Source organism: Lithobates pipiens, unplaced genomic scaffold (assembly GCF_037356315.1).
Source record: "Lithobates pipiens isolate NorthernLeopardFrog02 unplaced genomic scaffold, aLitPip1_a1.2 Scaffold_25, whole genome shotgun sequence".
In the NCBI taxonomy this organism is placed as follows: domain Eukaryota; kingdom Metazoa; phylum Chordata; class Amphibia; order Anura; family Ranidae; genus Lithobates; species Lithobates pipiens.
The window spans coordinates 94,174,403-94,462,760 of NW_027507787.1; the positions used below are offsets into that span (position 1 = coordinate 94,174,403).

Sequence of the window (288,358 nt, forward strand, 5' to 3'; positions counted from 1 at the left end):
GAAACCGCCCTTTGAGAACAGCAGGCAAATTCCCTTGCTGACTCTTTCTCAGAAAGTGGTCTTCCTAGTGGCCATTACATCATTACATCGGCCAGGAGGGTTTCGGAACTGGCGGATTTATCTTGCAAGTCGCCCTATCTGGTTATCCATAAGGATAAGGTGGTGTTGCGTCCGCTACCTTCTTTTCTGCCGAAGGAGCAGATCACAGGCTCAACGATGAACTCCTCAACTTTCACTCTTCCATGTAAAAAGTCACTGCCAATCTCAGTAGTATCCTTTTGTCTCAGACCATTAAGGGGAGACTCATCGTGCAATATATCCAAAAAGCATTTAATAAAATCATTTAAAAGTTGCACTTACAAAAGGTATATTAAAAACAAGCGATAGAGAGAGGAATCTGACTGCGGCTTCCACCAGTGGCGGCTGGTGGTAAATTTTTGTTGATGGGGGCGGCAAATAGTGCACCCACAGCCACCCCACACAGTCGGTCAGGAAACCCACACCTCCCCCCGGGTCTATCGGTCGGGTCGGTAGCAGCCCCGGAGCACTTACCTCAACTATGACGGGCAACGCTCGGCGGCTTCTCCTTCCCCTGCTCTCCTCCTCTGCATAACGGGCGGCTTCTCCTTCCCCTGCTCTCCTCCTTGGGATCATGGGGGCTTCACCTTCCTCTGTTCTCCACCTCGGCATCACGGGCGGCTTCCTCTTTCCCTGCTCTCCTCTGCAGGCATCACAGCAGCTTCCGTCTCCTCCCTCCTCCTCTGCAGCCAATTGGAACGCTTTTCCTTTCAGGCAATCAGGAAATAGGTCTCAGAGCTGTTATTGTCACACAACTGGGTGGGCTCAGAGCGCAGTGCTCTGGGCTCTGAACCCACCCTTTTTTAAAGCCTATTAGAGCCTTAGGCTCTAATCATATGCTTAAAAAAACATCTCCCCCATTGGAATGAATGCGTCGGGTCCCTGCATGTATGTAGATTAGGGGGCCAGACGCATAGATGGGGGGGGGGGGGGCACCACTGGCTTCCACCATCAAGTACAGAATGCATTGATGTCACAGATAGGAGCTGTGATGTCAATTTGTTCTGTACTTGATAGTGGAAGTAGCGGTCAGATCCCTCTCTCTATCGCTTGTTTTTAATATACTTTTTTAAGTGTAACTTTTACATTTTTTTTTTATTAAATGCTTTTTGGATATACTGCGTTCCACAGCCACTCCAGAGATGTGTGAACTGGCTGCATTGAGATCTCCTATCATGTGAATTGGATGCAGATAAAATCACATTTCAATTCGCATAGATGTGAACCCAGCCTTATGTCATATGACGGCCTACAGTGGGAAAGTGGTTAAAAAAGGATCAAACTCTTTAACAAGGAATTACAGACCGGTTTGTTTATTTCTTTATTTTATTTCTTTATTTTAGTTGTCATACATGCAGAGAAATAAACAATTTCATTAATCCATCAATCATATGAGCTCCAATTAATCCATTCAAAATCCAATTAACAGCATTACTCCTATTTTAACTGCATCCACAGAAAAAAACAATAACTAGTTATTTGAGATAGACCCCATTCTATCTTGCATTAGACCTTCTTCTCCTGTATGCCCTGACAACATACTTTACTAAGAAGAAAAACCTCTACATATCTGAAGAGGCAAAATGAGAAAGTAAGAAGCCCAATGAGGGAGAGAATTCCTTAAAAAAAAAAAAGAGAAAAAAATAAAAAGAAAGAAGAAGAGGGAAAAAAAACACTGATAGTGGAGGGGGAGTCGAAGTTGGAGGGGAAAAGTACAGAGGAAATGTCAAGTCTACTATGCCATCATCTAGGGAAATGAGGGTACCCCCAAGGCCCCCACTACTCTCTTTGAAACTCCCTTCCACAGAGAATTTAAATGTATTCCATTGGCCCCAAGTTTCTAAATATGTCTCCTTTCGATTTTAAGCCAATAATAACAAATCCTCCATCCTATTAACCTCTTCAATTCGTGAGACCCATGTAAAAATTGTAGGAGGGTTTGTATCTCTCCACTGCCATATGATACATGATCTAGCAGCGTTAATAAGATGGAGCAAAATTAATTTACTATATGTTTTCCCCGGTATGTTTGAGACATGTAACAAAAATGGGGCTGGATCTTCTGGGATGTTATATTCAGTAAATTTCTGCGCTATCCGCCGTATCTCCCTCCAGAAGTACTCCAGTTTTGGGCAGGACCAAATAACGTGGAGTAGATTCCCTCTTTCCTCCAAACACCTCCAACATTTGTCCAGGATCTCCAGAATTTATTAAGTAATGAGGGTGTACGGTACCATCTTGTCATTATTTTAAAATTAGTTTTTTGGATTGTTGTGTATATTGAAGATTTCAACGCAAGATTTATGATCTGCCTATATTGTGCCTGGGTGAACGTCCTGTCTAGTGTCTTTTCCCACTTCCTTATATACGGAGGGACATAATCCTCTTGGCGGGCAACCAGTAGTGCATACATTTGAGAGATTAAGTGGAAGCAAGGCCCCGTCCCCTCACATAGTTGTCCTAAGGGTGTCAATGTTCAATGAAATCTGGTGGGAGAGTGCTAAGGAAATGTTGCAACTGAGCTCCACTCCAGAAATCAAGACAGAAACAGTCGTTGGATGAGGCTAGTTCAGGTAATGAGGGCCACGTCCCTGTCACTATTTGTATAAAATGCGAGGCCTGAAAAAACTGTGAGTCTGAAAGTTTCCCGAAGGGTCCCTGTAGTCCCGGAGGGAAACAAGGATTCCCTACAATAGGGTATAGGGGGGAGTTGACAGATGATAATAAAGTGGTGCAACATATTCAAGAGCAAATGAGCAGGGTAGGGCCCAAGGTTGGGTGCTTTTTGAGAGCTAAACTCAGGTCTCCAAAGCGCCAAACCGCATGACGCAATGGGAACTCACACTGTGATTGCTCGATCTTTGGCCATATTTTAAAGCTTGCATGCCTACACCAGTCTATTAGTCTATTAGTTGCGCCATATGCGCAGCCTGATAATATTTCTGCATATCTGGTACTGCTACCCATATTGTTTAGGCATTGTCATTAAACAGCGTTGAATTCTGGGCCTTTTATGGGCCCAAATGAATTCAGTTATCTTATTAGTCTGTTTAAAGAATTCTGGGGGTATATGAATGGGTAGAGTTTGAAAGAGATAGGAAAATGTAGGCAATACTGACATTTTTATTATGTTACATCTACCGAACCAAGAGAAAAGGCCCTGATGCCATTTAGAAAGTAAGACTATCACTCTACTCAGTAGAGGTAGAAAATTTAGCTCAAAGGTTTGGTCCAATTTAGGTGAAATCAACGTGCCCAGGTATTTAATGCCCGTATAGGTCCATCTAAACGTAAAATTATTTTTAAAGCATTCATTTGAGTCGTAGTCATAGATACACCCATTGCCTCTGACTTGGACATATTCATTTTTAAATTGGACAGTGCACCATATTGGTCTAATTCTCTTAGTAGGTTCGGCATAGATATAACAGGTTTAGTAAGGCATAACAAAAGATCATCCGCATATGCGGATAATTTACAATGTAAATCTCCGGTTATTAACCCCCTAATATCCAGGTTTTGCCTGACCTTACAAAGAAATGGCTCTATGGTGATAGCAAAAAGGAGTGGTGATAAAGGGCACCCTTGGCGGGTGCCGTTAGAAATACAGAAAGGTTCAGATAGAACTCCATTTGCTTTTATTTGTGCCTCTGTATATATGCTCGAGATCCACCCTACCATCCTCTCCCCTACACCCACATACCGTAGGACTGAAAACATAAAAGACCAATTGACCCAGTCAAATTCCTTTTCGGCATCTGTTCCCAGGAACACAGTGGATGTTTTAGAAAGGCCGGCTAAGTGGACTAGATTCCAAATTTTAATGGTATTATCACGGGCCTCCAGCGTTTGAATGAAGCCTACCTGGTCTGGGTGTACTAAGGCAGTCAAATGTGGTTGTATACGTATGGCTAATATTTTTGTAAATAACTTAAGAGCTACATACAATAATGAAATGGGGCGATAGCTGCCACATATTGATGGATCTTTATCCTCCTTTGGAATAACGGTGATATGTGCTTTCAGGATTTCTGGAGTAAATCCTGTCCCGGATCCCACTGCATTAAATGTCATTGTCCATCTGCACTGTGAAGTGCCGTCCAATGAGTTCTGAAGCATTTTGCTGAATATAATAATATAATATTGCCCAAAAACGCTTCAGAATTCATCCTGCTGCTTTTGGCAGCAGTCACATCATCAATATATATAAGAGAACCAGTTCCATTGGCAGCCATACATGCCCACACCATGACACTACCACCACCATGCTTCATTGATGAGGTGGTATGCTTTGGATCATGAGCAGTTCCTTTCCTTCACCATACTCTTCTCTTCCCATCACTCTGGTACAAGTTGATTTTGGTCTCATCTGTCCATAGGATGTTGTTCCAGAACTGTGAAGGCTTTTTTAGATGTTGTTTGGCAAACTCTAATCTGGCCTTCCTTTTTTTGAGGCTCACCAATGGTTTACATCTTTTGGTGAACCCTCTGTATTCACTCTGGTGAAGTCTTCTCTTGATTGTTGACTTTGACACACATACACCTACCTCCTGGAGAGTGTTCTTGATCTGGCCAACTGTTGTGATGGGTGTTTTCTTCACCAGGGAAAGAATTCTTTGGTCATCCACCACAGTTGTTTTCCATGGTCTTTCAGGGTCTTTTGATGTTGCTGAGCTCACCCGTGTGTTCTTTCTTTTAAAGCATGTTCCAAACAGTTGATTTGGCTACACCTAATGTTTTTGCTATCTCTCTGATGGGTTTGTATTGTTTTTTCAGCCTAATGATGGCTTGCTTCACTGATAGTGACAGCTGTTTGGATCTCATATTGAGAGTTGACAGCAACAGATTCCAAATGCAAATAGCACACTTTAAATTAACTCTGGACCTTTTATCTGCTCCTTGTAAATGGGATAATGAGGGAATAACACACACATGGCCATGGGACAGTTGAGCAGCCAATGTTGTAATTACTACACCATACCCTCAAATTAAAGCTTACAGTCTGCAGTTAAAGCACGTCTTGTTTGTTTCATTTCAAATCCATTGTGGTGGTGTAAAGAGTCAAAAAGATTAGAACTGTGTCGATGTCCCAATATTTATGGACCTGACTGTTTGTAAGCAAAAGTTTAGAAAAAGAAATGGCTGTAGTATACTTGGACACAGTTCCGCACACATGGCTAATCTGTCAATTAAAGTCTATAAGCTTCGAAAATTCATATTACAAATGGATAGAAAACTGATAAACAGAGGACAAGGGGGTACTCTTTATGTCTGAATGAAAATAGATTTAACCTTCACATATGGAAAGGCTTCTTCACTGTAACAGCTGTGAAAATGTGGAATAGACTCCTTCAAGAACTTGATCTGGCCAACATGAAGGAATTTTCTTCACCCACTTGAGTGTATTGGATTCTGCTTTATTAGGGTTTTTTTGCCTTCCTCTGGATCAACTGTGGATATTGGATTGTGTATTTGGAGGTTTTTGTTTGTTTGTGTGTGTGTGTGTTTTTGTTTACTGGTTGAAGTAGATGAACTAGTGTTTTTTTTTTCAAACTAACTATATAACTATGAAGCCCTGATGGAGGGGGAGTTTTTTCTGGCCCCTGAAACACGTTAGCTGTTTTCTTTGTGTAAGCCAATACATTTATTTGTAATCATATAATTTAGTCAGGCTTTCCTTCTATTGGTGCATGTTTTTTCTGGTGAAGTAAAATAGAGGTATTTCCCCACCATTAAACCAAAGAGCTCTTGCTGACCACTCCACTAGAAAACACATTGACTTCTGTGTTGTGCTGTGCTTAGTGCCTACCTTCCAAAATCAGATGTTAAGAAAGAGCGACACACAGGAAAGGAGAAAATATGTGGCACACAAAGCAGTGACAGGTGAATGTGGATAAATCATGTTGGATATTAGGTGTGGCCTAAACTTGGTTAAATATAGTCTAACTCTAAGCCTACTGCACACATACACTATATTACCAAAAGTATTGGGTCACCTGCCTTTACCCGCATATGAAATTTAATGGCATCCAAGTCTTAGTCTCTAGGGTTCACTATTGAGTTGGCCGTCCCTTTGCAGCTATAACAGCTTCAACTCCTCTGGGATACAATATAGGAAAGACACATATGGGAGAGAGGTTGGGGAAATTTTTTTGACCCTGTTATATTGCTGTTTTAAAGCCTTGATGGCATTTTCCCAGACCTATCTAAGGACATGCTAGACCTTCACAGAGCTCTCAAACCCCTTCTGGATCTCCTTCGCGCTGACGGGATTACCTACAGATGGGGGTTCCTGGCGTGCCTAATCGCCACTAAAAGTGGCCGCTCCCACACCTTACGGTTGCCGGAGGATCTACCCACATTCATGAAGGAACTCAGTTTGCCACAAGTTAATCTCCCGGCATGGCAAGTCCACATCCCCCAGTTCTCCTCTACTCTGGATCCTCAATGGCGGAGAACCCCGTCAAAAAAAAGGCACACATCCCTTCCAGGATCTACACAAAAGAACGGTTGATTGATGCTTTCTGGTGATCACTTTGTTTTAATTTTTTTCTATTCTTGTTTTGTCTCTTTTTCTCCTCGCTCCAGATCACTTTTTAAACACTACTGGAGCTAAAGGTCCATGCTTAGAGTGGACACGCCTAACTGCTGTAAGTAGGTTCAAAACTCTTGACAGTGCATTTGCCTTACGCTACATTGGTGGACTCCAGGTGCCTTCCCTATCATGGGACCTTTTTTCCTGTTCCGGACCGATGGAGCGGTCCTGCAAGTATGTATACCTGTTTACCTGGATATTGTTCATTAGGTTCGATGGTTCCTAAGTGCAGCCGAAGGTTCCAGTTGCTGTTACTCAGTATGTTTCATCTTTGCATTTTTGTGTTCTCTTCTACCCTAACACTTTGCTGAGTGCTGGCGGGGCACATTGCTCCCATGTGCCTTTCGCTCAGTAAACCCCCTACTCCCCTCCTTTTGGGGTTGGAGGGAGCGGATGGCATTCATTACGACTTCCGACTCCTGGTTTGAGGACGGGACTGCTGCCTGCTCTCCCCTTCTCCTCAGGGATCACGGCAGATTTTTGCGTGACTTGTTAACTGTTCTCAATGGTTTAATTTCAGAAATGATTTTTAGATACTTCAGATTGTCTCTTCCATTTCAATTTCTCTTTCCTCCCTCTGTCTCTCTCTCTCCCCCCTCTCTCCCCTCCCTAGGTGGCTTGCGTGGAAATTTAAGCCTAAAGGTTACACTCTGCTGATGAATGAATGAGTGACTTGTATAGCGCTACCTATGCGAACTGAATCACCTCAGGGTGCTTTCTTGCCACCGGTGTCCATCTCCATGTCCAATAACTGGAAACTCAATGACTCTCTCCTCTCTAACCAGGTGGAGGTATCTGAGTTGTCTTCACATATAAAACAGTACTTCATTGAAAATGCTTACCCCGAGCCCCCCCCCCCCCCCCCTATGTTGTGTGGGAAGCTCACAAGGCTACCATGAGGGGACGACTCATTGAAATGGGATCGAGGAAAAAAAGGGAGCATGGTCGGCAGGTCGCGCAGGTCCTTGGTCAAATTGCAGAACTGGACAAACAGCATAAACTTACTTTACATGTAGCCCATCTAAAAGCCCTCACTCTGAAACAGGAGGAATTAAAAAACCCCCTGGATCTGGACACTAAAAGGAAATTCCAACGATTGGCTCAGACGATATATGAGTGGGGAAATAAACCCGGTAGACAGCTGGCGAGATCCCTCAAGGCGAAACAAACCAGGTCTTTCATCCCCAAAATAAAACTTCCCAATGGCAATTTAGTACACGCTACTCCACACATAGCCACGGCTTTTAGAGATTATTACGCGGAACTGTATAACGTGCAGAGCGAAACATCCTCGCTATCCCCCGGGGAAAAACGCAACCGCATACAGGCATATTTAAAAGAGGCCAATTTACCCACGTTGTCCACTTCCGCACTCCAGGCACTAGAAGAGGAATTTACAGAGGAGGAATTCCAGGCAGCCCTAAAGTCCTCACCCACGGGAAAGGCCCCTGGTCCTGATGGGTACACTATCTGCTATTATAGAACATTCAGTGACATCCTACTTCCCCACCTCACGGCATATGCCATCTCAATATCACGCAAATCCTGTTTGCGCCCGGAATCTCTCCCAGCCCACATCACAGTCATACCTAAACCAGGTAAAGATCCTACAGTATGTAGTAGCTATAGGCCGATTTCCCTGCTTAATGTTGATGTCAAGCTTTATTCCAAGGTTCTGGCCAATCAGTTACTTCCCCTTATCCCCAGCTTGATCTCGAAGGATCAGGCTGGCTTCATACCCAGTAGGGAAGCCAAGGATAACTCCCTCCGGACCATATCCCTGATTCAATACGTCCGACCGTGCTCCCAGCCCACCCTACTTGTTTCTACGGACGCCGAAAAGGCGTTCGATAGGGTGGACTGGGACTAGCATCACCTAGGACTTGGTCCTAAAATGTTCTACTGCATAACCTCTCTTTACTCCACTCCCACAGCACGTGTTCGCATAAACGGCTCTCCGAGTGACTCATTCTCGCTGTATAACGGGACCAGGCAGGGCTGCCCCCTATCCCCTCTCCTATTTGCTCTCACCCTTGAACCCTTTCTGTCCACAATTAGACATAATATTAATATCCATGGGGTTCAGATAGGTTCCACGATCCATAAATAAACTTGATTCTTCATGCGTCAAGTTTTCACCCCCGCCCCCTTATTACATTCGATACCTTTTAGCCAATACCTACGTACCAGGAGAAATTGTTCTGATGATCAAAGCTTCCAAGTTGAAGCTAAGAAACTGCAGATTTGATTGCTGGAATGAGGATATTCTAAATCTTCATTAAAAAGGGCTTATAAAAAAGCTTTGGTGAAAACAAGATATGAATTATTATATTCTCAGAAACCTAAAATTGATAATCAGAAGGAAAATACTACTAGAATCATAATATCGTACTCGAACCAGCACAATAAAATCCGCAATATTATACAAAAATACTGGCATCTCCTGTCTATGGATTCAAGTCTGAGTAGATTTGTATCCAATAAACCACTGATCACCTAAATGGGCTACGGCAATAAAGGATCATATCGTACAAAGTAAATGCAAGGGGGAAAACCGCGGTGATCCCTGTACAATCAAGGGCACGTATACATGTGCCAGTACATACATGTGGGCCCCACTTGTGCACTGCTAGATGGTGGGTTGTTCAAGGCAACCCATTTTGCCAACTGCAAGACAAAGGGGGTGGTGTACCTACTAATGTGTGAATGTAACTCATTTTATGTAGGGAAAACAAAGGTCGAATTACGATCACGTATTTCCAAACATATTTGGAGCATGAAGAAAGCCGTCCCTGACCTTCCACTTGGCAGACACGTTTTATCACTACATAATAGCATTTTTCCCAAAATAAAATTTCTAGTTCTTGATAGAGTGCACCCGATTGCTAGAGGGGGGGATTGGAATAAAATCCTATTGCAGAAAGAACTAAAATGGATTTTCCAGCTAAAAGCTACAGTCTTCCCAGGTCTCAATGGGGCAGTGAATTATAAACCATTTTTGGAAGGTTTTGTATCTGGGGGGATAGAAAAATAATTGGACAAATATTTATGGTGTATATATAATTTCTCCTTTTTTTTTTGGGTCCTCCTTGGACACGATCCTGGCACGCGGAAAGCCATTCTGGATAGATGCACAGTCGTGACAGTATGTCGGTCCGTGCAGCATTCTGCTGGTCTGGCCCCTTTTTTGTAGCAGCTCTCCATTGGGATAGGTACCTCTTTGACAGGTGATCCTGCCAGGAGTGAGCTTTGCGTTCTGATATGTTTTTCCATCTACACTGCGAACGAAATCTCCGACTTGCCTCGCCGATGGAATATCGGCAGGGCAGTCGGGACATGTCAGCTATCAAGCTGTTTGAACCAAGCAAGGCACTATGGGGGATGTAGTTCAGAGATGCACTCCTCTCCCTATAGTAATATCCAATGTGTCCTGCTAAGGCTGCGCATGCGTGCCGGTGGGAACGTGACGCATGGCGTCACTCCTCCCACACGGCCATTGATAGTGTGGGTATGGGGTGAAGTCGTGCGCCGCGTACTCGGGGGACCGCCCCTGTGTTTGACAATATAAGCAGATGCGGGCAATGATTATTGCCTTCACCTGCTGGGAGGTGGGATGGGCGTAAAGGGTTGTAGTATATATAAGAGAGGACTGATCAGTCTTAATGACCCGGCGGGCAGTGAGGAGGTGGTGTGATACTCTACGCACATTGCGGTGGGAACAGAACTTTTCTTTGGCAAGGCTTTGGCGGCAGTCCTTTGGAGGTAAATTACTCACTATGTCTCCAGCTCTGTCTGCTTTTTTTTTGGGGGGGGGGGAATCTCTCAGTGGAAATAAAATCCCTGAGGCTTGTTTGCTTGGTCTGTTATATAGTATTACTAGCACTATCTCTTTTTTCTTTTTGTTTTTATTTAGGGACAAGTGAAAGTGTCCGATTTTTTGGAACCCTCCCTTCCTCCTCTTTGCTCCGCTACAACATATACCCCCCCGATTGGGGGATTTGTTTTATGGGGTGGACACATCATTATGTAAAAGGTAGATATATATATATATATATATATATATATATATATATATATATATATACACACAATGTATATGAGCGCACATGCGACTATCTTAGTACACATATTTGACAAAAAATCTTTTATTCCGTTGTGCATCTCCTCCTCCCTTATAGATTCCAGCTATCTATCCACGCGGTCCCGGTTCGTGTCCTTGGGAGACCCATAAACATTTCCTCATCGCTCCGCACAGTGCATTGGGATAGGGGAGAAAGGAGAAAGCGTTTTTTCTGTCTCTCACCCTGTCCCTTCATGTGGTTTACATTTTTATCTCCGTTACATTTACAACTATACCGATTTGAAGATTGACATCAATTGGTCCCTTCATGACCTTAATTGGGGCATACTTTTGTGCATGTAAGTATGACTATAATCTGCATAACCCTCCCCCCCTTTTTATATCCTTCTTTTCCTTTATACACCAATAATGTTTATATACATGTATATGTGTGTTTCTTATTCATTACTTTAGATCATATTTTTGAATAATACAGACCTGCATAAACGAAGGATCCCTGAAGAAGGAGTGAACTCCGTAACGCATAGGACATATCGTATGCATATTATTGATTCATCTGCTTGTGCATATGTGATGATGTAACAAATATGCAACATATATACATAAATAGAAAAGAATCTTCTTTATAATAAGTTTGGTTGTATGTAACTAGGCTGCACATTAGAATATACTAAATTATGTACGTTTTTTATTTGTATGTTTTTTGATAAATTGTTATAATATAGTGATTGTTAGTGATGGCCGAACGGTTCGCCCGGCGGTCGTTTCGCGGCGAATTTCCGACATTCGCGGTCCGCACGTTCGAACGCCTTTTTCCGTCGTTCGCCGCGGCGGACTTACGTGTTTAATGTATACAAGAACTTTAACCTTTGGTGACACGTTTATCATGTGATACAGGACAGCCAATTGAGACATGACAGCACATGGACACTTGTACATTCCCCCTAACCTATAAATACACCCGATCCGGTGGCCATTTTACATTCTTTCTTCTGTTAAGATAGGGACAGGTTCCTGTGTGGAGTAGGGAGAGATAAACCACTAGCTATTTGGTACACAAAAGTTCTTTTCAGGACTGGTATAGGTGTTAGGTGTTGATAGGTTTGCTGTGCTGCTGATTCTTGCAGCAGCCTGAGTGTCTTTTGTTAGTTTAGAGAAAGGGAAAGGACGGTGTATGCTACAGGGACAGCCAGATTAGTCTTTCATCATCATCATCATCATCATCATCATTAGCTGTTACTATCAAGGTCCACAAAAGAGCTGTTCCAGTAACCACTAATCGTTCTCTTTTTTTGCCAATTTGTATAGGGACAGGAAGGAAGCAGTGTTGTCAGGCAGTGAGGGTAATTTTAAAGACTTGCTGTTATTATTAGTTCCACAAAGGTTCTTTTCAGGACTGGTATCAGTGGTACAGTAATAGGCTTGTACATGTATAATATTCTTTCTTCCAAATATAGAAAGGATATTATACTTGACTGCTGCCCTTCTGCTGCAGTCTGCTAAACATTCACAACTCACTTGTTCCACAAAAGTTCTTATAAGGACTGGTAACTTGGTATAGGGTGCTACGGTACATAGGCTTGAGTGCGGTACAGTCTGCTGTTCTGTAAGGACCGCTATCGGTCCACAATAGATAGGGTTGACGTGCACCACTGCTGACCGCTGCCCTATACTGCAGCAGTCCTTCAGCGGTATAGGGACTGACGTACAGTCTGCTAATCACTAACACACAACCTGCTTGTTCCACAAAAGTTCTTATAAGGACTGGTAACTTGGTATAGGGTGCTACGGTACATAGGCTTGAGTGCGGTACAGTCTGCTGTTCTGTAAGGACCGCTATCGGTCCACAATAGATAGGGTTGACGTGCACCACTGCTGACCGCTGCCCTATACTGCAGCAGTCCTTCAGCGGTATAGGGACTGACGTACAGTCTGCTAAACACTAATACACAACCTGCTTGGTCCACAAAAGTTCTTATAAGGACTGGTAACTTGGTATAGGGTGCTACGGTACATAGGCTTGAGTGCGGTACAGTCTGCTGTTCTGTAAGGACCGCTATCGGTCCACAATAGATAGGGTTGACGTGCACCACTGCTGACCGCTGCCCTATACTGCAGCAGTCCTTCAGCGGTATAGGGACTGACGTACAGTCTGCTAAACACTAATACACAACCTGCTTGGTCCACAAAAGTTCTTATAAGGACTGGTAACTTGGTATAGGGTGCTACGGTACATAGGCTTGAGTGCGGTACAGTCTGCTGTTCTGTAAGGACCGCTATCGGTCCACAATAGATAGGGTTGACGTGCACCACTGCTGACCGCTCACCTATACTGCAGCAGTCCTTCAGCGGTATAGGGACTGACGTACAGTCTGCTAATCACTAACACACAACCTGCTTGTTCCACAAAAGTTCTTATAAGGACTGGTAACTTGGTATAGGGTGCTACGGTACATAGGCTTGAGTGCGGTACAGTCTGCTGTTCTGTAAGGACCGCTATCGGTCCACAATAGATAGGGTTGACGTGCACCACTGCTGACCGCTGCCCTATACTGCAGCAGTCCTTCAGCGGTATAGGGACTGACGTACAGTCTGCTAAACACTAACACACAACCTGCTTGGTCCACAAAAGTTCTTATAAGGACTGGTAACTTGGTATAGGGTGCTACGGTACATAGGCTTGAGTGCGGTACAGTCTGCTGTTCTGTAAGGACCGCTATCGGTCCACAATAGATAGGGTTGACGTGCACCACTGCTGACCGCTGCCCTATACTGCAGCAGTCCTTCAGCGGTATAGGGACTGACGTACAGTCTGCTAAACACTAATACACAACCTGCTTGGTCCACAAAAGTTCTTATAAGGACTGGTAACTTGGTATAGGGTGCTACGGTACATAGGCTTGAGTGCGGTACAGTCTGCTGTTCTGTAAGGACCGCTATCGGTCCACAATAGATAGGGTTGACGTGCACCACTGCTGACCGCTCACCTATACTGCAGCAGTCCTTCAGCGGTATAGGGACTGACGTACAGTCTGCTAATCACTAACACACAACCTGCTTGTTCCACAAAAGTTCTTATAAGGACTGGTAACTTGGTATAGGGTGCTACGGTACATAGGCTTGAGTGCGGTACAGTCTGCTGTTCTGTAAGGACCGCTATCGGTCCACAATAGATAGGGTTGACGTGCACCACTGCTGACCGCTGCCCTATACTGCAGCAGTCCTTCAGCGGTATAGGGACTGACGTACAGTCTGCTAAACACTAATACACAACCTGCTTGGTCCACAAAAGTTCTTATAAGGACTGGTAACTTGGTATAGGGTGCTACGGTACATAGGCTTGAGTGCGGTACAGTCTGCTGTTCTGTAAGGACCGCTATCGGTCCACAATAGATAGGGTTGACGTGCACCACTGCTGACCGCTGCCCTATACTGCAGCAGTCCTTCAGCGGTATAGGGACTGACGTACAGTCTGCTAAACACTAATACACAACCTGCTTGGTCCACAAAAGTTCTTATAAGGACTGGTAACTTGGTATAGGGTGCTACGGTACATAGGCTTGAGTGCGGTACAGTCTGCTGTTCTGTAAGGACCGCTATCGGTCCACAATAGATAGGGTTGACGTGCACCACTGCTGACCGCTCACCTATACTGCAGCAGTCCTTCAGCGGTATAGGGACTGACGTACAGTCTGCTAATCACTAACACACAACCTGCTTGTTCCACAAAAGTTCTTATAAGGACTGGTAACTTGGTATAGGGTGCTACGGTACATAGGCTTGAGTGCGGTACAGTCTGCTGTTCTGTAAGGACCGCTATCGGTCCACAATAGATAGGGTTGACGTGCACCACTGCTGACCGCTGCCCTATACTGCAGCAGTCCTTCAGCGGTATAGGGACTGACGTACAGTCTGCTAAACACTAATACACAACCTGCTTGGTCCACAAAAGTTCTTATAAGGACTGGTAACTTGGTATAGGGTGCTACGGTACATAGGCTTGAGTGCGGTACAGTCTGCTGTTCTGTAAGGACCGCTATCGGTCCACAATAGATAGGGTTGACGTGCACCACTGCTGACCGCTCACCTATACTGCAGCAGTCCTTCAGCGGTATAGGGACTAAGAGTTTTGTCACAGGGTCATTTAAAAAATGACATGCAGAGGAAGAGGCAGGCCCTTCCGCAGGGGTGGTAGGGGTAGGGCAGGAGCAACAGGCTTGAGCCAAAGTGGGAAGTTGCAGAAGGTGCGTTCAATTACTTTAAAGGATGCACCAGACTTGGTTGAGTGGCTCGCTCAGCCTTACTCTTCTGCACCCTCCTCATCCTCTCGATCTGCACCCTCTTCTTCACTCTCTGCTATGTGCACCCCCAAAGACACTACCACCAACAACACGACCACCACCACCACCACCACATACCTTCCGCTTGAGTCACTGGAATTATTTTCCGATCCATATCAAGAGGACATTTCTGATGCGCAGCCACTCTTGGTATTGGATCAGGAAGAGGAGGTAGCAACAAGCGCTACTCAGCAGTCTGACGCCAGTACCCAGATCAGCCCAAGGAGGAGGTTGGTCCCCGGTGTTGCTGCCTACTCTACTTATAGCGGTGGGGAAGGTGACGTTGATGATGACGTGTCTAGTGATGTCACGTGGGTGCCCACAAGAGAGGAAGAGGAGGGGAGTTCAGAGGGAGATATGGACCAGCAGATAGGGAGGAGAAGCAGCAATGACTTACATTGCACAGCAGGGACAAAGCAGACTGCAAATGTATCAGGAGCGAGTCATCGACCATGTACGGTCACATCTGGCGCTCCCAGGACACCGGCACATGGCTCCGCAGTGTGGGCTTTTTTTAACGTGTCCGCTGCTGACAATAGCGTTGCCATCTGCAATCTTTGCAGTCAACGCGTTAGTCGCGGTAAGCCCAATACTCACCTAGGGACGACCGCCTTAAGAAGGCACATGAGCAGCCATCACCGAGCCCAGTGGGAGCAACGGAACACACAAAGCCACACTGCAGGCTCTCACCGTCCAGCCTCGTCTTCTACTTCTCCTTCTCCTCTCTCCTCACAATTGTCCTCCACTCCACCTTCCATCACGCCAAGCTCACATTTTTCTGCAAAAAGGCAGGCTTCCGTGGGCCTAATGTTTGAGCGTAAAAAAATGATGACGCCGGATAACCCTCTTGCCCAACGGTTGGCGGCTGGCTTGTCAGAACTCATAGCCCGCCAACTACTGCCATATAAACTGGTGGACTCGGAGGCCTTTCGCAAATTTGTGGCCATTGGAACACCACAATGGAAGGTCCCAGGAAGGAAGTATTTCTCAGAGAAGGGCATCCCAGAGCTATATGGCCATGTTCAGCGGCAAGTGAATGTATCTCTGGCACACAGTGTCGGTGCCAAGATACATCTGACCACAGACACGTGGTCTAGCAAACACGGGCAGGGAAGGTATATCAGTTTTACTGCCCACTGGGTGAACCTTCTGACGGCCGTCAAGCATGTAACCCGTGGCACCCGTGTAGATTTGGTTTTACCGCCACGGATTGCATGCAGGCCTGACTCTTCTTCTCCTCCTCCTACTCCATCCTCCTCCCTCTCCTCCTCAGCTGCCTCCTCCTTTTCCGCTGCTAGCGTCTCTTCCACTGCACCGCCCAAGCTCCCCAGAACCTATTCCACATGCCAGGTGAGACGTTGCCATGCCGTGCTGCGTCTGTTGTGCCTGGAAGCAAAGAGCCACACTGGCCCGGCACTCCTTTCAGCTTTGCGTTCACAGGCAGATGAGTGGCTAACACCGCTCAATTTGACAGTTGGTAAAGTGGTGTGTGACAACGGTGCCAATCTGCTTAGCGCATTGAAACAGGGCAAAATCACGCACGTGCCGTGCATGGCACACGTCTTAAACTTGGTCGTGCAGCGATTCCTTGTCAAATACCCTGGGGTCCAGGACATCTTGCGGCAGGCAAGGAAAATCTCGGCCCATTTCAGAAGATCTTACACGGCCATGGCTCGCCTTGCTGACATTCAGCGGCGACACCATCTGCCGGTCAGACGTCTTATTTGCGATTGCCCGACGCGATGGAACTCAACCTTCTATATGCTTGATAGGCTGCTCCAGCAGAAACGTGCAGTTAACGTCTACCTGTATGAACTCTGCGAAAGAAACGGTTCTGGGGAGCTGGGTTTTTTTTCACCGCGCCAGTGGCTGCTCATGCGCGACACATGCAGACTTCTGCGGCCATTTGAGGAGATCACCAAACTGGTCAGTCGCAGCCATGGCGCCATCAGTGACATGGTACCTTATGCCTTCTTTCTGGAGCGTGCATTGCGTCGTGTCATTGATCAGGCTGTGGAGGAGCAGGAGCGGGAAGATGAGGAAGTCGCAATGCTGGATGAATTCCCAGGGGGGGCTACTCTATCTGAGACAAGTCAACAACAGGAGTCTGATGAGGAGTCAGAGGAGGATGGTGCCGGGGCGGATGAGCAGGAGCAAGAAGAGCATGCTTTAAACCTTTCTGGGATCCCTGTTGTGCGAGGATGGGGAGAGGAGAATGAAGAGGACGACATTATCCTGGATGATGAGCAGGAGCCAGGCCACCACACCGCTTCCACTTTAGTGCAAATGGGGGCCTTCATGCTCCAGTGTTTTAATAGGGACCCCCGTATAAAAAGCATGAGGGTCAAGGACCAGTACTGGGTGGCAACGTACTTAGACCCCCGGTACAAACACAAAATGGCGGAAATGTTACCGCCGTCGCAGAGGGCTGTCAGAATGCAGCACTTCCAGGCCTTGCTTCGAGAAATGCTGCATTCTGCTTTTGCGTGCGCTGGCAGAGGAGCAATTCCCACTCCCAGAGAAGGATTTGCGGGTACCAATCCAACAGCGCCTGCAAGAAGAGGCCGGTTTGAAGATGTGTTGGTGACTTCGGATATGAGGTCATTCTTTCAGCCGACCCATCGACAGGTGTCATCCGGATCCAGCATCAGGGAACGCCTAGACCGTCAGGTGTCCGACTACATTGGGTTAACGGCCGATGTGGACGCTCTGAGGAGTGATGAACCCCTAGACTACTGGGTGGGCAGGCTTGACCTCTGGCCAGAGCTTGCCCAATTTGCAATCGAACTGTTGGCTTGCCCCTCATCCAGTGTCCTGTCCGAAAGGACGTTCAGCGCAGCAGGGGGGATTGTGACCGATAAGCGTACTCGCCTAGCTCACCACAGTGTTAACTACCTCACATTTCTAAAAATGAATGAGGCATGGATCTCGGAGGAATTCAACACATGTGATCAGTAGACCATGTATATGTCTATAAACAATTTTTGGAATCAAGCACACAGACCTTCTTAATTCATTTGGCTCACTTCCCTGACCCAAAAAAGCACACCGTACTATATGCCCCTACCCTCCTCTTTGAAGAGGTTGAGCGGTGTCATATTTCTACTGGGGCTGCTTATTATGAGGGGTTCCCACCATCCCTGTGCTGTGCTGACTTCCTCCTGGGTGTTCTTATTATGAGGGGCTCCCACCATCCCTGTGCTGTGCTGACTTCCTCCTGGGGGTTCTTATTATGAGGGGATCACACCATCCCTGTGCTGTGCTGACTTCCTCCTGGGGCTGCTTACGGTGCTGCTGTCAGCGCTGTATGTCACGGAGCTGCTGTCAGCGCTGTATGTCACGGAGCTGCTGTCAGCGCTGTATGTCACGGAGCTGCTGTCAGCGCTGTATGTCACGGAGCTGCTGTCAGCGCTGTATGTCACGGAGCTGCTGTCAGCGCTGTATGTCACGGAGCTGCTGTCAGCGCTGTATGTCACGGAGCTGCTGTCAGCGCTGTATGTCACGGAGCTGCTGTCAGCGCTGTATGTCACGGAGCTGCTGTCAGCGCTGTATGTCACGGAGCTGCTGTCAGCGCTGTATGTCACGGTGCTGCTGTCAGCGCTGTATGTCACGGAGCTGCTGTCAGCGCTGTATGTCACGGAGCTGCTGTCAGTGCTGTATGTCACGGAGCTGCTGTCAGCGCTGTATGTCACGGAGCTGCTGTCAGCGCTGTATGTCACGGAGCTGCTGTCAGCGCTGTATGTCACGGTGCTGCTGTCAGCGCTGTATGTCACGGAGCTGCTGTCAGCGCTGTATGTCACGGAGCTGCTGTCAGCGCTGTATGTCACGGAGCTGCTGTCAGCGCTGTATGTCACGGAGCTGCTGTCAGCGCTGTATGTCACGGAGCTGCTGTCAGCGCTGTATGTCACGGTGCTGATGTCAGTGCTCTGTATTACGGTGCTGCTGTCAGTGCTCTGTATCTCCTGCACCCTCTTGTTTGCCTACCCTGGTCCCTGACCTTCCCTCTCCTCCATTGCCTTCATTAGCTCCATAGTCCTGAATTGTCAGAACAATTTCCCAAATAAAAAAAAAATGCTTGTAGTTATCGATCCCAAATTCACCTCATACATGTATTATGCTATTGTCCAGGTGGTGGGACTACGTGCTACCCCCTAATAATTACCCCGTGGCCGCAAATTCGACCTAAAGGTTTGCGAAATTCGCCTCCCATTGAAGTCAATGGAGCCCGCGGCGAACGGTCGTTTTCGCGAACGTTTGTGTCCGTTCGCGTTTCGCGTTCGCGAAACGTCCCGTCGGAAGTTCGTCCATCACTAGTGATTGTATGATTTTACATGTATGTTGTAAGTTTCACAGTTTATGCCTGAAAAGTCCTGCCATTTTGAGGGGATTTGCTTTTTGGGAGAATCTCTACGTTTTGGGATGTTGGATATAAAAAGTGAAGTACCTAGGATACCTCTATTTTTTTGATTTTTACGATCTGTCATGAAATGGTCCACCCGTTGGTGGCGCTGTTGATCTCTTGGATTGCAGTACCAGTGTCCACCAGCGGGTGTCTTCTAACACCCAGGGCCTGTAATAAGAGGACATACCTCCTGGTGGCACTATTGGATCCCTGGACTGTAGTACCAGCGCTCACCAACGGGTGTACTCCGGCAGTGTGGAGCAGACAGCACCTGCAGCGATCAGCTGTTACGTGAGGGTAATCAGTAGTCTTATAAATACCCAGCAAGCCCTAACATGCTTGTCTCAGTATCTCACTCTCTCCATGTAACCTGAACCTTTGGACCTGAACCTTTGGACCTGAACCTTTGGACCTGAACCTTTGGACCTGAACCTTTGGACCTGAACCTTTGGACCTGAACCTTTGGACCTGAACCTTTGGACCTGAACCTTTGGACCTGAACCTTTGGACCTGAACCTGGACTTTGTATTTACCTGACCTGTCCCTTCCTGATTCTTAACCCATCCTGGACCCGTCCCTCTTGTCTCCTGCTACCTTGATCCCTGCTCTGCAGCCCATCCATCCGTCCTTAAACTTCTACTGTTTCCCCAGTGTTTCACCTCGGCCTGGCTTTCGTTCACGTCACTGGTAGTTCCCATTTATTATATATATATTACTTGTTGTGGTTGGTAGTGCACTGTTTGTTTTCATTTTCCTTTTTATTTATAATAAACGCGTTGTTATTTCATTCTCATGCGTTTGGGTTCCCTCTGTGCAGTCCACACAGTCTGGTCTAATCACTCCCTGACAGTATACTGAGACCATCCCTGACCAGACGTGGCTGCATTGAGGAACCATCCTGACCTGTTAGTCTGCCAATATGGATTTCAATGAAATAATGTATTATTCTCTGCTGGCAAAAGAGGATGGTGAATATTGTCGCCAGCTTCTAAAAAGGTGGTCTAGTGACCAGCTGATGGAGACCATCCGATCAGCTCATTCCCTGGTGGATCAGGGCTACATGTCATTTGGGGATGTTCAGCCCTTAATCCAATTATGTGCAGAGCTAGCCCTGACATGTAATTCCAAAGTAAGTGGTGATTTTTCTCCCCCCTTCAATTTGGGCCAAGTTGTATCTTTGGTATGGTTGTTAGAGGATGATCCAGCCTATTTCATGGAATGTTATTCCTCTTGTCCACAGCAGGTGTTGTCTGATTGCATCCATTCAGTGCAATCTCTGGTTAGTCAGGCTGTGTGTGAATCAGTGTTTGTTCAACCTGTGCTACAGGCATGGTCAGATCTCCTGCATTTAGCTAAGCCACAACCTTCCAGCCCTGTCATTAACCACCTGCCTTCCCAAGTATCTATCTCCCCATTGCCTATGGCAACCTCAGTTACAACCCAGTCTACTCCACTTCCTACCAAATACTACTATCATGTCACCAAGTGTAGCACCTATCCTGCCTGCAACCCACCTGCCTCTTCTCCACCTGTAACAGTCCCACAAACCCCTCCTCCTGCCACTGTTCCTTGGTCTTCCTTTTGCCCAGACACTTTGTTTTCTCACAGCCCTGCACCTACATACAAAGCTGCAGCGGCTAAGTCAAAAAAGAAACGAAAATTCTTTCCGACCCGCACAATCCTGCCAGTAACCCAACCCGCCTCCGCACCAACCAACCCGGTCCAGCCTGCATGCATGCCAGTTGTATCCGGTGGCCCACCTAAGCCTGATGTCCCGGCTCGCCAGCCTGATGTTCCAGCTTGCCAGTTTGATGTTCCAGCTTGCCAGCCTGATGTTCCAGCTTGCCAGCCTGATGTTCCAGCTTGCCAGCCTGTTGTTCCAGCTTGCCGGCCTGTTGTTCCAGCTTGCCGGCCTGTTGTTCCAGCTTGCCGGCCTGTTGTTCCAGCTTGCCAGCCTGTTGTTCCAGCTTGCCAGCCTGTTGTTCCAGCTTGCCAGCCTGTTGTTCCAGTTCCCCAGCCTGTTGTTCCAGTTCCCCAGCCTGGAGTTCCAGTTCCCCAGCCTGGAGTTCCAGTTCCCCAGCCTGTTGTTCCAGTTCCCCAGCCTGTTGTTCCAGTTCCCCAGCCTGTTGTTCCAGTTCCCCAGCCTGTTGTTCCAGTTCCCCAGCCTGTTGTTCCAGTTCCCCAGCCTGTTGTTCCAGTTCCCCAGCCTGTTGTTCCAGTTCCCCAGCCTGTTGTTCCAGTTCCCCAGCCTGTTGTTCCAGTTCCCCAGCCTGTTGTTCCAGTTTCCCAGCCTGTTGTTAAAGTTTCCCAGCCTGTTGCTCCAGTTTCGGTTGTTCCAGTTTCCCAGCCGGTTGTTCCAGTTTCGGATGTTCCAGTTTCCCAGCCGGATGTTTCAGTTTCCCAGCCGGATGTTTCAGTTTCCCAGCCGGATGTTTCAGTTTCCCAGCCGGATGTTTCAGTTTCCCAGCCGGATGTTTCAGTTTCCCAGCCGGATGTTTCAGTTTCCCAGCCGGATGTTTCAGTTTCCCAGCCGGATGTTTCAGTTTCCCTGCCGGATGTTTCAGTTTCCCTGCCGGATGTTTCAGTTTCCCTGCCGGATGTTTCAGTTTCCCTGCCGGATGTTTCAGTTTCCCTGCCGGATGTTTCAGTTTCCCTGCCGGATGTTTCAGTTTCCCTGCCGGATGTTTCAGTTTCCCTGCCGGATGTTTCAGTTTCCCTGCCGGATGTTTCAGTTTCCCTGCCGGATGTTTCAGTTTCCCTGCCGGATGTTTCAGTTTCCCAGCCGGATGTTTCAGTTTCCCAGCCGGATGTTTCAGTTTCCCAGCCGGATGTTTCAGTTTCCCAGCCGGATGTTTCAGTTTCCCAGCCGGATGTCCCCGCTACCCAGTCTGCGGAGTCGGGGCCCGCTACCCAGTCTGCGGAGTCGGGGCCCGCTACCCAGTCTGCGGAGTCGGGGCCCGCTACCCAGTCTGCGGAGTCGGGGCCCGCTACCCAGTCTGCGGAGTCGGGGCCCGCTACCCAGTCTGCGGAGTCGGGGCCCGCTACCCAGTCTGCGGAGTCGGGGCCCGCTACCCAGTCTTCTGAATCAGTGTCCATTAATTGGCCTGTTAAGCTTGTGCCCGTTATTTGGCTTGCCGGACCAGTGCCTGGTGTCCAGCTCGCTGAGCTGGGGCCCGTCACCCAGCCTGCTGGGCCGGGGCCCATTACTCAGCTTGCTGAGCCAGTGCCTGTAATCCAGCTTGCCCTTGCAGTACTTGCTGTTCGGCCTAAGGACCCAGAGATTGCTGCCCAGCTATAAGACCCAGAGCCTTTGCCCGCTGTCTGCCCTGATGTGCCCTGTACCCAGCTTGACGTGCCCTCATCCATGGTGTGGTTTGAGGCCATTAACTGTGGACAATTACACCTAGCTGGAGCGTCCGGAGGCCGCTCCTTTGAGGGGGGGTACTGTCATGAAATGGTCCACCCGTTGGTGGCGCTGTTGATCTCTTGGATTGCAGTACCAGTGTCCACCAGCGGGTGTCTTCTAACACCCAGGGCCTGTAATAAGAGGACATACCTCCTGGTGGCACTATTGGATCCCTGGACTGTAGTACCAGCGCTCACCAATGGGTGTACTCCGGCAGTGTGGAGCAGACAGCACCTGCAGCGATCAGCTGTTACGTGAGGGTAATCAGTAGTCTTATAAATACCCAGCAAGCCCTAACATGCTTGTCTCAGTATCTCACTCTCTCTCCATGTAACCTGAACCTTTGGACCTGAACCTGAACCTGGACTTTGTATTTACCTGACCTGTCCCTTCCTGATTCTTAACCCATCCTGGACCCGTCCCTCTTGTCTCCTGCTACCTTGATCCCTGCTCTGCAGCCCATCCATCCGTCCTTAAACTTCTACTGTTTCCTCGGTGTTTCACCTCGGCCTGGCTTTCGTTCACGTCACTGGTAGTTCCCATTTATTATATATATATATTACTTGTTGTGGTTGGTAGTGCACTGTTTGTTTTCATTTTCCTTTTTATTTATAATAAACACGTTGTTATTTCATTCACATGCGTTTGGGTTCCCTCTGTGCAGTCCACACAGTCTGGTCTAATCACTCCCTGACACGATCCATAAATATGCAGCATATGCTGATGACATCTTGTTTTTTGTCCAACATCCCCGTATCTCCCTACCTAATTTGATGTCGGCCCTCTCTACCTATCAAAAACTTTCCAACTTCAAAATGAACTTTTCTAAGTCATAAATTCTGAACATTAACCTCCCCAGATGAGAAGCAGACTCTATATGGCCCCTCTTCCCTTTCAGATGGGTTCAACGTACCATGAAATACTTCTAGAATCTACCTTACGCCAAATATTCATTCCCTCTTTCGATATAACTACCTCCCCCTACTGAACAATATCAGGGAAGACCTGAGAAAATGGAAGAGCCTCTCGCACTCCTGGCTGGGGAGGGTTAACATTATTAAAATGAACATATTGCCCAGAGTCTTATTCCTATTCCAAATGATCCCCATGGGGGTACCCGAAGGGTTTATTACAACATTGCAGACCATGATCTCCCGCTATGTATGGAGGAACAGTCACCCCAGAGTGTCTAGGGATGTCTTACACCGTTCCAAAGACGCTGGGGGCCTGGCCCTGCCAGATTTTAGGGCATATTATCACGCTACCATACTCTCCAGGATAGCAGATTGGAAGCACGCTGCTAACACCAAGCTGTGGGTTGCCACGAAACACTTTTTATGTGGTGCAGACCAACGGTTGCACCATGGATCCCTCGCACGCACAGACATCTTAGCAGTGAAACCTCCTCGCTCACATCCTCCACCTTAGCTGTATGGGACAACTTACACAAACAATTCTCATGGTCTTACAACTCCCCTTTAATGCCACTTCTTCACCATCTGTACTTTTTGCCAGGACTTCTAGACCCAGGCTTTAGGGCCTGGTCCCCTGATCGACCCCTGCTGCTGCACCAGGTCCTCCGGACCACTACCATTAAGCCTTTATCAGATATTCTCGGCGCCAAACCTATTACATTCCTGGGCAGGTGGAGGTACGCTCAGTTACAGTGCTTCCTGCAGGCCCTGCCTCGACCATTAAGAGGTCCTAAGACTCTAAATGAAATTGAAGATGTGTTTTACCCCAAGGATCCTCCTTTGCACTGCATATCGCTGTTCTATAAGGCCCTTATCAGACTCATCCACAACTCACTCCCGCCCTATCTGGCTAGATGGGAAGATGATCTAAACACAAGCCTCACAGACCTACAAAAAAGGAAGGTACTGCAATTAACTCACATCTCATCAATTGCCTCACAAATGGCTGAAGTTAATTACAAGTTGCTCACCAGGTGGCACTACACTCCAGCGAAATTACACGGGATGTTCCCAGAAAACTCCCCGCTATTCTGAAGAAACTGTGGGTCGAAGGCCACTCATGCACAGATCTGGTGGTTTTGTCCACTCATCAGACCGTTTTGGTCCAACGTTATCAAAATCATACAGCGGATTTCAGGCATCAACCTTCCCAATGATCCCTGGACCATTCTCTTCCATGCTACTACAGATCCTGTTGGCCTGTACAAACGCTCCATAATCCCTCACCTGCTGAACACAGCCAAGGCACTAATATCTGCCCTTTGGGGCCAACCCAAGATTCCGTCTCTGAAATGCTGGATGCATAAAATTGCGGCAGTTCACTTCATGGAGGACATTACTCACACCAATAAGAATACTTCATAAAGAACTCTTTTGACATGGTCTTGTTAGAGGGAATTCACCACCACTTCATTCTACAAGGATCTCTTATCACAATCCCACTGAGCGGTGCACATCCTCGCAAAATCCTCCGGGACAGCTACATTTACCAGAGGAGTCATCCCCCTCCTTTTTTCAGGTGGCCGGGTCATACCCCACCCCTAGGTTAATAGTTGCATAGTGAAGGATCCTATATACTAATTCTCTTCATGTTACCACGCAAGTCACCCCCCCCCCCCCCCCCGACTCTCCTTTCCTTCTTTTTTCCCCGTTACACTCTCTCACCTTTCCTTGTTGTACTAACAATACCTCTCAGTTTCTGTGATAGACAACATGCTGCCTGGTCCTTGAACTAGTGCTGTGCACTTTACCCATACCCTCCAAATTTGTTTGTTTCAATGGCATTTACATTATTTCTTTACTGTATTAAGTGCCAATATACTCTGATGGTAATTGGTAATCCTGTTACTTGGATTGGGGGATTGAGCATTGTATGTAGACTTTAGGGCCGGTTCACACTGCAGGCGAGGCGACTCCGACTTGCCTCGCCGCGACCTGCCGCGGCCTCAGCGGCGACTTGCAAATGACTTCTGTATAGAAGTCAATGCAAGTCGCCCCGAGGTCGCCCAAAAGTAGTACAGGAACCTTTTTTCTGAGTCGGAGCGACTCGAGTCGCTCCTCTCAGAACGGTTCCATTGTACAGAACGGGGGCGACTTGCGAGAGCGAGGCGAGGCGAGTCGTGTCGCCTCGCATCGCCCGCTGTGTGAACCGGCTCTAACTGTCAATTCTTGTTGTTTGTCTCTAATAAACATTTATTAAACAAAAAAAATAAAAAATCTTTGTGTATACAAGGAATGGTTTTCTTGTGTACGCATGAACTTTGCACTTGACTTTCTATTGTGTGATACATCTAATAAAGTCCTGTTCAAACACAATCAGCAGAGCTGACAAAACACTAGACAAAAGTTTATATGTTGCAGAGCTGGAACAATCAAAAATAATGATGTCATTGCCCTTCCTCCTCTGCTCATTGCTTATGCTTGAATTGTAGCTGCTCAATATTTTAGAAATGGCTGTACCCTATATATCCTTTCATGACAATTCACCATGGAACTCGGGTCTTGCCACCCCCCACGTCCATCAAGGATCAGTTTCTCATCGCACATTCTTGAAAGTGAAACCAAGGGCTATCGGGGTGAGTGTCTGTAGACTGGTTTAAAAGGGAGTGGTTTCTGAGAATCTGTGCAAAAGATAGAATGGATAGAATGATATGGAAATTTGCAGGACTTTTGTGTTTTTGTATATATATATGGCTGACTTTATTCTATGGATTTGCATTATTGCATTTATGCATCATTGACATATTGCAGTCAGGAAAAGAATAGACAAAATAAATTCAGTAGCAATCTGAAATAAGCAGATTATGACGCACTGTGTAATGAGTTCTTGAAAGTTTAAAAAAAGAATATATACATAGCCTTCTTAGAGCTAACAATCTTTAATAATCTCAAAAGTGTGTCTAAAATATATCCATTCCAAAGGTGGTAGGTTGGATCACAAGGTTACTCGTATAATAAAAAAGAGTTGACAGACACAATCTCCTCTGTGGTGATAAGGGCACTCACAGAAATTTATGTGATGTATCTTAATCCATGATTCCTCCACCAGCTAGCCAAACAGCTCCCCTTGATCACTGGACCCCTGAGCTAACAGATGGGTCAAACAGGCATTCACCACTAAAAGTGGTCATGGATGGAGGCTTGAATAGGCAGATGAATGGGATGCGATGTGCCACCCCTTTAAACAACCGCACGTTTTCACTCTTAATTTCCAACCGTAGTACCATAAAAAACAATAAGAAATATATAGTGCACATTGTGTAGCTAAAATAACTTTATTCTAAAAAGCAGCTACTCACGTAGATAGTCTAGACATAGACTATAACCCCAGTCCTGGGATGAATGGCATGTAGTCTTACAAAACAGATATAAGTGGATAAGGTGGCTGCAGTGACGTCCCAGGGTCCTCCCGCACACGTATCGTCCTTATGCGGGACTTCCTTAGCGATACTGTGTATCAATGCAAGATGTGGCAACACTAGTGTGGTGCGTTTGTTAGCATGTGGATACTGCATGTTATGATTTTTATATAACTACTTTTGTCAAGTGTTAGCATGATGTTATTGCTTTCACATGTGGGTAACCTCCCCTCATGGTCAAAGGTCAAACTATTTCACCAGATCCCACACAAGAGGGACCCTCCCACTTAACCACTTAAGGACCAGGCCTCTTTTTCAGACTTGGTATTTACATGTTTAAAACAGTTTTTTTTGCTAGAAAATTACTTAGAACCCCCAAACATTTTATATTGTTTTTTTTCTAACACCCTAGAGAATAAAATGGCGGTCATTGAAATACTTTTTTCACACCGTATTTGCACAGCGGTCTTACAAGCGCACTTTTTTTGGAAAAAATTCACTTTTTTGAATAAAAAAATAAGACAAGAGTAAAATTAGCCCAATTTTTTTTATATTGTGAAAGATAATGGTATGCCGAGTAAATTGATACCCAACATGTCACGCTTCAAAATTGCGTCGTGGAATGGCGTCAAACTTTTAGCCTCAAAAATCTCCATAAGCGACATTTAAAAAATTCTACAGGTTGCATTTTTTGCGTTACAGAGGAGGTCTAGGGCTAGAATTATTGCTCTCGCTCTACCGATCGCGGCGATACCTCACATGTGTGGTTTGACCACCGTTTTCATATGCGGGCGCTGCTCACGTATGCGCTCGCTTCTGTGCGCAAGCTCGTCGTGACGGGGTGTTTTTAAAATTTTTATTTATTTTTTTCTTATTTATTTTAATTGATTGGATCACTTTTATTACTATTACAAGGAATGTAAACATCCCTTGTAATAGAAAAAAGCATGACAGGTCCTCTTAAATATGAGATCTGGGGTCAAAAAGTCCTCTGATCTCATACTTGGGCTAAAATGCAAAAAAAAAAAAAAAGAAAATCTGACATTTAAAAAAAAATATACCTTTAACCACTTGAGGACCGCCGTATTGCCATTGTACGTCAGCACAATGGCACAGGCAGGCATAATCACGTACATCCACGTGATTGCCTTCCAGCGGGTGGGGGGTCCGATCGGACCCCCTCCCGCTGGTTACGGCGGTCCGATTCGGTCCAGGAGCGCTCCGTGATGAGGGGATGGCCGTTGGTTTTCGGCCACCCCCTCTGGATCGCTCCTGGCCAATGAGAAGCTTCCTCCCCTGTGTATTGTTTACACAGGAAGGAGGAAGTGATGTCATTCTCCTCGGGGCGGTCTTTTTGACCGGACTACGAGGAGAACAGTAAAAGTAAGTGTGCACCAACACTACACTGACATGTAGGTACACACAGGCACACAAACCCCCCCCGATCCCCCCCCCGATCGCCCCCCGATCCCCCCCCCCGCCCCCCCTCCCCCCCCAGTCACAGTGTCACTGATTGCATTGATCATTTCTTTACTGATCAATGCATTCAGTGTCAGTTGTGACAGTAAAAACTGTCAGGACAGTTAGTGTTAGGTCCAGGGTAGCCCCCTATCACCCCCCAATAAAGATTTAACCCCCTGATTGCCCCTAGAGTTAACCCTTTCACCCCCTTTTGCCAGTGTCACTAAGCGATCATTTTTCTGATCGCTGCATGTGTCGCTAGTGTCGCTAGGTAGCTAGTTATTTTTTTAGGTTCACCGCCAGGTTTTTATAGCGCTAGGTACCCCGATATACTACCCAATAATGGTTTTAACCCCCTGATTTCCGCTAGTTAACCCTTTCACCCCCTTTTGCCAGTGTCACTAAGCGATCGTTTTTCTGATCGCTGCATTAGTGTCGCTACAGTCGCTAGGTAGCTAGTTATTTTTTTAGGTTCACCGCCAGGTTTTTATAGCGCTAGGTACCCCGATATACTACCCAATAATGTTTTTAACCCCCTGATTGCCGCTAGTTAACCCTTTCACCCCCTTTTGCCAGTGTCACTAAGCGATCATTTTTCTGATCGCTGCATGTGTCGCTAGGTAGCTAGTTATTTTTTTAGGTTCACCGCCAGGTTTTTATATCGCTAGGTACCCCGATATACTACCCAATAATGGTTTTAACCCCCTGATTGCCGCTAGTTAACCCTTTCACCCCCTTTTGCCAGTGTCACTAAGCGATCGTTTTTCTGATCGCTGCATTAGTGTCGCTACAGTCGCTAGGTAGCTAGTTATTTTTTTAGGTTCACCGCCAGGTTTTTATAGCGCTAGGTACCCCGATATACTACCCAATAATGGTTTTAACCCCCTGATTTCCGCTAGTTAACCCTTTCACCCCCTTTTGCCAGTGTCACTAAGCGATAATTTTTCTGAACGCTGCATCAGTGTCGCTAGTGTCGCTAGGTAGCTAGTTATTTTTTTAGGTTCACCGCCAGGTTTTTATAGCGCTAGGTACCCCGATATACTACCCAATAATGGTTTTAACCCCCTGATTGCTGCTAGTTAACCCTTTCACCCCCTTTCACCAGCGATCACAGTATAAGTGTCACTGGTGACGCTGGTTAGCCAGTTAGTTATTTAGGTTCCCCGTCAGGTTTTTATATAGCGCCAGGGACCCCCATATACTACCTAATAAAAATTTGAACCCCCTGATTGCCCCTAGTTAACCCTTTCACCACTGATCACCGTATAAGTGTTACGGGTGACTCTGGTTAGTTTGTTTTTTATAGCATTTTATATTCAAATCCGGAAGGCAGTGATTGGTTTTCGGGGTCCCGTACGTGGCTAGGCTCCCAAAAAGTCCCCCACATGTGGTATCCCCGTACTCGGGAGAAGCAGCAGAATGTATTTTGGGGTGTCATTTCACATATGCCCATAGCATGTGTGAGCAATATATCATTTAGTGACAACTTGGTGCAAAAAAAAAAAAGTTTGTAATATTCCCGCAACTTGTGGCAAAATATAAAATATTCCATGGACTCAACATGCCTCTCAGTAAATAGCTTGGGGTGTCTACTTTCCAAAATGGGGTCATTTTGGGGGGTTTTGTGCTATTTTGGCATTTTATGGCCTTCGAAACTGTGATAGGTAGTGAGGAGTTAAATCAAAAATTTGCACCCTTAGAAATCCTGAAGGTGGTGATTGGTTTTCGGGGTGCCGTGCGCGACTAGACTCCCAAAAAGTCCCACACACGTGGTATCGCCATACTCGGGAGAAGTAGCGGAATATATTTTGGGGTGCAATTCCACATATAACCATGCCATGTGTGAGCAATATATCATTTAGTGACAACTTTTTTTTTTTGTCATTATTCAATCCCTTAGGACAAAAAAAATAAATATTCAATGGGCTCAACATACCCATCAGCAATTTCCTTGGGGTGTCTACTTTCCAAAATGGGGTCATTTGGGGGGGATTTGTACTGCCCTGCCATTTTAGCACCTCAAGAAATGAGATCGGCAGTCATAAATTAAAAGCTGTGTAAATTCCAGAAAATGTACTCTAGTTTGTAGACGCTATAACTTTTGCGCAAACCAAAAAATATACGCTTATTGACATTTTTTTTACTAAAGACATGTGGCTAAATAAATTTTGCCCTCAATGTATGACTAAAATTTAGTTTATTCGATTTTTCTTATAACAAAAAGAAGAAAATATCTTTTTTTTTCAAAATTTTCGCTCTTTTTCCATTTATATCGCAAAAAAAAAAAATCGCAGAGGCAATCAAATACCATCAAAAGAAAGCTCTATTTGTGGGAAGAAAAGGACGCAAATTTCGTATGGGTGCAATATTGCATGACCGCGCAATTACCAGTTAAAGCAGCGCAGTGCGAAATTGCAAAAAGACCTCTGGTCCTTAAGGTGTTTATTGGTCCGGAGCTGAAGTGGTTAAGAAGTATGGGCGGAAGTGACGTTTTGACGTCGCTTCCGCCCTCCTATGGTATAGACACGAGTGGGGGCTATCTTAGCCTCACTTGTCTCTATGCCCAGCTAACGAAAGGACCCGATCGCCTCCGCCGCTACCGACGGCTCCGGTAAGCGGCGGAAGGTGCGGGAGGGCGGCGGGAGGGGGGGTGGCACCTCTCCCGCCGCCAATAGCGGTGATCTCGCAGCGAATCCGCCGTGGAGACCACCGTTATCGTACAGCCGACCGCCGCCTGAAGAGATGGATATCTCGGTTGTGGCAGCAGCTGCTGCCGTTACCGAGATATCCCTCTTCAAAAATAGGACGTACATCGTCGTGCGGCAGTCGGCAAGTGGTTAAAATGGGAAACCATACAGCCATTGCATCAACCATCCGAAAGAATCTCCATCCCCTGCCACCCCCTCCTCCTTTTCTGAGCTGGCTGCTCCTCTTTTTTCCTTTACTTCTTACATAGCTCCCAACTGTCCCTGATTTTAAGGAACTGTCCTTCATTCAGAACAAAGTCCCTCGGCTGTCTTTCCTCCTCATTTGTTCCTCATTTTGGTCTGATCTATATAGTTGTATATAAAATGTACTATTTATATATCAAAAAGTGGTTTACGGTGTTAAATCTTTCATCCAATTTCTAAATTCCTTCAGTTGTAAATCCCAAAAGCCAATATAAAGGAATAAATAGTGATAAAAAAACACTTGGGTTTAACAATTTTTTTTTGTACAATTCTCCTTTAAAAGGTGGTGGCATAGGCTTAACCAGTTGCCGACCGCCGCACGCCGATGTACGTCGGCAGAATGGCACGGGCAGGCATAAGGACATACCGTATATACTCGAGTATAAGCCGAGATTTTCAGCCTCTTTTTTGAGGCTGAAAGTGCCCCCCTCGGCTTATACTCGAGTCATCGCTGTCTGCCCGCTCGATCAGCGTGTCGAGCAGACAGACAGCGGCCATTCTATGATTCAAAAGCCGCGCCTCCGGCTCCGCCTTCGCCTGTGATAGGCGGAACACTGAATTTCCCAGCAGCCTGTGTTCCGCCTATCACGGGCATCCGCTCATCCTCGTACTACGGACGAGGATGATACGACGTCCGTGATAGGCGGAACACAGGCTGCTGGGAAATTCAGTGTTCCGCCTATCACAGGCGAAGGAGGAGGCGCGGCTTTTGAATTTTACAATGGCCGCCGACGAAGAGGGCACGGGACGGAGGCAAGGCAAGGCACGGCACGGGACGGGACGGGACGGGACGAAGGCAAGGCAAGGCACGACACGGGACGGAGGCTCGGGACAAAGGCTCGGGACACAGGTAGGCTGGACACACACACACACACACACACACACACACACACACACACACACACACACACACACACACACACACACACACACACACACACACACACACACACACACACACACACACACGGATGGAGACACACACACACGGATGGATGGATGGATGGAGACACACACACACACAGGGATGGATGGATGGATGGATGGAGACACACACACACAGGGATGGATGGATGGATGGATGGAGACACACACACACAGGGATGGATGGATGGATGGATGGAGACACACACACACAGGGATGGATGGATGGATGGACACACACACACACAGGGATGGATGGACGGACACACAGGGATGGACGGACACACAGGGATGGACGGACACACAGGGATGGACGGACACACACACAGGGATGGACAGGCATGTCTCACCCTCGGCTTATACACGAGTCAATAAGTTTGCCAGTTTTTTTGGGGGTAAATTGGGGGCCTCGGCTTATATTCGGGTCGGCCTATACTCGAGTATATACGGTACATGTACGTCCCTTGCCTCCCGCGGGTCGGGGGCCCGATCGGGCCCCCGCCCGGTGCCTGCGGCGGTCGGTATTCGTTCGGGAGCGATCCCGGACGAGGGGACGGCCATTCATTCATGGCCACCCCCTCGCGATCGCTCCCGACGAATAGAAATCCCCGGAGACATCACTTCCTCTCCTATAATGTAAACACAGGAGAGGAAGTGATGTATTCTCTCCTCCGTGTCGGTAGTTTTCGTTCCGACACGGAGGAGAGCGGATCGGTGAGTTGCACCAACACTCTACACACACAGTAGAACATGCCAGGCACACTCACACCCCCCCTTTACCCCCCGATCACCCCCCCAATTACCCCTGCCCCCCAGTCACAGTGACACCAATGTCATTTTTTTTTTTTTTTTTGCATTGGTGTCATTTGTGACTGTAATAACTGTTAGGGCGGTTAGGGTTAGCCCCCTTTAGTTCTAATGTACTCCCCTAACCCCCCCAATAAAGGTTTAACCCCGTGATCACCCCCCGTCGCCAGTGTCACTAAGGCTGGGTTCACATTGCAGCGGTTTATGAGAACGAATGTGATTCGCACCGCACTGCAGTGCAAATCACATCCGATCTCTGTGCGATTCGAGTTCAGCCATTCGCCGCACCCGCCACACCCGCCGCACCCGCCGCAAATTCGCACGGGACCCTTTTTTTGGCCCGCAGCAGAATCGGATCGCATGGGTGTTCACACCATGCGATCCGAGTTTGCAGATCGCACTGCGATATGCGAACTGATCTGGGGGTGTCAGTAACATTTCACTGACACTCCCAGCAGTTCGCATAGGGCAGTGTGAACTGCCGCCGGGAGGCATGCGATGCGGGAACCCGCCGCGGATTTGCGGCGTTTCCGCATCGCTCCAGTGTGAACCCAGCCTAATAAGCGATCATTTTTCTGATCGCCGTATTAGTGTCACAGGTGACGCTAGTTAGGCAGGTAGGTATTTAGGTTCGCCGCAGCTTTTTATAGCGCCAGGGACCCCCATATACTACCGCATAAAGCCCCCTGATTGCCCCCTAGTTAACCCTTTCACCAGTGATCACCATATAACTGTTACAGGTGACGCTGGTTGGTTAGTTATTTTTTTATAGTTTCAGGGCACCCGCCATTTATTACCTAATAAAGGTTTAACCCCCTGATCACCCGGCGGGTGTCATTTGTGACTGTAATAACTGTTAGGGCAGTTAGGGTTAGCCCCCTTTAGTTCTAAGGTACCCCCCTAACCCCCCCAATAAAGGTTTAACCCCGTGATCACCCCCCGTCGCCAGTGTCACTAAGGCTGGGTTCACATTGCAGCGGTTTATGAGAACGGATGTGATTCGCACCGCACTGCAGTGCAAATCACATCCGATCTCTGTGCGATTCGAGTTCAGCTATACAGATAGTATGGCTGAATTCGTGTCGCACCCGCCGCACCCGCCGCAAACTCGCACGGGACCCTTTTTTTGGTCCGCAGCAGAATCGGATCGCATGGGTGTTCACACCATGCGATCCAAGTTTGCAGATCGCACTGCGATATGCGAACTGATCTGGGGGTGTCATTAACATTTCACTGACACTCCCAGCAGTTCGCATAGGGCAGTGTGAACTGCCGCCGGGAGGCATGCGATGCGGGAACCCGCCGCGCATTCGTGGTGTTCCCGCATCGCTCCAGTGTGAACCCAGCCTAATAAGCGATCGTTTTTCTGATCGCTGTATTAGTGTCACAGGTGACGCTAGTTAGGCAGGTAGGTATTTAGGTTCGCCGCAGCTTTTTATAGCGCCAGGGACCCCCATATACTACCGCATAAAGCCCCCTGATTGCCCCCTAGTTAACCCTTTCACCAGTGATCACCATATAACTGTTACAGGTGACGCTGGTTGGTTAGTTATTTTTTTTATAGTTTCAGGGCACCCGCCATTTATTACCTAGTCTCACTAGTGTACCCCTAAATTTAGGGGTGTCTACTTTCCAAAATGGGGTCATTTGGGGGGGGGTTTGTGCCATCTTGGCATTTTATGGCCTTCAAAACTGTAACGCCCTTAGAAAGCCTGAAGGCGGTGCTTGGTTTTCGGGGCCCCGTACGCGGCTAGGCTCCCAAAAAGTCCCACATATGTGGTATCCCCGTACTCAGGAGAAGCAGCAGAATTTATTTTGGGGTGTCATTTCACATATGCCCATGGCATGCGTGAGCAATATATCATTTAGTGACAACTTTGTGAAAAAAAAAAAAAAGTTTGTAATTTTCCCGCAACTTGTGGCAAAATATAAAATATTCCATGGACTCAACATGCCTCTCAGCAAATAGCTTGGGGTGTCTACTTTCTAAAATGGGGTCATTTGTGGGGGTTTTGTGCCATCTTGGCATTTTATGGCCTTCAAAACTGTAATAGGTAGTGAGAAGTGAACTCAAAAATTTACGCCCTTAGAAAGCCTGAAGGCGGTGCTTGGTTTTCGGGGCCCCGTACGCGGCTAGGCTCCCAAAAAGTCCCACATATGTGGTATCCCCGTACTCAGGAGAAGCAGCAGAATTTATTTTGGGGTGTCATTTCACATATGCCCATGGCATGCATGAGCAATATATCATTTAGTGACAACTTTGTGAAAAAAAAAAAAAAAAAAAAAAAGTTTGTAATTTTCCCGCAACTTGTGGCAAAATATAAAATATTCCATGGACTCAACATGCCTCTCAGCAAATAGCTTGGGGTGTCTACTTTCTAAAATGGGGTCATTTGTGGGGGTTTTGTGCCATCTTGGCATTTTATGGCCTTCAAAACTGTAATAGGTAGTGAGGCGTGAAATCAAAAATTTACGCCCTTAGAAAGCCTGAAGGCGGTGCTTGGTTTTCGGGGCCCCGTACGCGGCTAGGCTCCCAAAAAGTCCCACATATGTGGTATCCCCGTACTCAGGAGAAGCAGCAGAATTTATTTTGGGGTGTCATTTCACATACGCCCATAGCATGTGTGAGCAATATATCATTTAGTGACAACTTTGTGTAAAAAAAAAAAAAAATTTTTTTTTTTGTCATTATTCAATCGCTTGAGGCAAAAAAATAAAATATTCAATGGGCTCAACATGCCTCTTATCAATTTCCTTAGGGGGTCTACTTTCCAAAATGGGGTCATTTGGGGGGGTTTTGTACTGCCCTGCCATTTTAGCACCTCAAGAAATGAGATAGGCAGTCGTAAACTAAAAGCTGCGTAAATTCCAGAAAACGTACCTTAGTTTGTAGATGTAACAACTTTTGCGCAAACCAATAAATATACAATTATTGACTTTTTTTTTACCAAAGACATGTGGCTGAATACATTTTGGCCTAAATGTATGACTAAAATTGAGTTTATTGGATTTTTCTAATAACAAAAAGTAGAAAATATCATTTTTTTTCAAAATTTGCGGTCTTTTTACGTTTATATCGCAAAAAATTTTGTTTGGGTACAACATTGCATGACCGCGCAATTACCAGTTAAAGCAGCGCAGTGCCAAAGTGTAAAAAGACCTCTGGTCATTTACCAGCAAAATGGTCCGGTCTGAAAGTGGTTAAACTTTGCTCTCCATTCCCATTTAGAGTGGGTGAACAGTTTGGGCCGGGCAAAAGTTTGGCCCAAACGTGCCTAGAACGCCTGTAATTTAAATTTGAATTTGTAGGGCATTCGGCAGACGCCCTGCACTGCGCACTGCACAGTGCATTTTAAGCCCTGATTGGGCAAAGCTTTGCCCAATCAGGGCGCAGTAATTAGCTAGTTGTTAAGGAGCGGGATAGGGAAGCTGGCTGTGGCATCCTTAACCAGTTGCCGACCGCTGCATGCCGATATATGTCAGCAGAATGGCATGGACAGGCATATGGGCGTACCTGTACCTCCCTACCTGCCCATGCCAAGGAGAGAAGACCTATGTGAGTTGCACCAAACACTACACATACAGTAGAACACCCAGGCACACTTTTCACCCCCCATTCACCTTCCGATCACCCCCCTGCACCCCCTGTCACAGTGACACCAATAGCATTTTTTTTTTGTTTTTTTTATTGATTATTGCATTAGTGTCATTTGTTACTGCAATAACTGTTAGGGCAGTTAGGGTTAGCCCCTTTTAGGTCTGGGGTACCCCCCATAACCCCCCTAATAAAGGCTTAACCCCATGATCACCCCCGTCGCCAGTGTCACTAAGCGATCGCTTTTCTGATCGCTGTATTGGTGTCACAGGTGACACTAGTTAGGCAGGGAAGTATTTAGGTTTGCCGTCAGCTTTTTATAGTTTCAGTTACCACCATATACTACCTAATAAAGGTTTTAACCCCCCTGATTGCCCCTAGTTAACCCTTTCACCAGTGATCACTGTATAACTGTTACGGGTGACGCTGGTTAGTTCGTTTGTTTTTTATAGTGTCAGGGCACCTGCCGTTTATTAACTAATAAAGGTTTAACCCCCTGATCACCTGGTAGGTGATATAAGTTAGGTTTTAGGGTCTGCGTCACCCCAGCATGAGGCTAGTGCCAGTACCGCTAACACCCACACAAGCAGCATACACCCCCCTTAGAGGTATAGTATCTGAACGGATCGATATCCGATCAGATCTATACTAGCATCCCCAGCAGTTTAGGGTTCCCAAAAACGCAGTGTTAGCGGGATCAGCCCAGATAGCTGCTAGCACCTGTGTTTTGCCCCTCTGCCCAGCCCAGCCAACCCAAGTGCAGTATCGATCGATCACTGTCACTTACAAAACACTAAACATACATAATTGCAGCGTTTGCAGAGTCAGGCCTGATCCCTGCGATTCAGGCTCAGAATATGATCCTGTAGATGACATCGGCTCCATGACAGATAGCTCTGACGACGGAATTGTGGTCCCTGCCAAGGTCAGGTGTACCAGACCCCGATCTTCTTCTGTTGTTGAGGTGCAAGAACCGCAGGTCCTTCATATGGAACTGGCAACCACCTGCACCATAGTGCCGTTCCTGCTGCATTTGCCAATCCTAATTGGGAACCCACCACTTCTGCAGCATCCGTACTTCCCCCATTCACTAGCCAACCAGGCATCCAGGTGGAAACAGTTGATTTTACGTCACTTGATTTTTATTTGCTGTTTTTCACCAAAGATCTCTATAGATCTATTGTGGACCAAAGCAATTTGTACACTGGTCAATACATCGCCGCTAATCCCCAGTCCTCCCTTGCCAGAGATTGGAGACCAATTATGGTCTCCGAATTTAATATCTTTCTGGGCCTTTCCCTCGACATGGGTATAGTTAAAATGAGTATGTTGAGGTCATATTGGTCCACTGACCCAATGTACAGTGCCTTGCGAAAGTATTGGGCCCCCTTGAACTTTTCAACCTTTTGCCACATTTCAGGCTTCAAACATAAAGATATAACATATTTATTTTTTGTGAAGAATCACCAACAAGTGGGACACAATTGTGAAGTGGAACGAAATCTATTGGATATTTTAAACTTTTTTAGCAAATAAAAAACTGAAAAGTGGTGCGTGCAAAATTATTCGGCCCCTTTACTTTCAGTGCAGCAAACTCACTCCAGAATGTATGAGTGACTTGTATAGCGCTACCTATGCCAACTGAATCGCCTCAGGGTGCTTTCTTGCCACCAGAGTCCATCTGTGGCTTTGTGTGGTCCTTTGCCCCGTAAGGTCCTGACATGCTTACAAACACATACAACATTGACATACACATACACACATATTAAGGCAATTTTTTTTTAGACAAGGTCTAATTAACCTACTAGCATGTCTTTGGAGTGTGGGAGGAAACCCACGCAGGCACAGGGAGAACATGCAAACTCCAGGCAGATAGTGTCGTGGTCGGGATTTGAACCAGCAACCCTATTGCTGCTAGGTGAAAGTGCTAACCACTACACCACTGTGCTGCCCACTCCAGAAGTTCAGGAAGGATCTCTGAATGATCCAATGTTGTCCTAAATGACTGATGGTGATAAATAGAATCCACCTGTGTGTAATCAAGTCTCTGTATAAATGCACCTGCTCTGTGATAGTCTCAGGGTTCTATTGAAAGCGCAGAGAGCATCATGAAGACCAAGGAACACACCAGGCAGGTCCATAATACTGTTGTGGAGAAGTTTAAAGCCGGATTTGGATACAAAAAGATTTCCCAAGCTTTAAACATCCCAAGGAGCACTGTGCAAGCGATCATTTTGAAATGGAAGGAGTATCAGACCACTGCAAATCTACCAAGACCTGGCTGTCCCTCTATACTTTCAGCTCAGACAAGGAGAAGACTGATCAGAGATGCAGCCAAGAGGCCCATGATCACTCTGGATGAACTTCAGAGAACTACAGCTGAGGTGGGAGAGTCTGTCCATAGGACAACAATCAGTTGTACACTGCACAAATCTGGCCTTTATGGAAGAGTGGCAAGAAGAAAGCCATTTCTCAAAGATATCCATAAAAAGTCTCATCTAAAGTTTGCCACAAGCCACCTGGGAGACACACCAAACATGCGGAAGAAGGTGCTCTGGTCAGATGAAACCAAAATCGAACTTTTTGCCCACAATGCAAAACGATATGTTTGGCGTAAAAGCAACACAGCTCAGCACCCTCAACACACCATCCCCACTGTCAAACATGGTGGTGGCAGCATCATGGTTTGGGCCTGCTTTTCTTCAGCAGGGACAGGGAAGATGGTTAAAATTGAGGGGAAGATGGGTGCAGCCAAATACAGGACCATTCTGGATGAAAACCTGTTGGAGTCTGCAAAAGACCTGAAACTGGGATGGATATCTATCTTCCAACAAGACAATGATCCCAAAAACAGCAAAATCTACAAAGGAATGGTTCACAAATAAACATATCCAGGTGTTAGAATGGCCAAGTCAAAGTCCAGACCTGAATCCAATCGAGAATCTGTGGAAAGAGCTGAAAACTGCTGTTCACAGACGCTCTCCATCCAATCTCACTGAGCTCGAGCTGTTTTGCAAGGAAGAATGGGCAAGAATTTCAGTCTCTCGATGTGCAAAACTGATAGAGACATACCCCAAGCGACTTGCAGCTGTAATCGCAGCAAAAGGTGGCTCTACAAAGTATTAACGCAAGAGGGGCGAATAATTTTGCACGCCCCACTTTTCATTTTTTTTATTAGTTAAAAAAGTTTCAAAAATCCAATAGATTTCGTTCCACTTCACAATTGTGTCCCACTTGTTGGTGATTCTTCACAAAAAATTAAAATTTTATATCTTTATGTTTGAAGCCTGAAATGTGGCAAAAGGTTGAAAAGTTCAAGGGGGCCGAATACTTTCGCAAGGCACTGTAAGAAAATTAAACATACCTAATATCTCTCAGGAGCAATTGCTGACCCTCAACCAGCCATTCACTAGTGCCGAGATTCACAGGGCAATTGATTCTCTTCCTATAAATAAATCCCAGAGTCCAGACGGATTCTCTGGTGATTATTATAAAACTTTCAAACAGTTATAAACTCCATATATGGAACAAATCTTTGCCGCTGCTGCTGCCTCAGCCTCCTTCCCCCCAGAAATGTTGAATGCTATCATTGTGACCTTACCGAAGTCAGGGAAAGAACCTAACTCCCCACCAAACTTTAGACCCATATCACTTCTCAATATCGAATTAAAGGTCTACGCCAAAATTATTGCTTCTCGACTAGTAGACATTCTTCCCCTTATTATTAACCCAGACCAGACATGGTTTACCAAAGGATGCCAAACGTCCGATGCCACCCGTAGAATAACGAACATCATCCACCTAGCTAAGTTGCATAAGCGGCCTTCTCTGCTGCTAGCCTTGGACGCAGAGAAGGCCTTTGATCGTATTCATTGTCAATATCTCACCCATGTGTTACAGAGATTTGGCTTCTCAGGTAATATATTACAGGAAATCTTAGCCCTATACTCAAACCCCTTGGCCCAGGTTTTCATTTCGCGGGTACTGTCCAAATCATTTGCCATTACTGACAGTATTAGGCAGGGGTGCCCCCTTTCACCCCTGATATTCAACCTCCTAATGGAACCCCTAGCTATTCATATACGATCTCACCCAGCCATCAAAGGATTCCCTATGCCCAATTCTACCCATACAATCAGCCTATTCGCAGATGACATCATAATGATTCTTACTGAGGTGGAAACTTCCCTGGCTTTGGTACACTCGTCTTTGGCTATGTTTAATCAATTGTCCTACTACAAGGTCAATGAAGGTAAATCCTACATAATGGGTTTGGGTATAGACTCTCTCGTTCAAGCAAGACTCAGTGCGAAATTCCCATACAAACTAGGGATTATTCTTATTCTTATTCTATTCTTATTATTCTTACAGCAGACACGGACGACTTATTCACAGCTAATTATTCTCCCTTCCTAAACTTTTTTTTTTAAACCTGCAAAGCAAAAGGCATAATGAGCTAGTATGCACCGCATACTAGCTCATTATGAAATACTTACCTTAGAACGAGGCCCCGACATCTGGCCCGATTCACGCCGAGGGAGCTGACATGCTCCCTCTGCGTTTCTTCCGGGTATCGCAGCTCCGGCGCTGTGAGTGGCCGGAGCCATGATATCGTCACTCCCGCGCATGCGCGTGGGAGATTTCATTCCGGCCGGCCGGCCACTGCCGGATTTTCAGGCCGAGAATCCCCTTGTGCGCATGCGCCGCTGCAGTCAGCGGCGCATACCGAGGGGAATATCTCCTAAACCGTACAGGTTTAGGAGATATTTTTTTACCTACAGGTAAGCCTTATTATAGGCTTTCCTGTAGGTAAAAGTTAAAAATTCGAGTATACAACCACTTTAATGACCAATAAACTAACTAAAGTAGAACTATCTTGGACAGGCAGCCTAGCGTCTTTTAAAATTATAGTTTTACCACAACTACTATACCTCTTCCGGACATTACCAATCCCAATTCCCAACCCCTTTTTTGCCAAAGCTCAGTCTACACTGAATAAATACCTATGGCAAGGCAAAAAAGCTGGCTGCGCGTTTAAAAAAATAATGGGGGGGGATAGGTCATGTCTTACTGAAAGATTACCACTCAGCGGCCATCCTCTCACAAACTAGAGCATGGTTTTCTCAAAATCAGGGCCCTAGAACGTTGGAATTGGAGTCAGCCCAGACCTCTGGTTATAGCTTAGCTGATCTATTTCTAACCTACAAACTGCTACCTCGGGCACATTCACACCTGCCTATTACTATGCAAGCTACTCTTCAAACATGGAAAAAGTTTTCATCAATAGACTTTCCAGATCAAATCTGAAAACCCATACCTCTCAACGTAACTTGTCTACCGCTAATAATTCCAGACCTACACATAGCACACTGGTTGATTAGGGGTATCAGAACAGTGAAGGACTTAATGGTGGGCCTGATCCCTAAAACATTTAGAGCATTGCAAATAGAGTACAATCTGGATGATAGTGATCATTATAGATACCTCCAAATAGCTCACTTCCTCCAAACAACATCCAGAACTGAAACATCCTGAAACATGGCGCACAATACTATTCCTGACAAATCATAGTACCAAAATTAAGGGAATTTCCATGTTCTGCTGTCTTCTAAATTCTAAGATTATTTGAAAAATCCACCAACATTATAGCATGGGAACAGGAGCTGGGTGCAAGGTACTCTGAAAACCAATGGCAGAAAGCTCTACAAAATAACTTTACTGCGACTAAAAGTACCAACCTCTGGGAAGTAACCCACCAAATTATGATACGTTGGTACCCAACACCGCTCAGAGTTTCAAAATTTAATCCCTCGACCTTCTCTCGTTGTTGGAGGATATGTGGAGAAACGGGTACGTTGCACCATATCCTGTGGAATTGTCCCACCCTACGCACGTTATGGTCCAAAGTTTTCAACCTAATTTCCAGGTTCACAGGGTCACCAACCTCTCCCAAGGCAGCCCTAGCTATGCTGTCAATAGGTATAGAGCATATTCCACCGCAAATGAGAACCATAGTTACACATATTCTCCTTAATACTAGATTGGTAATTCTACGCCATTGGTTAGCAATTAACTCACCAACATTTAAAGAAGTAATAGAGACAACTAACACCCAAGCAACATATGAGTTAATGTTTGCAGCAACTCAGGGCAACTATCAAAAGATGTGGGAGAAATGGTCTAGCTGGAATACATGGTTTATATCTAACCAGAAGAACTGACAAGTTCCACCCTTGATGTCTGACATACAGTTCGCTTACCGTATACTGTTATTACTGTTTGTGTTATAAGTTATGTAACATATGTTGAATGTTCTCCCTTGTACTTCCCTCTCTTTTAATAATACTATTCATATAATCACTGTTTGAGATAATATACAGTCACTTAACGTTTATGGCAATGTGCATCGAATTGTTTATTGTATGAACCTGACTTTACAATAATAAAAAATTATTGAAGTTAAAAAAAATAAAAAAATAAAATAAAAAAATAATGATAAAAATAAAAATAGAAACTAATGATAAATGTAAAAAATAAAATAAAAATAAAAAAGAATATAATCAAAAATAAATAAAAATGAAAGTAATAAAAAAAGATAAAAACTAAAAAATAATATAAAATAAAAATGAATAAAGGGTCTCTTCCCAACAACCCTGGGCAGTGGTTGTGGAGGTCTGTGGGTGGGGGATTTATTGGAACCTGGAAGCACCCTTTAACAAGAGGGCCCCCAGATCCTGGGCCCTCTATGTGAATGAGTATGGCCTAACCATTCACAAAAAAAGTGTCAAAAAGTAATGAAAACACAGAGACAGTTTTTGACAATTCCTTTATCAAGAAAACCCCCCAAAAAAGTGTTCTTATATAGGTAAGGGGCAGAGTCACATGGCGACACCACCCCCTTGAAATGTCACCGACCGTTGAACACTGGGTCAGTGATGTCACAAGGGGACGGTGCCACCAGGTGGCCCTAGCCTTACCTATATAAGAACTGTCAGGCGGCAAGCCAGGCATTCTGCTTTTTGCCTTAGTTGACGGCAGAGCATTTTTTGTTTCTTTCTTTTTCGAGTCCAGCTGTGATGTTGTTGTAGTTATTGACAATGGATCTACATTAGGGAATACTGTTTTTTTTTTTTAATAAAGGAATTTTCAAAAATTGCCTCCTGGTTTTATTTGTTTTTACACTTTTCTGGTGAATGGATAAGGGTACGACTCACACTACTCTTTCCATGGAGGGGGTAGGATCTGTAGGCCCCCTTGTTAAAGGGGGCTTCCAGATTCTGATAAGCCCCCTGTCCACAGACCCCCACAACCATAGGCCTGGGTTGTCAGGAAGAGGCCCTTGTCCCCATCAACACAAGACAAGGTGCTTTGGGAGGCGGGGCAAAGCACCCACCCCCATGTCGAGGGCATGTAGCCTGGTATGGTACAAGAGGAGGGCCCTTGCTCATCCCCCCCCTTTCTGACCTGCTAGGCTGCATGCTTGGATATGGGTCTGGTATGGATTTTGGGGGGACTCCATGCCGTCTTCTTTTAAATGTTGGCGTGGGGTTCCCCTTAAAATCCATACCAGATCCGAAGGGCCTGGTATAGATTGGGGAGGAACCTCCACGCCATTCTTTTTAACATTTTTCTATTGTTGGCAATGGTATTGTATTGCTGGTAATGTCAGACCCTTTCCCTCTCCACCAGTAGAACCCCCTGTTAAAATTACTCACTAGGTGCAACACAGACTCACATGCTGCGGCAGTGAAAATTCCTTCCTTTGGTTGTGTTATGTGACTTCAGCAGTGGAGGAGCCTCCCTCGACTTTCCAAATGAATGAACTCATTCATATGAAAATCCTACCACGTGGTTCAATTATATGCAAATCCTACAGTGGCTCTTTCATTTGCAAATCCCAGAACTATTTACATATGAGCTGTGGGCACAGTGTAAAAAGGGCACAGCCTCTGTACAAGGGACTCCAGATAGGCCCATGGCTATCTAAAGAAGTTCTGCTCTTTAATGTTTTTCATAGCAAGTCAATTTCAGCTTAGGTGTTTAGGTGATTATTAATGGCAGCCTTTATTTTGCTCTCTATAAAGGATTCCATTAAGGTTAGTAAACAACCCTTCACAATTAATATGCACATTTCCTGCATTTGGAACCATGATTTTCATATTATCTGCAATCATCATAAGAGTGTTTTGCAGGCTGTACCCTTGCATAGGATCCAAATCATGTCAGAAGTGTAACAAATCTTGGAATGTTTGGGTCCTTCTGCCCTTCCAATTTGTCAGGAAGCCAATAGTCATGCACATGTGCTGGCACACAGACAAAGGACTCTTGTGAGCAACTGGGTTGCACTCATACGTCGAGCCCATCTGCATGCAGACGTGTGTGCCAGCAGGCACGTCTGCGCTCCTTAGGTGCAAACACATGTACATCCACATACAATCCTGGGAATGGCAGCAAGTCACTTTTTTTTCTAAATATATTTTATTGTGAATATATAACAATTTTAACACACTCCATGTGAACCCACAGAACTGACAAAAACTATACCTAACAGGAGCTCACTAGGTACCAGTTCAAAATGCTATGAGATGATCATCTTCCCATGACAAGGGGGTTCCGAGAGGTTTGAGAGAGAAAACAATTCCAGCAGAACACCTGAATACTGACAGTTTTCTACCCAAATCGAAAGAACTATGTATCAACCATGGCCTAGCGGTCATGGGACTTATAGTAGAGGAAGAAAAAACTCAATTGATCTCTATACAATCTTCAATAACTGAAAGTGCGAGTGGTCTTGAGAGGTTTAAAGAAACTGATGAATTTACTAAACAAAATTATATCTTAAAAAAAGAGATCAAGAAAGTACAGTTAAATTTAAAAATAACAAAGCAAGCCAAATTTTGTTGCGATCTAGCTGACTTTGACAAAGACAACGTTTTTGACCTAACAGTCCCTCGTGGATGCAGTCGATCACAGCGGCGGGGTCGTCGTCAATTTTCTAAAAATAATAGAAATAAATCACACAGTGAGTCTCATGATGACTCACGAAAGACGTTTATTTTTTTAGACGAGGAGGGGGGGAATACAACAAGCGGCCTAGTGTCACCCTCAAAAATAAAGACAGGTCTCAAAAATATAAAACAGCTAAAAACATCACAGGAACGTACGTACACAAGGAGTCAAAAGAGAGTGTGACAGATCAGACATCAATATCAACAAAATTTGACATGACGGACAAAAAGATAATTAATCTCACAGACTTAAAACTGTCAACAGACCATATCACTTTACTCCAAAAAGGAATGACTTTTTCCCCAGTGTCAAATATGGACGAGTTCACTGTGTATAAAGATGTCACTTTATTTTTACGTAAAGTATTCTTTCGTTCCCTTTACACATCAGACCAAGAGGTAAAGACTCATCTACTTGATGCAGAGGACCCAAAAGCCCTGCCGATACTTAATTCCCTACTTGAGGAAAACGAGGGTCCTGCCGAGCAATTAGCCTCCATAAAAAGACCGGTAAATCTGTCTATAAGGTCTCAAAAAATGCCACCATTATCTAGAAACAAATGGTTGACTCTCTTTCTGGACTTGGTACAGACGGATTTAGAAAAAATTGACTGGTCCCATTGTTCGCCCGATAATCTTTCAGAGGGTGAACAACAGGCCCTCTGTGATCTGAAAAGTAGATGGAATATTGTAATAAAAAAGAGTGACAAGGGCGGTAATGTCCTTCTTTTAAGTCAACAACAATACGAACGAGAGGCTAAACACCTTCTTGGTGATAGCATGACATATTCGAAATTGGACGCCAGCCCCTTCCCTAGACTGGTTGAGGAACTAAATCGAAAGCTGATGTTTGCCAGAGACGAGGGATTACTTTCAGATTGTGAGTACAGACATCTGCAAGTCTGTGAGTACAATATACCAACCTTTTACATCATCCCAAAAGTACACAAAGACCTAGAAAATCCCCTGGGCAGACCTATAGTTTCAGCCTGCGGGGGCCCTCTTGAAAGGGTCGGACGCTACTTGGACTCACTCCTGCAGGACCCAGTTAAGAAATTGTGATCCTTTGTACAGGATACTAGACATGTGTTAGCAGAAATTGAGTCTTTGGAGGTTTATAGCCAGCCAGCTGAGTTGTGGCTGGTAGGCATAGATGTCGAATCATTATATACCTCGATTCCCCATAAAGTAGGTATACAGGCAGTATCAAGTTCCCTTGATAGGACTTACCCAGAATCAGGACCGCAAAATGAATTTCTCATGGAGTTGTTGGAATTCGCTTTGACAAACAACTTTTTCCAGTTTCTGGCTGCATTCTATCACCAGATTAGCGGTACGTCTATGGGGGCGGCATGGGCTCCGTCCTACGCGTGCCTTCATCTCGGTACATGGGAAGAAGAAGATGTCTATGCATCCTCGCTGTATCGCGACCACACCCAGGTGTGGTTGTGATAGATCAATGATGTATTGATGATCTGGAGGAGCTCTCTAGAACAGTTACATCAATTTATGCGAGAGTTGAACTCAAATCAACGCAATATACATTTAACTTACTCCTATGATCAGGAGAAGTTGTCTTTTTTTGGATCTTCACATTTTCCTCAAAAATGGTCGACTCAGTACTTGCACATTCCGAAAGGAAACAGCAGCAAATACTCTTTTGCATGCAACTAGCCATCATCCTTACTGGCTTAAGAATGGTATTCCGGTAGGCCAATTTTTACGGGCCAAGCGGAATTGTATAAGCACTGACGACTTCAGACGCGAAAGTAAAGAATTGTACGAAAGATTCCGTGAGCGGGGGTATTCCCACAGGCAAATCAAAAAAGCTAAGAAGAAAGTGAGGGAACGTAAGAGCCTTCTGACAGATTCTTTAGCAACAGCAAAAACTCCACAAAAAGTAGGGGAGCCAGTGAGGATCATAACAAACTATGGATCCCAATGGGATAAGGTTAGATCGATACTGAACAAACACTGGGGCATTCTTACCAACTCACCAGGGTTGGCCAGAATAGTTGGCCAATCTCCTAGTCTCATAGCAAGACGTGCAAGAAATCTTGGTGATGTATTAATTAGTTCAGAATTTACTAAAGATTTGGATCCAAATTCCAAAATCCGAGTATCCACGAGCTAAAGGAATGTTTCCTTGTAACATGTGTCAAATTTGTCCGTATGTGCATCGAACAGCAGTATTCACAGATGCGACTGGCCATACGTCTTTTGAGATGCGTGATTTGATTAACTGTGCAACAACGAGAGTGATCTATGTTATTACCTGCCCTTGTCCCAAAATATATGTTGGCAAAACCAAAAGAATGCTGAGAATTAGGATTGGTGAACATATATGTGAAATTAAAGATAAGAGTAAACCACCTGAGAAACCACTCGCTAAACATTTTGCTATGTATCATGACCATAATCCAATGGGTATGACAGTAAAGGGTGTTTATGCCCTAAAATTACCTAGCAGGAGGGGTGACTTTGATCGCATCCTCCTACAAAAAGAGAAGTGGTGGTTGTATCGATTAAAGTCGCTCGCTCCTGCAGGCTTGAACACTGAGCTCAACTTGCAGGTGTTTTTGGCACAATAAGATCCTGACTTGCGATATTGGTACTTATCAATATGGCTGTCAGGACTGTTTCCCTATTTTTAGCCTGTATGGATATAAGCTGTTTTTTTTAATAATACAAAAAAGTTATTTTGGTCTATTTTCCTCTCAAATCTTGTTGGTTGGTGTGTAGTATGTGGTATTTTTTCTTGGGTGATAGAGACTTTTTTCTTTAATGTTGGTATTCGTTATAGTGCGTGTCTTGTGGTGTTTTGTCCCTGCTATTGTTTGTTTTGTTGCTGTTTTTTGTTAGTGAGTATCCTATGCGTCTATTTTCAAAATGTCCAATTACAGAAACAGTGAAGGACCATCAGAAGTAGTACCTATGTAGGGAGGTCTCTTGACAGACCAAATATTTTGTTAATCACAGGCAGAGATAAATGGTGATTTACTAATTGAACAAACCTGTGTAATTCGTTACAAAAGGACGTGTGACGGTGTGGTACGAATCGTCCGAGATGAAGCTACGCTAATAGCCAGTGAAACGCGTTGACGTCACATCCAGACGCTGGACGAACCTCGCATGGGCTTGAGACAGCTGACGCAGTCTGACACATGGAGTGTTTATTCTTCGGAGAAATTCGATATTATTCCTTCATATGGATGATCAGTGTTTTCGTAAGCCCTTGTTAACCAAAGCGAGCTACGGGCGCTGAACTACGAACAACAGACAATTACCTTTCTCTTTGGGCCGCCAAAATGTCCTCATATCGAAAACAATAACCATTGATGTCGGTCCATGAGTAGTGCATATTGTGTGGATGTTATAAAACATATGACGGTAGAGCAAAAAAATACTATGCTCATGAAGTAATCTTTTCCGGATCGGACAATTTGTTTTTCCTCTGAGAAACAAATAACAGTGCAGCGGAAGGCTGCGGTATTATATGAGACATAACTTATGGCCCTTCGAAATTATCTGTTGATATACTGTGAAGTTGCAGCATTCACTGATCAAAAGGAAATTAACTGCTTCTAGCCATGAAGTAAATCAGATGTCTTGCTTTATATTAGCTCTTCTGTGGCCTTTGTGAACAAACAGCAGTCTTTGAAAGAAATAATTTCTATACTATCGAATAAATCCGACTAATATAAGCCGACAACATTCGAAATTGGAAATATCGAACACTGTCACTGACGAATGGATTATATATTCACAACTATCGAATGGACACTCTGTTGTAAAAGAATTTAGGGTTATCAGGCTAATAGTAATAGCTATAATTTAAAATTAGTCTCTTTTCCATGCTTGCTGCTGATTGCCAGAACAATACATTAACCGATATTGTGAGCATTTTTTCAGGTTCATTTGGTTTATAATAACCATTTCTGGCAATTGGTAGCAATTGGTCCAGACCAGCGTCATTCTTTGTGTTTGTTGTGTGTGTCATATATGTCTTGTCTGTGGTCTGTCTTTAATGTTTTATGTCTAGTTTACTTCGGGAATTGACACATTTTTTATGAATGGTCTTTGGTTTTTAATAATGAAATAATGGTTAATTATGGTATTTGAAATCTAAAATAAATGATACATTTTCAATTAACCTTATCTTTGGAGGTAAAAAAATTTTTTGTTTGGTGCCCAAAGTAACCTCTTTCTGCAGCCGTTCTAATCGAACTGCTTTTTTTCGTTTCTCCATGACAAGGGGGGCATGGCAACCAAGAGCATGGGGATGAGTGGATGAGCTCACAAAGGATCACTAACAGGCATCAAGGGCCGAATCCACAGCAGCAGATGGGTCCTCGAGCCCTCGGACTGACACTTTAACTTTTTCTTACTGCCCCAATTTTCATAAGTGTCCCAGTAGAGAGGGAAATTCAAGATAACCAGGCATTTTCAGAAAACAATAGAAGGGGAGAAGCCTTCTTCCAGTGCATTGAGATTGATTTCCTAGCATAGAGTAGAATAATAGTAATAGGCCTAGAAGTGTCATGTTCTTGGCATTGGGGTGAGATAAATTTTAGAGAATGTGCTAATGATGTCAAGAGTATCCAGCCAAAAGCTGAGAAATGAACAGGCTCGTTCAGGAAATGTGATATGTAACAAAATGTCCCACACTCCGCTTGAGTGCTTTCATCACATACCACTTCCTCCCAGTCTGAATACAAATATCAGATATTCTAACTGCTGACAAAAACAAAGGCAATGCTCGTTTAGTTGCTGAACATGAACTGATTTATGTGAGATGACACACAAATATATACAGCAAGATGACAATACAAACTATAACCAGAAACCTAATTAACATGAGTTAGTTACCTAATCATTTACCCAGACTTGGTAACTCAGAGATATGACCTTTCAGGGTAGACTTGCTGTCTCCTCACTCACAACCTACAATACACATACGTTTTAACACATCCCCCAATAGTTTGAAGGAGACACAGGTGTGTTAATGAGCACAATAAACTATTGGGTGAAAGACCTGGGCTTTCCAGATCTCATTAATCAGCGTTCCTTTCCCATACATCTGTCCACTGAGTCCCAAGCTGGCAGAGACCATCATGGCCTCCTTAATAATGTCCTTTTGCATTACATAACATAATACCTTCCTAAATTATTGTAGCTCCCTCAAATGCCAGGACCCATAGTCAGTAGACAAGAGGCCTCTGTCCCAGGTGAGTCTGTCACATGATAAAAAACTGGGTGACTGCATCTTGAACAGGCTGGTGATGACCTTAATTTATGGAGTCTGCGAGGAGTGAAATATGCCCTTTGGAAAATTTTAAATGTAATTACTGGAAGGATGCATCCCTTATATTGGTCCAGTTCTCTTTGTCTTATTCTGGTATATCACCCTGCCATTTCCTCTGTAGGCCAGAAAAATCTAAAAGAATACTGAAAACAAAATTTTGGAACCGGAATGATGCTGGTGGCAGATAGGCAGATTGTGATCAAAAGGAATCAATCACCCATTTTCAATAATGTGACGTCAGAGAGCATTTGGCAAAGGGAAGAATTGCTCTGAAGCGGAGTGGAGGGAGAGAAGGTATGAGGGGGTATGAGTGGGTTGCCCTTCCCACCTATTAACCTGGCTCTAATGGTGGTTTTCATCGGGGGGGCTGAGATGAAAAGGGGCCCCAGAACAGCAAAATAACAGGTGCTGGAGGGCTTCCAGCGAGTGTAGGATGGCTGCCTCTAGTAATGTAGAGAAGTTACTTAGGTTGGCCTCTAGCCACCAGCTGGGTGGCTTTGGAGTATTTAAAGAAGTCCAGCATGGCCAGTCCCTCTGGTAGGGTCAGCCTGGTTAGCATTAAGAGTTTATAATGCAAGGCCTGGGAATCCCACAAAAATGTGAGCAACAATTGGTGAAGTTGTTTAAAAAACACTTAAGCATTCAGGCAAGTGGATTTCAAAATAGGTGTATACATTTTGGTAGAATCTTAATTTTTATCAAATTGATGCGACTGAACAGATAAAAGCAAATTTTTACACACCTTCAATCTGTTCTTAACTTCTAATAACACAGGAAGTAAATTCAGTTCCACATAGGAGTTAATATTTTGGGATACTCCTATGCCAAGATATGTAAAAGATTGAACCCACTGCAGCTGCACAGGGAGGGCGGAGGCTGAAGTCAATAAGAAAGGAAAGTGATTTTATGGCAGTTAATTTTGAGGCCAGAAACCCATGAAAAACTTTAGAAAACATTCAGGACTCCCTGAAAAGAGCTTTTAACCTTCCTAGCGGTAATCCCGAGTCTGGCTCGGGTTGGGATTTTAATTACAGGAGCGGTAACCCCGAGCCAGACTCGGGATCGCATCGCTCGATGCAGAGGAGGACACAGGGAGAGTTACTCACCTTGTACCCTGGATCCAGCGATGTCCGCCGCGCTGTGTGATCGAGCTGTCCTCCACTCGATTCACAGTGCCGAATGCCGCCGAGCTCCGTTCCCTGCGACGTTACGACGCACGGGAGCGGAGAACGGCGGCAAATTCAAAAAAGTAAAAACACACAAAACACACACAGCACTGTAATCTTACAGATTACAGTGCTGTATTAAAAAATACACACCCCCTTTGTCCCTAGTGGTCTGTGCAATGCCCTGCATGCACTTTTATATTATAAATACTGTTTTTTCTGCCTGGAATTTGGAGATTGTCCATAGCAACCAAAACATGTCCCTTTTTCAGTTTTTTTTGGATTTGATTACATTATTGAATAATTTTTATTATTCTTTATTATATTATAAACTTTATCATACCCGGGATGTCTGCTAGACTCTGGTTTGAAGAGATTTCAGAGCGTTATTCCTAAGAATTACAGGACTACAAAATAAAAGCCAGAAAAGCCAGATTTCCATGCAAAATAATTGTACCGCTTTCAGCACCTTATTCCAGACTGAATCATACCGCCAGGGAGGTTAATATGACTCTCTCCCCCAACCAACCAACCTTGAGTCAATGGATATAGGAGAAGGTACACAGGGCTTCAGCTATTAGTTTTATGGCTATGGCAATTCTTCAACCTACTGCCAGGAACCATGAATCAGACTGAGACAGAAGTCCAAAACATAGCCAGAGTTCGTTAACCAGGATGGGTAGTCAGAATAAGCCAGAGAAACAGGAGTCCATAGATCAGCAAAGTCGAGTGCAGCAAACAGGATCAGGAACCAGAAGGGAAGTCAGCCAAGCAAAAGTCTTTCACAGGAAAACACAGCAGAGAGAGTCTGGATATGTGAACCAAAGCAAGGGAACAGAAGATCTGATCCATGCAGTTTAAATAGCTAGCAGAGCTAGCTGACGAGCAGGAATTGAAGACCAGGTGAGTCTCTGTGGAATAAAGAGTGCTGGCAATTAACCGACAGCTGAGCACACAGCTCTGAGAAGGAAGGGCTGAGCCCAGACCATACAGTATACTTAGGAGGGAAGTGGCTTAAGAGCAGAGTAGGGAGCTATCAAAATTGAAGGGAAGAAAATGATCTAGCCAGGGTTACCAAAGTCTTTCAAATTTAGTGACTTTATCAAGGAGTATGACTTTTTTTTTTTTAAGTTATTTTTATTGAATTGCAAGGTAAACACAGAACAACTTACAGCCTATTGGGCATACCCATGCTGGTCACTACTATCTAACCCCTGAGGAAAAAAAAAAAAAAAAGCACACGAACCCCCCCCCAACCCACATACATTCACTTGCATGTATGCCTAAGAAAACCGCTGTATGCTCTACCACCTAAGCAGATCATGCAAAGTAACCTCCAAATGCGCCCATACCCTACAACTTGTTTGATTGTTCCTAGGATGTATTGTGCAATACACTTCCACATGCTACTCCCTCTTCTCCCCACAGAGGATTAATATGAGAGCCAAGGAATGTTAATACATCAGGGATGCCCCCACCCCTTTCCTAATGCTTAATAGAATGGTGTTAATCATCGTTCAAGTCTGCATTGGTGTCCTGCGACTCCATCCAAATATCCCATATCTTGTGAAATTTGGTGCCACAGCCACATGACAGGTACGTAGCCTTATACAGTGGGAGAGCCGTATTCACTAAGCTCTTCCAGAAATTAATCGAAGGGGCGACCGAAGCCTTAAGCCGCGTACACACGGGCGGACTGTCTGGCCAACTAAGTCCGTCAGACAATCCGACGGACAGTCCGTCCTACTTTTGAATGAACGGACTTGACCACACGCGATGAACAGACAGTCCGTTGAAAGCTTGCGCGATGACGTGTACAGCACGTACGACGGGACTAGAAATACGACGTCCAATACACTGCAATCCAACCTTCGGCCGTGTAAATCCTTTCTGAGCATGCGCCATACTTAGTCCGTCCAACTTGCCTACTCACGAGCGGACTGTCCGCTGAAACCAAAGTTGGACGGACAATATTACGGAAATTCCGAAAGACTTAGTCCGCCAGACTGTCCGCTGAAAAAGTCCGCTGAAGCCCACACACGAGCGGACTGTCCGCTGAAATGTGTTTCAGCGGACTAAGTTGGACAGACAGTCCGCCCGTGTGTACGCGGCTTTACATTTGAGCACTATAGATTTACGGGCATAGTATAATAACAATCCTAGCAGTATTCTGATCGCCCGGCGTGGAGCCAGAGGCCTGACTAATCCCAGCAGACATATCTCTACAGACAGTGGTACAGGAACGGTGGTTACTGTCAGAATAAACCTGGTCACTTCCACCCAAAAAATTTCGATCTGAGGGCAGCTCCAAAACATGTGAGTGAAATCCGCTGAGTGTGAGTTGCATCTCCAGCAAGAAGCGGAGACAGATGGATAAATTCTGTGGAGGCGTGCCGGTGTATAGTACACCTTGTGTACTATTTTAAATTGCACTCATTTATCTCTAGCAGACACTAGCTGTGAAAATGGATACTCCCAAATGTCTTCCCAGTCTTCTGTGTCTAGCGTAGGGAAATCTACCTCCCACTTTGCCTTAAGGTTTTCCAGACCCGTATGAACATTAGGGAGTAATGCTTTATATATGTTGGATAGGGGCTTAGATAAGGAGTATGACTTTGATCTTAGCATAGATCATTGCTCTAGTGATGCTATGTTTAGTTTCCAAAGTGCTCAGATGAGGGGTTTTCCAGGCCTTTGCGATCATTTGCTTTGCAGCTGTGGTGACTTGCAGAAATATTTTGAATGAATGGTCTGCGAGTGCACGCAGGTCTGCGAGTGGTCTGTGGGTGCACGTAGGTCTGCAAGTGCACGTAGGTCTGTGAGTGCACGTAGGTCTGCGAGTGGTCTGCGAGTGCACGTAGGTCTGCAATTGCACGTAGGTCTGCAAATGGTCTGCGGGTGCACGTAGGTCTGCGAGTGCACATAGGTCTGCGAGTGCACGTAGGTCTGCGAGTGGTCTGCGGGTGCACATAGGTCTGCGAGTGGTCTATAGGCTCCCGTAGGTCTAATTTAGTAAAAATGACACCTACGGGGGCCTATAATCTGGTTCGCATAAGGGAGGGTGATGAATGGAAAACAGCTTTTCGCACCCGATTCGGACATTTCGAATACCTTGTGATGCCTTTTGGGCTTTGCAACGCCCCTGCCACATTCCAGCATTTTATAAATGACATCTTCAGAGACTTCCTGGACTTATTCGTCATCATCTACTTAGATGACATTTTGATTTTTTCTGCCTCCATCAGTAGTAATCGTCAACACGTCAAGTGTGTGTTATGGCGCGTACACACGATCAAACAAGCGGGTGGAAAAGTCCGGCAAACTCAAGTCCGCCAGACAATCCCCCCGTGTGTAGCCTCCGGCATACTTTTTTGACCCGAAAGTACGGCGGACTTAGAAAAGTACGGCGGACTTAGAAGGCAGTGTTGCACTCCAATCTTCCCGCCGGACTCGCATTTCGGCGGACATTCCGGCCGTGTGTATGCCAGTCCGCCGTACTTTTGAAATGAGCGGACTTTTCCCGCGCGGAGAAAAGTCCGCTCATTTCGAGCGGGTCTGCAGGTAGGCGGTGCCCGCCAAGGAGACGCCGCTGGCACCGTCACCTGGTATGGACTTAAAGGGGAACCCCAACGCCGAAAAAAATCGGCGTGGGGGTTCCCTCCAAGTCCACAACAGACCCTTGTCCAAGCACGCTACCTGGTCGGCTAGGAAAGGAGGGGCGAGCGAGCCCGGTATTCTTCTTCGTCGCCGCGGCCTCTTCTTCCGACTTCGGGGGTCTTGTCCCCCCCTTCCGGTCTTCTGTCGCCGCTGCCGCAGCCTTCCGTTCTTCCGTTCTTGTCTTCTTCTTCTTCTTCTTCCGTTTTCGGGGGTATTCTCGCGGGCACGCGGCGACTTATATAGGGACAAGGAGCGGGGTCTTCGGTGGATGTCAGCATCCTCCGGGACTGTGACATCGTAAGGGGGCGGGGTCACCATGTGACATCCACCCATGTGACATCCACCGAAGACCCCGCCCCTTGTCCCTATATAAGTCGCCGCGTGCCCGCTCCCCGTCATTGTGAGCGGAGGACTCGGCGAGGCAACATCTGAAGAAGAAGAAGAAGAATAAGACAAGAACGGAAGAACGGAAGCGGCGGCGACAGAAGACCAGGCCACCGCCTGTAGAGCTATAAGAAGGCGCGGTGGCCCGGCAGAAGAACCGAAGAGGGGGACAAGACCCTCGAAGTCGGAAGAAGAGGCCGCGGCGACGAAGAAGAATGCCGGGCTCCTCCGCTAGTAAAAGAGCTACAAGAAGATAGCGGAGGAGTCCGGCGAGAATACCCCCGAAGACGGAAGACCCCCCGGAGCTGTGCAATAAATTATTTTATCTTGTGTGTTGTGTTTTTTTTTTGTACTTTATTTTACAGGTGAATGGGTAGGGGTACATTGTACCCCATACTCATTCACATAGGGTGGGGGGCCGGTATCCGGGGGCCCCCTTATTAAAGGGGGCTCCCGGATTCCGATAAGCCCCCCGCCCGCAGACCCCGACAACCAACGGGCAGGGTTGTCGGGAAGAGGCCCTTGTCCTCATCCCCAAGGCACCCCCCATGTTGAGGGCACGCAGCCTGGTACGGCTCATGAGGGGGGGGGGGCGCTCGCTCGCCCCTCCTTTCCTGGCCGGCCGGGTAGCGTGCTCGGACAAGGGTCTGTTGTGGACTTAGGGGGGACCTCCACGCCGATTTTTTTTCGGCGTTGTCCATACCAGGCGGCGGGGCCAGCGACGTCTCCCTTGCGGGCCCCGCCTACCTGGAGACGTGCTCGAAATGAGCGGACTTTCCTCCGCGTGTGTGGGCGAGTCCGTTCATTTCAAAAGTAGGGCGGATAGTACGGCGGTGCTTAGTACGCCGTATTAGTCCGCTGAAAAAGTGCCGTGTGTGGGCAAGTAGCCCGTTCGGAAAGTCCGACGGACAGTCTGGCGGAAAGTCCGCCAGACTAAGTACGTCGGACAGACGGCTACGTGTGTACGCGGCTTTAGAGCGACTCCAACAGCATGGCCTTTATGCAAAGCCTGAGAAATGTGAATTTGAACAGCAGAGCATACAGTTTCTGGGACTAATCATTTCTGTTGAGGGCATTAAAATGAACCCTGAAATTTTTTTCGCTATCCTTGAGTGGCCTGCTCCTGTGGATAAAAAGGGGGTTCAGCAGTTTGTGGGCTTTTCAAACTTTTATCGGAAATTTATTAAAGATTCTCAGCCATCATCTCGCCTATTACCCAGCTGACCAAGCAGGGAGTTCAATTTCATTGGACTCCCGAAGCCCAAACTGCTTTTGACACCCTCAAGAGACTTTTTACCTCTGCTTCTGTACTGAAACACCCTGACCCTTCTCTCCCATTTTTCTTGGAGGTCGATGCATCCGAAGTCGCCGTTGGGGCAGTACTCTCGCAACGACAAGGTCCCAAGGCTCTTCTGTTTCCTGTTGGCGTCTTTTCATGCAAGCTGACTGCTCCTGAAAGAAACTATGATGTGGGAGACAGAGAACTATTAGCTTTGGAGGTGTGGCGGTACCTTCTGGAAGGAGCGGCTCACCCGATCCTGATCTATATGGATCACATAAACCTGGAGTACCTGAAATCTGCAAGAAGGTTGAAGCCGCGTCAAGCCAGGTGGGCACTGTTCTTTTCCAGGTTTGCCTTCCATGTCACCTACAGACTGAGTACCTACCTCTCCGCACACTATTCTGTCGGCAGAAAACGTTCTCCTTCTTCAAGAAGATCTTTTAAGTCGAATTAAGCAAGCTTCCAGTGAAGACCCCCCCCCTCCTGCAGAAGCAGGGCTGCTTGCGAAAGACGGTTTGTTCTGGCTCAAGGACAAAATCTTCATTCCAGAAAATCTTTGGGCCACCATACTCGGGCTCTGCCACGACCATGCACTAGCCGGGCACTTCGGTGTCTCCAAGACGTCTGACCTAGTGAAACGTACGTTCTGGTGGCTGCAAGTTGCAAAGGACCACAAAAGATACGCAGAGTCTTGTACCATCTGTACTCGCAACAAGGGTAATAAGGCCAGGGCTTGGGGCTTGCTCAAACCTTTATCTGCTCCAGAGAGACCTTGCAAATTAATCTCCATGGACTTTCTTGTTGAACTCCCCCCTTCAGAAGGCCATACTGCCATCTTTGTGGTAGTGGATCGGCTGTCCAAGATGGCACACTTCATCCCCTTGAAGGGAACACCGTCTGCACCGGAAACTGCAAAAGTTTTTATCAGGGAAGTCTTCAGACTTCATGAAGTACCAACATCATATCGGATAGGGGAGTGCAGTTTACCTCTCGGTTCTGGAAAGCACTATGCAGTTCCCTTGGCATCGAGCTATCTTTTTCCTCTGCATACCATCCTCAACAAATGGGAAGACAGAGAGAACTAAACAGACTCTCGAGCAGTATCTTCAATGTTTTTCCTCCTTTTCTCAGGATGACTGGTTCTCTCTGGTGCCACTGGGTGAGTTTGCATATAATAATTCTATCCACTCTACCATCAAGCAGACCCCGTTTTTTGCCAATTATGGTTACCACCCATCATTTCTACCTAACTCTGTTCCTGAATGTTCTGTGCCAGCCGTTCTCAAGACTGTGGATTTTTTCAGTACCAACAATAAACTGTTGCAGGAAACCATGACCAGAGCACAAACAATAAACAAAGAGACTTTTGATAAAACGACAGGGGGAACTGATTCTGAAACCTGGAGACCAGGTTTTGCTGTCTACGGTTAATCTTCGACACGCTTGCCCTTCCAAGAAATTGGGCCCTAAGTTTCTGGGTCTTTGCGTGGGCAAGAGGAGAATCAATGAGATGGCCTACGAACTAGAACTGCGAGAATCACTTTGGGTACACCCTGTTTTTCCTGTTTCCTGCCTGAAACCTGCCATCTCTAATCCTTTCCCAGGATGAGCCACGGATCCCCCTGCTTCTATAATGGTCAATGGTGAAGAGGAGTTCGAAGTGGAGGCAATAATGGATTGCAGGAAGAGAAATAACTGTGTCCAATTTCTCATCAAATGGAAGGGGTACGGTTCCGAGGAAAACTCATGGGAGCCTGAAAGCAACATACATGCCAAGCATCTGATCCAAGCCTCCAAGAGATCCCATCCTGTGAAAATGGCCAGGTTGGGCATCTGGAGGCTGCCCCTTGGAAGGTGGCGAAGTCAGGAAAGGCTGTCTGTGGGTGCCTGGGCGTGTGAGCGTGGGTGCGCGGTTGCTGGCACCAGGCGGGCTATTTAAACCCAGTTCTCCCTTCAGATCTTGCTGCTTGATCTACAGCGTTCCTGAGTCTATTGCCTGAATCTGATCTGTTCGTGTATTGACCCAGCCTGACCTGTGACCTTCCCCGCTTTCTGCCTGCCTCTGACCTCCGGCTTGTCTACGACTCCTGTCTTATCCTCTGGTTCATCCGTGCTCATCCATTACTGACCTGGCCTGTTCCACGTTCCTGCCTCTGCCTGTTGCATCTGTTCCTGTACTGACTGTTTGGTTTGACCCGGCTTGCCAGACTCTTCTATGTGCCTGCTCCTGAGTGATCTACCTGTTCCTGTTGATCTCCTGCTGTTTGCTGGTTCCTGTCTGCTGCTACTGAGGCCTGCTTGTCCAGCTACAGTTCCTGAAGTCACCCTGATCCATCCTTTGGCTGTTGATCCTGCCAGGCACTTGTGCTACCTTTGACTTCCGTGCCTCCTGTCACCACCATCAGGGGCCATGAGTTGAGGACGCAAGAGAAGTCTCCTTCTGCATGCCGGGCACACCACTAGGTACGTGACAGTAGGTCTGCGAGTGGTCTGTGAGTGCACATAGGTCTGCGAGTGCATGTAGGTCTGTGAGTGCACGTAGGTTCTGTGAGTGAACATAGGTCTGCGAGTGGTCTGCGGGTGCATGTAGGTCTGCGAATAGTCTGCGAGTGCACGTAGGTCTGTGAGTGGTCTGCGAGTGCACGTAGGTCTGCGAGTGCACATAGGTCTGCGAGTGGTCTGCGAGTTCACATAGGTCTGCGAGTGCATGTAGGTCTGCGAGTGGTCTGCGGGTGCACGTAGGTCTGCGAGTGGTCGGCGGGTACACGTAGGTCTGCGAGTGGTCTGCAAGTGTACGTAGGTCTGCGTGGTCTGCGAGTGCACGTAGGTCTCCGAGTGGTCTGTGAGTGCACGTAGGTCTCCGAGTGGTCTGCGGGTGCACGTAGGTCTGCGAGTGCCCGTAGGTCTCCGAGTGGTCTGCTAGGGCATGTAGGTCTGTGAATGGTCTGCGAGTGCACGTAGGTCTGCGAGTATCTGTGTATTGTCTTGAGTATTAGTGTCAGGAAGCTAGTTGTTTGGTAATTTGGACAGGGTATAAACCCCAATCCTCATTAAATTGAATAGGTACGATGCCCGGTGGGTGTGGAGAGGCGACTTGTTGTACATCTTGCTGCATGTATGCGTTCTTTGACCATCCGATCGAGGGTGAATACTGCTGTGCAAAATGTAAGCGCATTGTTTCCCTGGAAGCCCAGGTTCTGAATCTGGGGAAGCACTAAGAAGTCCCTCCATACTAAAGGAGAGCCAGGAACGTACAGGGCAGGTGCTGGCAGGGGCCAGAAAAGAGGCGGGTGGATACAAAGAGGTGCAGACACTAGCAAAGAGTAGATGGGGAAGTGCCAGGGAAGCTGACCCTGGGCTGGAACATCCCAATAAGTACGCTCCATTGAGTGACGTTGGTGAAACCAGTCAGGGACCAGCACTGCTCCTAGCTGCTCTCCTAGCTGCTGGGGGAAGAACTCCTCCAGTGAGAGTGGGGGAAAAGCGAACGGAAAGGAAAGACAGATCCTAGTGGTAGGGTACTCAATTCTTAGAAGGACAGAGAGGCCAATCTGTAACAAAGACCTGAAGCACTGAACAGTATATTGTCTACTGGGTGCTTGGGTTCGGCACATCATGGATCTGGTGGACAGATTACTGGGGGGGGGGGGGGCTGGGGAAGACCCAGCTGTAATGGTGCACGTTGGCACCAATGACAAAGTCAGAGGCAGATGGAGTGTCCTAAAGAACGATTTTATGGACTTAGGAGCTAAATTGAGGAAAAGGACCTCCAAGGTAGTATTCTCAGGAATACTACCAGTACACCGAGCCACACCAGAAAGGCAGAGGGAGATTGGGAAGTAAACAAGTGGCTGAAGAGCTGGTGTAGTAAGGAGGGGTTTGGGTTCCTGGAGGACTGGGACGACTTCTCAGTCGATAACCGGTACTATAGAAGGGACGGACTGCACCTAAATGAGGAGGGTGCAGATCAACTGGGAATGAAGATGGCGGAAAAGTTAGGGGGATTTTTAAACTAGACGATGGGGTGGAGGGTCCAGAGGTAGAGATAGTCAGAGTGCAAGATATTCCAGAGGGTAGTATTTGGGGCATTAGTGGCAGGTAGACCAAAGCACATAAGCCCAAGGTAAGTATAGTAGCAAGTCCTAGTTGTGTGGTGGCGATTTTGAAATATAATATTTATAGCAACCCAATATCAAAACACCCAATAAAAGGATAATATGAGACCGGTCTAAACTACGTGGCATGTTCACCAATGCCAGGAGCCTGACGGACAAGATGGGTAAACTAGAGATACTATTGTACAAGGAGAAATTGGATTTTGTGGGAATTTCAGAGACCTGGTTCAACAGCTCTTATGATTGGCTGGCAAACATTCAAGGGTATACCCTTTATGGCAAAGGATAGAGAGGGTAAAAAGGGGCAGGGGTATGCCTATATATATCAAGAATAATGTACAAGTGAATGTGAGAGAAGACGACACTATGGGAGCTAGGGAGGAGGTGTAATCCTTATGGGTAGCGCTCCAAAGGGATGAAGCTAAGGGGAAAATAATACTAGGAGTATGCTATAGACCCCCTAACCTGAGGGAGGAAGGGGAGACAGATCTCCTAACACAATTTGGATTAGCAGCAAGGATGGGAAGTAATATTATAATGGGGGATTTTAATTATCCAGACATAGACTGGGTGGAGGGAACCGTGCATTCATCTAAGGCTCGCCAGTTTCAAAATGTCTTGCAGGACAATTTTATGGATCAGATGGTAGATGCACCAACAAGAAATAAAGCGTTACTGGATCGACTGATTACTAACAATACAGACCTGATCGCGGATGTAGGGGGCAATTTACGGAACAGCGATCACAGGTCAATTGGCTTCCGTATAAATCACACAAATAGGAAACATAAAGGAATACAAAGACACTGAATTTCAAAAGAGCCAATTTCCTAAAATACGAACCTTACTAGAAGGCATAAATTGGGATAAAATCTTAGGAACAAAGAATGCGGAGGAGAGATTTGTTTGCTTTAAGAGCATATTAAATAAGGGCATGAGCCAATGCATCCCATTGGGTAATACATTTAAAAGAGCAAACAGAAGTCCTGGATGGCTTAACTCCAATGCAAAAATGCATATAAAAGCAAAGGAGGAGGCCTTCAAAAAATACAAGGTTGAGGGATCATCATCAGCATTCAGACTTTATAAAGAATGCAACAAGAAATGCAAGGGTGCAATAAGGACGGCTAAGATAGAACATGAAAGACACATAGCGGAGAAGAGCAAAAAAATCCCAAGAAATTCTTTAAGTATATAAACAGTAAAAAAGGGAGGACAGACCATATTGGTCCCATAAAGAATGAGGAAGGACATGTGGTTACAAAGCATGGGGAGATGGCGAAGGTACTGAATTTATTCTTCTCCTCAGTCTTCATGAGGGAATCGGGGGGCTTCAGTAACCAAAACTGCAGGGTTTATCCTCATAACACATCACAGGAAGCACCTCCATGGTTAACAGAGGACAGAATTAAAATTAGACTTGGGAAACTTAACACTAATAAATCACCGGGACCAGATGGCTTGCACCCGAGGGTACTTAGGGAACTCAGTCAAGTAATTGCCAGACCATTGTTCCTAATTTTTACTGACAGTCTACTGACTGGAATGGTACCAGCTGATTGGAGAAAAGCCAATGTAGCACCAATATTTAAAAATGGCCCAAAATACATCCCTGGGAATTACAGACCAGTTAGCCTAACATCAATAGTATGTAAACTCTTGGAGGGGATGATAAGGGACTATATACAAGATTTTAGTAATGAGAATGGTATCATTAGCAGTAATCAGCATGGATTCATGAAGACTTGTTCTTGCCAACCCAATCTACTAACCTTCTATGAGGAGGTGAGTTGCCAGCTAGATAAAGGAAGGCGCGTAGATGTGGTGTATCTAGATTTTGCAAAAGCATTTGACACAGTTCCCCATAAATGTTTACTGTACAAAATAAGGTCCGTTGGCATGGACCATAGGGTGAGTACATAGATTGAAAACTGGCTACAAGGATGAGTTCAGAGGGTGGTGATAAATGGGGAGTACCCAGAATGGTCAGGGATGGGTAGTGGGGTCAATATATATATGTATGGTGTAGCGCTTTAAAGTGACTAATACAATAACATGAGTGAACACATGTCAGTGCTATCGTGTGTAAAAAAGTGACAGAGACTGGTAGTCAGTATTATGGCACACTAAGTAGTGACAAACAATAGTAACTACTCTTATGACACACTGAATAGTGATAGGTACTGGCAATAAATCTTGTGATAAGAGGATGTCAGAGAAAATGATAAACAATAGAAAAGTGACTGGTGTAATAACACTGAAATCACATGTATATAAACACAAAAATAAAATACGCAAACAAGAATTGAGCCGTCCGAAGACGGATTACAACATTGAAGCAAAAAACACAAAAAGTAAATTTAGTGGCAAAAAGAAATATTTAGGTAAAAAAGTCCATTGAGGATAGTGCCAAAAGTTCCAAAAAGAAGTTTGCACACTCTTCAAACGACCAAAAAACAAAGTGTCTGGCAATCATCAGCGTGACAAGACCACCACTCAGACCCACCAGAGCGTACGTTCTGTGAGTCAATAGAGCTTAGAATGTCAGCAGACAACCAAAAAACGATCCCTGCAGATGCGTACCACAACTTTTAAAGAGGTGTCCCAAAACTTTTGGAGAAAGGTCCGTCTCAGCATAGGTAAGTATAGTGTCAGGATGCAACCGATATGTAGAAAAGGATAGAGAAGACCATATAGCGTAATTCCATATGACAAAAGGAAATTTATTAAAAGGTAGTACACTTACATTAAAAAAGTGTTTCAAGCGCTTGTATAAAACAAAAGGTGGCGACAGTGGAGTCGTGGTGACAGTGGAGTCCTTCTGGCGCGTTTTGTGTCAATACACTTCGTCTGGGGTGTGAGCACTTGGAATGGTCAGGGGTGGGTAGTGGGGTCCCCCAGGGATCTGTGCTGGGACCAATCCTATTTAATTTGTTCATAAACGACCTGGAGGATGGGGTAAACAGTTCAATCTCTGTATTTGTGGAAGATATTAAGCTAAGCAGGGCAATAACTTCTCCACAGGATGTGGAAACCTTGCAAAAAGATCTGAACAAATTAATGGAATGGGCAACTACATGGCAAATGAGGTTCAATGTAGAAAAATGTAAAATAATGCATTTGGGTGGCAAAAATATGAATGCAATCTATACACTGGGGGGAGAACCTCTGGGGGAAACTAGGATGGAAAAGGACCTGGGGGTCATAGTAGATGATAGGCTCAGCAATGTCATGCAATGCCCAGCTGCTGCTAACAAAGAAAACAGAATATTGGCATGCATTAAAAAGGGGATCAACTCCAAAGACTCTGGTCTGTGCTTGAAATGGAGCGAGTACAAAGAAGGGCAACAAAGCTGATAAAGGGTCTGGAGGATTTTAGTTATGAGGAAAGGTTGCGAGCACTGAACTTATTCTCTCTGGAGAAGAGACGCTTGAGAGGGGATATGATTTCAATATACAAATACCATACTGGTGACCCCACAATGGGGATAAAACTTTTTCGCAAAAGGGAGTTTAACAAGACTCGTGGCCACTCATTAAAATTGGAAGAAAAGAGGTTTAACCTTAAACTACATAGAGGATTCTTTACTGTAAGAGCGGCAAGGATGTGGAATTCCCTTCCACAGGCGGTGGTCTCAGCGGGGGGCATCAATAATTTCAATTATAACTATTAGATAAGCACCTGAACGACCGCACCATACAGGGATATAAAATGTAATACTGACATATAATCACACACATAGGTTGGCCTTGATGGACTTGTGTCTTTTTTCAACCTCACCTACTATGTAACTATGTAACTATGTAACTATGTAACATGGGACTTGCTGAGTGTAGGGAATGGTTTGAAGGAATCAGGGGTAGTAAATGAGTAGGCTCAGATAAGATTAATAAAAATTATGCTTTGTGCTGGTACATTGTTTTACAAAGAAAATTAAAACCGCATATCAAAATAGGTAAACGTGAAGGTTAATTGGAAGTATACAAATGACATAAGAATTATATTATAAAAAGAATTATACATTGAAAAAAAATATATATAAAAATGTAAATATATAGATACAGGGCTTTTTTTCACTGAAAACGTGGGGAACGCAGTTCCAGCACCTCTGGTACTGAATGTATGTAATGGCTGGGGGGTGTTGGAGGGTCTTTTGCTGGTTGCTGGGGGATCTGTTATCTCTGGAGGGGATCTATTGTTGCAGGGGGCTATTGTTGCTGGGAGGGATCCACTATTGGGAGAGGAGTCTATTGACGCTGGCTGCTGGGAGATCTATTATTGCTGGGGTGAATCTACTTTGTTGGGGGCAGTATTGCTTTTGGTAGGAGGTCTATTGTTGCTGGAGGGGATTATTGTTTGGGGGGGTCTATTGCTGCTGACTGCAGGGAATCCATTTTACAGCTTTCTTTGTTATTAACAAATCCCATACAAATTACATAGCACCACAAAATTATACTTGGTTCTGTATTTTCCAAAAGGGGTGATACTGGGAGGTGGGTAGGGGGTGAAACCAAGGGACAGTGCTGAGACGTAGATAGGGGTTGGAACCAAGGGACAGTGCTCAGAGGTGGGTAAGCCCAGAAGCAGTGAGTACCTGCACCTAGTCTCTGAGAAAAAAAACCCTGTACAGATATATACAGTATATGTATATCTTGGTATGAGGGCTTTAATCAGAACCAAACAGAGTAAACAAATTAAATTGCAACATTTCCAAATGAGAATTTCATCATCGTATATGGGTGTTGTGAGCCAGCTTCAGCTCATGGATTAGCTTGCCTTAGTGTTGGACTATTATGAACTTTATTTGAACTGTTATAAACTGAGAAACATTGCCTTTGCACCTACCATTACCTCCCTTCCTTATCTAAACTGTGACAATGCCTTTGGCAGGCATTACTAATTCGGTGTATGTGTTTTTCTTTCTTATTCCACAGGTTTCACAAATTACTTTGGCTATCTTCCAGATTGCTCTGGGCATCAACTGTGCAATATTCTCACCTTCCTGCTATTCATCATACATTGGATATAACTTTTGGGGACCACTATCTGTACGTACAGTATGTAATCTTTGTTACAACTGCCCCAGTTACACTCAGTTGTCACACTCTCAGCCATATTGTCAATGAACATAACCATCCCTTATTAATCATAGAAACAAAAACAGCTGATATAATGGAATGTCAACCAACCTGTTAAATTCCATCAAGACCTGGTTTATTATACACAAGCACTGATTAACTTTTATTATAAGGTCCCATCTCATTTGATGAGTCATCTCAAGGAAGGGGTATAGGTATTGGAAGGCATGGTCATTGTGATTTATTTCGCCACTTTTGAGTAATCACACCAATTGTTTTATACCAATGGTTGCTAAGGGCCACAGCTAAAGATTGAACCCAATTTACTTGATTATTCATTGTGGACTATTTAGGTACTGTATGTGGACACATTTATAGGATTCATTGCTTGCCAAGGAATACTGTCAATGTGCTTTGTACTAGTTTACGTTTACTTATTGTGTTTTTGTTGCACTTTTTTATTGTTTTTTCTATTAAAGTTTTCATAATATTTGTAGTAATACATGTTCATTAATATTAACATTTATTTAGAACAGCCTTTCTCAACCTTTACAACACAGAGGAACCCTTGAAATAGTTCTACAGTCTCAGGGAACCCCTGCTAAAAATTAGTAATCTACAACTCATGATACATTAGTGTGATGGTCAGTGAGAATGGTCCTTACACTTGTGGTCATTGGGAAGAATTACCTCCTTAAAGATAGTTAAAAAGATCAATTGTGTCAGTGGGAACTTGACTGAGAGACAGAAATTGTCCAATGCTGAAGGAACCCCTAGCAACCTCTGGAGGAACCTTAGGGTTCCACAGAACCCTGGTTGAGAATCACTGATTTAGAGAGTTATTGAGCACTTACCGTATAAGGTTACAAGTACACGGGAGGCGCATGCGCAAAGCCACACCGGGACACAAAGCCGACTGGGACACAATAGCCGGATAATACCGAGTCTCGTCAGTCTACAACCCTCTTAGCCCACGTACACATGGTCGGAGATTTTGCCAACCAAATCCGTCGGATTTGGCCCGTCGGATTTAGTCCGACGGATTGCGTCCGAAACTATTGCATACACACGGTCGGGCCAAGTTGTCTGATTTTGCGGTTGCCAAGAACGCGGTGACGTAAGCCGTGTACGGCGGGACTAGAAAAAGGAAGTTCAGCACCACGTCCGGCACCCTTTGGGCTCCTTCTGCTGATCTCATGTTTTAGTAGAAGTTTGGTGAAAGACGATTCACGCTTTTCAGATTAGTGATTCAGATCGCTACTGCTCTTCAGTTTGTGCTTGTCTTTGCTTTTCTGATAATCAGTGCGTGCAGTCATTAAGTATTTGCTTCTCATTGTGGACTGTATCTTGGTATAGTACGCTTTGAAAGGCATTTTTTATTGTCTGCTTGCTTCTGCTATTCAGGTCGTCCTTTCAGGCCTTGCTGTTTAGCGTTGCTTTCTGGTGTCCGTTCTGACCAGCCGACCATTTTCCAAACATGTTTCGTCTACGTACTCATCGTACAGTTTGTGCTGTGCAGGGGTTCTTACTTTGACTTTGACACAAGCCAAAGGGCTTGTGTCAAAGTCAAAGTAAGAACCCCTGCACAGCACAAACTGTATGATGAGTCCGTAGACGAACCTTCAGGACCTCAAGTTCTCTACAGGCATCTCCCCCCAGGCTCTGGGGATCATTATTCCAGAGACCTGTTCTGCCATCATTCAGCTCCTGCTGAAGGACTATATTATGCTAATTTTTAAACTTAAACATCACATTCTATGTATTTCATGATTGCTAATGTCTTGCATTTCTTTCCTCAATCCCTAATTACCATCATTGCAATATGCTCTAATTCATATGCTCTGCCCCTTAGTCCTCATGCGGATTTGCCTCACTAACTTCCCCACCATGCTCTTCTTGGCCCCTAAAACTATAGGCTGAATATATATTTTATTAATCATTTTGCAGTAAAAATAATTAAAGGTACAGAATAAAGAAAAAGGGGGGGGGAAATGGGGGGTAGTGGTAAACAATTACAACCACTCAGATGGTACTTAGCGTATGAACATTTAAACGCGATTAACAGTGCAGAAAGTTGCAAATATTTTCCTGAGCGTATAACATGTCCAAGTAGATGGACATAGTATGCTGTATAACCCAAGGGTAGGTAGGAGGGGAGGGGAAGGGGGGATGGGGAAGGGTAAGGTTACAAAGTTAATATTGAAAACTTGTGTACGACTATATGCCAGGTGGGATAACATAGTGTACCTGATAATGAGTAGGCATATAACTCATGTCACCAACAACGACTACTAATGCACATTGTTAAACACAATAGATCAAGGGAGGGGGGGGGGGGGAAGGTAAGTACTACAGGGAGATGGGGAGAGGAAGATGGGAAAGAAAAGAAGACAGGTGAGGGGGAAAGGGGGGAGTGCACAGCAGATTCATTTAGTGGAAACGAAATGATCAACACATGTATCAAAATACTTGGTTTATGTGAAGGATAAAAGCACCACAGTCGCCTAGTTTCAGTTGTGGAAACAATTATGTATGTTCTTCCGGTGTTACCTGTGGCTCTCCCGGCGCCACCACTCTCTGCTCAATCATGGCAGAAGGATTGTTCAAGTGAGTTTAAGATTGTTAAGAAATATTTCCTTTTGAGAGTGATGTCGCCAGACAGACCATAGCATTGTAAACTTATCATAAGTATCATCCGCCTTCGCCTGCAATTCCTCCATGAGCATGATGTCATTAATGTTATCCACCCAAGTTGAAATAGAGGGAGCGGATTCCCTCTTCCAGCACAGGGAAATGGTGTGACGGGCTGCTGAAAGAAAGAATCTTAAAAGACTACCTTTCTGGGACCAAATTGTCCCTGGGAGAATGGATAGAAGAGCAGACAAAGGCGAAGGAGGCAACGTGGTCTGATATACCTCATTATAAATTTCATATATTTTATTCCAAAATGGGCGAACCTTATCGCAGTCCCACCACATGTGAATATAAGAACCTTGTGCTCCGTGACAGCGCCAACACATGTTTGTGGTTGAGGGGAACATCCTGTGCACCGAGACCGGGACCCTGTACCACCTCGAGAGCAATTTATAGTTCTTCTCTTGGGAAAACCCTGACCTAGAGGAGTGATGCGTGTGGGTGAAGGAGGTAGTCCACTGTGTTGGGGTGATATCTAAATTCAGGTCTCTAGACCATTTACTCGTATAGGTCGGGAGGGCGTCGTATGAGCGAGATTGAACATCTTTGTAAATTAATGACAGAGTGTGTCTGGGGGTTTGGGCTAGTTTGCAGAGATCCTCAAACAACGTGAGTGGTCTGTGTGTTTTGCCCGAGAGGTGAAGGTCTCTGCATAGCTGGTTTAAGGAAATCGTGGTCAACCAGTCCGAAGAGGTGGCTGCTTGTGAGTCAGAGGGAGGACGGAAATGTCCAGTGGTGGGGTGGACAAACTGGTTTGCTGTCGGCCAACCGTCACGCTTGTAGTTCCCGCAGGACGTTTTAGCTGCTATGGAGGAGAGGGCCAGATTATCAAACAGGGGCGTTAATGGGCTGGGATCTGTGGATAAGGCATAAGGAGTAGCTTTAGTGTACCACAATGTAAGGGCCGCCCTCGTTAAGGGGGAGAGCCCCTGCATCGTGCGATATCTGGTGTTATACCCCCATAGCAGGGCACGCAGGTCCACCCCTGCCATGTCCTGCTCAACTGAGGTGGAAGGTTTGATGTTCGATTGCGGAAACCAGTCTAGAAGTCGGGAAAATACCGCTGATGTATGATATAGTTGGAAGTCCGGGAGGCCCGTACCCCCCCTAAGTTTGGGGGCACATAAAATCTTATGCTTAAGTCTGGGAGGTTGGTGTTGCCAGAGGAACTTGTTTACCAAAGCTCGTAGCGTCCGAAAGAAAGTCCCCGGTAAAAGAATGGGAAGAGCCTGAAATAAATATAATGCCTTCGGGAGGATATCCATTTTAATAACACTCATTCTCCCCCACCAGGAGAGCTTGAGGTTGTGCCAGCTCTCGAGGGAACGTCTGATAGAAGTCAGCAATGGGCTAAAGTTTAGGGTATATACGTCGTGATCAGCTGAAGGAATCTCTGTCCCAAGATATTTGATCGAGCGTGGTTGCCATTTAAAGGAGAACCGCTCCCGAACAAAGTCCAGATCTTTCGGGGGTAGAGAGATATTTAAAGCTTCCGTCTTGTTTAGGTTAAGTTTAAAGTTACTATGAGTGCCAAACCGGGCAAGCTCCTCTAGGATGGCTGGGAGACTAATGCGGGGTTGAGTGATATATAAGAGCAGATCATCTGCATAGAGTGACAGCTTGCGGGGAGCCGAGGGGGTGTTGATCCCATGAATGGAGGGATTGTTTCGGATGGCTTGAGCCAGATGTTCTACAACAATTGCGAACAGGAGTGGCGACAACGGGCATCCCTGCCTGGTGCCGTTCCGGATTCCGAAAGCCCCCGACGATTCTCCATTAGCTAAGACTTTGGCAGATGGGCTCGTATATAGGGCCATGATTTTAGAGAGCATTCGCGGGCCTAAGCCTATCTGTTGCAGGGAGGCCTGGAGGAACTTCCAGCTCACCCTATCAAACGCCTTTTCGGCATCGCAGGCTAGTAGAAGGGTAGGGATATTGTGGGATTTGGCGTATGAAATGAGATGTAAAGTCTTAGTGGTGTTATCCCTAGCTTCTCGGCCCGGGACAAAGCCCACTTGGTCGTTATGAATGATGGAGGGGAGTAGGGGAGCGAGACGTGTTGCCAAGATTTTGGAGTAAAGCTTGAGGTCTACGTTCAGTAGGGATATGGGCCTATAATTTCCACATTGCATGTGGTCCTTACCCGGTTTGGGTATAACAACTATCTGTGCCTGGAGAATTTGGAGTGAGAGGGGATGTGCATCATCTATGTCCTCGAATGTTTTGGCCAAAATCGGGGCGAGTTGGTGTGCAAATGTTTTATAGAACTGTGGGGAGTAACCGTCAGGGCCGGGGCTTTTGCCATTCTTTAGGCCTTTAATCGCTGTCAGAAAATCAGAAGTGGACAGGGGTAGCTCCAAATCAGCTCTATCAGTTAAGGGAATAGAGGGCAAGGCAGTGTCCTGAATGTAGCAGTTTAAGTCGGGCGTTGAAGTGGGGTTCGAGGCACCCGAGGGGGGAAGATTATAGAGGGAGGAGTAGAAGTCCCTGAACTCCGAAACAATCTCGGAGTTCCTGAACCTCTTCTGCTGAGCAGCCGATAAGATGCAAGGGATGGTTTGTCTCTGTTGTCTAGGGTGGATAACTCGTGCTAAGTGTTTTCCGCATTTGTTAGCCTGTGAGTAGTGGGTATGGCGGCCCTTATGGTATGCGGTGAGTGATCTATCTGAAAATATCTGAAGCAATTCCCGCCGTGCGTTAGAGAGCTCCGCCAAAGTCCGAGTGTCTAAAGAACGTTTATGGGAGGTCTCTAGGAGAGCTATCTGAGAGAAAAGCCGGTGTACCTCCTCTGTACGAGCTCGCTTCAATCTAGACCCGTGTTGGATAAAAATCCCGCGAATAACGCATTTCAGGGCTTCCCACTTAGTCATATTACTAGTCTCGTCCTGGGCATGGTCTTTGGTGAAATCTGTGATCGCTTGAGAGATTGCCGCTACACACACCGTGTCAGTTAGTAAGTTGTCGTTCAGCCTCCACGTACCCCGACGGGGGCAGCGAGGAAGCTTCCCAAGTGTCAAATGTACCGGAGCGTGATCCGACCATAGTCGCATCCCAATCTCGCATTGAGGTTCAAAGTCCAATAGGTTTTGGCTTAGAAGGATGTAATCTATCCTACTGTAAGAGTTGTGTGCAGGGGAGAAGTAGGTATAGTCCCTATCTGAGGGGTGTAGCAATCTCCAGGTATCTACTAGAGACATGTCAGCTAGGGTAGCCCTGATTTTGTTAAGTGAGGTGGGTGATAGGTGAGACTTACCGGTAGAGGAGTCCAGTCTCGGCACAAGGGGAACATTTAAGTCACCTCCTAGGATCAGGTTAGGAGTCCGGAAAGATTTAAGGCGCGCAGTCACGGAGCAGAGGAACTGAAGTTGGTTCTGATTAGGAAGATAAATATTGGCAACAGTTAGTACATTTTGTAGATACTGCAATTTCAAAAATAAAAACCGCCCTTTTGGGTCTATGACACTTTCGAGTACTTGTGGTGTAAAGGAACGATGAAAAGCAATCGAAACCCCTTTGGATCTTGCTAGGGGGTTCGTGCTGTGGAACCAGGTCGTGTAGTGTCTATCTGGAATGGGAGGTATCTTGTCGGATCGAAAGTGAGTCTCTTGTAGTAAAAGAACCTGCGATCCGGCCTTGTGAAAGTGGTGTAGAATCTGTCTACGCTTTTCCGGGGTGTTAAAGCCTCTGCAATTAAGAGAGGAAAACTTAAGGTCTAGAGCTGCGGCCATTGAATGGAGAGGTGGGAGGAATGTTCCTGGGTGCTACTGAATGCTACTGAGTAGGCGAGTGTACTGGTAGGCTGTGCAACAAAGGTGAAGGGGAAAAGGGAAGAAGGGGAGGTCAAGGATGGATAGGGAAGAAGAAGATCAGAGCGCTGAAGTAGGAAAATTCGTGTGTGCTCCTCCAGAGGAGCCTGGGGTGCTAAGTGCAAAAGAGGGTGGGAAACTAATTCCTGCAACAGCGTGATGCAATGCTTTCTAGGAAGCTGAGGATGTAAAGTTATAGGGAGAAAACTCCCTCTAGTGTCCATAGGGGGGTTAAATCTATGAGCACTACAGTGAAAAACTAACAGGTACAACCGTAACAAAGTCAGAAATCGACTCTGTACACCCTAACGTGGGGATACGCGGTCAAGCTGAACTCAAGGGCTCCGCCCCAACTGTAGTTAACTGTGAAACTGGATAAGCTGATATGTAGCACACAGCGTCTATATATATAAGGATCATACGATGGCGTGTGCAGAAGTTAACAATGGGCTAGCCAACAAGGCAGCCTTCCATCCGGAGGGGCAGAAAAAGTGCACGTCATCTGTATCAATGGAGAGATCAAGTGGGTCTAGCATATAGTCATTTACCATTCACCATATTGAATCTAAAGAGTGTGAAAAAGCTTACAAAATGACATACAGATCTGTTTAGACAGTACAAAGACCCAATGAACCGTCCCCCCACCCTCCACCCCTACACCTGAATAGCGTAACATAATACAGATCCAAAACCATGAGAGCTCATATCAACAGAAGAAGCTCGTAAAACTTATAGCTAGGGGGAGGAGTGGTGGGGATTGATCCACACCGAAAAAAAAAAAAAAAAAAAACAATGAGATAAAATAAGATGAAGTAAAATAAAATAAGAGCAAATAAGAGCAGGAAAGGGGTCGAGTGAAGGACTTTCAAGTCACAAAGTGCAGGGGGATAACCTGAGGCATATGTCTCAAAAGAGACATAGAGGCAGAGATGTGGAAGTCAGACAACCACTTATCAGTGGTACTCAATGCGTTCATCCGGGAGGGGATTTGGTGGTACGGGAGCGGGACCTCTTCTTCTTGGTTTGTGTAACCCAGGCTGAAGTGGTAGGTAGGCCAGGGGTGACGGCCGTTAGTGGCCAGTCCGGAATCCTGATTTGAGGTAGTTCAAAGGTGCCAAGAAAGTTGGGTAGATCTCCCAATGTGCGAAAGGTGGCAGATTTACCATCATGGGATGCAAAAAGGTGGAACGGGAACCCCCATCGAAACTTGATCTGTTTAGCATGCAAAGCATCCGTTACTGGCTTCAGGGCTTTCCTCATCAGCAGCGTCTGCTTTGATAGATCCGTCAGGAGCATGACCGGTGACCCATTAAACAGGATGGAGTCTTGTGTGCGGGCAGCATGCATTATTTCAGCTTTGACGTTGAAGAAATGGACGCGGCAGATGACGTCTCTAGGGTGTGCAGGATTAGGGTTGCGAGGGCCAAGGGACCTGTGAATCCTATCAATTTCGATCGGGGTTTCTTTGGGTTTGTTCAGCAACTGGTTAAACATAGTGGAGGCGGCTGACATTAGATCTTTGTTTTCAATCGCTTCAGGGATACCGCGGATGCGGATATTGTTGCGGCGACTTCTATTCTCCTGGTCGTCGAGACCATAGAGCAAGTGCTGAATTTGATTGGTATGCTGCTGCAGGACGTGGTCATGTTCTTTGAGTCTAAGTGCTGACTCTTCCACATGAATCTCAATGTCCTCCATGCGGTGGCCTATGTCCTGGCGCAAGTCCTTAATCTCCCTCTGATATGACCTCTCTAGCCTGCTGATATATGCTTCAATGTCTCTCTTAGTTGGGAGAGCTTTAATGTAGCTCTCCATGTCCCAGCCTCCATGTTGTGTGCCAGGGGCCGGGGAAGGGCTCCTTGAGTGTGCTGGGCTGTCAGGGCTCCCACTATGCCGTTCCGGGGATCCGGGAGAGGACCGAGGCGAGGGGGGTCGAGAGGCCTGTACCTTAGATGCGGCGTGCGCCGCATGTGCTGCTGCCGAGCGGGTCGCCGCCATCTTGGATTCCGGCGCGGCCTTGTTGTTCGGTCCCCTCGAGGGGAAAAAACTGCCGATGTCCCCGGTTTTCTGGGTCCCCGAGGTGCGGGGGGTGTTGGTGCCTCCTCTCCTGCTCATGGAGATGTTCGGGTCGGTGCGGTCTGGCGGCGCTGTGTGCCGGTGGGTGCAATGGAGCGGGAGCTGAGCTCTCACACGTCCTTCTCCTCCATGCGCTTGGCCACGCCCCCCTTCTTGGCCCCTAAAACTATAGTCTAGTCACTTGACAATGTCTTTTGGCAGCTCCATAGTATTGCTTTCCCCTAAATACCCCCTAAAATGTCTACAAATGTGATGTGTGTGCTTCAATTCATGCAAAGTGACCTTTTTTTGTTGTTGTGCCAAACTCATTAGTAACCCCCCTATCCCCAACTGTTACCTCAGCTGATAGCAATCTTCTATCTGATGACTTGACCCAACCCAATACACACTCTAAATACCTTCTTCATGATAACATTTATGGAACAATTCACCAAAGCATGTAGTGTAAGGGCCTGCCTCAATACTTTCAAATGCTATTTTGATTTTTTTAACACATTAATTTTCTTGCTATGTAATAGCAGAATGTCAAAATGTCCTTCCATTTTGTTATTATGACACTTCTTACCTGTCCGGTGGGCTGCCAATAGTGTAACTAAGGAGGGGCTTCCCAAAGTATCACACATTATTTAGGTATTCAGCTCTCAATCAAGTGGAGAGGGTTACCTCTCCTAAACATCCCCCCTCATTTTTTATCAAGGGCCCATCAGATGGGGGGGGGGTGGGGGGGTTAGGACTCTCATAAGGGGACCTTATACTTTAGGCTTTAAATACTAATTTTAAAAAATGTTATACAAATTTTGTCCAAAAATGTGGGTGTCTAATCTGCATGCAATGTTGATTTGTAAAATTACTAGTTTTTTTTCTTGTGTCACTACACAGTGTCCTTCAACGCCACAGGAATGGCAGACTGTGGCCTCCCACTTTGCCATTTTTCGTCAAGTTGTGCCTTTTTCAGCAACAGTGCAAACCCAAGTTCAGAGTGAGATGAGGGGACAGTCTCTTCTTCAGATAATCTTATTATGTTGTGGGTCTGCTACACACACACCTTCTTTTTGTTAACTAATGTGTAGTGCATTACTGATCTAAATCATGCTCATTTTCAGCACCCTGGCAGGAAAATGGCATGATTGTCCAAATTTACACATCACTGTGGGTGCTTTTTACTAAAGGCACATCCACTATGCACTACAAGTGCACTGCAAAAGTACACCTGAAACTGCACTTGGAGTGCAAAGTGGAGTTGCCTTTAGTAAATCACACTCCTTCTCAGCACAAACTTAAATTTCACTACAAATACATTTTAATCCCAATGAAAAAGGAAGCCACACATTGTTGAGAATTCAACTTTTTAATACAAGCACATTCATATGTGCGTTTAGTAAAGGTTTTTTACAACAAACCAAGATATTTTGGGTATCCAAAACCCAGTTTAATCATATTTATTTTTTACTTGTTTTTTTGTGGAAACAGGCATGTATCAAAGCGTAAAATACAGAACACAGGAACTTACAAAGTTCAACTTGGAAAAGTGAAGACAATATCAGACATGAGTATGTACAAACTGGGCTGATATTGCCTTCATCACATGGGGTGTGATCCCTGAAAAATACAAATTTGGAAGATGCACACAGTGTGTCAACATGTGCTATCTCCCATCATGGGGGATCAATGTACATGCTTTGGGGCTGCAACCCCTTCATCTCAGACACTTTCCACAAAACATGTAGATTGATCCTCCATGATGGGAGATAGCGCATGTTTACACACTCTGTGCATCTTCAAAATTTGGAATTATGCAAAATACAATTTAAAAAAAAAAAAAATCAAAAATAAAACCCTATCTAGTTTTTTCGTTTTCACACTCTCCCCAAAACATCAATGATGTTCTTCATTTTATTTTTAACATCATTGATGTTTTGTTGTACAATTTCCAAATCCCTATTGCCCCCCATTATCTCCCCGATCAAGATCTGGGCACTTTCACTGGTAAAACGGGAATCTTCCTCCACATCACCTAGAAAAAAAAAGAACAAACACACCATGTAATCCAAATATGGTGATATACATTGATGAGCTTACCGGAAGCTGTGTTCTCCGACACTCACCTGTTATGGTGACAATTTGGCCAACCTCCACGATCTCTCCTTCTTCCTCCTCCTCCTGCTCCTGCTCCTCTGTTTCTTCTTTTGGAAGTTGCCCTTCTTTGGGAGGGGTGTGGCCCCTGGTGTCCTCATGGTCCCTGGTGTACTCATACTTGCCGAGTCTTCTCTCCCCTATGAGAATGTAAACAAAGATTAATTAGCACACAGAGGGCAGAAATATGAATATGAAACATTGGTTGGAAGTGTACAATTGTTTTTTTGGGCCGAGTTACAATGTGAGAACATTATTGGGGCCACTTTGTTAAGCTGGAATACTTCCCTGCAGAACGATGTTTCATACGAACGAACGAAACCATGACCTTGAAAGTGGCCATTTTAAAATGCACAACATAAAATCAAAGCACATGGAGCATGTATGCAAGCAAGAATAATCATATGAACACAGGACAACTACTTACTTTTTTTAAGAACACGCTTGATCCTTATGTACTGCTCGTGCTCCCTCAGTTTCAGGTCTGACCAGCGTTTTCTCAGTTGATCCTTGGATCGGCGTACCCCAAAATTCTTCAGAAGACTCTTCACAACTTTATTCATGATCTTGGCCTTTCTGATATATGGGTTTGGGTAAGGTCCATACTTCCCATCATAGTCGGTCCTGTTCAATATGTCGACCATCTCCAACATCTCTCCAAAAGACATATTTGAGGCCTTAAATCTTGGCCTCCTGGATCGGGAAGTTTCAGGCTCCGGGCTTTCCTCACCCTCCTCCTCTTTAGTGGAACTATTATTGCGCACCTGCGTTCTCTCCGCCATGTGCTCTCCCCACTGCGTGGGAAGCGAAGGGGCGGGGAATAGCCTGGAAACAACGTCAGGGGCGGGCGGAGTTTCACGCATGCGCACTGTATATAAAACGCCACACGTGTATCGTCCGTACGATCTGGGAGGAGAGTGTGAGTAATGGATGCGGCGAATGTCGAAACGAAGGTAACATTTTTAACTTTGTGCTTCACTAGACTAGACTGCTTGTATCTAGGCCGCTGTTGGGACAAGATTTGGAGGGATTTTAATTGCATTATTAGTATTTGAGGGTTTGTCTTGTGTTGTGTCTTGCAGACAAAATGGACCCATTCAACAATCCCAATTTATGGGGCTATTCCTCGAGCTCTACATGGAGATGCCCTGCCTGTGGCAGTTCCACAACAAATTTTATTATGACAGATCAAAAAGGAACACAGCACTGGAGAAACTGCTTGCTTTGGTGCAGATCAGGGTCCCCACGGCAGACATGACATATTGGAATCACTAAATTGTGGCCATGAAGCTTACATATTTCAGGGAGAGAAAGAAGCACCTGCAGTCCTTGAGAGCAGGAGATCCAGATGCTGTTTATTACCCCAGGATGGTGCACTTTGACAGGCTGCATTTTCTGGTAGACCAGGGGGTACCCAGGCCACCACTCAGGCCACCACTCTCCAGGCTTCCTCCAAGGCATCCTTCACACCCAGCTGAGGCTTCTGATGTACAACCTGGGCCTTCCAGGCAGCACCATGTGGTGGGGCCCAGCTTGAGACAGGTATGGCATTGTTGAACATATTTCTTGCGTTACATTTAATGATGTTAACTAGATGTTCTTATTGATCAATAAGTTGTGATTTCTCAAAGTGGTTTACATCTCAATAGACAGTAGTGACCAAAAATGATTGGGATGGGAAAGAAAAATGTTGGTGTCAGAATGATAGTCTGTTCTATTTGGTAACAGTCAAATAGAAAAAGCCAGGAGCACAAAATGTTGTGATTGATGATCAAAAAACTAAAACTATGTCCCCTTTTCATACACAGGAAGACCTCAGTCGGGGGGAGGCTGTGGCAAGTGGCAGCCAGGAGGTCCACCAACGCCCTCCTTCTCCTCCTGCCCCAGCTACAGGAGCCCAGCCACAGCCTGGAAGGATGCCTGGTGGGAAGTCACAAAGGAAGACCAGAGAGTGATGGCCTGGGATGATTCTGGTGTGCCAGAAGATGCAGCCTCTTAAAGATCACCATCCTGGGGAGAGAAATGTCATCTGAATTTCCTGCTCTCTAGGACTTCAGGAGCAGACTTCTCTCCCTGAGATATGTACTCCTCAGGCCACCAATTTTTTTATATGTCATTTAGTCATGTCTGCTCTGGGGGCCAAAGGCTGCACCAAAGTTAAGAAGTTTCTCCAGTGCTGCGTTCCAATTTTTATTTTCGAGCCAAAAACATACATTTTATTTTTGTTTGATGAAATACTTGTGTAATGTGTTTTCCTTCAAAAAGTAGAGTTTATTTGTGAGCAGGCAGGTACATTTCCAAAATACAAAGTGAACTAAATAACAAGGGGTACCAACACTAAACAACCTCCTGTACATTAAAAAAGAAAAAGAAAATCAAAAAAATACAATAATGTTGTTGTTGTAAGTTTACACCCAAAAAAAAAAAAAGTAAAAAAAAAGGAGAAATGAGCAGTGTCTTTAAAGGAGATTTTTAGGGAATCCCCCCCCCCCCCCCAAAAAACATGCAAAAAATAAAAAAATAAAACAAACATCGTGTAGATGTGACTTAAACTAAAATTGTATTGCTGAAATGGTTAAAAAAGAGTAATGAAATCCGTTCGGGAGAAGTGTGTGTGACTATGAGCATCAAAAGAAGTTGGTTCTTGCAGCATTGTAAAGAACAAGAGAATGCGCTCGATGAATGATTTTTTAACATTGCAGCATGACGAATGTGCTATATCGCTAACGAGCAGTAGTTTTACCTGACCGAGCGCTTCCGTGTCGGAATTTGAATTTGAGCATGCGTGGCACTTGGTCCGATGAAAATGCTCTACACATGATCGAATTAGGTCCGTCCAGCCCAGTTGGTCTGGAAATCTTTCCAACATGTTGGAAAATTGGGTCGGATGGAGATTCGGACGGAATCAGTCCGATGCATACCACACACAGTCGGATTATCTGACGACACGGTCCGATAAGACTCATTCCGACAGATTCTCCGACCGTGTGTACAAGGGCTTATGGTGACTGACTTATTCCTGGGTCTCCCGGGCACACGCTGATAGGATGTACAGCAGGAGGAAACCTAAGCTGAAAATGCTGAAAGCCCAGAATACACTGACTAAAACTGCACTGACTAAACCCCCCCCCCCCCCCCCCTCTCCTTTTTATTTTTCTTTCAGTGGCTTCTTTTACATATTAACTTCATCATTGTTTACACATACTTCACAACCCCCACCATATCTCTCCCCTGCTTTCGTTTCTCCCTACTTCCTAACCCTTAATTTCCCCCTTCTCTTTAAATAGTTAGCCCTACGGATAGGAGACCAATAATCATAGCCTTTATCCTTTCCACATTCTCCAATGACTTCCCTAAACCTATTGACACTAAATGTTCAAGGTCTTAACTCTCCTCCAAAACGTACTAAAGCGTTCTGATCCTTTTCCAAACTCTCAGCACTTAGTGGTCTGCTTACAGGAGACGCACTTTACGAACCATTACCAAATTTTTTAGCCACAAATACCCACAGGTTTAGACTGCATCGGCAGCCACTAAGCAAAGGGGAGTCTTGATTGCTTTCCATCATACTACACCATTCACTATACTAAAATAACTCAAGGACCCTGAAGGCAGATACCTTATAATGTCTGGTCTTCTGTTAGATGATGATGTTACTATTGTTTCTTACTATGCCCCTAATAAAAATCCTTTATCCCAATACTATACCCATTTCTTGACAAATCTCTAGCTCCAACAACAGCTCTCCACCTCTCCTACCAGAGACTTCTTAATCAATGTTCTTTTCTAGACACATGGTGAGAACATAACCCTGCAAGACGACGATTTACACATTATTCCCATCTCCACAAACAGTTTTCCCGCATAGATCATCTTTTTGTGGATGTTAGTACCTCAGCACTCATTCCTAATTCAATTATTGTACCATGTTCTCGGTCAGAGCATAATGCGGTCAACCCTTTCCTCCCTGGTCCCACAATCTAACCTCCATACTTGGTACATAAATGATAGTCTGTTGACAAATCCTGTATATCGCCAAGAAATAGAAACTGCCATACAAGAATATCTTATAAATAACAGTATCACCAATACAGACCCCCTGACCCGCTGGGAAGCCCTCAAGCCATATATCAGAGGGTTCTGCTTCAGCCAAGCCTCCCACAATCATAAGATAAAACGACAACTTCACAAAGGTTTGGAAGAGGCATTTTATAAAGCTTCGGGGGATTTTCAAATTACACCCTCTCCACCAAATATATTGATTTATGATAAAGCACATTTAGAACTGGATCTATTTTTGACAGAATCAGCAGAAATAATTATCCGTAAATCTAAACATTCCTTCTATATGAAGGCAAACAAACCAGACACATTCCTAGCCCTAGCACTTCGAAAGGTTGGTCATACCTCGAAAACCTATCAAAAGATAATTATACCGGTAACCTGCTCAAAATTCTACACAAATTCCGTAAAAAATTTATTATACTATACAAAGACACAAATTTATTTGATCAATCTCGTTTGACTACGCTGTTATCCTCTATTAACCTTCCTTCCCTTTCTCTATCCCACCAAGAGACCATGGACAAAACCTATCCCAGTATTCCAACCGAAACATTAAAGGTCTGGGACTTGGAGGCCATCATCCCAAGTTATGCTTGTTTGCAGATGATGTCCAGGTATTTGACTTCAGTCATGTTATCAGCACCACCTCTCATTGAAATTCTCTCCAAATTCGGACAACTATGGGACCTAACAATATATTTTCATAAATCTCTAAACATTTCATTATCGCCCACTCTTCAAACTCAACTACACCACTCTCTCCAGTCTGTCTGGTCGACTACACATAGTTCCTATGTAGGTATCAACTTTACAGCAAACCCGGCTGATCTCTACACTGTTAAATACCTACCAATGCTTACACAACTTACTAAACTCTTAACGAATTGGTCTTCCCTAACTTTGGCATGGATGAGTAGAATAACAGTGATCAAAATGTCTATCCTCCCTAAACTTTTATACCTATTTAGAGTGCTACCTATAATGATCTCTTCACATTTCCTACGCATATTACAACGCAAAACCATTCAATTAATTTGACAAAAGGAAAATATCCCCGAAGTGGACTTCAAAGGCACTAACATGGTATAAAAAAAGTATAATTTATTAAACATGATAAACAAAGTAAAAACAGAATATATTGGAAAGGTTACATGTACAAGGTACCAAATCACCACAAAGATTGACTGTAAAATTCTTGTGATTCACTTGATGCGTTTCAGAGTATCAATGTCTCTTTCTTCAGGGGTCTTATGAGGACGTCAATCCTACATCTACAATATAGTGGTTACAAGAGGTCAAAAAATATATATAATAAACAACACTGTATCACAGGTATGTTTAAATCACATGTATATTATGTAGACTCATGTATGTTGTGGAGGTATCACAAGTGAAACATTCCAATAGAGCTATTTAAAAACAAAGAACATAGGTGGAACTGTGTCTCCGAAATTTGGTTTAAAGTGACTGGTCTTCACAGCATGCATTTGTGTTATACCAAACAGAATGGAATTTTTAATAAAGCCAGAGCTACCATGCGGAGCATTGGACAGCTGACAGCACTGAAGCCAATAGAGGGTGTCGCCCTGTAAGTAAGGGTAATAAAAATGTAATATAAGGCATGATAAGTTATGTTGTTAAACTAACTTGGATTAAGGTTTTTACTATATAATTATTAAGAGTATGAAAAAAAAAAATGAAAACAAATGTGAAAAATACATATACATATCCTACCTGTACCCAGTAGGAGCAGATTATTAATGCAAAGATGGTATAAAACTACGCAGCTGGTGTGTACTGAAAAATAATAGATGCATGACAGAGGGTCAGTTCTATGAGTGTACATATGAGTTTCTAGATTTGATTTAATATAAATATAATAATTTTTCTTTGTTTCATTATATTACATTATATTTGAGTCTCTCATTCAAGATAAAATGTATTCCATATCGGATGTAAATAATATAATCAATATGTATCTATACATGCAAACATAATTAGTCTTTGTATACAAATTGAATCACTCTGTCTATATAGGTAACTCTTTAATTCATTAGTCAGCCCTGTCGTTAGGCTTAGTGTAATATTACAGTATATAATAGCCATATCATTTATCCTCCTTTAGAGTCAATACTATCCACCGTGACAAAAAGCTTATATAATGCAGTTGTATATTATCACCACTGGAGCAAGCAGAGACGATATACTTGTGTCTGAAGCAAGCAGTGGTAGTACACATAATAGTGTTAACGAGTGTCAGAGTACAACTGGGATGTTTCTTTAATCTTACCTTAGTAAATCAAGAGCAGCTGCATGGAGACAAGTCCTTGCATCCAGTCAGCCATGTCTCTAAGGGCGTCTGTAATATACTCCTCTCCCTCCAAACACAGGCCTTGCCGATAAATTTCAGCTGAGCCTGAGAGGGAGGAGGAGATCAGGAGCATGTCCATTGCAGTCTTCCTGAGACATGCACGCATGACCATATCACAACCGCGCATGCGCAACATCAGCTCAACGGAATGACGTCATGCGCCCATGGCCCACCAACACACAAGCTTCACCAGCGAAAATCACATGCAGTAGCAAGATGGCAGCCAGGTGAGGACACACATTGTCTGTAGCCTCCATAGGGAGCTGTCACGGGTTACCAGACCCGGGCAGCTATGTGTGCCGGTTGGTCCAGCCACCAGGGGCCATCCGACATGATCAAAATGATATTTGTATAGACGTCAATTACTTGTTCAATCAGTGTGGGAAAGAACAGCAGAGGACAAGGAATTGATGCCATAGCCCTCTAGTGGCCAAAGATGCAAACACATAATTATAAAGAAATTGCAGGCAATTAGGGAGAGCACTGAAGCCACTGACAAAAAAATGACCATTTATTTAGAGTATGTACAAAGATCTAGAACCCTTAAGTAGGCAATAATGTTAATATCATAAATGTACATGGTGTTCAATACTATGTTAATACACACAAAATGTACTGATTAATTGAATAAAGTAAGGAAAATGGTATAAACAAGGCGAGGGAGTCTATGTACGCAGAAATGTGTAATCGCATTTGCATGAAAGTGAATCGCCTTCATAGCTGGTTCTAAAAGGCAGATAAACAGTTGGTCTATGTAAGCCAGGGGTGTCCAAACTTTTTCAAAGAGGGCCAGATGTGATGAAGTGAACATGCCTGAGGGCTGACCATTTTGCCTGACATTCTTTGAACCATTAAAATTCGGTCTAAATGTGTTTGTCCGAGCACTGATACACTGCCCAACAATTATTCTCTTGCCTTTGTGGCTGTGTGTGAGATGAGCTTGGGCCCCCACCCTATGTGAATGAGTATGGGGTACAATGTACCCCTACCCATTCACCTGTGGTAAAAAGGTAAAAATAAAACACAACACACAAGGGTTAAAATAGTTTATTGCACAGCTCCGGGGGTCTTCTGTCCGTCTTAGGGGGTCTTCTCGCCGGACTCCTCCGCTATCTTCTGCTAGCTCTTTTACTAGCGGAGGAGCCCGGCTTTCTTCTTCGCCGCCGCCCTCTTCTTTCGACTTCGGGGGTCTTGTCCCCCTCTTCGGTTCTTCTTGCCGGGCCACCGTGCCTTCTTCTAGCTCTTTTACAGGCGGTGGCCCGGTTTTCTGTCGCTGCTGTCGCCGCTGTCACTGTCTTCTGTTCTTCTCTTCTTCTCTTCAGATGTTGCCTCGTCGCTGCCTCCGCTCACAATGACAGGGACGCGGCGCGCAGCGACTTATATAGGGACATCACCGGATGATGTCCCCGCCCGTTATGATGTCACAGTCCCAGCATCCTCTGGGACTGTGACATCATAATGGGCGGGGACATCATCCAGCGATGTCCCTATATAAGTCACCGCACGCCGCGTCCCCGTCATTGTGAGCGGAGAGAGCGACAAGGCAACATCTGAAGAGAAGAAGAGAAGAACAGAAGACGGCGACAGCGGCTACACATGGGCGGATTGTCCGGCGGACTTGAGTTTGCCGGACTTTTCCACCGGATTGTTTGATCGTGTGTACGTGGCATTAGAGGCAGTACTATCCACCGCGCCAAAAGGTTTAGGCTTGTAAATATATATAATGCAGTAGTATTTTATCACCACTGGAGCAAGCAGAGACGTAAAAAAAGGATGCAAACCAGGAACCCCGAGTTGCCCCTAGGTGGACATACCAAAATATGGAGGTAAATTCACCAAAAATCGAATTTCTCATATTAGATCTTATCCATCCCAGCTTCAGAGGAGGGGATTGAAACAAACTTTTAGTTTTGGATATACTGTATTTATTGGCGTATAAAATGCACCTTCACTTTAAGAGGGAAGTTTCAGGAAAAAAACCTACAATTTAAAATAAAAAACTGTGACGCAAAATAAGGGTTAGTGCCCATCTGCAGCCTCACAAGTGTCATGAATGCAGCAATCCCATTGCCATCAATACAGCCCCACTATTGCCATGAATGCAGCACACACCATTGCAGAGAATGCAGCACCCACCGTTGCCATAAATGCAGCACCCACCATTGCCAGAAATGCAGCACCCACCATTGCCGAGAATGCAGCTGCCACCATTGCCAGGAATGCAGCACCCACCATTGCCAGGAATGCAGCACCAACGATTGCCAGAAATGCAGCACCCACCATTGCCAGGGATGCAGCGCCCACCATTTTAAGGAATGCAGCACCCACCATTGCCCTGAATGCAGCACTCACCATTGCCAAGTGCTGGGAGATTGTTGGGGACCACAAAAGATATACATGTCCAAATAACCAGACAGGCAGTTGAAAACCAGAACGTGGGCCATGATTGGTCCATGGGCCAGACTTTGGACATGTCTGATGTAAGGGGCTGGCTATTGAGAATTTGGAGGTGGAAATATTATATTTTTATTTCTTCAATTCTCCTAAGGAGAGGCCTTCCAAGAAGGGTTTAAAAGAGATGGAAGTGTAGCTTTAAGATTATGTATCCAGCGCAGCTCCATTTGAAGCAGGATTTTGTTTCAATCCCCTCCTCTGAAGCTGGGATGGATAAGATCTAATATGAGAAATTCGATTTTTGGTGACTTTACCTCTATATTTTGGTATGTCCACCTAGGGGCAACTCGGGGTTCCTGGTTTGCATCCTTTTTTACGTCTCTGCTTGCTCCAGTGGTGATAAAATACTACTGCATTATATATATTTACAAGCCTAAACCTTTTGGCGCGGTGGATAGTACTGCCTCTAATGCCACGTACACACGATCAAACAATCTGGTGGAAAAGTCTGGCAAACTCAAGTCCGCCGGACAATCCGCCCGTGTGTAGCCGCTGTCGCCGTCTTCTGTTCTTCTCTTCAGATGTTGCCTTGTCGCTCTCTACGCTCACAATGACGGGGACGCGGCGTGCGACGACTTATATAGGGACATCGCCGGATGATGTCCCCGCCCATTATGATGTCACAGTCCCAGAGGATGCTGGGACTGTGACATCATAACGGGCGGGGACATCATCCAGTGATGTCCCTATATAAGTCGCTGCGTGCCGCGTCCCTGCCATTGTGAGCGGAGGCAGCAACAAGGCAACATCTGAAGAGAAGAAGAGAAGAACAGAAGACAGCGACAGCTGCGACAGCGGTGACAGCAGCGACAGAAAACCGGGCCACCGCCTATAAAAGAGCTAGAAGAAGGCATGGTGGCCCGGCAAGAAGAACTGAAGAGGGGGACAAGACCCCCGAAGTCGGAAGAAGAGGGCAGCGGTGAAGAAGAAAGCCGGGCTCCTCTGCTAGTAAAAGAGCTAGCAGAAGATAGTGGAGGAGTCCGGCGAGAAGACCCCCGAAGACGGACAGAACACCCCCGGAGCTGTGCAATAAACTATTTTAACCCTTGTGTGTTGTGTTTTATTTTTATCTTTTTACCACAGGTGAATGGGTAGGGGTACATTGTACCCCATACTCATTCACATAGGGTGGGGGGCCGGTATCCGGGGGCCCCCTTATTAAAGGGGGCTCCCGGATTCCGATAAGCCCCCCGCCCACAGACCCCGACAACCAACGGCCAGGGTTGTCGGGAAGAGGCCCTTGTCCTCATCAACATGGGGACAAGGTGCTTTGTGGTGGGGGGGCGCGCGGCCCCTCCTTCCCCAAGGCACCCCCCATGTTGAGGGCACATGGCCTGGTATGGCTCAGGAAGGGGGGGGGGCGCTCGCTCGTCTCCACCCCATTTCCTGGCCGGCCGGATAGCGTGCTTGGACAAGGGTGTGATGTGGACCTGGGGGGGACCCCCACGCCGATTTTTTGGTGTAGGGATTCCCCTTTAAGTCCATACCAGGTGACGGGGCCAGTGACGCCTCCTTCGCTGGCCCCGGCTACCTGGAGACGTGCTCAAAATGAGCGGACTTTCCTCCGCGTGTGTGGGCGAGTCCGTTCATTTCAAAAGTACGGCGGATAGTCCGGCGGACTTAGTATGCCGTATTAGTCCGCTGAAAAAGTGCCGTGTGTGGGTAAGTAGCTCGTTCGGAAAGTCCGGCGGACAGTCCGGCAGGAAGTCCGTCAGACTAAGTCCGCCGGATAGTTGGCTATGTGTGTACGCGGCATAACGGAGGATAAAGGATATGGCTATTATATACCCTAATATCACACTAAGCCTAACGATAGGGCTGACTAATGAATTAGAGAGTTACCTATATAGACAGAGTGATTTGTTTTGTATACACAGACTAATTATGTTTGCATGTGCAGATACATATTAATTCTATTATTTACTTCCAATATGGAATACATTTTATCTTATATGAGAGACTCACATATAATGTAATATAATGAAACAAAGAAACATTTTTATATTTATATTAAATCAAATCTAGACACTTGTGTACATTCATAGAACTGACCCTCTGTCATGCATCTATTATTTTTCAGTACACACCAGCTACATAGTTTTATACCGAAATCTGGTACACTAAGCCCTTGTACACACGGTCGGAGATTCCGACAACCAAATCCGTCGGATTTTGTCCGACGGATTTTGTCCGAAATTGTTGCATACACACGGTCGGACAAAGTTGCTGGAAAATCCGATGTGATGACGTTATCTCATTACGACGGGACTACGTTCACGCTAGTAGCCAATAGCTTTGGTGTAGGAATTTGATCTGAGCATGCGTGGCACTTTGTCCGATCGGAATTCTCTACACATGATCGGAGTATGTCCGATCGGAGCATTTTGTCGGAAAATTTCACCAAGTTGGAAAACTTGTCTGATGTAGACCACACACAGTCGGAATATCCGACAAAACGGTCCGATCGGACACATTCCGTCGGAATCTCCGACCGTGTGTACAAGGGCTAAGACCTCCTCGGGTACAGGTTTCAATCTGCTCCTACTGGGTACAGGTTTCATATATTTTCTTTCATACTCTTAATACTTATATAGTAAAAACCTTAATCCAAGTTATTTTAACAACATCACTTATCATGCCTTATATTACATTTTTATTACTCTTACTTACAGGGTGACACCCTGCATTAGCTTCAGTGTCGTCAGCTGTTCAACGCTCCCCATGGTAGCCCGACTTTATTAAAATTGCATTCTGTTTGGTGTAAGGCCGCGTACACACGGGCGGACTGTTCGCCCAACCTTGTCCGCTGAACAGTGTTTGGGCGGACAGTCCGCTCGTGTGTGGGCTTTCAGCGGACAGTTTCAGCGGACAGTTGGACGGACAAAGTCTTTCGGAAATTCCGAAAAACTGTCCGCTGAAACTGTGTTTGAGCGAACAGTCCGCCCGTGTGTGGGCCTGTCCGCTGTACTTTCGAAATGAGCGGACTGTTCCCGCTCGGAAAGTCCGCCCATTTCGAGCGCGTGTATAGGTAGGCGGGGCCCGCGAAGGAGACGTCGCGGGCTCCGCCGCCTGGAATGGGCTTAAAGGGGAACCCCAACGCCGAAAAAAATCGGCGTGGGGGTTCCCCCAAAGTCCACACCAGACCCTTGTCCGAGCACGCTACCCGGCCGGCCAGGAAAGGGGGGCGAGCGAGCGCGCCCCCCCTCCTGAGCCGTACCAGGCCGCGTGCCCTCAACATGGGGGGGTGCCTTGGGGAAGGGGGGGCCACGCGGCGGTGGGGCGGTGTCACATGGTATATGTCATATGGGTTGGTCACATGGGTTGATGTCACATGGGGACTATGACATCGTAAGGGGGCGGGGTCACCATGTGACCAACCCATGTGACATATACCATGTGACACCGCCCCATTGTCACTATATAAGTGACCGCACAGCGCGGCTCTGGCATTCCGGCCGGAGAGCTCGTCGAGTCAACATCTCCAGGAGAAGAAGAAGAAGAAGAAGAACAAGAAGAAGAACAAGAACGGAAGGCGGCGGCGGCGGCGACGACAGAAGACCGGGCCACCGCCTGTAAAAGAGCTACAAGAAGGCGCGGTGGCCCGGCAGAAGAACCGAAGGCGGCGACAGAAGAACGGAAGGCAGCGGCGACAGAAGACCGGGCCACCGCCTGCAAAAGAGCTACAAGAAGGCGCGGTGGCCCGGCAGAAGAACCGAAGAGGGGGACAAGACCCCCGAAGTCGGGAGAAGAGGCCGGCGGCGGGGAGGAAGAAAGCCGGACTCCTCCGCTAGTAAAAGAGCTACACACAGATAGCGGAGGAGTCCGGCGAGAAGACCCCCGAAGACGGAAGACCCCCGGAGCTGTGCAATAAAATATTTTTTCCCTGTGTTGTGTTTTTTTTTGTACTTTATTTCACAGGTGAATGGGTAGGGGTACATTGTACCCCATACTCATTCACATAGGGTGGGGGGCCGGTATCCGGGGGCCCCCTTCTTAAAGGGGGCTCCCGGATTCCGATAAGCCCCCCGCCCGCAGACCCCGACAACCAACGGCCAGGGTTGTCGGGAAGAGGCCCTTGTCCTCATCAACATGGGGACAAGGTGCTTTGGGGTGGGGGGGCCGCGCGGCCCCCCCTTCCCCAAGGCACCCCCCCATGTTGAGGGCACGCGGCCTGGTACGGCTCAGGAGGGGGGGCGCGCTCGCTCGCCCCCCTTTCCTGGCCGGCCGGGTAGCGTGCTCGGACAAGGGTCTGGTGTGGACTTTGGGGGAACCCCCACGCCGATTTTTTTCGGCGTTGGGGTTCCCCTTTAAGCCCATTCCAGGCGGCGGAGCCCGCGACGTCTCCTTCGCGGGCCCCGCCTACCTGTACACGCGCTCGAAATGGGCGGATTTGCCTCCTCCTTACGTGGGCGAGTCCGTTCATTTCAAAAGTTGAGCGAACTGTTTGCCCAACCTTGTTCGTCAAACAGTCCGCTCGTGTGTGGGCAAGTCCGCTCATGCAAATTTTGAGCGGACTGTTTGCCGAAACTGTTTGACGAACAAGGTTGGGCAAACAGTCCGCGCGTGTGTATGCGGCCTAACACCAATGCACAAGTCACTTTAAACAGGAAAATTTCGGAGACACAGTTCCGCCTTTGTTTTTAAATAGCTCTATTGGAATGTTTTGCTTGTGATACCTCCACAACATAGGTGAGTCTACATAATATATATGTGATTTAAACATACATGTGATACAGTGTTGTTTATTATATATCTTTTTTTGACATCTTATAACCACTATATTGTAGATATATGATTGACCTTCTCATAACACCCCTGAAGAAAGAGACATTGATACTCTGAAATGCGTCGGGTGAATCACGAGAATTTTTCAGCCAATCTTTGTGGTGATTTGGTACCTTGTACACAGTAACCATTCCAATATATTCTGTTTTTACTTTGTTTATCATGTTTAGCAAATTATACTTTTTCTATCAATCATGTTAGTGCCTTTAAAGTCCACTTAGGGGAAACTTTCCTTTTGTCTAGTTAGTTTGGATGGGGTACCGTATAGGGACATTTGCACCAATATAAATCATTATTCAATCAATTTCATCCACTTTATATCCCCCTGTACCTCAGGTCTTAGTATACCAGATTTCACCAAATACCAATTACATACTGATTAAATACACAATTCACCAAGTGCAGCTCAATTAGCGCCAAAACAGCTCAGCTGTAGCTGTGCAGATAAAAGGGTATCTTATACCGTACTTAGGGTATAGTGTGTTTAGATTTAATTTTTCAGACAGTGATCATGTTACATTGGTGCCGAAGTGGAGATTTTAAGGAAAGGCGACATTTCAAAAAAAATCCAGGTACACCTTTTTTTGCTGTGCATCTAGCAAGCCATTGCAGATGGAGAATGTACTTTAATTATGGGTTGTGGCATTCATTTTAAATGAGCGTGGTTCTTCAAGTCGCATACTGGTAACCTACTGTACACGATTGTAGGCCCTGACCTTGTAAAACAATCCATTCAGTTTAAAATAGAAATGAAAGGCAAAGCATTTGTGTATACCTATAAAAACATTATACATATCTTTTTTTCACTCCTTTTATGTAGCACCCTCTAGTGTGTAGTCGGTAAACCATAGTCTGGCGTTCAGGGCTGGATGACTCATGCAGGCAGCTCTCTGGTGCCTCCCCCTGGTTCTGGAAAGTTGAAAAATATTCTGGAAACTGGAGGGTAGGAGGGTTGTCCTGCATACTTAGAAGAGATTAGCAATTCCCCAAGTGAACCCCCTAGTCTGGGTGGGGATGCTCTGGCTCGGCCTGGGGCTCAGGTGCTGGCCTGGGAGGATCCTGACAGCAGGACAAGCTTGGAAGGAGTCTTCCCTGAGAGGCAGCGGGAGCAAGAAAGACAGTATTGTTAGCAGAGTATTGACATTTTGCGCTGAGAGCTTCTTGGATACAGCAAGCGGCTTTACTTTTATGGAGAATACCTTTATCATGGAACAGAAAGAGAATACAACAAGTGCACTGAACATAGACAAAATGTACATCCTGTGATTACATTACCATAGAATACACAATATAATACTGCAGTACCACCTGCTGCATAGATAGGTATAATGCATACAGTATATAATTCACAGTACTTTACATTACATGCTGCTGTTCTTCCAACACCCCTTCTCAACAGCATGGGCTTTGTCAAATTTTATTCAGCTTCTTCTGGATAGAATTATGATGTTCCTTCAACAAAGGCTTGGTGAGTGCATCAGCAGTCATCTCCTCTAATGGGCAATATTAAATGTCAGTAACACCTTGCTCTTGATTGTCCCTCAGTAGGTGATACTTGATGTCGATGTGTTTGGTAAAAGGACTGACCCTTTCTGATTGCGTAAGCTTTATTCATTCCTGTTTGTCTTCAAAACTGGCAATTGGTTTTGATATGTCTATCCCAATGTCCACAAAAAGTTGACAAATCCATATCTCTTCTTGACACGCATTTGCTGCTGCAATGTACTCTTCTTCAGTTGAAGATAGAGCGACAGTTGCTTGCTTTCGACTAGACCAACTCATGGCTCATTCCCTATACTTGAAGATTAATCCACTTGTGGATTTATGGGCGGTGTAGTCACTGGCCCAATCAGCATCCACATATCTGACCAGTGTTGGATTCGATGTTGCTGGTAACTGTACCTTCATCTGAATTGTTCCTTTGAGGTACTGCATCGCTCTTTTTACTGCGTTTCAGACACGCTGACAGGGAGCTAAAACTTTCCTGCATAGTGTTCCCACTATGTCTGGTCTTGTCACAGTGGCAACATATAGCAGTCTACCAATTGCTCTGTGATACATGTCATTGTTGGGGGTAGCAAGTTTTCTGCTTCATTGCTCTTTTGATAGCCTGGTTCCATAGGAGTTTTTACTTAATTTGCATCTTGCATATGGAATTGTTCCAAGATTTCTGAGATTTTCAAAAATTGGTTGAGAAGATAACTTCCATCTTCTCTCTCTATTTGGATTCCCAGATAGTAGCTAATGTTCCTTAGCTCTTTGATTTCAAAATGTCCTTTCAGCTTGTGAACTATCTGAATTTCCTTCTTGTTCAAAACAAGTTATAATGTCATCAACATAGATAAGGATGTATCCTTGATGTATCTGTCTCCTTGATTCCTGGATTAGACAGGGGTCTGCTTTACTTCTTGAGAATCCCTCTGTAGTAAGCTCTTTGTTCACTTTTTCATTCCACATCCTTGCAGATTGTTTAAGACCTCAGATGCTCTTCTGAAGTTTACACACAGGGCTGTCTCCCTGCTCAATGTAGAGATCTTAATGTCTCCATATAGGAAAGCAGTTTTAATACCTAGGTGTTTGACTCACCTTCCCAGCTGCAATGCTAAGAAGCGCTCTGACGGTGGAGTGTTTTAAGATGGGAATAAATGTTTAACCATAATCTTCACAGAATTTCTGGAAGTAAGCCTTGGCAACTAGTCTGGCTTTGTACTTGTGAATAATCCCTTCTGCATCTGACTTTACTTTCCTGGTACATCATTCATGGCAGCATAAAATGGGTTGTGGAGGCTCTGCCCCCACAACTTGATAGGACTGGTTAACTATAAATCAAAGACAGACCTAGCTCACGGCATTCTCCTTTTTTCTTTTTCACCTGATCAGGACTGGAGTTGTGAGGTATCCCTTACCATTTGTCACCCCAGCCAGGTTAAGCCTCTTCCAAGTGGAAGTCCTTCCTGTACAGTCTTTAAATGAGCTATATGGTTGGAGCCCCATTCTGGTGGTCTGGGGGGCATATTGCAGCCTCTTCTGAGTGGAAGTCCTTCCTCTACAGTCTATAAATGAGCTATATGGTTGGAGCCCCATTCTGGTGGTCTGGGGGGCATATTGCAGCCTCTTCTGAGTGGAAGTCCTTCCTCTACAGTCTATAAATGAGCTATATGGTTGGAGCACCATTCTGGTGGTGCAGGCCTGACAAAGAAAGCTTTAAAAAAGCTTTGACATAAATGACAGCATTTCCATTTGCTTTCAATATGCTTTTTACTTATTTTCTCTGTTTTATGGGCATTTGCCATTTCCAAGAATGTGGCAGCAGTACAAGTACACTCTGAGCCTGAGAGGCAGGAAGTGATGCGGGCTCTGTGACCAGTTTCCTGGCTAGAGCTTTTCCAGGATGGAGATCTGAGCATGCTCAGCCACTGATATCACTAATGCCAAAATGTAAATGTTTTAAATGGTTTTATGGCATTTTTTGACAACAAATGGTGGAGCTCTCTACTCATGCATGCTGGATGCTTATGTTGTCACTGTTTTCAGGTATGTTTTCCCTTTTTATGGCATTCATCTGGGCTTTTCCTATCTCTTTCTCAGTACTGCTCTGGGGTCAATGTGCTCTTTATGGCATTGACATGAGCTCTTCCTATCTCCTTCTCAATGCTTGCTCTGGGATCACTGTTTTGGGCTTGGTTTCCACTGGTTCATAGACCTCAAGAATACCCAGGCATTGCTTCAAGTCACATCAAAATCATGTGACTTTCAGGTTGCAGTAGTGGAGCCTTATGCTGTTTTTCATTTCAGTCTGCTGCTTTGCTCTGTTTCTATGGAGAACGCTGCCCAGTCAGACCACCCATTGCTTTTAAGGTATAGGGATGAGGTAAGTCGTGAAGACTGAGAAAAAGAGAGCAAATATCTATAGTTCTGTAAGCACCACAAGATGGAGGGAGCCATCTGAAGGTCAAGACAAGTCACCATCTAAGAACAAACATCCAGGCAATGTTAATTAAGGTCATCATCTCACCCCTCATTATCATTGCTCCCTGTTAAAAAAAAATCACAGGTTAGCAGCTCTAATAGTCGCTGCGTTTGGAAAGTCATTGCCTAACAAGCTAGTATGTCAAATCTGCCTGGAACAAGCTCTATACAGCCCTGCAAGGACCTCAAGATGGAGGGAGCCTTCTAAAAGCCAGAACAGTTACCATTTAGGTGCAGACATCCAGGCAACATTGAGCAATGTCATCATCTCACCTCTCATTATTATTGCTCCCCGTTTACAAACACTACAGTTTACCAGCCCTAATGGTTGCTGCATTTGTGGTGGAAAGTCATTGCTTGACAAGCTAGCATGTCAAGTTCACTTGGAGCAAAGAAGGAGATGCCTGGAAAGTAGCCGCCTTGATTAAAGAATCAGCCAAGGAGTTGATACATGAAGCCTGTACTCCCCAGTCAGTGGCTGAATTTCCTAGCACTTCCAACCAATGGCAGTAGGAGGTTTCCAAATTGGAAAGCTTTCCATGAGAAGAATGTGTTAAAGGGACCACAAGCTTTAAAGATTGCCCAATAGAGCCTTTTTGCACGGGCAGTTAAGGACGCAATTGTCTGTAGTGTAATGGAGGAAACTCTTCACAAGGTTAAAAAGTACTCATCCCTTCACTAAACAACTGTTGGAGTTAATCCAGGAAGAATGGAAGGGGTCAAAGAAAAATGCCTATAAAAACAGGCTGTCAAAACTGTATACCCTGAAAAAGCTAAAGGTCAACCTGCTGCACTCTCCTCTAATGGTGGATGCATCATTAACCACTTCAGCACCGGCCTATAGATATATGTCGTCCGCAGATAGGATCTCCCATCCTGGGCGGGCGTCATATGACGTTCTCTCATTCCCGGCCACCTAGGGGGCGCGCACGCTGCTGGTGGCGCACGAGCACCCGCGGCATCGCTCTGGACCCGGTCCGCGTGCCCGCGATTGCCCGGGAACACAGCAGGACAGTGGATCTGTGTATGGAAACACAAAGATCCACGTCCTGTCAGTGGAGAGGAGACCGATGGTGTGTTCTCAGTACAGAGAAACACTGATCGGTCTCCTCCCCTTGTGAGTCCCCTCCCCCCACAGTTAGAATCACTCCCATAGGGAACATATTAACCCATGCAGTGCCCCCTGGTGTTAACCCCTTCCATGCCAGTCACATTTACACAGTAATCAGTGCAATTTTATCGCTGTGTAAATGTGAATTGTCCCAAAAATGTGTCAAAAGTGTCCGATGTGTCTGCCATAATGTCGCAGTCACGGAAAAAATCACAGATCGCCGCCATTACTAGTAAAAAAAATTAAAAATGCCATAAATCTATCCCCTATTTTGTAGATGCTATAACTTTTGCACAAACCAATCAATATACGCTTATTGTCATTTTTTTTTTTTTTTTTACCAAAAATATGTAGAAGAATATGTATCGGCCTAAACTGAGGAAAAAATGTGTTGTTTTTTTTAAAAACTGGATATTTATTATAGCAAAAAGTAAAAAATATTGTGTTTTTTTTCAAAATTGACGCTCTTCTTTTGTTTATAGCGCAAAAAATAAAAAGCGCAGAGGTAATCAAATACCACCAAAATAAAGCTCTATTTGTGGGACGTCAATTTTGTTTGGGTGCAGCGTCGCATGACCGCGCAATTGTCTGTTAAAGCGACGCAGTGCCAAATCTCAAAAAGTGCTCTGGTAAGGAAGGGGGTAAAATCCTCCGGGGCTGAAGTGGTTAATGTAGCTGGCAAGACATGTCACCTTGCTGTCACATTCAAGGAGGCTCTAGGCCGAAAATTTGATCTAGATCTGAAGTGCTCCTACATACTCTTGCATCTGCAGGTGCCGGCAGACCAGCAATAACCAGGCTAATGGGTGTGGTTTCATAATTATCAACCAGCTGCTGCACCTGCAGGACTCTTAGGTAAGTGGCAGGGTCTGCATCCCTTTAGACATGATTTCCTATTGGGAGCATCTTGCCAAAAATGACATTTGACAAAAATCTGACTTGTATCTTGGTGCAGATTTCTGGGAGAATCAGTGAGCCAGTCACACAAGCAGGAAATAATATTTCAAGAAGGGGTTCTGTACACATTCTGTGTACAGAACACCTCCCAGATAATCATATTGCATTGCATTTTACAGAAAATTACAGCCCTGCAGATTGAAAAGAAAAGTGAAGTATCCCTTTAAAGAAGCCTTTCTGGAAGAAGTGAAGTGACAAGGTGGTAACAGCTTTGTAAGAGCTGAAATTGATGACAAACTCTGTGGCGGATGTGTCAGTAGACATTAATTTATGTTTTTCAAGGGCGGTTGTATTAAGGGGTTAAATATCATGTTACATTTAACCATAGGTTCATTCATATATTTACCCTTTCAGATATGTGGTCAGTAAATGCAAGGATTAAAACACAACAACACACAAAGAATGTAATAAAAAGATTTACTTAGCTTTGATTAAAGATGTATACAGATGATACGATACAGGATAAATACAGCATATTCAATCCAGGGGAGTCACTAGCTCATTTATAAATGAGCTACCTAGATTAGACAGTCAGGCTTCCGCCTTAGATTCAACCTCAAAATGCAAACTGGTCTCCCAGTCATATTTATATGGTAGTGAAGACAATAGCTACAACTGATGAAAAGAAAAAGTCAAAGGTTCCCAACTTCCCATAGCATAATGAAGCAGATGCCTAATGCATTAAACATGTTGTATATAGATATAAGTAATCACTCTTAACTTATTCTTGTAATTCAATAACTAAAGTTATATATGAATATAGACCCATACTACAGCAGTGTTCCCTGCAGTCATGGCAAGAGGGGCATTACGGCTGAAGCCATGGTTGGCAGATCCCACCTTAAAAATAAAAAATAAACTGACCCAATACAATTATCGCAAAGGTGACCACTAGCAGGTCAGGGCGAATATCATCTGACAAAAAACTGAAAATTCTGAAAGGTCCAGCATACAGGTGGCAACTGCCAAGTAGCTACAAGGAGACAAAATCCTACGGACAGTGAAAAAGATTAGTAAAGGAATGAAGAAGTGCCTAATCTTCATTACTGAAGCCTTAAAAATCGATGGCACCTGTCTTGGGAAAACAGAAATGTTTACCCACGCAGGGGCATAATTCAATGAGCATAATGGTCATATAACATTGATAGGTGGGATGTCAACCTTTCAATCTCTTCCAGTCAGCCAGGCTACCAGAGTTGATGAAGAAGTAAAAAATACGGGCCCAATTTGTAGCCGGCTTAAATAAAAAAAACAAGCAATCATCAAGGTTCCAGTTGCCCAGATGAGATGAGGATTTGGTTCACCTCTGTTCCTAGCAAAAAAAATAAAAAATCTAAATGAAGTAATCTGTGCCTATTGCTAAAGCTGAAAAAAAAAAAAAACTCAACAAGCACAGGAAGTTGGAGTCGTGCAAGATAGAAAACTTCCAATCAATTATATTATAGATAAATCTAGGAGACTAGATGCTCTCTAGGTTTATCAGACACCTACTTGTCCCAATTCATCCACCGGTTTCAGTGTCTCCTCTTCGGTCTGTACACCTCTCCCAGGGCATTCACAATGGTCTTACTGTCTGCAATAGCGACAGGAAAAATTCAGTAGAACTTCCACAAGGGAATATGCATCCTCTGATAGAGAAAGTCAAAGGTGCTTTGGGAGTGAAGTCTCTTCCAGCAGAACAGTGCCGGAGTATCTATGGTTATTCGTAACTGACCAATTGTTTTAGACTGGAACATTATCACATCAGACCCCAGCTAGAAAGGTTGGGGGACGCATTTCAAAGGACAGGCTGCTCAAAGTCATGGAATGTTCAGCTTATAAGGCGTAGTATTGAATGCTCTTGAACTGAGAGTAGTGTTCAAAGCCCTTCTGTTATTCACTCCTTTTAGAAAAGGAGCAAGACTTTTACTGCACCTAGACAGCAGTGGAAGGGTAGAATTCTTAGGCTGTCAGGGGAACTTCCTCTATTATTAATTGCAAATATACCATTTTTGCTTAAGAGGCTCTAGTGTCTGTCTCTCCTACACTTAAGCATTAAGTCACCACTGCCTCTTCCAGTGATGACGGATTTGTTCTCTCATGGACATGTTTTGCCATCCATCTCCAAGAGACTAGATTTGATGGCATAGAAGTTGAGAGGCAGAGGATGCCAAGTCAGGGGTGCTTAGTGCAGGTAGTGGCTGCCTTGTGTCAAGCCAGAATTCAAGAATTCAGAATTGTGTCAAGCCGGAGTATCTATGGTTATTCGTAACTGACCAATTGTTTTAGAATGGAACATTATCACATCAGACCCCAGCTAGAAAGGTTGGGGGACGCATTTCAAAGGACAGGCTGCTCAAGGTCATGGAATGTTCAGCTTATAAGGCGTAGTATTGAATGCTCTTGAACTGAGAGTAGTGTTCAAAGCCCTTCTGTCATTCACTCCTTTTAGAAAAGGAGCAAGACTTTTACTGCACCTAGACAGCAGTGGAAGGGTAGAATTCTTAGGCTGTCAGGGGAACTTCCTCTATTATTAATTGCAAATATACAATTTTTGCTTAAGAGGCTCTAGTGTCTGTCTCTCCTACACTTAAGCATTAAGTCACCACTGCCTCTTCCAGTGATGATGGATTTGTTCTCTCATGGACATGTTTTGCCATCCATCTCCAAGAGACTAGGTTTGATGGCATAGAAGTTGAGAGGCAGAGGCTACCAAGTCAGGGGTGCTTAGTGCAGGTAGTGGCTGCCTTGTGTCAAGCCAGAGAGGTTTTCACGAATAAGACTTACCAAAGAATATGGGAAAATTATGCAGATCTCGCACAGCAAAAGCCTGGAGTCCTTTATCACCTAAACTAGCCAAGGTTCTACAGTTCTTACAACTGGGGCTGAACAGGGGCCTAGGTTCAAATATGTTTAAAGTTCAAAGTTTAGCCTTGTCTGCACATATAAGGGTTTAAGGAGTTCTTAACCCTTTAGTGATGCAATTCTTAAAAGGCTTGCTTGAAGTTATAGACCTCCCAGGAAACCATTGTTCCCTATGTAGAACTTGCTTACGGTCCTCTATCAAGGCCTCATTTCTATCCTACAGAATTGGCTACAGTCTGCAATCTAACTCTGACAATCATATTTCTGGTTGCTACAACCTCTGTGAAAAGGTGTCAAAACTGCAGGCTTTGTACTCAAGGAGCCTCACTTAACATTCTACCAGGACAGAATAGTCCTTAAACTTCAGACTGCTTTTATCCATGGGGTGTCTTTCTCCTTTCAATTTAACCAGGAAGCCAATTTACCATCTTTCTTGGTTGAATGAGAGAACCACATCCCCTGAATGTTGATCTAACTCTAGTGACCTGCTTGGCAGCTATCTTTTTATTCAGGAAAGCTGAAATATGTACTTGGTTCCAGCGTCACTTATCCACTTCAGAAGTGACAATTGCACAGTCGTGCAACGTACCCAAACAAAATTTGACGTCCTTTTTTTCCCACAAATAGAGCTTTCTTTTGGTGGTATTTGATCATGTCTGCGCTTTTTATTTTTTGCGCTATAAACAAAAAAAGAGCGCCGATTTTGAAAAAAAACACAATATTTTGTACTTTTTGCTATAATAAATATCCTAATTTCTTTTTTAAAAAAGCAAATTTTTTTTCAGTTTAGGCCGATATGTAATCTACTACATATTTTTGGTAAAAAAATTGCAATAAGCGTATAGTGATTGCTTTGTGCAAAAGTTATAGCGTCTACAAAATAGGGGATAGATTTCTAGCATTTTTTTTTTACTAGTAATGACAGCGAGCTTATCGAGACTGCAACATTATGGCAGACACATTGGACAATTTTGACACATTTTTGGGACCATTGGCATTAATGCAGCGATCAGTGCTATAGAAATGCATTGATTACTGTAAAAATGTCAATGTCAGTGAAGGGTTAATTGAAGGGGTTAACTGTGTTCCCTGCTAAGTGTTCTAACTGAAGGGGGATGGGACTTGCTAGGGAAGAGATAGATACTTTGTATGAACATACGATTAGTCTCTTCTCCCCTCAGGGAACCGGGATCTCTGTGTTTACACACAGAGATCCTGATTCTTGCAGTGTCATGAGCGATAGTGGGAGACTGGCGGTTATCGAGACCGCTGGGCACTTGTATCGGTTCCAGGGGCGAGCAGCGGGCGTGTGTGCGCCCCTAGTGACCACCAGAAGAAGTGACGTAACATGACGGCGATTTGCCTGCTGTGCCATTCTGCTGCAGTAAAACTGCGGTGGCTAGTTGGCATGGGGTTAAGACAGGGTCAGTCAGTATCAACACGTACAGTCACCTCCTAGATTGTTAAGACAATTAAAAGAGCCTACTCTTCACAAGGCCTTCTGTTTTGGAGGTCTTAAGAGCACATTCAACTAGGGCAGTGCAAGTTCTGTGGACAGCTCAGTGTCTCCTGAAGCTATTTGCAAGTCAGCAATATGGTCCTCCCAGGACACCTTCGTTACACTTTAATAGGCAAACCCGCCTCACGACAGTAAAATTTGAAAAATTCATGGTGCATACTTATTCTACAGATGATTACAACATTTTTCTTGCACCCTCCCATATGGCGAGTTAGTTCCCATTGTATGCTGTCATGATGCACCAGGAAAACGGAAAATTGTATATTCACCTTTCCGTAATTTTCTTCTCCTGGTACATCTTAATGGCAGCATACAGATTCTCTCAGAAATGGTGAGAGTTAGAGAATGTTGTGAGCCGGGTCTGTCTTTGATTTATAGTTAACCAGTCCTATCAGGTTGTGGGGGTTGTGAAGATGCACCAGGAAAAGAAAATTATGGAAAGGTGAGTGTACAATTTTCCATTTTGAAAGTCCACTCACTTCCTATAGTTTTGCAGTTAGGAGGGAGATCTGTAAGTGTCCAGGTTTTATTTTCTTGAAGTGACTTTAATTCTTCTTCTGCTGCCTTTCTCCATATATTGGCTTCACATTTTGACAGTTTTTCTATGTCTTCCCACAATTTCAGTTCAAGTATGCTGCGTGTTTTGACAGTGTATGACAGCTTGCAGGGTGGTATCTCCTTTGTATTCCGAGAGGATCTTTGGATTTCAGGCAGTTCAGCAGGATCTGGTGGGGAACTTGATTTAGGCATTGTGAGTTCCACCTCTTGTTCTGAGTCCTATACAGGTTCGTTTTGGTCAACCTTTTCTTCTGGTTTGCCTGGCATATTCACTTCACAGCTTTCAGGGATCTGTGTTTCTGGTGATGGGCTTTCATCAAAATAAACAGTAGACTTATTGTCACTTTATCAGTCTGTGGGTGTAGGATTCTGTAACCCTTTGTTGGCTCGCAGTAGCCTACTGGAATTCCTTCTATGACTCTGTTGTCCAGTTTAGATTGCTTTTCACTTCGAATATAGACATATGCTTTACATCCAAACACTCTAATGTGCCCTATGCTAGGCTTTGATCCATGCCACATTTCAAATTGAGTACTTTTAATGGCTCTTGGGGGTAGTCTGTTCTGTAGGTAGGTTGCAGTTATGACTGCTTCTGTCCAGTACATGTGAGGTAGGTTGGCATCTGACAACATGCACCTGGCCATTTCTATAAGAGTGCAATTTTCACTTTTTTTGAGAGTGTGTCACAAGTCTAATCTTGGGTGGCGTTCTCCAGCAATACTGTATATGCACCATATAAAATATTGTTGGTAAAATAAAATAACTATTCTGTCTTGTTTTTTCCAGTTCATTTTTGCTGGTTGTATAACAATCACTGCCACCACCAGAACAGCCCTTGATCTTGTGAGTACTTCTATCACTTTCCTCATAGAATTTCAATGAAAGTACTGAGTTATGGAATGGGCAGATTTACCTGATCTTTACAGATGCAGGTAAAGTGATCCATCAGTGGATTCTTTGGACCCCTTTACATGTTTACTATAGCACGTGGAGCACAGGCTCTCTATCTCCGGTCAGACTGGTTTGCTTTTCTGTCTTACCATGCAAAGGGGTCTAAAATGGCTTAAGGGGATATTTATAATATTCTAAAATATGTCCTAAAAAGCTTTAGAAAAATACTAGAATATAACAGATTGTCATTTTAATAACCTCTGTAGTAATGATAGTTTAGCATATTTGTTAGGAAGGAGGGAGGAGTTAGGTTCCTCTGAGTTATATAGTAGGGTGTGTAATCTGGTCCCTTTTGATCTCCTAGAATCTATTAACATATACCTCAAAATTAAAGACAGAAAAATTGTTGTTCACTGGAATATGGCGCTTCCTGGTCACAGAGGGTAAATATGAAATACCCATAAATAGTATTTCTCATAGTTAAATAGTAGGTGATGTCAAAAAAGACACAAGTCCATCAAGTCCAACCTATGTGTGTGATTATATGTCAGTATTACCTTGTATATCCCTGTATGTTGTGGTCATTCAGATGCTTATCTAATAGTTTCTTGAAACTATCAATCCCCCCCCGCTGAGACTAAGCCTGTGGAAGTGAACTCCACATCCTTGCCCCACTAACAGTAAAGAACCCTCTACGTAGTTTAAGGTTAAACCTCTTTTCTTCTAATTTTAAATGAGTGGCCACGTGTCTTGTTAAACTCCCTTCTGTGAAAAAGTTTTATCCTTATTGTGGGGTCACCACAGTATGGTATTTGTAAATTTAAATCATATCCCCTTTCAAACATCTCTTCTCCAGTTCAGTGCTCGCAACCTTTTCTCATAATTAATATCCTCCAGATTCTTTATTAGCTTTGTTGCCCTTCTTTGTACTCCTCTCCATTTCCAGTACATCCTTCCTGAGGACTGGTGCCCAGAACTGGACAGCATACTGTAGGTGCGGCCAGACCAGAGTCTTGTAGAGTGGGAGAATTATCGTTTTATCTCTGGAATTAATGCCCTTTTTAATGCATGCCAATATTCTGTTTGCTTTGTTAGCAGCAGCTTGGCATTGCATACCATTGCTGAGCCTATTATCTACTAGGACCCCAAGGTGCTTTTCCTTCCTAGATTCCCCCAGAGGTTCTCCCCCAGTGTATAGATTGCATTCATATTTTTTCCACCCAAATGCATTATTTTATATTTTTCTACATTGAACCTCATTTGCCATGTAGTTGCCCACCCCATTAATTTTTTTCAGAACTTTTTGCAAGGTTTCCACATCCTGCGGAGAAGTTATTGCCCTGCTTAGCTTAGTATTGTCCACAAATACAGAGATTGAACTGTTTACCCCATCCTCCAGGTCGTTTATGAACAAATTAAACATGATTGGTCCCAGCACAGAACCCTGAGTGACCCCACTACCCACCCCTGACCAATCCAAGTGCTCCCCATTTATCACCACCCTCTGAACTCGTCTTTGTAGCCAGTTTTCAATCCATGTACTCACCCTATGGTCCATGCCAACCAGGGCCGGACTGGGAATAAAAACCAGCCCTGGAAAAAAAATTCATACCAGCCCTACAGCATTATTATACCAGCCCAACAGCATAACGTCATTATTTCTTTGTTTCATGAAAGGGAAAACCATACATTTTAAAGCACATTTGATGAAGAGCGTATTATATATAGATATGAAATCACATAGGGATATATATATATATATATATATATATATATGTATATGTATATATATATATATATATATATATATATATATATATATATATGCAAATTCCAGTTAAAAGTAAGTGAACAATCATCAAGGGGGACCCTAGGAACTCAGAACGTGGGGGACCACCTTCCACAGAAAGAATACACTAAGGTAAGGGGGGTGGGTGCCCACCAAATGCAGCTTTACTCTGCCTGTGAATGCAGTCTCACTGTGCCCACCATTGCAACCTCACTGTGCCCACCATTGCGGCCCCACTGTGCCCATCAAATGCAGCTTTACTGTGCCATGAACGCAGCCCACTGTGCCCATGAATGCAGCACCTCCTGTGCACCATGTCCCAGTCTGCAGTCCCTGTCTGTGGAAAGGTGTGTTGTTGATGCTTGGTACGGTACCTTGCATGCCAGCAGGATATCCATGACGGGCAGCAGCAGGCAGGGTCTGTTCTCGTTTTGGAGGGGGGTGGTGCTCCTTCCAGAGGATCTGTTTGCTGTGAGATGAAGTGGTCCCTGGCCACTTGCACCTTCAGCCGTCCCCATTTTCCGGCCCCAGTCAGCCTGTCCTCTGGTCCTGGGGAAGTGGAGAGCACTGGGTGGGAGCTGGAGAGAAGGGAGAGCAGAGAGTACTGGCAGGGTTGGAGAACACATGGGTGGGGGCAAAGAGCAGGGGGTAGTGGAGATCACAGGGGTGGGGAGCAGAGAGCGCTGGGGGGCCAAAAAGAACAGGGGTGGAAGGCATGGTAGGGTGAGAGCACTGAGGGGGCTAAGAGTGTGGGGTGGCGAAGAACACTGGGGGGGCAGAAAAACAAGGGTGGAGAGCACGGGGGCTGGAGAGTACTGGGGGGGTACAAATAATAGGAGAGAGAGCTTAAGAGCACCAGTGGGGGCCAAAAAGAACAGGGGGAAAAGCACGGGGGACTTGAGCGCATTATGGGAGGTGGAGAGCATTGGCAGGGTTGGAGAGCACTGGGGGGGGGTGAGAAAGAACAGGGGGGAGAGCACTGGGGGGGAAAGAACAGGGGGAGAGCACTGGGGGGGAACATGGGGGAGAGCACTGGGGGGAAGGAACAAGGGGGGAAGAACAAGGGGGGAGAGCACTGGGGGGAGTGGAGAGCACCGGGGGGGGGGGGTAGAACAGGGGGGAGAGCACTGGGGGGGGAAAGAACGGGGGGGAGCACTGGGGTAGTGGAGAGCACTGGGGGAGAAAGAACAGGGGAGGGCACTGGGGGGAAGAACAGGGGGTGGCGAAGAACACTGGGGGGCAGAAAAACAAGGGTGGAGAGCACGGGGGCTGCAGAGTACTGGGGGGGTACAAATAATAGGAGGGAGAGCTTAAGAGCACCAGTGGGGGCCAGAAAGAACAGGGGGAAAAGCACGGGGGACTTGAGAGCATTATGGGAGGTGGAGAGCATTGGGAGGGTTGGAGAGCACATGGGTGGGGGCAAAATGCAGGGGGGTGCAGAGTACAGGGGTGGGGAGTGGTGAGTGCTGGGGGAAGCCAAAAAGAACAGAAGTGGAGAGCAAGGGGGGGGGGGATAGAGAGCACGGGGGGCTGGAGAGTGATGGGTGGAGCTTGAGAGCACCATGGGGCCAGAAAGAACAGGGGCGAGGAGAATGGAGGGCTGGAGAGCACTGGGGTGGGGGCTGGAGAGTGATGGGGAGAGCTGGAGAGCACTGGGGAGAACACTGGGGGGAAAAGAACAAGGTGAGAGCACTGGGGGAGAGAACATGGGGGAGAGCACTGGGGGGGAGAGCACTGGGGGGAAGGAACAAGGGGGGAAGAACAAGGGCGGCGAGCTCTGGGGGGGAGTGGAGAGCACTGGGGGGGGTAGAACAGGGGGGGAGAGCACTGGGGGGGAGTGAAGAGCACTGATGGAGGAAAAAAGGGGGGAGAGCACTGGGGGGAGTGGAGAGCACTGGGGGGGGGAAAGAACAGAGGGGCACTGGGGGGGAGAACATGGGGGAGTGGAGAGCACTGGGGGGGGTAGAACAGGGGGGAGAGCACTGGGGGGAGAAAAGGGGGGAGCACTGGGGGGAGTGGAGAACACTGGGGGGGGACAGGGGGGAGTGGAGAGCACTGGAGGGGGAAGAACGGGGGGGAGCACTGGGGGGAGTGGAGTGCATTGGGGGAGAACAGGGGGGAGAGCACTGGGGGGAAGAACAGGGGGGAGAGCAGAGGGGAGAACGGGGGAGAACAGGGGGAGAGCACTGGGGGAGTGGGGCGCACTGAGGGGGGGAACAGGGGGTAGAGCACTGGGGGGAGTGGAGCGCACTGGGGGGAGAACAAGGGGGAGAGCACTGGGGGGAGTGGAGTGCACTGGGGGAAAGCACTGGGGGGAGTGGAGCGCACTGAGGGGGGGGGGGCAGGGGGTAGAGCACTGGAGGGAGTGGAGCGCACTGGGGGGAGAACAGGGGGGAGAGCACTGGGGGAGTGGAGTGCACTGGGGGGAGAGCACTGGGGGGAGTGGAGCGCACTGGGGGGAGAGTACTGGGGGGAGTGGAGCGCACTGGGGGGGAGGGAAGAACAGGGGGGTGAGCACTGGGGGAGTGGAGAGCATGGGGGAGAGAACAGGGGGGAGAAGAGCACTGGGGGGGGAGAACAGGGGGGAGAAGAGCACTGGGGGGAGCAGAGCACTGGGGGGGTGAAGAGCACTGGGGAGAGCACTGGGGGGGTGGATAGCACTGGAATGGTGGCTAGAGAAGGATGGGGAGAACTGGAGAGCAGGCTGGGGTTGGGGGGCAGAAATAACAGGGGTGGAGAGAACTGTGGGGGGGGGGGGCAGGGAGCGGGAGAGTGATGGGTGGAGCTTGAGAGCACCAGGGGGCCAGAAAGAACAGGGGTGGGGGGAATGAAGGGCTGGAGAGCACTGGGGTGGGGGCTGGAGAGTGATGGGGAGAGCTTGAGAGCACTGGGGGGGGGGTGAGAAAGAACAGGGGGGAGAGCACTGGGGGGGAAAGAACAGCGGGAGAGCACTGGGGGGGAACATGGGGGAGAGCACTGGGGGGGAAGGAACAAGGGGGAAGAATAAGGGCGGAGAGCACTGGGGGGAGTGGAGAGCACTGGGGGGTAGAACAGGGGAGAGAGCACTGGGGGGAGTGAAGAACACTGGAGGGGGAAAGAACGGGGGGGGGGCACTGAGGGGAGTGGAGAGCAATGGGGGAGAAAGAACAGGGGGGGCACTGGGAGGGAAGAACAGGGGGGAGTGGAGAGCACTGGGGGGTAGAACATGGGGGAAAGCACTGAGGGGGGGGAAGAACAGGGGGAGCACTGGGGGGAGTGGAGAGCGCTGGGGGGAGCACTGGGGGGAGTGGAGTGCACTGGGGGGAGAACAGGGGGAGAGCACTGGGGGGAAGAACAGGGGGGAGAGCACTGGGGGGAGTGGAGCACACTGGGGGGTGGGGGAGAACAGATGGGAGAGCACGGGGGGGAGTGGAGCGCACTACGGGGGGAGGGGAGCACTGGGGGGAGTGGGGTGCACTGAGGGGGGGAGAATGGGGTAGAGCACTAGGGGGAGTGGGGCGCACTGGGGGGGGAACAGGGGGGAGAGCACTGGGGAGAGTGGAGAGCACAGGGGGAGAACAGGGGGAGAACAGCACTGGGGGGGAGAACAGGGGGGAGAAGAGCACTGGGGGGAAGAGCACTGGGGGGGTGAAGAGCACTGGGGGGGAGAGCACGGGGCAGAGCACTGGGGGGTGAAGAGCACGGGGGGAGAAGAGCACTGGGATGGTGGCTAGAGAAGGATGGGGAGAACTGGAGAGCAGGCTGGGGTTGGGGGGTCAAAAAGAACAGAGGTGGAAAGAACTGTGGGGGGACAGGGAGCACAAGGTTAACTGGGGGGGGGGCAGTAAAAGAAGTTGGATAGGAGGATCAGCAGGGGGCTGCATATAGAGGAAATAAGCTTTCTATATTCCTCCATGCAGCCACTGAATGCTTGATCCTCCTCCTCTCCCTAGAAAGCTAATTTCCTCTATATGCAGCCCCCTGCTGATCCTCCTATCCAGGCACACAGGGCGGGCTGTATGGGCTGCATCTCCTCCTGCGGATCACAGAGCGCTGGCTGGCTCTGTGTTTCGGCGGCTGCTCTGCAACACGGCCCGCCCCCCCCAGACTGGCTCATGTGATAGGCGGAGCGTTGATTCTCTCTACTATCACACAAGCAGGTGTGGGGGGGGGCCGTGTTGCAGAGTGGCCGCCGAAAACACAGAGCCAGCCAGCGCTGTGCGATCCATAGGCGAGAGCACAAATGCAGCCGCAACTAAAAGCGGCCCCAGTGTCAAATGCTTTTGCAAAATCCAGATACACCCCGTCTACCGGACTTCCTTTATCTAGATGGCAACTCCCCTCCTCATAGAAGGTTAATAGATTGGTTTGACAAGAATGCTTCTTCATGAATCCATGCTGATTACTGATAATGATACTGTTCTCATTACTAAAATCTTGTATATAGTCCCTTATCCCCTCCAAGAGTTTACATACTATCGATGTTAGGCTAACTGGTCTGTAATTCCCAGGGATGTATTTTGGGATCTTTTTAAATATCAGCTCTACATTGGCTTTTCTTTATTAAAAAGATTTCCTCATACTTGGTTCCCAAGAGCTTTAAGGGAGCATCAGGAGAGCTGAGCAAAAGTAAGCGTCATCAATTGGAGAGTTGTTCTTTCCAGAGAGCCTATCACTTTTTTTTTTATTATTATAAATGTTCAATTTCATTTAAATATACAGCTACCTTATGCTACTGTTTTAGGGGGTTTAGTAGACTATGGAAACAATTGATTTATTTTCTCTCATTAGTCTTCTTTCTGTCTCTTTGCACAGGTAAAAGGTTCAATTGCTTTGAATATCTCTAATGTATTCATAGCAGTCACAGGAATAACACTCAGCAGTTTTGATGTTTCTCTGATCCCTGATCATACCTCTGATCCTTATAGAAGTATGGTAAGAAAAAAAAAAAAACATTTTAGAGCAATTATTAAAATAATATTGCATCATACTTTAGTTTATAAGCCACTACAGGAGCTGACCTGAGCATTGTCAGGGAGTGTCCCTTCTTGTACTGTGCACTTAATTGTTTTTCACTTGGACATCAGAACCCCCAGCCCCATATCAATGGATAGTTAAAAGAAAATAACAGAAAACACTTCCTGGAAAAGATGGGCAGGAACAGAAATGGGGGGGGGGGGGTGGAAGTCCCCTTATTAGTAAGGATTAGATAAACTTACCTGGGTTTGGTTCAAGCAGGTTCTTAGAACTATGACTACATTTCTGGTGCAAAATTTGAACTCCACTGAAGTCAGTGGGAGCTGAATGGTAGTAAACAGTAATGGCTATTTTCTAGGGTGATAGGTAAAGGGGTGGGGGATCCCATTGACTAAATATGGAACTGTCCTTGTTTGGTCACTGACATCAGTCATATGTTTTTTTTTTGTTTTTTTAACAATCATTTTTATTGGGTTTTAAGTGGTATACAAATTGCCCACGCAGGGGCCAAAAATTTCCCACGCAGGGGTAAACCTTCAAATGCGGCAACAGGCCACATAAGAACACATTCTCTTAACATACAATCTGTTCCTGATGCAGCAACGGGCCGCATCAGGGCAGGTCAAAACAATACAACCTTAACTAGCTATACCCCAATGTGGGGAGAGGGTATTGCAGGAGGTTTTGTGCTGTGTTATACGTACAGGATAAAATATCATAGGAGCATTTGGGTCAACCTATCGTCCCACTATGACCTTAATAGAGAACTATGGGTTAATCACCACATCAGTTGCCGTAGTGGTATCATCCAACCAGCAGGTCCACACCTTCTCGAATTTTTGTGGGCAACCCCTGCTCGAGTAGGTGGCCTTATAGAGGGGCAAACTAGCGTTCACCAGGTTTTTCCAGAATTTGATGGAGGGGGGAGACGATTTGTTGCAGGTCATGGTGATGGCCTTTCGTGCATAGTACAATAGCGTGAGTACAATATGAGTGTTTTCCTAGCTCTGAGGATCGACATCTGCTCCACTAGCCCCAGCAGGCAATATTTAGGGTCACAAGGGATACTGATCTTAGTAGTCCTGACTATCACCAGGAGAACTTCCTTCCAGTAATGTTCAATCGCTGGACAAGTCCAGAAAATGTGAATGAAGTCTCCTGGCCGATAGGAGCATCGCCAGCACGCCGAGGAATGTGTCGGCGACATCTGATGCAATCTGTGGGGTGTGTAGTGGGCCCTATGAACAATTTTGTATTGGATTAATTTGTCCCTGGCTGACACCAAAGAGGAGAATGGAAAATTCCAAACCTCCCTCCAGTCATCGTCATCCAACTCCGGTATGTCCTCCACCCATTTCCTGTGGAGGGAGGACAACTCGGGGATGGCAGCGACCAGCAGGGACCCATAAATCTGAGACATGGGTTTCTCCAGGTCTTTTACCCAAAGGATGGATTCAAGCTCAGAGTATTCTAGCACAACCGGTTGACCTAAAAATTGACACCGATATGCATGTGCTATTTGAAGATATCGAAAATGGGCCCACGCTGGCACATTAAATTTAGTGCGTAGTATATGAAAGGGAGTAAGTTCCCCGTTAGTGATAATATGTTCAAGAGTCAGAATTTTACTTTTGACCCAGACCTGCGGGTCTGGGATGGTACTAAACTGCGGGAGGTTAGGATTCAGCCACAGGGGGTCATTTGTTTGTTAGCTTGAATGGATAACATACAATGTATGTGTTAGGGTGAAGCAATGGGAATGGATTTTTTCAGTGATCGACAGGTTTTTTTCTTTTGGTGGATTGGTAAGTATCGTTCATCATGATTGACATGGACATTCACATCCATGGACAACATGATTGACTGAGGACTTACGATGTAGGGCATTTTTTTTTTAAGGATTTATCAAAGCTGTGTGTAGTACCCCTGCCCTGGGCTAGGTTAATTTTAGTCTTTAATGCCCCGTACACACAGAAACACACGGAAACACACATAGAAATTCCGCCAGCAAAAGTCCAATGTGAGCTTTTGGTCAGAAATTCTGACCGTGTATATGCTCCATTGGACTTTTGCTGGCGGAGAACCCGCTCTCAAAAGATTGAGAGCAGGTTCTCTATTTTTCCGACAGATAAAAGTTATGATCATAAATTCGGATCGTCTGTAGCAATTCCGTCTAGCAAAATTCTTACGCATGCTCAGAAACAATTTAAGGCATGCTCGGAAGCATTGGACTTCATTTTCTCTGCATGCCGTAGTGTGTGTGCTACATAGTGTACTACACTACTGTGTGTCCTCAAAGTTTTCTTGCATCTTGGGTATCCTGCACACAAAAACCATACCCGGTGTTTTTATTGAAGACAATAAACTGTAAAAAGACCCCTAGAATGGAGCCTGAGTTTGTCTGTGTGCTACTGGAACTTGAATTGGGGTGGGCAGCCTCTGAACTGGTAAGAGGATTAAGGTTCAATTTCTAGCACCTCCTTTGGGGGTCATAGCTACACGTGGTGGCTCATAGTCTGGGATGCTCCAGGCTTTGTTCATGCTGTCAAAGCAAATACAACCAACTATTTGTGCAATAATATAAAAGTAAATGTTGAAATAGATATTAGTAAATACAACCAACTGCTTGTGCAAAATATACAAGTAAATATTGAAATAGATATTATATAGGGTATAGCAACCTTATATGTGTATATACATATACGTGATACAAAACATATAAGTATTAAAATTTCTGATCCCAAAAACCCACAAATGCTGATGGGCACATATAATAAGAGTCAGTGACATACACCTATAATAAAAATAAATATATAAAGTATAAACACCCAGTGTATGAACAATGAGTCCGTATAAAAAACAAGAAGGGGTTAACGTGAGACCAAATAAAAGTCCTCTGAGTAAAAACCACACTATTCCTGGAAATCCAAATATGGGAGCAGTTGTGTTCAATCCACCACCAACACACGATAAGATTTACTGCTTACCAGATATGAATGACCCCCCACTACAGAGGGTCACACGGGGCTTTATAGGAATGGACGTCACTTCCAACCACAAGGTAAAAGGGGTTCCTCGATGTCTTCCTGGCTTCGCTCTTTTAGGAACTCTTGGAAAGAAAACTCACTCCCGGACACTCAACTCAGTAGTCCAAACAGACTCAGAGCCAGGGGCATCAAAACCATAGGGGAAAGATAAAACTCAAAATGGTGTAAAACCCTTTTTATTTTAAGATAAAAATATAAAAATACACTTACAAGTGTGTAAAAGAAAAAAGCGCCTTAAGTCCGTGGCGCCGGCCGGACGCACGCGGACAGACTCGTTCTCCTGGAACCCGTCACAAAACCGAGGTGATAAGTAGCGCACCGCTCAGCCCTACGCGTTTCGCAACAAAATTGCATCATCCAGGGGCACGAGCGGCACGCTGTGTCACCTCCATTTATATGTCTCTAATCATCTGAGCCTCACTCTGGGCGCCTGGCTTTTCCCGCCAAAACCAAGCCTCGTCTTGGAATCAGCGTCTGATTCGTCAGGCAGTGATTCCTAAGGTCAATCCACAAGGTTGGGCCCGCCAATCATTTTCGTTTTCTTATTTGCATGCATGTGACATAGCGAAGCCGCAGCTGAACATCCTCACAGGAATTTCTTTACATATTTACACATTCACATATTCACATTTTTAACCTTAGCGCAGTTATTTTCTTTTTCCTTTGTTCATGCTGTCATTGCCCTTAGCAACCGACAGAAGACTGTGGATTTTGATTTTACATTATGGTTGGGAGTGTAACTAAAAACTGTTTCAGAATACTTTTTTTTATGCCTGTAGACGTGTTTTTTTTGTCATGGGAGGAAGTTTGTTGGTGTGTGTGTGTTCTTTGCTGCAATCAGAGGGTTACGTCACTGTGTCAGGATCTTCTAGAGGTAACACCCATGAGATTTTGGACTGGCTGGCTGATGCAAAGAATGAGTATGCGATTGACACAGGAGTGGGGTTGACACAAAGAGCTCGCATGGAGTTTCGCAATATGAAGGGATCTTAGCACATAGGCATCGTCTGTTGGATGCTTTCCACTATCATCAAAATGTGGTGCCTCTGTGACCATTGCAGAGACTCTTTGTTGAACTTGCTACCAAGCAACCCCCCGCCAAGTATATTTTGGGTTGAGTGGCACGTTAACTGCTGGAGTGCACAAAATTTGCTGCAAAGAGGCCCACAATTACTTCTAGTTGATCAACAGCTCAGATGAAGAGCGCCAGGATTTCATCAGTGATGGGGCTGTGTATGCAGTGGTGGGAGAAGGCTTTTGACCAGAAAGCTGAAGACATTGTGACCTGCCCATACCATTGATGGGCATGGCAAATGCTGTGGCAACACAGAAAAGTGAGACCCCTTGGGTTGCTAGTGCTGGGGGTTTAGGCTAAGAGTCACCCAACTTTGAGGCAGTGGAAGTCACCAGTGAGGCCGTGTAACTGGATAGAGACTTTAAATAAATTGTTTTTTATGACTTATTGTCTTGATATCCCTTTCTTATGTATATAAAATACTCCATGTGCCCCGCAATAGTACCGATACTCACCCCCCTTCTTTTTTGTTGATGTCTACCTTGGGAGAAAGGAGATATCTACATTTTCTCTAAACTGGATAGAGACACAGAGGAGTGGGAGCCCCCATTCTAAGTGGTCCTAAGGGACATTGTTGAGAGGGAAGTACCAGATCGTATACCAGAGCCAGACCAAGCTAAACACAAGGAAACTGCACCTGGATGAGATTTTGAGAAGAGAGCATAGGCTACAGATTTCCATACCATGGACTCCAACACAACTATAGCTCAGGCACATAGTGAATTAATAAAGAGGGCTCCAGATTCCTGTGTTCCACTAGGGAAAGGGAAGGTTTTAGAGGTACCCCATTTGTCTACAAAAGGGTTGCTCTGGAATACAGATCTAATACCCACATGTGTCCAAGCAAATGATGGACGAGATCAAGGAGCAGCAGTAGGAATGTGTGAACGAAGGAGCATGGGAGTACCTAAGTGTACCAAAGCCATGCTGATATGAGGGCTCCATTGTGCTTTGGGAGAAGTTTCTGGGCTGCAAGAAGAGTTGGAGCCTGGAAAGGGCAGAGTGGTGATAAAGAGGTCTGGATGCAGAGACCATGAGTGGACCATCAATAAATTTGATGCAGAGGGGATAATGGGCCAGGTTCCTGATCCTCATTAATAGCACAAAATTGTCTCTGCCTTTACCAAGCTTTCACTGTTTTCTGTCTGTTTTCTGTAAATAGGACCCTCTGCCTTTACTACAGCCTGCTGTACTTTGTGGCGAAGACAGTTGATTTTTTTTATGTTTTTGCCAAAAGGAGCCAAGTCATAGGCCCCTTTCTAAGAAAAGGTCTACGTGGACTCTTTATCTTGTTGTGCTGATTGCACTTAGTTTACTTTAGTTTAGATAGAATATGTTCTTTCTACATTATTTCAGGGCAGCAGAGAATGTCTGTGTCTAACTAACAGCACTTCGGTTAGTCATGCTAAATATTTGGACTTTGTGTTTGCTACATTGATTACTTACACCACTAGATGGTGGTAAAATACAAGGATGGACTTGAAGTAAAAAATTTTTTTAAATACCATAAAATATTATGCATTCCCTATATATTGGAATGTCATTTGTGAGGGAATGGTGTTTTAAGATTGAAGAAAATGTGACAAACATGTTTGCTGCTTTGTTCTTTTCCAGATGAACAACTGCGAGATTTCTACTCCTCAAGAAGCAATGTATTGCCCTATTCTCTGTATGTTCATTGACTTTCTGGTACTAATTGGACAGTAGTAGGGATCCATATAAGATGTAATGTTGCTCTTAATGTAAGAGTACATGTCCCTGCATGGCTGTTTTTGCCTTGTGACAGCCTCTAACGTTGATGTAATTATTGCTACTCCGAAGTCTTCTATTTCATATAGTATATATGTGAATTATTTACCCTTTTAACTTCCGCCCATCCATTTGTAATGTAGGATACCCAGCTTTGGAATTTTTTTTCTCTGAATTTTTGGCTTATGAGGACAAGGTCATTATTTAAGGGGTGAAGAACATAAGGATGAGTCATGGCTGTTAGGATGCTGATAGATGCTGGCTACCTAACGACTAGTCTGGGGGAAAGCTATCACATTAAGTAGCAGTAATAATACTGCTGCTAAATGTATCACTTCCTGCTGCTGCTGGAGGTCAATTTGGTTTAACATCAATTTAGATTAGTTGGCTGTTTGCGATACCTCAAAATACAAGTAAATTATGGCTGTTCAACCATTCTGCGATACCTCGAAATACAAGTAAATTATGGCTGTTCAACCATTCTTAACAGGGACAAGGACTACAAAAAACACCCTATAGGTTTTCCAACACTTCCTCTTTTTTGTACGACAAACAAATAGAAAGCCTTCCAATCCAAAGTGCTCCCCAAAAAACGGACAGTGGTTGGCAATGTGTTCAATGATGCAGCGCTCTTCAGACTGGGTCGTCTTCAAAAAACTGTAAAAACATACACAAGAAGACATAAACGCCTAGTGTATTACCACCAAACAACACTTATTAAAAGTAAACAGCAATATTATACTCACAAGACGGCAATAAGATAAAACATATAAATTAGACAGCTCCCGTGGTTGAGATGGGTGTTCCATCGAATGCCACACAGTGGAAAAGCTTACGAGTTTCAGGGGCCAGGGCCCCATCCTCAGAGCTCCTAGGAAGAGGGCTTGTCCCCCTAAATGCGTATGTATTGTGCGTATAATATTGTTATGTGCTTTTAATAAATGGGGGTGGTGGTAATGCACTAGGCGTTTGCACCCTCCTGTGTACGTTTTTACTTCCTCTTTATTACTGAAAGGGGGCTCTTATTGCTGTCTGCATCACCTTTGGAGAGTATCTGTTATTTTCTTGTCCTCTTGACCAAAATGGAAAAAAGGTAATTTCCATTGGGGAAACATACATCACTGAAACGTCCCTTCTCTATGCAATGCAAATCTAGATAGAGACCAGGATAGACCACCTGGTGTTTTTGGGGTAGTGAACCTGAACCTACTCAGCATTATAATAAGTGCCATCACTGTGTGGTAGATATTTTGCTTCCTTAAAACTTGCTGAAGACTGATTACTGAAAGCCACAATTAAAGATAATCTTCAGATAAAGGGCTAATAACAGAGCTGAAATTCTACACATGTATATGTAAATATATATGTAAATAGTTTTAACTGCCATTCTGTTCTGTAAAGTTGGCCATTGATGGATCGAAATTCGGCTGGTTCAGCATGTTCCTGTTCAACAGAAGTTGGGAATGTTAGAAAACATTTTTTGATGGAGAGTCCCGCTGTCAGAATACAAAGTCCTGACTGGCACCACTGGCAGAACGAAAAAAAAATATTACCTGCTTCAGTCTTGTGATTTAAACAGGGAACCTGTCACAAGGGCCAGATGTACATGATGTGAGACTGAAATAGTGGGGAGGCCTCCATTGCACCTTGGGTCCTTGAAGCCTCTAGAGATGGAGACAGAGACTTGGTGGACACTGAGTAGCACGGGTGCTAGGAGTGCAGAGCACCGTGCAAGCCTTAGTCCGAGATCCAAGCTGAGGTCAAGTCCAGTTTGGCAATGAAGTATAAAAAGGTTAATCAGAAGAAGAATGGCCGAGATCCAAGCCAGGGTCGGTTCCAATCTGGCAGCTGAGTACAAAAGGGACAAAGAAGAAGAATGGTCAAGGTTCAATTTCGAGGTCAATGGCAAACATCAATCAAGAGTAGTCAAATAGGTTTCCCGGTCACAACAAGTTCAGACAGATCACACACTAGCACAGGAACAAGGAGGGACTGAATATAATCCAGCAATTTGGCAGTGCCAAATGTGCACAGAACAGCCCAGATCCTCCTCTTCTTGGGTCCCTCTTCGCTGCTCCTGGCCCCTCCCTCCTGTTGAGGAGCAGGAGGGGATGGCTGATGGTAGAAGCCGTATGAATGAAGAGAGAAGCCAGATCACATGACGTAGTGACATCACATGATCACATGAGCTTCGTTAGGACACTGTGGAAGTCCATTCTGGAGCTTAAAACAGGTAACAAGGGTACCTCCCCTCTTTAAATTTCTCCCCATCACTTACCACAGTCTTAAAGGACCACGTCATGAATAGACCAATAAAGTAGTAATAGCTTGTGTGTCAAATAACTTTTGGATAGCTTATTGTTCAAACCTCAAATACAAATGTAGTACAAATTTTAGTAGTAAAATCTCCTAGATAATACATCCAGACAAATCAAAGTCAAAAGCACTGACGTTCACAGCAAACCAGTCAAACAGGCATGAAAAATTACAACCAGAACCATAATGTTTTCTAATTTAGATTTAAAGATAGCGGATAATAAAAGAATAGAAAAAGTACCATATCTAGTCATAGAGGATCATCTCAATGTTATATCTACTAAGATGCTACAATTTAGGAACAATCGCTGGATTGTGATTTTCCTTGACTTGGTCCAGGAAGTTCTCAATAGGATCAGCTGGGATAAAATTACCAATGACAACCTCCTCCCAAATGAACGCTTGGCCCTTAAAGAACTAAGTGAGGCCCCCAATTTAATTATAAAGTCTAGTGATAAAGGAGGTAATGTGGGCCCACTCTCCGAGCAGGATTGTGAACAAGAAATCATGAGACAATTGGGTGATCAGTCCACCTACCTTAAATTTATGTCCGATCCTTTCCTAGGCATAGTTAGCTCCTTAAACCTTAAACCTAAATTGGCCTTTTAAGCACAATTACTCATTAGGAAGGAGCTGAATTTCCTTATGGTAAAGGTTTTTAATACACCTACCACATATGTAATCTTAAAGGTCCATAAAAGCCTAACTTGACCTCCAGGAAGACCAATAATTTCAGCCATTAGTGGCCCACTTGAATAGATTGGCCAATTCTTGGATGCTTTGATGGGGGGGGGGGGGGGTGGTTAAGGAGCTACCATCCTTTGTTCAGGACACCAGGGATGTCCTCTCAAGGATTCCTGGGGTGGAGGTGCAGGAGGAGGCCATACTGGTTGGTGTTGATGTTGAGTCCCTCTATACCTCCATCCCTTACCAATATGGATTGACCGCGGTAGTCCATTTCCTGGAGGATAAATACCGTAATATGGGTTCACAAAATGCATTAATTCTAGAATTGCTTGATTTCTCCCTTACTTATAATTGTTTCCAGTTTTCTGGAGTAAATTTCCAGCAAATCAGGGGACTTCCATGAGGCACCCTGGGCTCCTGCATATGCCTGCCTCCATCTTAGATGGTGGAAGGAGAGTGGTGTGTATTGTTCGTCGATGTATCTCCGCCATGTGCATCTCTGGCTGAGATACATCGATGATGTCCTGGTCATCTGAGGTGGGACTATAGAGGAGTTACACCAATTAATTTCTGATTTAAACATCAATGAAAGGAACATTAGACCTACTGACAGCTTTAATACCCAAAAACTTTCTTTCCTAGATTTATCCATGTCTATCTGAAATGGCAGACTTGAGACAAGAAATTTTGTAAAGGAGAGAGCTGCTAACACACTGCTTTTAGCCCCTATTCATCACCCACCATCACTTATTAGGGGAATTTCCACAGGCCAGTTACTCCATAATCATAGGAACTGTTCAGTTGAAACAGATTATCGATTCGAAAATGAGGATCTCTATCGGAGGTTTACAAATAGAGGTTACTCACACAAAATGATTAGACTGGCATGGAAAAGAGCATCATCATCTAAACGGGAAAATCTTATTAAACCACAGGTTGATGTATCCGCTTTACCTCATTCATCTCCGGTTCGTATTATCACCCAATATGGATCCCAATGGAATGAAGTTCGGTCTGTTTTAGCCAAGCATTGACATATTTTAAATAGATCAAATGAATTGTCTTAAATTGTAGGGCCTCAACCACTGCTTGTGTCCAGAAGAGCTAGAAACCTCAGAAATAATCTAGTACATTCAGAGTTTGTGCACACCCCAACCAGTAATTGAATATCAGAACTGTCTTGGCCAATGGGCCTGTTCCCTTGTGGACATTGCCATATTTTCTGATTTGTGGAGCACACAGATAAATATGCCGATGCGGATGGGCAAAAGGTCTATTCCATTAAACATTTCATTAACTGCTGTACTGAAAGGGTTTTTAGACATCCTTGAATGTCCCTGCAAAAAGTTTTATGTGGGAAAGACAAAGAGCCAATTGCGCATCCGCATCGGTGAACATCTGGGTAGCATCAGAAATCCTATAAATAAAAAATGTATATGCTGCGCTATCTCCTAACATTAGTTCCAACAAATACTTATAAAGTGCCAGCTTATCAATATTGAGAAAAATAATAATAATAATAATAAAAAAAGTGATACACTATTAAAAATGATATATATATATTCCAAAACTGTATAGAGAGTTTTTCATTGCTGTGATGATGATTTCTGTGTTAAGTGTCACATTCCACAGACAAAATAAAAGTAATAAGCAAACTTATAAGAGTTAAATATATACTGCCAGAAATGTCAGAAAGTGCTATAACTATAGTACATATAACAGCAACGTTCTAATCAAACACAGATCAGTCCAACATAATCGGTATAATGGTGACTTCATAAAACCTTGAAAATAATGTGTTGCGGTGTCCATACTCAGGTGCTCCCCACCCTCAGGCAGTGGCCGCTCACCTTAGAGTATGTGACCTCGCAATTAAGTTTGGTCAAACACGCATATGAATCACTTCATGGATTCTAAGTTAGCTGTATGGATCCGGACTGCTCACTGATGCTGTGTCATATACAAACAGTAGAAAGAGACTCCATAGCATGATACCGTTTAACACTATTTTATTGTACAAACAAAAAAGCCCCAGTACAGGGTACTTACATAGGTTAGGTGCATTAAGTACACCAATCTGTAATGTGCCTTAAAACGCTGGGATTTGGTTGAGGTCGTATGTCTGTTCTCTGTGAAGCAGACCAGCTGCTTCCCGCACTGTCCATCAGAAATCCGAAAAATCATGACAAGTCTGAACGCACCCTTATAGCCCAACATTTTGAAAAATCTCATAATTGCTCTCCCTATGGTCTTAGAATAAAGGGCTTTTTTGCCCTCATTTAGTCCAAATGAACGGGGGACTTTGATATGGTCCTCCTTTGAAAGGAAAAAGAGTGGATTTTCCATTTACAAATGATGATTCAAAAGGGGCTCAACACTGAGCTCAGTTTACAGGTATTTTTGGATCCCTAGCCGCATTACCAAGAAATGGCTATTGTCTGTGGAAACGCCTCTATGACTGCATACTTTTTATATTCTTTTAGTATCCTCTATCTTTAAATCTGAATTAGAAAACCTTATGGTTCTGGTTGTAATTTTTCATGCCTGTGCCTGACTGGTTTGCTGTGGATGTCCGTGCTTTTGACTTTGATTTGTCTGGATGTATTATCTAGGAGATTTTATTCCTAAAGAATACATTTGTATTTGAGGTCCGAACAATAAGATATCCAAAAGTTATTTGACACACAAGCTATTACTTCTTTCTTGGTCTATTCATGACATGGTCCTTTAAAACTGTGGTAAGTGACGGGGAGAAATTTCAAGAGGGGAAGGTACCCTTGTTACCTGTTATAAGTACAGGACAGACTTCCACAGTGTCCTGACGAAGCTCACGTGATCATGTGAGCGAAATGCATCAACTTCACTACGTCATGTGATCTGGCTTCTCTCTTCATTCATAAGGCTTTTACCACTAGCCACCCAATCCTGCTCCACACAGCTTGCACAGACTGCACAGAGTCTATGAGGACTTCTTATGTGATGTCAGTCACACATCAATACTGACACCCGCAGCTCTCTTTTAGATAGGGTTGCCACATCATCCCCTTAATCCAGGACATATATTAATTACACAGGTTCTGTGATTGATTAAGGTGCTAATTAAACTCACTTGGTGCCTTATCTGCCTTAAATCAGCCTCAGAACCTGTGTAATTAATATGTGTCTTGGATTAAAGGGATGATATGGCAACCCTACTCTCAGAGGTTTCCGAGAGGGGGGGTTGAGTAGTGGTCTGCTACCGACTCCTTATGCTAGTGTATTTGCCGCTGCCACCACTGTGTGGACGCCTCCTCACCTGTGACCACCAACTTGCTGTGTTTCTCAATCCCCCCTCCCCTCGCCCTCCTGTTTGTTTCCATCGCATGTGCTGCTGAATACACTTGCTATTTTGAATCTGTACCTGCCTGCGCTTACTAACACAGCCTACAGTCTACTTTTGGCTGATCCCTAATGGATTCTTCACTAGTGTGGCCCTTATCTTTGATGGTATGTGAATCCTGCTCCTAGTACTGGTCACAGCTGATTAACAACTATTGCTGTTTAGACTTCAGTTAATATAGTTAACTATTTGGTGCGAGTGGGTTGGGAATGAGAGCTCGGGTTTCACTTACTAGTTCCTGACAACATTGTCACAAATGTTTGTATGATGATGTGGTGAAGGTTTGCAACTTTGTCATATCTGAATTTTGTACTAATAAATATTTTTTTTGATACTTACATTGCAGTGTGTTTCCTTTTGGAGCCACCTCTGTCCAACTTTGGTGCTTCGGCACCTTAGTTCATTTTTCTATAGGTTGTAATTGGCTCTAGGATCCCCCACCCCTTAATAGGGGTGAGTCGGTTATGTATCAACTTTTTCATATTGTTCAAGTGATGTCTTAATTCCCTTTTTTACATATTTTTTCTCATGTATATGCTAGAACCACTCCTCTGAAGTGCAGTCGGAGGGAGAATCTGGCAGCATTGCAGGGGAAGGCATAAGAGTACTGGTCTGCAATGAAACAGTACAGCCGCCCCTCTTGCTCAGCATGTAACTGGGCCGCCCCTTTGAACTGATGGGGCCCGGGCCCAATACAGGAGGGCTGGCTGTACTGCCTTATCAGTGGGCCTGTTGAGGGGGGCTGCTACACACAGAAGGCTTTTTATCATTGTGCATAGAATGCTGCCAGGTCACCTGAGACCAGGTGACAGATGCACTCCGTAGGGGTCAGAAGTGCACCACTAAGGTAGTAGACCTTAGGACTGACTGCTGCAGATTGTACCCAGGGAGATTCAGGATGCTAACACTATCACTAACACAGATCCCAGTGGGAGCTAGAGCATAGATTCCTCAGGGTATGGAGTCTAAGAGCCAGCAGGTGTTCACCAGAGCCTCCAGTGGTGAGGATGGACTTCGCTGCAGTCTGGCTCCAGGTCGCGCCCCCTAGGGTTTCACAGCTCATGCTCACGGTAGACTACAGGAGAAGGAGACAGCAGGCTAGAACAACAAGGATAGTAAAGGTATAAGGCAGAGGTCAGGGCAACTAGCAGACAGGAACAACAGAGTACACGCCAAAGGTTCAGGGTCACAAACAGACAGGGATGGTCGGGGACATGCCAAAAGGTCAAGGTCACAAGCAGACAGGAATCGTTGAGAACACGCCAAGGTCGGTAACAGAGACAAACGTAGAGCACACAGCAAGCAGGAAACAGGAAGCCAAACACACAATGAATACACAATGGTTGATCATCACCGCTGGCTAGCAGTGCACAGGTTAATATAGGATTCCCTGATAGGGCCTGGGGTGGAAACATGCTTAGAGGAGAGGTTATAAAAACCACCCAGTGGAAGTGGTTGGCCTCTTAAGAAACACATGGAGAAGGTAGGCTGACAGATACACATCACTACATAGCCATGACAAATGCATTAAGATAAAAAACCTTTTGCCTTTAAGTACTTTGAGTGAAGCTGGACTATATTACCCAAGTACTACCAAGTGGGAGGGGTCATTTAAAAAGGCAAAGCGCGTGCACAGGAAGGGGAAAGAGGAGGAAGTGCCGGGGCACTGACATGAAGGAGTCTAATGACACCTAAGTGCATCATCAAATGAGCTCCAACGCCTGGCCAATAGTATGTGTCATGTTTCACATTTAGGTCAATGTTTGCGTCAATAGCCCTTGTACACACGGTCGGACATTTCAACAACCAATGCATAAAGGGAAAAATAAATTGCGCTAGCCAAAAAACAAACAAAAATTGTAGAATCTATAAGGAAGGCAGCAGAAATAAGTGGGATACACACACCTAACAGCAATAAGGAAAAAAAACTGCGCCAACATACAAAAAATATTGTATACACCAACTTCCCAAAATAGAGAAAATTTGTAATAAATTTATAAATAATTGGTATACTTCAAAACTTATAACAAAATAGTGACAGTCAATATGAATCCATTAATGAGTTCATGAAAAAAAGTCCATAGATGGTCAACCCTTGCGATCCTATATAAAAACACCACGGTGGTTGCACACACTTGAAACTGCGCACACGTGCCCGTCACCTTATAGTGAGCGCGCTTACCAGATTAAAGCTTAATGAGAGCGTGGTAAATATATCCTTAGTCGCCACAGGGTACTCCTCCTCTTAATGGATCAGCACACCATAATTATGAGCAGTATTCATATGCACACATCTTATTCAATGGTCCCACAGATTGCTATCAATGGCTCAAAGGAAAAAGAGGGAACTGACATAGTGTAATACTGATAACTCATAATTATGGTGTGCTGATCCATTAAGAGGAGGAGTACCCTGTGGCGATTAAGGATATATTTATATTTTTCTGGTAAGCGCACTCACTATAAGGTGACGGGCACGTGTGCGCAGTTTCAAGTGTGTGCAACCACCGTGGTGTTTTTATATAGGATCGCAAGGGTTGACCATCTATGGACTTTTTTTTCATGAACTCATTAATTATGGATTCATATTGACTGTCACTATTTTGTTATAAGTTTTGAAGTATACCAATTATTTATTAATTTATTACAAATTTTCTCTATTTTGGGAAGTTGGTGTATACAATATTTTTTGTATGTTGGCGCAGATTTTTTTCCTTATTTCAACAACCAAATCCGTCGGATTTTGTCTGATGGATTGTGTCCGAAACTGTTGCATACACAAGGTCGGACCAAGTTTTCGGAATTTGCGGTTGCCAAGACGTGGTGACGTAAGCCGTGTACAGCGGGACTAGAAAAGGGAAGTTCAGCACCACGTCCGGCACCCTTTGGGCTCCTTCTGCTGATCTCGTGTTAGTAGAAGTTTGGTGAGAGACGATTCACGCTTTTCAGATTAGTGATTCAGATTGCTACTGCTCTTCAGTTTGTGCTTGTGTGTGCGTATCTGATAATCAGTTCGTGCAGTCAGTAAGTATTTGTTGATCATTGTGGACTATATCTTGGTATAGTACGCTTTGAAAGGCATTTCTTAATGTCTGCTTGCTTCTGCTATTCAGGTCGTTCTTTCAGGCCTTACTGTTTATCGGTGCTTTCTGGTGTCCATTCTGACGAGCCGACCGTTTTGAAACCATGTTTGGTCTACGTACTCGTCGTAGAGTTTGTGCTGTGCAGGGGCTTCGTGTTGGGGTTCTTACTTTGACACAAGCCCGGTCCATGAACAGGGAGGGGAGGCGTTTGTTCACCAAGAATTGGTTGCGCCAGCGTGACCAGTTCTCACACATGCCTTTGCTCCCTGAGATCAATCCTGATCATTTCAGGAATTATCTCCGGATGACGGACCCGGTTTTTTACCGTCTGCTGGCTTTGCTGACCCCTTATATCACCAGGCAGGATACCTGCATGCGGCAAGCCATCACTCCGGAGCAGAGGCTCATCGCCACGTTGCGCTACTTGGCGACAGGGAGAAGCCTTCAGGACCTCAAGTTCTCTACAGGCATCTCCCCCCAGGCTCTGGGGATCATTATTCCAGAGACCTGTTCTGCCATCATTCAGGTCCTGCAGAAGGACTATATGAAGCTAACTTTTCTCCTTAAACATCACATTCTATGTATTTCATGATTGCTACTGTCTTGCATTTCTTTCCTCATTCCCTAATTACCATGATTGCAATTCATATACTCTGCCCCTTTGTCCTCAGGCATATTTGCCTCACTAACTTCCCCACCATGCTCTTCTTGGCCCATAAAACTATAGTCTAGTCACTTACCAATGTCTTTTGTCAGCTCCATAGTATTGCTTTCCCCTAAACACCCCTTTAATGTCTACAAATGTAATGTGTGTGCTTCAATTCATGCAGAGTCACATTTTTTTAATTTTTGGGGTTGTGCCAAACTCATTAGGAACCCCCCTCCCTCCAACTGCTAGCTCAGCTGATGACAATCCTCTATCTGCTGACTTTACCAACCCCCATTACACACTAGACCTACCTTTTTGATGCTCACATGCTCAATACTTTCAAATGCTATTTTTATTTTGTTTTTTAACATATTAATTATCTGGATATGTAATAGCAGAATGTCAAAATGTGCTTCCATTTTGTATTCTTTTTGGGATTATGACACTTCTTACCTGTCCGGTGGGCTGCCAATAGTGTAACTAAGGAGGGGCTTCCCAAAGTATCACACATTATTTAGGCATTCAGCTCTCAATCAAGTGGAGAGGGTTACCTGTCCAAAACATCCCCCCTCATTTTTTAGCAAGGGCCCATCAGATGGGGGGGGGGGGGTGGGGTGGGTGGGGGAGGGATGGGGGGGGGGTGATGACTCTCATAAGGGGGACCTTATACTTTAGGCTTTAAATACTCAGTTCCCAAAATGTTATACTAATTTTGTCCAAAAATGTTGGTGTCTAATCTGCTTGCAATGTTGATTTGTCAAATTACTAATTTTTGTTCTTGTTTCACTACACAGTGTCCTTCAACGCCACAGGAATGGCAGACTGTGGCCTCCCACTTTGCCAGTTTAATTCATGTTGTGCCTTTTTCAACAACAGTGCAAACCCAAGTTCAGAGCGAGATGAGGGGACAGTCTCTTCTTCAGATAATCTTATTATGTTGTGGGTCTGCTACACACACACACCTTGTTTTTGTAACTAATGTATGTAGTGCATTACTGACCAAAATCGTGCTCATTTTCAGCACCATGGCAGGAAAATGGCATGATTGTCCAAATTTACACCTCACTGTAGGTGTTTTTTACTAAAGGCACATCCACTATGCACTACAAGTGCACTGCAAAAGTACACCTGAAACTGCACTTGGAGTCAGAGGCGTAACTAGAAACCTCAGGGCCCCGATGCAAGAAATCAGGAAGGGCGCCCCCCCGAAAAGCATGATTTTGATACTATATTTTTTTCCACTGTAGAACAAAGTAAAACATTTCTGTGCAGCCTGTGTCCCGAGTGAAACCTGTGTCACCAGTGCAGTGGTGGTACTGGAGGGGGGTGGCGGTGGTACTGGAGGGGGGTGGCGGTGGTACTGGAGGGGGGTGGTGGTCCTGGAGAGGGGTGGCAGTGGTACTGAAGGTGGTGGCGGTGGTGGTGGTACTGAAGGGGGGCTGGTGGTGGTACTGGAGGTGGGTGGCGGTGGTGGTACTGGAGGGGGTGGCGGTGGTACTGGAGGTGGGTGGCGGTGGTGGTACTGAAGGGGGGTGGCGGTCCTGGAGAGGGGTGGCGGTGGTACCGGAGGTGGGTGGCGGTGGTACTGGAGAGTGGGTGGTGGTACTGGAGGAGGGTGGCGATGGTACTGGAGAGGCATGGTGGTCCTGGAGAGGGGTGGCGGTGGTACTGGAGGTGGGTGGCATGGTGGTGGTACTGGAGAGGGGGTGGCGGTGGTACTGGAGGTGGGTGGTGGTGGTGGTACTGGAGGGGGGCTGGTGGTGGCACTGGAGGTGGGTGGCGGTGGTGGTACTGGAGGGGGATAGTGGTCCTGGAGAGGGGTGGCGGTGGTACTGGAGGGGGATGGTGGTCCTGGAGAGGGGTGGCGGTGGTACTGGAGGTGGGTGGCGGTGGTGGTACTGAAGGGGGGTGGCGGTCCTGGAGAGGGGTGGCAGTGGTACCGGAGGTGGGTGGCGGTGGTACTGGAGTGTGGGTGGTGGTACTGGAGGAGGGTGGCGATGGTACTGGAGAGGAATGGTGGTCCTGGAGAGGCATGGTGGTCCTGGAGGTGGGTGGTGGTGGTACTGGAGGTGGGTGGCGGTGGTACTGGAGTTGGGTGGCGGTGGTGGTCCTGGAAAGGGGTGGCGGTGGTAACGGAGGTGGGTGGCGGTGGTACTGGAGGAGGGTGGCGATGGTACTGGAGAGGCATGGTGGTCCTGGAGAGGGGTGGCGGTGGTACTGGAGGTGGGTGGCATGGTGGTGGTACTGGAGAAGGGGTGGCGGTGGTACTGGAGGGTGGGTGGTGGTGGTACTGAAGGTTGGGGGCATGGTGGTGGTACTGGAAAAGGGTGGTGGTGGTCCTGGAGGTGGGTAGTGGTGGTACTGAAGGTGGGTGGCACGGTGGTGGTGGTGGTACTGGACATCAGGGTTCACAGAGGGCCCCCTTGCTTCAGGATCCCCAGAAACCCCCCCTTACATCAGGGTCCCCAGAGAGCCCCCCTTACTTTAGGGTCCCTAGACAGTCACCCCCCCTTAAAGAGGTTTCTCTGTACCTTGCTGGACTCCGATGTGCACCTTGGCCCCCAGCAGATCTCTGTAACCCCCCCCCCCCGCACCTGGGGGGAGGCAACGATCAGCAGCTCTATGGATGTTGATGGGCGGTGGGATCTTCCTGTGTCTCTGCACACACTGGAGAGGGGTCAGCATGGCTGTGAGTGGAGAGCGTGTCTGTCATTTAAATGCAGCGCAGAGCCAGAGACACCGGGACTGACGTTTAATTTTCCCTCGTTCTCTCTCCCAGGGAACATTGGCACAGCTGATCTGCTCCCTCTTCGCCCCCCGCCTCCTCTCTCCTGTGTTCTCCGCGGGAAATGTGAGCTTGTTAGCTTCGCACCTGAATGCCCGCGGAGAACACAGGAGAGAGGAGGGGAGGGGGGCCGAAGGGGGAGCAGATCAGCTGTGCCAATGTTCCCTGGGAGAGAGAACGAGGGAAAATTAAACGTCAGTCCCCGTGTCTCTGGCTCTGCGCTGCATTTAAATGACAGACACGCTCTCCACTCACAGCCCCATGGATAGCAACCACGCCGGGCCCCCCCCCACAGTGATGGAATTCCAGGGCCCAGTCGCAACTGTGACTGTTGCGACCCTGATAATTCCGCCACTGCTTGGAGTGCAAAGTGGAGTTTCCTTTAGTAAATCACACTCCTTCTCAGCACAAACTAAAATTTTACTACAAATACATTTTTGGCGCAATGAAAAAGGAAGCCACACATTGTTGATAATGTGGCAGCACGCAGGTAAAATCACCTGGTTGTATTCAGGATGGGAAATATGTGTGTCCTAGATTCAGGCTTTATGCAGACTTTTACAATTAGAGGGGAAGAGTTAATGAGCCCAGCTGTAGTAAGTGGGCTCATTAAGACCTCTACAAAAAACCCCAGCATGCATAGGGAGATGCTCCATCCTGGAACCAGTTTTGTGTGTATAGACTGGGGAGTCTGAGATCTGTTCTGTGCGGTGAGTTAACGCCTGTGTGGCAAACCCCTACAATAGAGACAGGGACTGGGGCAGCACAAGGCTGCACCCAGTTGTTAGACAGGGAGTCTACGTGTGTAGTTAGAGGTCAAGCTGACCAGGATTTATTTTCTTGTTTTATTTTGTTTGGCTGTTATATGTATCACTGCATGTAGCCTAAATAAACCAGATCTTTTGTTTTTTGCACCTACACCGCTGTCTGCTGTGCCTGACTTTGTGTTGTGAACCCATCCAGGGGGTCACACACACCCGCTACCGAGCGAACCCCCTCACAGTTGGTGGAGAATTTTGGCAGTTTTTTTTTTTTGTTGTTAAGGCCAGCATGGAGGAGATACTGAGACAGCTGGCTCTAGCAAATGCAAACCAGCAGCAAGCAAATGCAAATCAGCAGCAAACAAATGCAGCTTTACAAAAGAGCCTTGCAGCTCAACAACAAGCCCAGCAGCAGGCAAATGCAAATCAGCAGCAGACAAATGCAACTTTGCAGCAGAGTTTGGAAGCCCAGCAGCAGGCAAATGCAAATCAGCAGCAGACAAATGCAACTTTGCAGCAGAGTTTGGAAGCTCAGCAACAAGCCCAGCAGCGATCTGAAGCCCGCTTCATAGACCTGTTGCAGAAGCAAGAGCAGAATTTTCAACAGCAAATAGAGACATTGATACAGCAACGTCCGCAGACCAATGAAGCAAGTGGGTACAATAATACCGCAACCTTTGGTGTGAGCCGTTTACTGACAAAAATGACTGGAGAGGATGATCCGGAGGTGTTTTTGACCACATTTGAAAGGACTGCTGAAAGGGAAAAGTGGCCTAAGGAGCAATGGGCTGGACTGGTGGCCCCTCTGTTAACTGGGGAATCGCAGAAAGCTTATTATGACCTAGAGCCTGACCAAGCAAAAGACTATGTGGTGCTAAAAGCAGAAATATTGGCACGGCTGGGTGTCACCCTGGCAGTCCGGGCTCAGCGTGTGCATAACTGGACTTTTCAGGTTGGAAAACCTCCCAGGTCTCAAATGTATGATCTCATTCACCTGAGCAGGAAGTGGCTGCAGCCAGAGATTTTGACCGCACCAAACATTGTGGAACGTGTGGTTATGGATCGTTTCCTGAGAGCTCTTCCTACTGCCATCCAAAAATGGGTAAGCCATGGAGACCCAGAAAATGCAGATAAACTTGTGGATCTGGTTGAGAGGTACTTGGCTACAGAGAACTTGACCACCTCTTCCAGGGACTCACGGACTTTCCCCCCTAAGACCAGATCATCCCCAGTGGCGGGTAAGATGACTCTAAGGGGTGAGGGTGGAGAGAGTGAGAGGGTGGGAGTTCTACCTAAGGTCTGGCGGGAGCAGCCCAGGAAGCCCATGCTACAAGAGGCAGCGAAAAAAAATATTTGCTACCGCTGCCGGCAAGAGGGACATATTGCAGCCAATTGCCCAGTTGTGGATGAGCCTATGCAATGTGACTTTATAAGGGAGAGACGTCAGTCGCTGTTTGCGACAATTGCATGCACTGCCATTCGGGGACCTGAGAAACATTTATGTAAAATGTGTATTAATGGTAGACATGTTGATGTGTTGCTAGATTTAGGTAGCCTGGTAACATTGATAAAAGCTGAATTAGTTACTACAGAGGTCTCTGGGAAGAACAGGGTGGCTGTTATTTGTGTGCATGGGGACACCCGAGAGTATCCTGTAACTTCAGTGTTTTTTGAGACCCCCAAAGGTAACCTCTCTCATCAGGTGGGGTTAGTGTCTCAGTTACCACATGATGCTATTGTGGGAAGGGATTTTCCAAAATTCTGGGAACTCTGGGATTGTTCTGAGGCCCCCATTGGTGCCCCTATAAACCAGGAAGATGACCAGAATTCCTCTGGGAGTGGTGAGGACTCTCCTGAATTTCCCTTGTCGGTATTGGCGGGGGAAACTCGAGAAACTGGGGAGGAGCCAACATCCTCAGATGAAAACATGCCGTCTGTGGAGTTTTCGGATCTTGAGGTTCACAGGGAAAATTTTGCCACAGAACAGTTAAAAGACCCCACCCTAATAAAGGCACGGGAAAATGTGGTGAAAATAGATGGCGAGTTAGTGAACCCAGATAAGACTTGCCCTTATCCTTACTTCACTATGGAAAGGGACCTGCTATATCGAGTGGCTCAAAGGGCAGAAGAAACCATTGAGCAACTTGTAGTGCCCAAACCTTACAGGAAGTTGGTGTTAGAATTGGCTCATGGACACATTCTGGGAGGTCATCTGGGGACAGAGAAAACCAGAGAGAGGGTATTGCAGAGATTCTATTGGCCTGGGGTCATGAAGGAAATAGAAAAGTATTGTTCCTCCTGCCCTGTGTGTCAGAAGTCGGCACCTATGCCACATTTCCGTAACCCACTGGTACCTCTTCCTATCATTGAGGTCCCCTTTGAGAGGATCGCAATGGATTTGGTAGGTCCGATAATGAAGTCTGCTAGGGGGCATCAGTACATTTTGGTTATATTGGACTATGCCACCCGTTATCCGGAAGCAATTCCTCTCCGAAATACCTCGGCCAAAACCATAGCCAAAGAGCTATCCCTTGTTTTTAGCCGCGTGGGTATTTGTAAGGAACTGCTTACGGACCAAGGTACACCCTTTATGTCCCGGGTTATGAAAGAATTATGCAAGTTGTACAAAGTGAAGCAATTGCGTACATCTGTGTATCACCCCCAAACAGATGGGTTGGTTGAAAGATTCAACAAAACCCTAAAACAAATGTTAAAGAAGGTGGTGGATAGAGATGGAAAGAATTGGGATTGTCTAATACCCTATCTGATGTTTGCCATTAGGGAGGTACCCCAATCCTCTACGGGTTTCTCACCCTTCGAGTTGCTCTATGGGAGACACCCAAGAGGGCTGCTGGATATCGCCAAGGAAACTTGGGAAAATGAGAGTTCTCCTCACAGGAGTGTGATTGAGCATGTCGCCCTGATGCAAGATAGAATTGCACAGGTAATGCCAATTGTAAAGGAACATTTAACCCAATCGCAGTTAGCACAGCAGAGAGTGTACAACCGTGGGGCCAAGACACGTACTTTTTCCCCGGGGGATAGGGTCTTGGTGCTAGTCCCTACGGTTGAAAGCAAATTTCTGGCCAAATGGCAAGGTCCATATGAAGTAATTGAAAAAATTAGTGAGGTGAACTACAGGGTTAGACAGCCAGGAAGGCGAAAGCCGGAGCAGATCTATCACGTCAATCTGCTGAAAGCCTGGAGGGATAGGGAATCCCTAGTCGCAGAGACTTTGTCACAAGTACAGCCTGATTGCTTAGTTCCTGAGGTTGGAATAGCAGACACCTTATCGAAACCCCAACAACAGGAGGTTAAAGAGTTTGTACTTCGTAACAAAGAGATTTTCTCTGAGCTTCCGGGACAAACATCTGGCGTAGAGCATGACATTATCACCCCGCCAGGAGAAAGGGTAAAACTAAAACCTTATAGAATACCAGAGGCCCGACGGGAGGCAATACGTGGGGAGGTTCAAAGGATGCTGGAATTGGGTGTGATAGAGGAGTCCCAGAGTGACTGGTCCAGTCCTATTGTACTAGTGCCCAAACCTGATGGGAGCTGGCGGTTTTGTAACGATTTTAGACAATTAAATAAAGTTACAAAATTTGACACCTACCCCATGCCACGTATAGATGAGTTGGTTGACCGGCTGGGAACAGCCCGATATATGACAACTCTTGATCTCACCAAAGGGTATTGGCAAATTCCCCTGGCCGAGTCGGCCAAGGAGAAAACTGCGTTTGTAACCCCAGATGGGACATTCCAATATAAGAGAATGCCGTTTGGGTTACAGAATGCACCGGCAACATTCCAGCGGAAAATGGATAAGATTCTGAGGCCCCATCATAAATATGCTGCAGCTTACCTGGATGATGTGATTATCCATAGCACAGACTGGGTCTCACATTTGCCAAAAGTACAAGCAGTCCTAGACTCTATCCGGGAAGCTGGGTTTACGGCCAATCCAAAGAAGTGTACCATTGGACAGGAGGAGGCCAAATATCTTGGGTACACTATTGGGAGGGGGGTGATAAAACCCCAAGTCAATAAAGTCGAGGCCATACAGAGTTGGCCACGTCCCAACAGCAAGAAACAGGTACGAGCCTTTCTGGGAATCGCTGGCTATTATCGACGATTCATTCCCCATTTTGCTTCTCAGGCTGTGCCCCTCACCAACCTGACAAAAGGGAAAGAGTCGGTTATGGTTAAATGGTCCCCAGAGGCTGAGGAAGCATTTCAGTCCTTAAAAACAGCCTTATGTAGCCAGCCAGTGTTGTACTCACCAGACTTCTCTAAGGAATTTGTTGTACAAACTGATGCATCAGACGTTGGGTTAGGAGCAGTGTTATCCCAGGTCTGGAACGGGGAAGAGCACCCAGTCATTTACCTCAGCAGGAAGTTAAAGTCCCATGAGGTAAATTACTCCACGATTGAGAAGGAATGTTTAGCAGTGAAGTGGGCTCTAGATTCCCTTCGGTACTATCTGCTAGGTAGGCACTTTGACCTGGTGACTGATCACGCTCCTTTAAAGTGGATGGCTCAAAACAAGGAGACCAATAGAAGGGTAAATAGGTGGTTCCTGGCCCTACAGGAATTTAACTTTACAGTTAAGCATCGCCCTGGTGTTAAAATGGGGAATGTGGATGCTTTGTCTCGGATACATGCGTGTCTGGCTGCTTGTGTTACAACCCCAAGGTTGAAACAAGAGGGGGGGGTATGTGGCAGCACGCAGGTAAAATCACCTGGTTGTATTCAGGATGGGAAATATGTGTGTCCTAGATTCAGGCTTTATGCAGACTTTTACAATTAGAGGGGAAGAGTTAATGAGCCCAGCTGTAGTAAGTGGGCTCATTAAGACCTCTACAAAAAACCCCAGCATGTATAGGGAGATGCTCCATCCTGGAACCAGTTTTGTGTGTATAGACTGGGGAGTCTGAGATCTGTTCTGTGCGGTGAGTTAACGCCTGTGTGGCAAACCCCTACAATAGAGACAGGGACTGGGGCAGCACAAGGCTGCACCCAGTTGTTAGACAGGGAGTCTACGTGTGTAGTTAGAGGTCAAGCTGACCAGGATTTATTTTCTTGTTTTATTTTGTTTGGCTGTTATATGTATCACTGCATGTAGCCTAAATAAACCGGATCTTTTGTTTTTTGCACCTACACCGCTGTCTGCTGTGCCTGACTTTGTGTTGTGAACCCATCCAGGGGGTCACACACACCCGCTACCGAGCGAACCCCCTCACAGTAATTAAACTTTTTAATACAACACATTCACATGTGCGTTTCGAAAAGGTTTTTACAACAAACCAAGAAATTGTGTGTATCAAAAACAGAGTTTAATCAAAATTTGGTTTACTTGGTGTTTTTGGGTAAACAGGCATGTATCAAACCGTAAAATAAAGAACACAGGAACTTACAAAGTTCAACTTTGAAAAGTGAAGACAATATCAGACATGAGTATGTACAAACTGAGCTGATATTGCCTTCATCACATAGGGTGTGACCCCTGAAAAATCCAAATTTGGAAGATGCACACAGTGTGTCAACATGTGCTATCTCCCATCATGAGGGATCAATGTACATGCTTTGGGGCTGCAACCCCTTCATCTCAGCCACTTTACCCAAAACGTGTACATTGATCCCCCATGATGGGAGATAGTGCATGTTTACACACTCTGTGCATCTTCCAAATTTGTAATTTTGATAAATACAAAAGTGGTGTTTTAAAATATCAAAAATAAAACCCTATCTAGTTTTTTCTGTTTCACACTCTCCCCAAAACATCAATGATGTTCTTCATTTTATTTTTAACATCATTGATGTTTTACTGTATATTTTCCAAATCCTGATTGCACCCCATTATCTCCCCAATCAGGATCTGGGCACTTTCACTAGTAAAACGGGAATATTCTTCCACATCACCTACAAAACAAAGCAAAAAAACACACCATGTATTAAAAATATGGTGACATACATTGATGAGCTTACCGGAAGCTGTGTTCTCCGACACTCAGCTGTTGTGGTGACAATTTGCCCAACCTCGATGATCTCTCCTTCCTCCTCCTCCTGATCCTCTGTTTCTGGTTTTCAAAGTTGCCCTTCTTTGGGAGGGGTGTGGACCCTGGTGTCCTCATACTTGCCGGGTCTTCTCTCCCCTATGAGAATGTAAAAATAAAAAAATTAGCACAGAGGGCAGAAATAGGAATATGAAACATTGCTTGGAAGTGTTGTACAATTGTTTTTTGGCCGAGTTCAAAGGTGAGAACATTATTGTGGACACTTTGTTAAGCTGGAATACTTACCTGCAGAACGATGTTTCTTACGAACGAATGAAACCATGAACTTGAAAGTGGCCATTTTAAAATGCACAACATGAAATCAAAGCACATGGAGCAGTATTCAAGCAAGAATAATCATATGATCACACGACAACTACTTACTTTTTTTAAGAACACGCTTGATCCTTAGGTACTGCTCGTGCTCCCTCAGTTTCAGGTCTGACCAGCGTTTTCTCAGTTGATCCTTGGATCGGCGTACCCCAAAATTCTTATGAAGACTCTTCACAACTTTAGTCATGATCTTGGCCTTTCTGATATTTGGGTTTGGGTAAGGTCCATACTTCCCATCATAGTCGGTCCTGTTAAATATGTCCACCGTCTCCTACATCTCTCCAAAAGACATATTTGAGGCCTTAAATCTTGTCTTCCTGGATCGGGATGTTTCAGGCTCCGGGCTTTCCTCACCCTCCTCCTCGTTAGTGGAACTATTATTAGTGCGCACCTGCGTTCTCTCCGTCATGTGCTCTCCCCACTTTGCCGGAAGCAAAGGGGTGGGCGGAGTTTCACGCATGTGCACTGTATATAAAACGCAACACGCGTGTATCATCCGTACGATCTGGGAAGAGAGTGAGGCGCGGGCACGACGATTGTGCAAACGAAGGTAAATTTTTTAACTTGGTGCATCACTAGACTAGACTGCTTCTATCTAGGCCGATGTTGGGACAAGATTAGGAGGGTTTTTAATGGCATTATTAGTATTTGAGGGTTTGTCTTGTGTTGTGTCTTGCAGACAATATGGATCCATTCAAAAACCAAAATTGTATGGAGCTATTCCTCGAACTATACAAGGAGATGCCCTGCCTGTGGCAATTCCACAACGAGTTTTAAAAACGACATAACAAAGAGGAACGCAGCGCTGGAGAAACTGCTTTCTTTGGCGCGGATCATGGTCCCCACGGCAGACATGACCTATCTGAAAAGGAAAATTGTGGCCATGAAGATTACATATCTCAGGGAGTCCTTGAGATCAGGAGATCCAGATGCCGTTTATTACCCCAGGATGGTTTACTTTGACAGGCTGCATTTTCTGGTAGACCAGGGGGTACCCAGGCCACCACTCAGGCCACCACTCTCCAGTCTTCCTTCAAGGCATCCTTCACCCCCAGCTGAGGCTTCTGATGTCCAACCTGGGCCTTCCAGGCAGTAACATGTGGTGGGGCCCAGCTTGAGACAGGTATTGCATTGTTGAACATATTTCTTGTGTTACATTTATTGATGTTAACTAGATGTTCTTATTGATCAGTAAGTTGTGATTTAACAAAGTGCTTTACATATCAAGAGAAAGAAGTGACCAAAAATGATTGGGACGGGAAAGAAAAATGCTGGGCTCAGAATGATCGTCTGTTCTATTTGGTAACATTCAATTTGCAAAAGCCAGGAGCACAAAATGGTGTGATTGATGATAAAAAAACTAAAACTATGTCCTCTTTTCATACACAGGAAGAACTCAGTCGGGGGGAGGCTGTGGCAAGTGGCAGCCAGGAGGTCGACCACCGCCCTCCTTCTCCTCCTCCTGCCCCAACTACAGGAGCTGAGCCACAGCCTTGAAGGATGCCTGGAGGGAAGTGCCTAAGGAAGATGAGTGAGTGATGGCCTGGGTTCAGTCTGGTCTGCCAGAAGATGCAGCCTCTTCCATACATCCTGGGGACATAAATGGCATCTGAATTTCCTGTTCTCTAGGACTTCTGGACCAGACTTCTCTCCCTGAGATATGTACTCCTCAGGCCACCAATTTTTCTTATTCTAATTTGTTCATGTCTGCCCTGGGGGCCAAAGACTGCACCAAAGTAACAAGTTTCTCCAGCGCTGCGTTTCTCTTTCATTTTATTGCGACCAAAATAAAGGTTTTTTTTTGTTTGATGAAATACTAGCGTATGTGTTTTCCTTCCAAAAGGCCAGTTTATTTGTGAGCAGGCAGGTACATTTCAAAAATACAAAGTGAAATGAATAACAAGGGGTACCAACACTAAACAACCTCCTGTAGATTAAAAACGAAAAACCAAAGATAAAAAATACAATAATGTTGTTGTGGTAAGTTTACACACAAAAAACACACCAAAAAAAAGGAGAAATGAGCAAACTGTCTTTAAAGGAGATTTTTAGGAAATCAAAAAAAATAAACATCCAAAAAAGAATAAACAAAATCTAAAATTGTGTAGATGTGACGCCGAAATGGTTAAAAAAGAGTCATGAAATACGTTCAGGAGAAGTGTGTGTGACTATGAGCATCAAAAGAAGTTCCTTCTTGCAGCATTGTAAAGAACAAGAGAATGCGCTTCATGAAAGAATTTTTAACATTGCAGCGTGACGAATGTGCTATATCGCTTACGAGCAGTAGTTTTACCTGAACGAGCGCTTCCGTGTCGAAATTTGAATGTGAGCATGCGTGGCACTTTGTCCGTCGGAGTAGGCTACACATGATCGGAGTATGTCCGATCGGGCCAGTTTGTTGGAAAATATTTCCAGCAAGTTGGAAAATTTGGTCCGACGGATATTCCGACGGAAACAGTCCGATGCATACCACACACAGTTCCATTATCAGTTCTCAGGGAGGACCTTATAATACCCAGAGTCGGGGGTGAATGTTTATACCTTTTTGTTCTGTAGGACGAATTAAAGGAAAAGAGGTCCTGTTATATACCAAACTCAGATTTATTAGACTTACCTTTGAAGTTGAATGCTTACAGCATCGAGGATTGCTTAAGTAAGCCTTGTGCATGCTATGCTCATCAAAGTGTAATGTTAAATTGCTTTTAAAACCTTACCCTCTTTTTAAAGTTCTTGCTTGGTTCACTGAATTACCTTGTCTGTTCAGAGACAGTAGCAGTGTTTGGCATCAATGAAAGAGGGGAAAACTCAGTTGGGGCCTCAGGAGTAAAGGGAAACCCTTTTAACCAAGTGGCCCTCAGGGGGGTGGCACTACATAAGCATACAGAAAAATCCAGTCCCAAGTCCAGCCAACACTGTCCCTGGGTTTAGGCAACACTGTTGGACAGCATAGTCAAATAGATGACCTCATTTTTTTTTTCCCTGCAGTTAAGCAATGCAGCTTGGTCCTTGGTCCGGAACACCTGTCAGTTTTCATTGCCGTCTATGCCCCCGTTAGGGAGTTTCACCCTCTTTATTTTTCCTGTTTACCATTATAATTGAAAGTAAAAGAAAACCCCAGAACACCCCCAGAACAGTGATAAAGGGAAAACCTTCCAATGGGTACACTAGTTCTGGCGACTGTGTTGACACCTCGGGATTCCCTCTCTTTCAAGGGATTTCCTTTTACTTCCTGTTTTGGCTATGTAAGAGGAAGTGAAGGGAAATCTCCCCTATGGGACACAGAGAGTAAACAAAAAGACAGGGGTTAGAACTCTCCCTATACAAATTTAAAAAATTGCCTTTAGTGCTACTTGGTGATGGCACTATGGTTCTGTTCATTGTTCTCCTTGCTGGACGCTCTGACAAGAAAGGAAAGTTCTGTCTCTACCAGAAATGTTCCATACAGACACACAATGCAGAACAATGTAAGTCAGTCATGAGAAAAAGTCATAAGGAAAAGATCAGCTAAACAAGACGACAAGCAATATTGATAACTATCCCTTTGATGACCCAATTTGGGGCATATTCGTTCCTTTAATGATCTTGGCAGAATCACAAATTTTCAGTGTCTATGAGCACTTAGCCAGACAAATATTGCATAAGCTCTTGTTTTATATTTGAAGCACTTACCCACAGAAGGGCCACTGGAAATATCCCGGGTCTCCCTTAGCTGTCTGAAGGCTGCCAGCCCAAGTGTCCACCCCAAGGCAGACTGACAAAATTCAAGCTCAGTCTAGAGTTGTCTTTTTGAAGATTTATTGTAGTACTTGAACACAGGCGGATAGGGGATTAGGGTGCAGGATACTTCAAAAAACATGCAGGTATGCAAGGACAGATTCTCAAGTAAAGTTCTTCAGTAGCATCCTCAAGTAATGCTGAAAGTAGAGGGGACAGCCAGCTAGCGTGAGCCTCTGTAAGAGCAGTCACAGTCCTTGCAGAAACATCTAGTATTCAATCCTCAAGGCACTGGCACACCTGGAGCTCTAGGTGAAAGGTCCTATTGACATTCTCCAGAGGCAGTTGCCCAATCAGCTCCCCTGCAACACTCTTCAGTGAAAGGGTTCCCTTTCTGGATCAGCATCTATGGGTAGTGCCTTCCAGCAAGTTTCTTTTAGTCCAAGTTCCTTCAAGGCCCTCAACCAAGCACATGCTGAGTAGGGATGAGCCTCGAGTTCGAGTCGAACGTAAGTTCGACTCGAACATTGGGTGTTCGCCCCCAACAGTGAATTTGGGGCGTTTGCAGCAAATTTGAGCACTCAATAATGCACTGCAAGACTGATTGCTTTATGATGATTGACCAAAGCATACACCTGCGTGCAGCTGCATGCTTTGGCCAAACACAGCACACTCCTCAGCCAAAAAACAGGGTACCTTTGGCTAATCATGGCTCAGGGGGACTAAGTCCATGCCCCACACAATATAAGGCTGCTTACACAGCGCCCATATAGTGTGTTATAATGGACGGAGATAGAGAGATTGAGCTAGATTAGGCAGGCAGGCAGGTTAGTTAGTTAGTGGCAGCGTATTTGATTATATTATATATATATCTCGATCTATATCTATCTATCTATCTATCTATCTATGTGTGTATATATATATATATATATATATATATATATATATATAATAAAATACTCTGCATCTCTGCATGCAGCATAGCCTATATATACAATGCATTTGGCGGTGTACAGTAGATAATACAGTGCAGGCGGTGTAAACAGTATATAATATAGTGTGTATAGTTTCAAATACACTTCAGGCGGTGTACACAGTATATAGTGTAGTGCGGTGTTAAAAGAAAATTACCCATCATGTCCAGAAGGCCTCCAAAGAGAGGCAGACGCTCACAGGCCACTAAAAGAGGTCAAGCAGCCTCTGAAATAATATTTAACAGCAGAGACCGTTCCTACACCAAAATAGAGTAACTGTGAGGGGTTACAGTGTTCTGGCACCACCAACACCTAAGGCCCAATGTTTCTGACCCTGTTTAACCACTTAAGCCCGGACCATTTGGCTGCCCAAAGACCAGAGCACTTTTTGCGATTCGGCATTGCACCGCTTTAACAGACAATTGCACGGTCATGCGACGTGGCTCCCAAACAAAATTGACGTCCTTTCCTCACAAATAGAGCTTTCCTTTGGTGGTATTTAATCACCTCTGCAGTTTTTATTTTTATAAACAAAAAAATAGCGAAAATTTTGAAAAAAAGGCATTATTTTTTACTTTTTGCTATAATATCCCCCAAAAATATATAAAAAAACATTTTTTTCTTCAGTTTAGGCCAATACGTATTTTTCTACATATTCTTGGTAAATAAAAAATCACAATAAGCATTTATTGATTGGTTTGTGCACAAGTTATAGCATCTACCAAATAGGGGATAGTTTTAGGGCATCTTTATTAATATTTTTTTTCTACTAGTAATGGCGGCGATCAGCGATTTTTATCGTGACTGTGACATTATGGCGGACAAATCGTATATTTTTGGCACGATTTTGGGACCATTCACATTTATGCAGTGATCAGTGCAATTAAAAATCCATTGATTACTGTGTAAATGTAACTGGCATTAGCCACTAGGGGGCAGTGAAGGGGTTAAGTGTGTCCTAGGGAGTGAGTCTAACTGTGGGGGGGCATGGCTATGTGTGACACGACACTGATCACCACTCCCAATCACAGGAATCTGTGATCATTGTCTTGTCAATAGGCAGAACGTGGAAATGCTTGTGTAGCCAAGCATTTCCCCGTTCTTCCTCTCCGTGAGATGATCGCAGGTTTCTCCGTGGACATCGGGTTCGCGGGACCTGCGATACCGTTCACGGAGGTCGTAGTGCACGCGCCCACCAACCACTTCTTAAAGGGCAATGTTGAGGTATGTTAATCTGCCTGTACGTGCCCTTCTGCGGATGTATATCGGCGTGAGCCGGTCAGCAAACGGTTAACAGGAGCATGTGATTAGAATTTTTTAAACAATATTTAACAGCAGGGACCATTCCTGCACTCAACAAGAGTAGCTTTGAGGGGTTACCATGTTCTGCCACGACCGCCTAAGGTTCAATTTTTCATCAGAGTATATAGTGCAGTCCGTATATTATATTATATATACTGCAGTACAGAGTATATAGTGTAGTATATATAATGCAGTGCAGGGGACATAGTGCAGTGTACAATATATAATATAGTGTATTGAAGTGGTTAAGGAGAGCCCTATGACATAATTAAGAAAAAAACAGCATGGGTTCCCCCTGTCCATACCAGGCCCTTTGGATCTGGTATAGATTTGGGGGGGGGGGGGGGGGCATGTAAAAAAAAAAAAAATTGGCGTGGAGTTAATTAATATCCATACCAGACCAGAAGGGCCTGGTATGGACTGGGGGGGACCACACTGTTTTTGAAAATAATTTTTTATGTATATTGACAGTATCTAGCAATACATTATAGCTGTGAGCAATTTTTAATTACATTTTTCCTTTAGAAATGTCATTTTGCTGCAGTACTTTTCTAAACATGGGAAAAGTGTGCTACTTTACAGGCAGACTAAGGGGACCCCCCCCCCCCCCCCCCCCCGGCACAATATTTAAAGTAATATTTTATTCTTATTGTTTCACTTAAACCATTCTTAAAATAACTGCTCCTGAAAAAAAATGGCTGTTTTAAAAACTTTTTTTTGCATTGATGCATGTCTCCTGGGGCAGTACCCAGGTCTCCAAACACTTTTTATGTCAATAGCATGCATATAAGCCTTTAAAATTAGTACTTTTGATTTTTCACATTCGTGTCCTATAGACTTTGACAGTGCTCGCATGTTTGCACAAATGCTTTGTTTGTTCGCAAGTTCTGGTGCAAACTGAACCGAAGGGTGTTCAGCTCATCCCTAAAGCTGAGGCCTAGCAGCAACAGCTTAGATCAGACCCTTCTAAACATTTATCTTCTCTCCAGTGACACCTTCTGGGCCTTCCTCCTAGAGATTGGCTGAGGTTAGATAAATATTCATAGCCCAGTGGCAAACCCTCCTAATCTATTTCTGGAAGCTTCTTCCAGAGGCAGGCAGGAGAACTCAACCTTCAGGCTTAAATAGACAAGACCTGGAAAATATATTGCTACTCAGTTTGGTACAGGAGAGCCAAAACCTTAATTTAGCCAGCCTAGGGCAGGGCACTACCTATCAAAAGTACAACCACCTCAACCTATAACTGACCAGCAGCAAGAAAAAAATGGAAGGGTGATATATGTCAAAAAACAACAAATGAAAATTCTCAGCTCAATTACCAGCCAGCCTGCAACAAACTGAATTGACCTTGTCTAACAGTTCACAGTAAAAACAAAAGGGTTTAGTTGTACACTTTTGCAAATGTATGCGTAAGCTGCAGCAACCACATCACGCCAGTCCTAACTCTATACGTTTGAAAGTATCCTGAGTTGTAGCACATATATAATAATATATAGATTAAGGACAGGTATGCCTGGAGGCAGCCCATCCCTCCTTAAAGGTATAGGGATGCACCGGACACCCAGCAATAGTACAATGGCAGCAAAGGTATCCAATGCATTCCTGCAATTCACCAACAGTACAAACAAATAGCAATCACCCCAACCTATAACTGGCCTTTGCAGCAAGAAGCACATGGAAGGGCGACGCATGTCGAAAAACAACAACCAAAAATTCCCAGCTCATACCAGCAATTCCTAGACCAAAGCTATTGGCTACTAGCCTGAACGTAGTCCCGTCCTAATGAATTAACGTCATCACGTTCTGAACGATCAGATTTTCCAACAACTTTGTCTGACCTAGTGTATGCAACAGTTTCAGACAAAATCCGTCGGACAAAATCCAATGGATTTGGTTGTCAGAATGTCCGTCCGTGTGTACAAGGGCTAACAGTTCACGTTAAAAACAAGTGGTTTATTTTGTACAAATTTGCAAATATATGCTACCTATCAACATTTGAAGGGAAGACTATCCTTTATGCTACTTATCAAAAACATTAATGTAGGTTTCTCTGTGGTTATGTGTTTACAGGGGGGCACTATAGCAATTCTTGCACTTCTCCTTACTACAAATGTGCTGCAGCTTATTCTGGCTATACCCATGTTTATTGCAGGATGTTGTTCTCTGCGTCACAATTCCATAGGTTCATCACAGGTAAGAGCTTTTAAGGAATAAGAGTATGTTAAACACACTGTAGATCTTTCAATAAATCTGGGCTAAATCATACATGTTAGTCAATATAATATTTTACCTTTTTCTTTTTTCCCTCTACCTCGTTGATCCATGAGAGCTTATCTGAAATCCTGAACTCTCCAAAATTTGAAACATGTAGTTTACATTAAAAGCAAGCTAGCATGTAGGCATTCAATACTTTCCAATCAGCCAACCATTCTTTCTTGTCTTATATTTTAAATTCCCAGCTGTAGTTTCCTTGGGCAATTGTAAATTTCAGACAGTTGATCAATGGCCATGACTTCAAAATGCTAATTATTAACAACCTTGTTTTAATGCCAGTTTTAAGGAAGAGGGGCTGGAAACGTCATAGATTGCTGCGCTGCGATCTTTCCCGGAAGTGGGAGCAGGTACCTGTCCCCCCAAAAAGTGCCAAATGTGGAAGTGGGGGGCGCAGACAAGTGGAGCTTCCCCTTTTGGGAGGAGCTCCGCTTTAACCACTTAAAGACCACCCACCGCATATATACTGCGGCAGGGCAGCTCTATTGCGCAAAACAACATACCAACATACCTGTACATTTTTTTGTGTAATAGATACTGTGGGCACGTGTGCATCTGCTGCACAGATGGGGAGCCAAACTGTGATCACTTCACAGAGAGGCAGAACGTAGATCTGCCTATGTAAACAAGGCAGATCTCCATTCTGACAGAGAAATACACAGATCTTCTGTTCCTAGTAATAAGGAACAGCAATCTCTATGTTCTTCCTGTCAGTCCGTCCCCCACACAGTTGGAAAACACTAGCAGGGAACCCACTTAACCCTTTGATTGCCCCTGATGTTAACCCCTTCCCTGCCATTGTCATTTATACAGTAATCAGTTCATTTTTTTTAGCACTGAACACTGTATTGGTGTTACTGGTACCCAGAAAGTGTCACTTAGGGTCAGATTTGTCTGCTGCAATGCCGCAGTCCTACCAAAAACTTCTGACCTCCGCCATTACCAGTAAAAAAAAAAAAAAAATGAAAGATCATAAATCTATCACATAATTTGTAGACGCTATAAATTTTGAGCAAATCAATTAATAAACTTAAATAAACGCAATTTTCAGTTAAAATAACGCAGTGCCGTATCGAAAAAAATGGCCTGGGGGTAAAACCTTCCGGGGTGAAGTGGTTAATTCATAAAAATTTTTGCATCTCTCCTCCTTTAAAGGGGTAAGCTTGGTCATCACCAGTACTCAAGCATACTTTGATATTCAAACAATGATCAGTTGGTATTAAGGCTCCTAATCAAGACAATATCCACCACACCATTACACCATTGTCACAAGACGAAACAGATCTATAGAGTCATGTTTTATATTGTAAATTATGAGGCCATTATCTGCATGTTACAGCAGAAATCAGGATTCCTTAATCAAAAACACACTTTCCGGTTTTCAGTTATACTGTTTTTGGTGATTTGATGCCCCCGTAACATAATTTCCTTCTTCTTGCCTTTGGGGAGCTCAGCCTGGTGTTATGCACTGTATGGTCAGAGCTTTCTCTGCACACCACTGTTACAGCAGTTGTGGACTCTCTTTTGAAAACTCTCATCAACAAGACATTTAAACTGCTGACCTACCGAACACTTAATGCTTTTTGTTTTTGCCACCGCTCTGTAAATTCTAGAGTATCCAACATTTTTACCATTAAATAATTTTCAGATCTTAGCAAACCCCTACTAAAAAAAATTATTATAGCTGGCAAGACATGATCAGTAAGCCATTATAAAATAAGAATAGTTAAAATAGTGGATCATTTTTTTAAATAACTCCCTGCTCTGTTGTAAAAAATATATTTAAAAATAATAAAAAAAGGAATGCAGACAGAAAATTGTATTGTCCCCTTTAGAATGGGTGTCAGTGGAAAATTAATAAGGGAATGAGGTCCTGCACCCCACCATTTTGGGATCTGAACCATTGACCAACAAGAGCATTGTCTGGGGATCTTCAGCAACACGTGTTTGACAGGTCTTCCTTGATAAAAGGCTCATATTAGACACCAACATTTTGGGATGCTGGACCCTATTCCCTTACCTCTTATCCCACATATCCCTTATCTTATCCTACCAAAATTCTCTGTCTGCATTTCTTTTTATAATTATTTCTGTATAGCAGGTTACATTTACATTTAACTTAGTATAATGCTGTCTTACTTTGGGAGTCAAAATGAAAATGAGAGACAGGATATAGAAAATGATAACGTAGACAAAGTTATCTTTTCACTTTGGGAGTTACTTTAATGTTTTTGTGTTAAAGTTCAGGTTACGGTTTAACTTGCAAAGTAAATTTTTTCTGCAGAGAAATATGGAGCACTGAGGTTAGGGTTGAAACAGGGGTTAGCATTTAGGGTCACGTTAGGGATCAGGGATTGGTGTCAAGTCTGGCTGATTATTGTTCTCACTTAAATATTTCCATATTTTATTTGGCCCTACACTACAATCCAAATGTGGTCAAGTTAAACTTCAAAATTTTCAGGTGTAACATTTAGAAAGCATTGATAATATCACTTCATATAATGCCTAATAAAATAAATTACATATTCTTTTGTGTCTTTTTTAGGTGTACGTGATCCCAGCAGATTTTCCCCCTCATTCTCCACTTCCACCTCCGTATTCTCTAGAGCCTCCTGTTTTTACTGACCCACCCCCTAGTTACTCCAGCATCAGCTGAGCAACTGTACATTATGGATCAATTGAAGGAACAATGAGCATGCACCCATGACAATAGGAAAATTATGTCAATTTGCTATTTTATGTGTATGTTTCTTATCAATGGCCCTGGATATAATTTTTTATTGGCTCCAGATAGACATTCATGCTTGTGGAATACTTTGGCTATACAGCAGGTGCTGAGATGCTCTCTTTTACTATTCAGTTGATTCCTCTCTTTACTCAAGGTACCAATATCACCATATTACGTGAACTTTTCTGTGTTTCTCCTGCATGTGGCAATGTTCATTAATAAACAAGACTCTGGTGTGGAGAGATTTGGCATATTATATCTCGCAGAACAGGCTCTCAGCAAGTTATTGCAACATCAAACCAAAAAATAGTTGGCACACAAATGAATGGTCCCTTTAAAAAACGCTTATCTATCTCGTGGGATGTTCGTTATTTAAATGAGTGTCCTGTAGTTGGTCTCCATGTGCAGCTGTTAACCCATTATGGACTTGGCTAAAAAATGGATGCAGCAAATAAACAATCAAAAACAGCGCATCAAAGAAACTCGTAGTATAATGTGAAAAAAACATTAAAATGTCATTTATTAAATGTGAAAAATGAACAAAGACATCTGATCCCATCAGGATCTAAAAAACATCAAATGCACCAATCCTAAAAGAGACGGATGTTTGATAATAAAAGCCCCTCGGATCTCTCAGTTGTGACTTTGAGATGGTGAGAACAAAGACCAATCTGCACTGCTACCAGTTCCTTGTACCTAATAACTAAAATCAATCCTTTCTCATAAAGATGGGGGAACCCAAAATGTGTGTAAAAGCCAGTGCAAATGAATGGAACTATGTTCCAAGAGTCACTCACTTCGTTGATGTTCTATTGGACTGAAGCGCCACCGTGCCAAGCCTGTGGAGTGAAGGGGGGATGTTTATTATGGCTCCATCTGATGCGTTCGGTTTGGGGCAAAGGTATGATGCACGCTGGATGCACGCTGCACGCTGGGTGGTATATGTCAAACTCGGTCACCAGATGGCATCAGCTTGACATGATGAGAAGCTTGGAGCGCGCCGCTTGTGCAATGCCGCTTGTCCGAGCGGCTGTGTGTCACGTGGGGAGCTTTGACAAAGCGCAGGCGCGCGAAACATGTAAGCAGGAGAGTCGGCATAGCAACCATTCCTATTCAGCAGCCTTCCACGTGACAAGCTTCCCACGTGACACACAGCCGCTCGGACAAACCGAACGCATCAGATGGAGCCATAATAAACATCTCCCCTTCACTCCACAGGCTTGGCACGGTGGCGCTTCAGTCCAATAGAACATCAACGAAGTGAGTGACTCTTGGAACATAGTTCCATTCATTTGCACTGGCTTTTACACACATTTTGGGTTCCCCCATCTTTATGAGAAAGGATTGATTTTAGTTATTAGGTACAAGGAACTGGTAGCAGTGCAGATTGGTCTTTGTTCTCACCATCTCAAAGTCACAACTGAGAGATCCGAGGGGCTTTTATTATCAAACATCCGTCTCTTTTAGGATTGGTGCATTTGATGTTTTTTAGATCCTGACGGGATCAGATGTCTTTGTTCATTTTTCACATTTAATAAATGACATTTTAATGTTTTTTTCACATTATACTACGAGTTTCTTTGATGCGCTGTTTTTGATTGTTTATTCTATATATATATATATATATATATATATATATATATATATATAGCAGCCATATTTATACCCCAATCTTTTGTTAAAAGTTTTGAGCTAGTAGTGCAAACTACCATCATATTATGTTACTAGTTTGTAGACAGGGGCAAGTCAACAATGGTACAATATTCAGTTTCCTAGGTAACAGCCATTTTCAGAGACTAAAGAGTTCCTGTACCCCAAGTTCTGGTAATGCACCAACTGGCCTTCAGCTCCTCCTCTAGAAGATCCAGACACCTACTACTTACAGGTCCCCAGTATAGGCCACAAGAATAAAGCGAGTCCACTCCAGACGGTCTTTTTCTTTTCTTTGCTAAATGACAATGTAAGTCAAACATCTTTGGTGCAACTAACATCTTCAATATAAATCACTATCAACCAACACGTTCCAACATTTCCAGTAATGCCCCATCTTGTCCTACTTCAGGGGTGCCTCACACGTCTCCTGTCTCTCTTGCTGAGCCCACAAAGGAGAAGGATCTTCAGGGCAAACCCCGGCTAGGAAAAGACACTGAAAAGCTGAAAAGCTTACATCTGAAAAGCTTACATCTACCTTTATGTTTCAAACACCACAAGTTTCAACAGGATTTGACACTATTGGAAATCTCAAATCTTGGTCTCCTCCTCTCCTATTCAGTAGACCTTAACTGCTTTAAACTTTTACCTAGATGGTATGTAATGACAACAAGAGCCCACAAATTCTTTAGGCCGATATGTATTCTTCTACATATTTTTGGTAAAATAAAATTGTAATAAGCGTATATTGATTGGTTTGCGCAAAAGTCATAGCGTCTACAAAATAGGGAATAGATTTATGACATTTTTATTATAATTTTTTTTTTATTAGTAATTGCGGCGATCTGTGATTTTTATAGTGACTGCGACATTATGGCAGACACATCGGGCACTTTTGACACTATTTTGGGACCATTGTCATTTATACAGCGATCAGTGGTATAAAAATGCACTGTTTACTGTATAAATGACACTGGCAGGGAAGGGGTTAAACACTAGGGGCGATGAAGGGGTTAAATGTGTCCTAGGGAGTGATTCTAACTGTGGGGGGGATGGTATACCTAGGACATAACAGTAATCACTGCTCCCGATGACAGGGAGCAGTAGATCTCTGTCATGTCACTAGGCAGAACTAGTAAATGCCTTGTTTCCCTGCATTTCCCTATTATGACGCTCCATGACGCAAACGCGGGACACCGGCGGACATCAAGTCCGCGGGTCCATGGGCACGGTCACTGAGCATGCGGCGTGGGCGTTCAGACAATGCGGCTTCCTAAAGGGGACTTACCTTTATGCCTATTTGCGCAGCCTCGCCATTGTGCCGACGTATATTTCGTCACGCACTGGTCGGAAAATGGTTAAAAATTTGGGGAATTTTAGTGGTATGTCATAAGCAGGACAGCTCTCTACTTCTTACTATCCTTAGAAAGGGGATAGAGGTACTGGGGTTTATTTACTAAAGCTAGAGAGGGCAAAATTAGTCACATACCGTATCTGCAGAGAAACTAATCAGCTTCCAGGTTTTATTGTTAAATCTTAATTAAACAAGCTGAGCTTAGAAGATGATTGGTTTCTCTGAAGAATTGTGAGTAATTTAGCAATTCTTGCTCAGTTGATCCAATAGAATTTATATGAAGGTGTGATAGATACAGACCCTGAGAGACTAGAACAGGAGACTTTAGGCCCTGTTCACAATATACAAGTAAAGGCGCAGGGAACAAGAAACAATAACTATCCCACCGTGTTGTTAACCATAAATTAATTAGTTTAAAAGCATAGTAATCTATGCAAAGTAGTAGCTGATTCCCCATACTTAGACAATAATTAAGGTGGATGACTAATAAATAGGCTTGTGCAATTCGTTTCGTAACGAATCTAAATTCGGCCGAATTTTGCATCTTTTGGACATTCGGATGCATCCGAATGTCCGAATAAAAAAATTGCGAACAACAACGGATACGAAAGAAATATAACGAATGAATTCGAATGAATTCAAATGAATTCAAATGAATTTGGTAATTCTTTAAAGATCTAATGAAACAAAAGGTCAGCTCAAAGTAAATCTTATAGTCCAATCAGCTAATTCATTTTGTGTCAGAGGTTGGATTACTGGCAAAGTGCATTCCTGAGAACTGAGTTAGAAGGGTGTTGTATTGTATTTGAGCCGAGGAGAAGAGACGTTGTCATTGTGTGTGTTAAAAGATTCAATAAACAAAAACGACTTTCCAAACTACGAATCGATGCATCCGAATGTCCGAATAAAAAAATAACGAATAACAACGAATACGAAAGAAATATAACGAATGAATTCGAATGAATTTAGTAATTCTTTAAAGATCTAATGAAACAAAAGGTCAGCTCAAAGTAAATCTTATAGTCCAATCAGCTCATTAATTTTGTGCCGGGGGTTGGATTACTGGCAAAGTGCATTCCTGAGAACTGAGTTAGAAGGGTGTTGTATTGTATTTGAGCCGAGGAGAAGAGACGTTGTCATTGTGTGTGTTAAAAGATTCAATAAACAAACGACTTTCCAAACTACGAATCATTATCACAAATGTCCATACATACATAAATAGCGAATTTCAACGAATACGAACGAATGAATTCGACACTCTACGAATAATAACGAATTATCCGAAAACGTATTAACGTAACATAACGAATATAACAGAACTAAATTATGTATTTTACGAATGACAACGAACCGAAACTAAACAAAATTTTCCATTGTGCACAAGTCTACTAATAAAGATAAATCAATTTGTTCATATAGTAGAGATATGTATGGAATGCATACACACATATATGAATATATGTATATATACACATATTTACATTAATGAAAAGATGTCATACGATAATGATATCATAATAAAAGTGGCTGTTGGAACATGGGGGGGGGGGGAGTTATATGGAAAATGAATTATTAAAAATTAAAAATTAATTAAGGATAATATATTTATAACATTTTGTGAAAATTGATAGATATATAGAAAAGGAATTTATAGAATTACAAGTCGTCTTAACCATCATATTCTCACCCGTCCACAGTGATCAATACAGAATGGATATTGAAAGAGTGCAACACAGTGCATAGACAAAGTACAGGCAGTGTGTGTGCATGGCCTAACCCACATTTATACATAGATTCTGATGGTCAAGTACAATGTCATTGATATGTACTGGAAGTGGGTAAGGGACACTAGGGGGTTAGTCATGGTGCGTAACCATACTTACAAATGCCTGCCACCCCCAAAAAGGAAGACCAACCTAAGGAGTAGGGATGGCCGAACGGTTCGCACGGCGGTCGTTTCGCGGCGAATTTCGGCTGTTCGCGGTCCGCCCGATCGGCGGACTATTGCCGCCTTTCGTGTGGCGGACTTCCGTGTTTACTGTGTAAAAGAACTTTGACCTATGATGACACATCCATCATGGGGTACAGGACAGCCAATTGAGACATTACAGCATATGGACACTTGGACATTCCCCCTAACTTATAAATAGACCCGATCCGGCGGCCATTTTACATTCTTTCGTATGTTACTATAGGGAGAGGTTGCTGTGTGGAGCAGGGAGAGACTGCAATGACCCAAATCGCTATCTATTAGGTCCACAAAAGTTATTTTCAGGACTGGTATGGTATAGGTGTTAGGTGTAGTTCAGGATATAGGTTTGAGGCACTGCTGTGCTAGTGATTGTTGCAGCAGCCTGTCTTTTGTCAGTGTAGAGAGAGGGACAGGACGCTGTGTGCAGCAGGGACAGTCAGTTTAATCATTAGCTGTTACTATTAGGTCCACAAAAGTCCTTTTCAGGACTGGTATGGTAAAGTAGTACAGGATATAGTTTTGAGTGCTATTCAAGTTATTGTTCCAGCAGCCTGTGTTTTATCAGTTTAAATAGGGACAGGCAGGAAGCTGTGTGTGGCAGTGAGGGACAGTCAGTTTAATCAGTAGCTGTTACTATTAGGTCCACAAAGGTTCTTTTCAGGACTGGTATGGTAATAGGATTGTACATAGATAATATTCTTTCTTCCAAATATAGAAAGAATATTATACTTGATTGCTGCCCTTCTGCTGCAGTAGTCCTTTATGAGTATAGGGACTGAGGTACAGTCTGCTAATCATTCACAACCTACTAGTTCCACAAAGGTCCTTATAAGGACTGGTAAGGTATAGGGTACTACAGTACATAGGGTTGAGTGAGGTACAGTCTGCTATTCCTTAAGAACTGGTATAAGTCCACAATATATAGGGTTGAGAAGCACTACTGCTGACTGCTGCCCTATACTGCAGCAGTCCTTTATCAGTATAGGGACTGAGGTACAGTCTGCTAATCATTCACAACCTACTAGTTCCACAAAGGTCCTTATAAGGACTGGTAAGGTATAGGGTACTACAGTACATAGGGTTGAGTGAGGTACAGTCTGCTATTCCTTAAGGACTGGTATAGGTCCACAATATATAGGGTTGAGGTGCACTACTGCTGACTGCTGCCCTATACTGCAGCAGTCCTTTATCAGGATAGGGACTGAGGTACAGTCTGCTAATCATTCACAACCTACTAGTTCCACAAAGGTCCTTATAAGGACTGGTAAGGTATAGGGTACTACAGTACATAGGGTTGAGTGAGGTACAGTCTGCTATTCCTTAAGGACTGGTATAGGTCCACAATATATAGGGTTGAGGTGCACTACTGCTGACTGCTGCCCTATACTGCAGCAGTCCTTTATCAGTATAGGGACTGAGGTACAGTCTGCTAATCATTCACAACCTACTAGTTACACAAAGGTCCTTATAAGGACTGGTAAGGTATAGGGTACTACAGTACATAGGGTTGAGTGAGGTACAGTCTGCTATTCCTTAAGGACTGGTATAGGTCCACAATATATAGGGTTGAGGTGCACTACTGCTGACTGCTGCCCTATACTGCAGCAGTCCTTTATCAGTATAGGGACTGAGGTACAGTCTGCTAATCATTCACAACTAGGGTTGAGCTTCGTGCTCTGAACCCAGTATACATCGCTATATCCACCTATATTGCTAACTATCTTGCTTGTTTTAAATAGAGCTTGCAGTCAGTGGTAGGAGATTGTGTGTGCTGTCTGCGTGCTCTGAACCAAGTATACACCGCTATATCCACCTACATAGCTCTTCTCTATTTGAGCCATCTGCTATCTGCAGGAGTTAGTGGAAGTTGTGTGTGCCTCCAGCACAATATACACTACCCAATTGCTGGTTTTCCCAACTCCCTTCAGGCCATTACCATGTCTGGAAGGCCAGCAAGGAGAGGCAGACAGGCGCGAGCCGATAAAAGAGGGCAAGCAGGCTCTGTGTCTAGAGACAACAGTGCTGGTCGTGGACGCGGTGCATCGTCATCATCAGCACGTGGCCATGGGACACGCTTGTCCTTCTTTTGGCAGCTGGACATGTTGAGCCGCAACATGCCAACGACTTGGTAGAGTGGATGACCAAGCCCTCTTCATCCTGCTCATCCTCTCTCACCCAGGCTCAGGGTACTAGCAAAGCAGCTGCCAATGCATCGTCTTCCCTCCTCTCAATGTCATCATCAGTGACTTCTTCCTTAGACCCACCACGTCATCCTGAGAAGTCTCCTAAACTCTTTGAGCACAGTGTTGGGTGCATGCTCCAGGAGGATGCCCAGTGTTTTGTAGGCTCTGATGATGATACTCAGCTAGAGGAAGGCAGTAGCGTGAATGCAGAAAGAGGGGATGCTCAAGAAGGACAGCAATCTGGCAGTCATATTCCACAAGCTGCAGCATACTGCCAGGTTTGCTCCAGCGATGAAGAGAGAGGGGATGATGAGGGCACTGACTCCACGTGGGTGCCTGGTAGGAGAGAGGAGGAGGAGGAGGCACATGTCCAACGAGGCAGCCAGCTTAGGGGCAGCACACTGACTGAATCACACCGCAGAGCTCCGCCTGTGCAGGGCGCTGCCTCTGCGCATTATTCTAAAAGTTCTTTGGTGTGGGCTTTTTTTGAGACGAGTGCATCAGATCGCACTGCTGCTATTTGCAACATATTTCTCAAGCGTATCTCGCGTGGCCAAAACATCAACCACTTGGGCACCACATGCTTGACCAGACATATGTTGACCTGCCATGCAGCTCGTTGGCAAGCGTACCTCAAAGACCCACACCAAAGAACAAAGCGGACCTCTCCTTGCTCCTCATCAGCTGGGATCTCCAACCCCACTAGACCTTCAGTCCTCTCTGAAACCTGCTCTGAGAGGAATGAAGGTGTACAATTAGGTGTGTCACAGCCAAGTGCTTCCGGGCACTCTGCTAGCAGTACACCCACGTCCGATTATAGCAGGCAAATGTCCCTGCCCCAGCTGCTGGACTGGCAAAAGAAGTTCACTCCCAGCCATCCACATGCCCAGTGGTTGAATGCTAGCTTGGCTAAATTGCTAGCACTTTAACTGCTGCCTTTTCAGTTGGTAAACTCGGCCCCCTTCCGTGAGTTTGTACAATGTGCGGTTCCTCAGTGGCAGGTCCCCAAACGCCACTTTTTCTCACGGAAGTCGATTCTGGCTCTCTACCGGCATGTGGAAGGCAATGTCCTTGCCTCGCTGGACAAGGCGGTCAGCGGTAAGGTGCATATTACCGATGACTCATGGTCCAGCAGGCATGGACAGGGACGTTACCTGTCTTTCACGGCCCATTGGGTCACTCTTCTGGCAGCTGGGAAGTATGCAGGACAAGGTGCAGTAGTGTTGGAGGTTGTTCCGCCACCACGCCTCCAAAATGCTACTATTGGTTGTGACACACCTCTCTCCTCCACCCCCTCCTCTTCTTCTTCCTCCATGGCCTCTTCCAGTGCTCTGTCCTCAGAACCAGCGGTGCTCCGTAGGCGTTCCAGGGGCTACGCAAGTACGCAGGCAAAACGATACCATGCCGTGCTTGCGCTGGTTTGTATGGGGGACAGGAGCCACACTGGGGCGGATGTTTTGTCAGCTCTGCAGGGGCAGGCCGAGAGGTGGTTGACGCCACGCCAGCTAGGAATGGTGGTTTGTGACAATGGCACCAACCTCCTCTCCGCCCTCCGACAGGGACAACTGACCCATGTGCCCTGTGTGGCTCACGTCCTTAATCTGGTGGCGCAGCGGTTCTTGGGCAGGTACCCGGGCTTACAGGATGTCCTGAAGCAGGCCAGGAATGTCTGTGTGCATTTCCGCCAATCATTTAATGTCTGTGCTTTGCTGGCTGAGCTCCAAAAGGAGTTGAACCTGCCCAAGAACCACCTTATGTGTGACATGCCCACCAGGTGGAACTCAACGTTGGCCATGCTGCAGTGGCTGCACACGCAGCAGAGGGCCATCAATGAGTACCTGTGCGATTACGGCACCAGGACAGGGTCAGGGGAGCTTGGTTTTTTCTCACCATGCCAGTGGGGCATGATCAGGGATGCATGCACTGTCCTGTCACCGTTTGAGGAGGCCACAAGGATGGGGAGCAGTGACAGTGCATGCATCAGTGACACTGCACCTCTTGTCCACCTTTTGGAGCATACGCTGCGTGGAATAATGGACAGGGCACTTGAGGCAGAACAGAGGCAGGAAGAGGAGGACTTCCTTGCCTCTCAAGGCCCCCTTTATCCAGACAGTGTTCCTGCTGTGCCACCCATCACACAGGAAGAGGATGAGGAGGAGGAGGAGGAGGATGATTGTGTCAGCATGGAGGTGGAGGCTGGCACTCAGCAGCAGCAGCAGTCTTGTAGGGATGATTTACAGTCCCAAGAAAACCGTGGACTTTTACGTGGCTGGGAGGAGGTAGCTGTGGATCATGTTGTCCTTAGTGACCCAGAGGACTCCGGACCGAATGCCTCAGCTAACCTACGCTGCATGGCCTCCCTGATCCTGCAAAGCCTGCGGAAGGATCCTCATATTCTTTGGATCAAGGAGAGGGACCATTACTGGCTGGCCACTCTCCTTGATCCGCGGTACAAGGGTAAGGTTGCCGACCTTATCTTGCCGTCGCAGAGGGAGCAGAGGATGAGACATCTCCGGGAGGCCTTGCAGAAAGGTCTGTGCAACGCGTTCCCAGAGACTGGGAGGTTACAGACTCCTGGTCCTGGACAACGTGTTGCTGAGGCATCGGTCAGAAGGAGCAGCGGTGGAGAAGGTGGCCGCCTGACCGATGCATTCAGACAATTTTTTAGTCCGCAGCCCCAAGGTATGATCGGTTCCAGCAACCATCGCCAGTGTCTGATTTACATGGTGCAGGAATACCTAGGGGCAAGGTCAGACTTGAACACCTTTCCCACCGAAAATCTTCTGGCTTACTGGGTCTTGAGGATGGATCACTGGCCAGAGCTTGCACAGTATGCAATTGAGCTACTGGCCTGTCCTGCATCCAGCGTTCTTTCTTAACTCACCTTCAGTGCTGCTGGTGGCTTTGTTACCGATCACAGGGTGCGCCTGTCTACCGACTCAGTTGATCGACTGACCTTCATCAAGATGAATCAGTCTTGGATCACCCACAGCTACCAAGCACCTGAAGCTGATGTAACCGAATAATTTTTTTTGGAATATCACATCCCTTCAAGACTGCCTATGCTGATGCTGAGTGACTGTCCTGTTATGTTGATTGTTTATCCTCTTCCTCCTCCGCTGATATGTTGGAAGAACATTTTTGGTTCTGGGTGATGCCATCAGCCCAATTTTTCAGCCCCTGTTTAACAGGGGCGTTTAATTACAATTTTTGATGCAATGCTTTGCAGCAGGGCTAATTCCTGCACTACAACTAGAGTATATGGGAGAGGTTGCAGTGTCGTGGCACCAGCACCAGTGCCTAAGGCCCAATTTTTCTGCCCCTGTTTAACAGGGGCGTTTAATTACAATTTTTGATGCAATGCTTTGCAGCAGGGCTAATTCCTGCACTAAAACTAGAGTATATGGGAGAGGTTGCAGTGTTGTGGCACCAGCACCAGTGCCTAAGGCCCAATTTTTCTGCCCCTGTTTAACAGGGGCGTTTAATTACAATTTTTGATGCAATGCTTTGCAGCAGGGCTAATTCCTGCACTACAACTAGAGTATATGGGAGAGGTTGCAGTGTCGTGGCACCAGCACCAGTGCCTAAGGCCCAATTTTTCTGCCCCTGTTTAACAGGGGCGTTTAATTACAATTTTTGATGCAATGCTTTGCAGCAGGGCTAATTCCTGCACTAAAACTAGAGTATATGGGAGAGGTTGCAGTGTCGTGGCACCAGCACCAGTGCCTAAGGCCCAATTTTTCTGCCCCTGTTTAACAGGGGCGTTTAATTACAATTTTTGATGCAATGCTTTGCAGCAGGGCTAATTCCTGCACTAAAACTAGAGTATATGGGAGAGGTTGCAGTGTTGTGGCACCAGCACCAGTGCCTAAGGCCCAATTTTTCTGCCCCTGTTTAACAGGGGCATTTAATTACAATTTTTGATGCAATGCTTTGCAGCAGGGCTAATTCCTGCACTAAAACTAGAGTATATGGGAGAGTTTGCAGTGTCGTGGCACCAGCACCAGTGCCTAAGGCCCAATTTTTCTGCTCCTGTTTAACAGGGACATGTAATTACAATTCTTGATATAATATTTCACAGGAGGGCCCGTTCCTGTGCCCACCCAGAGTAACTGTGAGGACTTATAGTGTTGTGGCACCAGCACCACAACCACCAAAGGTAAATTTTTCTACCACTGTTCAACAATGGCATGTAATTACAATTCTTGATATAATCGTTCACAGCAGGGAGCTCCAGCGCCCACCAAGAGTCACTTTGAGGGCTTACAATGTTGTGGCAAAGCCAACACCTTGTTCCACCATTTCTGCAGAGCATATAGGGCAGGCCCCTACTTTCAAACATCCAACTTACAAACATCTCCTACTGCAAACGGAAGGAGAAAACATCAAGTGAGATGAAAAAAGACGGACGGCAAAACAAATTATACAGGGGTGATAACCCTTCCCTATGCTTTCCAAAAAGCTTAAAAATTGTTTTTTTGACTGAAGCTACACTTTAAAAATGTACCAGTTGAAAATTACAAACAGATTCAACTTAACACAACAAATCTACACAGTCCCTGTCTTGTTTACACTGCCTGTATACTGCTGTTCTGAGTAGATAGGGCCTGGGGGCCACACGTATTTCCTTTTTTTAATATGGGTACGGGGTTCCCCTTAATATCAGTACAAGACCCAAAGGGGCTGGTAATGGGCAGGGAGGGCTACCCATGCCATTTTTCTCAATGATTTTCAACCATATTGCAGGAACCAGATATAACATTAAAACCGCAAGCAGTTTGAAATGACGTTATTTCCGTTAAATGTCATTTTGTGCAGGGACTGTTCAAAACACGGGAAACACGTGGCACTTCACGGGCATACTATAGACACCCCCCCAGGCACAATATTTAAAGGAATATTTCACTTTTTTTTCACTTTAATCGTCATTAAAATCAGTGCTACCGCCAAAACGGCCATTTTTAAAAACATTTTAGGCATTGACCCATGTCCCCTGGGGCAGGAGCCAGGTCCCCAAACCCATTTTAGGACAGCATCTTGCATATTAGCCGTTAAAATTAGCACTTTTAATTTCGAACGTTCGAGTCCCATAGACTTCAATGGGGTTCTAGCGTTCGTACGAATTTGGGGTCCGTTCGAAAGTTCTGGTGCGAACCGAACCGGGAGGGGGGTGTTCGGCTCATCCCTATTCACAACCTACTAGTTACACCAAGGTCCTTACAAGGACTGGTAAGGTATAGGGTACTGCAGTACATAGGGTTGAGTGAGGTACAGTCTGCTATTCCTTAAGGACTGGTATAGGTCCACAATATATAGGGTTGAGGTGCACTACTGCTGACTGCTGCCCTATTCTGCAGCAGTCCTTTATCAGTATAGGGACTGAGGTACAGTCTGCTAATCATTAACAACCTACTAGTTCCACAAAGGTCCTTATAAGGACTGGTAAGGTATAGGGTACTACAGTACATAGGGTTGAGTGAGGTACAGTCTGCTATTCCTTAAGGACTGGTATAGGTCCACGATATATAGGGTTGAGGTGCACTACTGCTGACTGCTGCCCTATACTGCAGCAGTCCTTTATCAGTATAGGGACTGAGGTACAGTCTGCTAATCATTCACAACCTACTAGTTCCACAAATGTCCTTATATGGACTGGTAAGGTATAGGGTACTACAGTACATAGGGTTGAGTGAGGTACAGTCTGCTATTCCTTAAGGACTGGTATAGGTCCACAATCTATAGGGTTGAGGTGCACTACTGCTGACTGCTGCCCTTCTGCTGCAGTAGTCCTTTATGAGTATAGGGACTGAGGTACAGTCTGCTAATCATTCACAACCTACTAGTTCCACAAAGGTCCTTATAAGGACTGGTAAGGTATAGGGTACTACAATACATAGGGTTGAGTGAGGTACAGTCTGCTATTCCTTAAGGACTGGTATAGGTCCACAATATATAGGGTTGAGGTGCACTACTGCTGACTGCTGCCCTATACTGCAGCAGTCCTTTATCAGTATAGGGACTGAGGTACAGTCTGCTAATCATTCACAACCTACTAGTTACACAAAGGTCCTTATAAGGACTGGTAAGGTATAGGGTACTACAGTACATAGGGTTGAGTGAGGCAAAGTCTACTATTCCTTAAGGACTGGTATAGGTCCACAATATATAGGGTTGAGGTGCACTACTGCTGACTGCTGCCCTTCTGCTGCAGTAGTCCTTTATGAGTATAGGAACTGAGGTACAGTCTGCTAATCATTCACAACCTACTAGTTCCACAAATGTCCTTATAAGGACTGGTAAGGTATAGGGTACTACAGTACATAGGGTTGAGTGAGGTACAGTCTGCTATTCCTTAAGGACTGGTATAGGTCCACAATATATAGGGTTGAGGTGCACTACTGCTGACTGCTGCCCTTCTGCTGCAGTAGTCCTTTATGAGTATAGGGACTGAGGTACAGTCTGCTAATCATTCACAACCTACTAGTTCCACAAAGGTCCTTATAAGGACTGGTAAGGTATAGGGTACTACAGTACATAGGGTTGAGTGAGGTACAGTCTGCTATTCCTTAAGGACTGGTATAGGTCCACAATATATAGGGTTGAGGTGCACTACTGCTGACTGCTGCCCTATACTGCAGCAGTCCTTTATCAGTATAGGGACTGAGGTACAGTCTGCTAATCATTCACAACCTACTAGTTCCACAAAGGTCATTATAATGACTGGTAAGGTATAGGGTACTACAGTACATAGGGTTGAGTGAGGTACAGTCTGCTATTTCTTAAGGACTAGTATAGGTCAACAATATATAGGGTTGAGGTGCACTACTGCTGACTGCTGCCCTATACTGCAGCAGTCCTTTATGAGTATAGGGACTGAGGTACAGTCTGCTAATCATTCACAACCTACTAGTTCCACAAAGGTCATTATAATGACTGGTAAGGTATAGGGTACTACAGTACATAGGGTTGAGTGAGGTACAGTCTGCTATTCCTTAAGGACTGGTATAGGTCCACAATATATAGGGTTGAGGTGCACTACTGCTGACTGCTGCCCTTCTGCTGCAGTAGTCCTTCATGAGTATAGGGACTGAGGTACAGTCTGCTAATCATTCACAACCTACTAGTTCCACAAAGGTCCTTATAAAGGACTGGTAAGGTATAGGGTACTACAGTACATAGGGTTGAGTGAGGTACAGTCTGCTATTCCTTAAGGACTGGTATAGGTCCACAATATATAGGGTTGAGGTGCACTACTGCTGACTGCTGCCTTTCTGCTGCAGTAGTCCTTTATGAGTATAGGGACTGAGGTACAGTCTGCTAATCATTCACAACCTACTAGTTCCACAAAGGTCCTTATAAGGACTGGTAAGGTATAGGGTACTACAGTACATAGGGTTGAGTGAGGTACAGTCTGCTATTCCTTAAGGACTGGTATAGGTCCACAATATATAGGGTTGAGGTGCACTACTGCTGACTGCTGCCCTTCTGCTGCAGTAGTCCTTTATGAGTATAGGGACTGAGGTACAGTCTGCTAATCACTCACAACCTACTAGTTCCACAAAGGTCCTTATAAGGACTGGTAAGGTATAGGGTACTACAGTACATAGGGTTGAGTGAGGTAAGTCTTCTATTCCTTAAGGACTGGTATAGGTCCACAATATATAGGGTTGAGGTGTACTACTGCAGACTGCTGCCCTATACTGCAGCAGTCCTTTATCAGTATAGGGACTGAGGTACAGTCTGCTAATCATTCACAACCTACTAGTTCCACAAAGGTCATTATAATGACTGGTAAGGTATAGGGTACTACAGTACATAGGGTTGAGTGAGGTACAGTCTGCTATTCCTTAAGGACTGGTATAGGTCAACAATATATAGGGTTGAGGTGCACTACTGCTGACTGCTGCCCTATACTGCAGCAGTCCTTTATCAGTATAGGGACTGAGGTAGAGTCTGCTAATCATTAACAACCTACTAGTTCCACAAAGGTCCTTATAAGGACTGGTAAGGTATAGGGTACTACAGTACATAGGGTTGAGTGAGGTACAGTCTGCTATTCCTTAAGGACTGGTATAGGTCCACAATATATAGGGTTGAGGTGCACTACTGCTGACTGCTGCCCTTCTGCTGCAGTAGTCCTTTATGAGTATAGGGACTGAGGTACAGTCTGCTAATCATTCACAACCTACTAGTTCCACAAAGGTCCTTATAAGGACTGGTAAGGTATAGGGTACTACAGTACATAGGGTTGAGTGAGGTACAGTCTGCTATTCCTTAAGGACTGGTATAGGTCAACAATATATAAGGTTGAGGTGCTCTACTGCTGACTGCTGCTCTATACTGCAGCAGTCCTTTATCAGTATAGGGACTGAGGTACAGTCTGCTAATCATTCACAACCTACTAGTTCCACAAAGGTCCTTATAAGGACTGGTAAGGTATAGGGTACTACAGTACATAGGGTTGAGTGAGGTAAGTCTTCTATTCCTTAAGGACTGGTATAGGTCCACAATATATAGGGTTGAGGTGCACTACTGCTGACTGCTGCCCTATACTGCAGCAGTCCTTTATCAGTATAGGGACTGAGGTACAGTCTGCTAATCATTCACAACCTACTAGTTCCACAAAGGTCCTTATAAAGGACTGGTAAGGTATAGGGTACTACAGTACATAGGGTTGAGTGAGGTACAGTCTGCTATTCCTTAAGGACTGGTATAGGTCCACAATATATAGGGTTGAGGTGCACTACTGCTGACTGCTGCCCTTCTGCTGCAGTAGTCCTTCATGAGTATAGGGACTGAGGTACAGTCTGCTAATCATTCACAACCTACTAGTTCCACAAAGGTCCTTATAAAGGACTGGTAAGGTATAGGGTACTACAGTACATAGGGTTGAGTGAGGTACAGTCTGCTATTCCTTAAGGACTGGTATAGGTCCACAATATATAGGGTTGAGGTGCACTACTGCTGACTGCTGCCTTTCTGCTGCAGTAGTCCTTTATGAGTATAGGGACTGAGGTACAGTCTGCTAATCATTCACAACCTACTAGTTCCACAAAGGTCCTTATAAGGACTGGTAAGGTATAGGGTACTACAGTACATAGGGTTGAGTGAGGTACAGTCTGCTATTCCTTAAGGACTGGTATAGGTCCACAATATATAGGGTTGAGGTGCACTACTGCTGACTGCTGCCCTTCTGCTGCAGTAGTCCTTTATGAGTATAGGGACTGAGGTACAGTCTGCTAATCACTCACAACCTACTAGTTCCACAAAGGTCCTTATAAGGACTGGTAAGGTATAGGGTACTACAGTACATAGGGTTGAGTGAGGTAAGTCTTCTATTCCTTAAGGACTGGTATAGGTCCACAATATATAGGGTTGAGGTGTACTACTGCAGACTGCTGCCCTATACTGCAGCAGTCCTTTATCAGTATAGGGACTGAGGTACAGTCTGCTAATCATTCACAACCTACTAGTTCCACAAAGGTCATTATAATGACTGGTAAGGTATAGGGTACTACAGTACATAGGGTTGAGTGAGGTACAGTCTGCTATTCCTTAAGGACTGGTATAGGTCAACAATATATAGGGTTGAGGTGCACTACTGCTGACTGCTGCCCTATACTGCAGCAGTCCTTTATCAGTATAGGGACTGAGGTAGAGTCTGCTAATCATTAACAACCTACTAGTTCCACAAAGGTCCTTATAAGGACTGGTAAGGTATAGGGTACTACAGTACATAGGGTTGAGTGAGGTACAGTCTGCTATTCCTTAAGGACTGGTATAGGTCCACAATATATAGGGTTGAGGTGCACTACTGCTGACTGCTGCCCTTCTGCTGCAGTAGTCCTTTATGAGTATAGGGACTGAGGTACAGTCTGCTAATCATTCACAACCTACTAGTTCCACAAAGGTCCTTATAAGGACTGGTAAGGTATAGGGTACTACAGTACATAGGGTTGAGTGAGGTACAGTCTGCTATTCCTTAAGGACTGGTATAGGTCCACAATATATAGGGTTGAGGTGCACTACTGCTGACTGCTGCCCTATACTGCAGCAGTCCTTTATCAGTATAGGGACTGAGGTACAGTCTGCTAATCATTCACAACCTACTAGTTCCACAAAGGTCATTATAATGACTGGTAAGGTATAGGGTACTACAGTACATAGGGTTGAGTGAGGTACAGTCTGCTATTTCTTAAGGACTAGTATAGGTCAACAATATATAAGGTTGAGGTGCTCTACTGCTGACTGCTGCTCTATACTGCAGCAGTCCTTTATCAGTATAGGGACTGAGGTACAGTCTGCTAATCATTCACAACCTACTAGTTCCACAAAGGTCCTTATAAGGACTGGTAAGGTATAGGGTACTACAGTACATAGGGTTGAGTGAGGTACAGTCTGCTATTCCTTAAGGACTGGTATAGGTCCACAAAATATAGGGTTGAGGTGCACTACTGCTGACTGCTGCCCTTCTGCTGCAGTAGTCCTTTATGAGTATAGGGAATGAGGTAAAGTCTGCTAATCATTCACAACCTACTAGTTCCACAAAGGTCCTTATAAAGGACTGGTAAGGTATAGGGTACTATAGTACATAGGGTTGAGTGAGGTACAGTCTGCTATTCCTTAAGGACTGGTATAGGTCCACAATATATAGGGTTGAGGTGCACTACTGCTGACTGCTGCCCTTCTGCTGCAGTAGTCCTTTATGAGTATAGGGACTGAGGTACAGTCTGCTAATCACTCACAACCTACTAGTTCCACAAAGGTCCTTATAAGGACTGGTAAGGTATAGGGTACTACAGTACATAGGGTTGAGTGAGGTAAGTCTTCTATTCCTTAAGGACTGGTATAGGTCCACAATATATAGGGTTGAGGTGCACTACTGCAGACTGCTGCCCTATACTGCAGCAGTCCTTTATCAGTATAGGGACTGAGGTACAGTCTGCTAATCATTCACAACCTACTAGTTCCACAAAGGTCATTATAATGACTGGTAAGGTATAGGGTACTACAGTACATAGGGTTGAGTGAGGTACAGTCTGCTATTCCTTAAGGACTGGTATAGGTCAACAATATATAGGGTTGAGGTGCACTACTGCTGACTGCTGCCCTATACTGCAGCAGTCCTTTATCAGTATAGGGACTGAGGTAGAGTCTGCTAATCATTAACAACCTACTAGTTCCACAAAGGTCCTTATAAGGACTGGTAAGGTATAGGGTACTACAGTACATAGGGTTGAGTGAGGTACAGTCTGCTATTCCTTAAGGACTGGTATAGGTCCACAATATATAGGGTTGAGGTGCACTACTGCTGACTGCTGCCCTTCTGCTGCAGTAGTCCTTTATGAGTATAGGGACTGAGGTACAGTCTGCTAATCATTCACAACCTACTAGTTCCACAAAAGTCCTTATAAGGACTGGTAAGGTATAGGGTACTACAGTACATAGGGTTGAGTGAGGTACAGTCTGCTATTCCTTAAGGACTGGTATAGGTCCACAATATATAGGGTTGAGATGCACTACTGCTGACTGCTGCCCTATACTGCAGCAGTCCTTTATCAGTATAGGGACTGAGGTACAGTCTGCTAATCATTCACAACCTACTAGTTCCACAACGGTCCTTATAAGGACTGGTAAGGTATAGGGTACTACAGTACATAGGGTTGAGTGAGGTACAGTCTGCTATTCCTTAAGGACTGGTATAGGTCAACAATATATAAGGTTGAGGTGCTCTACTGCTGACTGCTGCTCTATACTGCAGCAGTCCTTTATCAGTATAGGGACTGAGGTACAGTCTGCTAATCATTCACAACCTACTAGTTCCACAAAGGTCCTTATAAGGACTGGTAAGGTATAGGGTACTACAGTACATAGGGTTGAGTGAGGTAAGTCTTCTATTCCTTAAGGACTGGTATAGGTCCACAATATATAGGGTTGAGGTGCACTACTGCTGACTGCTGCCCTATACTGCAGCAGTCCTTTATCAGTATAGGGACTGAGGTACAGTCTGCTAATCATTCACAACCTACTAGTTCCACAAAGGTCCTTATAAGGACTGGTAAGGTATAGGGTACTACAGTACATAGGTTTGAGTGAGGTACAGTCTGCTATTCCTTAAGGACTGGTATAGGTCCACAATATATAGGGTTGAGGTGCACTACTGCTGACTGCTGCCCTATGCTGCTGCTGTCCTTTATCAGTATAGGGACTGAGAGTTTTGTCACAGGGTCATTTAAAAAATGACAGGCAGAGGAAGAGGCAGGCCCTGCCGCAGGGGTGGTAGGGGTAGGGCAGGAGCAACAGGCTTCAGCCAAAGTGGGAAGTTGCAGAAGGTGCATTCAATTACTTTAAAAGAAGCACCAGACTTGGTTGAGTGGCTCACTCAGCCTTACTCTTCTGCACCCTCCTCATCCTCTCGATCTGCACCCTCTTCTTCACTCTCTGCTATGTGCACCCCCAAAGACACTACCACCAACAACAACACCACCACCACCACCACATACCTTCCGCTTGAGTCACAGGAATTATTTTCCGATCCATATCAAGACATTTCTGATGCGCAGCCACTCTTGGCATTGGATCAGGAAGAGGAGGTAGCAAGAACTGTCACTCAGCAGTCTGACGACAGTACCCAGATCAGCCCAAGGAGGAGGTTGGTCCCCGGTGTTGCTGCCTACTCCGAGATCTCTACTTATAGTGGTGGGGAAGGTGACATTGATGATGACGTGTCTAGTGATGTCATGTGGGTGCCCACAAGAGAGGAAGAGGAGGGGAGTTCAGCGGGAGATATGGACCAGCAGATAGGGAGGAGAAGCAGGAATAACTTACATTGCACAGGAGGGACAAAGCAGACTGCTAATGTATCAGGAGTGAGGCATTGACCATGTACGGTCACATCTGGCGCTCCCAGGACGCCGGCACATGGCTCCGCAGTGTGGGCTTTTTTTAACGTGTCCGCTGCTGACAATAGTGTTGCCATCTGCAATCTTTGCAGTCAACGCATTAGTCGCGGTAAGCCCATTACTCACCTAGGGACGACCACCTTAAGAAGGCACATGAGCAGCCATCACCGAGCCCAGTGGGAGCAACGGAACACACAAAGCCACACTCCAGGCTCTCACCGTCCAGCCTCGTCTTCTACTTCTCCTTCTCCTCTCTCCTCACAATTGTCCTCCACTCCACCTTCCATCACGCCAAGCTCACGTTTTTCTGCAAAAAGGCAGGCTTCCGTGGGCCTAATGTTCGAGCGTAAAAAAATGATGACGCCCGACGGTTGACGGCTGGCTTGTCAGAACTGATAGCCCGCCAACTACTGCCATATAAACTGGTGGACTCGGAGGCCTTTCGCAAATTTGTGGCCATTGGAACACCACAATGGAAGGTCCCAGGAAGGAAGTATTTCTCAGAGAAGGGCATCCCAGAGCTAAATGGCCATGTTCAGCGGCAAGTGAATGTACCTCTGGCACACAGTGTCGGTGCCAAGATACATCTGACCACAGACACGTGGTCTAGCAAACACGGGCAGGGAAGGTATATCACTTTTACTGCCCACTGGGTGAACCTTCTGACGGCCGTCAAGCATGTAACCCGTGGCACCCGTGTAGATTTGGTTTTACCGCCACGGATTGCATGCAGGCCTGGCTCTTCTTCTCCTCCTCCTCCTACTCCATCCTCCTCCCTCTCCTCCTCGGCTGACTCCTCCTTTTCCACTGCTAGCGTCTCTTCCGCTGCGCCACCCAAGCTCCCCAGAACCTATTCGACATGCCAGGTGAGACATTTGCCATGCCGTGCTGCGTCTGTTGCGTCTGTTGAGCTTTGCGCTCACAGGCAGATCAGTGGCTAACACCACTCAATTTGACAGTTGGTTAAGTGGTGTGTGACAACGGTGCCAATCTGCTTAGCGCATTGAAACAGGGCAAAATCACGCATGTGCCATGCATGGCACACGTCTTAAACTTGGTCGTGAAGCGATTCGTTGTCAAATACCCTGGGGTCCAGGACATCTTGCGGAAGGCAAGGAAAATCTCGGCCCATTTCATAAGATCTTACACGGCCATGGCTCGCCTTGCTGACATTCAGCGGCGACACAATCTGCCGGTCAGACATCTTATTTGCGATTGCCCGACGCGATGGAACTCAACCTTCTATATGCTTGATAGGCTGCTCCAGCATGAACATGCAGTTAACGTCTACCTGTATGAACTCTGTGGCAGAACAGGTTCTGGGGAGCTGGGTTTTTTTTTCACTGCGCCAGTGGCTGCTCAAGCGCGACGCATGCAGACTTCTGCGGCTATTTGAGGAGATCACCAAACTGGTCAGTCGCAGCCATGGCGCCATCAGTGACATGGTACCTTATGCCTTCTTTATGGAGCGTGTATTGCGTCGTGTCATTGATCAAGCTGTGGAGGAGCAGGAGCGGGAAGATGAGGAAGTCGCAATGCTGGATGAATTCCCAGGGGGGCTACTCTATCTGAGACAAGTGAACAACAGGAGTCTGAAGAGGAGTCAGAGGAGGATGGTGCCGGGGCGGATGAGGAGGAGCAAGAAGAGCATGCTTTAAACCTTTCTGGGATCCCTGTTGTTGTGCGTGGATGGGGAGAGGAGAATAAAGAGGACGACATTATCCTTTTAATAGGGACCCCCGTATAAAAAGAATAAGGGTCAAGGACCAGTACTGGGTGGCAACGTACCTAGACCCCCGGTACAAACACAAAATGGCGGAAATGTTACCGCCGTCACAGAGGGCTGTCATATTGGAGCACTTCCAGGCCTTGCTTCGAGAAATGCTGCATTCTGCTTTTGCGTGTGCTGGCAGAGGAGCAATTCCCACTCCCAGAGAAGGAGTTGCGGGTACCAATCCAACAGCGCCTGCAAGAAGAGGCCAGTTTGAAGATGTGTTGGTGACTTCTGATATGAGGTCATTCTTTCAGCCGACCCATCGACAGGTGTTATCCGGATCCAGCATCAGGGAGCGCCTAGACCGTCAGGTGTCCGACTACATCGGGTTAACAGCCGATGTGGACGCTCTGAGGAGTGATGAACCCCTGGACTACTGGGTGGGCAGGCTTGACCTCTGGCCAGTAGACATGTGCATTCGTTTTCGTCCGAATGCATTTTCGTCCGAATTTCAGCTATTTTCGTTTTCGTTTTGACAAACGATAACGAAAGCACAAAATCCGAAAAACGAAAGATCCGACATAAATAAATGCTTTATTTTCGTTTTCATTGTTACAACAGTTCGATATAGAATAGGAGATTCGACATGACTGACAATAACAATGTCTATAGAACCTGTGGTCGAATGTGCCTAACCTTACCTCTATTAGTCCAAGATTATATAGAGAAAACATTCGACAGAGAAAAAAGATTTGACAGAGAGAAAAGATTCTGCAAGTTACTGTCCTAAAAAGTGTTTGGGGACCCGGGTCCTGCCCCAGGGGACATGTATCAATGCAAAAAAAAGTTTTAAAAACGGCTGTTTTTTCGGGAGCAGTGATTTTAATAATGATTAAAGTGAAACAATAAAAGTGTAATATTCCTTTAAATTTCGTAGGGGGGGGGGGGGTTGTCTATAGTATGCCTGTGAAGGGGCTCATGTTTCTGGTGCTTAGAACTGTCCCTGCACAAAGTGTCATTTATGCAGGAAAAAAAGTCCTTTAAAATCACTCGCAGCTATTATGAATTGTCGGCTCCCGTAATACAGAGAACACTCATTGAAAGTCATTGATAAAAAAATAAATAAATTAATTAAAAAAAAAGCGTGGGGGTCCCCCAAATTCAATTACCAGGCCCTTCAGGTCTGGTATAGATATAAAGGGGAACCCTGCCTCAAATTTAAGAAAAAATTTGACGTGGGGTTCCCCCTAAATATCCATAACCAGACCCTTCAGGTCTGGTATGGATATTAAGGGGAACCCCGCGTCAAATTTAAAAAAAAATTGACGTGGGGGTCCCCCTAAAAATCCATACCAGACCCTTTATCCGAGCACGCAACCTGGCAGGCCGCAGGAAAAGAGGGGGGGACGAGAGAGCGGCCCCCCCTCCCTCCTGAACCGTACCAGGCCACATGCCCTCAGCATTGGGAGGATGCTTTGGGGGTCTGTGACCCCTCAAAGCACCTTGTCCCCATGTTGACGAGGACAAGGGCCTCATCCCCACAACCCTGGCCGGTGGATGTGGGGGTCTGCGGGCGGGGGGCTTATCAGAATCTGGAAGCCCCCTTTAACAAGGGGACCCCCAGATCCCGCCCCCCCTGTTTGAAATGGTAAGGGGGTACAAAAGTACCCCTACAATTTCACAAAGAAAGTGTAAAAAATAGTTAAATAAAACAAACGCACTTTTGAAAAATTCCTTTATTAAAAATAAAAAAAATAAAAAAAAGATTCCAGCGGCGGTAATCCACTCTTGCTATCCAGCGACGGACGGTCATCTCTCCAGTGATGGCTCATCTCATCCAGCGCAGCGAATCCATCCTTGTTCTGTCTCCATGGAGGAGACAGTGCAGGCATTCCGGCGGCCTGACGTTTCTTATATACGGAGGGCGGGGCCACCCGTCACCTGACCCCGCCCCCTCTGACGCAAGGGGAAACCCGGGGTTCCCTGTGAAGTATGGGTGACCCCGCACCCCTTTGATGTAACACAGGCAGGTTTCCGTTACATCAGAGGGGGGCGGGTCACCCATACGTCACAGGGAACCCCGGGTTTCCCCTTGCGTCAGAGGGGGGCGGGGTCAGGTGACGGGTGGCCCCGCCCTCCGTATATAAGAAACGTCAGGCCGCCGGAATCCTTGCAGTGTCTCCTCCACAGGGACAGAAGAAGGATGGATTCTCTGCTCTGGAGGAGATGAGCCATCGCTGGAGAGATGACCGTCCGTCGCTGGATAGCAAGAGTGGATTACCACCGCTGGAATCTTTTTTATTTTTTTATTTTTAATAAAGGAATTTTTCAAAAGTGTGTTTGTCTTATTTAACTATTTGTTACACTTTCTTTGTGAAATGGTAGGGGTACTTTTGTACCCCCTTACCATTTCAAACAGGGGGGGCGGGATCTGGGGGTCCCCTTGTTAAAGGGGGCTTCCAGATTCTGATAAGCCCCCCGCCCGCAGACCTCCACAACCACCGGCCACGGTTGTGGGGATGAGGTCCTTGTCCTCATCAACATGGGGACAAGGTGCTTTGAGGGGTCACAGACCCCCAAAGCATCCTCCCAATGTTGAGGGCATGTGGCCTGGTACGGTTCAGGAGGGAGGGGGGGGGCGCTCTCTCGTCCCCCCCTCTTTTCCTGCGGCCTACCAGGTTGCGTGCTCGGATAAAGGGTCTGGTATGGATTTTTAGGGGGACCCCCACGTCAATTTTTTTTAAATTTGACGCGGGGTTCCCCTTAATATCCATACCAGACCTGAAGGGCCTGGTAATTGAATTTGGGGGACCCCCACGCTTTTTTTTTATTTTTTTTTTATTTTTTTTATCAATGACTTTCAATGAGTGTTCTCTGTATTACTGAGCCGACAATTCATAATAGCTGCGAGTGATTTTAAAGGACTTTTTTTCCTGCATAAATGACACTTTGTGCAGGGACAGTTCTAAGCACCAGAAACATGCGCCCCTTCACAGGCATACTATAGACAACCCCCCCCTACGAAATTTAAAGGAATATTACACTTTTATTGTTTCACTTTAATCATTATTAAAATCACTGCTCCTGAAAAAACGGCCGTTTTTAAAACTTTTTTTTGCATTGATACATGTCCCCTGGGGCAGGACCCGGGTCCCCAAACACTTTTTAGGACAGTAACTTGCAAATTAGCCTTTAAAATTAGCACTTTAGATTTTGAACGTTGGAGTCCCATAGACTTTAATAGGGTTCTAAAGTATACTATATACTAGCTCCGTCGAATCTTCTTTATACATTCGACAGACACCATAAGCCTTCAAAGACAGATTCGATCGTAATTCATGTGGATTTTCGGACGAATGCAATTTTTGAACGAAAAACGAAATAAATAAAAACGAATTTCGGGAGTAACTAAATAAATTAAGTTTTCGGACGAAAAAACGAAATTCCGAAACGAAATATTTTACTCTGCACATGTCTACTGGCCAGAGCTTGCCCAATTTGCAATCGAACTGTTGGCTTGCCCCTCGTCCAGTGTCCTGTCCGAAAGGACGTTCAGCGCAGCAGGGGGGGGGGGATCGTGACCGATAAGCGTACTCACCTAGCTCACGACAGTGTTAACTACCTCACATTTCTAAAAATGAATGAGGCATGGATCTCGGAGGAATTCAACACATGTGACCAGTAGACCATGTATATGTCTATAAACAATTTTTTTAAACGAGCACACAGACCTTTCTTCATTTGGCTCACTTCCTTGTCCAAAAAAAGCACACCGTACTATATGCCCCTACCCTCCTGTTTGAAGAGGTTGACCGGTGTCATATTTCTAATGGGGCTGCTTATTATGAGGGGCTCCCACCATCCCTGTGCTGTGCTGACTTCCTCATGGGGCTGCTTATTATGAGGGGCTCCCACCATCCCTGTGCTGTGCTGTCTTCCTCCTGGGGCTGTACCTCTGCTGTGCATATTATGAGGGGCTCCCACCATCCCTGTGCTATGCTCATTATGAGGGGCTCCCACCATCCCTGTGCTGTGCTGACTTCCTCCTGGGGCTGCTTATTATGAGGGGCTTCCGCCATCCCTGTGCTGTGCTGACATCCTCCTGGGGCTGCTTATTATGAGGGGCTCCCACCATCCCTGTGCTGTGCTGACTTCCTCCTGGGGCTGCTTATTATGAGGGGCTCCCACCATCCCTGTGCTATGCTGACATCCTCCTGGGGCTGCTTATTATGAGGGGCTCCCACCATCCCTGTGCTGTGCTGACTTCCTCCTGGGGCTGTACCTCTGCTGTGCATATTATGAGGGACTCCCACCATCCCTGTGCTATGCTCATTATGAGGGGCTCCCACCATCCCTGTGCTATGCTGACTTCCTCCTGGGGCTGCTTACGGTGCAGGTGTCAGTGCTGTATATCACGGTGCTGATGTCAGTGCTGTATATCACGGTGCTGGTGTCAGTGCTTTATGTCATGCTGCTGATGTCAGTGCTCTCTATCACGGTGCTGGTGTCAGATCACTCTATCACGGTGCAGGTGTCATTGCTGTATGTCACGCTGCTGATGTCAGTGCTCTCTATTATGGTGCTGGTGTCAGATCACTCTATCACGGTGCAGGTGTCATTGCTGTATGTCACGCTGCTGATGTCAGTGCTGTATATCACGGTGCTGGTGTCAGTGCTGTATATCACGGTGCTGGTGTCAGTGCTTTATGTCACGCTGCTGATGTCAGTGCTCTCTATCACGGTTCTGGTGTCAGATCACTCTATCATGGTGTAGGTGTCATTGCTGTATGTCGCGCTGCTGATGTCAGTGCTCTCTATCATGGTGCTGGTGTCAGATCACTCTATCACGGTGCAGGTGTCATTGCTGTATGTCACGCTGCTGATGTCAGTGCTGTATATCACGGTGCTGGTGTCAGTGCTGTATATCATGGTGCTGGTGTCAGTGCTGTATATCACGCTGCTGATGTCAGTGCTCTCTATCACGGTGCTGGTGTCAGATCACTTTATCACGGTGCAGGTGTCATTGCAGTATGTCACGCTGCTGATGTCAGTGCTGTATATCACGGTGCTGGTGTCAGTGCTGTATATCATGGTGCTGGTGTCAGTGCTTTATGTCACGCTGCTGATGTCAGTGCTCTCTATCATGGTGCTGGTGTCAGATCACTCTATCACGGTGCAGGTGTCATTGCTGTATGTCACGCTGCTGATGTCAGTGCTGTATATCACGGTGCTGGTGTCAGTGCTGTATATCATGGTGCTGGTGTCAGTGCTTTATGTCACGCTGCTGATGTCAGTGCTCTCTATCACGGTGCTGGTGTCAGATCACTCTATCACGGTGCAGGTGTCATTGCTGTATGTCACGCTGCTGATGTCAGTGCTCTCTATCACAGTGCTGGTGTCAGATCACTCTATCACGGTGCAGGTGTCAATGCTGTATATCACGCTGCTGGTGATCATCTCCTGCACCCTCTTCTTTGCCTAGCCTGACCTTCCCTCTCCTCCATTGCCTTCATGCGCTCCACAGTCCTGAATTGTCACAATTTCACATATAAAAAAAGAATGCTTGTAGTTGTCGATCCCAGATTCACCTCATACATGTGTTATGTCATTGGCCATGTGGTGGGACTATGTTTGCACAGCTAGTAATTATTTTGTGGCTGCAAATTTGACCTGTAGGTTTGCAAAGTTTGCGTCCCATTGAAGTCAATGGGGTCCGCCGCGAACGTTACGGTTCGCGAACTATCGGCCGCGTTTGCGGTCCGCGTTCACGAAACGTCCCGTCGGAAGTTCGTCCATCACTACTAAGGAGTATATATATTTCAATATCCATTATGTATTAATCACTGTGAACGGGTGAGAATAGGATGGTTTAGACGACTTGTAATTCTATAAATTCCCTTTATATATATCTGTCAATTTTCACAATTTTTTATAATCCTTAATAATTTATCATTTTTAACCACTTCAATACTGGGCACTTATACACCTTCCTGCCCAGACCAATTTTTAGCTTTCAGCGCTGTCGCACTTTGAATGACAATTGTGTTGTCATGCTATGCTGTACCCAAACTAAATTTTCATCATTTTTTTCCCACAAATAGAGCTTTCTTTTGGTGGTATTTGATCACCTCTGGGATTTTTATTTTCTGCTAAACAAATAAAAAAAAAACTAAAATTTTGAAAACAAAATGTTTTTTTTTGTTTCAGTTACAAAACTTTGTAAATAAGTATGTTTCTCCTTCATTGATGGGCACTGATGGGGCTGCACTGATGGGCATTGATAAGGCAGCACTGATGGGCACCGATGAGGTGGCACCAATGAGGTGGCACTGATGAGGTGGCATTGATGGGCACTAATATGCGGCACTAATATGCGGCACTGATGGGTCACATAGGTGGCACTGATGGGCACTAATAGGCGGCACAGATTGGCACGGATAGGCATGGACGGGCACTGATGTACTGTAATGTATGGTACTGATGGATGCCAGTGACAAAAAATGTCCATGGTGGTATACCTGGTGATGACATCTCTGGTGGTCCTAGTGGCATCCCTGGTGGTCCAGTGTGGGCATCCTCGGGGAGGGGGTGTGGCTCTGATAATAGATCAGCTCAGACCCCCTGTCAGAGGAGCAGCCGATCAGTCTTCCTCTACAGATTCTCCTCTACAGGTTCTCTGACAGACGTGAGTGAGGAAAAGTCGATCAATGGCACTTCCTGTTTACACTGTGATCAGCTGTGATTGGACACGGCTGATCACATGGTAAAGAGACCGCCTTTACCTCGATCGGAAGTTACGGTGTGTCAGACTGACACATCGCAACAACGTTCGCCGCAATGAGCTCCCCCCTGGGGACCCACAGCGGCTTTATATTCTGAAGACGTCATATGACGTCCAGTCGGGATATTGAAACCACTTTGCTATATGGCGGGCGGCAAGTGGTTAATAATTAATTTTCCATATTACTCCCCTCCCCCCATGTTCCAACAGCCACTTTTATTATGAGATCATTATCGTATGCAGTGGCGGAATTATCAGGGTCGCAACAGTCGCAGTTGCGACTGGGCCCTGGAATTCCAACACTGTGGGGGGGCCCCAGCGTGGTTGCTATTCACAGGGCTGTGAGTGAAGAGCGTGTCTCATGTAAACAGCAGCACAGAGACACCGGCACTCGGGAGTGAAGTTTCATTTTCCCTCGTCCTCTCGCAAAACACACAGCTGATCTGCTCCCCCTTCGGCCCCCCCTCCCCTCCTCTCCTGTGTTCTCCGCGGGAAATGTGAGCTTGTTAGCTTCACACCTGAATGCCCGCGGAGAACACAGGAGAGGAGGGGAGGGGGGGCCGAAGGGGGAGCAGATCAGCTGTGTGTTTTGCAAGAGGACGAGGGAAAATGAAACTTCACTCCCGAGTGCCGGTGTCTCTGTGCTGCTGTTTACATGAGACACGCTCTTCACTCACAGCCGTGCTGACTCCTCTCCAGTGTGTGCAGAGACTCAGGAAGATCCCGTCGCCCATCACCATCATAGAGCTGCTGATCGCTGCCTCCCCCCAGGTGCGGGGGGTACAGAGATCTGCTGGGGGCCAAGGTGCACGGCGGAGTCCAGCAAGGTACAGAGAAACCTCTTTAAGGGGGGTGACTGTCTAGGGACTCTAAAGTAAGGGGGGCTCTCTGGGGACCCTAAAGTAAGGGGGGGTATCTGGGGATCCTGATGTCCAGTACCACCGCCACCCCTCCTCCAGTACCACCACCACCACCGTGCTACCCACCTTCAGTACCACCGCCACCCCTCCTCCAGTACCACCACCACCACCGTGCTACCCACCTTCAGTACCACCGCCACCCCTCCTCCAGTACCACCACCACCGTGCCACCCACCTTCAGTACCACCGCCACCCACCTCCAGGACCACCGCCACCCCCTCTCCAGTACCACCACCATGCCACCCCCTCTCCAGTACCACCACCATGCCACCCACCTCCAGTACCACCGCCACCCCTCTCCAGGACCACCATGCCTCTCCAGTACCACCACCCACCCTCTAGTACCACCACCGCCACCCACCTCCAGTACCACCGCCACCCCTCTCCAGGACCACCATGCCTCTCCAGTACCACCACTCACCCTCTAGTACCACCACCGCCACCCACCTCCAGTACCACCGCCACCCCTCTCCAGGACCACCATGTCGCTCCAGTACCATCGCCACCCTCCTCCAGTACCACCACCACCCACCTCCAGTACCACCGCCACCCACCTCCAGTACTACCATCCCCCTCCAGTACCACCGCCACCCCTCTCCAGGACCACCACCCCTCTCCAGTACCACCACCCCCCCTTCAGTACCACCACTGCCACTAACCTCCAGTACCACCACCACCCACCTTCAGTACCACCACCACCCCTCTTCAGGACCACCATCCCCCTCCAGGACCACTATCCCCCTCCAGTACCACCACCGCCACCAACCTCCAGTACCACCGCCACCCCTCTCCAGGACCACCATCCCCCTCCAGTACCACCAACGCCACCCACCTCCAGTACCACCACCCCTCTCTAGGACCACCATCCCCCTCCAGGACCACCACCCCCTCCAGTACCGCCACCCCCTCCAGTACCACCACCGCCACCCCCCTCCAGTACCACCACCGCCACCCACCTCCAGTACCACCACCAGCCCCCCTCCAGTACCACCATCCCCCTCCAGTACCACCACCGCCACCCACCTCCAGTACCACCACCCCTCTCCAGGACCACCACTGCACTGGTGACACAGGTCCCACTGGGGACACAGGTTGCACAGAAATGTTTTACTTTGTTGTACAGTGGAAAAAAATATAGTATCAAAATCATGCTTTTCGGGGGGGGGGGGGGCCTTCCTGATTTCTTGCACCGGGGCCCTGAGGTTTCTAGTTACGCCTCTGATCGTATGGCATCTTTTCATTAGTGTAAATATGTGTATATATACATATATATATATATATATATATATATATATATATATATATATATATATATATATATATACATATATGTGTATGCATTCCATACATATCTCTGCTATATAAACAAATTAATTTATCTTTATTAGTTGCCCACCTTAATTATTGCCTAAGTATGGGGAATCAGCTACTACCCCCCCCCCCCTTCCCTTTTCCTCTACCACCGCCTAATAATTCATTTTAAAATCCCTAATCATCCAATAATTCTTAATTTAAATCAATTGATTTTACTATCAGTTTCATTTATTATTCTTGGTATTAATTTGTGTTCATATATTATATATACAGTTTTTCAGATTCTCACTAAATGTACTGTTTGTTTCTGTATAATTATGTCTTATAATCATGTTCTCATATAGATTTAATCCAATACTGTTCGTTTTTTATCAATTTTTTGGTGGTAATAATGCTGCTGTTTATTGTGTATTGTGTGTTTGTGATTATACATCATTGCTTTTTAACCTTGCTTTATAGTTTAGTGTCAGTTAGTGACAGTTTAATGCAGCATATTTTAAATATTTTTTGTATACTCATTTTTAGATTTCTCAGTAAATGTTTGTATGCTTCCCATTATTTATCACATCTTTGTGGACGTTATTATATATAGGTTCGTTGTAAATATCTTTTTACCCATAGTAGTGACCTAGTCCATTCCCCACCTCTCACCCCTAGATTATCTCTTGCGATTGACATGGCAGAGTGCCTGGGTGAGGACTGGGAGAATCTCATGTCCAAAACAGCTAAGGACTTTGATACCAAGGAACTTATTGAATCAGAGATCAAATTTGCTTTTCTCAATTTTACTCATATTGTGGGAAAAAAGGCCTATTGAAGGCTTATTCTGGCATATTAAGTTCTTTGAGTACTACCAAAAAAATTATATTAACCCTTTTGGACTTCGGGTACAGATCTTCATCTTCCCATCATTCGAGAAGATCAAACCAGAATTCAAGATGGCTTGGGAGAAAGTTCTCAAATGATGCTCTGTTGAATTAATGACTCTGTTGATTCAGGAGTATCGCAATAGAATGTTAGAACTTGACACAAAAATTGATGCTTTAAACATTCAAATAACAAAATTACATTAGAAAAACAACTTAGAGAACAGTTTGAGAAGTATAATAAAGACATTCTTACCAAAAAAGACAAAAAATTCTTCTGTGATAAAAAGGCTTTCCAGGAAGAACGTGCATATAGATGGAGTGATAGTTATAGAGCTACCAACTCGGGCAACATATATGCTTGTGCTCTCTATCGTACCAAGAATAGAGCTAAGATACCTCAAACACCTAATTTCCCTACTATGTCTCAACCTGCATTAGCACCTATTAATGCACGTAGACATCAGAAACGTAGCTGCCCAGTTAACATCTCGAACGACAAAGCCTTCTGTATCTATCGTCTGGGGTCCCTTGCCCCTGAGGGTATGAACGAAGACCTTGACGTCCTCAGTATAGTTTCAAGTTGAGCCCAGCCCCTGGGTCTGATTGTCAGTTAACACAATTTATATGCCTTTACGTGTATGAGTATATCTGTACCCATGGGGCTATACCTATTATTATTATTATTATTACCTTCTTTTGAAAATAAGCTATCCACTATCCAGTTTATCTTATATGTAAAATATATATATTTTTTATTTAATGTATATATACATATATATATATTTTTTTTTACCAATTAATTTTGCCTTTTAGATTCATATTGGTTTATATGTGGTATATATATACACATTTTATACAATTTGTTATATTATCTATATTTATATATATCTTTGTAGTAAGTGTCTAATAGTATTATCTCTTTGTCTTGCTATGCTATGTATATGAAGCATCCAACAAGGGGTTAAATCCAAGTTACTTCAGACAGCTGATTGGTCCACCCCTCAGTGTCTGTTATGCTTTATATTCCACCCTGCCAGTGACTCCCATGACTTTGACAAAGTGCAGGCGCAAAGTGCAGGTACTTTGGACTACAAAAATAGAAAGTCTCTTATAGAAAAAATCCAGAGAATAGCAACTGTTTCACAGCTGGATTTTACAACCCCTGGATAGACCTCCTCTCACTAGGCCTAGCAGCCGGTAGGGTGTCAAGAAAAGTCTTTGTCACAGACTTGAGCATAAAATACTTGAGTAAAAGTCTCTGCCACAGACTTGAGTGTAACTGAGGGACGTAGACAAATTTAAAGAGCTATCATACGGTATCAGTATCTCTCAGCCGATCCGGTGATATCGTATGAGTGCAGATCCATGAAGTTTCCTTCAACTGAGCCTCCAGGCTCCTTCAGAGAAGCCAGCCTTGAGCACGGCCTTCTCCTGAAGAGTCCTCCCCTGGGGTTTCTCTAGTTGCTGAGCCTCTCCCTTAGATGAGACGTGCATGCATGGTTCCGTACCCCAGGCCAGGAGGGCCATGGGGCTGGTCAGGAGGACCAGAACCAAGCAGACAGAAAATATTCTCTCACATTGTCTTACGCATTATTGTGCATGTTTATGTTTACGTGCCATGCTAGTTGTAACAGTTGATTATTTTATATTTTATGTTTTATGTTTCCTGTTATCACCCATTATACTCAATAAAATTTGTTTGAAAAAAAAAAAATATATATATTCTCTGGAACAGAACCACGGGATGTCAGTACCTTAAATGCCACTGCTCGTCAGGAGCCAGCGCTACACTATGATTTTGCATTATTGATTTGATGCCTTTGTATTTTAGATTGTTTATACTCTAAGTTCTGCCATGGGACTCTGGTCGTGCTTGTTTGCGGGCCTTTGCTGCTGACCACTGGGTGTTACTGTATCTTCCAGGTCCCCATGCGGCCCTTTACCGGCTCCCCATACTGAGTCACCTGGGGGCTGCTGCCATTAGCGTGGGTGTTTGGCGATTGGGGGTGTTGTCCACTGCCTGGCGCACAGGAGGCCCCTGAGAGGCGGTCGTCATTCCGGCCGCTTGGGGACCTCCTTGCTCACAGAAAGCTATGTGGATAAGGTTCCTTCCTATTTGCGTCTCACAGTGAGGCGTGGACGTATGGGATGAATGCACGCTGGTGACGTCACGGCGTGGGATGCCACTCCAACGCTATGGGCGGGCCGACACCGCTTCATCTGCGAAAACCACATCACACCGCTGCGCCTACCTCATAGTGCGCCGTGTGTTGATTCTGGCCTCAGCTTATTAGCAATCACAGTCAGCTGTACTTTGCTGCCGCTATATAATCCATTCCCCTAGCTTGGACAGTCACTTTGATTATGTTATGCTGCAGGATTTACTTTCAAACAGGCAAATAGTCACTAGCACCACTGGCCCCTGACATCCAGACTCTGACTGGCCCCCGACATCCAGACTGGCCCCCAACATCCAGACTGGCCCCCGACATCCAGACTCTGACTGACCCCCCCAACATCCAGACTGGCCCCCGACATCCAGACTCTGACTGGCCCCCAACATCCAGACTGGCTGCCCGCTCTGGCTTCTAGACTGGCCCCCCTCTAACATCCAGACTGGCCCCCCTCTGACATCCAGACTGGCCCCCCTCTGACATCCAGATTGGCCCCCAACATCCATATTAGCCCCCCTCTGACATCCAGACTGCCCCCTCTGACATCCAGACTGGCCCCCGACATCCAGACTGGCCCCTGACATCCAGACTCTGACTGCCCCCCCGACATCCAGACTGGCTCCCGACATCCAGACTCTGACTGGCCCCCCCAATATCCAGACTGCCCCCTCTGACTTCCAGATGGCATCGTTGCCAAGCGGAAAGACTTGAACTGCGGCGCCGCCCACCTTCCGCCCCTTTCCATACACTTCACAGACACTGGCAGCGGGTGAGGGCAGCGCTGCAGCATCTCTATTGTAGACCAGCTTCTGGTCTTCTTTAAAATGACGGCCGCGAAAAACCGTGACTAACCGAATTTCCCGGGACATTTCCTGGGACAAAATTAAATCGGGACAAGGGCCTAATCCCGGAAATGTCCCGGGAAATTCAGGACAGTTGGCAACTATGCACTTGGTCTGTCATTAAAAAATCCTGAGGGGTTATACTGTGCCTTGTGCACCAGGTTGGATGGACCAAGTGTTTATGCACACACTGCCAATCCTTGCTTTATTGATTTATAGCTGCACCCAGAGGCTCCTCTCTCCTTGTGTCTTTTCAGTGTACTGAAACATGGTTTCTGTTCCCCCCTGATGGCAACTCTGAATGTGGGACCCCCCCCCCCCCTTACCATCCAATATCATCCAATATGTTCCTTGGACTTTTTAAACCAAAAGATCATGGACTCTTGACACCTTATATTATTTGTGCATAGATTACTATGCTTTTAAATGAATACATTTATGGTTAATAACACTGTTGGATATTTATCGTTCTAGTTCCCTGCGCCTTTACGTGTATATTGTGTTGTTTGAAACTGCTGTGCTGCACACTAGCTTCTACATTCCCGCAGTGTTTAACATATGCAGGCTTTGCCTGTTATATTTTTGTTCTGTTTAATACCATTCCTAGTTGTCTCTCATCCTTTCCCAACACCCTGTCCCTCCCTTCCCTCTCCCCTGTCCTTGTTCACAGCCCATGCATGGGTGTGCAGTCGCAAAAGTCATACAATATTCATAGCAGCATTTTATGACATTTCTAGATTTACTTTCTTTTTTTGTGTAGTTCATGTGTTATCCTCATCTATCATGGAGTCAATCTCCACTATAGATAGCCAAAGATATGTGGTTTTAGACCAATTATATTCTCATGTCATTATCTGTCACATTTTCAGATAATGCTAAACTTATGGAAAAATATGCCACAGTCTCTGATAAATTTAAACAATAAGAAAGAATAATCCATACCACAAATCAACAGCGGTGGGACAAATTCTTTCTACAAAAATATATTGACACTAGGGATGAGATTCGTGTTCGAGTCGAACCCATGTTCGACTAGAACCTCAGCTGTTCGTCCGATCTGCGAATTCCGAACATTATGGGCCGTTTGCGACAAATTTGCGTCATGCCCCATAATTCACTGCGGCATCACAGTGCATTGCTGGCTGATGGTTGGCCAAGCATGCACTATGACACGCATGCTTGGCCAATCAAAGAGTCGTCTGTACAGCGAGCTGTAATTGGCCAAAGCCAGGGTGGTTTGGCCAATTATGGCTGAGGGGGTTTAGTACACGCCCCACACTATATAAGGCCGCCTACGCGGAGGCCTTGCCTAGTGTGTTGCATCGACGGAAAGAGAGATAGATGGAGAGACAGTGTCTTTGAATTTCATTTGAAGCTGTTGCAATTACAGTCGGTGTATTGTGCCACCTGCACAGTGTACACCTAAAGCTACCCCAATTGCTGGTGTTCTGCTGGTCCTATACCACAGGCAGCTGTAGCAATTACAGGCGGTGTATTGTGCCACCTGCACAATGTACACCTAAAGCTACCCCAATTGCTGGTGTTCTTCTGATCCTATACCACATGCAGCTGCTGCAGCAATTACAATCAGTGTATTGTGCCACCTGGACAATGTACACCTAAAGCTACCCCAATTGCTGTTGTTCTGCTGGTCCTATACCATAGGCAGCTGTAGCAATTACAGTCAGTCTATTGTGCCACCTGCACAGTGTACACCTAAAGCTACCCCAATTGCTGGTGTTCTGCTGGTACTATACTATAGGCAGCTGTAGCAATTACAGCTGGTGTATTGTGTCACCTGCACAGTGTACAGCTAAAGCTACCCCAATTGCTGGTGTTCTGCTGATCCTATCCGCAGGCAGCTGTAGCAATTACAGTCGGTGTACTGTGTCATCTGCACAGTTTGTACCTAAAGCTACCCCAATTGCTGTTGTTCTGCTGATCCTATCCGCAGGAAGCTGTAGCAATTAGAGTCGGTGTATTGTGCCATCTGCACAGTGTGCACCTAAAGCTACCCCAATTGCTGGTGTTCTGCTGATCCTATACCGCAGGCATCTGCAGTAATTACAGTTGATGTACTGTGTCATTTGCACAGTGTGCACTTAAAGCTACCCCAAGTGTTCTCATAGTGATAACACTACAGGCAGGCAGTGGATTCTGCTAACTGCAGTATAATCAGTATATACGTCCGAGCTTTGTGCAGCTACATCTCCCTGCAGGCCAATAAAAGAGGGCAAGCAGGCTCTGTGTCTAGAGGCAACAGTGCTGGTCGTGGACACGGTGCATCCTCATCAGCACGTGGCCATGGGACATGCTTGCCCTTATTTTCGGCAGCTGGACGTGTTGAGCTGCAACATGCCGAAGACTTGGTAGAGTGGATGACCAAGCCCTCCTCATCCTCTCTGACCCAGGCTCAGGGAACTGCCAACGCAGCCTCTTCCCTCATAGATGTATTGTGCCACCTGCACAGTGTACACCTAAAGCTACCCCAATTGCTGGTGTTCTGCTGGTCCTATACCACAGGCAGCTGTAGCAATTACAGTCGGTGTATTTTGCCACCTGCACAGTGTACACCTAAAGCTACCCCAATTGCTGGTGTTCTTCTGATCCTATACCACAGGCAGCTGCTGCAGCAATTACAGTCGGTGTATTGTGCCACCTGCACAGTGTACACCTAAAACTAGCCCAATTGCTGGTGTTCTGCTGGTACTATACTACAGGCAGCTGTAGCAATTACAGTCAGTGTATTGTGCCACTTGCACTGTGTACAGCTAAAGCTACCCCAATTGCTGGTGTTCTGCTGATCCTATCCGCAGGCAGCTGTAGCAATTACAGTCGGTGTACTGTGTCATGTGCACAGTGTGCACCTAAAGCTACCCCAGTTGCTGGTGTTCTGATGATCCTATACCGCAGGCAGCTGCAGTAATTACAGTTTGTGTACTGTATCATCTGCACAGTGTGCACTTAAAGCTACCCCAATTGCTGGTGTTTTCATAATAATAATACTACAGGCAGGCAGTTGATTCTGCTAGCTGCAGTATAATCAGTATATACGTCCAAACTTTGTGCAGCTACATCTCCCTGCAGGCCATTAGTATGTCTGGAAGGCCAACAAGGAGAAGCAGACAGTCATGAGCCAATAAAAGAGGGAAAGCAGGCTCTGTGTCTACAGGCAACAGTGCTGGCCGTGGACACGGTGCATCCTCATCAGCACTTGGCCATGGGACACGCTTGTCCTTATTTTCGGCAGCTGGACGTGTTGAGCCACAACATGCCGAAGACTTGGTAGAGTGAATGACCAAGCCCTCCTCATCCTCCTCATCCTTTCTAACCCAGGCTCAGGGTACTGGCAAAGCAGCTGCCAACACAGCCTCTTCCCTTGTCTCAATGGCATCAGTCACTCCTTCCCTAGCCCCACCATGTCCTCCTCCTGAGGAGTCCCCCAAACTGTTTGAGCACAGTGTTGGGTACATGCTGCATGAGGATGGCCAGCGTTTTGAAGGCTCTGATGATGATACCCAGCCAGAGGAAGGCAGTAACGTGAGCCCAGAGAGAGGGGATGCCCAAGAAGGACAGCAATCTGGCAGTCATGTTTCCCCAGCTGCAGCATACAGCCAGGTTTGCTCCAGTGATGAGGAGGGAGGGGATGATGAGGTCACTGATTCCACATGGGTGCCTGATAGGAGAGAGGAGGGGGAGGAGGAGGCACATCTCCAACGAGGCAGGATGCCCTCCAGGGGCCAGCTTAAGGGCAGCACACCGACTGCATCACACTGCAGAGCTCCGCCTGTGCAGGGCACTGCCTCTGCGCGTTATTCCAAAAGTTCTTTGGAGTGGACCTTTTTTAGGATCGAGTGCATCAGATCACACTGCTGCTATTTGCAACATATGTCTCAAGCGTATCTCGCATGGCCAAAACATCAACCGATTAGGCACAACATGCTTGACCAGACATATGTCGACCTGCCATGCAGTTTGTTGGCAAGCGTACCTAAAAGACCCACAGCAAAGAGCAAAGCAGACCTCTCCTTGCTCCTCATCAGCTGGGATCTCCAACCCCAATATACTTTCAGTCCTCTCTGAAACCTCCACTGAGAGGAATGAAGGTGTAGAATTAGGTGTGTCACAGCCAAGTACTTGCGGGCAATCGGCTATCAGTACACCGACGTCCGATTGTACCAGGCAAATTTCCCTGCCCCAGCTGCTGCCCCACCGAAAGAAGTTCACTGCCAGCCATCCACATGCCCAGCGGTTGAATGCTAGCTTGGCTAAATTGCTAGCACTTCAACTGCTGCCTTTTCAGTTGGTAGACTCTGCCCCCTTCCGTGAGTTTGTGCAATGTGGCAGGTTCCCAAACGCCAATTTTTCTCAAGGAAGGCGATTCCGGCTCTCTACCAGCATGTGGAAGGCAATGTCCATCCCTCGCTGGTCAGGGCGGTCAGTGGTAAGGTGCATATTACTGCTGACTCATGGTCCAGCAGGCATGGGCAGGGATGTTACCTATCTTTCACGGCGCATTGGGTGACTCTTCTGGCAGCTGGGAAGGATGCAGGACAAGGTGCAGTAGTGTTGGAGGTTGTTCCTCCACCACGCCTCCAAAATGCTACTACTGGTGATTGTGACACACCTCTCTCCTCCACCCCCTCCTCTTCTTTTCCCTCCATGGCCTCTTCCTGTGCTTTGTCCTCGGAACCAGCGGTGCTCTGTAGGCGTTCAAGGGGCTACGCAAGTACGCAGGCAAACAGATGCCATGCCGTGCTTGCGCTGGTGTGCTTGGGGGACAGGAGCCACACTGGGGCACAGATTCTGTCAGCTCTGCAGAGGCAGGCTGAGAGGTGGTTGACACCACACCAGCTTAAGCCAGGAATGGTGGTTTGCGACCGTGGCACCAACTCCCTCTCTGCCCTCCGACAGGGACAACTGACCAATGTGCCCTGTCTGGTTCACGTCCTTAACTTGGTGGTGCAGTGGTTCTTGGGCAGGTACCCGGCTTACAGGATGTCATGAGGCAGGCCAGGAAAGTCTGTGTGCATTTCCAGGAAGTGCGGGCGGCACACGAGTCCGGCCGGCTCGTTTTTTATGTGATTGTTTTTTCTTTTCGCATGTGAGTGTAAATTTTTTAAATTCTACTTTATTAAATCAAGTGGTTTTACGCTATGCGAGTGTCTTTGATCTTTTATATATGATCCACGATACCCTCGTTCCCTGACTGGAGGCTTTGTACTGGAGATAGAGACAGCGTGGTGTCAGCAATCTACGACACCTTCGTTCCTCGATTGAAGCCCTCGTATTGGAGATGTAGATGGTGGGATGCCTGTGACGGTTCACCCAGAAACCTCTGTGCTGTTGCCTTATTGATCTCACTAACACTGGGATCTAAAGCTCTGGTAAGCGGCCCCTCTTCTCACTGGTGGAGGATTGTTTTTAATATTCTCTATAAACACACATTTGTGGATATTTTTGCACCTTAATATCAAGTTTGAAGAATCAATAATATTTTTTGGACTAAAAAATCATTTTTTTCTTCATCACATATTAACTCTTTATGGTTTTTGAATATTATTTTTGTTAATATTATTCGTTTAGATTTAGCACACATTATTATTTTTGTTTCAATTTATATTAATTATTGTGGGTGTTTTCTATATTATTTATACTAATTTCAATTTAGATCTAGTATACACTTTATTCACTCTATGATGATATGATAGTATTCATGTATACTATTTACTAATCATATTTTTTGTCAAATCAATATTGTTTTTCACGTTTATTTGTATAGGTTGATTAGGTTTTAGGTGTTTGATTAATTTTTAATTTTTAATTTGTTTTTAGCGCAGCTCATTTTGTTCACCTATTTAGTTTGATATCGGAGTATTACGATTAGGGTTGCTGCTTATAGGTTGTTTTCTTTTGTTGTTTGAGTAGCGCGGTTTACCCTTTGTACCGCTGTGTGCATTTCCGCCAGTCATATAATGCCAGTGCTCGGCTGGCTGACCTCCAAAAGGAATTGAATCTGCCCAAGGGCCGCCTAATCTGTGACATGCCCACCTGGTGGAACTCAATGTTGGCCATGCTGCAGCAGCTGCACACACAGAAGAAGGCCATCAATGAGTACCTGTGCGACTACGGCACCAGGACAGGGTCAGGGGAGCTTGTTTTTTTTCCCCACGCCAGTGGGCCATGATCAGGGATGCATGCTCTGTCCTGTCACCATTTGAGGAGGCCACAAGGATGGTGAGCAGTGACAGTGCATGCATCAGGGACACTGTCCCTCTTGTCCAACTGTTGGAGCACACACTTGATGGAATAATGGACAGGGCACTTGAAGCAGAACAGAGGCAGGAATAGGAGGACTTTCTTGCCTCTCAAGGCCCCCTTTATCCAGACAGTGTTCCTGCTGGCTCGCCGATCACACAGGAAGAGGACAAGAAGGAGGAGGAGGAGGATTGTGTCAGCATGGAGGTGGAGCCTGGCCCTCAGCATCAGCAGCAGTCTTTTAGGGATCATTTACAGTCCGAAGAAACCTGTGGACTTGTATGTGGCTGGGAGGAGGTGGCTGCGGATCATGTCGTCCTTAGTGACCCAGAGGACTGCAGACCGAATGCCTCAGCTAACCTACGCTGCATGGCCTCCCTGATCCTGCAAAGCCTGCGGAAGGAACCTCGTATTCATCGGATCAAGGAGAGAGATCATTACTGGCTGGCCACTCTCCTTGAGCCACGTTACAAGGGTAAGGTTGCAGACCTTATCTTGCCGTCACAGAGGGAGCAGAGGATGAGACATCTTCGGGAGACCTTGCAGAATGGTCTGTGCAATGCATTCCCAGAGACTGGGAGGTTAGAAAAATTCCTAGTCCTGGACAATGTGTTGCTGATGCTTCGGTCAGTTACAGAAGGATCGGTGGAGAAGGTGTCCGTCTGACCGATGTGTTCAGACAATTTTTTAGTCCGCAGCCCCAAGGTATGATCGGTTCCAGTAACCATCGCCAGCGTCTGATTTACATGGTGCAGGAATACCTAGGGGCAAGATCAGACTTGGACACCTTTCCCATCGAAAATCCTCTGGGTTACTGGGTCTTGAGGATGGATCACTGGCCAGAGCTTGCACAGTATGCAATTGAGCTACTGGCCTGTCCTGCACCCAGCGTTCTTTCGGAATGCACATTCAGTGCTGCTGGAGGCTTTGCAACCAATCACAGGGTGCGCCTGTCCACCGACTCGGTTGATCGACTGACTTTCATAAAAATGAATCAGTCTTGGATCACCACCAGCTACCAAGCACCTGAAGCTGATGTAATCGAATATTTTTTTTTTAAATGTCAGATCCCTTCAAGACTGGCTATGCTGATGCTGAGTGATTATCCTATTATGCTGAGTGACTATCCTCTTCCTCCTCAATGATCCTGCTGATAGCTTGGAAGAACATTTTTGGTTCAGGGTGCTGCCACCAGTGGCTAAGACCCAATTTTTAAGCCCCTGTTTAACAGGAGCGTGTAATTACAATTTTTGATGCAATACTTTGCAGCAGGGCTCATTCCTGCGCTCCAACTAGAGTATCTGTGAGGGGTTGCAGTGTCGTTGCACCAGTGCCTAAGGTCCAATTTTTCTGCCCCTGTTCAACGGGTGCATGTAATTACAATTCTTGATATAATATTTCACAGCAGGGCCGTTCCAGCACCCACCGAGAGTAACTGTGAGGACTTACAGTGTTATGGCACCAGCACCACCACCACCAAAGGCCCAATTTTTCTACCACTGTGCAACAATGGCATGTAATTACAATTCTTGATATAATAGTTCACAGCAGGGTGTTCCAGCGCCCACCAAGAGTCACTTTGAGGGCTTACAGTGTTGTGGCAACACCAACACCTTAGGTCCAAATTTCTGCAGAGCATATAGGGCATGCCCCTACTTTCAAACATCCAACTTACAAACGTCTCCTACTTGCAAAATTACAAACAGATTATACTTAACAACCGTCTGTATACTGCTGTTCTGAGTATATAGGACCTGGGGGCCCGACACCTTTCCTTTTTTTAATTTGGGTACGGGGTTCCCCTTAATATCCATACAAGACCCAAAGGGGCTAGTAATTGGCGGGGGGGGGGGTGTACCCATGCCATTTTTCTCAATGATTTTCATCCATATTGCTGGGACCAGACATTACATTAAAACCGCAAGCAGTTTTAAATGACTTTTTTCAGTTAGAAATGTCATTTTGTGCAGGGACTGTTCTAAACATGATAAAAATGCGCCACTTCACAGGCATACTATAGACACCCCCCAGGCACGATATTTAAAGGAATATTTCACTTTTTTTCCACTTAAAGCATCATTAAAATCAGTGCTCCCGAAAAAACAGCAGATTTTTTTTGCATTGATACATGTCCCCTGGGGCAGGAGCCGGGTCCCCAAACCCTTTTTAGGACAATAACTTGCATATTAGCCTTTAAAATGAGCACTTTTGATTTTGAACGTTCGAGTCCCATAGTTTACGCAAATTTTCGGTCCGTTCGCAGGTTCTGGTGCGAACTGAGGGGTGTTCGGCTCATCCCTAATTGACACCAAGCTCTCACCCAGAGGCCTGAGAGTCATGAAAGATTCTCCCATTTTTTGAATGATGGCACAAAAGAATGGGCCAATTTTTCAGAGTTTTGCACGGCTAAATGGATTGGAATACTTATTTTTTATATAAGCAATAGGCTTGATAAACTTAACCATCAAGGAAAAATAGCAGAAGAAATCCTTGGCCAAAAAGTACCCATTCCCTCCACTTGGAATAAAAAACTATTCCAATTTGGCCGCTACATCATCAATACCCTTAGCCCCTACCTATATTCATTAGTGTGACGAAACTTTAGGCAGTCTAGGTGACCAGACAGTCCGTTTCCGGAGGTCAATGTGATCAGTTCTTTCAATGACCATCTACTGTTCAGAATTAAGAACCAAGAATAGTCTTTGGGCAAATCCAAGAAAACCTTCTCACAAAGAGCACCGTTCCCCCAAATGACAGGGCCCATGATCAGTATGCAAGAGGCTAACATTCAGTCCCCTCCAAAAGCCTCTGTCCTGGCTAGGTCTGTCACAATTAGCATTCCTCAAATTTTTCCAGACCATCTTGTTCCTCACTTGTCAATCATCCTCTCCTTCCTCTGATGAACCTACAACCCTTTAGTCCCATCATCTCCGATAGATACCAGAGGCAAGATCCACCACCTTCAGCTTTCTGTTTCTCACAATTATCTCGTAATAACCACAATACTCTCAAATATAATTACTGTAATAAAAATAAGAAAAATACTACCGATAAGAGTGGTGATCTAATCACTGCTCTCAGTCAGTTCTAGAATAGACCATCCTCGTCTCACAACATTAGGAATACACAGGACCTGACCTTTAGACCCAGCTCTTCTCAACCTGTACACTCTTCTTCTCTTAAGCCTCATATACTATGCAACAATGGCCCCCTTGCTTCCAATTGCTATAGAGATCCTTTTACCATAGCAACAGTTCCCCCTACCAGTCTTAATAAAGCTGATTGGCCTATCCTTTCACCAGTTACTCCTATAGGCAATGCATCATCTGAATCCATGGAGCACATGTATCACAACACCATATCACCGGGTCCCTTTATTCACTTGGCCTTAACAATTCACACTGTATCCTCCCTCACAGATCTTCCAACTTCTCCTTTTTAAGTGCCCAGTCCTCCTTCAGCATCATCATCCAGAAAAAGAACTCACAGGAGAGGCTGTAGAGGAGGACGAACCAGAAAACACTCAAAACTAGAGTTGGGTGAATGGTTCAGCCCGAGCATAAGTTCAGGCCGAACTTTGGTTGTTTGGATGTTCGGGCGAACACCGAACAATATGCGGTGTTTGGGGCGAATTCAAAATCTGCCGGAACAACTTTGAATAAGCCTCTCTACTGGCTCTGGTTGCTCGCTGCTACTATGCCTGTGGCCTGTAGAATCTCTCCCTGGAGGCCCAGTGGGTTAAAAGCATATCTTCTAGGAAATATGGACTACTGTATCCAGCCAGCCCAACTTGCAAATCATTGATTGGGGATTGGTCAGGGCTCACACACGAGCTGCCTGCCACTGCAGTTACAGGCCCAGCCCCTTTTCTAGAACATTCTCCTCTGAAACAGACAGGCCACACAAGCAGCATAAGCCTGCCCAAATTTACCTGTGCTGGATAACCTAGTAAAATAAACCTTACTAGCACCTACCTATTGGTAGAGGGTGCTACATGTATTTCATATGTCAATGTACGAGTATGGTAAACTTGAGCATGGCTGCATCAAAATGACCACCTATTTAATGGATGCACTCTGCTTTGTAATTGCATTTTCATGTATTGTACAAAATGTTATGAACAATTGTAAATGAAAAGAATGACAGGAAAAGGGAGAGGGCAGTTTCTTGCCCCCCCTTTTCCTCATGGGAGAGCGGCTGGATCAGCTGTTTCAAGTTCCCCTGCAGAGCCTGTGGCCAGCGGGGAAACAGCTGTTAGTCACATGTTTTTGAGGAGGGGTACAGGTGACCCCTCTTCATGACATGTAAAAAAGCCTGGGAAGAACTGGTTTAAACCAGTTTTCTTGGGGCTATATAAAGGAGGTTCTGCTGAGGGGGCTCATTCGCCTCAGAAGAAGAGCTGTGGTGTTCTCTCTGGGTTCTGTCCTGAACAAACAGTCTCTTCTGAGGCTGAGAGATGAGGGAAGCCTGGATTCGCCAATGCCTAGACCTACCCGCCGGTCGTGTCAAGAGGCTCAGGTGGGAGCTACACCGCCTGTCAGCCATCCTGGTCCGGAGGAAAGAAGAGGAGAGTGGTCAGCGGTGGAAGCCTGGGAGCTGTCGCTGCGTCAGGAAGAAGCGGATCCCGAAGATGTGGAGGAGGAGCCAGCGCGTCAGCAAGGAAGCGCCGCCCCCGGTTCGGTCGGATGGGGCGGCGAAAAAGAAGCGCAACCCCCGCCAGAGCTATTCGCCTACCCGCCGCGCCCTGCTATTCAGAAAAGCTGGTCCTTCTCAGGACCATACCAGAGGGCAGGTGGGCGGGGGAAGGCTTGGAGCGGGCAGGCAGAGCGGCCAGCTGAGCGGAAGAGCATCCACGTCTGAAGCGGTGGTTGGGGCCAGAGGTGGTATGGAAGGCGGAGCAACCTCTCTGAGGGAGTGGTCTCCCCTTCCACAGCGTCAGGCATCACCTAGGCAACCGACCATGCTGCCTTTCACTGAAGCAGGGCTTGATAGTGGGCCTGCTTTACATCAAGGGAGTGCAGGTATGTATGAACCTTCTGTTAATGAATTATTAAATGGTACTATTATCTAAAGTGTCTAAAGAATTAGCTATTCAGAAATCGTTTTGTCAGCCAGCTATAAGTAATGTTTTAGCCTCGTTTCAGCTATGGAAGTTTGGTCGCCACCTAGTGGCGTCTCTGCTAATGGCACTCCAGCTTTGCCAATTCATTTAGAACAGAATATCAATGTGTATTATAGTAATGCTAAATCACAAAACTTGCTGGAAATTTGTTTAAAGGAGTCCATGCCCTGTGATATTTTTCCGTTGGGATTTCATTTGTGTCAGGTTGTTAAGGAAAAATTTGGCGGGGGGAATTTTTAGATATTCTTTCATTTTTCCTTCCGCTAAAGATTTTATTATTAAAAAAAATATATAAAAAAAAATAAAAGGATGACGACAGACGTAGACCTGTATCAAAAAATTATTATTATTTTTTTTTTTAATAACTGGTTATAGGCGTTTTGTATTTTTGCGGGTGTTTTATGTGAAATATCACCTGAAAAAAGTACGGGTTTATTTCAACACTTAGGCCGCGTAAACACGAGAGGATTGTCCGTCCAACTTAGTCCGCTGAAACGTGTTTCAGCGGACAATCCGCTCATGTGTGGGCTTCAGCGGACTTTTTCAGCGGACAGTCTGGCGGACTAAGTCTTTCGGAATTTCCGTAATATTGTCCGTCCAAACTTGGTTTCAGTGGACAATCCGCTCGTGAGTAGGCTAGTTCGACGGACTAAGTATGGCGCATGCTCAGAAAGGATTTACATGGCCGAAGGTTGCATTGCAGTGTATTGGACGTCGAATTTCTAGTCCCGTCGTACGTGCCGTACACGTCATCGCGCAAGCTTTCGGCGGACTGTCTGCTCATCGTGTGTGGTCAAGTCCGTTCATTCAAAAGTAGGACGGATTGTCTGTCGGATTGTCTGACGAACTTAGTTGGCCAGACAATCCGCCCGTGTGTACGCGGCCTTAGACATTAAGTGGCATGGTTTAATTTTGATGAGGCATTTCGTCAGAAGTAAAAAAAAAAAAAAAACAGCAACAAATTTGTAATCTGGAGATTTTTCAAACAGCACACACACCAGTGATATTAGCAAACATGCTCCCATGGCTTCAGGCATTTCCAGACAAGTTGAAGGCCCATCTTCTCATTGTAGGTTTTAGGGATGTTTTTTTATTGCCTATATTTCAAGGTCAGGGTTGTACCATAGTTAATAATTCAAATCAGTATCTGAATTTCCTCAAGTAGTTTTAGATAAGGTTAATTTTGAAATTTCAGAAGGAAGGGTGGCAACTTTTCTTTCCCCCCGTTTTCAAATTCCCCTTTTCTTTCCCTCAGTTTTCAAATTTCAGGATTTCTCCTTTAGGTGTAGTTCCAAAAAAAAAAAAAAAAAGGAAAATAATTATTTTAGATTAATTCATCACTTATCTTTTCCCAAAGGCAATTCCCTTAATGACCAAATTGATGAGAGTATGTCATCAGTTTCATATGCTTCTTTTGGAGGTGCTCTAGTAAAGTAAAGAATGTTGGGGAAGGGAGCTATTTTAGCAAAGGCGGATGTCAAGTCAGCTTTTTCGCTTACTTCCCATTAATCCTTTATCTTTTAATTCCCTTGGGTTTTTTCTTTACTGATGATTTTTATTTTGATAAATGTTTACCTATGGGTTGTTCCTTGTCTTGCTTTTATTTTGAGTCTTTCTCTTCATTTTAGAGTGGGTAGTTTTTGCCATTTCCGGTTCACAATTTTTAATTCATTATCTAGATGATTTTGTTTTTAGGCCCTCCCGATTCTTTCCTTTGTATTAATTTATTACAGAAAATTTTTGAGGTTTGCGACCATTTTGGTATCCCATTGGCTCAGTAGAGGACTATTTGGCCTTCAACTTGTCTGGAATTTCTAGATATCGTTATTGATACTGGTTAATGGAGTTTAGGTTATCAGAAGAAAAAATTGAGAAAATAGCCTCTTTATTGTTCAAGTTAATAAAAAAAAAAAAGCAGTGATGTGAAGGAGTATTTGCTGGTTTGGTTGCAATTTCTTTCACATTTAACAATGGTAGGGCCTTATCGCAGGGGGATTTCATTCTAGATTCGGATTTCCTTCTCTTCACTGATGAAGCAGGGTCACATGGCTTTGCCGTAATTTGGCAGAAGCATTGGTGCGCTGAACGTTGGCATGTTTTTTGATTAGTAAAGTGTTACATTAAAAACATAGTCTTATTGGAATTATTTCCTATCATTGTTGCATTTGAGCTTTGTTCTTTCTTCCAAAATAAAATAATTTTGATACGTACAGATAATAAAGGAGTAATGTACGCTATTAATTGTCTAACATCCAAGTCTCCGCCAGTCATTTTTCTTATAAGATACCTGATTTTTAAATGCTTACGTTTGAACATATTGGTTAAAGGCTTTACATGTACCAGGTAAGGACAATGATTTGGCAGATGAGTTGTCGTTCACAGGTGGAGCGTTTTTTCAAGCTACTTCTGGAGGCGGATCGTGTGGGACACTCCTTTCCAATCAATTTATGGGACCTGGTTTAAGGCCTATTTCTATTTATATTATCAATTCTGCCTGGTTTCTGTATATAAAAATAATAATAATAATAATAATTTTGAATATGATAGATGAACCGTTGGGTTCCTTGTCTGAGTTGTTGTTGCTGCCTGAACTGTTGTGGTTGGGCTAGCTTTAAGTTTATTTGTTGTTGCTGCCTGAGCCTTGGTGGCTGGGCTAGCTTTAAGTTTATTTGTTGTTGCTGCCTGAGCCGTGGTGGCTGGGCTAGCTTTAAGTTTATTTGTTGTTGCTGCCTGAGCCGTGGTGGCTGGGCTAGCTTTAAGTTTGTTACTGTTTATTAAAGTTTCTTGGTTCTGCTTTGCTTCACGACAGCTACAATTTTTATTTTTATTTTCCTTATTTTGAATATTATCAATTCTTTGGCACCTTCTACTTGGGCAGGTTATCAATCTGCTTGGTTTATGTATCAAGAATTTTTAAACATATTAGGTGAACCGTTGGGTTCCATGTCTGAATTGCTGTTATTGAAGTTTGTTGGTTCTTTGTTTGAGCAGAATTATTTCTTGGTCGTACATACATAAAACCCTGTCGGGAATTTATTTTTTCTTGAAATTAAATAACATGCCATCTTGCATGCAGTATTTTTCTATAAAACAAGCTTTAAAAGTTTACAAAAGGATTAATTTTAGGCCTGATTCAAGGAAGCCCATCACTCCTCTAGTACTGGGTGAGCTTTGCTCTGTGACGGATAAAAAAAAAAAAAATTCTCATTTTGAATCGGTTCTTTTTTGGGCGGTTTTTTCAGTTATGTTTTTTGCGGCGCTTAGGGTATCTGAGCTGGTTCAAATACACATGTCTGAAGTTGTTATTTTTGAAAGTTCATTAAAAATTTTAATTAGCAGATCCAAAACGGATCAGGTAGGTAAAGGTAATTGGTTAACATTAGATATGTGTATGAGTACTAGCATTTGCCCGGTGGCTCTGATACGTCAATATTCATCAATTAGGCCTTTGGGGGTTTTCTAAGTTTTTCATTCATGAATCAGGGTTACCCTTACTAAATACCAGTTCTTATGTGTTTTCAGGAGATGTTTGAAGGCCTTAAATTTAGATCAGGAACATTTATCGATGCATTCTTTTCGGATTGGAGCAGCAACAGAGGCCACTAGATTGGGTTTTGATGTTAGATCTATTAAACAGTTTGATAGATGGAAGTCGGATAGGTATTTGCTTTATATTCATCCTAACGCAATACTATGATTTATTTCAGGTAACACTCGCATTGTGTGGATGATTGGACACTCCTTCATCTATTGGGCGAATTTGAGAGCTCAACAACGAGTTTATACTAGCAATTTAGGATTGGATGCTTTTAAATTTAAGATTTTTTGGTGTGGAAAGAGGGGAATGTTATGGTCAGACCTAATTTCTTTTATTTCACAGCTTCTTCTTCATTTTCCCTCTCTGGATATCTTAATTATTCATATAAGTGGTAATGATATTGGTTACCATAAAACTTTGGACCTTAATTTTCGGATTAGGATGATCTACAGAAGATACAGTTATCATTTCCCAATTCAGTAGTGTTTTTTTTTTTCAGAAATTGTGCAGAGGATAGGTTGGCTTTCCTATCCTTCTGTACGTCCTTTTGAAAAAATCAGGAAGAGAGTGAACAGGGCAGTATCCAAGTTGCTATCAAGATTGGGAATGCTATCCTTTAGGCACACGGAGCTGGAAGGGGGTATCCCCGGCCTTTTCAGGCAGGATGGCATCCATCTGTCTGATATTGGCTTGGATATTTTCAATGTAGGTTTAAGTTACTGTGTTGAGATGGCCGCGGGTTGGGGTTCTGTGGGCAGTTGGCCTTAGGTCCTCCTGCCCTTTTGGGTATTTTGTGTTGCTGCCTGAGCCGTAGTGGCTGGGCTACCTTTAAGTTTATTGGATGAGTTTTGATGAGTTATGTACAACATTTTGAAACCAATAATAAACAACCGCGGCCATTATTATCCAAACACCTGTCTGCTTGTCTTATTTCAAAAGTTATTGAATAAAAATTCCAGCCTGCTGTCCCATGACAGGAAAAGGGAGAGGGCAGTTTCTTGCCCCCCCTTTTCCTCATGGGAGAGCGGCTGGATCAGCTGTTTCAAGTTCCCCTGCAGAGCCTGTGGCCAGCGGGGAAACAGCTGTTAGTCACATGTTTTTGAGGAGGGGTACAGGTGACCCCTCTTCATGACATGTAAAAAAGCCTGGGAAGAACTGGTTTAAACCAGTTTTCTTGGGGCTATATAAAGGAGGTTCTGCTGAGGGGGCTCATTCGCCTCAGAAGAAGAGTTATGGTGTTCTCTCCCCTCCCTCCCTCCCTAAAAAAAAAAAAATTGTATTTAAATGTATTTTAATTCTGTATGGTTATGTTCATTTATTTTGTCGCGGTTGTTGTTATGTGGTAAGTCACCTTTGCAAAAAATAAAACAAAAAATAATACAGAATTGAAACAGCAAAGGGGGACAAGTTATTATGGCTTTTTACTTATAGTGTTTCAAGTGTTGGGTATTTTGTGTTGCTGCCTGAGCCGTAGTTACTGGGCTACCTTTAAGTTTATTGGATGAGTTTTGATGAGTTATGTACAACATTTTGAAACCAATAATAAACAACCGCGGCCATTATTATCCAAACACCTGTCTGCTTGTCTTATTTCAAAAGTTATTGAATAAAAATTCCAGCCTGCTGTCCCATGCAAAAAAAAAAAATGCACATCAACACGTGTTAAACTGACATTTTGTGAATGAGGTTCCTAAGCCTTAACTAATGGCGATTTCTAAGAATCCTCTCTGAATGCACAGTTTTTTTTTCTGGTGAACCTGAACTTTCAGGCACATTGCTTGGAGTTTATGGGGCTAATAGGTAAACTGTTGTTGAAGAAAGAAAGCCCGCAGCAATGTATAAAAGGAATGTGTGGAGGGCGGAAATGACGGGGTTAACAGGAGAGAGCAGAGAGAGAGGAGTGGTTTCTATGGTGCCGAGGGGGAGGGGAAAGGGAGGTGTTTTTGTTCTCCTCTGCACACTGTGAGTCAGCAAAACGTGGGGAGAAATTCCCGCCCACCCTCCCTTATATAGTAATTTAGACTTGTGTTTTTGTAGGTTGTTGTTTTTTTCTTTCTTTTCTGGCAGGTTCGTGGAAGAGGATATGCCGTGGCAGTGGCGGGTGTTTGGTCTGTGCAGGGGAAGGAGATGTGTGTCAGAAGAAAGATTTCGGGAACTATCGCTGGTAAGGCTCCTGATGGTGGTTTCCGTATAGCGGAGGTTAGCCGGAAAGTGTTAATGGGGCACTGCGGTCATTGGTTGTCTTTGAGCCAGCTTGTCGGCTTGAGGCCTATTAATAGATTTGGAGAGGGACCGCTGTGTAATTTGGTGATTTATACAGTTGGATACGAATTGCCTGCACAGACCAACGTCATGTTAAAGTTTGATTAACAGATGTTATAGTTGATATTTTATGTTTTATTTGAATATATATTTCTTAAAATAAAGTAGGCTGCTATGTATGGTTGCCACCTCATCCCTTTAAACCCAAACACATATTAATTATACAGGTTCTGTGGCTGGTAAGGTGGTAATTAAACTCAATTAGTGCCTTACCTGCATTTAATTAGCCTCAGAACCTGTGTAATTCAAAGGTGTTCGGGTTTAACCACTTGCTTACTGGGCACTTAAACCCCCCTCAGTCCCAGACCAATTTTCAGCTTTCAGCGCTGATGCACTTTGAATGACAATTGCGCGGGCATACAACACTGTACCCAAATGAAATTTTTATCATTTTTTTCCCACAAATAGAGCTTTCTTTTGGTAGCATTTAATTACAGCTGGGAGTTTTATTTTTTGCTAAACAAACAAAAAAAGATGCAAAAAAAAAAAAACCATGTTTAATAGTTTGTTATAAAATTTTGCAAACAGGTCATTTTTCTCCTTCATTGAAGTGCGCTGATGAGACGGCACTGATAGGCTGCCCTGGTGGGCACTGATAGGCTGCATTGGTGGGCACTGATAGGCTGCACTGGTGGGCACTGATAGGCATAGTTAAGGTGGCACTAATAGGCACAGATAAGGCGGCACCGATGGGCACAGATAAGGCGGCACTGATGGGCAAAGATGGGCACAGATAAGATGGCACGGATGGGTGGCACAGATGGGTGGCACGGATGGGTGGCACTAAGGGGCACTGAGAGGTACCACTGATAGATGGGACTGATGGGCACTGATAGGTGGCACTGATAGGTGGCTCTGATATATGGCACTGCTGGGCACTGATGGGCGCACTGCTGGGCACTGATGGGCACTGGTAGATGACACTGATGGGCACGGATATGTGGCACTGGGGTGCAGCACCTTTGTTGAGGCAGATTGTGGGCACTGCTGGGTGGCACTATGGACACTGCTGGGTGGCACTGCTGGGTGGCACTGTGGGCACTGCTGGGTGGCACTGTGGGCACTGCTGGGTGGCACTGACGGGGGGCACTTATTTTTTATCATCTTTATTGATGAGGGGGCAGGTGGGCACTGGCAGGGGGCAGGTGGGCACTGGCAGGGCTGGCCGTGATCGGGACTAATGTCCCGATCATGGCCGCCGGTGATCTGCTTTTTTTTTTCTCCTCGTGCTGTCAGCGCGAGGAGGAATAATAGTCGATTACCAGCTCCGTTATATCACATGATCCGTTGTCATTGGCTGACAGCTGATCACGTGATAAGGGGTCGGGATCGACCCCTTGCTCTGATTGGTGATCAGGCGAGTCTCATAGACTCGCCGATCACAGAGCGCGGCGCGCGCGGCGCGCGCGCCCCTCAATAGACGTAGTCCCGGAAAAGGAGATCCGCGCTGTAGCCGTCATTCGGCTATAGCGCGGGTCCCAAGTGGTTAAAGGGATGAGGTGGCAACTCTACTGCTATGGCCTTTTGTTACTCCAACCTTGGCATCAGGGCTGGTGCAAGGATTTTTGGCACCCTAGGCGAAACCTCATTTTGCCGCCCCCCATTGGCTCCGCCCCTGACTCCACCTCCAGAATACCGCTTCACCAGCGCTCAACAATTCCGCCTCACCAGCGCCCATAAATTACAGACTTGGGGGAACATTTGGCAGATCAGTCAACAGTCAATATAATAGATATATATACACTCACATTTTAAAATTACATTTCATGGTCATCACATTCACATAATGTCATTCACATTAAGGCCCCTTTCACACTGGGGCGGTGCGGGCTTCAGCAGCAAAGCGCCGCTATTTTTAGCGGAGCTTTACTGTTGTTTTAGCGGCGGTATGCGGGGGTTAAAACTGCCCCGCTAGCGGCCGAAAAAGGGTTAAAACTGCTGCTGCAGTGGCGCTTTGCCGGTGGTATAGCCGCGCTGCCACATTGATTTAGATGGGTAGGAGCATTTTAGGAGCAGTGAATACACCGCTCCTTCGCCGCTCCAAAGATGTGGCTAGCAGGACTTTTTTCACCATCCTGCCAGCGCATCGCTCCAGTGTGAAAGCCCTCCGGCTTTCACACTGCAGTGAAAGGGGCATTTTTTTTCAGGCGCTACGCAGACGCTATCTTTAGCGCTCTAGCGCCTGAAAAACGCCCCAGTGTGAAAGGGGTGTAACAGAGAGAAAGCAACAGTTTTTTACTTACCTCACGGTCACACCAGTAACACCTGTTGCTGGCACCAACTCCACTGTATTTGCTAGCCTGTGTACCTGCCTCGTGTGGTGCGGTGCCTCTTCTCTTCCTGTTCCAGGCTGCACGTACCTGACCCCAAGCCCAGAGAGCGGCCGTCAGGTGCCACGCTGACGCCGTCATGCTGTAGCCTGTATCCCATGATGCATGCATGCTGCCTGCATCCATCCCTGTCCATCATTCGTTCCAGGAGAGCGGGGGGGCGGGGCCAGGGGCTCCGTGCTATCAAAGGGCATGTGTAATTTCAGAGGAGGACTGACAGAGAGCGGAGGGGCGGAGCGGCTGCTACTGTGCCTGTGTGTGTGTCAGTCAGACTCATCATAGCTATTAGCTAATGTCCCAGACCGTCGGACTGACAGGTGGGGGGGGGTGATGGGGAGGGGGAGCGGCTGCAGTGTGCCTGCCTGTGTGGCATAACTATTTTCACAGACCATCGGGTGATCGGAATGAAGTGGAGGGGGGCGGCTGCTGGTGTGTGTCATCATCACAGAGCGAGGACTGAGTCTGACAGAGAGCGGAGGGGAGAAGGGGGGTGGCTTCTGCCTGAGACACAGAGGCGGTGCGGTGTATGTTACTGGTCTGAACAGTGATTGGACACATGATGATACACTGCGTGAGCGAGATGATACCAGAAGAGAGGAGGATTACTGTGGAAAGCCAGAGCGGGGCGAGGGGGAGGGCGGATGGCGCCGCTGCTAGACATGGCACTGACATTCATAGTAGTTGCAGCAAGGCAGCCAGGAATAAAATAACCAGCGGCCGGGCGCCCTAGGCGGCAGTGCTCCCTAGGCGGTTGCCTAGTCCGCCTAGTGGTAGCGCCGGCCCTGCTTGGCGTGGTCTCATTTTAAAGGGAATAAGGAAAAGGGGTTGGGGATAGGTAATTAGTGTGATCACATCTGTTATACAACAGTCATGGCATGGAAAACAATACCATAAGTAGCTTGTGCCAATGCTTAAATCATTTTAAAATACTGTGAGAAATGGTTCTATTTTTCCAGATGACACAGAAAAAAATACAAATTCTTTAAATGACAGGCTGGGAATAACTTAAATATGTAAAATTATTATGGAACAGCAGTACATACGGTTAATGCCAAAACACTGCTGACATCATCTCCACTTACAGTGGTGTGAAAAAAGTGTTTGCCCCCTTCCTCATTTCCTGTTCCTTTGCATGTTTGTCACACTTAAGTGTTTCGGAACATCAAACCAATTTAAACAATAGTCAAGGACAACACAAGTAAACACAAAATGCAATTTGTAAATGAAGGTGTTTATTATTAAAGGTGAAAAAAAATCCAAACCATCATGGCCCTGTGTGAAAAAGTGATTGCCCCCCTTGTTAAAACATACTATAACTGTGGTTGTCCACACCTGAGTTCAATTTCTCTAGCCACACCCAGGCCTGATTATTGCCACACCTGTTCACAATCAAGGCATCACTTAAATAGGAGCTGCTTGACACAGTAAGGTCCACCAGAAGATCCTTAAAAGCTACACATCATGCCGAGACCCAAAGAAATTCAGGAACAATTGAGAAAGAAAGTAATTGAGATCTATCAGTCTGGAAAGGGTTATAAAGCCATTTCCAAAGCTTTGGGAATCCAGCGAACCACAGTGAGAGCCATTATCCACAAATGGCGAAGACATGGAACAGTGGTGAACCTTCCCAGGAGTGGCCGGCCGCCCAAAATTACCCCAAGAGCGCAGCGACGACTCATCCAAGAGGTCACAAAAGACCCCACAACAACGTCCAAGGAACTGCAGGCCTCACTTGCCTCAGTTAAGGTCAGCGTTCATGCCTCCACCATCAGGAAAAGACTGGGCAAAAATGGCCTGCATGGCAGAGTTCCAAGGAGAAAACCACTGCTGAGCAAAAAGAACATCAAAGCTCGTCTCAATTTCTCCACAACACATCTTGATGATCCCCAAGACTTTTGGGACAACATTCTGTGGACCGATGAGACAAAAGTGGAACTCTTTGGAAGGTGTGTGACCAAGTATATCTGGCGTAGAAGGAACACTGCATTTCATAAAAAGAACATTATACCAACAGTAAAATATGGTGGTGGTAGTGTGATGGTCTGGGGCTGTTTTGCTGCTTCAGGACCTGGAAGACTTGCCGTGATAAAAGGAACTATGAATTCTGCTGTCTACCAAGAGATCCTGAAGGAGAATGTCCGACCATCTGTTCGTGTACTCAAGCTGAAACGAACTTGGGTTCTGCAGCAGGACAATGATCCTAAACACACCAGCAAGTCCACCACCGAATGGCTGAAGAAAAACAAAATGAAGACTTTGGAGTGGCCTAGCCAAAGTCCTGACCTGAATCCTATTGAGATGTTGTGGTATGACCTTAAAAAGGCCGTTCATGCTCGAAAACCCTCTAATGTAACTGAATTAGGACAATTCTGCAAAGATGAGTGGGCCAAAATTCCTCCAGGACGCTGTAAAAGCCTCATTGCACGTTATCGCAAACGCTTGGTTGCAGTTGTTGCTGCTAAGGGTGGCCCAACCAGTTATTAGGTTTAGGGGGCAATCACTTTTTCACACAGGGACATGATGGTTTGGATTTTTTTTCACCTTTAATAATAAACACCTTCATTTACAAATTGCATTTTGTGTTTACTTGTGTTGTCCTTGACTATTGTTTAACTAGTTGCTGACCGCCGGCCGTCAAATGACGGCCAGGCGGCGCACCTATTGTGGCGGGAGGCCGTCATATGACGGCCTCCCGTTTAAACAGGGAATGCGCGCGATCGAGCGTGCGCATCCCTGTTTCTTCGGTGGCGGCGTGTCACGGAGACACCGCTCGCCACTGAAGGGGGTGAACAGCCATTCGTTATGGCTGTTTACCACGTGATCGGCCGTGATGAAGTCACGGCCAATCACAGATGGTCACACCCCGAACGTGCACGGCGCATGCGCGCGATCGCGAGCGCGCTGCGCGTGCACGTCGGTGGCGGCGTGTTCCCCAGGAACACTGCTCGTCACCGACGCTGGTAAACAGCCATTGGCCGGCTGTTTACCCACGTGATCGGCTGTGATCCTTTCACAGCCGATCACAAAAATGTAAACAAACTGCGGTAACGGGATGTTACCGGGTTCTCCTCCTCACACACCGATCGTGTGTGAGGAGGAGATTGCGGTAACATCTCGTTACCGCATACAGTGTACACCAATCATACTGATTGCTACCCCCCCCCAATAAAGAGGACCTGTCACCACCCCTCATAGTACCTGTCAATCACAGTCCATCAGAGTACCTGTCACAGTCCATCAGAGTATTTGAGTACCTGTCACAGCACATCAGAGTACCCGAGTACCTGTCACAGCCCATCAGAGTACCTGTCAGCCCATCAGAGTACCCGAGTACCTGTCACAGTTCATCTGAGTACCCGAGTACCTGTCACAGCCCATCAGAGTACCCGAGTACCTGTCACAGCCCATCAGAGTACCCGAGTACCTGTCACAGCCCATCAGAGTACCCGAGTACCTGTCACGGCACATCAGAGTACCCGAGTACCTGTCACGGCACATCAGAGTACCCGAGTACCTGTCACGGCACATCAGGGTACCCGAGTACCTGTCACGGCCCATCAGGGTACCGGAGTACCTGTCACGGCCCATCAGGGTACCGGAGTACCTGTCGCGGCCCATCAGGGTACCCGAGTACCTGTCACGGCCCATCAGGGTACCCGAGTACCTGTCACAGTCCATTAGAGTACAGAGTACCTGTCACAGTCCATCAGGGTACCCGAGTACCTGTCACAGTCCATCAGGGTACCCGAGTACCTGTCACAGTCCATTAGAGTACCGAGTACCTGTCACAGTCCATTAGAGTACCCGAGTACCTGTCACATTATCGCAAACGCTTGGTTGCAGTTGTTGCTGCTAAGGGTGGCCCAACCAGTTATTAGGTTTAGGGGGCAATCACTTTTTCACACAGGGACATGATGGTTTGGATTTTTTTTCACCTTTAATAATAAACACCTTCATTTACAAATTGCATTTTGTGTTTACTTGTGTTGTCCTTGACTATTGTTTAACTAGTTGCTGACCACCGGCCGTCAAATGACGGCCAGGCGGCGCACCTATTGTGGCGGGAGGCCGTCATATGACGGCCTCCCGTTTAAACAGGGAATGCGCGCGATCGAGCGCGCGCATCCCTGTTTCTTCGGTGGCGGCGTGTCACGGAGACACCGCTCGCCACTGAAGGGGGTGAACAGCCATTCGTTATGGCTGTTTACCACGTGATCGGCCGTGATGAAGTCACGGCCAATCACAGATGGTCACACCCCGAATGTGCACGGCGCATGCGCGCGATCGCGAGTGCGCTGCGCGTGCACGTCGGTGGCGGCGTGTTCCCCGGGAACACTGCTCGTCACCGACGCTGGTAAACAGCCATTGGCCGGCTGTTTACCCACGTGATCGGCTGTGATCCTTTCACAGCCGATCACAAAAATGTAAACAAACTGCGGTAACGGGATGTTACCGGGTTCTCCTCCTCACACACCGATCGTGTGTGAGGAGGAGATTGCGGTAACATCTCGTTACAGCATACAGTGTACACCAATCATACTGATTGCCCCCCCCCCCCCCCAATAAAGAGGACCTGTCACCACCCCTCATAGTACCTGTCAATCACAGTCCATCAGAGTACCTGTCACAGTCCATCAGAGTATTTGAGTACCTGTCACAGCACATCAGAGTACCCGAGTACCTGTCACAGCCCATCAGAGTACCTGTCAGCCCATCAGAGTACCCGAGTACCTGTCACAGTTCATCTGAGTACCCGAGTACCTGTCACAGCCCATCAGAGTACCCGAGTACCTGTCACAGCCCATCAGAGTACCCGAGTACCTGTCACAGCCCATCAGAGTACCCGAGTACCTGTCACGGCACATCAGAGTACCCGAGTACCTGTCACGGCACATCAGAGTACCCGAGTACCTGTCACGGCACATCAGGGTACCCGAGTACCTGTCACGGCCCATCAGGGTACCGGAGTACCTGTCACGGCCCATCAGGGTACCGGAGTACCTGTCGCGGCCCATCAGGGTACCCGAGTACCTGTCACGGCACATCAGGGTACCCGAGTACCTGTCACAGTCCATTAGAGTACCGAGTACCTGTCATAGTCCATCAGGGTACCCGAGTACCTGTCACAGTCCATCAGGGTACCCGAGTACCTGTCACAGTCCATTAGAGTACCGAGTACCTGTCACAGTCCATTAGAGTACCCGAGTACCTGTCACAGTCCATTAGAGTACCGAGTACCTGTCACAGTCCATTAGAGTACCGAGTACCTGTCACAGTCCATCAGGGTACCCGAGTACTTGTCACAGCCCATCTGAGTACCCGAGTACCTGTTCCAGTCCATCTGTGTACCAGAGTACCTGTCACAGTCCATCTGAGTACCCGAGTACCTGTCACAGTCCATATGAGTACCTGTCACCGCCCTTCAGAGTACCCAAATACCAGTCACCAAACCATCAGAGTACCTGTCACCAGGCCATCAGAGTACCCGAGTACCTGTCACCAGGCCATCAGAGTACCCGAGTACCTGTCACCAGGCCATCAGAGTACCCGAGTACCTGTCACCAGGCCATCAGAGTACCCGAGTACCTGCCACCAGGCCATCAGAGTACCCGAGTACCTGCCACCAGACCATCAGAGTACCCGAGTACCTGTCACCAGACCATCAGAGTACCCGAGTACCTGTCACCAGACCATCAGAGTACCCGAGTACCTGTCACCAGACCATTAGAGTACCCGAGTACCTGTCACCAGACCATCAGAGTACCCGAGTACCTGTCACCAGGCCATCAGAGTACCCGAGTACCTATTTGCAGCCCATGTCTCATAGAATATACGTTGGGGTGTTTGCTTTCCAAAATGGGGTCATTTTGTGGGTAATTTCACTGTCCTGGTGGTCCAGGACCTTCAAAAGTGTGATGGGTAGGAATGAAATGAGATGTGTCATTTATGCTCCTAGAACGCCTGAACGTACTACTTCAATGTTCGGCCTCTCTATGTGGCCAGGCTGTGTAAAAGTCCTACACATGTGGTATCGCCATACTCGGGAGGAGTAGCAGAATGTATTTTGGGGTGTAATTTTTGCTATATACATGCTATGTGTTAGAAATATCTTATAAATTGACAATTTTGTGTAAAAAAAAAATGCGTTTTAATTTTTTTCCACATATTCCAAAAACTTCTGGAAAAAAATGAACCGTTCAAAAGACTCATTATGCCTCACAGATTATACGTTGGGGTGTTTGCTTTCCAAAATGGGGTAATTTTATGGGAAATCCCATTGTCCTGGTACTCCAGGGCCTTCAAAAGTGTAATAGGTGGTTGAGAAATGAGATGCGTAATTTTTGCTCGTAGAACGTCTGAAGGTACTACATCAATGTTAGTGCTCTGTATGTGGCCAGGCTGTGTAAAAGTCTCACACATGTGGTATCGCCGTACTCGGGAAGAGTAGCAGAATGTATTTTGGGGTGTAATTTGTTGTATGCATATGCTGTGTGTGAGAAATAACCTGATAATATGACAATTTAGTAAAAAAAAATAAAAAAAAATAAAAAATCTTCATTTTGCAAAGAATTGTGGGAAAAAATGACAACTTAAAAAAACTCACCATGCTACTTACTTAATACCTTGGGATGTCTACTTTGTAAAAAGGGGTCATTTGGGGGGTATTTGTACTTTTCTGACTTGTTAGTGTCTCAAGAAATGAGGTACACCTGATGTACTGAAGGCCTGATCAGAAGTGATCAATTTTCAGTGATTGGCACCATAGTTTGTAGACTCTATAACTTTCACAAAGACCAAATAATATATACTAATGTGGGTTATTTTTACCAAACATATGTAGCAGTATAAATTTTGGCCAAAATTTATGAAGAAAAATTACTAATTAGCAAAAATTTATGACAGAAACGAAGAAAAAGGCATTTTTTTCACAAAATTTACGTTTTATTTTATTTATAGCACAAAAAATAAAAAACCCACTAGTGATTAAATACCACTAAAAGAAAGCTCTATTTGTGTGGAAAAAAGGACGCAAGTTTCATATGGATACAGTGTAGGATGACTGAGTAATTGTCATTCAAACTGTGAGAGCGCTGAAAGCTGAAAATTGGTCTGGTCAGGAAGGGGGTGTAACTGCACTGTATTGAGGTGGTTAAATTGGTTTGATGTTCCGAAACACTTAAGTGTGACAAACATGCAAAGGAACAGGAAATGAGGAAGGGGGCAAACCCTTTTTCACACCACTGTATTTCTTCATTCACATCTAGTAGGGACACACGGCAGGATTTGCGGAGCTCATGTGCGTCATCATGGACTGGGTGCCTGAACCCAGAATAGGTAGCCAGCTTACGACCACTGAGGTGGACCAGGATGGAGGTGTGGGACCCAACCTGTAACACCGGATTGCAGCAGGACAATGCTGGTTCTACTGGGCGAGTGACTGAGAAAAGAAGACAAGCAGGTTAAAAATAAAAATTTCAGGGGGAAGATTGAAGCTCCACTTTCATCTACAAACTCAGTATCTGTTTTTTAAAGCAATCGTTATCTTTTTGATCCTGATTTTATTTGCTGTGATTTCCCTGCATATATTTAAAATAAACCATTTGGCCTCTAAGTGCGCACCACTTATATGTCTTGAGGCCCATGCACACACAGTTGTAATGAATTAACTCTATGCAGGATCTTAGGTGCATAATCAGTAAGTGATTAAATCTGCTGCTGAAAGTGCCTAAGAACTGAGAGTTTAAAGGCAGGATCATGATATTTTACTAAAAGCTGCAAATTTAAAAATAATGAAAATTATATTAAAGCGGTTGCATACCAACAGGAAAAAACAAAACAAAAAAAAAAAGCTGAAAGACAAGGCATAATGAGCTAGTATGCAGTGCATACTAGCTCATTATGAAATACTTACCTTAGAACGAGGCGTCTGTATTTAATCCCTGTCCATGCCGAGGGAGCTGACATTTTGCCCTCGGAGTCTTCAGGGAGGCCCAGAAATAAGCTAAAAGCTGGGTGGAGGGCCGGGCATGACAGATGCTAGGGGAAAGAGCGTAGGGGATTAATAAGAAAGAGAGTTTAGGGATGGAGTGAAGAGATGAATGGAAGGGGGCGGAGCGGTATAAAAGGAAGGGGAGGGGCTTAGCAAGCGTGGAGCAGAAGGTGAAGAGAGTTGCGCACCCACCTGCCCATTTTTGGTTGTATAGGGAATGATGGTATTTATGTGTTTGTTGTCCTTCTTGTTGTCTGTGTTTTACTTTTTCTTGCAGGTTTCGGTGATGAGGGTCGTCATAGCAGCTGTAGCAGCGGTGTCTTTTGGTCTTTGATGGGGCAAAAGAAAACAGATGATGGAAGTGTGGGGGGGGGGGGGCTCATAGGTATATGGGCCCCCTTTTGGTGTATCCCAGCAGAATGGTAGGCTGGAATACGGGATTTGGAGGCACTGCGGGAAAGGTGGTTGTCTCCGGGCTGATAAACGGCCGGAGGCCTGGTATGGTAACTGTGGTCCCGCAGTGTAATGGTGGAGAGTGTTAAGTTTAAAAAGGTTGAACGTGGTACCGTCAAAGACCAACTGACTGGGAGTTTTCAAATTGCCATTGCTAAACAGTGGTTATATATATATATATATATATATATATATATATATATATATTTTTTTTTTTAATAAAGTTATTGGTTGAAGAGTTGTTAATAAAAGGCTGCTATGGCCATTTATACTCCAAAACTCCTGTGTGGCCTATTTATTGGGGGGGGGGGGGGGGGAAGTTATATAGAGTTAAAAGGTAACAGGGAAAAGGAGAAGGTGAGGAGGTAAAGGTAAAGCCAAGGGTAAAAAGTACGGAGAGGTTATGTCCCAAATGCATTGGTCACGGGTTCGCAGCTTCGGCACTGTGAGTGGATGGAGCCGCAATGACGTCACTCTCTGACGTCAGCGGTTGCATGCAAAGTGAATATCTCCTAAACCATACAGGTTTAGGAGACATTAATTTTACCTACAGGTAAGCCTTTTATATAGGCAAAAAATGTATAATTAGGGTATTCAACCGCTTTAACATATTAAAACATATGAAATTAGTAATCAGATTTACATCTGCTTTTAATTAAAATAACACCTGCATTTTGCAAAGTAACACACAACTAGGGTTGCCACCTCATCCCTTTAAACCCGAACACATATGAATGAGGGCTGGTTCACACTGCTGCGATGTCAGAGTTCGTATGTGATTCGCACCACACTGCAGTGCAAATCACATGCGATCTCTGGAATCGTATGGCTGAATTTGCATCAAACTCGCCAAGCCCTCTTTTTTTTTGTCTGCAGCAGAACACCCATGCAATCTGATTCCTATCCAAGTTTGCAAATCGCACTGCGATATGCAAACTGATTTGGGGGTGTCATTAACTTTTAACTGATACTTCCAGCAGTTCGCATAGGGCAGTGTGAACTACCAGCGAGAAACCTGCGATGTGGGAACCCGCAGTGGATTTGCAGGGTTCCTGCATTGCAGCAGTGTGAATCGGCCCTTATGCGGGTTCTGATGCTAATTTAATGCAGGTAAGGCACCAAGGGAGTTTAAATACCACTTTAATCAGCCACAGAACCTCCGTAATTAATATGTGTTTGGTTTTAAAGGGGCGAGGTGGCAACCCTACACACAACAGTCCCCCACAATGTGTGCAGCAGGCTGTGCAGAACCCTATGAGAATAATACAAAACACAAAGAACACCACTAAGCCTTGGTTCACAATAGATGCGGTGCGATACGAATTCCACACTGCATCAAAATCGCCACCCGCTCATACGAACCATTTGCGGAGTGTATGTTAACGACACCCCAAAACTGGTTTGCATAATTGGATTGTATGGGTGTGAACAAAAAAGTTTGGTGCAAATGAGGTGCGATTTGAGCCATACAACTCTATAGGTCAAATCGCACCCCAGAGACACCGCATGTAATTCGTGCAGAAATGTGTTGCAATTCCTGTACAAAGTCCTGCACCGCATCAATGTGAACCTGGGCTGAAAGTCAAATAAACCAGACAATATACCACATGCAAGCACTTGCATCACTCACACAAGCATACCCACACACCCAAAGCTCTCTCCCAGTGGTGTAACTAGAACCTTCAGGGCCCCGATGCAAGAAACCATGAAGGGCCCCCCTGAACCCCAGCCAGGGCCCTTCCCTCCGAGTCCGGCGGTGAAACTCCAGGGCATGTTCACAGGTATGACCTTTGTGAGCCCTGTAGTTCCACCACTGGTATCAGTATTTTTTTATTTTTTTATTTTATTTTAGGTGCCCCATTGGGGAACTGTCCCTAGGCAGGATGAGGTCCCCGTCCCCAGAAGAGATGAGGTCCTTTTCTCCAGGGCAGATGTAGTTACTGCCCCCAGGTGAGAAGGGGGTATGTAATGGTGTGTGGGGGATGGAGTCCACTCACTCACCATGACCAAGCTGTAGGCCGCGCACTCATCCATGTTGGCCTGGGCTCCATCCAGTGTGCTGGACGGGCGATCAGCATATCTCCCAGAAAGACCTTTCATCATCTGTGTATGACGGGGGAGGAGGGGGGGCTGGCAGACAAGCCTGCAGTGTCCTCCGGGGAGCCGGCTCTCATAGGGCTGCGTGCTTAAAGTTTGTTTACCCGGGAGAAGCATGCAGTGCAGTGTGGGCCAGACTCGGGGTGGGCGGGACTCTGGCTGGGGAGAACAGACATCGGACTGAGCGGCAATGCATGGAGCAGGAGAGGGGTACTCTGAGGAGCCGGCTGAGGACACAGGTCATGCGGGGAATGCACAACTAAAGAGCAGCCATATGTAGAGGGGGCTGCATGGGCCCCCTGCATCACAGGGCCCGGTTGCGGTCGCGACTGCTGCACCCCCTATAGTTACGCCCCTGCTCTCTCCCCTCTCTCCCACAATACACTAAACAAATGAACCCACCATGAGCAAGCAAAGAAAACAAACACTAAGACCCCTTTCACACTGAGCTGCCCTGGGCATCAGTGGTAAAGCGGCACTATTTTTAGCGCCGCTTTACCGTAGTTTTAGCAGAGCTATTTAGCAGCTTGCAGAGCGGTTTTAACCCCCGCTAGTGGCTGAAAAGGGTTAAATCTGCCCTCAAAACGCAGCTGCGGGTGGTATAGCAGTGCTACCCCATTGGTTTCGTTGGGCAGGGGTGCTTTATATCCCATGCTCTCCTGTTTCACCAGCAGACCTGGGACCAGCATGGCAGGTGTCAGCAGTAAGGATGAGTTCAGGTGTATTTGCATGTTCCATGTGCAGAGCCCACCAGGAAGTCGGCACTGCGGAGTGCTAATCACAGGCAGTGAGACATTGCCCCGATGCGCGGCTGCAGAGATCGGGAAATGTCTCACTGCCTGTGATTAGAGCAGAGCTGCACCCGCTTCCTGGCGGGCTCTGCACGTGGAGCACGTGAACATGCCTGAGCTCATCCCTAGCCAGTAGGTAGAATGAAGAGTAGGGATGAGCTTTGTGTTCGAGTCGAACATACGTTCGACTCGAACATCGGCTGTTCGCCCGTTCAGCGAATTCCGAACGTTATGGGCCGTTCGCGCCAAATTCGTGTGGCGCTCACGCCCCACAATGCACTGCGTCATCGCAGTGCATTGCTGGCTCATGATTGGCCAAGCATGCACTGTGACCCTGCATGCTTGGCCAATCACAGCGCCAGCAGCGAGGAGAGCCATGATTGGCCACAGGCAGGATGCCTGTGACCAATCATAGCTCAGGCTGTGTAGTACACGCCCCACACTATATAAGGCCGCCAGCGCGGCGGCCTTGTGTAGTGTGTTGGCGTCTGAAGCAGTTAGTGGGTGTTCTGTGTACCTTCAACACAGTACACACCGATTGTTATCGGCCGATTTTCGATCTTGCTCTTCTGTAGTGGTTGTTGTCTGCGTGCCCTGACCGCAGTATACACCGCTGTATTCACCTCACCTATATAGCTAGTGATCTATCTTTTATAATAGAGCTTGCAGTCAGTAGTGTTAGGAGCTTGTGCGTGCTGTCTGCGTGCTCTGTACCCAGTACACACCGCTATATCCACCTACATAGCTCTTCTCTATTTGAGCCCACTTGCCATCTGCAGGAGTTATTGGAAGTTGTGTGTGCCTCCAGCACAGCACAGTATACATCTGTATATACCCCTTTATCTCTGGTGTTCTATAATAAAGGCATCTGCAGGAGTTAGTGGGTGTTTTGTGCCTCCAGCACAATATACACCTGTATCTACCCTTTATTGCTGTTCTCTAATAGAGCCATCTGCAGGGCTTAGTGGGTGTTGTGTGACTCCATTACAGTATACCCCTTTATCTCTGGTGTTCTATAATAAAGGCATCTGCAGGAGTTAGTGGGTGTTGTGTGCCTCCAGCACAATATACACTACCCAACTGCTGTTTTACCCAACTCCCTTCAGGCCATTACCATGTCTGGAAGGCCAGCAAGGAGAGGCAGACAGGTGCGAGCCGATAAAAGAGGGCAAGCAGGCTCTGTGTCTAGAGACAACAGTGCTGGTCGTGGGCGCGGTGCATTGTCATCAGCATGTGGCCATGGGACACGCTTGTCCTTCTTTTCGGCAGCTGGACATGTTGAACCGCAACATGCCAATGACTTGGTAGAGTGGATGACCAAGCCCTCTTCATCCTCCTCATCCTCTCTCACCCAGTCTCAGGGTACTAGCAAAGCAGCTGCCAACGCATCGTCTTCCCTCGTCTCAATGTCATAATCAGTGACTCCTTCCCTAGACCCACCACGTCCTCCTGAGGAGTCTCCTGAACTCTTTGAGCACAGTGTTGGGTACATGCTCCAGGAGGATGCCCAGTGTTTTGTAGCCTCTGATGATGACACTCAGCTAGAGGAAGGCAGTAGCGTGAATGCAGAGAAAGGGGATGCTCAAGAAGGACAGCAATCTGGCAGTCATGTTCCACAAGCTGCAGCATATTGCCAGGTTTGCTACAGCGATGAAGAGGGAGGGCATGATGAGGGCACTGACTACACGTGGGTGCCTGGTAGGAGAGAGGAGGAGGAGGAGGAGGCACATGTCCAACGAGGCAGGATGCCCTCCGGGGGCCAGCTTAGGGGCAGCACACCGACTGAATCACACCGCAGAGCTCCGCCTGTGCAGGGCGCTGCCGCTGCGCGTTATTCTAAAAGTTCTTTGGTGTGGGCCTTTTTTGAGACGAGTGCATCAGATCGCACCGCTGCCATTTGCAACATATGTCTCAAGAGTATCTCGCGTGGCCAAAACATCAGCCGCTTGGGCACCACATGCTTGACCAGACATATGTTGACCTGCCATGCAGCTCGTTGGCAAGCGTACCTCAAAGACCCACACCAAAGAACAAAGCGGACCTCTGCTTGCTCCTCATCAGCTGGCATCTCCAACCCCACTAGACCTTCAGTCCTCTCTGAAACCTGCTCTGAGAGGAATGAAGGTGTAGAATTAGGTGTGTCACAGCCAAGTGCTTCCGGGCACTCTGCTAGCAGTACACCCACGTCCGATTATAGTAGGCAAATGTCCCTGCCCCAGCTGCTGGACCGGCGAAAGAAGTTCACTCCCAGCCATCCACATGCCCAGCGGTTGAATGCTAGCTTGGCTAAATTGCTAGCACTTCAACTGCTGCCTTTTCAGTTGGTAGACTCGGCCCCCTTCCGTGAGTTTGTACAATGTGCGGTTCCTCAGTGGCAGGTCCCCAAACGCCACTTTTTCTCACGGAAGGCGATTCCGGCTCTCTACCGGCATGTAAAAGGCAATGTCCTTGCCTCGCTGGACAGGGCGGTCAGCGGTAAGGTGCATATTACCGCTGACTCATGGTCCAGCAGGCATTAAAAGGGACGTTACCTGTCTTTCACGTCCCATTAGGTCACTCTTCTGGCAGCTGGGAAGGATGCAGGACAAGGTGCAGTAGTGTTGGAGGTTGTTCCGCCACTACGCCTCCAAAATGCTACTATTGGTTGTGACACACCTCTCTCCTCCACCCCCTCCTCTTCTTCTTCCTCCATGGCCTCTTCCAGTGCTCTGTCCTCAGAACCAGCGGTGCTCCGTAGGCGCTCCAGGGGCTACGCAAGTACGCAGGCAAAACAATGCCATGCTGTGCTTGCGCTGGTTTGTTTGGGGGACAGGAGCCACACTGGGGCGGATGTTTTGTCAGCTCTGCAGGGGCAGGCCGAGAGGTGGTTGACGCCACGCCAGCTTAAGCCAGGAATGGTGGTTTGCGACAATGACACCAACCTCCTCTCCGCCCTCCGACAGGGACAACTGACCCATGTGCCCTGTGTAGCTCACGTCCTTAACCTGGTGGTGCAGCGGTTCTTGGGCAGGTACCCGGCTTACAGGATGTCCTGAAGCAGGCCAGGAAAGTCTGTGTGCATTTCCGCCGATCATTTAATGCCTGTGCTCGGCTGGCTAAGCTCCAAAAAGAGTTGAACCTGCCCAAGAACCGCCTTATATGTGACATGCCCACCAGGTGGAACTCAACGTTGGCCATGCTGCAGCGGCTGCACACGCAGCAGAAGGCCATCAATGAGTACCTGTGTGACTACGGCACCAGGACAGGGTCAGGGGAGCTCGGTTTTTTCTCACACGCCAGTGGGGCATGATCAGGGATGCATGCACTGTCCTGTCACCATTTGAGGAGGCCACAAGGATGGTGAGCAGTGATAGTGCATGCATCAGTGACACTGTACCTCTTGTCCACCTCTTGGAGCATACGCTGCGTGGAATAATGGACACGGCACTTGAGGCAGAACAGAGGCAGGAAGAGGAGGACTTCCTTGCCTCTCAAGGCCCCCTTTATCCAGACAGTGTTCCTGCTGTGCCACCCATCACACAGGAAGAGGATGAGGAGGAGGAAGAGGAGGAGGAGGATGATTGTGTCAGCATGGAGGTGGAGGCTGGCACTCAGCATCAGCAGCAGCAGCAGCAGCAGCAATCTTGTAGGGATGATTTACAGTCCCAAGAAACACGTGGCCTTGTACGTGGCTGGGAGGAGGTAGCTGCGGATCATGTTGTCCTTAGTGACCCAGAGGACTCCGGACCGAATGCCTCAGCTAACCTACGCTGCATGGCCTCCCTGATCCTGCAAAGCCTGCGGAAGGATCCTCGTATTCTTCAGATCAAGGAGAGGGACCATTACTGGCTGGTCACCCTCCTTGATCCACGGTACAAGGGTAAGGTTGCTTACATTTCTGGCTCTGGGTGATGCCATCAGCCCAATTTTTCTGCCCCTGTTTAACAGGGGCGTATAATTACAATTTTTGATGCAATGCTTTGCAACAGGGCTAATTCCTGCAATAAAATTTGAGTATATGGGAGAGGTTGCAGTGTGGTGGCACCAGCACCAGTGCCTAAGGCCCAATTTTTCTGCCCCTGTTTAACAGGGGCGTTTAATTACAATTTTTGATGCAATGCTTTGCAGCAGGGCTAATTCCTGCAATAAAACTAGAGTATATGGGAGAGGTTGCAGTGTGGTGGCACCAGCACCAGTGCCTAAGGCCCAATTTTTCTGCCCCTGTTTAACAGGGGCGTTTAATTACAATTTTTGATGCAATGCTTTGCAGCAGGGCTACTTCCTGCAATAAAACTAGAGTATATGGGAGAGGTTGCAGTGTGGTGGCACCAGCACCAGTGCCTAAGGCCCAATTTTTCTGCCCCTGTTTAACAGGGGCGTTTAACCACTACAGCCCCGGACCAATAAACACCTTAACCACTTTCAGACCGGACCATTTTGCTGGTAAATGACCAGAGGTCTTTTTACACTTTGGCACTGCGCTGCTTTAACTGGTAATTGCGCGGTCATGCAATGTTGTACCCAAACAAAATTTGCGTCCTTTTCTTCCCACAAATAGAGCTTTCTTTTGATGGTATTTGATTGCCTCTGCGATTTTTATTTTTTGCGATATAAACGTAAAAAGACCGCAAATTTTGAAAAAAAATGATATTTTCTACTTTTTGTTATTAGAAAAATCCAATAAACTCAATTTTAGTCATACATTTAGGCCAAAATGTATTCAGCCACATGTCTTTGGTAAAAAAAAAGTCAATAATTGTATATTTATTGGTTTGCGCAAAAGTTGTCACATCTACAAACTAAGGTACGTTTTCTGGAATTTACGCAGCTTTTAGTTTACGACTGCCTATCTCATTTCTTGAGGTGCTAAAATGGCAGGGCAGTACAAAACCCCCCCAAATGACCCCATTTTGGAAAGTAGACCCCCTAAGGAAATTGATAAGAGGCATGTTGAGCCCATTGAATATTTTATTTTTTTGCCTCAAGCGATTGAATAATGACAAAAAAAAATAATTTTTTTTTTTTTACACAAAGTTGTCACTAAATGATATATTGCTCACACATGCTATGGGCGTATGTGAAATGACACCCCAAAATAAATTCTGCTGCTTCTCCTGAGTACGGGGATACCACATATGTGGGACTTTTTGGGAGCCTAGCCGCGTACGGGGCCCCGAAAACCAAGCACCGCCTTCAGGCTTTCTAAGGGCGTAAATTTTTGAGTTCACTTCTCACTACCTATCACAGTTTTGAAGGCCATAAAATGCCAAGATGGCACAAAACCCCCACAAATGACCCCATTTTAGAAAGTAGACACCCCAAGCTATTTGCTGAGAGGCATGTTGAGTTCATGGAATATTTTATATTTTGCCACAAGTTGCGGGAAAATTACAAACTTTTTTTTTTTTTTTTTTTTTTCACAAAGTTGTCACTAAATGATATATTGCTCACACATGCCATGGGCATATGTGAAATGACACCCCAAAATAAATTCTGCTGCTTCTCCTGAGTACGGGGATACCACATATGTGGGACTTTTTGGGAGCCTAGCCGCGTACGGGGCCCCGAAAACCAAGCACCGCCTTCAGGCTTTCTAAGGGCGTAAATTTTTGAGTTCACTTCTCACTACCTATTACAGTTTTGAAGGCCATAAAATGCCAAGATGGCACAAAACCCCCACAAATGACCCCATTTTAGAAAGTAGACACCCCAAGCTATTTGCTGAGAGGCATGTTGAGTCCATGGAATATTTTATATTTTGCCACAAGTTGCGGGAAAATTACAAACTTTTTTTTTTTTTTTTTTTTTTCACAAAGTTGTCACTAAATGATATATTGCTCACGCATGCCATGGGCATATGTGAAATGACACCCCAAAATAAATTTTGCTGCTTCTCCTGAGTACGGGGATACCACATATGTGGGACTTTTTGGGAGCCTAGCCGCGTACGGGGCCCCGAAAACCAAGCACCGCCTTCAGGCTTTCTAAGGGCGTTACAGTTTTGAAGGCCATAAAATGCCAAGATGGCACAAACCCCCCCAAATGACCCCATTTTGGAAAGTAGACACCCCTAAATTTAGGGGTACACTAGTGAGACTAGGTAATAAATGGCGGGTGCCCTGAAACTATAAAAAAATAACTAACCAACCAGCGTCACCTGTAACAGTTATATGGTGATCACTGGTGAAAGGGTTAACTAGGGGGCAATCAGGGGGCTTTATGCGGTAGTATATGGGGGTCCCTGGCGCTATAAAAAGCTGCGGCGAACCTAAATACCTACCTGCCTAACTAGCGTCACCTGTGACACTAATACAGCGATGAGAAAAACGATCGCTTATTAGGCTGGGTTCACACTGGAGCGATGCGGGAACGCCACGAATGCGCGGCGGGTTCCCGCATCGCATGCCTCCCGGCGGCAGTTCACACTGCCCTATGCGAACTGCTGGGAGTGTCAGTGAAATGTTACTGACACCCCCAGATCAGTTCGCATATCGCAATGCGATCTGCAAACTCGGATCGCATGGTGTGAACACCCATGCGATCCGATTCTGCTGCGGGCCAAAAAAAGGGTCCCGTGCGAATTTGCGGCGGGTGCGGCGGGTGCGGCGAATGGCTGAACTCGAATCGCACAGAGATCGGATGTGATTTGCACTGCAGTGCGGTGCGAATCACATCCGTTCTCAAACCGCTGCAATGTGAACCCAGCCTTAGTGACACTGGCGACGGGGGGTGATCACGGGGTTAAACCTTTATTGGGGGGGTTAGGGGGGTACCTTAGAACTAAAGGGGGCTAACCCTAACTGCCCTAACAGTTATTAGTCACAAATGACACCCGCCGGGTGATCAGGGGGTTAAACCTTTATTAGGTAATAAATGGCGGGTGCCCTGAAACTATAAAAAAATAACTAACCAACCAGCGTCACCTGTAACAGTTATATGGTGATCACAGGTGAAAGGGTTAACTAGGGGGCAATCAGGGGGCTTTATGCGGTAGTATATGGGGGTCCCTGGCGCTATAAAAAGCTGCGGCGAACCTAAATACCTACCTGCCTAACTAGCGTCACCTGTGACACTAATACGGCGATCAGAAAAATGATCGCTTATTAGGCTGGGTTCACACTGGAGCGATGCGGAAACGCCGCGAATCCGCGGCGGGTTCCCGCATCGCATGCCTCCCGGCGGCAGTTCACACTGCCCTATGCGAACTGCTGGGAGTGTCAGTGAAATGTTACTGACACCCCCAGATCAGTTCGCATATCGCAGTGCGATCTGCAAACTCGGATCGCATGGTGTGAACACCCATGCGATCCGATTCTGCTGCGGGCCAAAAAAAGGGTCCCGTGCGAATTTGCGGCGGGTGCGGCGGGTGTGGCGAATGGCTGAACTCGAATCGCACAGAGATCGGATGTGATTTGCACTGCAGTGCGGTGCGAATCACATTCGTTCTCATAAACCGCTGCAATGTGAACCCAGCCTTAGTGACACTGGCGACGGGGGGTGATCACGGGGTTAAACCTTTATTGGGGGGGGTTAGGGGGGCACATTAGAACTAAAGGGGGCTAACTCTAACTGCCCTAACAGTTATTACAGTCACAAATGACACCAATGCAAAAAAAAAAAAAAAAAAAAAAAATGACATTGGTGTCACTGTGACTGGGGGGCAGGGGTAATTGGGGGGGTGATCGGGGGGTAAAGGGGGGGTGTGAGTGTGCCTGGCATGTTCTACTGTGTGTGTAGAGTGTTGGTGCAACTTACTGATCCGCTCTCCTCCGTGTCGGAACGAAAAATACCGACACGGAGGAGAGAATACATCACTTCCTCTCCTGTGTTTACATTACAGGAGAGGAAGTGATGTCACCGGGGATTTCCATTCGTCGAGAGCGATCGCGAGGGGGTGGCCATGAATGAATGGCCGCCCCCTCATCCCGGATCGCTCTCGACGGAATGCCGACCGCCGCAGGCACCGGGGGGGGGCCCGATCGGGCCCCCCACCCGCGGGCAGGCAGGGACTTATATATACGCCCATATGCCTGCCCGTGCCATTCTGCCGACGTATATCGTCGTGCGGCGGTCGGCAAGTGGTTAAGGACCAGAGGTCTTTTTCCAATTTCGCACTGCGCTGCTTTAACTGGTAATTGCGCAGTCATGCAATATTGCACCAAAACGAAATTTGCGTCCTTTTCTTCCCACAAATAGAGCTTTCTTTTGATGGTATTTAATTGCCTCTGCGATTTTTATTTTTTGCGATATAAATGGAAAAAGAGCGAAAATTTTGAAAAAAAAAGATATTTTCTTCTTTTTGTTATAAGAAAAATCGAATAAACTAAATTTTAGTCATACATTGAGTGCAAAATTTATTCAGCCACATGTCTTTAGTAAAAAAAATGTCAATAAGCGTATATTTTTTGGTTTGCGCAAAAGTTATAGCGTCTACAAACTAGTTTGTACATTTTCTGGAATTTACACAGCTTTTAATTTATGACTGCCTATCTCATTTCTTGAGGTGCTAAAATGGCAGGGCAGTACAAACCCCCCCCCCCAAATGACCCCATTTTGGAAAGTAGACACCCCAAGGAAATTTCTGATGGGTATGTTGAGCCCATTGAATATTTATTTTTTTTGTCCTAAGGGATTGAATAATGACAAAAAAAAAAAAATTTACAAAAAGTTGTCACTAAATGATAAATTGCTCACACATGCCATGGTTACATGTGGAATTGTACCCCAAAATATATTCCGCTACTTCTCCCGAGTATGGGTATACCACATTTGTGGGACTTTTTGGGAGTCTAGTCGTGCACGGCACCCCGAAAACCAATCACTGCCTTCAGGATTTCTAAGGGCATACATTGTTTATTTTACTCCTCACTACCTATCACTACCTATCACAGTTTTGAAGGCCATAAAATGCCAAGATGGCACAAAACCCCCCCAAATGACCCCATTTTGGAAAGCAGACACCCCAAGATATTTGCTGAGGGCCATGTTGAGACCATTGAATTTTTTATTTTTTTGTCCCAAGGGATTGAATAATGACAAAAAATAAAAATATTTTTTTTTTTTACAAAAAGTTGTCACTAAATGATATATTGCTCACACATGCCATGGTTATATGTGGAATTGCACCCCAAAATATATTCCGCTACTTCTCCCGAGTATGGGGATACCACATGTGTGGGACTTTTTGGGAGTCTAGTCGCGCACGGCACCCTGAAAACCAATCACCACCTTCAGGATTTCTAAGGGTGCAAATTTTTGATTTCACTCCTCACTACCTATCACAGTTTCGAAGGCCATAAAATGCCAAAATAGCACAAAACCCCCCAAAATTACCCCATTTTGGAAAGTAGACACCCCCAAGCTATTTACTGAGAGGCATGTTGAGTCCATGGAATATTTTATATTTTGCCACAAGTTGCGGAAATATTACAAACTTTTTTTTTTTTGCACAAAGTTGTCACTAAATGATATATTGCTCACACATGCTATGGGCATAAGTCAAATTACACCCCAAAATAAATTCTACTGCTTCTCCCGAGTACGGGGATACCACATGTGGGGGACTTTTTGGGAGCCTAGCCACGTACGGGACCCCGAAAACCAAGCACAACCTTCCGGATTTAAATATAAAATGCTACCAAAAAAACTGTTAGAGATCGCAGGGATCAGGCCTGACTCTGCGATCGCTGCAGTTATGTGTTTAGTGTTTTGTAAGTGACAGTGATAGATCAATACTGCACTTGGGTGGGCTGGGCAGAGGGGCAAAACGCAGGTGCTAGCAGGTATCTGGGCTGATCCCGCTAACAATGCGTTTTTTTGGAACCCTGAACTGCTGGGGACGCTAGTATAGATCTGATCAGATCAGATATTGATCTGTTCAGATTCTATACCACTACGGGAGGTTTATGCTTTGCGTGTGGGTGTTAGCGGTACTGGCACTAACCTAGCGCTGCCTGGGGCGACGCAGACCCTGACCCTAAAACCTAATTGATATCACCCGCCGGGTGATCAGGGGGTTAAACCTTTATTGGGTAATAAATGGTGGGTGCCCTGATGCTATAAAAAGCAAACTAACCAGAGTCATCCGTAACACTTATACGGTGATCAGTGGTGAAAGGGTTAACTAGGGGCAATCAGGGGGTTCAAATTTTTATTAGGTAGTATATGGGGGTCCCTGGCGCTATATAAAAACCTGACGGGGAACCTAAATAACTAACTGGCTAACCAGCGTCACCAGTGACACTTATACTGTGATCGCTGGTGAAAGGGTTAACTAGGGGCAATCAGGGAGTTAAAACCATTATTGGGTAGTATACGGGGGTACCTAACGCTATAAAAAACCTGGCGCTGAACCTAAAAAAATAACTAGCTACCTAACGACACTAGTGACACTAATGCAGCGATCAGAAAAACGATCGCTTAGTGACACTGGCAAAAGGGGGTGAAAGGGTTAACTAGGGGCAATCAGGGGGTTAAAACCATTATTGAGTAGTATATCGGGGTACCTAGCGCTATAAAAACCTGGCGGTGAACCTAAAAAAATAACTAGCTACCTAACGACACTAGCGACAATAATGCAGCGATCAGAAAAATGATCGCTTAGTGACACTGGCAAAAGAGGGTGAAAGGGTTAACTAGGGGCAATCAGGGGGTTAAAACCATTATTGGGTAGTATATCGGGGTACCTAGCGCTATAAAAACCTGGCGGTGAACCTAAAAAAATAACTAGCTACCTAGCGACACTAGCGACACTAATGCAGCGATCAGAAAAATGATCGCTTAGTGACACTGGCAAAAGGGGTGAAAGGGTTAACTAGGGGGAATCAGGGGGTTAAAACCATTATTGGGTAGTATATCGGGGTACCTAGCGCTATAAAAACCAGGCGGTGAACCTAAAAAAATAACTAGCTACCTAGCGACAGTAGCGACACTAATGCAGCGATCAGATAAATGATCGCTTAGTGACACTGGCAAAAGGGGGGTGAAAGGGTTAACTAGGGGCAATCAGGGGGTTAAAACCATTATTGGGTAGTATATCGGGGTACCTAGCGCTATAAAAACCAGGCGGTGAACCTAAAAAAATAACTAGCTACCTAGCGACAGTAGCGACACTAATGCAGCGATCAGAAAAATGATCGCTTAGTGACACTGGCAAAAAGGGGGTGAAAGGGTTAACTAGGGGCAATCAGGGGGTTAAAACCATTATTGGGTAGTATATCGGGGTACCTAGCGCTATAAAAACCAGGCGGTGAACCTAAAAAAATAACTAGCTACCTAGCGACAGTAGCGACACTAATGCAGCGATCAGATAAATGATTGCTTAGTGACACTGGCAAAAGGGGGGTGAAAGGGTTAACTAGGGGCAATCAGGGGGTTAAAACCATTATTGGGTAGTATATCGGGGTACCTAGCGCTATAAAAACCAGGCGGTGAACCTAAAAAAATAACTAGCTACCTAGCGACAGTAGCGACACTAATGCAGCGATCAGAAAAATGATCGCTTAGTGACACTGGCAAAAAGGGGGTGAAAGGGTTAACTAGGGGCAATCAGGGGGTTAAAACCATTATTGGGTAGTATATCGGGGTACCTAGCGCTATAAAAACCAGGCGGTGAACCTAAAAAAATAACTAGCTACCTAGCGACAGTAGCGACACTAATGCAGCGATCAGATAAATGATCGCTTAGTGACACTGGCAAAAGGGGGGTGAAAGGGTTAACTAGGGGCAATCAGGGGGTTAAAACCATTATTGGGTAGTATATCGGGGTACCTAGCGCTATAAAAACCAGGCGGTGAACCTAAAAAAATAACTAGCTACCTAGCGACAGTAGCGACACTAATGCAGCGATCAGAAAAATGATCGCTTAGTGACACTGGCAAAAAGGGGGTGAAAGGGTTAACTAGGGGCAATCAGGGGGTTAAAACCATTATTGGGTAGTATATCGGGGTACCTAGCGCTATAAAAACCAGGCGGTGAACCTAAAAAAATAACTAGCTACCTAGCGACAGTAGTGACACTAATGCAGCGATCAGAAAAATGATCGCTTAGTGACACTGGCAAAAGGGGGGTGAAAGGGTTAACTAGGGGCAATCAGGGGGTTAAAACCATTATTGGGTAGTATATCGGGGTACCTAGCGCTGTAAAAACCAGGCGGTGAACCTAAAAAAATAACTAGCTACCTAGCGACAGTAGCGACACTAATGCAGCGATCAGAAAAATGATCGCTTAGTGACACTGGCAAAAGGGGGTGAAAGGGTTAACTCTAGGGGCAATCAGGGGGTTAAATCTTTATTGGGGGGTGATAGGGGGCTACCCTGGACCTAACACTAACTGCCCTGACAGTTTTAACTGTTACAACTGACACTGAATGCAGTGATCAGTAAAGAAATGATCAATGCAATCAGTGACACTGCGACTGGGGGGGATCGGGGGGCGATCGGGGGGGGGGGTTTGTGTGCCTGTGTGTACCTACATGTCAGTGTAGTGTTGGTGCACACTTACTTTTAGTCTTCTCCTCGTAGTCCGGTCAAAAAGATCGCCCCGAGGAGAATGATATCACTTCCTCCTTCCTGTGTAAACAATACACAGTGGGAGGAAGCTTCTCATTGGCCAGGAGCGATCCAGAGGGGGTGGCCAGAAACCAATGGCCATCCCCTCATCACGAATCGCTCCTGGAGCGAACCGGACCGCCGTATCCAGCGGGAGGGGGTCCGATTGGACCCCCCACCCGCTGGAAGGCAGGCACGTACATGTACGTGCTTGTGCCTGCCTGTGCCATTGTGATGACGTACAATGGCAATACGGCGGTCCTTAAGTGGTTAATTACAATTTTTGATGCAATGCTTTGCAGCAGGGCTAATTCCTGCAATAAAACTAGAGAATATGGGAGAGGTTGCAGTGTGGTGGCACCAGTGCCTAAGGCCCAATTTTTCTGCCCCTGTTTAACAGGGGCGTTTAATTTCAATTTTTGATGCAATGCTTTGCAGCAGGGCTAATTCCTGCAATAAAACTAGAGTATATGGGAGAGGTTGCAGTGTCGTGGCACCAGCACCAGTGCCTAAGGCCCAATTTTTCTGCTCCTGTTTAACAGGGACATGTAATTACAATTCTTAATATAATATTTCACAGGAGGGCCCGTTCCTGTGCCCCATTTAAGCCAAAATGTATTCTGCTACATGTTTTTGGTAAAAAAAATTCCGTTAAGTGTATAATAATTGGTTTGTGTGATCACGGACATATGTACGCAAATGATCATGTACATATGTGTGCAGGTGATCACGTACATACAGTGGTGTGAAAAAGTGTTTGCCCCCTTCCTCATTTCCTGTTCTTTTGCATGTTTGTCACACTTAAGTGTTTCGGAACATCAAACCAATTTAAACAATAGTCAAGGACAACACAAGTAAACACAAAATGCAATTTGTAAATTAAGGTGTTTATTATTAAAGGTGAAAAAAAATCCAAACCATCATGGCCCTGTGTGAAAAAGTGATTGCCCCCTAAACCTAATAACTGGTTGGGCCACCCTTAGCAGCAACAACTGCAACCAAGCGTTTGCGATAACGTGCAATGAGGCTTTTACAGCGTCCTGGAGGAATTTTGGCCCACTCATCTTTGCAGAATTGTCCTAATTCAGTTACATTAGAGGGTTTTCGAGCATGAACGGCCTTTTTAAGGTCATGCCACAACATCTCAATAGGATTCAGGTCAGGACTTTGGCTAGGCCACTCCAAAGTCTTCATTTTGTTTTTCTTCAGCCATTCGGTGGTGGACTTGCTGGTGTGTTTAGGATCATTGTCCTGCTGCAGAACCCAAGTTCGTTTCAGCTTGAGTACACGAACAGATAGTCGGACATTCTCCTTCAGGATCTCTTGGTAGACAGCAGAATTCATAGTTCCTTTTATCACGGCAAGTCTTCCAGGTCCTGAAGCAGCAAAACAGCCCCAGACCATCACACTACCACCACCATATTTTACTGTTGGTATAATGTTCTTTTTATGAAATGCAGTGTTCCTTCTACGCCAGATATACTTGGACACACACCTTCCAAAGAGTTCCACTTTTGTCTCATCGGTCCACAGAATGTTGTCCCAAAAGTCTTGGGGATCATCAAGATGTGTTGTGGAGAAATTGAGACGAGCTTTGATGTTCTTTTTGCTCAGCAGTTGTTTTCTCCTTGGAACTCTGCCATGCAGGCCATTTTTGCCCAGTCTTTTCCTGATGGTGGAGGCATGAACGCTGACCTTAACTGAGGCAAGTGAGGCCTGCAGTTCCTTGGACGTTGTTGTGGGGTCTTTTGTGACCTCTTGGATGAGTCGTCACTGCGCTCTTGGGGTAATTTTGGGCGGCCGGCCACTCCTGGGAAGGTTCACCACTGTTCCATGTCTTCGCCATTTGTGGATAATGGCTCTCACTGTGGTTCGCTGGATTCCCAAAGCTTTGGAAATGGCTTTATAACCCTTTCCAGACTGATAGATCTCAATTACTTTCTTTCTCAATTGTTCCTGAATTTCTTTGGGTCTCGGCATGATGTGTAGCTTTTAAGGATCTTCTGGTGGACCTTACTGTGTCAAGCAGCTCCTATTTAAGTGATGCCTTGATTGTGAACAGGTGTGGCAATAATCAGGCCTGGGTGTGGCTAGAGAAATTGAACTCAGGTGTGGACAACCACAGTTATAGTATGTTTTAACAAGGGGGGCAATCACTTTTTCACACAGGGCCATGATGGTTTGGATTTTTTTTCACCTTTAATAATAAACACCTTCATTTACAAATTGCATTTTGTGTTTACTTGTGTTGTCCTTGACTATTGTTTAAATTGGTTTGATGTTCCGAAACACTTAAGTGTGACAAACATGCAAAGGAACAGGAAATGAGGAAGGGGGCAAGCACTTTTTCACACCACTGTATGTGTGCAGATAATCATTGGGACATGTGATTTTAGTGGGACATATGTGGGGGACATGTTTTTATTATTAGGGACATGTGTTTTTATTATTTGGGGACATGTATGTTTTGGGGACATGTGTGTTTTGGGGACATATGTGGGGACTGTGTTTTCACTGTGTGGTGTGTTGTGTGTTTACACTACACTGATGATCAGTGAGTAAAAAGCTGTGAAAAGCAGCCCATACTCACTGATCATCAGCCGGCTGCAGCGTTCTGCTCTCCTCTCCTCAGCGGTGACTTCCGTGTGAGGAGAGGAGGAGCCGATTGCCTAGCAACCGGCTGTTTGTTTACATCACATGACGGCCGTGATTGGACACGGCCGTCATGTGATCAGGAGGGCCAATCACAGAGCCCTCCTGCCGATCTGAGATGTGCCGTGTCCGGGTGACACGAGCACATCGGGATCGCGCCGCTGCGCGGGCGCGCGCGCACGCGATCCCGCTACTCCTGAAGGACGTTCCTGAACGTCCTATCAGGAGCAGGCGGCTCCCACCCGGCCGTATATATACATTGGCCGGGTGGGAAGTGGTTAAAGACTGGTATAGGTCTACTATTTGGTGTGCAGTATATAGGGGTGTAATACATGTATAAAATACTTGCACATATAGAAAGCATAGTGCTCTCTATCTTGGTGCTGGTGTCAGTGCTCTCTATCAAGGTGCTGGTGTGGTGTCAGTGCTCTCTATCTCAGTGCTGGTGTCAGTGTTCTCTATCACGGTGCTGGTGTGGTGTCAGTGCTCTCTATCTCGGTGCTGGTCTCAGTGCTCTCTATCACGGTGCTGGTGTGGTGTCAGTGCTCTCTAACTTGGTGCTGGTGTCAGTGCTCTCTATCATGGTGCTGGTGTGGTGTCAGTGCTCTCTATATCAGTGCTGGTGTCAGTGCTCTCTACCTCGTTGCTGGTGTCAGTGCTCTCTATCACGGTGCTGGTGTCAGTGCTCTCTATCATGGTGTTGGTGTCAGTGCTCTCTATCACGGTGCTGGTGTGGTATCAGTGCTCTCTATCACGGTGCTGGTGTGGTGTCAGTGCTCTCTATCACGGTGCTGGTGTCAGTGCTCTCTATCAAGGTGCTGGTGATCATCTCCTGCACCCTCTTCATAGCCTGCCCTGACCTTGCCTCTCCTCCATGGCCTTCATGCGCTCCTGAATTGTCAAAATTTCACAGATAAAAAAAGAATGCTTGTCGTTGTCGATCCCAGATTCACTTCATACTTTTGTTATGTCAGTGTCCATGTGGTGGGACTATGTGTGCACAGCTAGTAAGTATTTTGCGGCTGAAAATATGACCTGTAGGTTTTTAAGGTTCGCCTGCCATTAAAGTCAATGGGGCCCACCGCGAACTTTGCGGTTCGTGAACTTTTGGCCGCGTTCGCGGTTCGTGTTCGCGAAACGTCCCGTCGGAAGTTCGTCCATCTCTATTTATCAGCCCAGTGACAACCCCTTTTCCCACAGTGCAAACATTCCCATATTCCAGTCTACCCTTCCGCTGGAATATACCAAAAAAGGGGGCACATACCACCTATGAGCCCCCCACCACTTCCATCACATCTGTTTTCTTGTCACCATCAAAGACCAAAGACACCGCCACAGTCCGAAAAGGATGACCCCCTTAGCCTTAAGGGCCCCTCCACACCCGCAGGGCCCTTTCAATCCCGTCTTGAAGGCCTAACGCCCATAAATCATTGCCCACGGCTGAAAGATGCACTCCATCCCCCCATAGGTACATTCCCACATTAATCTCCAACTCTATGTGCCAAATTACCAATCCCCCATTTGTAGTGACAAATCTACCCACTGCCTTATTCACTTTAATTCGCGCCTTGTTAACCCTGCAAACCAATCTCGCCATACGCCATGAGGTTTGCGCGACTATGTCGGACCATACTAGTACCATCCCCGGAAAAGCCCTACGAAGCGTCAAAAAATCACACTTCACATCAGCGATCAAGTCCCTGGTAGACCTGACCCCTAAGTCGTTCCCTCCCACATGCAGCACCAACACGTCCAGTGGCCTATCTAGATGAGCATACCTCTGTACTTCCGGCACTACTCTGCTCCATCCCATACCATGGATACCCAACCACCTGATGCATGCCTCTCTGCGAGAAATCCCCAGTTGCCTGCCCTCTGGCCTGCCATCCGCTCTCCTGGCTCCCCAAAAAACATAAGAATGCCCTAGGATCCAGACAAGACGTATTTGACCTCCATCTGCAATGACATAACAAAATGATCCATATGAAAATGACCAACACCGGATACCCAACCTAAACTTTGCACTAACCCCAGTTTCTCTTCTTTTTTTTTTTTGCGGGTGCACATAAGACCGGAACCTCCTGGATTCCCACCTCCCGATCCTTTTTACAACAGCCTCATCCAACCCACATCTGGCAGCCTCTGTAGCCACCCCTATGCGGAAAGAGTGTGAGGCAAACTGTGTACTCTCCAATCCCCCTGCCCTAAGGCATTTCCGAAAAACTGCCATGAATTGAAACCTAGATAAAAAGGTCCCATCACCATGTACCAGCAATGGGCCATCCCCAACTGGTCGAACCCTAACGAATTTCTTTACCACCCTCACCGGACAGACCGTTGAACCCGGTAACGTAAACAGCTGTACATCCACCCCCTTTTGATCTGCTTTGGACCTGCGAAGCTTCAGTACAACACTATCCTCCCCTATATACACATCCTGCATCATCAGACCGCCTCCTACCCGCTTTGCAGGGCTGACCAGCTCCCCCACCCGAAACGCTCCAAAAGACACAATAGAAAATGCTGCGCTGAACAACAGTACCTTGTAAACCGACTCACATACGACTCCCAATTTTTTACAAATGACCTGCAGGATTAAAAAGGACACTGGCCTCCTCGTATCCTTTTGTGGATAACCTTTTCGGTACCCTTTTACTGCTTGTCTCACCCAGAAAACCTTTGTGAAATCCTGCATGCCCTGGAGTTTAAACAAAAATGCCAAGGCTGCCAGTTTCCGCTAAATGGAAGATCCCTTTTTTTCCATATATCTGGACACAAAATATAACACTAATAAACCCAATTCGGACCCACGCAGCTCAACTCCCACCAGCCAGGTAAAAACTAACCACTCCTTCCATACTTTGGTGTATGCCGCCCAAGTTGACCCACATACTGACCTCCTGATACATCCTGTGTCGACTCCAATGCAATCTCCCAGAGCCACCCCTCTTTCTCCGCGGCTGGTGCCAGTTCCCTGAACCTCTTCCACTGAAACCGAGGAATCAGTCAGATTATTTTCAATGCCTGGAATATGGACAGCATATAGAAAAACATTCAACTGTAAACACCGTAACACTAGGTGGTGCAGCAACCGGATCACCGGCTGAGAAGACGCTGAGATCCGGTTGATTACCTGCACCACCTCCATGTTATCAAAGTTCAACCTAATCTTCAAATTCTGACAAGCTGTACCCCATAGTTCCATAGCCAGCATCACCGGAAACAATTCCATCAGTACCAGATTCCACATGAATCCTGCCTCCACCCACGACGTCGGCAAAGCCTCCACACTCCATTGCGCTTGGAAAAAAGACCCATAGCCTGTAGACCCCGCCGCATCTGTGACCATCTCAAGATCAAAATTATTTACCGGCCCATCCATCCAAACCGATCATCCATCGTAAGTCTCCAGGAACGTGTGCCAAATTCTCAAATCCTCCTTATGTTTCCTGGTCAATCTAATGAAATGGGTCGGAACCTGCACCCCCGCTGTAGCTGCCGTCGGCAAAAAACCCTGCCCATTGGAATAATGCGGCAAGCAAAGTTCAACTTACCCAATACAGACTGTAACTTCTGCAGTTGCACCTTCCTCAGCCCCATCATCTCCCTAATCTCCACTTTGAGCCCTTCAACCTTGTCCCTCGGCAACCGGCACTCCATGGCAATGGTGTCAAGCTCGATGCCCAAGAAACTTCCGTCGTTGGACCCTTCATCTTGTCTGCTACTAACAGAACCCCAAATGTTTCTGTAATGTGCTGCAATGTGGCCAAGGGGATCGGAAGAAGGAGGGCCAATGACAAGAAAATCATCTAAATAATGCATCACAGAAACCCAGCCAGACACATCCCGCACTACCCATTACAGGAATGAACTAAATAGTTCAAACAAGGCACAGGAGAACAACCCATGGGCAAACATTGGTCCACATAAAACTGCTCCTGCCAACAGCACCCTAAAATACGAAAGCTCTCCGGGTGCACAGGTAGCAATCTAAATGCCGATTCAATGTCTGACTTTGCCATGAGGGCCCCACGCCCATAGTGCCTAACCCACCCAACCGTGGCATTGAATGATGTATACTGCACAGTACAAGCTTTGGGATCTATGGCATCATTCACGAACCCCCTTTCGGAAACGTGAGGTGATGAATAAGTCAAAACATGTTCGGTTCCTCCTTAGGCACCACCCCCAAAGGTGACACTACCAAATCCTGCATTGGCTTCTCGGAAAATGGCCCGCCCATGCTCCTTAAAGCCACCTCTTTTCACAACTTTTCCAACACCACCCCTGAATTTTGTATCACTGACCTCAAGTTCTGTGCCATCGGCGGGGCCACCGACAATGAACATGGATTCTTAAAACCCAGCGAAAAACCCTCCGCCAACACCCGTGCTGCCTAACTATCCGGGTACCTATTTAGGAAATGGTCGCTTCCTTTCCTCCTTCCTTCTTGTGAGTAACCTCTCCGGCACGCTTTCCTTTTTTGAAGCAATGGGACAATGGGTGGTTCCCCCCACAACTGGAGCACTCGTGCCTGAATCAACAGGACCCGCCAAACTTGCAAGATCCCTTGTTAAATTGCCAACATACCCCCCATTTCTTTACAGCTGGCAGTCCAGAGGTAGGAGTTCCACCCCCCCCCCCCCCCGGAAAAACTGATTGGGGCCCTGGCAGATGACATCAAGCGCATCCATAGGCTGATATCCTTATGATCCCACCTGAGAGCTGGTCGGACTGCCCTACGCTACCTGAACTGCTCGTCATACTGCAGCCATGCGTTCCCTCCTTACACCCTATGAGCCTCACCTATGGTGTCCATATAGCAGATCAACGCTGAGCAATGTTCCGGGGTCTTTTGATGGCGAATGCCTGCAACCAATTTGCAAATGTCCTAGGTATCAGACGGTACATACTCTTCTCCTCATCCTCCTTTTTGGAGTCATCGGGCTTAACTCTGTCCAAATTAAATTTCTTGATGGGCAACAGGGTAAATATTTAAACTTACTTATCCTTTCCAATCTTGTCCCTCACCTCCTGTCAGATGTGCCCCCAACGGACCCTCATAGCAAACATACACCTCGCATTTTGCCGCATCTTCTAACCTGACCACATCTGCCCTTGCCATCACTGTTGTCTCTCCAGCCTTTTCCCCTCCTGCCGTACTCACCGACACTCCTCCTGATGCCATAGCCATAGTCTCTACGGTCGCCCTGGGTTGTTCCCCAGTCCCTGTCTTCTCAACCTGCTCCCCGACTCACGGTGCTGTCTGCGGGGGCACCATCTGACTGACTGCGAAGCACTGTATCATATCCTTCATTCTCCCAAAAAATTCCTGTAGCGGCTCACGTGTCCCATGGGTGGCCCCGCGGGCCAGACGACACCCCCATACCGGCCTCAGTTGTACCCCCTGTTCCCGTGCTCCCCCCGCCCCCACGTCTAGTTGCCTGCTCAATGCTGCATTCAGATCATTAGGTGATAAATTAAGGGTCTCACCTGGCTGCCTGGGCCTGCTCCCCTCAGCCGCTATTCCGGACTCTCCTGGTGTCACGACATCCTGGTGTTCCTCCTCCTCCGATCTCAAAATTTCGCCCTCCGACTGCACATCTGCAGCTGGCAGTATAGACATCACTAGCTCTCCAGGCCACTCCTGCCTAGGGGCCATGGCTTCTCGTCCCGGTGTGGCTCTTCCTCTCACTGTAGCCCGACCGCCTCCCGCCCTTCCGCGTGGTCTTGCTGTGATGGAGCTCCGGATGGGCCCGGCTGGTTTACCTCTGTCTTACCCACCGTTTCTCCTTCCCCTCTGCTCCATAGACCTGCCAGCAGTGTCTGGTAGCTGCCCTGCAGGTGTAATGCTGCTCCTCCTGCGCCGAGTCTCCCCCCATGCTGCTTTCTGCGTGGCGGGGGAATCGCTCTCCCTCTCTGCTCTGCAGAGTGGGTGCCATTTTGGCCAGTAGCCCCGCCCCTGAGCTCCGCCGTTGCTGAGGATTCTGCCTGGTCCCCCGGCAGCTGAGGCAGCTGGCCTCTTAGCCGGAGGGGCCAACAGGTCCATTAACGGGCTCCTAGGGAGGCGCTGAGCTCTGGAGGAAGCACCCTTTAGATGCAGCCACCGCCCGCAAGCGTGCCAATAATAAGTGCATGTCCGCCATCGCAGTTACACTTTCTCACGCTGTCTCACAAACTTTCTCTTCGCTGTCTCTCCCTTTCTGCTCCTGGGAATCCCCGCCCACATTATATATACTGATCCTCTCCCCTGCTCTTTTCCGCCATGTCTCCGCTCCTTCCTCTCTTTCCTTTAGGCTTTAACCCTCTCCTTGCTTTCCCTTTCAACTTTTGTCATGCCCGGCCCTTCATTAGTATCTTTTCTGTCTTTCATTCTGGGCCTCCCTATATTGATGTTAAAAAATGCGAGTATAATGTGATAATAGAACTTCTTTAAAGAAGTGAATGTATTATTCTACAACTTTTTATTGCAGAATGACATGACCAGTGTAGCCCAAATGTCTCCTTCACTCTCACCCTGTTAACCATTTATACTCCACCCATTCCCTACCCACTTATAATGATGAGACCACAACTTTTTCTTTGGAGTAAAATGGCCATAACAGCCTTTATTAACACAACCGAAATAACTCACTCCAATCAACAAAAAAAAAAAAAATATATATCTATATCTATATATATGTATATATATATTTATACAACCAATATAATATAACCGCAATAACATAACTAACTTGTTAACCTAGTCTGGTGATCTCTTTAACATAATAGGCCTCCACCTGTGACTGCTCGGAGACAACCCCTTCCTGCAGTGAAACCAGTATTTCCTCCCTGGAATACACCGAGGGGCACATACTATCAATGAGCCCCCGACCCCTTTCAGATCACCTCTGTTTTACTGCCACCATCAAAGACCACCAGAAAGATACAGCCACAGCCCTGAAAGGGCCCATCTCCGCTGTCATGACGACCGCCATTCCTCCCCTGAAAGAAAGCAAAGAAAAAACACCACAACAAGAATATCCACAAACATTACCAATAGGGAGGGAGGGTGGGAAAAACTGCCTCCTCCTATGGATTCCTCTTCGAACTGATCTTAGTTGTAGGAAATTAAATTAAATTGTATTAAAAATAAAGTTTGGCAATATACAACAACCCCGGTGGGAAGGCACCCGATCGAGAACACTTACAGGTAGTAACAGTGATGAAAAAGTCTGAAAGGTCTCAGGTGTGTCACCAGCATCTGTCTCGAGGTGAGAACTGTGGCCTGGCCCATCTGTACCCAAGTGATGAGGCTCCCAAGTAGGATGGTGGCGTATCCCTGCACTTTCCCTGTGGACCAGTGACAGCTGCACTGGAGAAAGTAGACTGCACTTGTGCAAGCAATCTGGGCCACCTTGCCATCTGTGCCACTATACCATTATTGCTGATAGTGAAAAGAAAAATCCGAAATGTTGCATTGTCACCAAAACAGGAATCGAGGGGAAGTCTTCCAGTGGCGACACTAGTGACAACAAGGGATTCCCTCACTTTGGAGGGATTTCACCTCCCTTCCTGTTTTAACTATGTGAAAGGAAGTAAATGAGAAATCTCCCCAAACTGACAGGGGTTATAACCCTCCCTTATTCAAAATGGAAAAGGTTTTGCCTTTATCTCCACTTTAACCACTTGCTCGCTGCACAACGATATGCGTCGTCACAATGGCAGCGGTGGGGATAGCAGGCACACATGCACCTGCCGCGGAGTCACAGAGTCAAGGGGTCACAGAGCCTCAGAACGGGGAAGTGCCTATGTAAACAAGGCATTTCCCCGTTTTGGCTTGTGTCATGACAGAGATCATTGCTCTCTGTTATCGAGAGCAGTGGTCACTGTCATGTGAGGTGTAGTCCATCCTCCCTACAGTTAGAATCACTCCCTAGGACACACTTAACCTCTTCATCGCCCCCTAGTGGTTAACCCCTTCACTGCCAGTATCATTTACACAGTAATCAGTGAATTTTTATAGCACTGATCACTGATCACTGTATAAATGACAATTGTCCCAAAATAGTGTCAAAAGTGTCCGATGTGTCCGCCATAAAGTCGCAGTCCCCATAAAAATCACAGATTTCAGCCATTACTAGTAAAATAAAAAATTAATAATAAAAATTCCATAAAACTAACCCCTATTTTGTAGACGCTATAACTTTTGCGCAAACCAATCTATATACGCTTTTTGCAATTTTTTAAAAAAATTTTTTTAACAAAAATATGTAGAAGAATACATATCGGTCTAAACTGAGTAAAAACAATAGTTTTTTTAGATATTTTTGGGGGATATTTATTTTAGCAAAAAGTAAAAAAGAATGCATTTTTTTTTCTAAATTGTTGTTTTTATTTTGTTTATAGCGCAAAAAATAAAAACCGCAGAGGTGATCAAATACCACCAAAAGAAAGCTCTATTTGTGGGAAAAAAAGGACGTCAATTTTGTTTGGGTGCAAAGTCCCACAACCGCACAATTGTCAGTTAAAGCGACGTAGTGCCGATTCACAAAAAGTGCTCTGGTCAGGAAGGGGGTAAAATCTTCTGGGGCTGAAGCGATTAATATACTGTATAAATTAAAGTAAAGACCTCATTGGGGCGTGGCTTGGCAATGGCGCTGTGAGGCCGCATCTTCAGGAGCTCCCTGCAACGATCGGGTGGGGTGTGTGCCTTCCACAGTGCAAGGACCTCAGGCTTCTCACATATCATCGATACACCGGGTCCCTGGGACACCCGTCACTCACAGAAGCACAGACATTTCGACCCTGACACAGGATCTATTATGGCGCTGCTACGCACTCACACAGCCAGCAGTACCCACGCAAAAAAGACAGGGAAAGGGCCTCTCAGTGCGTCACAGGAGGTACGGATGTCAGGGACTCGAGCAGATCCTCCGATCCCCTCCCCAGACTTACCGGGAGCAGATTGCACCTCAATGACGCAGGAGACCGGCACACAAGGACAACTGCCCACTGAGTCCTGGAGGGAGATAATGGCGCTTCTCCCCACAAAGCAGGACATCGCTGAATCAGCAGCAACAATAGTGAGTACCCTATCTAGGGAGATCCATGAACTCAAACAACGGATTGACACTGTAGATTCACGTGTGGCATTGGTGGAGACTTCCTCAATTTCTCAAAATTCGTACGTTCGGGAGGATCCGAAATACGAATTGCCGTGCGTTCGAATTCTGTACGGAATACGAACTTTTGTTTACGAATTCTGGATCTCAGTCATTATGCTTATTATGACTTGCAGAATACTTCTGTGATAGAAGTCAATGTAAATTGCCTGAAGACATCAGTGAAGGACTTTCATCCTCTCTGGGCAGGCTGCCAAGAAAAGAACAAAATGATACAATGTTTCTTCTTCAATGGGCTGAACTCCGTGTGTAGAAGTTTTCAGTTTAACCATTTAAAGACTAAATCTTTTCTGACACTTGTTGCTTACAAGTAAAAATCCAGTATTTTCTGCTAGAAAATCACTCAGAAGCCCCAAAAATTATATATATTTTTTTAGCAGAGACCCTAGGGAATAAAATAGCGGTTGTTGCAATATTTTATGTGACGCGGTATTTGCGCAGAGGTCTTTCAAACGCAAGTTAGCCCTTTATCATGGTGCTGGTGTCATTGCTGTATGTCACGCTGCTGATGTCAGTGCTCTCTATCACGGTGCTGGTGTCAGATCGCTCTATCACGGTGCAGGTGTCATTGCTGTATGTCACGCTGCTAATGTCACTGCTCCCTAGAGGTCGACCGAAAAAAAAAGGGCTAACTTGAAAGACCTCTGCGAAAATACCGCAACAACCGCTATTTTATTCCCTAGGGTCTCTGCTAAAAAATATATATATAATTTTTGGGGCTTCTGAGTGATTTTCTAGCAGAAAATACTGGATTTTTACTTGTAAGCAACAAGTGTCAGAAAAGATTTAGTCTTTAAATGATTAAACTGAGAACTTCTACACACGGAGTTCAGCCCATTGAAGAAGAAACATTGTATCATTTTGATCTTTTCTTGGCAGCCTGCCCAGGGAGGATGAAAGTCCTTCACTGATGTCTTCAGGCAACTTACATTGACTTCTATCACAGAAGTATTCTGCAAGTCATAATAAGCATAATGAGCAATGTTTTTGCCTTTAAATTCATCATAAAGAACGTTCGTACACGTTAACGACAATTCGTATTTCGTATGAAACAGAACGGAATTTCGGACACGAAATACGAAGTACGAATTAATTTTATTACGAATCGAAACGGAACAGAACGAAACAAATTTATTGACGGCGCCCATGTCTACCGGAGGCTAGAGTGATGGCGCTAGAGGAAGCACAGGTGAACTATCGACGCCATTTGATAATGATGCAGCTCTCAGTCAACGACGGGGGAAAACCGCTGCTGCAGAAACAACATTAGGCTACGCAGTCTCCCCGAAGCCACTTCAGCCACCTCGATGGCAGAATTGGAACTGGACAGGGTCCACAGAGTGCGGGGTCCTAGAGGAGGGGATACAATTGCCCCGAGAGATGTGCTGGCCAGGGACCATTTTTACTCCATCAAGGAGGAAATTATGCGACAAGCATGGGCAAAAGGCCCGGCGGACTTTGATGGTGCCTCCGTACAGCTGTTCCCGGACCTATCATGGCTCAAATTGAGGATGAGAGGTATGTTGTGCCCATTATTGGAAACAGTGAGAAATGCAGGTGCCACATATCGATGGGGCCACCCCTTTCATCTCACAGTCCTCAAAGGCAATGACTCTTTCACCCTGCGGTGGCCGGATTAGCTTTTGGAACTCTTTGCGCTCTTGGAAGTGCCAGAGACTCCCATCCCGGACTAGCTGGACTTCCCGGTCACCATGGACAACGTAAGGCTGACACTGCCGAGACCTCAAAGACCAAGTAGACATCGTCAGCGTTCCAGACCAAGGTGGGAATCCAGAGATGGTCTAACCTCCCCCGAGCCCTAACTTGGACAGTTATGTGGAGCAATACTTGCGATAAGTAGACTTTGGGTAAGAGTACCCCTGGAACAGGGGCAGGGTTTGGATATCTTACAGCCTGAGCAAGCAGGGGTTAATTGGGATCATTTATTGTGCAGTGTTCTGAATGTTTCGATTCATGTAAACTGTCAACTGTTTAGTCAATGGATCAGGGATATTGAACCAGGTTCCGGAGCTGGATGGGGTAGACCGGCTTGTTGTTTTGTTTTACATTTTTTCGTTTTGTCACGGCTGGACTGTTGGTGTTGGTGGCGGGGGGGTGTGGTGGGTCACCCCCAGAAAGTGAGGGAACACACTACCGGATGGTGAAAAGGCAATAGCTCACGCATCTAGTTTAGTCCTGTTCTACCCTTACATCTTTGGGTAAAAAAGGTATAGAGTGTACCAGTGAGAAGTATACTGCCTATTGAGTTTTATGGCAGAATGTAATGGCCGGTGGGAGTGAGGCATCCTTCTACAGCCACAATTGCCCATGCCCAAGGTCACAGTTTAGCATCTTTCTCTTATAGAAGGGGACCCTTGCACGATTGCACGTCTCCTATCGTCCTGACTGAGCCAGTCTTCCACTCCCCACATATAGGCTGCGCAACTGTGCGCAAGGCTTAATTAGCACACGTAGGGCACCCTAGAAGTTGCTCTTGCAACTCCATATCTTTGGTGCTTGCTTCTCTTTTCTTCTCTGCTTCCCTTCTTATCTCACTTCTCCCTTTTTCTCTTCCAACCTCTTAACTCCTAACCTCGTCACTCCCTTTCCCTCCCTCGACTCCTAGGGGGCGGGTGTTTTATCTCTAAGAATACATCCTTCCCGGGATAACACCGTAGGCCCCTCATCTCAGGGGATCAAATTTACATCTCTGAATACACGTGGCTTGTCCACACCAGAGAAACGCTCCAGGCTGCTCTAGGATCTCAAAAAATCACATACCCAGATAGCATTTTTACAAGAGATGCATTTAAAGCAACAAGCGGTCCCCAGGTTCAGTAACAGAAATTTCCCCATTGTTTAACACATGCCCTCTCCTACTGCAAAATCCAAAGGGGTCAGTATTCTGATTACGAAGTCGATCCCCTGGACCTTATTGGAAGAGAGGGCTGACCCGCAGGACCGTTACTAGTTAAAGGGAAAATTCAGAGTACCACGGTGACCCTGATGAATGTCTACTTTCCAAACTCAGATCACCTTGCTTTTAAGAGGTCCCTTACCCCAATTATCCTGGAAGCCCGGGAGGGTGTCTTTCTGATGGGTGGAGACTTTAATTTTGCCCAGGAACCACTGTTAGACTTTTCAAGAGGGGCGTCGCATCTCTCATTCTCCTATCTTAAAAAATTGAAGGCAGAATTGTTTGGTCTGAACCTGGTCGATCCTTGGCTGGTCGTGCATCCGGAGGATAGGGACTATACCTATTTCTCTTCAGTGCACCATACGTACTCCAGGATCGACTACTTCCAGATAGTGATGGCCGAACGGTTCGCCCGGCGGTCGTTTCGCGGCGAATTTCCGACTTTCGCCGTCCGCGGGTTCGAACGCCTTTTTCCGTCGTTCGCCCCGGCGGACTTACGTGTTTAATGTATACAAGAACTTTAACCTTTCGTGACACGTTTATCATGTGTTACAGGACAACCAATTGAGACATGACAGCTCATGGACACTTGGACATTCCCCCTAACCTATAAATACACCCGATCCGGTGGCCATTTTACATTCTTTCTTCTGTCACTGTAGGGAAAGGATCCTGTGTGGAGTAGGGACAGAGAAAACGCTAGCTATTTGGTACACAAAAGTTCTTTTCAGGACTGGTATAGGTGTTAGGTCAGCAGCCTGAGTTTCTTTTGTCAGTTTAGATAAAGGGACAGAGCGCTGTATGCTGCTATTTTAGGGACAGCTCAGCCAGATTAGTCTTTCTTCATCATCATCATCATCATCATCATTAGCTGTTACTATCAGGTCCACAAAAGAGCTGTTCCAGCTAATCGTTCCAGCCTACTCTTTTTTGCCAATTTGTATAGGGACAGGCAGGAAGCAGTGTGTCAGGCAGTGAGGATAATTTTAAAGACTTGCTGTTACTATTAGTTCCACAAAGGTTCTTTTCAGGACTGGTATCAGTGGTACGGTAATAGGCTTGTACACGTATAATATTCTTTCTTCCAAATATAGAAAGAATATTATACTTGACTGCTGCCCTTCTGCTGCAGTCTGCTAATCATTCACAACTCACTTGTTCCACAAAGCTCTTTATCAGGACTGGTAACTTGGTCTGTCTAGGGTGCTACGGTACATAGGCTTGGGTGCGGTACAGTCTGCTGTTCTGTAAGGACCGCTATCGGTCCACAATAGATAGGGTTGCCGTGCACTACTGCTGACCGCTGCCCTATACTGCAGCAGTCCTTCAGCGGTATAGGGACTGACGCACAGTCTGCTAAACACTAATACACAACCTGCTTGGTCCACAAAAGTTCTTATAAGGACTGGTAACTTGGTATAGGGTGCTACGGTACATAGGCCTGAGTGCGTTACAGTCTGCTGTTCTGTAAGGACCGCTATCGGTCCACAATACATAGGGTTGACGTGCACTACTGCTGACCGCTGCCCTATACTGCAGCAGTCCTTCAGCGGTATAGGGACTGACGCACAGTCTGCTAAACACTAACACACAACCTGCTTGGTCCACAAAAGTTCTTATAAGGACTGGTAACTTGGTATAGGGTGCTACGGTACATAGGCCTGAGTGCAGTACAGTCTGCTGTTCTGTAAGGACTGCTATCGGTCCACAATACATAGGGTTGCCGTGCACTACTGCTGACCGCTGCCCTATACTGCAGCAGTCCTTCAGCGGTATAGGGACTGACGCACAGTCTGCTAAACACTAATACACAACCTGCTTGGTCCACAAAAGTTCTTATAAGGACTGGTAACTTGGTATAGGGTGCTACGGTACATAGGCCTGAGTGCGTTACAGTCTGCTGTTCTGTAAGGACCGCTATCGGTCCACAATACATAGGGTTGCCGTGCACTACTGCTGACCGCTGCCCTATACTGCAGCAGTCCTTCATTGGTATAGGGACTGACGTACAGTCTGCTAATCACTAACACACAACCTGCTTGGTCCACAAAAGTTCTTATAAGGACTGGTAACTTGGTATAGGGTGCTACGGTACATAGGCCTGAGTGCGTTACAGTCTGCTGTTCTGTAAGGACCGCTATCGGTCCACAATACATAGGGTTGCCGTGCACTACTGCTGACCGCTGCCCTATACTGCAGCAGTCCTTCAGCGGTATAGGGACTGACGCACAGTCTGCTAAACACTAACACACAACCTGCTTGGTCCACAAAAGTTCTTATAAGGACTGGTAACTTGGTATAGGGTGCTACGGTACATAGGCCTGAGTGCAGTACAGTCTGCTGTTCTGTAAGGACCGCTATCGGTCCACAATACATAGGGTTGCCGTGCACTACTGCTGACCGCTGCCCTATACTGCAGCAGTCCTTCATTGGTATAGGGACTGACGTACAGTCTGCTAATCACTAACACACAACCTGCTTGGTCCACAAAAGTTCTTATAAGGACTGGTAACTTGGTATAGGGTGCTACGGTACATAGGCCTGAGTGCGTTACAGTCTGCTGTTCTGTAAGGACCGCTATCGGTCCACAATACATAGGGTTGCCGTGCACTACTGCTGACCGCTGCCCTATACTGCAGCAGTCCTTCAGCGGTATAGGGACTGACGCACAGTCTGCTAAACACTAACACACAACCTGCTTGGTCCACAAAAGTTCTTATAAGGACTGGTAACTTGGTATAGGGTGCTACGGTACATAGGCCTGAGTGCAGTACAGTCTGCTGTTCTGTAAGGACCGCTATCGGTCCACAATACATAGGGTTGCCGTGCACTACTGCTGACCGCTGCCCTATACTGCAGCAGTCCTTCAGCGGTATAGGGACTGACGCACAGTCTGCTAAACACTAACACACAACCTGCTTGGTCCACAAAAGTTCTTATAAGGACTGGTAACTTGGTATAGGGTGCTACGGTACATAGGCCTGAGTGCAGTACAGTCTGCTGTTCTGTAAGGACCGCTATCGGTCCACAATACATAGGGTTGCCGTGCACTACTGCTGACCGCTGCCCTATACTGCAGCAGTCCTTCAGCGGTATAGGGACTGACGCACAGTCTGCTAAACACTAACACACAACCTGCTTGGTCCACAAAAGTTCTTATAAGGACTGGTAACTTGGTATAGGGTGCTACGGTACATAGGCCTGAGTGCAGTACAGTCTGCTGTTCTGTAAGGACCGCTATCGGTCCACAATACATAGGGTTGCCGTGCACTACTGCTGACCGCTGCCCTATACTGCAGCAGTCCTTCATTGGTATAGGGACTGACGTACAGTCTGCTAATCACTAACACACAACCTGCTTGGTCCACAAAAGTTCTTATAAGGACTGGTAACTTGGTATAGGGTGCTACGGTACATAGGCCTGAGTGCGTTACAGTCTGCTGTTCTGTAAGGACCGCTATCGGTCCACAATACATAGGGTTGCCGTGCACTACTGCTGACCGCTGCCCTATACTGCAGCAGTCCTTCATTGGTATAGGGACTGACGTACAGTCTGCTAATCACTAACACACAACCTGCTTGGTCCACAAAAGTTCTTATAAGGACTGGTAACTTGGTATAGGGTGCTACGGTACATAGGCCTGAGTGCGTTACAGTCTGCTGTTCTGTAAGGACCGCTATCGGTCCACAATACATAGGGTTGCCGTGCACTACTGCTGACCGCTGCCCTATACTGCAGCAGTCCTTCAGCGGTATAGGGACTGACGCACAGTCTGCTAAACACTAACACACAACCTGCTTGGTCCACAAAAGTTCTTATAAGGACTGGTAACTTGGTATAGGGTGCTACGGTACATAGGCCTGAGTGCAGTACAGTCTGCTGTTCTGTAAGGACCGCTATCGGTCCACAATACATAGGGTTGCCGTGCACTACTGCTGACCGCTGCCCTATACTGCAGCAGTCCTTCAGCGGTATAGGGACTGACGCACAGTCTGCTAAACACTAACACACAACCTGCTTGGTCCACAAAAGTTCTTATAAGGACTGGTAACTTGGTATAGGGTGCTACGGTACATAGGCCTGAGTGCAGTACAGTCTGCTGTTCTGTAAGGACCGCTATCGGTCCACAATACATAGGGTTGCCGTGCACTACTGCTGACCGCTGCCCTATACTGCAGCAGTCCTTCAGCGGTATAGGGACTGACGCACAGTCTGCTAAACACTAACACACAACCTGCTTGGTCCACAAAAGTTCTTATAAGGACTGGTAACTTGGTATAGGGTGCTACGGTACATAGGCCTGAGTGCAGTACAGTCTGCTGTTCTGTAAGGACCGCTATCGGTCCACAATACATAGGGTTGCCGTGCACTACTGCTGACCGCTGCCCTATACTGCAGCAGTCCTTCATTGGTATAGGGACTGACGTACAGTCTGCTAATCACTAACACACAACCTGCTTGGTCCACAAAAGTTCTTATAAGGACTGGTAACTTGGTATAGGGTGCTACGGTACATAGGCCTGAGTGCGTTACAGTCTGCTGTTCTGTAAGGACCGCTATCGGTCCACAATACATAGGGTTGCCGTGCACTACTGCTGACCGCTGCCCTATACTGCAGCAGTCCTTCATTGGTATAGGGACTGACGTACAGTCTGCTAATCACTAACACACAACCTGCTTGGTCCACAAAAGTTTTTATAAGGACTGGTAACTTGGTATAGGGTGCTACGGTACATAGGCCTGAGTGCAGTACAGTCTGCTGTTCTGTAAGGACCGCTATCGGTCCACAATACATAGGGTTGACGTGCACTACTGCTGACCGCTGCCCTATACTGCAGCAGTCCTTCATTGGTATAGGGACTGACGTACAGTCTGCTAATCACTAACACACAACCTGCTTGGTCCACAAAAGTTCTTATAAGGACTGGTAACTTGGTATAGGGTGCTACGGTACATAGGCCTGAGTGCAGTACAGTCTGCTGTTCTGTAAGGACCGCTATCGGTCCACAATACATAGGGTTGCCGTGCACTACTGCTGACCGCTGCCCTATACTGCAGCAGTCCTTCATTGGTATAGGGACTGACGTACAGTCTGCTAATCACTAACACACAACCTGCTTGGTCCACAAAAGTTTTTATAAGGACTGGTAACTTGGTATAGGGTGCTACGGTACATAGGCCTGAGTGCAGTACAGTCTGCTGTTCTGTAAGGACCGCTATCGGTCCACAATACATAGGGTTGACGTGCACTACTGCTGACCGCTGCCCTATACTGCAGCAGTCCTTCAGCGGTATAGGGACTAAGAGTTTTGTCACAGGGTGATTTAAAAAATGACAGGCAGAGGAAGAGGCAGGCCCTTCCGCAGGGGTGGTAGGGGTAGGGCAGGAGCAACAGCCTTGAGCCAAAGTGGGAAGTTGCAGAAGGTGCGTTCAATTACTTTAAAGGACGCACCAGACTTGGTTGAGTGGCTCACTCAGCCTTATTCTTCTGCACCCTCCTCATCCTCTCGATCTGCACCCTCTTCTTCACTCTCTGCTATGTGCACCCCCAAAGACACTACCACCAACAACACCACCACCACCACATACCTTCCGCTTGAGTGCAAATGGGGGCCTTCATGCTCCAGTGTTTTAATAGGGACCCCCGTATAAAAAGCATGAGGGTCAAGGACCAGTACTGGGTGGCAACGTACTTAGATCCCCGGTACAAACACAAAATGGCGGAAATGTTACCGCCGTCGCAGAGGGCTGTCAGAATGCAGCACTTCCAGGCCTTGCTTCGAGAAATGCTGCATTCTGCTTTTGCGTGCGCTGGCAGAGGAGCAATTCCCACTCCCAGAGAAGGATTTGCGGGTACCAATCCAACAGCGCCTGCAAGAAGAGGCCGGTTTGAAGATGTGTTGGTGACTTCGGATATGAGGTCATTCTTTCAGCCGACCCATCGACAGGTGTCATCCGGATCCAGCATCAGGGAACGCCTAGACCGTCAGGTGTCCGACTACATTGGGTTAACGGCCGATGTGGACGCTCTGAGGAGTGATGAACCCCTAGACTACTGGGTGGGCAGGCTTGACCTCTGGCCAGAGCTTGCCCAATTTGCAATCGAACTGTTGGCTTGCCCCTCATCCAGTGTCCTGTCCGAAAGGACGTTCAGCGCAGCAGGGGGGATTGTGACCGATAAGCGTACTCGCCTAGCTCACGACAGTGTTAACTACCTCACATTTCTAAAAATGAATGAGGCATGGATCTCGGAGGAATTCAACACATGTGATCAGTAGACCATGTATATGTCTATAAACAATTTTTGGAATCAAGCACACAGACCTTCTTAATTCATTTGGCTCACTTCCCTGACCCAAAAAAGCACACCGTACTATATGCCCCTACCCTCCTCTTTGAAGAGGTTGAGCGGTGTCATATTTCTACTGGGGCTGCTTATTATGAGGGGTTCCCACCATCCCTGTGCTGTGCTGACTTCCTCCTGGGTGTTCTTATTATGAGGGGCTCCCACCATCCCTGTGCTGTGCTGACTTCCTCCTGGGGGTTCTTATTATGAGGGGCTCCCACCATCCCTGTGCTGTGCTGACTTCCTCCTGGGGGTTCTTATTATGAGGGGATCACACCATCCCTGTGCTGTGCTGACTTCCTCCTGGGGCTGCTTACGGTGCTGCTGTCAGCGCTGTATGTCACGGAGCTGCTGTCAGCGCTGTATGTCACGGAGCTGCTGTCAGCGCTGTATGTCACGGAGCTGCTGTCAGCGCTGTATGTCACGGTGCTGCTGTCAGCGCTGTATGTCACGGAGCTGCTGTCAGCGCTGTATGTCACGGAGCTGCTGTCAGTGCTGTATGTCACGGAGCTGCTGTCAGCGCTGTATGTCACGGAGCTGCTGTCAGCGCTGTATGTCACGGAGCTGCTGTCAGCGCTGTATGTCACGGTGCTGCTGTCAGCGCTGTATGTCACGGAGCTGCTGTCAGCGCTGTATGTCACGGAGCTGCTGTCAGTGCTGTATGTCACGGAGCTGCTGTCAGCGCTGTATGTCACGGAGCTGCTGTCAAGCTGCTGTCAGCGCTGTATGTCACGGAGCTGCTGTCAGCGCTGTATGTCACGGTGCTGCTGTCAGCGCTGTATGTCACGGAGCTGCTGTCAGCGCTGTATGTCACGGAGCTGCTGTCAGCGCTGTATGTCACGGAGCTGCTGTCAGCGCTGTATGTCACGGTGCTGATGTCAGTGCTCTGTATTACGGTGCTGCTGTCAGTGCTCTGTATCTCCTGCACCCTCTTGTTTGCCTACCCTGGTCCCTGACCTTCCCTCTCCTCCATTGCCTTCATTAGCTCCATAGTCCTGAATTGTCAGAACAATTTCCCAAATAAAAAAAAAATGCTTGTAGTTATCGATCCCAAATTCACCTCATACATGTATTATGCTATTGTCCAGGTGGTGGGACTACGTGCTACCCCCTAATAATTACCCCGTGGCCGCAAATTCGACCTAAAGGTTTGCGAAATTCGCCTCCCATTGAAGTCAATGGAGCCCGCGGCGAACGGTCGTTTTCGCGAACGTTTGTGCCCGTTCGCGTTTCGCGTTCGCGAAACGTCCCGTCGGAAGTTCGTCCATCACTACTTCCAGATTCAGCATAGGGACTTGTCGCTGGTCACCTCCTCTCAGATTGATTACATATCTTTTTCAGACCGTGCCCCTATTCATATGACTTTGAGCTGGGAGTCCGATCCCCATACTCCCCCCATGTGGAAACTCAATGAGTCTCTCTTGCAAATTCCTGAGGTTCGTGGTGAAGTAGGGGAATCTATCACAAACTATTTCAGGGAAAACACAGACCCGAACTTAAATCCAATGTCCATCTCGGAGGCGCATAAATGCGTTGTGCGGGGAGTGTTATCAAGATTGGGACCTCAAAAAAAGGGACAGAACCAGGCAGGTTGACCTACTGATAACCAAGGTGCGTTCCCTCGAACTATTACATAAACGATCGCTGGCTGAAGCCCATTGGGAGGCCCTGGTGAAAACCAGAGGTGAACTGAAGGACCTGCTTTACCAAAAGATGGTCCAGAGATTGACATGGGTGAGACGGTCGCTATTCGAGTTCTCTAATAAACCGTGTGCAATGTTGGCGAGAAACTTGAGGAGTCAGAGGAAGCACACCTTTATTCCGTACATCACAACTAGATAAGGATCCAAGGCCTACACATCTAAAGATATAGCAGGGGAATTCTGTGAATCTTACCGGAAACTGTATAATCTATACACAGGTGAATCGGCTGAGACGATTGCTACTAAGACGAAGTTAGCAGGTGACTACATCAGGGCCTCCGGTATGCCTACATTACCAAGCGAAATTCAAGACTCCCTAGAATTGGATATTACAGCAGATGAATTTCTTGCGGCCGTGGCTCAAACAAAGCCACGGAAGGCGCCAGGGCCTGATGACTTCACCCTGACTTATTATCAGACTTACGTGACATCCTTGACATCACATTTCCTGAACGCATATAACACACTTAAGGGGAACAATCCCATGCCAATGGACTCATTGAGGGCGTATATATCTCTGATACCCAAAGAGGGGAAAGACTTGTCACAATGCGGGAACAATTGCGCTTCGAAATGTAGACCTGAAACTCTTTTTGAAGATCTTATCTAATAGGCTGATACCGTATATCCAAAACTTAATACACTTAAATCAGGTGGGATTCATGCCGATGAGAGAGGCTAGGGACAACACCACCCGGGTCCTTAATCTTATTCATGCGGCACGCTCTCAGGGAAGGCCTTTCCTCTTACTCTCAACAGACGCAGAAAAGGCCTTTGACAGAGTGACCTGGCACTTTATGAGGGCCACCCTGGACCATATTGGGCTTGGCCACAATATGCTTGGCTGGATTTCATCACTGTACTTAAACCCGTCGGCTGCGGTGCGGGTAAATGAATGGCACTCGGAATTTTTCACGATCGCAAATGGGACGAGGCAGGGGTGGCCCCTGTCTCCCCTCATTTTCATTTTAACCCTAGAACCACTGATGTGTAACATCGGGAAGGACCCAAATATTATGGGCATAGGGAAACCCTCAGCACACCACAAGATTGTGGCCTACGCCAATGATTTGATTTTTTTCGTATCTAACCCTAGTATCTCTCTATCTATGGTGATCTTTCAAATTATACGGTCAATTGCGCCGTCCTGAATATAACCGTCCCAAAGGATGAAGCCCATAGTTTGCGCTCATCTTTTGTGTTTCACTGGGCAGAGGAATCGATACGCTACCTGGGCATTGACATTACCTCAGACTTCGCGCATTTGTACCCTAATAATTACATACACTTACTACACAAACTAAAAACAGATCTTAGTAATTGGCACTCTTTAACGCTGACCTGGTTTGGGTGATGTAGCGCTTTAAAGATGACAGCCCTCCCTAGGGTTTTATATATATTCCAGACGTTACCGATCTGAGTTCCCTTTAAATTCTTTAATCAATTAAGAGCGCTCATCAGAAAGTTAATTTGGGCGCACAGGCCACCTAGAACAAAAAATGCAACATTATCCGGACCGAAGGAAAAGGGAGGCTTAGGCCTCCCCGACCTGCGTAGATACTACAGGGCGACACATTTGGTAAGGGTGGTGGACTGGCACTGCAATAAAGAACACAAACAGTGGGTGGAGATGGAGATGGAGGATACATCTATCCCTCTATTAACCTCCCCGTGGCTCACGGCATCCATCCAAAAAGACATCAGGGACCATCCCCTGATAGGGGCCACGTTGGTGACACTGGTATTTCGCCGCTGCCCTCCCCAATGACTCCCATAATTGGGAACCAAGACTTTGCCCGGGCCTCACTAATAGAAGACTGAGACAGCTGACTGTATTCGGGAGACACCGCCTGGGCGGAGTGTGGCCATCCGGGGGGCTTCCCGTACTACGAGACATTGCCAAACTCGCTGACCCACCATTAGACACTTTCAGCTCCTATCAACTCCGACACTTCCTGCAAGCAGTACAGAAGTTGTCTTACATACCGTGAGATTTAACCCCTTCAAGTCTCTATGCTACAAAAGTGAACCCTCTCGTCATACCTCTTCTTTACTGTACAACCTCTTGACTAACCACGATGAGGCGACGACCCCGACATTTATTAATCAGTGGGAAAAAGACCTAGGGATACGGTTCACCCGACAACAAACAGAAAAAATCCTTGTACTAGCGCATAAGGCTTCTATTGCAAACCAATATCATGAATCTGGGTACAAAATAGTGTCCCGTTGGTATAGAGACCCCTACTAACTCAATAAGATGAACAAAGCAATCCCCGACAAATACTGGAGGTGTAACAAAGAAGTGGGAACTATGAGTCATATTTTCTGGACGTGCCCGGCCTTGGGGGCGACAATTAAGAGTATAACCTCTGTGGAATTAAAAGATAACCCAGCTGCGTGCCTTCTCCATCTAACAGAGAGACCCATTCAGAAGTATAAAAAGACATTGATGATGCAACTCCTGAACGTGGCACAGGCTTGTATCCCTGCACTGTGGAGGCAACCCAAACCTCCGTCCAGGGTACTGTGGTACTCTAACGTAGTGATGGCCGAACGGTTCGCCCGGCGGTCATTTCGCGGCGAATTTCCGACATTCGCGGTCCGCACGTTCGAACGCCTTTTTCCGTCGTTCGCCGCGGCGGACTTACGTGTTTAATGTATACAAGAACTTTAACCTTTGGTGACACGTTTATCATGTGATACAGGACAGCCAATTGAGACATGACAGCACATGGACACTTGTACATTCCCCCTAACCTATAAATACACCCGATCCGGTGGCCATTTTACATTCTTTCTTCTGTTAAGATAGGGACAGGTTCCTGTGTGGAGTAGGGAGAGATAAACCACTAGCTATTTGGTACACAAAAGTTCTTTTCAGGACTGGTATAGGTGTTAGGTGTTGATAGGTTTGCTGTGCTGCTGATTCTTGCAGCAGCCTGAGTGTCTTTTGTTAGTTTAGAGAAAGGGAAAGGACGGTGTATGCTACAGGGACAGCCAGATTAGTCTTTCATCATCATCATCATCATCATCATCATTAGCTGTTACTATCAAGGTCCACAAAAGAGCTGTTCCAGTAACCACTAATCGTTCTCTTTTTTTGCCAATTTGTATAGGGACAGGAAGGAAGCAGTGTTGTCAGGCAGTGAGGGTAATTTTAAAGACTTGCTGTTATTATTAGTTCCACAAAGGTTCTTTTCAGGACTGGTATCAGTGGTACAGTAATAGGCTTGTACATGTATAATATTCTTTCTTCCAAATATAGAAAGGATATTATACTTGACTGCTGCCCTTCTGCTGCAGTCTGCTAAACATTCACAACTCACTTGTTCCACAAAAGTTCTTATAAGGACTGGTAACTTGGTATAGGGTGCTACGGTACATAGGCTTGAGTGCGGTACAGTCTGCTGTTCTGTAAGGACCGCTATCGGTCCACAATAGATAGGGTTGACGTGCACCACTGCTGACCGCTGCCCTATACTGCAGCAGTCCTTCAGCGGTATAGGGACTGACGTACAGTCTGCTAATCACTAACACACAACCTGCTTGTTCCACAAAAGTTCTTATAAGGACTGGTAACTTGGTATAGGGTGCTACGGTACATAGGCTTGAGTGCGGTACAGTCTGCTGTTCTGTAAGGACCGCTATCGGTCCACAATAGATAGGGTTGACGTGCACCACTGCTGACCGCTGCCCTATACTGCAGCAGTCCTTCAGCGGTATAGGGACTGACGTACAGTCTGCTAAACACTAATACACAACCTGCTTGGTCCACAAAAGTTCTTATAAGGACTGGTAACTTGGTATAGGGTGCTACGGTACATAGGCTTGAGTGCGGTACAGTCTGCTGTTCTGTAAGGACCGCTATCGGTCCACAATAGATAGGGTTGACGTGCACCACTGCTGACCGCTGCCCTATACTGCAGCAGTCCTTCAGCGGTATAGGGACTGACGTACAGTCTGCTAAACACTAATACACAACCTGCTTGGTCCACAAAAGTTCTTATAAGGACTGGTAACTTGGTATAGGGTGCTACGGTACATAGGCTTGAGTGCGGTACAGTCTGCTGTTCTGTAAGGACCGCTATCGGTCCACAATAGATAGGGTTGACGTGCACCACTGCTGACCGCTCACCTATACTGCAGCAGTCCTTCAGCGGTATAGGGACTGACGTACAGTCTGCTAATCACTAACACACAACCTGCTTGTTCCACAAAAGTTCTTATAAGGACTGGTAACTTGGTATAGGGTGCTACGGTACATAGGCTTGAGTGCGGTACAGTCTGCTGTTCTGTAAGGACCGCTATCGGTCCACAATAGATAGGGTTGACGTGCACCACTGCTGACCGCTGCCCTATACTGCAGCAGTCCTTCAGCGGTATAGGGACTGACGTACAGTCTGCTAAACACTAACACACAACCTGCTTGGTCCACAAAAGTTCTTATAAGGACTGGTAACTTGGTATAGGGTGCTACGGTACATAGGCTTGAGTGCGGTACAGTCTGCTGTTCTGTAAGGACCGCTATCGGTCCACAATAGATAGGGTTGACGTGCACCACTGCTGACCGCTGCCCTATACTGCAGCAGTCCTTCAGCGGTATAGGGACTGACGTACAGTCTGCTAAACACTAATACACAACCTGCTTGGTCCACAAAAGTTCTTATAAGGACTGGTAACTTGGTATAGGGTGCTACGGTACATAGGCTTGAGTGCGGTACAGTCTGCTGTTCTGTAAGGACCGCTATCGGTCCACAATAGATAGGGTTGACGTGCACCACTGCTGACCGCTCACCTATACTGCAGCAGTCCTTCAGCGGTATAGGGACTGACGTACAGTCTGCTAATCACTAACACACAACCTGCTTGTTCCACAAAAGTTCTTATAAGGACTGGTAACTTGGTATAGGGTGCTACGGTACATAGGCTTGAGTGCGGTACAGTCTGCTGTTCTGTAAGGACCGCTATCGGTCCACAATAGATAGGGTTGACGTGCACCACTGCTGACCGCTGCCCTATACTGCAGCAGTCCTTCAGCGGTATAGGGACTGACGTACAGTCTGCTAAACACTAATACACAACCTGCTTGGTCCACAAAAGTTCTTATAAGGACTGGTAACTTGGTATAGGGTGCTACGGTACATAGGCTTGAGTGCGGTACAGTCTGCTGTTCTGTAAGGACCGCTATCGGTCCACAATAGATAGGGTTGACGTGCACCACTGCTGACCGCTGCCCTATACTGCAGCAGTCCTTCAGCGGTATAGGGACTGACGTACAGTCTGCTAAACACTAATACACAACCTGCTTGGTCCACAAAAGTTCTTATAAGGACTGGTAACTTGGTATAGGGTGCTACGGTACATAGGCTTGAGTGCGGTACAGTCTGCTGTTCTGTAAGGACCGCTATCGGTCCACAATAGATAGGGTTGACGTGCACCACTGCTGACCGCTCACCTATACTGCAGCAGTCCTTCAGCGGTATAGGGACTGACGTACAGTCTGCTAATCACTAACACACAACCTGCTTGTTCCACAAAAGTTCTTATAAGGACTGGTAACTTGGTATAGGGTGCTACGGTACATAGGCTTGAGTGCGGTACAGTCTGCTGTTCTGTAAGGACCGCTATCGGTCCACAATAGATAGGGTTGACGTGCACCACTGCTGACCGCTGCCCTATACTGCAGCAGTCCTTCAGCGGTATAGGGACTGACGTACAGTCTGCTAAACACTAATACACAACCTGCTTGGTCCACAAAAGTTCTTATAAGGACTGGTAACTTGGTATAGGGTGCTACGGTACATAGGCTTGAGTGCGGTACAGTCTGCTGTTCTGTAAGGACCGCTATCGGTCCACAATAGATAGGGTTGACGTGCACCACTGCTGACCGCTCACCTATACTGCAGCAGTCCTTCAGCGGTATAGGGACTAAGAGTTTTGTCACAGGGTCATTTAAAAAATGACATGCAGAGGAAGAGGCAGGCCCTTCCGCAGGGGTGGTAGGGGTAGGGCAGGAGCAACAGGCTTGAGCCAAAGTGGGAAGTTGCAGAAGGTGCGTTCAATTACTTTAAAGGATGCACCAGACTTGGTTGAGTGGCTCGCTCAGCCTTACTCTTCTGCACCCTCCTCATCCTCTCGATCTGCACCCTCTTCTTCACTCTCTGCTATGTGCACCCCCAAAGACACTACCACCAACAACACGACCACCACCACCACCACCACATACCTTCCGCTTGAGTCACTGGAATTATTTTCCGATCCATATCAAGAGGACATTTCTGATGCGCAGCCACTCTTGGTATTGGATCAGGAAGAGGAGGTAGCAACAAGCGCTACTCAGCAGTCTGACGCCAGTACCCAGATCAGCCCAAGGAGGAGGTTGGTCCCCGGTGTTGCTGCCTACTCTACTTATAGCGGTGGGGAAGGTGACGTTGATGATGACGTGTCTAGTGATGTCACGTGGGTGCCCACAAGAGAGGAAGAGGAGGGGAGTTCAGAGGGAGATATGGACCAGCAGATAGGGAGGAGAAGCAGCAATGACTTACATTGCACAGCAGGGACAAAGCAGACTGCAAATGTATCAGGAGCGAGTCATCGACCATGTACGGTCACATCTGGCGCTCCCAGGACACCGGCACATGGCTCCGCAGTGTGGGCTTTTTTTAACGTGTCCGCTGCTGACAATAGCGTTGCCATCTGCAATCTTTGCAGTCAACGCGTTAGTCGCGGTAAGCCCAATACTCACCTAGGGACGACCGCCTTAAGAAGGCACATGAGCAGCCATCACCGAGCCCAGTGGGAGCAACGGAACACACAAAGCCACACTGCAGGCTCTCACCGTCCAGCCTCGTCTTCTACTTCTCCTTCTCCTCTCTCCTCACAATTGTCCTCCACTCCACCTTCCATCACGCCAAGCTCACATTTTTCTGCAAAAAGGCAGGCTTCCGTGGGCCTAATGTTTGAGCGTAAAAAAATGATGACGCCGGATAACCCTCTTGCCCAACGGTTGGCGGCTGGCTTGTCAGAACTCATAGCCCGCCAACTACTGCCATATAAACTGGTGGACTCGGAGGCCTTTCGCAAATTTGTGGCCATTGGAACACCACAATGGAAGGTCCCAGGAAGGAAGTATTTCTCAGAGAAGGGCATCCCAGAGCTATATGGCCATGTTCAGCGGCAAGTGAATGTATCTCTGGCACACAGTGTCGGTGCCAAGATACATCTGACCACAGACACGTGGTCTAGCAAACACGGGCAGGGAAGGTATATCAGTTTTACTGCCCACTGGGTGAACCTTCTGACGGCCGTCAAGCATGTAACCCGTGGCACCCGTGTAGATTTGGTTTTACCGCCACGGATTGCATGCAGGCCTGACTCTTCTTCTCCTCCTCCTACTCCATCCTCCTCCCTCTCCTCCTCAGCTGCCTCCTCCTTTTCCGCTGCTAGCGTCTCTTCCACTGCACCGCCCAAGCTCCCCAGAACCTATTCCACATGCCAGGTGAGACGTTGCCATGCCGTGCTGCGTCTGTTGTGCCTGGAAGCAAAGAGCCACACTGGCCCGGCACTCCTTTCAGCTTTGCGTTCACAGGCAGATGAGTGGCTAACACCGCTCAATTTGACAGTTGGTAAAGTGGTGTGTGACAACGGTGCCAATCTGCTTAGCGCATTGAAACAGGGCAAAATCACGCACGTGCCGTGCATGGCACACGTCTTAAACTTGGTCGTGCAGCGATTCCTTGTCAAATACCCTGGGGTCCAGGACATCTTGCGGCAGGCAAGGAAAATCTCGGCCCATTTCAGAAGATCTTACACGGCCATGGCTCGCCTTGCTGACATTCAGCGGCGACACCATCTGCCGGTCAGACGTCTTATTTGCGATTGCCCGACGCGATGGAACTCAACCTTCTATATGCTTGATAGGCTGCTCCAGCAGAAACGTGCAGTTAACGTCTACCTGTATGAACTCTGCGAAAGAAACGGTTCTGGGGAGCTGGGTTTTTTTTCACCGCGCCAGTGGCTGCTCATGCGCGACACATGCAGACTTCTGCGGCCATTTGAGGAGATCACCAAACTGGTCAGTCGCAGCCATGGCGCCATCAGTGACATGGTACCTTATGCCTTCTTTCTGGAGCGTGCATTGCGTCGTGTCATTGATCAGGCTGTGGAGGAGCAGGAGCGGGAAGATGAGGAAGTCGCAATGCTGGATGAATTCCCAGGGGGGGCTACTCTATCTGAGACAAGTCAACAACAGGAGTCTGATGAGGAGTCAGAGGAGGATGGTGCCGGGGCGGATGAGCAGGAGCAAGAAGAGCATGCTTTAAACCTTTCTGGGATCCCTGTTGTGCGAGGATGGGGAGAGGAGAATGAAGAGGACGACATTATCCTGGATGATGAGCAGGAGCCAGGCCACCACACCGCTTCCACTTTAGTGCAAATGGGGGCCTTCATGCTCCAGTGTTTTAATAGGGACCCCCGTATAAAAAGCATGAGGGTCAAGGACCAGTACTGGGTGGCAACGTACTTAGACCCCCGGTACAAACACAAAATGGCGGAAATGTTACCGCCGTCGCAGAGGGCTGTCAGAATGCAGCACTTCCAGGCCTTGCTTCGAGAAATGCTGCATTCTGCTTTTGCGTGCGCTGGCAGAGGAGCAATTCCCACTCCCAGAGAAGGATTTGCGGGTACCAATCCAACAGCGCCTGCAAGAAGAGGCCGGTTTGAAGATGTGTTGGTGACTTCGGATATGAGGTCATTCTTTCAGCCGACCCATCGACAGGTGTCATCCGGATCCAGCATCAGGGAACGCCTAGACCGTCAGGTGTCCGACTACATTGGGTTAACGGCCGATGTGGACGCTCTGAGGAGTGATGAACCCCTAGACTACTGGGTGGGCAGGCTTGACCTCTGGCCAGAGCTTGCCCAATTTGCAATCGAACTGTTGGCTTGCCCCTCATCCAGTGTCCTGTCCGAAAGGACGTTCAGCGCAGCAGGGGGGATTGTGACCGATAAGCGTACTCGCCTAGCTCACCACAGTGTTAACTACCTCACATTTCTAAAAATGAATGAGGCATGGATCTCGGAGGAATTCAACACATGTGATCAGTAGACCATGTATATGTCTATAAACAATTTTTGGAATCAAGCACACAGACCTTCTTAATTCATTTGGCTCACTTCCCTGACCCAAAAAAGCACACCGTACTATATGCCCCTACCCTCCTCTTTGAAGAGGTTGAGCGGTGTCATATTTCTACTGGGGCTGCTTATTATGAGGGGTTCCCACCATCCCTGTGCTGTGCTGACTTCCTCCTGGGTGTTCTTATTATGAGGGGCTCCCACCATCCCTGTGCTGTGCTGACTTCCTCCTGGGGGTTCTTATTATGAGGGGATCACACCATCCCTGTGCTGTGCTGACTTCCTCCTGGGGCTGCTTACGGTGCTGCTGTCAGCGCTGTATGTCACGGAGCTGCTGTCAGCGCTGTATGTCACGGAGCTGCTGTCAGCGCTGTATGTCACGGAGCTGCTGTCAGCGCTGTATGTCACGGAGCTGCTGTCAGCGCTGTATGTCACGGAGCTGCTGTCAGCGCTGTATGTCACGGAGCTGCTGTCAGCGCTGTATGTCACGGAGCTGCTGTCAGCGCTGTATGTCACGGAGCTGCTGTCAGCGCTGTATGTCACGGAGCTGCTGTCAGCGCTGTATGTCACGGAGCTGCTGTCAGCGCTGTATGTCACGGTGCTGCTGTCAGCGCTGTATGTCACGGAGCTGCTGTCAGCGCTGTATGTCACGGAGCTGCTGTCAGCGCTGTATGTCACGGAGCTGCTGTCAGCGCTGTATGTCACGGAGCTGCTGTCAGCGCTGTATGTCACGGTGCTGCTGTCAGCGCTGTATGTCACGGAGCTGCTGTCAGCGCTGTATGTCACGGAGCTGCTGTCAGCGCTGTATGTCACGGAGCTGCTGTCAGCGCTGTATGTCACGGAGCTGCTGTCAGCGCTGTATGTCACGGAGCTGCTGTCAGCGCTGTATGTCACGGTGCTGATGTCAGTGCTCTGTATTACGGTGCTGCTGTCAGTGCTCTGTATCTCCTGCACCCTCTTGTTTGCCTACCCTGGTCCCTGACCTTCCCTCTCCTCCATTGCCTTCATTAGCTCCATAGTCCTGAATTGTCAGAACAATTTCCCAAATAAAAAAAAAATGCTTGTAGTTATCGATCCCAAATTCACCTCATACATGTATTATGCTATTGTCCAGGTGGTGGGACTACGTGCTACCCCCTAATAATTACCCCGTGGCCGCAAATTCGACCTAAAGGTTTGCGAAATTCGCCTCCCATTGAAGTCAATGGAGCCCGCGGCGAACGGTCGTTTTCGCGAACGTTTGTGTCCGTTCGCGTTTCGCGTTCGCGAAACGTCCCGTCGGAAGTTCGTCCATCACTACTCTAACGTTAATTACATACTCCGGATGAAAGAACTGACAGCTACCCTCTACAACACAGAAGAACAATTTCACGACAAATGGAGACCCTGGAGGTATTTCACTGGTACAAACGATTATTTACGAGAGGTAGCCCAAGATACCACCCCAGGAACTTAACTTGCATTCTAAACAAACAGCACTTGGTGAGACTGGTGCATAAATATAGTATGAGCTGCAGTCCCCCCCCCCCTTTTTTTTTTCTTCCTCCCTCCCCCCTACCCCCACAGGCTCTTCTTTTTTACTATCTTTCTCTCTTTGTTTTTCTCGCTTGGCTTTTCTCTACTGCATCTTAGCTCTAAAATACTGCTGAATACTCCATTCTTCGAAAAGGTTGGGGTAAAGTATAGTGATTGTGAATGACAGGAGGTCTAGGTTGTCTCGGAAACTCGGTCACATACTCTCGACCGATTTAGGGGACTTTATATGTTTAAGTTTGGGTCACTTTGATACAGGGTATTCGGGGCCCCTGGGGCCTCCTGTTTGTCATTCTCTTTTATAAGCAAATATATTGGCAAAATACTATTTGAAATTGTTAATAGAGTTCATAATGTGTCGTGGCATATAGTTCATCGCTTACAATTGTGATGTCATGATGCATTGTACAGACTGCTGCCATGAAAAAATAAAGGAATTAAAAAAAATTAAAAAAAAAGTAAAGACCTCATTCACAAGGAGCATACTTCAGTGTATGCCTGTGAAGGGCAGTGCTTACCCCGTGCAGGTTTAGGAGATATCCAGTGCAGCTACAGGCAAGCCTATAAAGTAGTTGTAAAGGGTTTACAACCACTTTAAACCCCCTTCCCCTTTGCTAGGCGAGTACGCTTATCGGTCACGATCCCCCTGCTGCGCTGAACGACCTTTCGGACAGGACACTGGACGAGGGGCAAGCCAACAGTTCGATTGCAAATTGGGCAAGCTCTGGCCAGAGGTCAAGCCTGCCCACCCAGTAGTCTAGGGGTTCATCACTCCTCAGAGCGTCCACATCGGCCGTTAACCCGATGTAGTCGGACACCTGATGGTCTAGGCGTTCCCTGATGCTGGATCCGGATGACACCTGTCGATGGGTCGGCTGAAAGAATGACCTCATATCAGGAGTCACCAACACATCTTCAATTCGGCCTCTTCTTGCAGGCGCTGTGGGATTGGTACCCGCAACTCCTTCTCTGGGAGTGGGAATTGCTCCTCTGCCAGCGCACGCAAAAGCAGAATGCAGCATTTCTCGAAGCAAGGCCTGGAAGTGCTCCATTCTGACAGCCCTCTGTGACGGCAGTAACATTTCTGCCATTTTGTGTTTGTACCGGGGGTCTAAGTATGTTGCCACCCAGTACTGGTCCTTGACCCTTATGCTTTTTATACGTGGGGTCCCTATTAAAACACTGGAGCATGAAGGCCCCCATTTGCACTAAACTGGAAGCGGTGTGGTGGCCTGGCTCCTGCTTATCATCCAGGATAATGTCGTCCTCTTCATTCTCCTCTCCCCATCCACGAACAACAACAGGGATCCCAGAAAGGTTTAAAGCATGCTCTTCTTGCTCCTCCTCATCTGCCCCGGCACCATCCTCCTCTGTCTCCTCTTTAGACTCCTGTTGTTCACTTGTCTCAGATAGAGTAGCCCCCCCTGGGAATTCATCCAGCATTGCGACTTCCTCATCTTCCCGCTCCTGCTCCTCCACAGCTTGATCAATGACACGACGCAATGCAAGGCATAAGGTACCATGTCACTGATGGTGCCATGGCTGCGACTGACCAGTTTAGTGATCTCCTCAAATCGCCGCAGAAGTCTGCATGCGTCGCGCATGAGCAGCCACTGGCGCAGTGAAAAAAAAAACAGCTCCCCAGAACCTGTTCTGCCGCAGAGTTCATACAGGTAGACGTTAACTGCACGTTTCTGCTGGAGCAGCCTATCAAGGATATAGAAGGTTGAGTTCCATCACGTCGGGCAATCGCAAATAAGACGTCTGACCTGCAGATTGTGTCGCCGCTGAATGTCAGCAAGGCGAGACATGGCCGTGTAAGATCTTCTGAAATGGGCCGAGATTTTCCTTGCCTGTCGCAAGATGTCCTGGACCCCAGGGTATTTGACAACAAATCGCTGCACGACCAAGTTTAAGACGTGTGCCATGCATGGCACGTGCGTAATTTTGCCCTGTTTCAATGCGCTAAGCAGATTGGCACCGTTGTCGCACACCACTTTACCAACTGTCAAATTGAGCGGTGTTAGCCACTGATCTGCCTCTGAATGCAAAGCTGAAAGGAGTGCCGGGCCAGTGTGGCTCTTGGCTTCCAGGCACAACAGACGCGGCACGGCATGGCAACGTCTCACCTGGCATGTCGAATAGGTTCTGGGGAGCTTGGGCGGTGCAGCGGAAGAGACGCTAGCAGCGGAAAAGGAGGAGTCAGCTGAGGGAGGAGGATGGAGTAGGAGTAGGAGGAGGAGAAGAAGAGCCAGGCCTGCATGCAATCCGTGGCGGTAAAACCAAATCTACACGGGTGCCACGGGTTACGCTTGATGGCCGTCAGAAGGTTCACCCAGTGGGCTGTAAAAGTGATATACCTTCCCTGCCTGTGTTTGCTAGACCACGTGTCTGTGGTCAGATGTATCTTGGCACTGACACTGTGTGCCAGAGATACATTCACTTGCCGCTGAACATGGCCATATAGCTCTGGGATGCCCTTCTCTGAGAAATACTTCCTTCCTGGGACCTTCCATTGTGGTGTTCCAATTGCCACAAATTTTCGAAAGGCCTCTGAGTCCACCAGTTTATATGGCAGTAGTTGGCGGGCTATCAGTTCTGACAAGCCAGCCGTCAACCGTTGGGCAAGAGGGTTATCCAGCGTCATCATTTTTTTACGCTCGAACATTAGGCCCACAGAAGCCTGCCTTTTTGCAGAAAAACGTGAGCTTGGCATGATGGAAGGTGGAGTGGAGGACAATTGTGAGGAGAGAGGAGAAGGAGAAGTAGAAGACGAAGCTGGACGGTGAGAGCCTGTAGTGTGGCTTTGTGTGTTCCGTTGCTCCCACTGGGCTCGGTGATGGCTGCTCATGTGCCTTCTTAAGGCGGTCGTCCCTAGGTGAGTGTTGGGCTTACCGCAACTAGACATCACTAGACACGTCATCATCTACGTCACCTTCCCCACCGCTATAAGTAGAGATCTCGGAGTAGGCAGCAACACCGGGGACCAACCTCCTCCTTGGGCTGATCTGGGTATTGTCGCCAGACTGCTGAGTGGCGGTTGTTGCTACCTCCTCTTCCTGATCCAATGCCAAGAGTGGCTGCGCATCAGAAATGTCTTGCTATGGATCAGAAAATAATTCTTGTGACTCAAACGGAAGGTATGTGGTGGTGGTGGTGGTGGTGTTGTTGGTGGTAGTGTCTTTGGGGGTGCACATAGCAGAGAGTGAAGAAGAGGGTGCAGATCGAGTAAGGCTGAGTGAGCCACTCAACCAAGTCTGGTGCGTCCTTTAAAGTAATTGAATGCACCTTCTGCAACTTCCCACTTTGGCTCAAGCCTGTTGCTCCTGCCCTACTCCTACCACCCCTGCAGAAGGGCCTGCCTCTTCCTCTGCCTGTCATTTTTTAAATGACCCTGTGACAAAACTCTCAGGCCGCGTACACACGCGGGGACTGTCTGCCGAAACTAAGTTCGTCAAACAGTCCGCTCAAACTTTTGAATGAACGAACACGCCCACACACGGCACTTTTTGAGCGGACAAATACGGCAAACTTTGTTCGTCGTACTAAGTCCGCGCAACTTTTGAAATGAACGGACTCGCCCACACACGAGGCAATAGTCCGCTCATTTCGAGCGCGTGTGCAGGTAGGCGGGGCCCGCGACGGAGACGTCGCGGCTCCGCCGCCTGGAATGTACTTAAAGGGGAACCCCAACGCCGAAAAAAATCGGCGTGGGGGTCCCCCCAAAGTCCACAACATACCCTTGCCCGAGCACGCTACCCGGCCGGCCAGGAAAGGGGGGCGAGCGAGCACGCCCCCCTCCCGAGCCGTACCAGGCCGCGTGCCCTCAACATGGGGGGTACCTTTTCCCCATGTTGATGAGGACAAGGGCCTCTTCCCGACAACCCTGGCCGTTGGTTGTCGGGGTCTGCGGGCGGGGGGCTTATCGGAATCCGGGAGCCCCCTTTAATAAGGGGGCCCCCGGATACCGGCCCCCCACCCTATGTGAATGAGTATGGGGTACAATGTACCCCTACCCATTCACCTGTAAAATAAAAGTACCCAAAAAAAAAACACAACACACGAGATCAAATATTTTATTGCACAGCTCCGGGGGTCTTCCGTCTTCGGGGGTCTTCTCGCCGGACTCCTCCGCTGTCTTCTTGTAGCTCTTTTGCTAGCTGAGGAGTCCGGCTTTCTTTCTCCCCGCCGCCGGCCTCTTCTCCCGACTTCGGGGGTCTTGTCCCCCTCTTCGGTTCTTCTGCCGGGCCACCGCGCCTTCTTATAGCTCTTTTACAGGCGGTGGCCCGGTCTTCTGTCGCCGCTGTCGCCGCCGCCTTCCGTTCTTCTTCTTGTTCTTCTTCTTCTTCTTCTTCTCCAGGAGATGTTGACACGTCGCTCTCTCCGGCCGGAATGCCAGAGCCGCGCTGTGCGGCCACTTATATAGTGACAATGGGGCGGTGTCACATGGTATATGTCACATGGGTTGGTCACATGGTGACCCCGCCCCCATACGATGTCATAGTCCCCATGTGACATCAACCCATGTGACCAACCCATGTGACATATACCATGTGACACCGCCCCATTGTCACTATATAACGGAAGGCGACCGGAAGGCGACAGCGGCGACAGAAGACCGGGCCACCGCCTGTAAAAGAGCTATAAGAAGGAGCGGTGGCCCCCGAAGACCCCCGAAGTCGTGAGAAGAGGCCGGCGGCGGGGAGAAAGAAAGCCGGACTCCTCCGCTAGCAAAAGAGCTACAAGAAGATAGCGGAGGAGTCCGGCGAGAAGACCCCCGAAGACGGAAGACCCCCGGAGCTGTGCAATAAAATATTTTATCTCGTGTGTTGTGTTTTTTTTTTGGGTACTTTTATTTTACAGGTGAATGGGTAGGGGTACATTGTACCCCATACTCATTCACATAGGGTGGGGGGCCGGTATCCGGGGGCCCCCTTATTAAAGGGGGCTCCCGGATTCCGATAAGCCCCCCGCCCGCAGACCCCGACAACCAACGGCCAGGGTTGTCGGGAAGAGGCCCTTGTCCTCATCAACATTGGGACAAGGTACTTTGGGGTGGGGGGGCCGCGCGGCCCCCCCTTCCCCAAGGCACCCCCCATGTTGAGGGCACGCGGCCTGGTATGGCTCGGGAGGGGGGGCGCACTCGCTCGCCCCCCTTTCCTGGCCGGCCGGGTAGCGTGCTCGGACAAGGGTCTGTTGTGGACTTTGGGGGGACCCCCACGCCGATTTTTTTCGGCGTTGGGGTTCCCCTTTAAGTCCATACCAGGCGGCGGGGCCCGCGACGTCTCCTTCGCGGGCCCCGCCTACCTGGAGACGCGCTCGAAATGAGCAGACTTTCCTCCGAGCGGGAACAGTTTGCTCATTTCGAAAGTGGCCTACACACGGGCGGACTGTCCGCTCAAACCAAGTTTCAGCGGACAGTTTTTCGGAATTTCCGAAAAACTTTGTTCGTCAAACTGTCCGCTGAAACTGTCCGCTGAAGCCCCACACACGAGCGGACTGTCCGCTGAAACACTGTTCAGCGGACAAAGTTGAGCGAACAGTCCGCACGTGTGTACGCGGCCTCAGTCCCTATACTGATAAAAGACTTCTGCAGTATAGGGCAGCAGTCAGCAGTAGTGCACCTCAACCCTATATATTGTGGACCTATACCAGTCCTTAAGGAATAGCAGACTGTACCTCACTCAACCCTATGTACTGTAGTACACTATACCTTACCAGTCCTTAGAAGGACCTTTGTGGAACTAGTAGGTTGTGAATGATTAGCAGACTGTACCTCAGTCCCTATACTGATAAAGGACTGCTGCAGTATAGGGCAGCAGTCCACAGTAGTGCACCTCAACCCTATATATTGTGGACCTATACCAGTCCTTAAGTAATAGCAGACTGTACCTCACTCAACCCTATGTACACTATATCTTACCAGTCCTTAGAAGGACCTTTGTGGAACTAGTAGGTTGTGAATGATTAGCAGACTGCACCTCAGTCGCTATACTGATAAAGGACTGCTGCAGTATAGGGCAGCAGTCAGCAGTAGTGCACCTCGACCTTATATATTGTGGACCTATACCAGTCCTTAAGGAATAGCAGACTGTACCTCACTCAACCCCATGTACTGTAGTACACTATACCTTACCAGTCCTTAGAAGGACCTTTGTGGAACTAGTAGGTTGTGAATGATTAGCAGACTGTACCTCAGTCCCTATACTGATAAAGGACTGCTGCAGTATAGGGCAGCAGTCAGCAGTAGTGCACCTCGACCCTATATATTGTGGACCTATACCAGTCCTTAAGGAATAGCAGACTGTACCTCACTCAACCCTATGTACTGTAGTACACTATACCTTACCAGTCCTTAGAAGGACCTTTGTGGAACTAGTAGGTTGTGAATGATTAGCAGACTGTACCTCAGTCCCTATACTCATAAAGGACTACTGCAGCACAAGGGCAGCAGTCAGCAGTAGTGCACCTCAACCCTATATATTGCGGACCTATACCAGTCCTTAAGGAATAGCAGACTGTACCTCACTCAACCCTATGTACTGTAGTACCATATACCTTACCAGTCCTTATAAGGACCTTTGTGGAACTAGTAGGTTGTGAATGATTAGCAGACTGTACCCCAGTCCCTATAGTGATAAAGGACTGCTGCAGTATAGGGCAGCAGTCAGCAGTAGTGCACCTCGACCCTATATATTGTGGACCTATACCAGTCCTTAAGGAATAGCAGACTGTACCTCACTCAACCCTATGTACTGTAGTACACTATACCTTACCAGTCCTTATAAGGACCTTTGTGGAACTAGTAGGTTGTGAATGATTAGCAGACTGTACCTCAGTCCCTATACTCATAAAGGACTACTGCAGCAGAAGGGCAGCAGTCAGCAGTAGTGCACCTCAACCCTATATATTGTGGACCTATACCAGTCCTTAAGGAATAGCAGACTGTACCTCACTCAACCCTATGTACTGTAGTACCATATACCTTACCAGTCCTTATAAGGACCTTTGTGGAACTAGTAGGTTGTGAATGATTAGCAGACTGTACCCCAGTCCCTATAGTGATAAAGGACTGCTGCAGTATAGGGCAGCAGTCAGCAGTAGTGCACCTCGACCCTATATATTGTGGACCTATACCAGTCCTTAAGGAATAGCAGACTGTACCTCACTCAACCCTATGTACTGTAGTCCACTATACCTTACCAGTCCTTAGAAGGACCTTTGTGGAACTAGTAGGTTGTGAATGATTAGCAGACTGTACCTCAGTCCCTATACTGATAAAGGACTGCTGCAGTATAGGGCAGCAGTCAGCAGTAGTGCACCTCGACCCTATATATTGTGGACCTATACCAGTCCTTAAGGAATAGCAGACTGTACCTCACTCAACCCTATGTACTGTAGTACACTATACCTTACCAGTCCTTAGAAGGACCTTTGTGGAACTAGTAGGTTGTGAATGATTAGCAGACTGTACCTCAGTCCCTATACTGATAAAGGACTGCTGCAGTATAGGGCAGCAGTCAGCAGCAGTGCACCTCAATCCTATATATTGTGGACCTATACCAGTCCTTAAGTAATAGCAGACTGTACCTCACTCAACCCCATGTACTGTAGTACACTATACCTTACCAGTCCTTAGAAGGACCTTTGTGGAACTAGTAGGTTGTGAATTATTAGCAGACTGTACCTCAGTCCCTATACTGATAAAGGACTGCTGCAGTATAGGGCAGCAGTCAGCAGTAGTGCACCTCAACCCTATATATTGTGGACCTATACCAGTCCTTAAGGAATAGCAGACTGTACCTCACTCAACCCTATGTACTGTAGTACACTATACCTTACCAGTCCTTATAAGGACCTTTGTGGAACTAGTAGGTTGTGATTAGCAGACTGTACCTCAATCCCTATACTCATAAAGGACTACTGCAGCAGAAGGGCAGCAGTCAAGTATAATATTCTTTCTATATTTGGAAGAAAGAATATTATACGTGTACAAGCCTATTACCATTCCAGTCCTGAAAAGAACCTTTGTGGACCTAATAGTAACAGCTACTGATTAAACTGACTGTCCCTCACTGCCACACACAGCTTCCTGCCTGTCCCTATTTAAACTGACAAAACATAGGCTGCTGGAACAATAACTTGAATAGCACTCAAAACTATATCCTGTACTACTTTACCATACCAGTCCTGAAAAGGACTTTTGTGGACCTAATAGTAACAGCTAATAATTAAGCTGACTGTCCCTGCTGCACACAGCGTGCTGTCCCTCTCTCTACACTGACAAAAGACAGGCTGCTGCAACAATCACTAGCACAGCAGTGCCTCAAACCTATATCCTGAACTACACCTATACCATACCAGTCCTTAAAAGAACTTTTGTGGACCTAATAGCTAACGATTTGGGTCACTGCAGTCTCTCCCTGCTCCACACAGCAACCTCTCCCTATAGTGACATACGAAAGAATGTAAAATGGCTGCCGGATCGGGTCTATTTATAAGTTAGGGGGAATGTCCAAGTGTCCATGTGCTGTAATGTCTCAATTGGCTGTCCTGTACCCCATGATGGATGTGTCATCATAGGTCAAAGTTCTTTTACACAGTAAACACGGAAGTCCGCCGGGCGAACAGCGGCAATAGTCCGCCAATCGGGCGGAGCGCGAACAGCCGAAAACCGTTCGGCCATCCCTAGTCATGGATATTCCCATGTGCGCAATTCTGGGAGGATGTCATAGTACACCCTCCTAGAGTTACCAAGCCGTGCTATAGCTGTCATTCACTGTAGAGGGGTTGTTAAGTTGCTAAAATTCTACAAACAATACCTCATAATGACTAGGTGAAAGAAGTTTATTTGAAATCTTTGCAAATTTATTAAAAAACAAAAAATAACAAAAAATAAAAATTACATGTACATAAGTATTTACAGTTTTTACCATGACACTCAAAATTAGGCTCTGGTGCATTCTGTTTCCACTGATCATCCTTGAGATGTTTCTATGACTTTCTATGATTAGCGTCCACCTGTGGTAAATTCCGTTGATTGGACATGATTTGGAAAGGCACACACCTGTCTGTATAAAGGTCTCACCATTAACAGTGCATGTCAGAACACAAAGCAAGCCATGAAGTCCAAATAATTGTCTGTAGACCTCAGAGACAGGATTGTATCAAGGCACAAATCTGGGGATGGGTATAGAAAAATGTCTGCAGCATTCAAGGTCCCAATGAGCACAGTGGCCTCCATCTTAATCCATAAATGGAAGACATTTGGAACCACCAGAATTCTTTCTAGAGCGGGCCACCTGGCCAAACTGAGCAATTGGGGAGAAGGACCTTAGTCAGGGAGGTGACTAAGAACCCGATGGTCACTCTGGCAGAGATTCAATGTTTCTCTGTGGAGAGATTAGAACCTTCCATAAGAATAATCATCTCTGCAGCACTCCACCAATCAGGCCTGTATGGTAGAGTGACCAGATGGAAGCCACTCCTCAGTAAAAGGCACATGGAGTTTGCCAAAAAGGCACCCGAAAGAGACTCATGAGAAACAAAATTCTCTGGTTTGATGAAACAAAGATTAAACTCTTTGGCCTAAATGGCAAGAGTCATGTCTGGGGGGAAACCAGGCACCAATCAACACCTGGCCAATACCATCCCTACAGTGAAGCATGGTGGTGGCAGCATCATGCTGTGGGGATGATTTTCAGCAGGAGGAACTGGAAGACTGGTCAGGATTGAGGGAAAGATGAATGCAACAATGAACAGAGACATCCTTGATGAAAACCTGCTCCAGAGTGCTCTGGACCTCAGACTGGGGTGAAGGTTCATCTTCCAACAGGAAAACAACCCTAAGCACACACCCAAGATAACAAAGAAGTGGCTACAGGACAACTCTGTCAATGTCCTTGAGTGGCCCAGCCCTAGCCCAGACTTAAACCCGATTGAACATCTCTGGAGAAAAGTGAAAAATGGCTGTGCACCTACACTCCCCATCCAACCTGATGGAGCTTGAGAGGCCCTGCAAAGAAGAATGGGAGAAACTGCCCACAAATAAGTGTGCCAAGCTTGAAGCACCATACTCAAAAAGACTCAGAAAGAGGCCATAACTGGTGCCAAAGGTGCTTCAACAAAGTATTGAGCAAAGGCTGTGAATACTTATGTACATGGGATTTTTTTATTTTTAATAAATTTGAAAAAAAATTCAAACAAACTTCTTGAACGTTGTCATTATGGGGTATTGTTTGTAGAATTTTGAGGAAAATAATTTAATATATTTTGGAATAACTTGGACTGTAACATAACAAAATGTGGAAAAAGTGAATAGCTGTGAATACTTTTTGGATGCACTATATGCAATTATATTTCAAAAGGTTCATAGCAGTAGAAAAAAAAAAACAAGAGTACACACATCCTATTTTTCAGGGTATGTCTGTCTTTCCTTGAGAAAGAAGGTCTTGGTACTCCTAAAACATTGATGTTTCCTACAGATATGTGACTTTAGGAGACAGTCATTTTGGAATATTGTTGGAGTGCTGGATTTTCGCTGTGTTTAGATGCGTGCAGTGTCATTGCTCAGACAAGCACCTTCCCCTCAACAAAAAGGTACACAAGGTCATTGTAGTACGGTTTGATGTATTGCAAACAGTAAAAAACTTACTTGCTTTAGATACACATTAAAACTACAGGGAAATGTTCTATGGCTTAAAACAGCTAGTAATATTTTACAAAGTGAAGCAGCCATATACTATAGCACTTGTAACAGTAATAAAACCGTGAACTTGCAGCTAGAGGAAAACAATATCCAGGTAACAGGTGAACTTTGAGTCCTACTCACTGTCATTGACCAGGTTATTATTAATCTGTTAACTGTCATTAAAGCCATAAGGTCGTTTTGAAACAAGTTTTATATCTCATAAAACATCATGGGGGTCATAGTGCAGGATGTTATATGAATCTCTTTTTCCTAGTCATTGTGCTTTTACTTCTTCCATACAGTTTTTTTTCGCTGTTTCTCCAACTAACAATTTTAAATGGACTCTCGAGAGGCTCCATTAAGACTCCACTTTCACGATACTGTCCAGATCAATATTCACCCATCTTTGCAACCACGGTGGGATGACCCTCCTCCTGTCACCCACTGTAACAATACAACAGCTGCTATCCGTCGAAATGTTCCACCTCGATTACGAAGGAGGAATGAGACAGAAGAATTTCACCAGATCTTTCTGAGGGCAAAGCCTAAACTTCGTGGAGTAAGTACAAGTAGTTTCTTCATTTATTTTAGATATCTGCAGGCTCAGCCAAAACCTGTTTTTTTTTTTTATTTAGTTTGTGATGAACTGTGAAGGTGTTGGAATTTTTACTGCTTCTGTGATGTTCAGCTTTTACTGCTTTCTGTATTCCTACAGGGGAGATTTCCACACACTTCCTGAGCAAATATGGCTGCCCTCGTAACAGTATAGTTATACACAGAAACAAAGCTTGTAAAACATCAACATATATAGAAAAAGCTAAACACTTTTACATGTTTACCTACAACTTTTAATATTGGCATCATGATTTCAGCTTCACCTGATTGCTATGATATTTCTATACACTATAATTAAATATTTTACAGTACCCTTATGTGTCCTCGCTTTGAAGCTTTGTTGATCAATACAGCCTTAATGCGCCTGATGTGCATGAGCCTTTAGGGTGAAAATTATGCATGCATACAACATTCCGACTTTCCAGTTTTTGCATACCAATTATTTTTGTCCTTGAGAGCTATGCCCTACTAAATAAAGTAAAAATTCTCATCAAACCAAAAATAGTTATTATGTACTACAAATTCAATACATTTTGGATAAATAGACTCTTTTGAGTTTCCATCCCCACAACTTCATCCAATAAAATGTTTTAATCCTATTTGGTCGTCAATTATGGTGTACAGGAAATTAACATCACTTGTTATTATATAATCCTTCAGTCCATCAAGAATGCTGCTGCTAGACTCATCCACCTTACAAACCACACAGTGTCTGCTACCCCTTTCTGCCAATCCCTCTATTGGCTGCCACTTGCCCAACAAATTAAATTCAAAATACTAACAATAACTTACAAACATCTACAACTCTGCCCCAAGCTACATCACTAGCCTAGTCTCAAAATACCAACCTAATCGCCCTCTTCGTTCGTCCCAAGACCTCCTGCTCTCTAGCTCCCTCATCACCTCCTCCCATATCTGCCTCCAGGACTTCTCCAGAGCCTCGCCCATCCTCTGGAATTTGCTACCCCAATCTGTCAGACTGTCTCCAAATGTATCCACTTTTAGGCGATCCCTGAAAATGTTCCTCTTCAGAGAAGCCTATCCTGCCTCCATCTAACAACTGCACCATTTTATCCATTAGCGCATCCCCCACAGTTATTACCCTTTTGTATGACTTGACCCTCCCTCCTAGATTGTAAGCTCTAACGAGCAGGGCCCTCTGATTCCCCCTGTATTGAATTGTATTTTAATGTCTGCCCTAATGTTGTAAAGTGCTGCGTAAACTGTCAGCGCTGTACAAATCCTGTATAATAATAATAATCCCCTTGTTTCCATTCTACATTTTCTAATTCATTCTGTAAGACAATCTCAATAGCACCTTGCTTATCCCTCATTCAGCCTTGTGTTGGACTCCAGACACACAGAGAGTAGACCTGCTCTACTAAGCCCTGCCAGCTCATGATCCATTAAAAGTTCTGGAGTAGCCTGTAGAACTTCATTTCAAGGGCCTGGCACCAACAGCCTAGGATGCTGTCCCCTCCTTGGATTGCTACATTCCTCCAAGCCCTTTCTTAGCTCCATCATATGTGACCCCCTACTTGGTCTTATCTGGGGAGGATTCTACCACAGTTATGCAGGATTTCATGGGCCAAATTGCAACTTCGATTGTTGACTGTGACAGACCCAACCAGGACAAGGGCTTTTAGAGGGGACTGCAGGGTAGCCTCTTGCCTACTGACTATGGGCCCTTGCTTTTGAGGGGAGCTGTGTGCCTGGGGGAGGGGAGCTGTGTGCCTGGGGGACCTCTGGAGTGCTTTTGGTTTGAATTCGGGTGCATATCTCCCCAAAACACACAATTATGGGAACCTAGAACCTGGATACAGATTTGGGGCCTCTGTGCCCAAACTACCAATGACTGATTCAATCCCCCTATACTAAGAGACTCTAAGCAGACGATTATAATCAACTTAAAAACAACCTTATATTAAGTTGTCTTTCTCTCATTGTATAATTTCCCCATTGTGTGCCTCCTAGGTGTGAATTCCTGGTTTGTTTTACTTGGAATTATACTGTCACGTCTACCCCAATGCAGGTGGTCAGACACTTTAGCTGGCTACTGTGTTCTTCACCTATAGCAGCCCCCTTTCACACAAGGCAAGAAGGTCTACCGGTACTCAGTTGCCCCGAGGTCTTATACACAATGCTATAGTGCCTGGCCACCATGCCAGGGCAGGCGAAAACTGCACAAAGCAAACAGGTACTTGCAGTTAGCAGACAGGTAGCATGGTTCTATCACAGTTCAGGTAAAAGGCAGGCTGAGTTCAGGGAATGATCCAAAATCCGGTCCAAGGTCATACACAGGGAATCCAATCTAGCAGGCATACAGACAGGGGGCTTGATCGGGAATAGCACATGTATCACTCTCCATCATAAGCATGCAAGTGAGGGTTTAGGTGGCTTATAACAGGTTTGGTTTGCACCCAGAGATTGATCACATTAATCACCTTGCAGGTGGGCAGACAGACAAGGAGTGTACCATAGCCAAAACCCAGATGCTAGAATGAGGAGCCGGAGCACTAGATGCTTCTGACATATACATGCTCATCAAAAGAGCTGGTCACATTGGATTCTGTTCCATGTACTCCTTTGTAGGTGCCGGACTGTCTAGGTGGTAACTGTTGATTAGCTTACTGTTAATTAGATCACTGTTAGCTGTTGTCTGTTCCTTAGATGTGCTCATGACATTACTGTTTACATTGTTTATGATAATGTGATCAAGCTCTCACCTGATTTTGTGTGGTATATATTCTGTGTGAATTTTCAATAGATGGTTCTGTTTGCACCTAAGCTAGTGATGTCTAGTTCTTGGGTGCAATTCTCAGCTACAATACCTGGTTCCAGAGTGGAGGAAGCTGTATCTTGATGGAAGAATCGAGGTGGGATGCCAGGTGTTTCGTCACACTGACTCTGTGGTCCCAGAGACCATAAGCGTACCACAGCGCCTTCCCCTGCAGAATCATTATCTGATCTGCCTGCTGCCTTAGAGGCCTCTAAGCCTTCAGTTATGAAGTCTATCTGATGAAGAGTCTCTGAAATCTGTGCTGCATGAAGTTTCTTGAGGAGTTGCAGGCAGCTGCCATAGCTTCTAGATTTAGAGAGACCATCCTTCTATTAGTGCTGTTACCTAGGATGCTCTAGAGGTCCAAAGCCTACCATAACTTTTCCAATGCCCAGACATCCTCTACAAAGAGGGGGAAACTCATGTCTTCAGCTCCAAAACATTTTGCAACCCAATACCAGTTTGAGTTGCCATTTATTAAGTGGGCCATTTTTGCCTTTGATCCAAATGCAGTGTCATGCCCTAATTAAGCACTGACAAATCCTGTGGAGGATTCGCTGGTATTTAAGTGCCCCAAAGATATCTGGAGATTCTTTCCGAAACCTTTTCTTTGTCAGGCTCTGCCATTGAAGTGGTGCAAGTCTGTCAAACTTTAGTGAAATGGACGAAGCTTATGAGAAGGTATCTAGCTTATCACTACACTGATCCCTTATTTGTGTAACATTTAGAGCTCATTCCAGCAGCCCAAACAACTGTGTGGGCAAGTTAGTGGCTATATTCTCTCTTATTTCCCCAATATGTGTTTCCTATCAGTGAATATGAGAAACTGCTGCAAAGCAGGCATGTAAAAAAGCATTTAATGCACATGCCCTTTGTAGGACAATATCTCTTCAGAGCTACCTTGGACACCCTCTTTAAAGTGGTTGTAAACCCTTACAAACTACTTTGACCTACAGGTAAGCCTAGATTAAGGCTTAACTGTAGGTCCAAGAAATATCTCCTAAACCTATATGGTTTAGGAGATATTTGCCCGAAAACAGGCACCGCTGTCTACGGCGCATGCGCCGTAGACAGCGGCGTGCAGGCGCACTGAGCGCGGCATTCTCAACGATGGAGCTGCCGCGCGTGTCGGCTTCCGTGCGCACGAGCGGGAGTGACATCATCGTGGCTTCGCCGAATGACAGCGGCGGAGCTGCAAGACCCCACCAAGAAGATGGATGCGGCGGACTACAGGGGACAGCGGTGACTTCGCTGGCTCCTGTGTCAGGTAAGTGACACATAATGGACTACTATGCGATGCATAGTAGCCCATTATGCTTTGCCTTTGCAGGGAATGAAAGAGGAAGTAAACTCATCAGGGTTTACTTCCTCTTTAAGGACATTACAAGCTACAAGCTAGATTTCCGCTTTCAGCCTCCTCCTGTTTCAAGTATTTCAAAGTTCCTGTGTCACCATACAGATTAATACATTTCTATCAAGCTCTTGCAGACCTTCTAAATTGCCCAAGTTTCTGTGGTGGAAAAGTTTCAGGGATCACAAGCTTTTCACAGTTCCCAAACCAAAATGGGGAATTCACCCAATCCTGTATCTTAAGTTCCTAAATGTCTTAACCCTTTCATGACTAAGCCTATTTTCGGCATTTGGTGTTTACAAGTTAAAATCCATATTTTTTGCTAGAAAATTACTTGGAACCCCCAAACATTATATATATTTTTTTAGCAGAGACTCTAGAGAATAAAACTGCGATTGTTGCAATATTTTATGTCACACGGTATTTGCGCAGCGGTGTTTTAAACGCAACTTTTTGGGAAAAGGGACACTTTCATGAATTAAAAAAAAACAGTAAAATTAGCCCAATTTTTTTGCATAATGTGAAAGATAATGTTACGCCGAGTAAATAGATACCAAACATGTCACACTTTATAATCGCACGCACTTGTGGATTGACGACAAAGTACGGTACCTAAAAATCTCAATAGGCAACGCTTTAAAAAATGTTTACGGTTACCAGGTTAGCGTTACAGAGGAGGTCTAGTGCTAGAATTATTGCTCTCGCTCTGACGATTGCGGCGATACCTCACATGTGTGATTTGAACGCCGTTTACATACGCGGGCGCGACTTCCGTATGCGTTTTCTTTGCTTCGCGAGCTCGCGCTTTAAGATTTTTTTTTAATTTTTTTATTTATTTTAAAATGACTAAATTGTTTTAAAAAATAAATAAAAATTTTGATCACTTTTATTGCCGTCACAAGGAATGTAAACATCCCTTGTGACAGTAATAGGTGGTGACAGGTACTCTTTATGGAGGGATCGGGGGTCTAAAAGACCCCCCACCCCTCCTTTATACTTCAATGTATTCAGATCGCTGAAAACGGCGATTCTGAATAACGTATTTTTTTTAAAACCGGCGCCATTGGCAGCCGAGTAAATGGGAAGTGACGTCATGACGTCGCTTCCGTGTTTACTATGAGGAGACTGGAACGAAGCCGATTATGGCTTCGTTCCAGTTCCTCCCCAGTGGCTGGAGGCAGCGCAACTTGAATCGGTGCTCCCGATCGAACGGGAGCACCGGTAACAGCGGCGGGAGGCGGCGGGAGGGGGGGACGTCCCCTCCCGCTCCTCCGGCATAACAGCCGAGCGGCTTTTAGCCGCATCGGTTGTTATGGCTGGAAAGCCAATCGCCTGCTGAAGGAAACGGTACTGGGATGATGCCTGCAGGTGCGGGCATCATCCGGGTATACCCCCCGGAAGCCGAGTACGCAGATCTGCGTACGCTCGGCGGGAAAGGGTTAATTTAGATCCTAAATTCCACATTAGACATGTGCAATTCATTTAATTTCGAGTTTGTTTTTAATGAATTTCGACAAATTTGTTCATTCAAAAATATCCGAATTAACAAAAACCCATTTAACAAACTTTTCTGAATATTTGTAAATAAAAAAAATTTTAAATTAAAAAAAATGAAGCAATTAAAAAAAAAACGGAAATTTGGAAAAAAATTGAAATGCGGAAATTTGAAAAATCAGAAACTTAAAACCTGAAAATTTGAAAATCTGAAATAATAACTAACTAATAATAACTTAACTATTACTAGCTATTTATTTATAGGTATTGGAATTTCCTTTCAAATTTGGCTGTTCAAATAGAAATTAATCCGAAGGTACGAATTATCCAAAATAACGAATGGTGTATCTAAACAAATGGAATGCTCCGAAATAATAATTACAATATTAATAATTAAAACATTTTATTATTATTATTTATTATTAATTTGTTCCGTTCCATTTGTTTAGATGCGGCATTCGTTATTTTGGATAATTTGTAACTTTGGATAAATTCGTATTCGTTACGTTACGTTACGTTCACTTACAGCTAAATTTGAAAGGAAATTCCAATACCTATAATTTAATAGTTAGTAATAGTTAAGTTATTATTAGTTAGCTATTATTTCAGATTTTCCTTTTTTTTTAATTTACTATTTTTTTCAAATTTACGAATTGCGATCAGAACAAATGACATGAAAAAATAAAAATAAAAAAATGCATGAAACAAAAACTATTTTTTTTATGGCAGTGCACATGTCTATTGCACATGGTATACACCAGGTCTGACATAACCTCCCTCCATCTGGAAGTCTCTCTTTTTCTCTAGCACATCAATGATTTCTTTGCTGCGGTCCTCCATTTTGGCTTCCACACCCTGTTTGTTTACCAAGGTCCTGGCTTTTGTATTTTTCTTGTTGCAGCTCCCAGAGCATCCCTACTGTGGCATATCTTGACAGCCTTCTGTTGAAGGAACAGTTGGCACAAGTCCTAGCTGACAATGTGGCACAGACAGTTCAGACCTTAAAAAGGTTGGATCCTAAACCTGCAAAAGTCAGAAATTGCTTGGAGTATCTGGGACTTATCCTAGACACAGCTAAAGCCAAAGTTTTCTTTTCCCCATCGGATACTTCATATTCTCCGCTCCTAAATTTTGCATCTTCAGTTCATTAGTCACCTGACACTTCACTGCATGAGAGTCATGGGGCTGATGGTAGTTTCCTTCAAAGCAGGTCTATTCATCCAGTTCATCTTCAAACCACTACAACTCAACCTGTTGTCATTGTGGGACAAATACGTTCAGCCCTTTGACAAACCAACTTAGCTAACAATGGGGACCAGGTTGTTTCTGGCCTGATAGCTCAGAAATCCAGTTCTGGAGTTGGTAAAATCCTTTCTTCCAATTTATTGGAGGATTATTTCAACAGATGCCAGCCTGGCAGTTTGGGAAGGAATCCTAGACATCTTATCACCACAGGGAAATTGGAAACTGGAGGAATCCCATCACCTGATCAACATTCTGGATCTCTGGGTGATTTGGCTGTCACTACAATGCTGGATATCCTGACTTGTGAGTCACTGGACAGGAACCAAAAGTCTTCCCTTGGCAAAATAGGTAGGAAGGGTTCAGTCCTGGGCAGAACTTCATGTTCCAGTCTTATCAACTGGTTCATCAAGATGTGGACAATTGGTAGGCAAAATTTCTTAGCCGCTACTACCTGGACCCACGGGAATAGGTCCTACACCTAGAGGTGTTTTAGGATCTGTGTCACAGATGAGGACACTGGACATAGACATCTTGGCCTCCAGGTTCAACAAAAAACTGGACAGGTTTGCTTTTAGTTAGAGAGAGCCTCTGGGGGAAGCACTGAATGTTCAGGTGGCTCAGTGGAATCAGTACAACCAGATCTATGTCTTACCCCCTCTGGAGCTACTTCATCTGCTTTGAGATTGAGGGCATTCTAGTGATACGCAAAACTCAGGCCCAAGTGGATATGGTACCTCAACCTAATCAGGCAGATGTGCAGTGGGTTGCCATCCTCCTTGATTAAAACTTTTATATGGGGTGTCTCTCACGTGGCTTCAGTTTGGTTCTCTTGGTACTTAAACAACCCTCTGAACCTATCAGATCTTCCCCCTTTCCATGTTTACTCATAAGGTTGCTTTCCTTGTTACCATCAGCTCTGCAAGGCTCATGTTTTTTTTCCTTTCTACACTTACATAGGGATAAGGTGGTATTAAGGTCTAGAGCCTCTTTATTTTTTAAGGTGGACTTAAGGTCAACTTAACCAGCAGCACATTGTATTCCCATTATCTCCCCATCCCCAGTACATCAGGAGAAGATTTCCCTTTCTTGTTTAGAGAAAGTTTGTACTGTATGCAAATACCTTGCAGCAACTGCTTCCATTAGAAAGACCGGTTCTCTCTTTGTCATCCTTGATCATCCTCGTAAAGGAGAACCAGCTTCTTGTTCCACCAATTCTCAGTGGCAAAGACAGATTATCTATAGTCTAAGGAACAGTTTCCACCCTTTCCTGTGAAGGCACGCCCTACAGGATCAGTGAGTACCTCTTGAGCTTTTCTGCATCACACAACTGTTTCCCAGAATTGCAGGGCTGACACCTGGTCTTCGCTTCAGAAATTTTCTAGGTTTTACCAGATGGATATTCAAGTCATCTTATACCACCTTTGGACATAAGGTCCTTCAAGTAGCTCATTAAGCTGCAGGCAGTTCCTAGTTTTGCAAGTTTTTTATAGTGGTTCTGATGGCATCTTTTGTGTTGCCCACACCCCAGTTTGACTGTTTTTAGAAATCCCAATAATCTCTAAATACTTATAAAATTATATATATATAAAGCTCCAATCTTTAAACAAGAGTCCACTGATTATATATAGCAGCGCTCAAAACATGCAGAATCTTGTTCAGATGCCATTCATTTGTGCTCATGAAATAGTGGTGATACAGTCCAGCTCGTGATAAGAAGAAAGATAAAGACCAACTTCCACCTCACGTTCCACCTTTCGTGCTCTCAAAATAAGAGCCCCCCTTGGGGGTGCACTCACCAGAAAATCAAGAGTATATGAGCCTTCAGTATATCAAATAATTATATTCCTTGGTCGCTAGATGTCACCATAATGGGGAGGTCCGATGTTTTTCATAGAGGAAACAAGATTATACCGACATAGCGTAATATTGTTTAAACATCTTTATTAGAGCCCCCCATATAAATAAATATGCGTACCAAATACAGTAAAAACAATCGCATTTAAGTATGTGTCTTATCCCTTGTGATGAACCACCTTAGGTAACCGCGGACGTCCGCTCTGTGCGCTGGATTCACTTCCTGGTACCCTGGTTGTTCACGACTGAGTGTATGGAACGCACACGTCACTTCCGGTGTATGTTACGTCCTGACGCGCTTCGTCATTTCCGACTTCGTCCGAAGATAGAAAAGATAGATTCCATCCTGAAGTGCTTGTTTCTCAAAATCGATTTAGGGGGTGAAGATTCAGGATTAGGTGGAATTTTCTTGATGGTTTTTTCACAATGAAGACTTGGGAGTAAAATCCCAGACACCGCTACAACTGGGTCACCTGAGTGAGGACCCTCAAGTCCACCAGGTCCCCTATTAGAACAAAAAGTGCCTCTGCCTTTTCTCGATCTAGAGGGAGGCTTGTTACTAGGAACTTTGTGGGGGTAATTGATTCGAACTGCAATCTGTAACTGTTTTTGATCAAATCCAGGGTATACTAGTGTTGGTGTAGGAGATTGAGACCCACTGTGGGAGGAAGTTCCCCAATCTTCCTCCCTCTGTGGAACAGGAGTAATTGGGCCTGGTGGCTTTTTGAGGTGAATGGAATAATATACCTCCCCTTTCCTGCCCTTGTGCCCCATCCTAAGATTTCGAGGGTGACTATCTCTTTCCTGTTGGGCCTGTTGCCTTTGACCAAGAAAAAGCCTCCTGACGTTGGTCCTCTTTTTGCTCCCTGGGTATGCCTTCTTTTTTATCTGCTGTGCATTCTAAAGCCTCTTTGATGCTTGAATAAAATAGGTGATGAAAAGGGAAGGCTGCAAGGGCACAGTTTAGATGCAAAGTCTCCTGTCCACATTTTTAGCCTCAGGGCTCCTCCTGCAGAGTTCACCAAGGCAGAGAATCTGTCTGCTAATTTGAATGATTCTGCTGAGGCATCCACCAAGTGACCTACTGGCACAGCCGGTCCATGCCCAGCTCTTCATCCTCACTGTCCTCTTCATCTGTGTTCTATCTTGCATTACACCCACCATGCCTAGTTACCCACTCTACAAGGAAAGATGTCAGTTCTCCCTGACTTTGGAGGTCACCATTAGGCCTTTGGAGGTCGGGTATGCCACTACATTTGGCGCCCAATGTAGGGCAAAGCAACCAGCTACAGCGGGACTTTGTCTGGCTCTGTGGGAAGGTGGCAAGTAACATCTTTATTCTGCATAGACTGTATTATTATCCATTGCAACAATGTGGGGAAGAACCAATGTGTCTCATTGCTCATGGGAGAGTGTCAGCCTGGTCTTTTGTCACTTTACGTCAGTGCTGCAAGGGTTAAAGCAGACTCCATTAAAGTTTTGGTGTGCTGCAGGAGGAAGGAGGCGTCCATTGAAATTATCAGAGAACATGTGAACAAATCCGTTGGCAGGGGGAGGAGTTGCCACTCTGCAGAGGAGGAGAAGGAAGTGCTGCCACGTGCAACGCCATCACCCACTTAGGAGATACAGTGTGATTGTTGTATGGAGAAGTTGGAACTTCCACGGCGGATTGAAAGATGTGTGTCCCGAGTATTGGCACTGGTCTGAGTGGGTCAAAGGACACCCTGACCAGTGGCGGCCCGCCCATAGGGGGCGCCCGGGCGCCGCCCCCCCTCTCCCTGGGTGTAAAAAAAAAAAAAGTAAACCCATGTGACCAACCCATGTGACATCAACCCATGTGACACCGCCCCATTGTCCCTATATAAGTGGCAGCACAGCGCGTCCCTGGCATTCCGGCCAGGGAGATCGTCGAGGCAACATCTCCTGGAGAAGAAGGAGAAGAAGAAGAAGAAGAAGAAGAAGAAGAAGAAGAAGAAGAAGAAGAAGAAGAAGAAGAAGAAGAAGAAGAACGGGCGGCGGCGGCGGCGACGGCAGAAGACCGGGCCACCGCCTGTAAAAGAGCTATAAGAAGGCGCGGTGGCCCGGCAGAAGAACCGAAGAGGGGGAAAAGACCCCCGAAGTCGGGAGAAGAGGCCGGCGGCGAGGAAGAAAGCCGGACTCCTCCGCTAGTAAAAGAGCTACAAGAAGATAGCGGAGGAGTCCGGCGAGAAGACCCCCGAAGACGGAAGACCCCCGGAGCTGTGCAATAAAATATTTTAACCCTGTGTTGTGTTTTTTTTTTGTACTTTTTTTCACAGGTGAATGGGTAGGGGTACATTGTACCCCATACTCATTCACATAGGGTGGGGGGCCGGTATCCGGGGGCCCCCTTATTAAAGGGGGCTCCCGGATTCCGATAAGCCCCCCGCCCGCAGACCCCGACAACCAATGGCCAGGGTTGTCGGGAAGAGGCCCTTGTCCTCATCAACATGGGGACAAGGTGCTTTGGGGTGGGGGGGCCGCACGCCCCCCCTCCCCCAAGGCACCCCCCCATGTTGAGGGCACGCGGCCTGGTACGGCTCAGGAGGGGGGGGCACCCGCTCGTCCCCACCCCCTTTCCTGGCCGGCCGGGTAGCCTGCTCGGATAAGGGTCTGGTGTGGATCTGGGGGGGAACCCCACGCCGTTTTTTCGGCGTAGGGGGTTCCCCTTGGAATCCATACCAGACCTAAGGGCCTGGTATGCTCTCGGAGGGGGAACCCACGTCAAATTTTTTTTCCGATTACATAAGGGCGTGTTTTATGAGAAGTGGGAGGGGCCAAAATGGTGGGCGGGGTCATGATGGGCGGGGTCTGGCGCCCCCCCATCCAAAAACTTCACCAGCCGCCACTGACCCTGACTGACACCGGAGTACAGTATACACCCAAAGGTAGCCTTTCCTTGTACACTGCGGGAGGCTATGAAGCTCTTGGGCTGATCTGCGGGAAAAGTTTTCCGATTTGGCCGCACATTTGCGGCCTTGGGTCATCTGTGGATGCTGCGGGGAACCCTTGCTCGAAGTAGTCTCGACGGCCCAACCTCCGCGAACACTATATGCGGTCTGGCACAGGAATGTCACCATCCCAGTTGGGGACAGCATTGAGAGTCCCCCTGCTATCACCCGGCTTCAGCCGGATGGGGAACCCAATTATTGCCAGAGGTAAAGAGGAAGCAGTTGCCACTAAGGGACCACCCCTCCTATTATCAGAGGCTAAATTAAGGAAGCTTGAAGAAGTACCAGAACAGTCTTCTCACCAGCCAGGGATGGTGAAGAAGTGGGAAAGCTTCAGCAAGTGGCAAGCCAGGGAACCAGCGGGTTAGCGGGGGTGACACTTGAGGAGTATACAGCAGGCTGGCTATGGAAGAGCTCAGTATATTCAGTGACGACTGGGATCTGGAAGTCTAGTGAGAGACTTACTTGAAGATCTCTATTGACTGTTACAAGTTCAGTTACTATAGTAGACAGCGGTTCTACAAATAGAATGACTGCATTCGGCTGGAAGGCCTCAACCTGTATAGGTGCCTGCCTATTATTTGTCTCGGAGTCTACCAATTGACATTACATTTGCTTAAGGGTGTCCTCTCTCCCCCAGTTCTTGTTAAGAGACAATAAATCTCTTTTGTTCGCATTGAAAAAGTGACTGAAGCCCAATCATTCTATCTTGCATTACACCGGCCATGCCTAGTAACCCACTCTACAAGGAAGGATGCCAGCTCTCCCTGACTCTGGAGGTCACCATTAGGCCTTTGGAGGTTGGGATGCCGCTACATAATATCATATTCACTGTGGTAGATCAACTGAAAAAAATTATACTGTAATGGCTAACAGCTAAAAAGATATATCACAGTGATTAAACAATTGGAGGAATGAACCGCTACAATAAAACAGCAGAAAAACAAATGGTACTGTAGTATCTAAGCTGTAAGGATAACAGGCTGAAAAAAAGTAAATATTCAAAAATACGTGTGAGCCAGGTGCAGTGTGGTGTGGCAGTAAACACACAGAATCAGGGGTGAAAGAAGCTGTAGGGGCTGTGGCATAAAGAGGAACCGATTCCCCTCAGTTTTTTTCCTGCAGTTGTTGAAAGCCTGCTTCTCCTCTTCTCCCTCCCGCAGGCATTCAGCAGCTGTAGGAGAAAAATTGAGGGGATTGGTTTTTCTATTTGCTGCCGCTTCTACATATTCTTCTACATATTTTTGGTAAAAAAAAACAAAAAACATAGGGGATAGTTTTATGGCATTTTTATTGATAATTTTTTTTTTTTACTAGTAATGACAGCGATCAGAGATTTTTATCATGACTGGGACATTAAGGCGGACACATCGGAAAATTTTGACACATTTTTGGGACCATTGGCATTAATACAGCGATTAATGCTATAAAATTGCATTGATTACTGTAAAAATGTCACTGGCAGTGAAGGGGTTAACCACTAGGCGGCGCTGTAGGGGTTAAGTGTGTCCTAGGGAGTGATTCTAACTGTGGGGGGAGGGGCTGTATGTGACACATCATTGATCACCGCTCACGATTACAGGGAGCTCTGATCAGTGACAGTGTCATTAGGCAGAACAGGGAGATGCTTGTTTACATTAGCATTTCCCCATTCTTCCTGACCATGAGACGATCGTGGGTACGCCCACAGACATCGAGTCCACAGGGCCGGCGATCACGGAGCTCCTGGTGGGCGCACGTGTGCCCGCAAGCCGCCTCTTGAAGGGCAATGTACAGGTATGTTAATCTGCCTATACGTGCCCTTCGGTCGCAGTATATTTGCGTGAGGTCGGTCGCAAAGTGGTTAAATAGATGTTGTCTGACCCAAGATGATTGCTTGAGTCACATTGAGCGACAGCATCTAATTGGACAGCTGTTTCCTTTAGACTGCACTAAGTCATAAAGGAACCAAGTTGCTCTTAACCTCCTTCCCCGTCTGCATTTCTGCTTTGATTCAGCACCACCTGCAGTAGGGAGTACAGACGGCACCTGCCAACACCTCTTTCTTAAACCTGTACTGGGTAACCCTAACTAGGGGGAGGGGCCTATACCACAGTCAGCATCCAGTAGTATACTGCTCTAGTCCTTCGGCTGGCCAGCTTGTTGGGGCGCAAAACATTGTGTAGGAGCACTCAAGGTAGTGTCCCCTTAAAAGCTGAGGCATGCAATGACATAGGGGGTGATTTACTAAGACGAATGCACTGCATCAGTTCACACCTTAATTGGTGCGCCGGAAATGTCATTGATTGAACGTGTGAACCGGTGCACACAGACGATAATAAATATGTAAACTGCAACTGGTGCTAGGGTAACTGCAGCTTTCTCATTGATAATAGCGCATGCCCAATCCAATTGGTTAATTTCATCTCATTGGATGTGTCTTGTTAGGCAATTAATAGGTGTTCTCAGTGAATTAACCCTTTTGATGCTAATCTCATTGCAATTACTTCTAATATATCTTTGAAATTCGTTTTTTTTCTATTTGTACCCAAATCTTTCAATTCATTACAAAGAACAGAAAAGTGTTTCTAAACCCAATAAATTAATATTTTCCGATCTTGATTTTTAAAGGTGACCATACACTGCAATCAGTTAGATCTTAAAAAAAAAATTGATTTGGTGAAAGACCCTGTTTGATTTCCTATAATTTGAATTCATTGTTCAAGTGTGTCTTCCTATTACCTATTTTTCCAAAATGTACAGAGATTGGCCAATCAGATTGTATAGTGCATGACCATCTTAAGTGCCAAATTTGGAATGTAGATGTGCCATGACCCCCTTGTATTTTCCTATTGATATTTCTTGGGCATTATACAAGGCACATGAGAACCCACCTTTTTTCAAGACATGCTAGAGTGATCAGAAATCTTCAAACTACGGCTCTCCAGCTGTTGTGGAACTACACATCCCATGAAGCATTATAAAACTCTGACATTCACAGACATGACTGGGCATGATGGGAATTGTAGTTCCTGAACAACTGGAGGGCCATAGTTTGAAGACCCCTGTGCTAGACCATTATTATGCCTCCAGAATTGAGAGTGTGGCATCTACCAAAATTCTCTCTGCTGATGGACACAAGAATCTACATGTATAGACATATATTTGGGCAGCATGGTGGTGCAGTGGTTAGCACTTTCACCTAGCAGCAAAAAGGGTTGCTGGTTCGAATCCTGCCCTTGACAGTTTGCATGTTCTCCCTGTGCCTGCATGGGTTTCCTCCAGGTACTCTGGTTTCCTACTCAAAAAACATGCTGGTAGGTAAATAGGATCCTGTCTAAATTGGCCCTAATATGACTGAATGTGTGTTAGTAACCCACACAAACACCACAGTACCATCAAAAAAATAAAAAATTAATTTGCAAATAAGGATCATCTCTTCCTCAGAGAACAGTGAGCAGGGTATGGTGGTGGGAAGAAATTAGCAGCAGTACAAGCAACTTCCTGTAGGGGTGTGATGTCATTCCTGTGTGCTGTCCGCCACTTCCAGGAACCAGATATGTGCCATGGGCACATACCTATGCTCATACAGCACTTGCATATCTTGCATAGACAGCGGTCGCACATCTAGATGCATTTAGCTGCAGGAATCCATATTTGGATCTAAATTAATAGTAAAGTAGATGCAGATTTTCCAGGACTGGACTAACAAATGTTTATAGTGAAAGGCAACTGGTGTTTTCTATTACACAAGGTCTAAATGGGCCATTGACATGAATCACTAGGGATGAGCCGAACACCCCCCTGGTTCGGTTCGCACCAGAACTTTCGAACGGACCCCAAATTCGTACGAACTTTAGAACCCCATTGAAGTCTATGGGACTCGAACGTTCGAAATTAAAAGTGCTAATTTTAACGGCTAATATGCAAGATACTGTCCTAAAAAGGGTTTGGGGACCTGGCTCCTGCTCCAGGGGACATGGGTCAATGCCTAAAATGTTTTTAAAAATGGCCGTTTTGGCGGGAGCACTGATTTTAATGACGATTAAAGTGAAAAAAAAGTGAAATATTCCTTTAAATATGGTGCCTGGGGGGTGTCTGTAGTATGCCTGTGAAGTGCCACGTGTTTCCTGTGTTTAGAACAGTCCCTGCACAAAATGACATTAAACGGAAATAACATCATTTAAAACTGCTTGCGGTTTTAATGTTATATCTGGTTCCTGCAATATGGTTGAAAATCATTGAGAAAAATGGCATGGGTAGCCCTCCCTGCCCATTACCAGCCCCTTTGGGTCTTGTACGCATATTAATTGTTGAACAGTGGTAGAAAAATTGACCTTTGGTGGTTGTTGTGCTGGTGCCACAACACTATAAGTCCTCACAGTTACTCTGGGTGGGCACAGGAACGGGCCCTCCTGTGAAATATTATATCAAGAATTATAATTACATGTCCCTGTTAAACAGGGGCAGAAAAATTGGGCCTTAGGCACTGGTGCTGGTGCCACCACACTGCAACCTCTCCCCTATACTCTAGTTTTATTGCAGGAATTAGCCCTGCTGCTAAACATTGCATCAAAAATTGTACTTAAACGCCCCTGTTAAACAGGGGTAGAAAAATTGGGCCTTAGGCACTGGTGCTGGTGCCACGACACTGCAACCTCTCCCATATACTCTTGTTTTATTGCAGGAATTAGCCCTGCTGCAAAGCATTGCATCAAAAATTGTAATTAAACACCCCTGTTAAACAGGGGCAGAAAAATTGGGCTGATGGCATCACCCAGAACCAGAAATGTTCTTCTAACATATCAGCGGAGGAGCAAGAGGATAGACAATCAACATAACAGGACAGTCACTCAGCATCAGCATAGGCAGTCTTGAAGGGATGTGATATTTCAAAAAAAATTATTCGGTTACATCAGCTTCAGGTGCTTGGTAGCTGTGGGTGATCCAAGACTGATTCATCTTGATGAAGGTCAGTCGATCAACTGATTCGGTGGACAGGCGCACCCTGTGATCGGTAACAAAGCCACCAGCAGCACTGAAGGTGCGTTCCAAAAGAACGCTGGATGCAGGACAGGCCAGTAGCTCAATTGCATACTGTGCAAGCTCTGACCAGTGATCCATCCTCAAGACCCAGTAAGCCAGAGGATTTTGGTGGGAAAGGTGTCCAAGTCTGACCTTGCCCCTAGGTATTCCTGCACCATGTAAATCAGACGCTGGCGATGGTTGCTGGAACCGTTCATACCTTGGGGCTGCGGACTAAAAAATTGTCTGAAAGCATCAGTCAGACGGCCAATTTCTCCACCGCTCCTTCTGACCGATGCCTCAGCAACACGTTGTCCAGGACCAGGAGTTTGTAACCTCCCAGTCTCTGGGAACGCGTTGCACAGACCTTTCTTCAAGGCCTCCCGGAGATGTCTCATCCTCTGCTCCCTCTGCGATGGCAAGATAAGGTCGGCAACCTTACCCTTGTCCCGTGGATCAAGGAGAGTGGCCAGCCAGTAATGGTCCCTCTCCTTGATCCGAAGAATACGAGGATCCTTCCGCAGGCTTTGCAGGATCAGGGGGGCCATGCAGCGTAGGTTAGCTGAGGCATTCGGTCCGGAGTCCTCTGGGTCACTAAGGACAACATGATCTGCAGCTACCTCCTCCCAGCCACGTACAAGTCCACGTGTTTCTTGGGACTGTAAATCATCCCTACAAGACTGCTGCTGCTGATGCTGAGTGTCAGCCTCCACCTCCATGCTGACACAATCATCCTCTTCCTCCTCTTCCTCCTCCTCATCCTCTTCCTGTGTGATGGGTGGCACAGCAGGAACACTGTCTGGATAAAGGGGGCCTTGAGAGGCAAGGAAGTCCTCCTCTTCCTGCCTCTGTTCTGCCTCAAGTGCCCTGTCCATTATTCCATGCAGCGTATGCTCCAAGAGGTGGACAAGAGGTACAGTGTCACTGATGCATGCACTGTCATTGCTCACCATCCTTGTGGCCTCCTCAAACGGTGACAGGACAATGCATGCATCCCTGATCATGCCCCACTGGCGTGGTGAGAAAAAGTGAGCTCCCCTGACCCTGTCCTGGTGCCGTAGTCGCACAGGTACTCATTGATGGCCCTCTGCTGCGTGTGCAGCCGCTGCAGCATGGCCAACATTGAGTTCCACCTGGTGGGCATGTCACATATAAGGCGGTTCTTGGGCAGGTTCAACTCCTTTTGGAGCTCAGCCAGCCGAGCACAGGCATTAAATGATCGGCGGAAATGCACACAGACTTTCCTGGCCTGCTTCAGGACATCCTGTAAGCCAGGGTACCTGCCCAAGAACCGCTGCACCACCAGGTTAAGGACATGAGCTACACAGGACACATGGGTCAGTTGTCCCTGTCGGAGGGTGGAGAGGAGGTTGGTGCCATTATCACAAACCACCATTCCTGGCTTAAGCTGGCGTGACGTCAACCACCTCTCGGCCTGCCCTTGCAGAGCTGACAAAACATCCGCCCCAGTGTGGCTCCTGTCCCCCAAACAAACCAGCGCAAGCACGGCATGGCATTGTTTTGCCTGCGTACTTGCGTAGCCCCTGGAACGCCTACGGAGCACTGCTGGTTCTGAGGACAGAGCACTGGAAGAGGCCATGGAGGAAGAAGAAGAGGAGGGGGTTGAGGAGAGAGGTGTGTCCCAACCAATAGTAGCATTTTGGAGGCATGGTGGCGGAACAACCTCCAACACTACTGCACCTTGTCCTGCATCCTTCCCAGCTGCCAGAAGAGTGACCCAATGGGCCGTGAAAGACAGGTAACGTCCCTGTCCATGCCTGCTGGACCATGAGTCAGCGGTAATATGCACCTTACCGCTGACTGCCCTGTCCAGCGAGGCAAGGACATTGCCTTCCACATGCCGGTAGAGAGCCGGAATCGCCTTCCGTGAGAAAAAGTGGCGTTTGGGGACCTGCCACTGAGGAATCGCACATTGTACAAACT

General features: G+C 46.1%; 2 protein-coding genes across 4 annotated transcripts in view; both read left to right on the forward strand.

The window, feature by feature from the left end:
• Nucleotides 1–26,075: 26,075 nt before the first annotated feature.
• LOC143930416 (membrane-spanning 4-domains subfamily A member 4A-like) lies at nt 26,076–147,112 on the forward strand. 2 transcript variants are annotated; one of them, XM_077454719.1, is made up of 6 exons: nt 26,249–26,452; nt 66,826–66,939; nt 103,098–103,154; nt 109,786–109,905; nt 143,928–144,050; nt 146,674–147,112. In XM_077454719.1, the coding sequence occupies exons 1-6, from the start codon at nt 26,327–26,329 to the stop codon at nt 146,782–146,784; spliced, it is 651 nt and encodes a 216-aa protein (XP_077310845.1). In that variant the 5' UTR covers nt 26,249–26,326; the 3' UTR covers nt 146,785–147,112. The 2 variants fall into 2 exon arrangements, with proteins under 2 accessions (XP_077310847.1, XP_077310845.1); XM_077454721.1 differs by lacking the exon at nt 143,928–144,050 and having other exon boundaries at nt 26,076–26,452.
• A 122,201-nt stretch (nt 147,113–269,313) lies between these two features.
• Nucleotides 269,314–288,358, forward strand: part of LOC143930417 (uncharacterized) — a 159,507-nt gene continuing 140,462 nt past the window's right edge. For both annotated transcript variants that reach the window (XM_077454722.1, XM_077454723.1), the window contains exon 1: nt 269,314–269,662. In XM_077454722.1, the coding sequence (XP_077310848.1) occupies nt 269,441–269,662 (222 nt within the window). In that variant the 5' untranslated portion in view covers nt 269,314–269,440. The remainder of the gene's footprint in view (nt 269,663–288,358) is intronic.

Coding starts and splice junctions, on each gene's coding strand:
- LOC143930416 (XM_077454719.1), top strand. CDS start 26,327: ATGGCTGTACCCTATATATCCTTTCATGACAATTCACCATGGAACTCG. Junction 66,940..103,097: donor ACTTTTGGGGACCACTATCT/GTACGTACAGTA, acceptor TGTTTTTTCCAG/TTCATTTTTGCTGGTTGTAT. Junction 103,155..109,785: donor CCAGAACAGCCCTTGATCTT/GTGAGTACTTCT, acceptor CTCTTTGCACAG/GTAAAAGGTTCAATTGCTTT.